Raw genomic sequence first — 288,358 nt, 5'->3', positions numbered from 1 at the left:
GAAGCTCATCAAACCCTGCCTGAGGGATGTCGGGTCTCTCTCTTTTGGGTGAGGCAGCAAAAACAGTGGACTCAGTCCCACTTTCCAATGACACAGTGGGTAAAAGAATAAGAAATATGTCAGTTGACATGCAAGCATCTGTGATAGAAATGATAAAACAGCACAATAAATTCTCTTTTCAATTAGATGAGTCAGTAGATGTGGCTGGAATTCCGCAGTTGATGGTATATGCAATATACATGTTTGATGATGATATCCAGGAGGAATTTATTTTCTGTGAACATTTACAAACAACATGGGGAGAGGACGTTTTCAGCGTGGTAGACAATCATTTGAAAGACTTACAAATTGACTGGGCAAATTGTGTTGGGATTTACACTGATGCTGCAAGATGCATGACTAGCTGCAACTCGGGATTCATAGCTCATGTCTGCATAGTGGGGCCCAATATGAAGCTGACACGTTGTTTCTGCACAGGGAGTCTTTGGCCAGCAAAGCATTACAACACAACCTAGGGGCAGTTTCAACTCCGTTGTAAAGGTAATGAATCTGATCAAGAAGAGACCTCTTCAAACAAGGCTGTTCAGAGAGCTTTGCAGGGAGATGGGAGCAGACCATGAGCACCTGCTCTTTCAATTTGAGGTTAGGTGATTGTCCAGGGGGAGGGTCCTGGAGGGCTGTGGGAACTGAGAGAGAGGAGGTTCTGGCCTATCTGAAGAAAGAGGACAGCGACCTTGCAAACCTCTTCCGTGACAAACTATGGCTGGCTATGCTGGCTTACCTGGTTGACATTTCCAGAAAGCTCAATGAGCTGAACACAAGCCTCCAGGGCAAGGAATCAACCATTTTGGAGCTTGTAGATGGCATCAGAGGATTTACTGCATCCCTGGGATTGTGGCAGTCGCAGCTGAATGCTTGAGCATATGGCATGTTCCATGTTCTGTCAGCTCACTTGTGAAGGACATGGCTGAGCACACGGCCAACCTGCAGAAGACTTTTGACCGGTACTTCCCTGACCCACAGATCTCGAAAACTTAATGGGTGAGGTATCCCTTTCAAGTAGTGTCCTCGTCAGACCTAGGACTAAGTCTGCCAGAAATTGAGGCCTTAGTGACACTGGAAGCAAGCAATGGCAGGCAGCAAGATGCTTTTTGAGGCAAATACACGCTTTTTGAGGCAAACACACAATACTGGGATGCTAATCTATAGCATGAAGCAGTCTCCTGCCTGGCTGAGAAAGCAGTAGATGTGCTGATACAGTTTGGCACCACATACCTATGCGAGTCAGTGTTCTCAACTCTGGCGTACTTAAAAAACAGGTACAGAAACACTCAATGCTGAGCTTGACCTCACGGTTGCACTGTCAAACTGAGCCCAGAATAGACCTGCTTGTTGAAAACTTTAACCAGCCACACACCTGTCATTAGGACTGTGTGTGTTTGTTTTCTGGTCTACGTCTATTGTGATGCGATCAATCAGTTTGTTCCAGTTCAAAATGTTTATTTTACTTTAACAGCAACCTACATTTTCTTCAAAAATAATTTATGCAGTAAGACATACAGTAGGCCTCATCTGTACTATTACTTAGGGTTGCACTATAAACAACTGAACCTGTGTGTGTTCTGTTATCTGTGTGATGTGATTAATCAGTTAATTCCAGTTAAGAATGAAAATGATTTATTGTATTTTAACAGCAACAGTTCCAACCTAGACATAAGAGTCTTTTTAATTGGGGAAAATAAACATAAATAGCTATTTATATGGGTATTGTTATTCATTGTTATTAGTTTTATTCTATATTGCATTTGTTTTAGGCATAAGGGCAATGAAATGTACCGATATTTACATATAGTTCCATGTTTTCATAAACTTTTCTGCCTGGGACCCAAGCTTAAGAAACCCTGCTCTAAAGCATGCAGAGCAGACAGGAGTTTAATGTTACATTTTTAAGCTGTCATTTGTTCAAGGTTTTATATTTTGAAATGGGATTTGGAGGAATGAGACATGGCCACTGAATTTAGATGATCAACATCCAAATAAATGTAACTTCGCTATTCGTCAAATGACAAGCTCAAATGGTCTCGGTCAATAAAAGCACCATCACAACTTCACCACAGCAAACACTTACGGCAAACACCTGTACCAATTTGACTTACATTTCAGTCATTTTAGTATACTCTGTCTAGAAGATCATTTTTCATATTGTAGAGGGCCAGGTAAAAGTAATACCATGAAGCTAGTACAAGCCAAGCACTTCAAAAGTGAGGTGGTCCTATTACTATACTGAACAACAATATTAACACAACATGTAAAGTGTTGGTCCCATGTTTCATGATCTGAAATAAAATATCCCAGAAATGTTCCATATGCACAAAAAGCTTATTTCTCTCAAATGTTGTGCACAAATCTGTTTACATTCCTGTTAGTGAGCATTTCTCCTATGCCAAGATAATCCATATCAAGAAGCTCACTAAACAGCATGATCATTACACAGGTGCACTTTCTGCTGAAGACAATAAAAGGCCACTAAAATATGCAGCTGTCACACAACACACTGTTTAAAGTTTTAAGGGAGTGTGCAATTGGCATGCTGACAGTAGGAATGTCCACCAGAGCAGTTGCCAGATAATTTAATATTAATTTCTCTAACATAAGCTGCCTCCAACATCATTTTAGAGAATTTGGCACTATTTCCAACCAGCCTCAAAATCGCAGACCATGTGTATGGCATCGTGTGGGCGAGCGGTTTGCTGATGTCAACGTTGTGAACAGAGTGCCACATGGTGACGGTGGGGTTATGGAATGGGCTGGCATGAGCTACAGACAACGAACACAATTGCATTTTGTCTATAGCAATTTGAATGCACAAAAATAGTGATGAGATCCTGAGGCCCATTATTTTGTTATGCATCTGTTGGCTACAGATACCTTATCTGTATTCCCAGTCATGTGAAATCCATAGATTAGGGCCTAATGAATTTATTTCAATTGACTGATTTCCTCATATGAACTGTAACTCAGTAAAATCTTTGAAATTGTTGCATGTTATGTTTATATAATAAGAAGCATCCTCAAAATATAGTAAGAAGTATGCTCAAAAGAACCATCCTCTTCATTCTCAAAGGGAAGAGGGTCAGGGGGCGGGACACACTGAAATGTTTTGAAAGTTGGAGTGTATGGTCTCATTATAGTCTTCAACTAAAGGGGAGTGGTTCTCTTCCCTGCCCAGTAGCCAAGCATAGAGCCAGCATTGAACAATTAGGAGTGTAGCATATTACTGGTGTAATGAATATGCTCATAACACTTAAGCGATTCGCTGTGAGTTTAATGCTTACTATTATAAAGGAACCGCCTGAGAGAGCAACAAAATAGCCTAATTAACAGCCTAGTTCTAAATCACCATTTTATCAAGGAGTCACTTATACAATAAAAAATGTATGGACACTTCAATTTAGAAAAGCAATAGTTACATTTTTCCTATGTGTAAATTGAACAATTAGTGAGATGCAACTATTAATATTTTAAACAGTTTAGAGGGAAGAAAAGCTGGACCCGCCTTCCTTCTCTGCTACAAGCAAGTATTTCACTGCCCTCAAGTGGTAGCAAAAGGCCATTTATTTTGAAATTAAATCATCTCCAGACACCAAAAGAATTTCCCAAAATGAAGCCATTGAACATGTGGCATGAGCCTGATTAAAAAAGTTTCAACCCCTTGACCCCTGATTGGGTTGGATACAATTGGTGTTCACTGAACAACACAGCTGGAATATAATCACGCAGATAACTGAAATGATTCAACAATAAATCCAGCTCAGTAACCCAGTCCATGTCTCGGTCTTGGTCTTTGCAGTCAGATCACAGTCTAGCAGTTGGTCAATAAAGGTACACTAACATAGAGGGCAGACAGATCAATAAATCTCAACTCATTAATATGCATCACATTACATTTCGAATTGGACTGCGAGATCTAATTGCGATTTTGGGGGGACTAATATTCCAATTGCGATAATGAATTGAGATTTTCTGACACTAGGGATAAGGGATATCAACCAGATTCCTTTTTCTATGGCTTCCCTAAGGTGTCAAGTCTTTAGACATAGTTTCAGGCTTTTATTTAGAAAAATTAGCGTGAAAGATCACATTGCGTAAGTGGATAGTTGGGGGCTCTCAGGATGAGTTTTTGCGCTACAGAGTAAAGAGGCCATTGTTCCTGCCTCTGTTATTGAAAAACCTACACACTCGGTTGATATATTTTCGAATATATATTTTAAAAACTACCTGAGGAATGATTATAAAAAACGTTTGACATGTTTCTGTGGACATTATGGAGACTATTTGGAATTTCCGTCTGCGTTGTCGTGACCTCTCTTTCCTGTGGATTTCTGAACATAACGCGACAAACAAACAGAGGTATTTTGGGTATAAAAATGATCTTTATGGAACAAAAGGAACATTTGTTGTGTAACTGGGAGTCTCGTGAATGAAAACATCCGAAGATCAAAGGTAAACGGTTAATTTGATTGCTTTTCTGATTTGTGACCAAGCTTCCTGATGCTAAGTGTACATAGTGCTATGCTAGGCTATCGATAAATTTACACAAACGCTTGGATTGCTTTCGCTGAAAAGCATAATTTCAAAATCTGAGACGACAGGTTTATTAACAAAAGGCTAAGCTGTGTTTTGCAATATTGTACTTGTGATTTCATGAATATGAATATTTTTTAGTCATATTATTTGACTGTTGCGCTATGCTATTCAGCGGTTACCGACGAAAATGATCCCGCGACAGGGATGGGTAGCGTCAAGAAGTTAAGCAGACAATGAAAGCTCTTACAATATTCAATATATAAAGTATCTGTAATCGGATTACAATATTTTTTCTAGTAACATAATAGATTAGTAAATAGTAACCTTTTTTTGTAAACCCTGTGTGTGATACACAGAATAAGAACAGACCCAAGTCAGTCAGTTAAAAACATGTTTTATTGATGAATGACTTATGGCGTACACTCAGACTTGAAAAGATTAATAAGTCTCATCTCCTGTCGCAGAACAAGTACCCAATTATCATACTTGAGTAAAAGTAAAGATATCTTAATAGAAAATGACTCAAGTAAAAGCGCAAGTCACCTAGTAAAGTTCTACTTGAGTAAAAGTCTAAAAGTATTTGGTTTTAAATATACTTAACTTTCAAAAGTAAATATAATTGATAAAACATAAAGCAAACCAGAAGGCACAATTTTTAAAATATATTTACGGATAGCAAGGCGGGGCACAGTCCAACACTGACATCATTTACAAATAAATCATGTATTTAGTGAGTCCGCCAGATCAGAGGCAGTAGGTACAGTGCCTTGCAAAAGTATTCATCCCCCTTGGCGTTTTTCCTATTTTGTTGCATTGCAACCTGTAATTTAAATTGATTTTGGGGGGGGGGGATTTCATGTAATGGACATGCACAAAATAGTCCAAATTGGTGAAGTGAAATCAAAATGATTTATTATTTATTTTTCGACTCCTCCACAAATGTCTTGTTAACAGTTTTGGAAAGTCGGTAAGGACATCTACTTTGTGCATGACACAAGTAATTTTCCCAACAATTGTTTACAGACAGATTATTAAACTTATAATTCATTGTATCACAATTTCAGTGGGTCAGAAGTTTACATACACTAAGTTGACAGTGCCTTTAAACAGACTGGAAAATTGCAGAAAATTATGTCATGGCTTTAAAAGCTTCTGATAAATGATGTCAATTAGTCCGAGTCAATTGATGTATTTCAAAGCTGACCTTCAAACTCAGTGCCTCTAGTTGACATCATGAGAAATCAGAAGACCTCAGAAAAAAATGTGCAGACCTCAACAAGTGTGGTTCAGCCTTGGGAGCTATTTCCAAATGCATGAAGGTACCACGTTCAGCTGTACAAACAATAGTACGCAAGTATAAACACCATGGGACCGCACAGTCGTCATACCGCTCAGGAAGGAGATGTGTTCTGTCTCCTAGAGATGACTATACTTTGGTGCAAAAAGTGCAAATCAATCCCAGAACAACAGCAAAGGATCTTGTGAAGATGCTGCAGGAAGCAGGTACAAAAGTATCTATATCCACAGTAAAACGAGTCCTATATCGACATAACCTGAAAGGCCGCTCAGCAAGGAAGAAACCACTGCTCCAAAACTGCCATAAAAAAAACTGATCACGGTTTGCAATTGCATATGGGGACAAAGATGGTACTTTTTGTTGAAATGTCCACTGGTCTGTTGAAACAAAAATAGAACTGTTTGGCCATAATGACAATCGTTATGTTTGGAGGACAAAAGGTGAGGATTGCAAGCCAAAGAACACCATCCCAACCGTGAAGCACGGGGGTGGCAGCATCATGTTGTGGGGGTGCTTTGCTGCAGGAGGGACTGGTGCACTTCACAAAATAGATGGCATCATGAGGCAAGAAAATTATGTGGCTTTATTGAAGCAACATCTAAAGACATAAGTCAAGAAGTTAAAACTTGGCCGCAAATGGGTCTCCCAAATGGACAATGACCCCAAGCACTTCCAAAGTTGTGGCAAAATGGCTTAAGGACAACAAAGTCAAGGTATTGGAGTGGCCATCACAAAGCCCTGACCTCAATCATATTGAACATTTGTGGGAAGAACTGAAAAAGCGTGTGCAAGCAAGGAGGCCTACAAACCTGACTCCATTACACCAGCTCTGTCAGGAGGAATGGGCCAAAATTCACCCAACGTATTGTGGGAAGCTTGTGGAAAGCTACCAGAAACATTTAACCCAAGTTAAACAATTTAAAGACAATGCTACAAAATACTAATTGAGTGTATGTAAACTTCTGGCCCACTGGGAATGTGATGAAAGAAATAAAAGCTGAAATAAATCACTCTACTATTATTCTGACATTTCACATTCTTAAAATAAAGTGGTGATCCTAACTGACCTAAGACAGGGAATTTTTACTAGGATTAAAATGTCAGGAATTGTGAAAAACTGAGTTGAAATGTATTTGGCTAAGGTGTATGTAAACTTACAACTTCAACTGTATTTAACCCCTTGTTATGAAGACCCTAAACAAGATCTGGTGCAACCAATTACCTTCAGAGGTTACATGATTGCACACAGGTGGACTTTAATTAAGTGTCACGTGATCTGTCACATGATCTAAGTATATATACACCTGTTCTGAAAGGCCCCAGAGTCTGCAACACCACTAAGCAAGGGGCACCACCAAGCAAGCGGCACCATGAAGACCAAGGAGCTCTCCAAACAGGTCATGGACAAAGTTGTGGTGAAGTACAGATCAGGGTTGGGTTATAAAAAAATATCTGAAACTTTGAACATCCCACAGAGCACCATTAAATCCATTATTTAAAAAATGGAAAGAATATGGCACCACAACAAACCTGCCAAGAGAGGGCCGCCCACCAAAACTCACAGACCAGGCAAGGAGGGCATTAATCAGAGGCAACAAAGAGACCAAAGAAAATCCTGAAGGAGCTTCAAAGCTCCACAGCGGAGATTGGAGTATCTGTAGATAGGACCACTAAGACATACACTCCACAGAGCTGGGCTTTACAGAAGAGTGGCCAGAAAAAATCCATTGCTTAAAGAAGAAAATTAGCAAACACATTTGGTAGGCATGTTGTGTAAATCAAATGATACGAACCCCACCAAAAATGTATTTTAATTGCAGGTTGTAAGGCAACAAAATAGGAAAAATGCCAAGGGGGGTGAATACTTTTGCAAGCCACTGTATGACATGGGATGTTCTCTTGAGAAGTGTGTGAATTACACAGTGTTCCTGTCCTGCTAAGCATTCAAAATGTAACAAGTACTTTGGGTGTCTGTGAAAATGTATGGAGTAAAAAGTACATGATTTTCTTTAGGAATGTAGTGAGGTAAAAGTTGTACAAATATAAATAGTAAAGTAACGTACAAATACCCCCAAAAAACTACTTGGTTTTACTTTCAAGTACTTTTACACCACTGCTCCTCTCAAAATCTACTTTGTGACTACTGAATAAATCAGGTCAACATATTCACAAAGGAAATTTGCCAACCAATGAAATTGGCAAGATTCATGGGAAGAAAGATAAACGATTACAAAAGTACTATCATCTCTTTTCATTCAATTGCGCTTGCAAACCTCAACACTTACAGTATGTGCACCTCTAGCAAAAAATATTGGATGAGGCTATATTTTGCATGGTCGGAAAACGAACATAATAAAGTAGATTAATTAAACATGGCATTATAAATTCAGGCTGGAACACAACAAAATGTGGAAAAAGTAAAGGGCTGTGATTACTTTCTGAATGTACTGTATTTACACTGAGTGTATAGGAGAAGGGTTCAAGGATTTTTAAGCCTTGAGAAGATTGAGACATGGATTGTGTACCATTCAGAGAGTGAATGGGCAAGACAAAATATTTAAGTGCTTTCAAAGGTGTATGGTTGTAGGTGCCAGGCACACCAGTTTGTGTTGTGAACTGCAACGCTGCTGGGTTTTTCACGCTCAACAGTTTCCCGTGTGTGTCAAGAATGGTCCACCACCCAAAGGACATCCAGCCAACTTGACACAACTGTGGGAAGCATTGAAGTCAACATGCATCCCTGTGGAACGCTTTTAACACCTTGAAGAGTCCACACCTGACGAATTAAGGCTGTTCTGAGGGCAAAGGGGGGTATTACGCAATATTAGGAAGGTGTTCCTAATGTTTTATACACTCACTGTACAGGAGTCAATGTGTACCATCTCTGTGGTCTAGAACGGGCTTTAAAGCTTCTGATCGGTCCATGTTCTGGATCTGCACCAACAGTGCTGACTTAAATTCCTAATCTACATTTAAAATAGCTTTTATTAATGCAATTGGATTTATGAAAACCATGCAAGTCATAATTGAAATAATTTCTAAAACACAAGTGATTAAAACTTATAATGGCGCCAACATACTAATCTGATCTACATGCCCAAATTCCATGCATGGTCTTTTGAATGTGAAACCTTTTAAGGCAGTAAAAAGGAAAATACCTATGGCTAATATAATATGAATGGAGCTATGAATTTGCTAATTGCAAAACTAAGATTTTTTCTCTCTCTCAATTCTATTTTAAGTGGCCAAGTGAAGTCATGTTAATGAATCAATCTTCAATTACTTAAGGGGCATTGGATTGAAATCATGTAATGATCCATTTAATCCCAAAGAGGAGAACTCCCAACATTGGTAGCTGATGTGCAGTGGGTGTTGGAGTAAGCTCAAACCCAACACATTTAGAGTACAATGTGGTCTTTTTGTTTTTACACAGAGCTCTTATTTTCCCTTCTAAAATGCATTGCTTGCCAATTGCCAATCCTTATGATACATTACATTTGATAAAAGCAGTGAATGTTGGGTGTTTAGTGTAGGTTTCTGTAAACTAAGGCTTTTGATAAAGAACATAAGGGACATTTTCTTTGGGGGGGGGGGGGGGGGTATTCAGAATCAGGGTGACTGTATTATTTCTACAAGTAGCTCAAACATTCTCCCAACTCCAAAGTGAATTTATCTACCCTTTACACTTGTGGAAATTGGCCAACATGGACAGGGCTAAATGTAACTCTTTCTTACAGAATAAATATGAAAAGCATATGCATACGCATTGTAGCAATTGAAAGGAAACATTTTGGAGATTATGGGAAAATTATAAGACCCAAGTTGAGGACAAAACAGTTCACCTGACACAAGACTGAATCCAAACATTACACTGTTTAATTTACAGTGCATTCGGAAAGTATTCAGACCCCTTCCCTTTTTCCACATTTTGTTACATTACAGGCTTATTCTAAAATTGATTCAATTAATGTTTTTTTTCTCATCAATCTACACCCCATAATGACAAAACCAAAACAGGTTTTTATCAATTTTAGCAAATGTATAAAAATAAAAAAAAGTAGGTATTCAGACCTTTGCTGAGACTCGAAAGTTAGCTCAGGTGCATCCTTTTTCTATTGATCATCCTTGAGATGCCGCCCGTCCAAACTCAATGACAACCATCTCTGCAGCACTCCTCAGTAAAAAGGCACATGACAGCCCACGTGGAGTTGCACTGAGGGCAAAGGGAGGGCAAAGTTGCACATAAAGGACTCTCAGACCATTAGAAACAAGATTCTCTGATCTGATGAAACCAAGATTGAACTCTTTGGCCAGAATGCCAAGCATCACGTCTGGAGGAAACCTGGCACAAATCCCTACGGTGAAGCATGGTGGTGGCAGCATCATCATGCTGTGGGGATGTTTTTCAGAGGCAGGGACTGGGAGACTAGTCAGGATCAAGGGAAAGATGAACGGAGCAAAGTACAGCAAGATCCTTGATGAAAACCTGCTCCAGAGCGCTCAGGACCTCAAGACTGGTGCAAAGGTTCACCTTCCAACAGGACAAGTCTCTGAATGTCCTTGAGTGGCCCAGCCAGAGCCCAGACATTAACATTTCTGGAGAGACCTGAAAATAGCTATGCAGCTTGTCATGGAAATTCAGTACTGAGAGAGACTTGATCATTTCTTCAAACAATCATCTTTATTAATATTGATTAATTATTGCAATAATGAAACCATCACCCCAACACTTGTTCTGACTGTTAGGCTGAGAGCCTAACTGAAAATGAACAAAACTGATATTATATAGGACCTACAAATGCTTCGTCACAATGGTTCCATCTCCCATAAGCCACCTTGGTTATCTACACAGGATGTTGTTTTACCTCCAACCTGGCTTAGTTTCCCAGATGTCAGGAATATGAGACAATGAGGCATTGTTAAACTCTTCTAGGCTATCACTCTCTTGGATCACACACACCACATCTTGTCTATAGAATGCCAGCTTTTAGGTTTTTATCACCAACATCAATCATTTGTCAGTTTCAAGCCATCTCTAGTAAAAACCCATGTCCTCAACACCCAGACTAGCTGCAGGGTGCTAGAGTGGGGACCATAAAACACAGAATTAGCACAGAACATATCCAACAAATAAGGTGAAAACATAATTTTTCCCCATCCAACCTGATAGAGCTTGAGAGAATCTGCAGGAAGGAATCGAAGAAACTTCGCCAAATACAGGTGTGCCAAGCTTGTAGCGTCACACCCAAGAAGACTCATGGCTGTAATCACTGCCAAAGATGCTTCAACAAAGTACTGAGTAAAGGGTCTGAATACTTATGTAAATGTGATTTCAGTAAAATAAATTTTGCAAACAATTCTGTTTTTGCTTTGTCATTATGAGGTGTGTAAATTGATGAGGGGAAAAAACGATTTAATACATTTAAGAATAAAGCTGTAAAGTAACAAAATGTGGAAAAAGTCAGGGGGTCTGAATACTTTCCGAATGCACTGTAAATTAAACAGTGTAATGTTTGGATTCAGTCTTGTGTCAGAGGTGAACTGTTTTGTCCTCAACTTGGGTCTTATAACGTGCATTTGACATTTGCTGTACTTTTTGCTGCATTTGTTGATAACGAAATCTTAAATAGTCTGGATCCATTACTAACATAAGAATATTCCTGGAAAATGTGCAACATAAGGGTTTGAATGAGAGGACTAACTGGTGTTCGTTTTTTTTTTAGCTCTCCTAGCTGTGCTGTTGAAGAACTAGGCCAAGCACACTTGTAGTTGTTTTGTTTGGAAGACAACCCAGCAATCACACAATTACTGTTGTTGTTTACGCAACCCAAAAACAGGCCATTATAAATTGCAATCCGGGTCAGGTGGGCTTGTTAAATGCTTGTTTTATTGCCAACATGACTAGCTAAGTTATAAAATATGATCTTACAGTGTTAGGCTTTCACAAAGCAATTCAGAGAAACAGATTGTAATTTTGGTGCGCATAGAAAGGAGACATGAAGTGCATTCAGGCGAGATTTTCACAATAGACAAACATAGGTTCCATCTGTTCAGAACAACCCAGGGTATGACACTATGTTATCTTGTAACTGTACAAACAGTCATCATAAATGTTGACACTGTATATGACATGAGTTTTATGATATGGAAGTGCACATTTGGACTTACCGGTATTTGGCTTGCTTGTATGACATCAAAGCAGTATTTATTATAATCCTCAATGTCTCATCTTTCAAAATACATTGTGGAGTCCTCTTAATTTGCAGCATTTCCCTCTCTCAGACAACAAAACCATTACAAAAGTTGCCCAATTAGCGGGAGAGATGAGGGCAACGTCTTGTCGCATGCGGCGCTCAAGCTCAGAAAGGCTGTCAGTCAAAACCCACACAGCGCTGTGAAGCGCAGAGCCTGTGCTCTGACGTCATTTATAGCATGTTACTGTACAGCCACTGCGTTCCAATTTAAGCGCTTATCAGTGCCCAAAACTGCCATTTTCAACCCGTATACGTGTAAAGGGTTAAGGGACACTTTTCTCTCTTACCTCACCCAGAAACTGACTTCTGCTTTCAGGATCTTAATCCCCACAGGAATTTGGTGAAACCTGAATAATGGGAAGTGTAAGAAAAACAGTGAAAGAGAACGGTTTAGGAAGAAAACGTCCTAAACTTACCCCCATAGTCCTCACAGCTGCCTCTGACTGCGAGCCCCACCTAGCAAGTCCACATCGTGACAAGACTGGGTCGGGGCCACCTCTGACACGCACCCTGATAGATAAGCCAGGTGACAAAAACAAGGAGTTAAAATATGATACGGAAGTACTTGCATCACTCTTTCTGGAAGTCATCTGAAATTAATCAGATTCTTTTGTTGATTCCTTTCCTGTTTTTTTTAAACCACAGGTTAGAGATTCAAAACAGTTTTGGTCGTGAATTTGTAAAGGTGGGTGTGGTGCTTTGGCACTGTTTGGTTGTTGAATCATTTGTAGCATGGTAATAATCAATTGTATTTAACTTCTGGTTCAGTGGTGATTTGGTTCTAATTGCAAAATCTCATTGCAAACTGAGTATAAAACACTTTCTGTACATGTTGTTAACCAACATTTTTCAATTGATTTCAAGCAAATTAGCGTCTTGATAAAGATGAGCAAAAAATACTATATAAAATGTATAATACTATACTCAAAAACATTATTTCCATGACGAAGGACACCAAGGATCTAGAAGGATTCTTTATGAATGATTGTATTCGTATAAAAATATATATATATATATATATATATATATATAATTTCCCAATTTATTTGCATTCATTGTAGTATTTAAATTATTTTATACAGTAATTTTTGCTCATCTTTATCAAGGGTGTCAATATTTAGGACCGCACTGTATAAAACATTTCCTTTTCGTACAAAGCAATATTAATAATGGAAAAAAAATATTGTATTATCATATGTCTCTCTAGTAAAAGTCGACCATCAACTGTACTAAGAGAAAAAACTCACACCAGATGCCATTGTATCGAAAATACTAACACATCAAATATCACTAACCTCCAGTAAAATAATAAACACTTGACAAGCAGTCAATAATACAATAGTAGCAAGCTAACGGCTATATTCTGTCCATCTAATAGTCTGTCAGAAGACATATCTGATCAGCAAAGTAATGTCTGAGGGTATAAACAAATGACTGAAGGGGTTGTTGGTTCAACTCCAAGGCATAGAATTTCTGTGCCCTTGAACAAATTAGTTTTGGCAAATTTGAAATTGATGTATATCTGAATACACCCTAGATAGGGTGCCAGAGTAGAGACAATGATCAGAGATCATGAAGTCCATCTGTACTTCCAAAGATCCATTATGAGGCAACAGGATCCAATCAGTCTGCACAAACAGATTAGCCAATCGTGTGGTCCTTCCATGAGAAGTTCAGCAGACGTAATATTCCAATTGCATTAGTCCTCGAGATTCAAAATGGTGAGCAGAAAAACATTTATCACAATGTTCAGAGGATCACTGGTTTTCCAAATTTAGACATGAGCATTTGGGACATGATAGATCTATAAAACAGGATTGTCCTGAGTGCAGGCTAGTCTTTTTCGTCTGCCCTCTTATAATTCTTATTCAGGATGGCAGTGAACTTTTGACTTTAAACAACAGGTGACACCTAGTATAATATGCATCATCTGTACCCATCTTTGGTCTCTGGCAAGGTAGTCTAATATATGTTTAAGGCAGTGCTAGTTTTGGGAAGCTTTGTGACTGAAGTCCTTATAAGAGGAAAGTGCTATTCTCCATGTTTTACTCAGTAAACACACCACGGCATTATCTTTGTTCACACGTGTACCTCTTAGTATTAAGCTGAAATTCCCATTCATGTTACCAGAATTTGTTTTTACTAGAGGTGTTTACTAGAAAAACGAATTGTCATTTTTAACATAAATTTAAATCAGACACTAGCTGATGTAATCAAACTGGTGTATTATTTTACTGAGCAAAACAAGTGATGTGGGCTGAGGCCCCTCAGCAGAGGGGTAGCGCCAGTTTAGCAGTGAAGAGGTAAACCAGGCTCACCCTTCTTTGGGGAAGAACACAGCAGAGAATAGATGTGTTCCACATTCACTCAACCGCTGCCGTTCTCGCGTCTTCACCTGGGGTAATTCGGAATAAAAGGAGAAACTTAAACATAACACAAAATAAAACTTAAGTTGTAATAAAATGGGAGAGTAGCTAAATAAGAAATCAAAACGATAAAAAAGATGCTGTACTATTTATATTGCCAGGTAATAGATGGACCAGGAAAGAGCACATTAGCGTGAACTGCCAGGTGTTTGGTGTAAATGCGTTGTTCACTCAACTTACACTTTTTGGTGTAAAGATGCCCAAAACAGAATAGTACAACATCAGTGAAATAACTACTTGATCTCAATACATGTAGTTGTACTGTGTCTTTCATTAAAAAAATTCAATCTCACATTCGAGGCCAAACATGGAGATAAAAATTTGTCTGATCAAAATATTCCACGACTGAATTTGAAATAGCTGATAATTCATTGTAGTATGGTTGAGTTTTATTGAAAGGTAACAATAACATTTTTATAAATACAAACACAACAAAGAACAAATTGTCTTGGCGATTAAGGTTTTGCCAGACCCATTATCTAAAAGGGGAAATTTGAGAGAAAATAGTTGAAGTTGTAGTAACACATTTAGAAAAACATAGTTTGTCTACTTCTACAAATGCTAAACATACAACTTTAACGCAACTGTTACGGTACATGAAAAAGTATAATTTTCCTTTTTTTACCCACCTCTGCAACAGCTCTCACTTTAAAGCCTTGTACAAGCAATGTCCTATGTCTACCTATCAGAGGTAGGGGAGGAAAATGTCCAATAAGGAGGGGGTTCTGGGAAGGGGTTGGTCGCCAGTCACTGAATGGTTCTCATGATTGCAAATGCTTTCTCAAATAATTGTTATTTTTTTAAATGATTGTCCACTTTTTCCTATAAATGCCAACTTAAAAAATATATAAATTATAATTTACTTTTAAAAATAATAAAATAATTGGCTTGCTTTTTAAGCCCAAGATGTCCCAAGTAGCCACAAGAAATGCAAAAAAGGATTAGAACAAATTAAGCAAATGATTTACTGTACTCTTTTGCTCCATATTGGTTACTGTAGTGAAACCAATCTATATTTCAAAAAGGGTCATGTTAAGCCAATTTACACATGCATTTTTTGTTACTATTTCCTTAGAATGTGAAGGTTGATATATACACACAGTAGAGCTGGGACGATAAACTGAAAATTATCGACACCGTCCACTTATCGTGGACATTTTGCTGCTATAGTTGATTATGATATATAACCTATACAGTTTATATATGTTAAATTAAATATGTTTGCTAATATGGGTTACTGTTAATGGGAAAATTGATAGGTATAACATTCAAAGTAGTAGTAGCAGTTTTAAGGGTAATATCGAAACATGTGGTGCACATTAAAGGCCCAGTGCAGTCTAAAAATGCGATTTGGCTGTGTTTCACATTCATTTCCATACTATGAAGTTGGAATAATACAGGGAAAATTATGATAATGCCATTTTAGTGTAAGAGCTGTTTGAAAAGTAAAATGTTTTGGCCTGCCTGTAAATTGGTTAATAGACCAATACAAAGTTTTAAATCTCTCTGCCAATAACAGCCACTCCCATAAAGTCCTAGCAAAATTCTTGCTTGACAATTGCTTTGTTAAGAAGCTATTTTTGTTTCTTTTTTGACCATTTTAATTGAAAACAATCACAGTATAGTACTTAATTGTTACCCAGAAATGATTTGATAGAGATAAAAACGTCTGCATTGGACCTTTAAAGTTAAACATATCGTTCAATTTAGTTATCTTGATAATTCGGTCAATTTATCGTGATATGGATTTTTGTCCATATCGCCCAGCTCTAACATACAGGCAATCAAAAGGTCATTTTTTTTATCTACTTCCATTGTTGCCAATAAGAATCTTGGTAAAACTCCTGGTTGTCATTATTGTAACCATAGTTACCAGAATAGTCGCCACCTTGTTGCAGGGGTTGCTGGGCAATGGGTTGGGAGCCCCAGTTCTGGTTGTTGGTCTGCCGGCGCTTGGAGTCTGGTTGGTTGTAACCGTCAGCCTTCCTCTTCCCGCCCACGTTGCCCCCGCGGTTCCCCCTGGCCCCTCTGATGCCGCGGCCCCTCTGCAGCTGGGGTGGGCCTCCCCGGCCCCCACGGCTCCCCCTCGGTACGCCCATAGGAGCCCCCCTTTGGACGTAGCCACCTTTGCCACGAGGGGGTGGTGGTCCTCGGCCTCTGGCAGGGAGGGGGGCACCTCGATTCACCCTGCCCCTTCCTCTCGGCACATAGACGTCATCGTAACCACCGTAGTAAGGGTCGTCGTAGCCACCTCTGTAGTCATGGTAGTCGTAACCACCGCTGTAGTAATCATCGTAGTAATCCTCATAACCGTGGTAGTCCGGTGGGTATGAATATCCACCTCTCCCGCCTCTCCCCCTGCCACGCATTTGAGGTGGCATGCGTGGAGCAGGATAGTAGTAGTGGTAATCATCATACCTGTGACAACAAAGCAAGAGAGGCAACATGGCAGGTTTTTTCGTGCAGACAGGAATATAGAGTTGCACCCCCTTTTTCCCTCAGAACAGCCTCAATTTGTCAGGGCATGGACTCTGCAAGGTGTTGAAAGCATTTCACAGGGATGCTGGCCCATGTTGACTCCAATGCTTCCCACAGTTGTGTCAAGTTGGCTTGGGTGGTCAACCATTCTTGATACACACGGGAAACTGTTGCGCATGAAAACCCTAGCAACGTTGCAGTTCTTGACATACTCAAAACGGTGCGCATCGCACCTACTACCATACCCCGTTTCAAAGGCTCTTAAATATTTGCCTTGCCTATTCACCCTCTGAAATGGCCCACATACACAATCCATGTCTCAATTGTCTCAAGGCTTAAAAATCCTTCTTTAACTTGTCTCCTCCCATTCATCTACAGTTGATTTAACAGATTACATCAATTAGGGATCATAGCTTTCACATGGCGTTACCTGGTCAGTCTATGTAATGGAAAGAGGTGGTGTTCCTAATGTTTCGTACACTCAAGTGTGAATACTTCAGAAAATTTTCATACCCCTTGACTTTGTCCACATTTTGTTGTTACAGCATGAATTTAAAATAGATTAATTTGAGATGTCGTCACTGATCTACACACAATACCCCATAATGTCAAAGTGGAATTATTCAAAATGAATAAATAATTAAATGTCTTGAGTCAATAAGTATTCAATCCCTTTTTTATTGTAAGCCTACATAAGTTAAGGAGTAAAATGTTGCTTCACAAGTCACATAATAAGTTGCATGGAATGGACACTGTGTGCAATAATAGTGTTTAACATGATTTTTGAATAACTACCTCATCTCTGTACCCCACACATACAGATAATTGTAAGGTTCCTCAGTCAATCAGTGAATTTGAGACGACGATTCAACCACAAAGCCCAGGGAGGTTTTCTAATGCCTCGCAAAGAAGGGATCCTTTTGGTAGATGGGTAAAAATTCAAAAGCAGACATTGAATATCCCTTTGAGCATGGTGAAGTTATTCATTACAATTTGGATGGTGTATCAATACACCAAGTCACCACAAAGATACAGCTGTCCTTCCTAACTCAGTTGCTTAAGAGTAAAGAAACCGCTCAGGGATTTCACCATGAGGCCAGTGGTGACTTTGCAACAGTTGCAGAGTTAAATGGCTGTGACAAGAGAAAACTGAGGATGGACCAACAACATGGTAGTTACTCCACAATCCTAACCTAATTGACAGAACAGAAAGAAGGAAGCTTGTACAGAATACAAATATTCCTAAACATTCATCCTGTTTGCAAAAAGGCACTAAAGTAATACTGAAATAAATGGGTCAATTCACTTTTTGTCCTCAACGCAAAGCATTATGATTGGGTCAAACTTCATACAATACATTACTGTGTACCAATCTCCATACTTTCAAGCATAGTGGTGGATGCATTATGTCATGGGTGTGCTTGTAATCGTTAAGGACGGGTGAGTTTTTCCAGGATAAAAAGAAATTGAATGAAGCTAAGAACAGGCAAAATCCTAGAGGAAAACTTGGTTCAGTCTGCTTTCCACCAGACACTGGGAGATTAATTCACCTTTCAGCAGGACAATAATCTAAAACACAAGGCCAAATCTACACTGACAGTGAATGTTCCATAGTGGCTGAGGAACAGTTTCATAAATGGTTTGAAGTCAGATACAAATCTGATTCCTGGCCATGTGACTTGTGTTTGAATGGTCAAATCTGATTTATTTGCCCCCAAGTGGCTTTTAGACTGTTATTTGGCATATATTTTAGCTTGCTAGCTACTCTGTTGACAGTTTGATATGAACATGAGGTAGCTAACTAGCTTGTTAATTGTTTACAAACAAATTAATGCATGCGCTAGAGAGCTAAATAGCTACCTAGCTATCTAGTTGAATGCTGTGGCTAGCCAAAAAGGACTTGCTTGGATCAAGTTGGATCATGTTATCCTTTGAGGCTTTAAGTGTTCTTAACCTATGATTTTGAACATTCAAAGCAACTGGGAAATATTCATGGTAGGCATTGTTGTCAACTTTGCTTGCTACATAACTTCTGAGTGATAGGAAGCACAAGCACCACCACCAAAAAGCCTACACCACTGCACACACACCCGTCATTACTATGAAATCTAGCGTAGCCTCGTCAGCAAATGACTGATGTCTGAACACACACAAATCCGATTTGCTCATTTGCTGTTCGGGACAGTCAGTAATCCAAAAAGATTTTGAAAAACAAAACTGATTTGAGCATTAAGGCCTGCAGTGTGAACAGGGCTTTTAGGGACTTACCCAGAAAGACTCACAGCTGTAATCTCTGCCAAAGGTGCTTTTACAAAGTATTGACTCAGGGGTATTTCTGTATTTCATTTTCAATAAAAACATGTTTTCCCTCTGCCATTATGGGGTATTGTGTGTAGATGGGTGAGAAAATTGAATTCAGGCTATAACACAACAAAATGTGGAATAAGTGTGAATACTTTGAAGGCACTGCAAAACACAAAAACAGGTCATAAGACGGTCACACCAGCCACTCCAAGCAGACTGGGTGTCGCTAGGTGTGGTCGAACACTACTCACCCTGTGGTCCTGGATGGCTGTCTCTGGGCCTGCCGCTCTTTCCTCTTCTTGTCCGGAGGCTTTGCCAGAACAATCTCTATCTCCTCACCTTCCAATTCTTTGCCGTTCATTTCTTGCATTGCCTAAACGGGGGTGGGTTTCCCAAATGAATTTCCCAGATTCTCCATAAGCACAAAGCAAACACACAGCATGCATACTCAAAGGAGGCGTAGAAGACGCCTGTACTCACCTTCACGGCAGCATCTCTGTCCTCAAAGTGCACAAAGGCATAATCTTTCAGCTTCTTGACCCGTTCCAACTTCCCAAACTGGGAGAAGGTTTTCTCCAGGAGTTCCTCTGTGACTGGGGTGGCCAGGTTCCTCACAAACAGCACTTTTACCTGGTGCAAGACCAAAAGAGAGCCTTTAGAAGTGGTTCTCTGACCAAGGATGACCATTTTATTTCTAAATGAAAGACATCTCCATATTTTCTCTACACCCTAGTATCTGTGATTTATCATCGCTTTGCTGTGTTCAGACACTAGACCCCAGAGGTGCAGGTCTTTAAGATCTCACCTTTGCCATAATCTCTGGATCCGGTTCGTCTACTGGGTCTGCCCACTCAACAGTAACAGGGTTCCCCCACACCTTCACCTTGCCGCTCATGAGGCGCCGACGGGCCTGGGCTGCAGACTTGTGGTCCTCGTATTCCAAGAAACAGAAGCCACGATTTTTCTTTTTGTCATCTGGCTGGTGGTAGAGTATCACCTCCATGAGGCTCTCTGGTGGAAGCAAACAGAAGTGCATGGTCAAAAAATTCCTAGACAAGCTTTATTACACTGATCGTATAATATGATTGACTAGGATATATCGTCACTGGGTGGTTGTCAAGTGTGTCTCCGGTAAGTTTCATGATTAATGAAATCCTTTAGGGAGAATATCAGAACACACAGGGCTGTACCAAACGGTACAGTACGGCGCAGGTAGCCTAGCAGTTAATTAAAAGCGTTGAGACAGTAACAAAAGGTTGCTGGTTCGAATCACCAAGCTATATAAAGCATATGCCGATGTGCACTTGAGCAAGGCACTTAAGCCCTAATTGATCAAGGGTACGCACCCACCTAATTATAATTGTGCATTATTACAATATAAAAGACAGAGAAAGAATGGCAGGTCTTTATGTCTAGGTGGAGTATGCAGGTATTAAAGCATGAATACCGAATCACTGATCTTCTCAGATAGCTTAACAACTTGTTGAAAATCTCCATCTACAGTAAAGTATTCCTACCACTTGACTTACTCCACATTTTGTTGTGTTACAGCCTGAATTCAAAATGGATTATATATTTTTTTACTCATCCATCTACATACAATACCCCAAAACGAAAATGTATTTAAAATTAAATACAGAAATATATAATTTACATAAGTATTCACACCCCTTAGTCAATACTTTATAGAAGCACCTTTGGCAGCGATTCCAGCTGTGAGTTTTGCAAGTCTCTAAGAGCTTTGCACACCTGGATTGTGCAATATTTGCACATAATTATTTTCAAAATTCTTTAAGCTCTGTCAAGTTGGTTGTAACTTGGCCACTCAGGAACCTTCACTGTCTTGGTAAGCAAGTCCAGTATAGATTTGATGTTTTAGGTTATTGTCTTGCTGAAAGGTGAATTAATCTCCCAGTGTCTGGTGGAAAGTAGATTGAACCAGGTTTTCTTCTAGGATTTTGCCTGTGCTTAGTTCCATTCTGTTTTGTTTTTATCCTGAAACCGATTACAAGTATACCCATTACATGATGCAGCCACCGCTATGCTTGAAAATGTGGCAAGTGGTACTCAGTAATGTGTTGCATTTGCTGCAAACACACCACTTTTTTCAGTATTACTTTAGTGCCTTGTTGAAAACTGGATGCATGTTTTGGAATATTTGTATTCTGTACAGGCTTCCTTTTCACTCTGCCAATTAGGTTAGGATTGTGGAGTAACTACAATGTTGTTGAACCATCAGTTGTCTATCACAGCCATTAAACTCTGCAACTGTTTTAAAGTCACCATTGGCCTCATGGTGAAATCCCTGTTAAACACTATTATTGCACATTGAGTGAGTCCATGCAACTTATGTGACTTGCTAAGTACAGATTTTTCTCCTGAACCTATTTAGGATTGCTGTAAAACTGGGGTTCAAAACTTATTGACTCAAGCCATTTCAGCTTTTCATTTTTAATTAATGTGGAAAAATGTTGACATTATGGGGTAATGTGTGTAGGCCAGTGACTAAAATCTCAAATTAATCCATTTTAAATTCAGCTGTAAGACAACAAAATGTGGGAAAAGTAAAGGGGTGTGATTACTTGCTGAATGCAATTTCCTTTGACTTGTCAGCCGATATTCCAAATATAAATCATTATTTAGATTTAAGGGGAACAAAAAAAATTGAAAAATGGTACTAATCTTTCTCTAACCTGTGACTTTGCTGAAATCTTCCAATATGCTTTCTCTTGTCTTGTTCTTTGGAATTGACCCAACAAACAGACGATTGTTTGCGACAGAGATGCAGACACCCAGGTATTTACCTGACCGGATTTCATAATTATCACACTAAAACAAAAAGATAAACAAAAAGTGTTCTCAAAATGTAGCCCCACACAGGTAAGTCATGCACATTTACACTTCCCAGATAACTCTGGTATGATGAGACAAAGTGATCCACCTATCTACAAGGTGCAAGGATAGCAAAGCAAATACTGTTAATTACCAAGTCATGCTCATTATGTCTGGTGATTAAAAGGGGAAATCTTACAAGCTTGACGGCCTCTAGGGCAGCATCTTTATTGCAGAAGGTGATGAAGGCATATCCTCTGTTCTGACCCGAGAGAAGGGGGTCCATCATCAGACGCAGGTCCCAAATAGGACCGGCTTTCTCAAACAGAGGGACCAGCTCATCCTCATACAGGTCCCTGGGGATCTTGCCGACAAATACCTGCATTGATAAGATACAAATGTCAAATTATAGACATACTGTGTAACTTTGATTGTATTTGACTTGGATAAGATGGTGCTCCCTAGAAATCTAAGAGGTTTGTTTGTGAAAAGGCATATTAGATGTTTAACAGTCTTTCACAAGCATTCATTTCCATTAGGTTACAAAGATTTATTTTTACAACAGAGGACATCATCCTAACAGCCAATACATGAGATGGCTATGTCTTTCAGAACCAGTAAAGTTTGTGCTTCTTGCCTCTGTTCCGATTCCAGGCTGGGCCCTTGAGTACACCTCGTCAGGTGGAGGCCCCCCATACTTCCTCTGTCCTGTGGTGACATCCAAAGTGTAACCTGTTCTTTCCAGAAGAGCCTAGACAGCATCAACAACACTTACATTCATTCATTCAGAGACCTACATGACATATTTCCATCCATGTTAAAACAAAGGTACTGCACTTAACGGAAAAAATAAGAAACAATTTGTTCACCTTTATCTTAGTCTCATCAGGTCCCTTTGTGGATTCTTGAACTTTACTTCCTTGCTTTTCTCGCTGTCTGTATGTCTTCATCACGCCACAGAGAAACGCACTTTTGTTCTGAGAAAGAACGCACTTTTGTTCTGAGAAAGTGTAAATAACTATTTTATTTTTTTAGCTTCTTTGTGTAACTACTTTTGAGAGACAGTGTGGACAAGACCGCTCACCTGCACATGTGACAGGTCACTCTCCTTGAACTGCAGTAACACTGACAAGGCTCCCTCCTCATTGAACTCCCTGAGGGCGTCAATGGCTCTCTCATCCAGGTCAGTGTAAGCCACCAGTCCTAGAATGCACAGACAACACACACACACACACACACACACACACTGGGTGGCAGGTAGCCTAGCGCTGGGCCAGTAACCGATAGGTCGATGGTTCGAATCACCGAGACGGTGACAAAATTGCAGAGGTGCCCTTGAGCAAGGCACCCTAATTGCTCCAGAGTCTCCATTAATAATGGCTGATACCGTTGGAGAGTGGGGTCGCAGCAAGGTGTCTCAGGGTGTGGGATATGCAAAAAACAAAAGCCTAATTCACACATACAACATACACTTGTACATGTGTGAAATAGCTACAAATGTAAAAACCCACCTAATATTTTATTAGTATACACACAGACAGAGAGAAATTCTACTTATAGGGTCACATTTGATAAGAGTCATATATTCCTTGTGAGAGCCACTGAAACATGATGTCGCTCAGCATGTCACCATTGCACAGCTATGCACATACTGACCCCTTTACTCAAAGTGACTTAAATCATATGACCACTGACCAAGGTGGAATCCTTCGGTTGATACAGTGTTCTTGAGCTTGCAGAAATATACATTATGAGGTCTTTGAAATATCATGAAATGCCATCAAGTAGTACTGTGAACAACCCCCTTTGCACTTACCAGTCTGAAATATCTTATCCAGGCTCTCCGCCACTTTCTGTGGAAGGCCTGCGTCTATGAGGGTCTGGTAGAGCTCTGTGTGTGTTACAGTTATGTCCATGGGCTCCTCGTCCTCTTTAACCAGAGCTGAACTGCCATTCACCTTAGCTGCCATTCTCCTAAGGGACAAATGATAGGAATCAAGAAATATCACTGCATCATGGCTGTGACTAGAAACCACATGAAGGAGTATACATGCCGCACATTAATTCACAAACAATATGCAACACATAATACTATACTAGCTACTCTACAAACAGTCTAATAGTATTGTCTGCCCAATTATGGATATGAACATGTTAGATAAAGGGTCAAATGCAACTGTTCTGCATTAAAGTAGGCCTTACTAACAATTATTTGCCATTGCCACTTGACCTAGCTAATGTTACCGTCGTACAATAGCCCAATAAACCTCCAGCAGAGAAAGAATGATCAGACCTAAATCAACAGAAATTCAGTGGATGCATATTTCAAATGGGAAAAATAGGAAGTTGAACTTGGTATATTAGCTATCTACACTGCAAACAAAGCAGGAGTTAAGTGCCAGTTGCTAGGTTTCCATACAATTGATGACAGATTTTCAAGTGAATATTCTAAAATCTGCATTTAAAAAATATGCGCATTTTTCCACCAGTGGTATGTTTCCACCAAATGGACTTGTGGATAAAAATCAGCACGTGATTAAGTAGTGCACACAAATAGACTTTTTAGCTTAAGTTTTCATGCATCAAATACAAATCTAAAATTAAATGTGTTTCCACTGCATTGTTAACTCTACAGATAGTTGTCTCAAAAACTGTTGCGTTAAATAGCAAATGTGCCTAATCTGGTCTTGGCACCTGCGCTCTAGCCAACAGCTTGCAGTTACTGTGCGAGTAGGCTGTGCGGGTTGTCTAGTCTACTTAATGAGATTGTTATGGACAAGAGGGAGAATATTTTTATTTGGCAAGCGACAGTCAAGCATAGATCATCATGTTACCAGAATAAGACCCTCAATATTTATTGGAAAGCAGCATCAACCTCATTACCGTGCACATTCACCACCGCGTGAAGCTCATAACTTATTTCATCTGAAGCCTAATATACTACATGGTTTCCAGAGTCGTCATGGAATGACGACACCACACATCGCATGACTCCAAATTCACTTTCATATGATGGTTATTATATCAATATTTGCACATTAAGGCGTTTCCACGCGATTTCAGCATAATTATTTTTTCTGACAAAAAAGATCCCACCATGTCGAACGAACAAATTATCTGTCGGAGTTAATAAAATTACACCGGAACTTCCTGTTTCTGTCACAGCTATTATTGATTTTTTTAAATAAAAAGGTGGTGTGTGTCCAGTATGCAGGAAGTTAGAGGTAGTTTTGTGAGCCAATGCTAGCTAGCGTTAGCGCAATGACTAAATGTCTTGGAGTATCAAGTTAGCAACTTCCTTCAAACTGCACGCAGACATAAAAATGGTATCCACAAATTAATCTGACTCTGGGAAAGTAGATAGGGCATTATTGCCAAAATCCCCAAGTACCCCTTTAACATTACCCACCTAGCCAATGTTAGCCACAACAAATAAAAAATGTATAACATGACCACCTGCTCGTCGAAGATCTCATGGGTATTAATATGGAGTTTGTCCCCCCTTTGCTGCCAAAACAGCCTCCACTCTTCTGGGAAGGCTTTCCACTAGATGTTGGAACAGTTTCTGCGGGTTCTTGCTTCCATTCAACAACAACAGCATTAGTGAGATGGAGCACTGATGTTGGGCGTTTAAGCCTAACTCGCAGTCAGCGTTGCAATTCACCCCAAAGGTGTTCGATGGGGTTGAGGTCAGGGCTCTGTGCAGGCCAGTCAAGTTCTTCCACACCCACCTCGCTTTGTGCACTGTCATGCTGAAACAGCAAAGGAACTTAAACTGTTGCCACAAAGTTGGAAGCACAAAACCGTCTAGAATGTCCTTTCACTGGAAATACAGGGCCTAGCCTAAACCATGAAGTTTCCACTTCACAATAACACCACTTCCAGTTAACCAGGACAGAAATTTGATGAACTGACTTGTTGGAAAGGAGGCATCCTATGACCGTACCACTTTGAAAGTCACTGAGTTTTTCAGTAAGGACATTCTGCCAGTTTTTGTCTACGGAGATTGCATGGCTGTGTGCTCGATTTTATACACCTGTCAGCAACGAGTGTGGCTGAAATAGCCGAATCCAGTCATTTGAAGAAGTGTCCACATACACTATATACAAAAGGATCATTCGAATCGTAATTCGTGACATGCGAAATGGATTATGGGATCTCCACAAATAAACATATCACACGAAATGTAACAATTGGAGCATCCCGTACTCACTTTGTTTAGTCTACCCGAGTCCAGGTTGGGCTACTTTTTCACGAGCTATGCTGAAACGCATTTTAATGTATGAAACGCTATTACAATAACGTCCCAGTTAGTTTAAAAGTTAGGGAAGTTTCCAGCTCCTAGTCGTTCGCAATATATTTTGCACGTGAGCGACACGTCTATTACTCGCTGGACTGCACGACTATTTGTATGTTATATATGGGAGTGGGACGCGGGTTTGTCTCGAGTCATGTTTTGGTTCGTACTGTATACAAATGCGACCGACCCACCCCGCAACTGAGAATTCAATTGATAATTCGCTTAAAATACTGGTCCTTTGCTATTAGATATAAGCTTTAAAAAAAAGGTATGACTAATATGCCACTTGATTGCGTCTTACCCCATTATTGTTCAACTCCTATCCAACGGGCCTGTAGCTGTCTTGCTAGCTAGTACTGCTATAGCGTTGCTAGCGAGCGTTAGTCGCTTCAGTATTGCACCAGCCAATACTTTCCTCTCCACAATACGAGAAAAACAGGAAGCACTTACCGATCCACAAAGCCTAGTATAACTGAAAATTGTCACAATATAACAAATGTCGAGTGTTCCTAAGTGGGGTTCTTGTTTATTTTGGTTTGCAGACTGGCGAATTGACAGCTAGGGCAATTGACGCGGCCTCCTCTCCAACCGCCAGTCGCGCGCACGTATTTGATAAGCGGGGTTTCCGACAGCACCACACATGGCCATCGTGTTGAATGTAATTGACGTTGTGCTGAATGGAATTGATTGTTGTGCTAAATGTCATATGCAAAATTAGTCGGTCTTGAAAAATGTACAATCTGGATGTTGCTCCAAATGCTTCAGTTGTGTTCAAACTTAACACTTCATCTCTTGTTGTAGAACTACATGTCGTCATGATGAATTGCTCATTACTTTCCTTCACAACAAACGCCATGTCAACCTCATGCACCTCAAACATGCCAAGAAATCAAGCGAGTCAAACATTTATCTATCTTTATAGGCAACCATGAACAAGCTCAGACAAGGACACCGTATTGTTTAAGGACAGCAGTGTACTTTGAAATCTTGCTCTCCACGTTCTTCTCTGCCAGCTTCGACAGCTTGATCTCGGTCTTTTTCTTGGTATACCGGATCTTGGCCTTCTCTTTCCTCTTCTCTTCCAAAGTGGCTGTGATAGCCTGGTACTTCCAGCCAACCTCATGGGCCAGACGTCCAAGGAGGGCAAACTAGGGAAGGCAAGTTCACACAAAGGACAGGAAAAATTACAAATGAAAAAGCATTACAAATCAAATCATTAGGCTAACATAATCCAATTTCAGATCATAACAGAACAGTTGCCATTACTTGGGATTCAAATAATTATTTGGATGTTGCTTTATGCCTCAGATGGTAGTGCATGTAAGGTATTCTCATGGTCGTCAAACTCGAATACTTACTGTGGTAAACATCACTGACAATAAGCAAAGATTGGTACCTGGCTAAATACATGTCAGCAAATGTCACTCAAGAACGACGTGGCTAAACATTAGCACAACCTGCAACTTTTGAAATACAGCTACCTACTAGTCAATGTAGCTTTGATAAAGTCAGTGGCATTATTTGACAAACTAATTTTAGGCTTACCTTGCGAGTGGGCTTCAGACGCACAATCTTCAGGGCGGCAGGTACGACCATGCGCTTCCTCTGTAACAAAATAAACGTCAGCTCCAAACAAATGCAAGTCCATTAGAGGGGAGGACAATTGCGTCTCAGATTCAGGGGTATTCTCAAAGTCAAAACTCAAACAATGTATGTATGGAAAAGTAGCATCACTGACAGCACACAATCATAGAGTTACACGTAATTATTGAAACATCAGTCACCTTGTCATAAGGAGGGGGGACACCATCAAACACCTTCAACCTTTCCAATGCAGCCTGTCCTCTTTTGGTTTTGTGAGGGAGCATGCCTGTTGGGGTCAAAGTGGCCATCAACAAAACATTTAGGCAATTAGGTCACCCTGCCCTGGATTGGCAATATTTCGTAGTGTTAGTAAAGCCAAGGGGGGGAGAGGGGGTCACAATACTTAGGGATACATCACACTTCAGTTCCATGACAATTTTGGATTGTGAATATGCTTAAATTTCCAATGTACAGTAACTTCCCCGTGACTTAATAGATCAACACAACATTGTGGCCTTGACTGAACTCAGCAGTCAGATCCGGGATAAGTGTTCATCCCAGTCAAGTAGGATCCATCCATTGCCCAAAGTAGAGTTCAGAATGTGTGTACTTCATGCCATCAACCCAATATGGACCATTTAAATAAATATCCATATAGGTTAAATCCACGCAAACCACTGGACCAGTAAGCCAGAGCTGAAAAACAGGAGGGATTTTGATCTTACCCCTTACGGTCCTCCAGAAGATTCTGCTGGGAGCTCTGAAATGGTATGGTCCACGAGAGGGGTTGGTGTTCATCCTTTTACGCAGGAAAGCCAGGTACTTCACTATTCATAAAACAGGTGTAGTACACCATCAAGCTAAGCCATAGTCTCAACCGCTTTAACACAGCCACAATTATTTCACAACTGTGGTCAACATATACTATGTTGCTTAATGTGTCAGATGGTAGTGCATGTAAAGTATTTTACTGGTCGTTAAACTCAAATATTTACTGTGTTAATCACTGACAAGCAAAGCTTATGATTTAGGAGAAAATATTTTACTGTGAATCAAAATAGAACCACACAACCCTTTACAACATTACAATTAAAACCAAAAAAGTTAACCTGACAACAACTTACATTTGTTACGGTAGAAGTTCCCAGAGATGTTGATACCCTCACATCTCACAACTACCACCTTGTGTCCTGAAAAGGAGAGAAATCATGACTTTACATATTGGAACATGGACAAGTACACAGGCCAATTGTTTAATATACACATCTCAGAGGGTAATGTGAGTTATCATTGTAGTTACTCAAGCAATGTAGGTTAAAAAAGCATCACTGACAGTTGTAGCAAACTAGACATGGCTGTGTCCACATCTAGATGTACACATCAAGTGACAATATCCTTGGACTGGATAATGATCAAAGTCTCGAGATGGGTATTAATTGACAAAATATTGGACTTCCAAAACTCACCCAGCAGAACTTGCTTAGCCACAATGGCAGCAAGACGACCAAGTAGATGGCCTCTGCCATCAAGCAGCAGAACCTTGGAGGAAAAGCGTAATCAAGTCATTTGCGAAAAGCTAGCTGCCCACCACCTGGGGGTTCAAATGATTCAACGAGCTTGTTTTTATGTCTCAGATGGTAGTGCATGTAAAGTATTCTCATGGTCGTCAAACTCGAATACGTTACTGTGGTAAACATCACTGACAAGCAAAAAGAAATACGAACTTGGATAAATACATTTTAGTTATGGTTTTGTGTCCACATGGCCACGTCCGGCTGGCAAGAACGTTCAGAGCTTAACTGGGGCTAAACATTAGCTCGCGCAATGGATAGCGTTACCCAACAATTGAGTTGAACTCAGTCATGTTAATTGAGAAATCTTACATGGCAAATTGAGGTATTTCATCTAAACAGTATCAAAAAGGCCTAAGAATCAGGAATTAATTTTGCAAGATCCTTGTAGCTAGACTAGCTTGCTTTAATTAGCTAGCTAACGTTAGAAGGCATGACTAGCTTAGCTAGCGATGTCAGCAACACCATTCATGTGTCAAATAAAGCAACGAATAACCTCCCCCCTAGTCTTCACTTAACACTGAGCAATAGTTAGCTCCACTTCTGGATACAATATGTATATGGCTGTATTATAAACAAATATAGCAATGTTGGTTCTAGCGCTGTTACACACCTTATTGAACCGGTCCGCCATGATGAGCGAAAAGAAAGACAGAGACGGGGTTGTCCGCTGTAAAAGACAGGGGTTTCTGGGCGGCGCTATAGCGTTAAAGGAAGTTACGAGTTTCATTCTTCTTCTGGGCTTTATACGCAGCACATAATATGCACATTGCCACCCCCTGGGCAGAGTGGGGATTACAGAAAACATTTCCCATTACATTTTGTCATACATTTTTAAAATGTCCCATTAAATTTAGCATACGGAGACAATGCTGTGGCATGCTGAGTTTCCAGCTGATGCAGAGCAGCGTAGCTGGAAAGCAAGGGTTTGCCCAGTGGAGGTTGGGTGTCGTGGATTTGTGGCGACATCCACCACCAGGTTGCTGTCGTCACATTGAATCTTTATTTAACTAGGCAAGTCAGTTAAGAACAAATTCTTATTTACAATGACTATGAAAGGCCTCCTGCAGGGACGGGATTAAACTTTTTTTTTTTATATATATATATATATATATATATATATATAGTACAAACATTGGACACAGACAATCGCACAAATGGCAAGAAGTTAGAGACAACAATACATCACGCAAAGCAGCTACAACTGTTAGTAAGAGCGTCCATGATTGAGTCTCTGAATTAAGAGATTGAGATAAAACTGTCCAGTTTGAGTGTTTGTTGCAGCTTGTTCCAGTCGCTAGCTGCAGCAAAATGAAAAGACGAGTGACCAATGGATGTGTGAGCTTTGGGGACCTTTAACAGAATGTGATTGGCAGAACGAGTGTTGTATGTGGAGGATGAGGGCTGCAGTAGATATCTCAGATAGGGGGGAGTGAGGCCTAGGATGGTTTTATAAATAAGCATCAACCAGTGGGTCTTGCGACGGGTATACAGAGATGATCAGTTTACAGAGGAGTATAGAGTGCAGTGATGTGTCCTATAAGGAGCATTGGTGGCAAATCATATGGCCGAATGGTAAAGAACATCTTGCCCCTCGAGAGCACCCTTACCTGCCGATCTATAAATTATGTCTCCGTAATCTAGCATGGGTAGGATGGTCATCTGAATCAGGGTTAGTTTGGCAGCTGGGGTGAAAGAGGAGCGATTACAATAGTCTAAATTTAACTTTAGCCTACAGCTTTGATATGTGCTGAGAGAAGGACAGTGTACCTTCTAGCCATACTCTCAAGTACTTGTATGAGGTGACTACCTCAAGCTCTAAACCCTCAGAAGTAGTAATAACACCTGTGGAGAGAGGGGCATTCTTCTTACCAAATCACATGACCTTTGTTTTGGAGGTGTTCAGAACAAGGTTAAGGGTAGAGAAAGCTTGTTGGACACTAAGAAAGCTTTGCTGTAGAGCATTTGACACAACATCCGGGGAGGGGCCAGCTGAGTATAAGTTCGCAATTGTAAATGAGAACTTGTTCTCAACTTGCCTACCTGGTTAAATAAAGGTGAAATAAATAAGACTGTATCATCTGCATATAAATGGATGAGAGAGCTTCCTACTGTCTGAGCTATGTTGTTGAGGTAAATTGAGAAGTGCGTGGGGCCTAGGATCAAGCCTTGAGATACTCCTTTGGTGACAAGCAGTGGCTGAGACAGCAGATTCTGACTTTATACACTGCACTCTTTGAGAGAGGTAGTTTGCAAACCAGGCCAAAGACACCAATAGTCCTTAGCCGGCCCACAAGAATGGAATGGTCTACCGTATCAAAAGCTTTGGCCAAGTGAATAAAAATAGCAGCACAACATTGCTTAGAATCAAGGGCAATGGTGAAATCATTGAGGAACTTTAAGGTTGCAGTGACACATCCATAACCTGAGCGAAAACCAGATTGCATACCAGAGAGAATGCTAGACATCAAGAAAGCCAGTCAGTTGATTATTGACAAGTTTTTCCAACACCTTTGATAAACAGGGCAAAATAGAAATAGGCCTATAACAGTTAGGATCAGCTTGATCTCCCCTTTAAATAAAGGATGAACTGTGGCTGCCTTCCAAGCAATGGGAACCTCCCCAGAAAGGAGAGAGAGGTTAAAAAGGTTGGAGATAGGCTTGGCGATGATAGGGGCAGCAACCTTAAAGAAGAAATGGTCTAAACCATCTGACCCAGCTGAAGGACCTTGGAATCTGCAGCCATGCCCTTCGCCAAACCATCAAGGCAACATCAGGTGTTGCCAAAAGGAGTAGCCAATGGCTCTGGCTGAAGTGAAAAGATCCCAGCTGGTACTCAAAGTGAGAGGGAGAAGACTAGGCAGGTACAGGTTCTGGGACGCTAGAACTCACTGCTGAGCTTTCTTGGGATGTTGCAGGCTCATCAATGAAACATTAAAGATGGAACGTGCCAACTTGAAAACTCCACTGGTGTATCTGCCCTGTCCCAACACCGGAGCAAGTATTTTAGGTTCGTGCTCATGATCTTCTATTGGCACAAGGCATTTTAATATCTATATTAACTCATATAAAAAAAATTACCTGATGTCTCAAATGTATAATATTCTACAAGTGTCTCTTGTGGATTCTCAATACATGATGTCTTATGGCTACTACGTTATCCTCAGTGGACAAATTAGTGTCTGATTCTCAAGGAAGAGTTTTACCCGTTTTCATACGTGTCAGCTTCATGTTTTCATACATGTATTGGCTCTCATAGCTCTCTAAAATAATTACCATACCTTATATCTAATTAATATATTTTTTATTGTGCATCCCTTTCATGAAAATTGTCTCAACGGCACAGCATCACCACAACAATGTAAATCACAAACAATAGTACAACAAAAACAACAGCTGGATAGGATCATTAAATTAGCTACAGGGGCATTGTTGGGCAGAGTTAAAATGTCTTATACTGGTGGGGACAAATTATTTGTGAATTCTGGCGGTTTTGTGTACATGGGATTTGTATCGGCAGCCTGGCGGTAATAGCTGGTATCAGCGACAGAATTCAGAAAAGGGGCCATTCTTACAGTCTTCTCCCTGTACACCAAGTTAGAACCTTAGGATGAATAAAGGGGACTTGTAAAGCAGACAATGACAGCTCTTACAAAAGTTGATTACATTTCTCTAAAACAGGCTATAGGCTATATGTGCATCACCAAGTCAGAACAGTAGGTGAATGAGGGGGTAAATAGACCAAATTATTAAGGTGATAAACATGGGCTATTAACAGATTACTACACAACATACACTTAGAATTACTTTCTTAGCTACAGTATACATATCGCCCTGACATATGAAATCATTTATGCAGCAGCATACAAGACATTTTTGGACTCACCTTGTTGTGCTGTGCTCCCTTGAACAGGAAGGTGGCACAGCGGTCCATCATGGGCAAATTTTGTCATCAAAGTCTGGCATTCTCTGGATTTATGGTGCCTTCAAGACAACTGGGAACTCAGATCATGATCTTCAATGCCCGACTTACAATTCCGAGTTGGATAACCGTTCAAAGCGTATTTCCCAGTCTCAGTTTTTCTTTTTTTTACGAAATTCCCAGTTGTCATGAACTCAATGAAGTTAAGTTAACAGTTGTTTTGAGCGCAGCACAAATCAAGCTTCATTGACAGCATGGCCAATGATGAATGCTTATTAAACTTGGAAAAGAGCCCCTTAATCCCAGATTTGGGACCACATAGCCACTGTCACTGACTCCATCCAAACCACTCATTGTTGAATTTGCGATTTTCAACTTGTTGTGTAAGGTTTATATCCAATGGCTGATGTGCACCAATACATTTTATCTATAATTTCTCTTCATATGACAAGGATTAAAAAGGATTTGCCAGTAGATTGTCGACTTGATTCATGATGACTGGTGGCTAAGATTTTGAAAGCAATCCAATCAAAGCTACTGTATCACGTGAATTGACAATTCTATCTGTGGCCAATGACCTTGAGCCTTCTTGGATAGGCACTTCTAATGTAACTATGGCAGCACCCAAGGGGCTAGAATTTAAAGTCTGACCTTAGACCTGGCAGTGATGTTGTGTCCCCATGAGTGACAGAACACTGAGCCAATCATGGTGCAACGCTCCTTATTTTCTGACTCCAGTCACCCAAGTCATAGACTGTTCTCTCTGCTACCGCATGGCAAGTGGTACCGGAGCACCAAGTCTAGGACAAAAAGGCTCCTTAACAGCTTCTATCCCCAAGCCATAAGACTGCTGAACAACTAATCAAATGGCCTGCCCTGACTATTAACAGTCTGAGGTCCTGAGCACTCTGGAGCAGGTTCTTATCAAGGATCTCTCTGTACATTACTCCATTAATCTTTGCCTAGATCCTGACAAGTCTCCCAGTCTCTGCCGCTGAAAAATATCCCCACAGCATAATGCTGCCACCACCATCCTTTACCATAGGGATAGTGCCAGGTTTCCTCCAGACGTGACGCTTGGCATTCAGGCCAAATAATTTGAGATTTTTTTCCTCATGGTCCGAGTCCTTTAGGTGCCGTTTGGAAAATACCAAGTGGGTGGTCATGTGCCTTTTACTGAGGAATAGCATTCGTTTGGCCACTACCAAAAAGGCCTGATTGGTGGAGTGCTGCACAGTCAACAGTCAACTGTGGGAACTTATAGACCGGTGGGTGCCTTTACAAATCATGTCCAATCAATTGAATTTACAACAGATGGACTCCAATCAAGTTGTAGAAACATCTCAAGGATGATCAATGGAAACAGGATACACCGGAGCTCAATTTCAAGTCTAATAGCAAAGGGTCTGAATACTTATGTAAATAAAGTCTGTTTTTGACTTTTAATACATTTTAAAATGTTATATTGCTGAGGATATTTTAAAAGCAGTTTTAGAATAAGGCTGTAACATATGTCGCGATACGAAACCTTCAGCCCCGCCCCTTGGCCGGCAGCGGGGTGCTAGAGGTGGTTAGTGTCCCGTTCCCTGGATTGGACAGGGCACTATAGATACTTCAGGTTATCTCGGTATAACCAGGACCGCTCGCGTAGCCCTGCCCCTCTTTCTATATCGAAGCGTTGTCCGCGTAGAGAGGTCTTTTGCCTTGTCACTCTCAACGGTCTAGCTCTAGCTGGGATGTGTGAACCCCACCTTTATCCTCTAGACTCTTTGCTTCACCACTAATTGGTCCTTGAGTTATTATTAAGCACTAGTCCTACCAGTCTCTATATGATTTCCCTGTGGTTGAGTGTTTCCCCTCTGTGATGTATCTAGTTTAAAGTGTGAAGACCTTTAGTCAACTTAGTCTCACTACTCTGCCCGTCGGCTATGTATCGCTTGGAAAATAAAACTTAGATCGATAAGACAATTAAATGAATCACTACTGGACACACCTTCCTCCTTGTCTTTTAATGGTAACTCATTCTGTCATAGAGCATTGATCCCCGTTTCCAGTGTCCCGGTAGCGGGGAGTGTCAGAGTTGTTATCTCCCGTGCAGCTAACTGTCTTTGAGAGAACCTTTTGCTCGAGACAAAATAAGACTACCGTTTATTTTTGAAAACACTGTTTTTTGTCTTTTACAAATCAAACACACTTCAAAATACACCATTTGTTACTCGGTCACACACAGCGTTAATCAAAAACATGCAAATGACTTAATGCTCTTATAAAATGCCTGGTACAATGATAACACTTATCTCTATATTAAATACTTGTAATAGTTATTTAATTACCTTTGAGAGATGACGAGGAGACCCACGAGATCAGGAGCAGAGTTTCAATCGGTCAGAGTTCTTTTTGAATTTAGTTAGTAGCGACTCCCGTCTACTGGCTGAGAGGTTGACTTGAAGTCGGTGGTTTACTAATTTTAGAGATTCAAGTTAGACTGGAGAGATCAGAGGTTCTCCGCTGAGCTACCGCAGTGTCTGTGGCGAGAAATACCTAGCCGGGATGAGGAGCTCAATCAATTAAGATATTTTGCATCCTGATTCTGCCAGGCCAAAGGAACTCTGACGACAAAACTACTGTCCAATAGCTAAACGGCAAGAGCCCAAGTTCCAGCAAGTTAGAATCTGTAAGTGATTTGAGTCAGGTGGCAAATTACCCGAAGTCAAATGGTTGTCTAAATGAATTCAGAATTCAAGAAGTCAGCGCCAAAGTAATGGCAAATGTCTCTTTATATACCTTTTGATTCTCTGCACCCGATCCGCTGCTCCTCCCATTCCCCCAGAGCAGAGAGGGTGATGACATATCTTACAACAGGAAATACTTTTCTTACAGTGCATATATGGGCCTCTGGTTATGACAGAGCCTATTACTCTAGCAACAATGAGTCTAACAGTTTTTCCCATTCCTCAGAGGAGTCGTTGAGGGGTGGAGCGGGAGTTTCTTGGTACTGTGAGGTTGAGTTAGGAGGTGAGCGGGTGGCAGATTCGGGTGATTGTGTTCAGATTTTTCTGGAGGTTCAAAGACGGGTGGGGATATAGGGGGAAAAGGGACACAGGGGAGATCCCTTTGGTGTTTCACCACACATAACAAAATGTGGAAGAATTCAAATGGGTCTGAATACTTTCCGAAGGCACAGTATGAATATATTATAGGTACTTAAGTTTTATTTGTAGTAGTAGCAGTAGTTTATAAATTTTTAGACAGTAGCTTCTATATTATTCTTGTTACTAACTATAGTTTTTTTCCCCCCGACACACCTGAAAATGAGATTTCATCCTTCAAATAAAAATAAATATTGCGTACTCTTTGCATGGTCCAGTCAGTGTGCCGCTTATAAGTATTATAAAATGTGGGCTTAAAAATTATGTTTAGTAATTAATTTAACATCGGTAAATGTCAAAACAGGACCCCGTTGCCCCCTATGGGCATGACGCCTCTGCCAGCTCCACGGACTGTCATCATCCTTCTGTAATGTGGCATCTCAAATCATCATCTTAGCATTAACAATAACTGAAAGCAATATCCATGAAAAAGTATAACATTAACCATTTCAAATAATTGTTTTAATAACCTTGAGCATATACAGAACAATTAATCACACATACACAGAGCTGGCCCAGAGAGGCAATGCAAGCGATGTCTAGGGGTTGGCAATAAAGAATCCCTGGGCTTCATTCAAATAGAGTGAGTCTCAATCATCATGATTCAGCTTCCTAATTTTCCCCTTGTGACGGTCAATCTCGCTCTGCAGCCTCGAAATCTCCTTCTTGTGGTGATCAATCTCCTCTTGGTGGTGCTGCTTCAGTGCAGCCAACTGTTCCTGCTCTTTACGTCTGGATTCAGAGATAGGAAAGCATGAGGTACAGTGATGACATGAGACAGACTTCCACAAAGCCTCTATAGGTCGGGAGACTGCCACAAAACCTCTATAAACACAAAAGCATGTGGACACCCTTTCAAATGAGTGGATTCAGATATTTCAGCCACACCTGTTGCTGACAGGTGTACAACATTGAGTGCACAGCCATGCAATCTCCATAGACAAACATTGGCAGTAGAATGGCCTAGATGTGGCACCGTCATAGGTTGCCACTTTTCCAACAAGTCAGTTTGTCAAATTTCTGCCTTAGTCAACTGTAAGTGCTGTTATTGTGAAGCGGAAATGTCTAGGAGTAACAACAACTCAGCCATGAAGTGGTAGGCCACAAGCTCAAACAAGACTGGCGAGCATGTAAAAATCAACCTGGCCTCGGTTGCAACAATCACGACCGATTTCCAAACTGCCTCCGGAAGCAACGTTTGCACAAGAACTGTTTGTCAGGAGCTTAATGAAATGGGTTTCCTTGGCCGAGGGGCCGCACACAAGCCTAAGATCTCTTGGCATTGCACCTGGTGTCGGCTGGAGTGATGAATAACACTTCACCATCTGGCACTTCGACTGGCAAATCTGGGTTTGGCCGATGCCAGAAAAACGCTACATGCCCAATTGCATAGTGCCAAATGTAAAGTATGGCGGAGAAGGAATAATGGTCTGGGGCTGTTTTTCATGGTTCGGGGTAGACCCCTTAGTTCAAGTGAAGGGAAATTTTTATGCTACGGCATACAATGACAGACGATTCTGTGCTTCCAACTTTGTGGCAACAGTTTGGTGAAGGCCCTTTCCTATTTCAGCATGACAATGCCCCTGTGCACAAAGCGAGATCAATAGAGAAATGGTTTGACGAGATCGGTGTGGAAGAACTTGACTGGCCTGCACAGAGCCCTCACCTCAATCCCTTCAAACACGTTTGGGATGAATTGGAATGCCAACTGCGTCAGGCCCAATGGTCCAACCTCACTAATGCTCGTGGCTGAATGGAAGCAAGTCCCCGCAGCAATGTTCCAACATCTAGTGCAGGGCTGCCGAACTGGAGATATACTGTCCTATAGGTTTTCAATCCAACCCTAATTTAGCATATCTGATTCAGCTAGTTAAGGTCTTGTTGTGCAGCTAATTAGTAGTAAATTAGGGTTGGACTGAAAATTCACAGGACTGTAGATCTCCAGAAAGACGGTTGGGCAGCCCTGATCTAGTGGAAAGCCTTCCCAGAAGAGTGGAGGCTGTTATAGCAGCAAAGGGGGGGACCAACTCCATACTAATGCCCATGATTTTGGCATGAGATGTTCGACAAGCATGTGTCCACATACTTTTGTCAATGTACTGTATAAGCCCCAACTCACCTGAAGTACATTTCCTCCTCTGCGGCCTGTTTCTTTCCAAGGGCTCCTCCTGCCTCTCTGACAGATCCTCCGCCACCCCCTCCTTTCCCTGCACCTTTGCCCAACTCACCCAGCTGGTACATGAGGAAAGATAAATGAATAAGTAAACATAATAACAAGTTACTCCTACTAAGGAACATGTATGATATTGGTGTGTTGTGTAATTCACAATTTTTATTACCGAAAAAAAATGACCTTCAAATTGCATAAAGTTTTCGTTGTACAATGGTAAAGGCTGTTATCAGCATATGCTGTATAAAAGTAAATGGTTGTTAGTACTAATTGGTGTCATGTGACATGCAGCTGAATTAGCTAAAGCAAAGATTGAAATGGGAATCTTTTTGCATGTGGAACACTAATATAATATGTCAATACATTGCAAAATGTTAGGCCATATGGCCTCACACATTGATTTTCATGCCCCAATGTAAAACGCATTCCTTTAATGTTCACTTAAAATACCTATTGTACGGAGTTGACAAGAGAACGTCAACAATGCCTTAATTTAAAAAATACCTCTGACCATCAGCAACAGCTGACAGCACCAGAGACTTGTTTCAATAACGATTCATAGGATGGACGAATTCAACCAAATTCCATGAAGTCATCAGACCGGAGGTGTATATTTTTATTTTTTATACTTGGCTTTCAACTAACTGGACACATTGAACTGCTTACAAAACTATTTCGCTTCATAGAATGCTGTCAGTACAGTCGTTTGCTACAATGTTGCACCAGAATCTAGATGAAAGTTCCAAATATCTGTGAAACATTAACTGACTGACTGAGTAGGTAACAAAAATAACATTAAAAAAATGTCCAAGGCCATAGTCAAATCACCTGACAATTGAAAATACCACTTGTTTCACTTGAACTTTAGACTGTATTAGCAGCGAAAAGCAAAACGCGGTCTTATCATATGTCGTGCGTTTTTACCTGGTTAGATGTCATCCTTAGCTGTGTGGTGAGTAGAATCCTAACGTTGGGTCTCAAAAACCTTGCCATTTCGCACCAAAACAATTATCATTTGACCATTTGCCCTTGTCTACAAAAATAAACCAAACAGGTCCTCACCATTGTCTAAAATGGGTGTGGAAACGGATGAGCTGAGTCTTTATTATTTTTCGATTAAGGATCAGTTAGATCCAGCTCAATAGTACCATCCGTAAAAAGGTGTGGATTTTTTTCATTAAACATGTTTTAATAAATGGCTATCAGTCTTAAACAATCAAAATGTCACTTGGAAATATGTCCACCCCTATTTGTAATGGTACGGCCTCATATAGCGGACAGCGTGATACCCAGTTTGATGTGCATGCGCTGCGCACTACGTAGTGGCGTTGCCATTTGTTTATTGCATTGGTCTACTCCAGCCTGTGAGCACTTCTGCTAAATTATAGATTTGTTTGCCATATATGCATGTTGTCAAATACACAGTAGACCTACACAACAACTACTTGACATTTGTCCAAGTTGTTGCACAGGATACAACAGGTCTAAAACAGTACATGGAAATTCTTACCTTAGGAGCTCTTTCCCAACAATGCAGTGATAATAATAGAAAATAGAATAACAAATGTAATTAAAATGAACACACAAGAACTACAATGTGAGTTAACACTAGAACGGACGTGTATATACAGGTCAGTGACAGTACCTTATTTAATGTGCAGGGCAGTGGAGGCTACTGAGGGGAGGACGGCTCATAATAATGGCTGGATCAGAGCAAATCGAATGGCATTTAAATACATTGAAAACATATTTGACACCATTCCACTGACTCCGTTCTAGTCATTACCACAAGGCCATCCTCCCGAATTAAGGTGCCACCAACCTCCTGTGGTGAAGGGATACTGAAATGATTAAGGTAGGTTTATATATTTCTTAAGTGACTGGTAGTAGAATGTACATGTAAACAGGGCTGAAAAGTGATTGACCATAGCAGGAATATATAAATACTTACAGCCTCAATTCAGCAGGGCATGGAATCTACAAGGTGTCGAAAGCGCTCCACAGGGATGCTTCCCACAGTTGTGTCAAGTTGGCTGGATGTCCTTTGGGTGATGGACCATTCTTGATAAACATGGGAAACTGTTGAGCATGAAAAACCCAGCAGTGTTCCAGTTCTTTACATAAACTGGTGCGCCTGGCACCTACCTACTACCACTTAGTTTGTGTCTTGCCCATTCACCCTCTGAATGGCACACAAACAATCCATGTCTCAAATGTCTCAAAGCATAAAAATCTTTCTTTAACCCGTTTCCTCCCCTTCATCTACACTGATTGAAGTGGATTTAACAAGTGACATCCATACGGGATCATAGCTTTCTCCTGGATTCACCTGGTCAACCTGTCATGGAAAGAGCAGGTGTTCTTAATGCTTTGTACACTGTGTATACTTGTAAACAGGAGTAATAGTGGATAAATAGATACTAATGGTAATGACAATCAATGGACGGCAGTGTAATGGAGTAATCAATAATCATTTTAGCAACAACGTAGGTTGTGTCTGTGTGGTTAGAGACCTATGGATGGGGCCTCGAGTCTGTGTGGATAGTGTGTAGGAAAGGGAGAACAGTAGCTGTTAGCCATAAGTCTTATGGTCAGGGGATAGAAGCTGTTTAGAATTCTGTTTGCTAAGCCTTGATGCACCAGTGTCGCCTGCCAGATGAGAGCATGGAGAACAGTCCCTGTCTCGGGTGGCTGGAGTCTTTGCGAAAGGCCCCAGAAAATAGCTTGACACTGCCTAGCATGTAGGTACAATAAAAATAAAAGTGACTCCACCATGACACAATACATTATTTACCATTAATGTCTATTGGGCACAAAATAATCTGAAACAGCAAAGGCATCCAACAAATTTGTAGTCACAAGCTTGATATAGTCATTGTGTGCTATGAATATGGGATGAAATAACTTTTTACTACTTTAATACAAGTGAATTGGTCCCAATGCTTCCGTAATTTCTAAAACGGTTCACCTGATATGGATGAAGCTGCCCTCAAATCCAAAGTGCATGACTCACTACCATTACCATAGCAAAGGTGAGACAAATAGGACAGCTGCTGTGAGGGACTTTATTCACAATACTGCAAGAAAAGTACTGTATGTCCTATATCAAACCAAACACTTGAGTTTTGTGATGTGACTTTTATAGCCACCCCAGTCCCGCAGCCTTTGTCAGTCAAAACTGGGTTCACGATCAAACCTCGCACATAGGCACCAGAAGTAGAGAACTAAACAATAAAACATTAACAGAAGATTCCAAACCACATTCAAATAGGCCAAAAGTTTGCGTACACTTTTTTCTCTTTTTGCAAAGCTAACCGCTAATCAATTATTTACAAGTACAGTATGGTCAGATCATTGTTAACAAACAAGTGCATAAAAAAAATGAAATCGTGTCAAAAACAAATGCGAAGAAATGTAACCTAAATAGTGAATTCCTATGTTGTCACTGGCCAAAGCTTTACTTAAAAACTATCACAAGTCACAGATCCCTGGGAAGTCACAGGCACTCAAACTATCTATAACAGTTGTAGATTGAGCCAGTCGACCAGCCTAGGCAGCAGTTTATACTATTAATTAATTGATGGCCCATTCTTTGTACAAGCAATACATCCTATTGACACTTGATAATTCTGGGAGCAGTTTCTTTTTCAAACCCCTCTAAAAATGGATTGGACCGGGACCGTTACAATACAATTTGAGGTTTAATGAGAAAACATTTGGAACGACAAATTCTTTGGGAAGTAAATAAAACTGAGTAAGAAATAAAAACCTTGCTGAAATATAATGAGCAATCCTTGATAAATGTGATCTGTACTAGTGGCAAGTGCTTAAAATAACATTAAGGCAATTATTTATGCCCACAATGGTTTTTTGTTTATGACATCTGTATCTTCATGTTTGCCTAGAATAAGCATAGATGAGATATCTTCGTCGTCTCATCACAACATTTTGGTATTGTGCAAGTTCGAAATTGAAAAAAGGAACCTACTGGTGAGGATAAAGGATAACAAAAACAGGGCAACAGCAAAAGAGATGGGGAGCACATCAGAGGGCCAGAAGTGGCTTGCGGAGGCCCTTGGGGAGAGGCAGCAGACGTGGCTCTCCCTTCAGGGCCCGTCAGTCCTGCTTGGTGCCTCCCAGGGCCCGTAGGCGCTCCAGGAGGGGAGGGTGGGAGTAGTGCCACATGGAGAAGAGCCAGTCGGCCACAGGGAAGCCCAGGTTGTCTTTGTTGAGCTTGATGAGGGCGGAGTAGAGCTCTGAGGCTCGGCCCATGCCCCGCGCAAAGGCATCTGCCTGGAACTCAAACCTGCGGCTCAAGACCGTCAGACAGAAGGACAGGACCTGGAGGTAGGAATAGGAAACCATTTCAGTTTTCCTCAGTGAAGTATCAGAGGTACTCTTAGCATCCCATCCTCATCTCTATTTTAACAACATTTTCTGTTTAAAGCTGACTTAAAAGGAGACCACCTGCACTGATTCTCCTCACACATCAGTACTGCTGCTACCAGATTCTTATTATTACTGCTCAATTTATACACTCCTTCCCCAAAACAAATGTAAATATTGTACTATAAATTGTGCCTTCCTGTCTTATAAACTCAGCAAAAAAAGAACCGGCTCTTTTTCAGGACACTGTCTTTCAAAGATAATTCATAAAAATCCAAATAACTTCACAGATCTTCACTGTAAAGGGTTTAAACACTGTTTCCCATGCTTGTTCAATGAACCATAAACAATTCATGAACATGCACCTGTGGAACGGATGTTAAGACACTAACAGTTTACAGACGGTAGGCAATTAAGGACACCGTTATGAAAACTTAGGACACTAAAAACGCCTTTCTACTGACTCTGAAAAACACCAAAATAAAGATGCCCAGTGTCCCTGCTCATCTGTGTGAACGTGCCTTAGGTATGCTGCAAGGTTACAACACTAGGAACGCACAATCCCTCCATCAGTGCTCAGACTATCCGCAATAGGCTGGACTGAGGGCTTGTAGGCCTGTTGTAAGGCAGGTCCTCACCGGCAAAAACGTCACCTATGGGCACAAACCCACTGTCGCTGGACCAGACAGGACTGGCAAAAAGTGCTCTTCAATGACGAGTCGCGGTTTTGTCTCACCAGGGGTGATGGTCAGATTCGCGTTTATCGTCGAAGGAATGAACGTTACACTGAGGCCTGTACTCTGGAGTGGGATCGATGAGGTGGAGGGTCTGTCATGGTCTGGGGCGGTGTGTCACACACAGCATCATCGGACAGAGCTTGTTTTCATTGCAGGCAATCTCAACGCTGTGCGTTACAGGGAAGACATCCTCCTCCCTCATGTGGTACCCTTCCTGCAGGCTCATCCTGATGACCCTCCAGCATGACAATGCCACCAGCCATACTGCTCGTTCTGTGCATGATTTCCTGCAAGACAGGAATGTCAGTGTTTTGCCGTGGCCAGCAAAGAGCCCGGATCTCAATACCATTGAGCACGTCTGGGAGCTGTTGGATTGGAGGGTGAGGGCCATTCCCCCCAGAAATGCCCGGGAATTTGCAGGTGCCTTGGTGGAAGAGTGGGGTAACATCTCACAGCAAGAACTGGCAAATCTGGTGCAGTACATGAGGAGGAGATGCACTGCAGTACATAATGCACCTGGTGGCCACACCTGATACCGACTGCTACTTTTGATTTTGACCCCCCTTTGTTCAAGGACACATTATTCCATTTCTGTTAGTCACATGTATGTGGAACTTGTTCAGTTTATGTCTCAGTTGTTGAATCTTGTTATGTTCACACATGTTAAGTTTGCTGAAAATAAGCACAGTTGACAGTGAGAGTATTCTTTTTTTGCTGAGTTTACTTATACTCAAACATTTATTCTATTCTACTGCCATTTACTTTATGTTCGTATTCTATTCTTTACTATGTATTATTGTTGTTGCATTGTCGAGAAGGAACCAGCAAGTAAGCATTTTGTTGGACGATGTATACCATGCGTATCCCGTACATACAGTACGACTAATAAAACAACTTCAACTTTGCTTTTTTTACAACCAGATCTCCAATTTCTTTATGTAAATGTCATGTTTTTTATAAACTTACCCCAACCAGCAGTTCACGTCCTCATTGTGCAGTGAGGAGACTCAGGAAAAAAAATGCACCAAAAACGTCCAAATATGTCCTTTTATAAATCTGAAAGGCTCTCAGTACAGTGAATCAGGTCTTTAGATGTTGTACATATGGAATTGTCATTGCAAACTTTACCGGTAACATAATACTTAATTTTGTGCGATACCAGCTGTTTCCCCTATCCAGCTGTTCCATTCTCTGTACAGCCTGCTTCTAGAATGGATGGAGAGGTATCACTCATGTAGCAACAAAATGGAATATAACGGTGCGGATAAAGTTTGGAATGACAATTTCATGTGTACAACATCTAAAGACCTGCATCACTATACTGAGAGATTTTCCATTTCTAAAAGATAGTGCTGAAGGATTACTGAAATTTGTTATTTTCAATGCTTCAGTTATTTGAATTCCCGAATTGTGCGATGTAGTAGGGTATTGTAGTTTCCAACAGACCAATAATCGATAGTGTAGCGCAGAAAATGTGGTAATTAACTACAATGACCATAATCCATTGTGCACCTACTTGTCCAGTCTGTTACTTTTACGCCTGCTACGTAAAAGAGACAGAAGAATATGAGATATGCGAGGGATAGAGAGCAGTTGGTTTGCGAGGTCTCTACCTGAAAGGACATGATCTAAGTGATTGATAGTTGGTAATCAGCAATCATAAAAGTATGTCTTATTTACTTTGCTGTCTGACAAAACCACAATTTTACTATTTCTTCATAGAAAGCAGCTCACTCTTTATAGATAAGATGACTAAGAATGAAATAATAAAGACATAAAAAAAATATATATACACAACACATATTTTATTAAAGTAAAATGAATCAATTATGGCTAATAAGTGATAAGCAGTAATGGGCAGTCACTACCATCATGGGACTTTTATTAATTGTTTTATTCTGTATTGTTATACCATTAAACCCACTTTTTTTTTTTTATAATCGAACCAAACTCAAAAAGGACTCAGCACTACTAAAAGGACGTATTTGGAGAATGTAAAAAAATGCAACATTCTGAGCCTTACTTCACAATGAGGTGTGCAAGGGCAGCAATTGGGGACACTGCCCTGTGTAGGGTGCCGTCTTTCGGATGGGAGTTTAAACGGGTGTCCTGACTCTCTGAGGTCATTAAAGATCCCCTGGCATTTATCGTAAGAGTAGGGGTATTAACCCCGGTGTCTTGGCTAAATTCCCAATCTGGCCCTCAAACCATCACGGTCACCTAATAATCCCCAGTTTACAATTGGCTCATTCATCCCCCTCTCCCTTGTAACTATTCTCCAGGTCATTGCTGTAAATGAGAACGTGTTCTCAGTCAACTTACCTGGTAAAATAACAAATAAATAAATAAAATGAGGATGAGAAAGTATAACATGCCATTTCCATCAAAAATAGAGATTTACACATTTTATATCCTTTAATAGATACTCTAAATTGTAGGTTTAGCTGTATATTTCATTGGATAATATTTGCTACTATGCCCAAGGTATTTTCACAAAACAAACACTGCACAGCACTTGCAGCGCTAACGTCTAAGGCCTCCACTGAAGTGTATTAAGACGTTAGATATAAATGCATTGTTTAAGAGATGGGAGTCACTCACCTCATTATATGGGGAGAAGATGAACTGGAATATGATCATCAAACCAATCAACGTGGGCTGGCTGTCATAGAAACCAAAGGCTATGAATAGCTCCTTTCGTCCAATCAACACAGCAAAGAGGAAAAAGCACAGGAAGGAGTTCATCTGCAAGGACAGAGGCAGGGGGGGAGAAAAATGTTACGATTACCAAGGTTTCCATTCAATTGGCGACAGATTTTAATGCAAATATATACACATTTTTAAAAATAGCAGAAAAATAATTCACTCACCAGTGGTGTTTCCACCAAACGGACTTGTTGTGGATAAAAATCAGTGCGTGATGACATATGCACACGAAATATACTTTTTTAGCTTATGTTATGCACCTAAACATTTTGATGTTCAATGCGTTTCCATCGCATTTTCAACTCTACCGATAGTTTTGTCACAAAAACTGTTTTTGTTTAATAGCAAATGTGCCTACTCTGGGTCTTGGCAGCTGCGCTCTAGCCAACAGCTCGCAGATACAATGCGGGAGACTAGTCTAAGTAATTAGATAATTTGACCAACACAATATCACACCATATCAAATGAACAAGTGATCTGTCGGCATTTATAAAATTGTACCAAAACTCTGTTTCCATCACAGCTGTCATGATTATTATACGTTTTTTACACTATGACTTTACTCGCATAAAACCTGTGGATGGTAACATGCTTATTGACATTTCTACATCAACATGTGAATTTCCAGGATCTGCAAGAATGGAATATTGGTATAGATCTGACATGCAAACGCATATCAAGGGAATTTCCGAACAAACCTGACTGATGACAATGTTCTTCACAGTGTGGCCCAACTTCCAGTGGCCAAGCTCGTGGCCCAATACGGCCAAGACCTCTGGGTTGTTGCAGCCTTGCTTCTTGTTCTGAAGAGAGTTAGAACATAAATAGCTTGATTTTCATGAAGTATGTATGAAACACTCACTACATATACTAGTATACCATCTTATTGGTTTCTATGATAGGACCCCTCAACAAATTAGATTAATGACATGAAAATTGTAGTGTGCTTGCAGAGCTCCAACCAAGATTACAAAAATGTTCTGTATTGCAGAAGCCGTGCTCAGTAATAATGGAGTGCTTTGAAGAAGCTTGTTTCAGCAATAAATATAATTGAAGGAAATCAAGTTGCAGTCCTGAACCTTCTTTCAGTATTTTAGATTAATAACATGTTGACACACAGTTCTCCGTGTAAAGGAGTATGTCTGACCTTGGGCTTGGCTTTGGCCTCAGTTGGTGTGTCAGTCTCCTCTGCAGGCACATTCTCTGGCTCTCCGTCCTTGTTGAGGGGAGAGTAGTCCTCCATCAGGGTGTCGAACAACACTATGCGCTTGTTCTTGAAGAACCCATAGAAGTAAGCGTTACTGTGGGAGGAGCGCTTGGAACCTGGAAGAGTAGGTCAAAACAGATCATTTCAACTAGGGCTGTCAGAGTTAAATCAGTTAATTTTTTGCAATTTTAGTGCAGTTCATTTTTTTGAATCGTGATTTAAGTGCATTATCCGAAACATTCAAAATACACTGAAAACATCCCAAATACATCATCTATAAAGCTCAAAACAAGTTGATATTGAGGTTAAAGAAAGTGTGGTTCCTCAATTTACCTAACCGTTACCTTAAGACAAAAATCAAGACGTCAATATTCTTGTAATGTTTTTTGTATGAAAAATCGTAAATTACAGCTTAATTTTAGCAAATTCGCTTAAGTGTTTTTAGCGCTTGACAGCCCTAATTACAATACAACTTTACTGTCCATATGTTACAACGAAAATGTGACCACCTCCCACTTATGCCTTGGTCTCCTCAGCACCCATTATGCTTTGGTCTCCTCTGATGATAAACAATTATAGATACAGTGGAAGCAGTCCCATCTTTTGGACAAAACTAGTTGTTGAGTTAATGTATTGTGCCTTACCTTCTACTACATAGACCTTAGTGAGGGGGAAATTGATAGACTTAGACATGCTCTCAATCTCTTCCTTCAGCTCACCCTCTGGCAAAGGAGTAAACTTGTCAAATAGGGGAGCAATGTAATCAGCATAGATGGTCACCAGCACCTAAGAGTGAGGAAGAATGATCAGAATGAAATAGTTGACTAATTTGACTATAGCTTAACTCATTATGCATAATTGAATTGCTTGAGCCTATAAAACTGCTGTTTCAAGGTAGCTAGGAGGTGAAAGTAGGGCTATTGCGGTGACCGTATTACCACCACACAAGTCATGCCAGCAGTCAAATTCCACTTGACCGTTTAGTCAAGGTAACTAGGTTTCTCCAAACTCTGAAGCTGCTGATGGTCATTAGTTGCCTACCAAACTTGCTAACTGACTGGTACTCAGCACTCTATTCTCCCTCTAATAACTGACATCAATGCAAATGTTTTTGAAAATCAAACACTTCATGAGAGCCCATGAGCTCAACATTTCTATAGGCTCTGTAATTGCATGCGAAAACATAGTTGATGGCCTCTATTAAAAAGAGGTGGATCCCATTAACTTTCTATAGGCTAGGCCTGCTATATTTTATATTCTCAACTTTCCTAATATTAAGCCCATTGCTTCACTTTACAACAGCAGTATAGCCTACCTGGCTGCCATGAAAATGAACTACGGGAAAAGCGTCCTCCATTCACTATTTAAGTGCATAGATTACATGTATTTTTGTTTCCGAGGCAGGTGCACGATAATGATCCATTCTAAATCAAAACTAATTTCACACATACAGTACCAGTCAAAAGTTTGGACACACCTAATCATTCCAGGGTAGATCTTTAGTAGAATAATAGTGAAGACATCAAAACTACGAAAAAAACCCACATATGGAGTCTTGTAGTAACCAAAATAGTGTTAAACAAATCCAAATATATTTTATATTTGAGATTCTTCAAAATAGCCACCCTTTGCTTTGAATACATTTCAATTACCAGGTGTGACTTCTTAAAAGTTCATTTGTGGAATTTATTTCCTTCTTAATGTGTTTGAGCCAATCAGTTGTGTTGTGACAAGGTAGGGGTGGTATACAGAAGATAGCCCTATTTGGTAAAAGACCAAGTCCATATTATGGCAAGAACAGCTCAAATAAGCAAAGAGAAATGACAGTCCATCAATACTTTAAGAAATGAAGGTCAGTCAATCCGGAAAATTTGAAGAACTTTTTCTTCAAGTGCAGTCGCAAAAACCATCGAGCGCTATGATGGCTGTCGTGAGGACCGCCACAGGAATAGAAGACCCAGCGATACCTCGGCTACAGAGGATAAGTTCATTAGAGTTAACTGCACCTCAGATTGCAGCCCAAACAAATGCTTCAGTTCAAGTAACAGACACATCTCAACATCAACTGTTCAATCAAATTTATTTATAAAGCCCTTAGAGGAGACTGCATGAATCAGGCCTTTATGGTCGAGTTGCTGCAAAGAAACCACTACTAAAGAACACCAATAAGAAGAAGAGACTTGCTTGGCCCAAGAAACACGAGCAATGGACATTAGACCGGTGGAAATCTGTCCTTTGGTCTGACGAGTCAAATTGATCAGAAATACAGTGTAGACAATGTTGTAAATTATTATTGTAGCTAGAAATGGCTGATTTTTTTATGGAATATCTACAGAGGGCCATTATCAGCAACCATCACTCCTGTGTTCCAATGGCATGTTGTGTTAGCTAATCCAAGTTTATAATTTTAAATGGCTAATTGATCATTAGAAACCCCTTTTGCAATTATGTTAGCACAGCTAAAAACTGTTGTCCTGATTAAGAAGCAATTACAACTGGCCTTCTTTAGACTAGTGTAGTATCTGGAGCATCAGCATTTGTGGGTTCAATTACAGGCTCAAAATGGACAGAAACAAAGTATTTTCTTCTGAAATTTGTCAGTCTATTCTTGTTTTGAGAAATGAAGGCTATTCCATGCGAGAAATTACCAAGAAACTGAAGATCTCGTACAACGCTGTGTACTACTCCCTTCACAGAACAGCGCAAACTGGCTCTAAACAGAATAGAAAGGAGTGGGAGGCCCTGGTGCACAACTGAGCAAGAGGACAAGTACATTAGTGTCTTGTTTGAGAAACAGACGTCTCACACGTCCTCAACTGGCAGATTCATTAAATAGTACCCGCAAAACACCAGTCTCGATGTCAACAGTGAAGAGGCGACTCCGGGATGCTGGCCTTCTAGGCAGAGTTCCTCTGTCCAGTGTCTGTTATTTTTTCCTATATGAATCTTTTATTTTTATTGGCCAGTCTGATATGGCTTTTTCTTTGCAACTCTGCCAATAGAATAGGTAAACTGTTGTACTATTGGGGATAGTAGCATGGCATGACATAGGCTAGTGCAGGGATCATCAACTAGATTCAGGCACGGGCCAATTTTTTTTCTTGAATGGATGGTCGGGGAGGCCAAACATATGATTACAAATAATTTGTAGTCTGCAAATTGACCAAAAGAAGACCAAACATATATCATATTTGACTAAAACAATCATTTCAAACCTTGCTTACATTTGTACACAATCACATCTCTCTGTTGGAGCTGAGATGCCAGTGAGAAGGACCCGATCACATCACGGGCATTGGCTAATAAGAATTTAGATATCTGGGAGAGCCATGTGAGAGGTGCTTAGGAGCATGGTAGCCGGGAGAAGGGAATTATAATTATTATATTCAGCCCAAGTGCACAACAAGTGGCTGCAAAAGGCATGGATTTTTTAGGGGGCATTATGGTCACACAAGGGGGATGCCGCCAGGAAATTCAAGGCCTGGTGAGAATATTATCAAGTGCTTGTCAAATTGTGAATGAGAGACTGATGAAGTGTTCAGCCTGCACAAGAAACCAAATCAGAGCTCATGCCTTTCATGCAACTTTTTTCGAATCATTATTAGGTTTGCATCATGTAGCCTTAGAATGTATTTTAAAACATTTAAAAAACATATAGTTTTGTATCACAACTAAAGTTGCAAAGTAACTAAGTTAAGCACGTAGGAGAACCTATTTCTTTGTTAACCGCTCAACATAGAATAGCCGTATGTGCGCACTTCCTTAGAAAATATCCTTTCTATATTGCTACAGTCAATTGTATTATTCATACTATAAAATAATAAAAAAAAGAATGCCACGGAATTCTAAGCAAATCTTGTCGACTAAATGAACTAGTGTAGCCCACAGCCATATGGCATAGCCATATCAGGGCCTAACATAAGGACAACTCAGAGTATGCTATTCTGTTCTTTTGAAATAGACTACATTTTCTTCATATCATGCTTCTTTAGACTGGTCTAAAATAAATCAGGGATTTATTGTGATGGTGTAGGCTATATTAAATGGATTTATTATACTTTTTAAAAATGTAGATGTTCCCAAGGTCTGCATCAGTAGCTTGTAGGCTACGCGTGGAAGCCAGGAGATGCTAAACGTGTTTACATTAATTCACGGTCCATTAACATGAGACTGGCAGTTATTTACTTGACAATCACCGGCTGACAAAATTTCATGACCGCCACAACCCTAGGTGAAAGGACTAACCAGAGAGACCCCCAGTGTGAAGAGCCAGGCGTAGATAAAGAAGAAGTCTCCACCAATCTTGATGATGTAGAGGAGCAGTGAGGTCACTGGCAACAAGATACACTGGGTCACAATAAACTTCTTCACAGCATCCTTCAGGAAGAACCCCAGCGTCTGAAAGAAGAACCGTAGACGACAGCAAAAAAAACACAGACTGTATGTTTAAAACCATCCCAGGGAAAAAGTGTAATTGATTCAAACTACGAAACGTTTGCCTGTATAATAAGGATGTCCCCAGAGAGTTTGGACATGGTACCTGCTGGTTGAAGCCATGCTTCTCCTCAATGACAAAGGTGTTGTAGATACTCCAGGGAAGACCAGTGAAGGCACTGAACAGAGTCGCAAGCATCAGAAACGAAAGAGACTGGAAGATCTGAAAGAAAAAGAACCATTGAAATATATGGAATGATTCAAGAAAATAAACCTTCGTAATACTGGACTGATCATTTTAACCGTGGAGCATTCACACACTTCATAGTCGGCACCCAATCCAAAACGAGCAGTCACAGTCCCAGCAACTTTCCAAAGGAAAGGGATTCCACCAAGGAGCAGGATCAGCTATGAGACAACAACAGTGTTAAAAACACAAAATTCCCTCTGTTTGGTGATATGCTCTGTAAGCAGATATAGGCAACTACGTTCTAATATAACAAAGTAGGTCCTAACAAACCAATGGATCTTTTAGTTGGACCTACCGTCCCCTCAGTTTCTGAATATAGTCCAGACCAAAAACTGAAGTTGCTCTTGTCCAGTTGATAAAGACGTGACTTCTCAAAGGTATCCGTGTCCATGATCTTCCCCAACTCTTGTGGCACGTGCATGGTCGACCTGTATGTCCTCCGCTATGTGGTTAGAAGGTTATGCTATGTGGTTAGACAAGTTATTTTTCCATTCATATAGCTAATCCTAAAGGCAATTTCCATGTTACAGAATAAAGTTAACTTTTAGATAAAACAATTCCAAACAGTCCTTTACAAGTCAGAATGTTGACTAAACTTAATTTGAACTGACTCGGCCAATTGTCTATTGGGTTGGTCCTTCAGCTGGTCTAAATTTGACAAAATATCCACAGGAAAGTATTATTCTCCGCGGGTTTCTGTGTGGCTATCCCGATTTATTTGCTCATCAACTAAAGGCACAAGACAGAAGTAAGTACATGCAAGCAAACTAACCAACGTCTTGCATGCATTTAGCTACATGGTTTTGCGCATGTAACCGGTGACAGGCATTTGGCAGTACTGGCAGTCTAAAAAGTTGACAAAATAATACTTTCCTGTGGATATTTTGTCTCAAGTTTCAACCAGCCGAAGGACCAACTGCACAGACAACCAGTAGAGTAGCTAAATTAAAATGTAATTGTATTCATCATTCTGGCTTGTAAGGAAATGTTCCATGTTTTTGTGGTGCTTTGTTTCAGACTGTATATCAACAATTGGTATAACACTGATTTTAGGCAATCCTGAAGACAGCGTTGTTCTTGGAAAAATATTGAGAGACTGGCAAACACCATTCAATTGGTGACAGATTCATGCAAATATTTTTTTTAAACGCACCAAGAAAATATGCGCATTTTCCCACCAGTGGGAAGTCCAAACAGACTTGTCGTGGATAAAAATCACTGCGTTATGACGTAATGCACAGAAAATGTATTTTTTCACTTACCTTTTCATGTACCGAATAAAAATCTTATGTTCAATGTGTTTCCATTGCATTTTCAACTCTACCAATAGTTGTCACAAAACCTGCGTTAAATAGCAAATGTGCCTACTTTGGTCTTGGCACATGGACTCTAGCCAACAGCTTGCAGATACAGTGCGGGTAGTCTAGTCTACATGATGAGATTATTATGGATAGCCTTGAATTGAGAATATTTGTATTTGTCAATCAGAAGTCAATCATTTTTAAATTTTTTAAATTTTTTACCTTTATTTAACTAGGCAAGTCAGTTAAGAACAAATTCTTATTTTCAATGACGGCCTAGGAACAGTGGGTTAACTGCCTGTTCAGGGGCAGAACGACAGATTTGTACCTTGTCAGCTCGGGGGTTTGAACTTGCAACCTTCCGGTTACTAGTCCAACGCTCTAACCACTAGGCTACGCTGCCGCCCCATGTCACTAAAATAAGACCCTAGATATTTTTTAGAAAAGAGCACCAAGATCACTGTGCAATTTCACCACCCTGTGAAGTTGATCATAACTTATTTCATTTGTATCCTAATAAACTCCATGGTTTCTCCGAGTCATAGTGTGAGGACCACACACACCATATCATCGCATTATTTCGATACGTTGGTAATCAATGTTTTCGCATAAAGGCGTTTCCACCTCCATTTCTTACATAATACATTTTACCGACACAAAAATATCCCACCATGTCGAACAAACAGCAATTGATCTGACAGCAATTGAAAAATAGTACAGAAACTTCCCGTTTCCAGCACAGCTGGCGCAATAATTTTTTTAATACGGTATGACTTGAAATTTGTGGAAATGTGAAATGAATGGAGAATATAACACATTAGATCAGGTAAAATATTTTTTTACCATCTTCTTTGAACTGCAAGAGAAAGGCCATAATGTATTATTCCAGCCCAAGCGCAATTTAGATTTTGGCCACTCGATGGCAGCAGTGTACATGCAGTTTTAGACTGATCCAATGAACCATTGCATATATGTTCAAAATGTTGTATCAAGACTGCCCAAATGTGCCTAATTGGTTTATTAATACATTTAAATTCATAATTGTCCACTCTCCTAAAACAATAGCATGGTATTATTTCACTGTAATAGCTACTGTAAATTGGACAGTGCAATTAGATTAACAATAATGTCATATTTCTGCCCATATGAGATATGTCTAGGTCCTGGGGAAAAAATGTTGTTACTTAAACCCTCTTGCTAATCACATTAGCCGTTAGCCGATCCCGTAGAGGTTATTAACAAACATCACCGGTCAGAAGGTTCTATTGTCAATTGGCGCTAGAATAGTTACGTCTATGAATGGGGCAGCAGCGGGGGCCTGGTGCGGTATTGACAGAGACAGTTACGGAACAAAGTAAACAATTACCTGTCTGTACGCAAGGTAGGCCTCCCATAGATAAACCGTCCACGAGAACACCAGAACAGCATAAAATATCTTATTTTCGATTGGTAGGTCAAGTATCGTTTCCATCTTTATTCTGGCCTATTTGAAGTTACCAAGGTAGCTAGTTGGACTGCCGCCCGTCGTTCACACACCTTCCGGTCTTTATTCAGAAGATAATTTTTTTATTTAAATAACTTAGTAACTTGTGTTAATATACGCAGTTTAAACTGACTAGCATTCACCAAACCACTCAAAATGATGGCTAGCTCATTCGCTTCCAATTTCCATGAATTCATGCAATGGTATGGTGCAGCAGTTCATTTTGCTCCCCGTAAAACAAATGGTTGCACTAACTAGTTCCATGCTTGTAGTGAGCAATAGGCATAGCAAAGATTTATATAACTAAACCAAGATAGACCACAGCCCGTCGTTTCAAATGGGAATAAATTAGTCACAGTGGGCAGAAAAAGCAAGGAATTGGGCAGAGCTAGCGAGATCCTATTGGCGCGTTCTAGCATACATTGCGTTCATGCCTACTCTGTTCGCATGTGTAGTAATCCAATTCGCCTATGCGCTCCTTCTAAATAACGCACGTTTTTAAAACTTTGACAAATGGCAAAGTCTACAAAACGTAGTCCACTCTGATCGTAACAGATTTTAGTTTTGGGAATAGAAAACTGTATTGATATCAAATGTTTCATTAATGAGCAGAATGTCGGCCCAAATCCATCTCGTTCCACCTTCTCCCACCGCGGCCACTGGGCTTCCTCTCACTACCATATTTTGTAGTGAGTGGAAACGCCAAGCTCAAGCTTCACATTTATACATCCGGTGAAATATCTGTTTCATTTCTCTATCTGTGGTAAAAGCGTCATTTTGCAGGCACTGCAAGGACATACTTGTTTAACTAACCTAAGATTGACTATAGCCTGCCGTTTCCAATCGGAACAAATCTCAGCTCACTGGTCACCATTGCAACACCCACCCATGGCACACATTCCAGCAGGTATATTTCACTGGTTACCCCCAAAGCCAATTTCTATTTGGCCGCCTTTCCTTCCAGTTCTCTGCTGCCACAGACTGGAACGAATTGCAAAAATCACTGATGCTGGAGACTCATATCTTCCTCATCAGCATCACCTGTCAGAGCAGCTCACAGATCATTGCACCTGTACATAACCCATCTGTAAATAGACCATCCAACTACCTCATCCCCATTTTGTTATTAACATTTTTTTGCTCCTTTGCACCCCAGTATTCCATGTGTAACTCTGTGTTGTTGTATGTGTCAAACTGCTTTGCTTTGCAATTAAAAGGTTTCCCATTTGTCAATTCCTGACCGCTCTCTACCTTACACTGCAGAGACATCTGACAAGAAGGGTAGTTGCAGCTCAATATGGCTGCTAGAGTGCAGTATATGGGTGAGTAGGTGTGTCGAAAGGAAAGGAATGGGCGTGTGGAAAGGAGTGGGTGTGTCGAAAGCACTCTGCTATAGGTTAGGTTGTTTTGATTGAGCTGTTTTTTTTCCTTCCGTTTCTTACCTCGCAACTACCCTACCGCAAGCGTTAGGATTTCTGTTTTCAAGACAGAGGATGAGCCTGAGTCATATTTCATTTGTTAGTTTTACATAAAAAATTGTACATTTTCAGTTATAAAACTGACAATTGTTTATTTTTTGACTAAAAAGTAATCATGAAGGGTGGGTGTTGCTCCGTGTGCTTATTTTGATTGTCACCCTGACACCAGGTAGCTACTTCCCACGCTGTTTCTGGACAGCGTGGGACAGCGTGGATAGAAAACACTCTGAAGTTTCTAAAACTGTTTGAATGATGTCTGTGAGTATAACAGAACTCATATGGCATGTAAAAACCTGAGAAAAAATCCAACCAGGAAGTGGGAAATCTGAGGTTTGTAGTTTTTCAACTCATTCCCTATTGAAGATACAGTGGGATATTGGTCATATTGCACTTCCTAAGGCTTCCACTAGAGGTCAACAGTCTTTAGAACCTTGTTTGATGCTTCTACTGTGAAGTGGGGGCGAATGAGAGGGGAATGAGTCAGTGGTCTGGCAGAGTGCCACAAGCTCAGTTTCGCGCGTCATGTGATAGTTAGCTCTGTTCCATTGCATTTCTACAGACAAAGGAATTCTCCAGTTGGAACATTATTGAAGATGTATGTTAAAAACATCCTATAGATTGATTCTATACTTCGTTTGACATGTTTCTACGGACTGTAATGGAACTTTTTGACTTTTCGTCTGCTCGCGCGTCATGATTTTGGATAGTGTACTAAACACGCAAACAAAAAGGAGGTATTTGGACATAAATTATGAACTTTATCAAACAAAGCAAACATTTATTGTGGAACTGGGATTCCTGGGAGTGCATTCTGATGAAGATCATCAAAGGTAAGTGAATATTTATAATGCTATTTCTGACTTCTGTTGACTACACAATATGGCGGATATCTGTTTGGCTTGTTTTTGTCTCTGAGCGCTGTACTCAGATTATTGCATGGTGTGTTTTTTCGGTAAAGCTTTTTTGAAATCTGACACAGCAGTTGCATTAAGAAGAAGTGTATCTAAAGTTCCATTTATAACACTTCTATTTCCATCAACATTTATGATGAGTATTTCAGTAAATTGATGTGGCTCTCTGCAAAATCACCGGATGTTTTTGGAACTACTGAACATACCGCGCCAATGTATACTGAGATTTTTTTATATAAATATGAACTTTATTGAACAAAATGTACATGTATTGTGTAACATGATGTCCTATGAGTGTCCTCTGATGAAGATCATCAAAGGTTAGTGATTCATTTGATCTCTATTTCTCATTTTTGTGACTCCTCTCTGGAGTCACAAAAGAATCCAGAAGGATTTGAGTTCCTGTATGTTGTTATGGTTACACCATGAGTCGTTAATCATGAAGCATACACCCCCGCCCTTCTTATTCCCCAAGAGATGTTTGTTTCTGTTGGCACGACGCATGAAGATACCCGGTGGCTGTACCAACAACCTATCCCAAGAGAGCCATGTTTCCGTGAAACAGAGAATGTTACAATCTCTGATGTCTCTCTCTTGCCCTAATTTCGTCCACCTTGTTGTCTAGAGGGAGTATGGCTACGCCAGGTAGGAGACCTTCGCAAACTTCTTGTGCTTACCAGGGGGCTAGAGAGACCGGGCAGGCACCGTGTTATGCTGTGGTGCGCATGGTGTCTCCAGTGCGGGTGCATAGCCCGGTGCGGTACATACCAGCTCCGCGTATCGGCCGGGCTAGAGTAAGCATCGAGCCAAGTGTCATGAAGCCGGCTCTACGCATCTGGTCTCCAGTGCATCTCCTTGGCCCGGCTTACATTGCACCAGCCTTGCGCTCGGTGTCTCCGGTTCGCCTGCATAGCCCAGTGCGGGCTATTCCACCTCGCCGCACTGGCAGGGCGACCGGGAGTATTCAACCAGGTAAGGTTGGCCGGTGGCAGCTCCCCGCACCAGGCTTCCTGTGCGGGGAGCTGAGAGGAGAGAGGAGGAGACTCCGCCTCTTAACTACTTGGCTCAATCTGCTCTTCTGTTTAAGAAAGTCAATGTCATGTCAATCTACAACATGAATATACTCCAATTATGCACCATCATCTACAAATACACACACTGTACCTCCCAGACATCCTGCACAAACCCTTCAATGCATTTTTCCAGGTTAATTCCCAAATCCATGCATACAACACAAAACACTGTGATACACTTTACCCTCCCCACTGCTGCACCTCATTATCATGTTCAATTGTAATTAGTATGCTTTGTTTAATTGCTTGAACAAACTGTTTTGTATGTATATATTGTTTATTGGGGGGTTGACGAAAATAATTGACATGGTGGGTAGTGGGGAAAGAGAGAGCAGGGTGATGGTCCGTGCTATCCGGGATCCTTGTGAGGTCCTTACCCTAAACCCTAACCCTTACCTAACCTTAACCATTTGAAATTTCAACTTCAATGGGGTAGGGACGTCCCAAGGTACGGAATAGCATGGACAGTCCCCCTGCTCTCTCCTTCCCCAGGACCCACCATGCCCCTTCTTCTCTTCAAGGATGATCAATGGAAACAGGATGCACCTGAGCTCAGTCTAGAGTCTCATAGCAAAGGGTCTGAATACTTATGTAAATGTTTTATTTCAGTTTTTATTTTCGATAAATTTGCCAAAATTGAAAAAAAAAAATTGGGCTTTGTCATTATTGGGTATTGTGTTGAAATGAATGAGGGTAAAAAATAAAATAAAAAATACCATTTTTGAATAAGGTTGTAAAGTAACAAAATGTGGAAAAAGTCAAGAGGTCTGAATACTTTCCGAATGCACTGTATAACCAGAGACTTTGATACAGATGTAACCCCCTCAACCTTCCTACCCCATCCACCCTCAGTTCACCCACATGGAGTCTTATAGTGAAACATATACAGTATATCGATTTATTTGCACACACTTTATTTATTGATTGATAGTGTAACATACAGAACCCCACCTCTCTCTTTCAATAGTACCCACCCTGCCCCTCCCCCTAAGTACCCACCGTGCCCCATGACCTATATGTAACATATACACTATATATACAAAAGTATGTGGACACCCCTTCAAATTAGTGGATTTGGCTATTTCAGCCACACCTGTTGCTGACATGTATATAACACTGAGTACACAACCATGCAATCTTTCTACTTTTAAACTCAGACAAAACAGAGATGCTTGTTCTAGGTCCCAAGAAACAAGGAGATCTTCTGTTGAATCTGACAATTAACCTTGATGGTTGTACAGTCATCTCAAATAAAACTGTGAAGGACCTCGGCGTTACTCTGGACCCTGATCTCTCTTTTGAAGAACATATGAAGACTGTTTCAAGGACATCTATGTAACATTGCAAAAATCAGAAACTTTCTGTCCATAAATGATGCAGAAAAATGTATCCATGCTTTTGTAACTTCTAGGTTAGACCACTGCAATGCTCTACTTTCCAGCTACCCGGATAAAGCACTAAATAAACTTAAGTTAGTGCTAAACACGGCTGCTAGAATCCTTATCATATTACTCCAGTGCTAGCCTCCCTACACTGGCTTCCTGTCAAGGCAAGGGCTGATTTCAAGGTTTTACTGCTAACCTACAAAGCATTACATGGGCATGCTCCTACCTATGTCTCTGATTTGGTCCTGCTGTACATACCTACACGTACGCTACGGTCACAAGACGCAGGCCTCCTAATTGTCCCTAGAATTTCTAAGCAAACAGCTGGAGGCAGGGCTTTCTCCTATAGAGCTCCATTTTTATGGAATGGTCTGCCTACACATGTGAGAGACGCAAACTCGGTCTCAACCTTTAAGTCTTTACTGAAGACTCATCTCTTCAGTGGGTCATATGAGTCTGACCCAGGAGTTTGAAGGTGAACGGAAAGGCTCTGGAGCAACGAACCGCCCTTGCTGTCTCTGCCTGGCCGGTTCCCCTCTTTCCACTGGGATTCTCTGCCTCTAACCCTATTACAGGGGCTGAGTCACTGGCTTACTAGGGCTCTTTCATACCGCCCTAGGAGGGGTGCGTCACTTGAGTGGGTTGAGTCACTGATGTGATCTTCCTGTCTGGGTTGGTGCCACCCCTTGGGTTGTGCCGTGGCGGAGATCTTTGTGGGCTATACTCGGCCTTGTCTCAGGATGGTAAATTGGTGGTTGAAGATATCCCTATAGTGGTGTGGGGGCTGTGCTTTGGCAAAGTGGGTGGGGTTATATCCTTCCTGTTTGGCCCTGTCCGGGGGATGTCATCGGATGGGGCCACAGTGTCTCCTGACCCCTCCTGTCTCAGCCTCCAGTATTTATGCTGCAGTAGTTTATGTGTCGGGGTCTAGGGTCAGTTTGTTATATCTGGAGTACTTCTCCTGTCCTATCCGGTGTCCTGTGTGAATTTAAGTATGCTCTCTCTAATTCTCTCTTTCTCTCTTTCTCTCTTTCTCTCTCTCGGAGGACCTGAGCCCTAGGACCATGCCTCAGGACTACCTGACATGATGACTCCTTGCTGTCCCCAGTCCACCTGGCCGTGCTGCTGCTCCAGTTTCAACTGTTGTGCCTGTGATTATTATTATTTGACCATGCTGGTCATTTATGAACATTTGAACATCTTGGCCATGTTCTGTTATAACCTCCACCCGGCACAGCCAGAAGAGGACTGCCCACCCCACATAGCCTGGTTCCTCTCTAGGTTTCTTCCTAGGTTTTGGCCTTTCTAGGGAGTTTTTCCTAGCCACCGTGCTTCTACACCTGAATTGCTTGCTGTTTGGGGTATTAGGCTGGGTTTCTGTACAGCACTTTGAGATATCAGCTGATGTACGAAGGGCTATATAAATACATTTGATTTGAATTTGATTTAGAACGAGACCGCCAAGTGTTAAAGCACGTACCACGTAGAAATGGTCTGTCCCCGGTTGCAACACTCACTACTGAGTTCCAAACTACCTCTGGAAGCAATGTCAGCAGAACAACTGTTCGTCAGGAGCTTCATGAAATGGGTTTCCATGGCAGGGCAGCCACATACAAGCCTAAGATCACCATGTGCAATGCCAAGCATCGGCTGGAGTGGTGTAAAGCTCGCCTCCATTGGACTCTGGAGCAGTGGAAATTAGTTCTCTGGAGTGATGAATCACCCTTCACCATCTGGCAGTCTGATGGACGAATCTTGGTTTGGTGGATGCCAGGAGAATGCTACCTGGCCCGAATGCCAAGTTTGGTGGAAGAGGAATGTTGTGGGGCTGTTTTTCATGGTTCGGGCTAGGCCCCTTAGTTCCAGTGAAGGGAAATCTTAACGCTACAGCATTCAATGACATTCTAGACGATTCTGTGCTCCAACTTTGTGGCAACAGTTTGGGGAAGCCCCTTTCCTGTTTCAGCATGACAATGCCCCCATGCACAAAGCAAGATGCATAGATAAATGGTTTGTCAAGACAAGTGTGGAAGAACTTGACCCGCCTGCACAGAGTCCTGACCTCAACCCCATCGAACACCTTTGGGATGAATTGGAACTCCAACTGCGAGCCAGGCCTATTCGCCCAACATCAGTGCCCAACCTCACTAAAGGGGGAACCAATTCCATATTAATGGACATGGTTGTGGAATGAGATGTATGACGAGCAAGTGTCCACATACTTTTGGTCATGTAGTGTATTCCCCCCCCCCTCCTCTTCCAACCCTCTGTCACAGATATGACAGACCCCCATCCCCCTGCTCTCACCTTTTTCTCCATGATCGCCATGCCCGTATCAAGAAACAGAGGAAGAATCAGAGAGAACATAACATTATTAAAATAAATATGCTTATAATTAGAATACTGCTAAAGTCAACATGATATATGAAATGGGTGAAACACTAAGAGTTGATGGTAAATTCAATTCTTGAATCAATCAATTGTGCTGTAACATTTTCATGCCACTGTTGCTCTGCTGCCAGAGACACAAGTAAAGGTTTCGTAAAAAACAGACCTTGTTTCTGTTCTCAATTTTCATACTATGTCTAAAACATTGAATAATACTTACTTAACAATATAGCAAGAGACATATTGATTGGTACCTATATACAGTGGGGCAAAAAAGTATTTAGTCAGCCACCAATTGTGCAAGTTCTCCCACTTAAAAAGATGAGAGAGGCCTGTAATTTTCATCATAGGTGCACTTCAACTATGACAGACAAAATGAGAAAAAAAATCCTGAAAATCACATTGTAGGATTTTTAATGAATTTATTTGCAAATTATGGTGGAAAATAAGCATTATTTTCTGGTGGCTTTTGGGAGAGATAAAACGATTTAAAAAAGAATGTTCAATGGCCTACATACAGTACATTTACAGTATATAGTGCATGTACAGGGTTGTGTAGGTTGCTTTCCAAATGCAATCCGTTACAGTTACAAGTTACCTGTCCAAAATTGTAATCAGTAACGTAACTTTTGGATTACCCAAACCCAGTAATGTAATCTGATTACATTCAGTTACTTTGAGATTACTTTACCCTTAAGAGCCATTAGAAGAAGACAAAAATGTATCTTATCAATTGAACGACATCTATTGCAGGTTAAAACAATGTTAAAGTTTACATAGCTGGTCATACATGGATGTTAAATGTTACTTTATGGGTTGGTTATATAGGCTTCCTCTAACCCATCGCTTTCTACTACATATAAAAATATGATTAAATTATATATTTACATGAATATATTATTCATAAGTCTAAAAATGGATGAAGCAACTACACATTGCCCTTTAAATGTTTCAAAAGTGTGCGAGTTTGAGCATGTGTCTATTAGACCTATGGATGTATTGTTTTATCAGCATAGATTAGGTTGAGTAATAAAAGCCCTACTTGTATTGCATAGGCTGGGATCCACACTATGCATCTGTTGCAAGAGCACATTTTTCATTGGCTGTTCACTGGTTTCAAAAACAATGATTGATAGGCAACTTAAACGTCTTGAATTCAACCATTATTGGGTTCAAATATACATTTAGATTTGTGAACAGCTATCCACAACAACCACAATCCGTAAGGCGCAAATAGCTAAATGAGAGAGCAGCAGTGTGGTTCACTTCACATCAATGCGCTATGTAGATATAAATAATAAGTGATATCCGTATCACCGTAGACTACACCACTGCTGTGATCCTTACCTCCAAGCGTTTATTCAAATTGGATAATCTTTGGATGCCGACATCAAATGCACCATTGGAAGACATAGCTTGTAGCCTACAAAAGCCTATTCCTGCTCTTTTCCCGCGATCCATCAAACACATTTGGTGTGTCATCAACAGATTGTACCTTTCCAGCTCCAGCTTCTCCAGAAGGACCACACACCATCTCCTCAGACCAGGCATGTCGAGCTAAAGGAAGTGCACAGTCAGAACGTATTTTCAATTGCAAATTTTGAGCATCTGTAAATACAAAACAAATACCTATTCTGCATTTGAAATAATACCACTTATGAAAAGTGTCCATAGCAAAATACCATGGGTGCTGGAAAGAAAACATAATCAATAAAACATAATTATGTGAATTACCATTTAAAATGTCTGTTAAATAAAAAATTATGATATTGGATCAGTGAAATCTGACCATGAGCATAAAGACGCCACAATCATTGCCATATGGTTGCCCAGGAAGTCCCTGTTTCAAGAGATAAAATAATAGTTTGAGTTACAAAATGTGCAACAAAATATTTGAAACCAAATAATAACATTAAAGGCAAAAAAACACTCAATGCAAACTATCACCTTTAAGTCCAGGCCAAATATTATTATGTCCACGTCCCAGGGACAAGCTGCTTTGCCAGTTCACTGAGAAAGCAAAAGACAAATGTAGCGTTCTAAAAAAATATTTATGTAAAAAAAAATATATACTATATATATAACTTCTATAAAGAACATAATACCAAACACAAACGTGAATAGAACATGTGATTCTGCAGAGAGCAGAGATTATCCATAACAAACACGGAGAAACGCAATAAACAAGGTCAACGTAGCATAACCAGAAACAAGCACAAACAGGACATGCATAGTCAGCAGAACAGGACCATTGGGTAGCATTGTTTCTGAACCTCTATGGGATCGGTGTCCCCCCTCCTGGGACGGTTGAGCTAACGTGCACTAATGTGATTAGCATGACATTTTAAGTAACAAGAACATTTCCCAGGACATAGACATATCTGATATGGGCAGAAAGCTTAAATTCGTGTTAATCTAATTGCACTGTCCAATTTACAGTAGCTATTACAGTGAAAGAATACCATGCTATTGTTTGAGGAGAGTGCACAGTTATGTACTTGAACATGTATCAATAAACCATAGGCACATTTGGGCAGACTTGATACAACATTCTGAACAGTAATGCAATGGTTCATTGGATCAGTCTAAAAGTCTGCACATACACTGCTGCCATCTAGTGGACAAAATCTAAATTGCACCTGAACTGCAATAATACATTGTGGCCTTTCTCTTGCATTTCAAAGATGATGGGGAAAAAACACATGTTCTTTTCTTTGTATTATCTTTTACCAGATCTAATGTGCTATATTCTCCTACATTAATTTCACCTTTCCACAACCTTCAAAGTGTTTCCTTTCAAATACTATCAAGAATATGCATATCCTTGCTTCAGGTCCTGAGCTACAGGCAGTTAGATTTGGGAATGTCATTTTAGGTGAAAATTGAAAAAAAGGGTCCGATCCTTAAGAGGTTTTTAACTTTATAAGCAGGTCATGGGAACGTGGCCGCCAAAGAACATGTCATCCTCAGGTTGATCTTAAAACCTTCATGTCCAAACCCTTGTGCTCTCTCTGTATACTTGGAGTCCAGAAAAATGTGTATTTCTGTTGTGGCCTCATAACCTTTAGGGAACATGCAGTCTGGATGATAAGCAAACAGCAATGCCACAGAAAGAGACAGCAGAGTAACAGCTGTAATAGACAGGACCGTAACAGAACAACAAAAAATGACATTATTCATAACTTCAGTGAACAAACACATCAATTGCCCATCCCATGCTGTTATTGGATCTACAACTGGACTTTAATCAATCCAAATCCATCCAAATAATGATGGCTAGTAATAAACATTGGCACAAAAGGTCTCAATTTACACAGAGCAGAAAGTGCCCATGGGTCCACAAGGTGTCTTTCATGTGAGCGTTCTTGTAACACAAGGGAGGTAATGCACAATAGATTGACTGTCATGTTTTAAAAGGTGGCCATGTATGTGTTTTACCAGAAAGTTTAGCTTACCGTGAAGCTGCTAAGAGGAAACTGGTTGGTGGGTGCTAGTCATGTCGGAGGGACAAAGAGATCTGGGGTATAACACTTTTTTGGTTACTACATGATTCCATATGTGTTATTTCATAGTTTTGAAGTCTTTACTATTATTCTACAATGTAGAAATAAGTAAAAATAAAGAAAAACCCTTGACTGAGTAGGTGTGTCCAAACTTTTGACTGGTACTGTGCTGGGAGATACAGTTTGTAAATGTTCAATATAAATATACTCCATAAATGGTTTCAACAAGGATCTAACTATGATTACATTAGTAATTTGCATTGTAGTTATTTTCAGTCAATCTAGGAACCTTTGCTTTGGCAGTGATCAACAATGGTTAACCAAGTGGCACATACCCAGGCATTCTCTGCGAAGATCTCCTCTGGCACTAGTTCTTTGGGGACTTCTATTTCCCTAAGATGGTCCAAAGCGTCCTCTGACAGCACAGATGGATGGTAATTTCTTATGTTCAAAAATATAGTGTACCATCCTTGTCAGACCTTCATTCCTGGGTGTGTATTCAATGGTTGTTTGTTCAAGATTGTCTTCGCAAATGTTTTCTGGACATACATCACATGGCAAGTGCTGTTTAACATTCTCAGTGCTGGTCATTGTGTGAAAGACGCCTCTATTAATTTGGAATAGATACCATTTTCCAATGCATTTATAGACACAGGAAACTCTGGCCTTGGAGCAAGGGCAGTGCCACGTGTTTTCCTTTGAATTAAACCACCATTACTTTGCCTAATCAGCTGTTATAAGACACGTTTCCTTCAAAGATGATTAAAAACAGACTAAAAATGGATGATTAAAAACACCTCTACGCAGACGACACCATTCTGTACACACAAATCTGCATTCTCTGTGAGAGCTTCCCATGTCTGGAATACACTGCCATCAGACACACATAACTGCACCACATATCACACTTTCACAAAATGCTTGAAGACATGGCTAAAGGTCAATCAGATTTGTGAACATGGTCCCTAGCTGTGTGTTGCCGCTCTCCATGTTGTCTGTTGTCTGTAGCTTGTGAGGTGTGGAAACACTTTGTTGCTTTTATGAATTTTGTCTTGCTGCTTTTTGTTTTATGTTGCTCTGTCTGTATGCTATGTCTTGCTTGTCCTATGTTGCTATGTCTTGCTTGTTCTATGTTGCTATTGTCTATATTGTAATTGTTTTTAATAACCTGCCCAGGGACTGCGGTTGAAAATTAGCCGGCTGGCTAAAACCGGCACTTTTACTGAAATGTTGATTAATGTGCACTGTCCCTGTAAAAATAAAAATAAACTCAAAAATAAACTCAACTTCTGGCCCTTCTTTGGACACTCTGTTAACCACCCTCCAGACGAGCTTCAATGCCGTACAACTCTCCTTCCGTGGCCTACAATTGCTCTTAAATACAAGTAAAACTAAATGCATGCTCTTCAACCGATTGCTGCCTGCACCTGCCCGCCCATCCAACATCACTACTCTGAACGGTTCTGACTTAGAATATGTGGACAACTACAAATACCTAGGTGTCTGGTTAGACTGTAAACTCTCCTTCCAGACTCACATCAAACATCTCCAATCCAAAGTTAAATCTACAATTGGCTTCCTATTTCGTAACAAAGCATCCTTCACTCATGCTGCCAAACATACCCTTGTAAAACAGTAAAACTGCTGCCAATGACTGGAACGAACTACAAAAATCTCTGAAACTGGAAACACTTATCTCCCTCACTAGCTTTAAGCACCAGCGGTCAGAGCAGCTCACAGATTACTGCACCTGTACATAGCCCATCTATAATTTATCCCAAACAATTACCTCTCCCCCTACTGTATTTATTTATCTTGCTCCTTTGCACCCCATTATTTCTATCTCTACCGTGCACATTCTTCCACTGCAAATCTACAATTCCAGTGTTTTACTTGCTATATTGTATTTACTTTGCCACCATGGCCCTTTTTTGTTTGTTTTTTTGCCACCTCATTTGCTCACATTGTATATAGACTTACTTTTCTACTGTATTATTGACTGTATGTTTGTTTTACTCTATGTGTAACTCTGTGTTGTTGTATGTGTCGAACTGCTTTGCTTTATCTTGGCCAAGTTGCAATTGTAAATGAGATCTTGTTCTCAACTTGCCTACCTAGTTAAATAAAGGTGAAATAAAAAAATATAAAAAAATAAAAATGTGCAGTAATTAATTGAGCATGTATGGGGACATTGATTCAACTTAAACCCACTTCTTAAACATCCAATTCACAGGCAATCTTTTGTGTTTGACCCTAATTGTTTTTTTATCACATGTATTGGGACACATGTCCCCTGGAAAGATTTTGAAACTGCAGAAATCCCTTTTTGCTGGTCTATGCATTGGCTCTTCAGATTGGATTGTGCTGTGATATTCTTCACAACAGGTGAATGCTTTTTCAAGTTATGTCTATCTAGATCATTTTTGTTTAGCCATGAACTGCATTTAGGACATTTGGTCTTTGGCTTGCCTGGAGGTGCCACTGTTGAATGAGCTAGTCCCCGGGGTTCCGTGGCGGGACGGGCTGGTCCAAGTGATTCTGTCTCAGGAAGGGCTGGTGCCGTGGCAGGAAGGGCTGATTCCAAGGTCCCATGACGGGAAAAGCTAGTTCTGGGGTTCTGGTGGCAGATAGGGCTGGTTCTGGGGGTCCCGGTGGGAAGGGCTGGTTCTGGGAGTTCCATGGTGGGAAGATCTGGTCCCAAAGATCCCTTGACATTAATGGCTGGTCCCGTGGTATGAAGGGCTGGTCCCGGGGCATGAAGGACTGGTCCCATGGCGAGAAGAACTGGTGCCGTGGTGTGAAGGGCTGGTCACAGGGTCCTGTGGGGGGGAAAGGCTGGTCCGGGGGAGGGAAGGGCTGGTTCCAAATGTCCCGCGGCAGGTGCCTTGTAAAGTCAGTAGTTCGTTCGACATGGTGGGATCTTTTTGTGTCTGTTTAATTGTGCAGTGATGAATGAACATATAACTCTTAGAAAAGGGATTCAGTAGCCTGTACTTCAGTAGCCTACACTACTTCGGACAGAGTATCATTTCTGAGTCTGAGCTTGCAGAGAGGGTTAGGCAGAAGGAGTAATATCTGACCATTTACCTGCTTGCTTTCGAAATGCCCACTCCTTTTCACACGCCCATACTCCGGCAGCTACCGGTCATTCGGTGTCAGAGGAGGCGCGTTTTGAGTGTTTTTCACAACGTTTTGTTCTATAAGATCATCTTCATCAGCTAATGTCACTTTTTGAAGCATTTATGTCATCAAAACAAGCACATAAAGGCTTCATAATTAATAGGCCATGTTAACTAACTGATATTAACTCTTAGAACAAAAAGTATAAGATCTCCTAAACCTGTGTTAATCCCAGACCATATTTTCAGCGTTTATCCCAAAACCCCTATTCTTTCCCCATTCATCATTTCGCCAATAGGAGTGGATGAACAAACCAGAGGTAACTCATTAAAAAAATTTAGGATTACAAGCTGGCAAGCTCTATTTTTCCCTTATATTGGCCCTGAAGCTAGATATACGTATGTGTTGTGATTCATTAAAATACCATGAATGGGAGTATAAATTGCTTTAAAAGTAGTTTCCTTTTAAAAACTATTTATAAAGATCCTCCTGATATGTACCCTAAAGGTCAACGGTCAGAGTTATGTTGACCTGAACATTCCCGAAAATGTGTCTGGTGGATAGCTGTGAATCTACACTTTCCAATCATACATGATTAAAGGGTATACGTGAGCAAAACTTGTTGTATACTGACATTGTATGTCTTAAGGTAAAATCCACATGTGAAAAATGAATTGGAATGGAGGGATGAAAATAAGTGATAACACAGAGAGACATACCATTGCTGCACTGCTATCATACATTTTCCAACTCTAGGGACATAGACCTAAAAGAAAATCACAATGAATCATCACCACCCCAGGTGAGCCTGACCAATCCTCCTGTCTCATAGACTATGTGGGGAAAACATTGTGAGATTTAGCAGATGTATTACGTATGGCTGTATGACTGTTTACTTAGCCTTTTTAAGTGGTTCCTATCATTGTGTTATTCCAATAATTAAAGACAGACACCAGAGATATTATTGAAAGAAAATATATTTAGACAACAAGTGTTTTCTCATGCCAATGAAATTCAGTATCAACATAGGTGATCGACAGTCTAAACAACAGGGTCAATAAATAAATCATTTAAATGTCTCCATTGGAGTGCAGTCCATTTAATTTTCTAAGACTATGGCCTATGCAGCACTCTCCCAGTCTACTCTCCCAGAGTAGCTGCTGCCCTTGGTCTGGAGAACGTGCTGAGAGCAGTGTGGGGAGGAACTTGATGGGGCAGCTCGATGTGAACCATGATTCTCCAAGGTTCTCTTCATAGCAGTCAGTTTCAGTTCCAGCTGCTTGACTTTGATCAGCAGAGGGCTTAGCCGCCTTTTTCTGGACCTTCGCCACTCCACTTTCTCTGTTAAGTTTGTCCAACTGGCTGGACATTTGGTCACCCAACTCCAGGCAGCCTTAATGAAAAAGAGATTGTATATAAACTGCTAATTACTACATTTTTAATTAACACAATCAATGGTCAAAACAGGGACATGCAATTATGGAGGCTGAAGCAAAGATATTTGGTTATAGAAAATGGGTTTATGGCCTCTTCATGATCATTTGATAGCTATCATTCACTAATGGTATTGTTTTAAATTAAACGTGGCAGGCAACAAGCTGCCTAGTCTTCTGCCACTCTGATTGTGATGATGATAGAAAAGACAGGAATCAGGACCAAACTAACTTGTGAAGCAAGCTCGATTCTGTCCCAGTAGATGTAGCACAGGTAAGCGAGAGCAGCCATAAATAAAGCTGTGAAGCATGTCCATCCTTCAAAGACAGTCTGGGGCGAAGGGACAACTGTATTGAAAGTTGCATGTCTGACTCTGTTGCTGCCAGTAAAGCCTCTGTTGCTGCCTTTAAAACCAGTCAATAATGCAGAACGCATTCTTGCCCATTCGGATTGGGGTTCAGCTCCTGGAATCCAATCCATTTCAACCAATGTTTTCGTATATATTTTAATTGGTTATATGGATGTAATGCACTGCTAAAATGTGTCTGCCACAATTTCCCACAAATTGATCAACATTCTAGAATCTAAATCGTGATTTAGATTCTAATCGTTCTACATGGATGTCACAAACAATGCAGATATTTATGACAAGGCCTACAATTAGGTGGCTTTTCCGACAACATTCCAACTATCCACCACATTTTTGAATGCTTTTAAAACACAGAAGCCAAACGCAGAAACTATGGATACAACTTTGTCCGCGCATTATCATAATTAATAATTCATAGTAATTATTCAAAGGACATATACATTGCAGTTTACAGCCTAGACTAAAGTGGCCCGCTAATTTAGTACCTTTCTGGATCTAAACTTTGTGGAGAATAGACCCAAACTGATCCAAATGGTTGCATAATCATACCTAGGCTGTAGGCCAGTTATTTTGTCAGGAAACTAAACAGGATGCCTACATCACTGCAGTTTACAGCCTATGGACAATAATTGTGTACTCATTTAATAACAATAATACATTCCTAATTGCACTGTGTTGTTGTTGCCCAGGTATAATCATTTTTGTGTCCAAAAACTTAGGCCTGGGCCCAGCAGCGGTGCGTGAGTAAAATCACTGGGGAAGCCAGAAAGACAAGCCATATTACAACCTATGTGTTGTGATAATTGCGTTGTTTGCTCTATAACCTGTTAGTTCATATGTCTTGCGACGGTGACGAGTGTGAGTTGTCGTCACAACCAGGCTTGTGGGAAGTGACAAAGAGCTCTTTTAGGACCAGGGCACAAATAATAATGTAATCATAAATAATAATATAGCTCTTTATTTAGCCATCTTACATTTAAACCTTATCTGTTCATCAAAAAATGTGAATAACTCACCACAGGTTAATGAGAAGGGTGTGCTTGAAAGGATGTACATATGTCTGCAATGTTGGGTTGTATTGGAGAGAGTCTCAGGCTTAAATCATTTTCCACACACAGTCTGTGCCTGTATTTAGTTGTTATGCTAGTAAGGGCCGAGAATCCAATCTCACGTAGGTACGTGGTTGCAAAGGGCATCAGTGTCTTAACAGCGCGATTTGACAAGGCAAGAAACAATGAGCACAGCCCTATCACAGAACCGCTTGTTGCAATTTCAATGAGGTCTCTTGTTCAGATATCGGTAAGTGGACTGGAGGCAGGGCATTAAAGGGATAACGAATCCAGTTGTTTGTGTCGTCCGTTTCGGCAAAGTACCTGCGTAATTGCGCACCCAGCTCACTCAGGTGCTTTGCTATATCATATTTGACATTGTCCGTAAGCTTGAGTTAATTTGCACACAAAAAATCATACAATGATGGAAAGACCTGTGTGTTGTCCTTGTTAATGCAGACAGAAAACAGCTCCAAATTCTTAATCATAGCCTCAATTTTGTCCCGCACATTGAATATAGTTGCGGAGAGTCCCTGTAATCCTAGATTCCAATCATTCAGGCGAGAAAAAACATCACCCAGATAGGCCAGTCATGTGAGAAACTCGTCATCATGCAAGCGGTCAGACAAGTGAAAATTATGGTCAGTAAAAAAAACTATAAGCTTGTCTCTCAATTAAAAAAAATGTGTCAATACTTTGCCCCTTGATAACCAGTGCACTTCTGTATGTTGTAAAAGCGTTACATGGTCGCTGCCCATATCATTGCACAATGCAGAAAATACACGAGAGTTCAGGGGCCTTTCTTTAACAAAGTTAACCATTTTCACTGTAGTGTCCAAAACGTCATGTGCGCATAATGATGAGTGCCAGGTGTATGTAATGATGAATCCCAGGACCGGTGGTTAGAACTCTGGTGATGTCGTATGCCATAGGGAAGGAGCAGGAGCAGGAGCAGACGTGGCAGCCCCGTTGGAAAATATACATGTATTAATTGAAAGTGTGAAGAAGAAAAAAATGGAAAACATATATATACAGTGGGGCAAAAAAGTATTTAGTCAGCCACCAATTGTGCAAGTTCTCCCACCTAAAAAGATGAGGCCTGTAATTTTCATCATAGGTACACTTCAACTATGACAGACAAAATGAGAAAATTAGAAAAAATTGGTGGCTGACTAAATACTTTTTTGCCCCACTGTATATAGACAGTTGAAGTCAGAAGTTTATATACACTTTAGGTTGGAGTCATTGAAACTCATTTGTCAACCACTCCACAAATGTCTTGTTCACAAACTATAGTTTTGGAAAGTCAGTTAGGACATCTCCTTTGTGCATGAATCATTTTTGCAACAATTGTTGACAGACAGATTATGTAACTTATAATTCATTGTATCACAATTCCAGTGGGTCAGAAGTTTACATACACTAAGTTGACTGTGCCTTTAAACAGCTTGGAAAATTCCAGAAAATTATGTCATGGCTAATTGATATAATTTGAGTCAATTGGAGGTGTACCTGTGGATGCATTTCATTGCCTACCTTCAAACTCAGTGCCTCTTTGCTTGACATCATGGGAAAATCAAAAGAAATCAGCCAAGACCTCAGAAAAAATGTATATATTATATAATTTAATATATTTTGTCATATAAATACCAAGTTTGTCTACTTCACAGTCAGCCCAAGTTATAGATAAACTGCAGGGTATTTTATTTTTTAAATTTTATTTCACCTTTATTTAACCAGGTAGGCTAGTTGAGAACAAGTTCTCATTTACAACTGCGACCTGGCCAAGATAAAGCAAAGCAGTTCGACACATACAACAACACAGAGTTACATATGGAATAAACAAACATACAGTCAATAATACAGTAGAAAAGGTATATCAGTGTGTGCACTCGAGGTAAGTGTGTGCAATTGCCACCATGGCAATAAATAGGCCATGGTGGCAAAGTAATTACAATACACCAATTAAACACTGGAGTGATAGATGTGCAGAAGATGAATGTGCAAGTAGAGATACTGGGGTGCAAAGGAGCAAGATAAATAAATACAGTATGGGGATGAGGTAGTTGGATGGGCTATTTACAGATGGGCTATGTACAGATGCAGTCATCTGTGAGCTGCTCTGACAGCTGGTGCTGAAAGCTAGTGAGCGAGATATGAGTCTCCAGCTTCAGTGATTTTTGCAGTTCTTTCCAGTCATTGGCAGCAGAGAACTGGAAGGAAAGGCAGCCAAAGGAGGAATTGGCTTTGGAGGTGACCAGTAAGATATACCTGCTGGAGTGCATGCAAGGGTGGGTGCTGCTATGGTGACCAGTGAGATGAGATAAGGCGGGGCTTTACCTAGCAAATACTTGTAGATGACCTGGAGCCAGTGGGTTTGGCAACAAGTATGTTGCAAGGGCCAGCCATCGAAAGCGTACAGGTCGCAGTGGTGGGTAGAATATGGGGCTTTGGTGACAAAACGGATGGCACTGTGATAGACTGCATCCAATTTGTTGAGTATAGTGTTGGAGGCTATTTTGTAGATGAACAGGCTAGTAATAGGGGTTGCAACAATTTTGGCAGATCATTTTCGAAAGAGAGGGTCCAGATTGTCTAACCCGGCCTATTTGTAGGGGTCCAGATTTTGCTGCCCTTTCAGAACATCAGCTATCTGGATTTTGGTGAAGGAGAAATGGGGAGGCTTGGGCGGGTTGCTGTGGGGGGTGCAGGGCAGTTGAGTGGAGTGCAGGTAGCCAGGTGGAAAGCATGGTCAGCTGTAGAAAAATGCTTATTGAAATTCTCAATTATAGTGGATTTATTGGTGGTGACAGTGTTTCCTAGCCTTAGTGCAGTGGGCAGCTGGGAGGAGGTGCTCTTATTCTCCATGGACTTTACAGTGTCCCAGAACTTTTTTGAGTTTGTGCTACAGGATGCAAATTTCTGCTTGAAAAAGTTAGCCTTAACTATCCTAACTGCCCGTGTATATTTGTTCCTAACTTCCCTGAAAAGTTGCACATCACGGGGGCTATTCGATGCTAATGCAGTACACCACAGGATGTTTTTGTGCCGGTCAAGTGCAGTCAGGTCTGGAGTGAACCAAGGGCTATATCTGTTCCTGGTTCTACGGGGCAAGCTTATTTCAAATGGTGAGGAAGGCACTTTTAAAGAATAACCAGGCATCCTCTACTGACGGGATGAGGTCAAAATCCTTCCAGGATACTCAGGCCATGTCGATTAGAAAGGCCTGCTCGCTGAAGTGTTTTAGGGAGTGTTTGACTGTGATGAGGGGTGTTCGTTTGACCGCAGACCCATTAAGGATTCAGGCAATGAATCAGTGATCGCTGAGATCTTGAAAACAGCAGAGGTGTATTTGGAGGGCAAGTTGGTTAGAATGATATCTATGAGGGTGCCCTTGTTTACGGATTTGGCGTTGTACCTGGTAGATTCAACGCTAATTTGTGTGAGATTGAGGGATCAAACTTAGATTGTAGGATGGCTTGGGTGTTAAGCATGTCCCACTTTTGGTCACCTAGCAGCACGAGCTCTGTGTAATGTAAAATTATTTTCTTCAGAGGCAATACGTAATAGTGTACACTTAACATAATTAGGTTTTAGTGCAGAGACCAGAAAAGTTATCTAGATCTTCAATGAGACATTGCAGGGATCTAGCTTGCGGTCTTAATATAAAACTTGAATCATCGGCATACATGTTTTTAAGCCTTGGATTTCTAATCTTCTAATCTTGTTATTTGATCTGATTTTAATATCTAGCATTTCGATGGCCATAACAAATAGATATAGTGACAGCGGACACCCTTAATTAACTCCTCCTGGTAATTCAAAAGTCTCTGAGAAGTAGCCGCTATTTACCATTTTACACCTGGTGTTGCTATACATCATTTTTATCCATTTCATAAGAGACTCCCTGAAATAGAAAAGCTCCAGGCATTTATAAATAAAATCCAGTCTTACTTTATCAAAAGGTATTTTCAAAATCCGCTATAAATACCAGGCCTGGCTTCTTAATGTTTCATGCTGTTCTATTATTTCTAGAAGTTGTCATATATTATCTCCAATGTATCGTCCATGCAAAAAACCTGTCTGGTCAGGATGAACAATACCTGGTAAAACCTTCTGAGTGCTATGCATTTCGGTAGTGTTTTTGCATCACAACATTGAAGTGTACGAGGCCTCCAGTTTTTTAGATGGACTGGATCTTTATATTTGCCATCTGGGTCTTATTTTAATAATAGTTAAATCAGACCTCCCTGCTGAGTACCTGACAGAATACAATTTTATCAGAGTAGTTAAAACAAGCTAATAATGGAGCTTTGAGTATATAAAAAAGGATATTCCTCTACCGGTATGTCATCAAGCCCTGGGGTTTTTCCAGACTGAAAGGATTTAATAGCATCAAAAACTTTCCTCTGTAATTTGGCCATCACAACTGATCTTGTTGTACATTTTGTTAACTTAAAAAAATATATATATTTGGAGAGAATTTCTCACAGTAATCATCATTCAGAGGATGAGACGGGAAAGAAAACATCTGCTTAAAATATTTAGCTTCATCTTTTAAAATATAATTTGGAGAAACATAGATGACTCCGTCTATAGTTAACAGATTCTGCAAATTATTTTTGGTAGCGTTCCTGTGTTGGAGATTCAGAAAGAATTTGATGCATTTTTCTCCATATTCCACCCAGTTTGCTTTATTTTTGTAATAGATTACATTGGATTGTTCTTGAATAAGTTCCTCCAGTTCTTTTTGTTTTTCCTCTGACTTGTTTTGTATCTCTTTAGTACTGTTTATTGCTATCTACCAGTACTATTAGTTCATGCATTTCCCCTGTTAGTCTAGTCTCTCACCGAAATTGTCTTTATTTCATCGGCCAGAAGGCACCTGGGAAAATCTTTTTAATGAATTCTAAGACTGTTCGTCAAAGAACGACAACACACCTGCACATCGTCACTAAGTTAGTATGTTCGAAATTGAGTTATTTCATGTGGACTACGTTGGCAAAAAGAGCCTTCACTTGGACAACGCACTGAACAGTTTTGTAAATGATGGTGTGCTATACTTAACAAATGTTCACTGGACTTTGATCATTGAACAACTCAAAATGGATATTACAGACATACACACACACACAATAACATACAAATACATGCACATGGATTTAGTATTGTAGATATGTGGTAGTGGTGGAGTAGGGGCCTGAGGGCAGACAATGTGATGTGAAATCTGTGAATGTATTGTAATGTTTTTTAAATTGTTTAGCTGCCTTAATTTTGCTGGATCCCAGGAAGAGTAGCTGCTGCCTAGGGGATCCATAATAAATACAAATACAGAGATTGAAACCTTCTTTGGCAATTCACAGCAAGCTCTGCGAAACGAGCTTAATGATCCTGTCAAACTGGATGATCTCATTAAGAGTAACACTGACCTTCAGACCAAGATTACGACTGAACTGAGGGAGAGGAAAATGAAGTATAAACACGATTTGGAAGAAAAGAACAAACTAATATCTCTGGCGAGATCCTGAGCACAAGAAACCACAAAACAGGAAGAGACAAGCCGTTGTCGTGTCTTTGGCAATGCCGGATTAAGTGATAAGACATGCTATTATATAAAATCCTTTCTATGCAATTAATATTACCTGATTAAGCTAATCAGGTAAATGTAATTAACTACAAAGTTGGGGCAACACGAAAGAATGTTATCTTTCGAATAAACTCTTAAAGACCTGGTTACCTCAATAGCAGTCAATATTTAATCGTCGCCTTATTCAGTCTCATCTGAAAGTTGTAACCAAGAATTTATCTTCACGAACCCTGGCTAACAAGTTGAATCAGCAATACAAAATTTGGTTTAATTATTTATTTATTAAATAATCACACAGAATGGTTCATACATTGATTACAAATTATGTCAAAGGAAAATGTCCCTAGCGGACGGAAAAGATATGACGACTGGTTACACAAAGAAAGGGGGTTGGGTTTTGAATGAAAGAGCGGGAAGACTGAGTAACAAAGGGAGGAGCTATGCTACCGTAAATACAGAATCTTATGCATTCTAAATAACCACCCATTTGGAAAAAGGAAAATGCAATAAACATTTACTCTGAGCTGCGCTTCAATAGATTGGTCATAGATGAAAGGCCGGGTTGCACAGCAGGGATCTCTTGTCCTCTGAAGAATGTCTCTGGTGGTAAATTGGTACGTTGTAGTATCGTTGTGTTAGACTGGGTACGTCGTCCGTCCTTTCCTAGCCCACGTTTACAGCGGCTGCTGCTAACTCAAAGTTCATACCAAGTTGCCATACTTTTAAGCTTGTGCTATATTCTGGCTGGTACAGTCAAAATTCATCCTTTCGCTGTGTCGACAGCATTGTGTTCGATGTGAAGGTGACTAATTTCGTTAGGTTATTATCGGAGCCCTTTTAACGTAGGACCGTCGTCCTCACAACAGGAAGTTGAATTTTCGTCAACGGGTTTATATAGTGGTGAAAGAAGGGCGTGTTTCATAGTTTACAACCAGTGTCTGTTCACTTGGGCGGGGCCTCTGAGTGAGCAGAGTTTCTCTATGACAAACCGTTCTCTCATTTAAGAAGCTAAAATTACATTTAATCTTTTCACAAATAGTTGCATATTTAAACATTTAAATTTCACAACAATTCCATGTGAGAATCTGATAACTATAATGTGTAGTAATGTCTCAAGACTCCAACTGATCTGACATCATATTCATTAAGTACCAACGCAAATTTTCAACTGGTTGGAATCCCGAAATATGGTTCAGTTTCCCACCTTTTGATGTTACCAGACTCTCTAGGTTAACAAAGGGATTTTCAATAGTCACATCGGTAGAGTAGAGAGAGGGAAAAGGGGAAAGGTATTTATGGGGGTCATAAACCTCCCCCAACAGGCCAACGTCATGACACCGTTGACAGACGCAGAGTCCCTCTGTCAGACCAACTATCAACAGACAGTGATACCTCTGGCTCCTCTACCAACAGTGAGTTTTGTTTTTACAAAAAAGGGTGGGGAACACCGGGGACAAGGTCAAGGATATGAGCATTTGTGTTCATTGTCCGTAGCTTATGCCTGCCAATACCATAACCTCACCGCCACCATGGGGCAATCTGTTCACATCAGCAAACCGCTCGAACACACAATGCCATCTGCCCGGTACAGTTGAAACTGGGATCATCTGAGACCAGTCACATGGACAGTTGATGAAACTGTGGGTTTGCACAACCAAATAATTTCTACACAAACTGTCAGAAACCGTCTCAGGGATGCTCATCTACAGTCAGTCATCTGCTCGTCGTCCTCACCAGGGTCTTGACCTGACTGCAGTTCGGCATCGTAACCGACTTTAGTGGGCAAATGCTCACCTTCGATGACCACTGAAACGCTGGAGAAGTGTGCTCTTCATAGATGAATCCCGGTTTGAACTGTACCGTGCAGATGGCAGACAGCTTGTACGGCGTCATGTGGTTGAGCGGTTTGCTGATGTCAACGTTGTGAACAGAGTGCCCCATGGTGGCGGTGGGGTTATGGTATTGGCAAGCATAAGCTACGGACATTGAACACAAATGCATTTTATTGTTGATAATTTAAATGCAGACATACCTTGAAGCGATTCTGAGGCCGATTGTCGTGCCATTCATCCGTCGCCTCAGGCCCCATGTCGCAAGGATCTGTACACAATTCCTGGAAGCTGAAAATGTCCCAGTTCTTCCATGGCCTGCATACCCACCAGACATGTTACCCATTGAGCATGTCCGGGATGCTCTGGATCAACGTGTACGACAGCATGTTCCAGTTCTCGCCAATAACCAGCAACTTTGCACAGCCATTGAAGAGTGGGACAACATTCCACAGGCCACAATCAACAGCCTGATCAAATCTATGCGAAGGAGATGTGTCACGCTGCATGAGGCAAATGGTGGTCACACCAGATACTGACTGGTTTTCTGATCCACGCCCCTACCTTTTTAAGGTATCTGTGACCATCAGTCAAGTGAAATCTAGCCCGAACCATGAAAAACAGCCCCAGACCATTATTCCTTCTCCACTAAACTTCAGTTGGCACTACAGCCTGCATTCGGGCAGGTATCGTTCTACTGCCATTCGCCAAATCCAGGTTCGTCCATCAGACTGCCAGATGGTGAAGCGCATTTCATCATTCCAGAGAACGCGTTTCCACTGCTCCAGAGTCCAATGATGGCGAGCTTTACACCACTCCAGGCAACGCAGGGTGTTGTGCATGGTGATTTTAGGCTTGTGTGCGGCTGCTCGGCCAATGAAACCCATTTCATGAAGCTCCTGACGAACAGTTCTTGTGCTGACGTTGCTTTCAGAGGCAGTTTGGTACTCGGTAGTGAGTGTTGCACCCGAGGACAGACAATTTTTACGCACTACACGCTTTAGCGGTCCAGTTTTGTGAGCTTGTGTGACCTACCACTTCGCAGCTGAGCTATTGTTGCTCCGATATGTTTCCAAATCACAATAACAGCACTTACAGTTGACAAGAGAAGCAAAGCAGACATTTTATGAAGTGACTGGAAAGTTGGCATCCTATGACGGTGAAACTTTGAATGTACAGTGCCTTCAGAAAGTATTCGGACCCCTAGACTTTTTACACATTTTGTTACGTTACAGCCTTATTCTGAAATGAATAAAACAAATCCTGGGTTCGATTCCAGGCTGTGTCCCAGCCGGCCGTGTCTGGGAAACCCATGAGGCGGTGCACAGTTGGCCCAGAGTCATCCGGGTTAGGGTAGGTTTTGGCCAGCCGTGATTTCCTTGTTCCATTGGGCTCTAGTGACTCCTTGTGGCGGGCCTGGCGCCTGCAAGCTGACTTCGGTCACCAGCTGCTTCAAGAAGCAATGCAGCTTGTCAGGGTCGTGTTTCAGAGGACGCATGGCTCTCAACCAATGCCTTTCCCGGGTCCGTAGGGGAGTTGCAACAATGGGACAAGACTAACTACCAATTGGATATCAGAGCAAAAAAAAAACATGAGGTTGAAGGAATTGTTAGTAGAGCTCCGAGACAGGATTGTGTCAAGGCACAGATATGGGGAAGTGTACCAAAACAATTCTGCAGCATTGAAGGTCCCTAAGAACACAGTTGCCTCCATCATTCTTAAATGGAAGATATTTGGAACCACCAAGACTCTTCCTTGAGCTGGGCGCCCAGCCAAACTGAGCAATCGGGGGAGAAGGGCCTTGGTCAGGGAGATGACTAGGAAGCTCTCACAGAGCTCTAGAGTTCCTCTGTGGATATGGGAGAACCTTCTAGAAGAACAACCATCTCTGCAACACTCCACCAATCAGGCCTTTATGGTAGAGTGGACAGGCGGAAGCCACTCCTTAGTAAAAGGCACATGACAGCCCTCTTGGAGTTTGCCAAAAGGCTCAGACCACAAGGAACAAGATTCTCTAGTCTGATGAAACCAAGACTCTTTGCCCTGAATGCCAAGCGTCACATCTGGAGGAAACCTGGCACCATCCCTACGGTGAAGCATGGTAGTGGCAGCATCACGCTGTGGGGATGTTTTTCAGCGGCAGGGAGACTAGTCAGGATTGAGGCAAAGATGAACGGAGCAAAGTACAGAGAGATCCTTGATGAAAACCTGCTCCAGAGTGCTCAGTACCTCAGACTGGGGCAAAGGTTAAACTTCCAACAGGACACCAACCCTAAGCACACAGCCAAGACAACGCAGTAGTGGCTTTGGGACAAGTCTCTGAATGTCCTTGAGTAGCCCAGCCAGAAACCGGACTTGAACCAGATCGAATATCTCTGGAGACACCTGAAAATAGCTGTGCAGCAACGCTCTCCATCCAAACTGACAGAGTTTGAGAGGATCTGCAAAGAAGAATGGGAGAAACTCCCCAAATAAAGGTGTGCCAAGCTTGTAGCGTCATACTCAAGAAGACTCGATGCTGTAATCACTGCCAAAGGTTCTTCAACAAAGTACCGAGTAAAAGGTCTGAATATTTATATAAATGTGACTATTATTTCTAATTTAAATACATTTTAGAATAGAGCTGTAACGTAACAAAATGTGGAAAAAAATCAATGGGTGTGAATACTTTCCGAAGGCACTGTATGTAGCCGTCAAACATTGGACTATGCTAGCTACATTTAGGTTAGTTAGATTAGTTTATCTCACGACAGCCAGCAATATATCTAGCTAGTAACAAGGTAAGCTGATCTTTCTCTACCAGTATGGACAAATTTCAATCTCTGAGTAGGTAGGTTAAAATAATAAATCCTACATCAAATTATCTTGTGGAAACAATGTCGGTGTTAACTCAAATAATGCTTAGACTGTGACGACAACTATTGTGTGGAGTAGACAAGTCAGAATTAACTACCCAAACTGGAAAAACCCCTTTAAATATATAGGTAACCCCTCGTTATGTTGTGTACAGTATATAACATTTAAAAAACATGGCAATGAAAGCACTTTTTTTCTGGGACACTATGGACAGTAAGCAATATAATATGTTTTACAGAGACCGTGTCACTATCTACAATGCTAACAGCAGAGGCTGGCAATCTTTTTTTCAGAAGTAGAATGTGAGCTATTACCATCGGTGTTTCTGTTTTTCTACCAGGAAGCTGTACGGTGAGATTGGAGAACAAAACCATGTACTGTATTGTCAGTGTCTTTGGGTTGACTGTCTGACTAGTACAACCACCATGTTCCATCTTCCCCATTTTGCAAATCTGACATTTTCACAACCCTAGTGAAACCAGTCTATGACTTTCTGTATTATCAACTAATAAATGTATCCCTTTCTTTTGAAGAATGTAACTTAGCAATATTTTTCTATACACCGGTCTTACTCCTTATATTAAGCAATTTAGAAGTTTCAAATGTATAAATCTGAAATAAACAGTTAGACATTGTTGGAAAATGTGATATCATTTGGCAAGAAAGTATGACTGCACTAACGTTATTGCCGTTGCATAAAGCACAACAAACTATTTGAATAATTAACAGTTTATATAGTATTTATGCCTCTATAAAATATTTGTTATATACTTTCAATGTAAAGTGTTAGCAGGCTAAATAAATAGGTAATACTTTTAAATAAGAATCATCCATTGATATTTGACTGGCATCTTCCTATATACAATGGCAATACTGTGTTACTGTAGTGCACACTGCAACTAATTCTGAATGTGAGATTTTATGGACATTTAGAAAATGGGAACATGACATTCTGACATCCTGGGGGGTGGAGCAAACAAGAGCTAAAGTAAAATTGCTATTTTTTCACCATCTATGTCACCTTCACGAAACAAATCTGTATTTCTTATGAAGAGTTTATGGGCTAATCAATGTTAGGAATAATAAGGAAAATATACACAATGCAATTTCATATTTTTGAAAGGGTCGATTCAAACATTTATTATTCTTAGAAAGCATTACATGTCTGCCTACTGTACTGAAGAAATTGTGTCTTGATACTCAGAGACAAAAATGGCATGGATTCTGTCCCATGAAAGCTATATTCAGACAAATTCATAGCATTAGAATAGGCAAATGAGCTACATTGTTCTTCTGAGTGTTTTATAAAAGTTAATTAGGTAGTGAGAAGATACATACAGTGGCAAGAAAAAGTATGTGAACTCTTTGGAAATACCTGGACTTCTGCATAAATTGGTCATAAAATTTGATCTGATCTTCAGCTAGGTCACAACAATAGACAAACAGTCTGCTTAAACTAATTAAACTAAACACAAACAATTATACATTTTCATGTCTTTATTGAACACACCGTGTAAACATTCACAGTGCAGGGTGGAGAAAGTATGTGAACCATTGAATTTAATAACTGGTTGACCCTCCTTTGGCAGCAATAACCTCAACCAAATGTTTTCTGTAGTTGCGGATCAAAACAATCAGGAGGAATTTTGGACCATCCCATTCTTGGGATGTCTGGTGTGAACTGCTCTCGAGATCATGCCACAGAATCTCAATCGGGTTGAGGTCAGGACTCTGACTGGGCCACTCCAGAAGGTGTATTTTCTTCAGTTTAAGCCATTCTGTTGTTGATTTTGGGTCATTGTCCTGTTGCGTCACCCAACTTCTGTTGAGCTTCAATTGGCGGACCGATAGCCTAACATTCTCCTGCAAAATGTCTTGATAAACTTGGGAATTCATTTTTCCGTCAATGATAACAAGCTGTCCCTCCACCATACTTTACAGTTGGGATGAGGTTTTGATGTTGGTGTTCTGTGCCTTTTTTTCTCCACACACAGTGTTCTGTGTTCCTTCCAAACAACTCGACTGCAGTTTCATCTGTCCACAGAATATTTTGCCAGTAGAGCTGTGGAACATCCAGGTGCACTTTTGCAAACTTCAGACGTGCAGCAATGTTTAAAAAAACATCAATGGCTCTTTTCGTGGTGTCCTCCCATGAACAACATTCTTGTTTAGTGTTTTACATATCTTAGACTCATCAACAGAGATGTTAGCATGTTCCAGAGATTTCTGTAAGTCTTTAGCTGACACTCTAGTATTCGTCTTAACCTCATTGAGCATTCTGCGCTGTGCTCTTGCAGTCATCTTTGCAGGACGGCCACTCCTAGGGAGAGTAGCAACAGTGCTTAACTTTCTCCATTTATAGACAATTTGTCTTACCATGGACTGATGAACATCAAGGCTTTTAGAGATACTTTGGTAACCCTTGCAAGCTTTATGCAAGCGAACAATTCTTAATCTTAGGTCATCTGAGATCTCTTTTGTTCAAGGCATGGTTCACATCAGGAAATGCTTCTTGTGAATAGCAAACTCAAATTTTGTGAGTGTTTATAGGGCAAGGCAGCTCTACCAAAATCTACAATCTTGTCTCATTGATTGGACTCCAGGTGAGCTGACTCCTGACTCCAATTAGCTTTTGGAGAAGTCATTAGCCTAGGGGTTCACATAGCAGGTTTGGGAGTCACTAGAGGCTAGGGGTTCACATACTTTTTCCAACCTACACTGTGAATGTTTAAATTAAGTATTAAATATAGACAAGAAAAATACAATAATGTGTGTTATTAGTTTAAGCGAGTTTAAATCCAGGTAATTCCAAAGGGTTCACATACTTTTCTTGCCACTGTGTATCTTACATTGAAATGTTCATCATCTGACAGAAATGTAATAAAGACTGAAGAGTTTTTTATTTTATTTTTATCAGGGGGCCATTTTTCACAGGTTGAAACATGTAGGTAAATTAAAGAACTTGAGCTGCTCAGTTTGGCAACTTAAAAGATACTGATAATATCAGAGTAGTAATAACATTAGAAAAAAACAGTCTTCATATTGGACACAAAAGTGCTCAGTTCTACAAACCTTCGAGAAGTAGCTTATCATTCGTTTTTGTGGGGAAGAGGTCAAGCAAGGAAGTGAAAAACCTTGGTCTCTCAAGAACCACTACAGGCCTTTGGTGCTGCAGCTGTTTAATGGCTAGGTCACCACAACCTGTAAGAGCCTTTTCTAAGATGACGTGTAAGTTCTGGACTGATGTGTATTCCCCTGTCCTGGGAAGAGGCTTAAGTGGGGAAGAATGAGCCAGCCTGCTACAGGTAGTAGTGAGTCCCACCTGGCTGTTCTCCTTTACAAAACAGCTACGTCTGTAGGAATCCCGCCGCCGAGCTGACACCACGGGTGGATCAGGCCGGGGGTTGTTGCAGTGTGAAGCCTGGGGCCTCTCAGCATCCTTATCCTTGGAGTTCTCCTGTATGAACTTCAGGAAAGATGACTCGAATCCCATAGGTCTGTAAGTAGCCAGGTCAAATGTGCGAGGGGTGGGGCTTTGAGGCTGGGTGTCCTTTAAAATGAGAGGGTGCTCAGGGAGCTCGTTCTTACGTTTAAGTGGCTGGCGGGCTTGAGGGGAGGGCAAGGGCACAGAAATGTTTGTTGGTTTGCCACCATCTTTGCCTGAACTGTCCAAGAAGCTCTCATCAACACAGAATCTGAGGGAGGATGGGGGAGAGAGATCAAGAGCCGGTGGGTTTGAGGATCTTCGCCTTGGCCTCGCCTCTTGGCTGTGGCTGTTCTGAGTAGCAGGGTCCTCCGTGTGCCCACAAGGTTCTCCATAAAGCAAGTCATCTGCACCGACCAAAACATTCCTCTCAGCAGTTGGCTCCTCTTTGAACCCCAGTGGGTCATAGTCATCCAGTGTTTCTGCTTTGATGGAGTGCAGACTCATAGGCACAGATGGACCACCAGGGTTCTCTGGCTCTGCTTGATACTCCATCTTCAGAACTCCGTTAGGTGCCCTCGTCATATCAGGCCACACAGACAATACAGTATTCCTCTGTATCAGCTCCTCCAGTTGCTCTGCTCTAAACACAAGCTTATCCTCATTCAATTTGAAAGCCCGATTGGTTAATTTGTGGCATTTTAAATAGTGACGTCGCATACTACGTATAAATTTGACTACAGAATCACAACCCTGCACCATGCATGGGTACGCTTCACGTTGACAGCGATCTTGGCACATCTGCAAGGCCTCCTCATGGGAACGGAACACCATATCTTCAAACTTGTGTTTTGATTTGGACTCTACAATACTTTGGTCAACATTCAACATTTCACCATCATCTTCGTCATGCTCTTCACTAGTTTCTTTAGCCTTAACATCTTCGGGAGACTTTGGGCAGTGTCTCAGAGATTGCCCGAGAGGTAGTTTGGTTGCATCTTTTTGTGGCGTAGAGGATGTGAAGATAAACTTTTTTTGGCAACCAGTGACTGAAGTGTCATTGTGAGTATTCTGGAGACGAAATACAAGTGAATCATAGTAATTGAGGTGGCTAGAGAGTACATGTTTTTTCAGACTACTGCTTTGGGTGAACACTTGTGTACAGCCCTCATACTTGCAGTACATGGTCGCCTGGTAAGGATAACTCTTTCTGTGATGCTTTAGGTTACGGTTCACCTGGTAAGGATGCTCACTCTCCAAGTGACGCACCAGGCTACTGTTCAGGAGGTAAGAGGCATTACAGTTGGCGTAGCTGCACCTAAACTTCTGTAAAACTGGGTCTTCTGAAAGCATGGAAGGACATCCCATCACCTGTGAATGATGCTTCTTCTTGTGGAGATAAAGACTGTAGGTGTGACAAAAAAGCATACCACAGTCCTTGTGCTTGCACATATAAATGCTGCCCCTGCCCCTTTGCATATCTCCATCCTCACTTTCCTCCTCAAACTGATCCTGCACAGAAGATGGCGCGTGACTCCATTTCGTACTCTTGTCTCCAGACTTAGCAAATTGTACAACGTTTTGTCGCCTCCACATTATTTTCTTTTTTAGGTACTTCTGCTGCCAGGAGGGGTGTTGCCAGGTGAGGGTCTGAGAATTTTGTATAAACGAGACTGTGGGCTTGGTGGGTTCTGGGCGTTTACCCTGAACCCACTTTTTAGACCAGCTCATTTTCTCCACAACTGCCTCGCTAAGTCTATGAGTCTGAAGATAATGAACCCTCAAGTCGGTCTTCTCTCTATGGCATTTGAAGCAGAGGTGGCACTTAAATGTCAGTGACTTGAGGATCTTCATTCCTTTCACCTTCTCCTCTGAGAAATGATGCTTGTTCATGTAGTGGCGCCTTAGGGTAGTGCTAATCACACATCTAAAATTGCAGCCATTAAGCTCACATAAGTATGGTTTAGTAGAAGCTTGCAAAACATAAGGGCTGATCTGGTCTGACTCTAAGTGTTGCTCTGAGGGTAGACTGTGGGCAACAGATGGTTCAACGTTTGATGTCAATTTCCTCCTCTCACCAACAGCGGGTGGAGCTCTCTTTTGCAATAATACAATTGGGGACCTGGTTCCAACACCCTGATGGCAGGATATATTTGATGTGGTGGACCCTGACATTGGGTGGGAGGGCTCAGTATATCCATTTGTAGAGTTGGAGGGAGTCAGACTAAGCTGGCTAAGCCCAATCAAAATCTCTCTCAAATGGGCATCATCATTGGCAAGGCATGATGGAGATGTTGTGGTGTTCTTGGTAAGGGAAGGGCAAGCATTTCCCTGGTTTGATCCCTTCATTAGCAGACAAGCTGCATGTTCATGTTTGTTCTGGTCATCATTGTCCTGCTCTGTTTTGACCTTTAGACCTTTAGATTTCAAGCCCACTTCTTTGTCAAGACTGAGTTCCTTATTCTCTGCCTTGAAGTGCTCTGGATGAATACACCTCAGGTGCTTGTGAACATCTCTGGCTTTGGAGAAGGTCAATCCACACCTCTCAAAACCACAAGTGAACTTTTTTCCATCAAAGCACACAGCAACCGAGGTCATTGTGCCTTTGAGCTCCTTGCAGCTCGACACATGTGACGAGGACGCACTGCATGTATAGGAAGTAGCATTGTTTCCCCCACTGACTACCTCCTCCAGTGCAGTCTTTCTTTTACAATACTTTTTGGGTCTGGCTATGTCCTCAGTTATGGAATCAAGATGTTTTATTTTGGCCTTCCTCTGTGCCTCAAAGTCTTCCTCAGAGAAGGTAATGCCGTGTGTGGCTAAATGCCTGCTGAATTCCTTTTTAGAAAAGTAGAACTTCTTGCATTCAAGGCTTGTGCAGCTGTATGCAGCATCACGAAAGTGCTGTGCTTCATGGTGGTATACCTGCCCCAAGTCAGAGAAAGAAAGACGACATCCTTTGAGCTCACACTGGTAGCTAACTTGATAGCCATGGCTATGCTTATGTGCAACAAGCTTATTGGAGGTGCTGAAACGAGCACCACAACCTGTGACCATACAAATGTAAGGCAGGTCACCGTAGTGCAAACGCTGATGTCTTCGGTGGTGATAGGCAGACATGAAGTGTCGCCGGCAGTAAGTGCACTTTTCCCTACGGTCTTTCATTTCAAAATAATGTTTCACGTTCTGGTCCCCAACGTGGTATTCAGATTTTAAATGCACACCCAAGTACTTGGAATGCTTAAAAGTCTTTGTACAGTGAGTGGCAGGGCATGTATATATGTCATGATTCTGCAATTCAAAATGCAAGTTAATGTAATCAAATGTGACGTTATCTTCAAGTCCAGGGTACCTGGGGGCAGATGAAGCTTGTTCTAAAATGTGCTCCAAAACATCAGGATCATGTGTGGACTGGTAGTACAGCATTAAGGATGGATCAAGAGCAATCTCAACAGTCTCCAAGTTGTCCTCCTCCATTTCCTTATCCCAATCAATCCTCTTTTTGTCCTTTCTCTTTTGCCGAGTGCTTCTGGGTGGCATTCGAAGGTGTAGTTTAGTATGTGGGATAAAATCTTTTCTGCTTTTAAACTTCTTCAGGCAGACAGGGCAGGTGAAAACACCGTTGTTTTCATGCCTCTTAGAGTGAAGAAGGATTCGCGTTTCAGTAACGCTTTTCTTACAAATCTTGCAGAGGAACTTGTATTTCTTCTGAAGTGAGCCCTGCTCAACATCTGGCTTCAAAGGTGGTTTACTGTCCCACTCATTTTCCTCATCTTTATTATGACCATCAATGCCAACAATTGTCCGATTTAAGTATTCTCTTGGCATATCAACAAACCCCCTCTCCACCTCCTCCTTTACATCCTGCCCAAGACTAATCTCCTGTCCCCCCTCATCCTCATCTTCATCTGGCTCAGGGTCAAGCCCCAGCAGCCTGATGCACTGATGCTTGAGTGTTTTCCAGTCCCAGAATTCAGGGTCGAAAGGCCAGTGGGCTTTAAGTGCCAGGAGTAGTTCACACCGCAGAGAGTTGGGGATGATGGAATTTTCCTGGTCATACTTCTGATCGGTCTGCAGAGAGAGCTCTTCAAGGGAGCTGAAGGCCACATGAGAGAGGCCTAAAAGAAACTCTGTCAGCTGGCAAGCACGCAACACCTCAAGATCGTCTGGTAGGAGGCAGGCTACAGTCTTGCACACAGAAATCCTCGTCTCTGTGTCCTCTTGGTCTGGGAGCTGTAGTGCTTTAACACATAACTCCACAGACGAAGCCAGACCAAGCACCTCTGCCTGTAGAAGAAATGGGGGAAATCAGTGGCCTACAAATGTAAATTTATTTTCAAAACAAATATTTAACTAAAATAACAATTCAAAACCGCTTAACAATTTATTGCAATGACATTCAAAATGAGAGGGAGAAAAAGCTGTATTTTTCTACCTCTGTCCGAATGACGTGCACAAGGAAGAGCAGATGGTAAACGGTCTTAGCAATGGCGCCTAGCTGCAGGCAACGCTCCAGCAGTGATTCCAAAGATGGGTCAATCCTTCTCTGAAGCTTACTCCACAGCAGTGTGAGCTCCCTAGAAATGAAGCCGCATAGAGAAATATACATTAGAAAGACCCCAAAGCTACACACCAGCCCAGAACTAAGATTGGGCTAAGATTATTCAGGGTCCCTCTGCAAATAAGATCATTGTTTGCGCCTAACATGCTTTCACTTCAATTTATCCATATGCTTCCGAAGATTTGACATTGACTACTAAAAACACACCAGGAACAGTACAGGCTTTGCTGCTGCAGCTGTTGAGTTAGGAAGGTGGTACACAGGATGAAGGCCGTGTTTTCCTCCCCCTCAGTCTCCAAACTGCATGTAATATCCAGCACATCCTTACAGTCCAGTCTGGATATCTGTGGGATAAATAATAAAGGCCAAATCATGTATAGAACTACAGTTTTGTGGACCATATCACTTACATCTCAAGGGCGAATGAGTTCATACTCTACTTGTGAAGATTGCCCAACACACAACTGTCAGATTCACTATGCCATCACATTTTCTTTCATAACAGCTTTCTCTGAACGCTATTTAAATAGCAGTATAAATAACATAACTGAGCCGAGCTAAAAGACAAATGATGCTGTTCTCACAACAACACACTGACAGACCTCCATGATGGCCTCCTCACCGGGCAGCAGGTGGCAGAGGAGAGAGACGTAGGTCTGCCGGAAGGTGGTTTGGTTGGAGACAAGGTGGCATTCGGCACAGGACTTAGCCAGCACAACAGCCTTCGCCACCTCCCCCACTTTCTCCAGGTGTTTGACACGCATCTCCATGAAGCCCTCCCCCTCCAAGGCGATGTACGCCTCAACTGAAGGAGAATGACAGAGCAGCAGTAGCTTCAAATACTTCAAAAATCACAAGATTAGCCTTATTAGTCACTGCTGCTTCTTTGTGCAGCATTACCATGTCAATGCAGTAAGGTGGTGATACTGACCTTCCTCTATGTTTGTGGGGCGACCGGTGAGAAGGGCGCCAAGGACAGGGTTACTCCACGCTCCCCCCTCTCCTGTGATCTGGAGCAAGGCTTGCAGGTCTGTGCTCCCATACTCCATCAAGGCATCATGGGCCACCTGCAAAACCCGTGAGAACACACACAAAGAAAGGGGTCGGGCCACAAATGTCACCACCATGATCATCAAGGACAACAACCACCCGAGCCACTGCCTGTTCACCACGCTATCATCCAGAAGGCGAGGTCAGTACAGGTGCATCAAAGCTGGGACCGAGAGACTGAAAAACAGCTTCTATCTCAAGGCCATCAGACTGTTAAACAGCCACCACTAACATTGAGTGGCTGCTGCCAACACACTGACTCAACTCCAGCCACTTTAATAATGGGAATTGATGGGAAATGATGTAAAATATATCACTAGCCACTTTAAACAATGCTACCTAATATAATGTTTACATACCCTACATGATTCATCTCATATGTATATGTATATACTGTACTCTATATAATCTACTGCATCTTTATGTAATACATGTATCACTAGCCACTTTAACTATGCCACTTTGTTTACATACTCATCTCATATGTATATACTGCACTCAATACCATCTACTGGATCTTGCCTATGCCGCTCTGTACCATCACTCACTCATATATCTTTATGTACATATTCTTTATCCCCTTACACTTATCCCCTTACACCCTTACACTATAAGGTAGTAGTTTTGGAATTGTTAGCTAGATTACTCGTTGGTTATTACTGCATTGTCGGAACTAGAAGCACAAGCATTTCGCTACACTCACATTAACATCTGCTAACCATGTGTATGTGACAAATACAATTTGATTTGATTTGATTTGGCTAATGTGCTCTCAACACATTTACTTTTTAATCAAACAGACACCATCCTTTACCTGAACAGAACGGTAAAATTGAACCCAGGCCTCATAAGGGATTTCATTTTCAGGCACAGACAGCAACAGTTCAAAACAGCTCCTGAAAGCAAAATAACAAAAAGGACACAATGAGGGACAAGTGACAACTTGTGAAACTTCATGACACAATGTTATCCATTTCTAACATGCAGCACACAAAAAATGAAGAAGACATGCCTTTAAAAAAAAGAAGGCTATTTATTGCAGCACACAGCAGAAAGTGTGGTACTGCTCAGGTTAATTATTTTTTTTATATGTTAGTACAACCATAACAGTTTCAAACACATTATTACTCTTTGAGTTGACTCACAATGCCAGTCTCTTTAACACGAGGGCCACATTATCAGAGTCTGCGGTGAGGTGTGGCCTAGCAGCAGCGAAGCAGTTGATGGACAGGCAGTAGACCTCCAGAAGGGGAAGACCATGCTCCACAGAATTCCTGCTCCCAGCATAGTGCATCAGTGCCTGCAAAGACAGTCATGGAGGAAAGAGGTAAAAAAAAAAACACTTCCAATGACAAGTTAGTTATAAAACTTCTTTTAATTTTTTTTTTATAAACATAACGACTTAGCCAACAGCTACAGCTAGCTTAACACTCAATTACTTTCCAATTAATGGTTCAGCAGCCATACTGAACCCAGTTTAGGGTTATCTTTTTTGTTACAATGGTCTCACAATCTTGCCAAAATAGAGGAAAAAGCATAGCAAACTATGATACTACAATTTCTGTAGAAAAAAAAAAAAAAACAGTCCTGATTTCCGAATTATGTCAGAAAGGAAGAGGCGAAGCAAGAGGATTAACCAAAATCGCAACAATACAGCGATAAGCAGACAACAATTTTTTTGTATGGGACGTCTATGAGTGTCAAATTTGGTCAACAAAAAATGTAATAGCTATTTTGCTAAGTGAGGCTTATTTTGTCATTTTTAGGTTGGGAGAAATGTACCGATATACAGTGCGTTCAAAAAAGTATTCAGATCCCTTCACTTTTTTCAGATTTTGGTACGTTACAGCCTTATTCTAAAATCGCTTCAATTGTTTTTTTTACCCTTATCAATCTACACACAATACCCCATAATGACAAAGCGAAAACAAGTTTAGAATTTTTTTGCAACTTTGTTAAAAATAAAAAACAGAAATACCTTATTTACATAACTATTCAGACCCTTTGCTATGAGACTCGAAATTGAGCTCAGGTGCATCCTGTTTCCATTGAGATGTTTCTAATACTTAAGAGTCCACCTGTGGTAAATTCAATTGATTGGACATGATTTGGAAAGGCACACACCTGTCTATGTAAGGTCCCACAGTTGACAGTGCATATGTCAGAGCAAAAAACAACCAATAAGGTTGAAGTAATTGTCCTTAGAGCTCCGAGACAGGATTGTGTCGAGGCACAAATCTGGGGAAGGGTACCAACACATTTCTGCAGCATTGAAGGTCCCCAAGAACACAGTGGCCTCCCTCATTCTTAAATAGAAGAAGTTTGGAACCACCAAGAGCTGGCTTCCCGGGCAAACTAAGCAATCGGGGGAGAAGGGCCTTGGTCAGGGAGGTGACCAAGAACACAATGTTCACTGACAGAGTGCCAGAGTTCCTCTGTGGAGATGGGAGAACCTTCCAGACAGACAACCATGGTAGAGTAGAGTGGCCAGACAGAAGCCACTCCTCAGTTGAAGGCCCATGACAGCCTGCTTGGAGTTTGCCAAAAGGCTCCTAAAAGGACTCTCAGACCATGAGAAACAAAATTCTCTGTTCTGATGAAACCAAGATTGAACTCTTTGGCCTGAATGCCAAGCATCACATCTGGAGGAAACCAGACACCGCTCATCACCTGGCCAATCACAACAATGAAGCATGATGGTGGCAGCATTATGCTGTGGGGATGTTTTTCAGCGGCAGGGACTGGGAGACTAGTCAGGATTGAGGGAAAGATGAACAGAGCAAAGATCAAAGAGATCCTTTATAAAACCTGCTCAAGAGCACCTTCCAACAGGACAACGACCCTAAGCACACAAGTCTCTGAATGTCCTTGAGTGGCCCAGTCAGAGCCTGGACTTGAACCCGATTTAACATCTCTGGAGAGACTGAAAAAAGCTCTGCAGCAACGCTGACAGAGCTTGAGAGGATCTGCAGAGAAGAATGGGAGAAACTCCCCAAATACAGGTGTGCCAATCTTGGGTCTGACGCTATGAAACTGTAATCACTGCCAAAGGTGCATCAGGAAAGTACTGAGTAAAGTATCTGAAAACTAATGTGATATCAGTTTTTTATTTTTATAAATTAGCTAAAAATACAAATAAATTTAAAAAAACTATTTTTGCTTTGTCATTATGGGTTATTGTGTGTAGATTTATGAGGGAAAAAAACAATTTAATCTGTTTTAGAATAAGGCTGGAATGTAACAAAATGTGGATAGTCAAGGGGTCTGAATACTTTCTGAAAGCACTGTACGTGGAATTCTGGAAACTTTCAGAAAAACGATTTTTATATCAGAGTTGTGTCTTGTTCACACGCGTATCTGCCCTGTCATTGGCTAGAATGTTCCCAGCTGATCTCACCTCCTCCCGCCTGTCTTCCACCTTTGCAGACATTTATTTCCATTGTTAGAGCAGTCAGTCGACTATCGTGTCAATATATATTTCATCTTTATTTAACCAGGAAGGCCAGTTGAGGACACGTTCTCATTTACAACTGCGACCTGGCCAAGATAAAGCAAAGCGACACAAACAACACAGTTAAACATGGGATAAACAAACGTACAGTCAATAACGCAATCGAAAAATATATATGCAGTGTGTATAAATGTAGATCTATATAATAGATAATCTATATACACAATGTGTGCAAATGTAAATCTATATAATAGATCATCTTTGATTATGTATACTTGCGTATGGCATTTGACACAAATGTACACATCAACTTTGCTTTATTATGTTAGTGTTCAAAAAAATGTGGTTGAACCACATTAACTAGCTAGAAGGCATGTTTTTGTAGAGTGTGATAGGGTAAAATTACCTTGTTACATCAACTCGATTTTGAAACAAGACCTGCTGTAGCTAGCGAGTTGTAATAAATAACGTTTAGCTAATAAATGCACTAGCTTTGGCCAAGGTAGCTGCTTTTAGCAATGCTAGCATTTACACACTAGCGTTGCTAGGAATTAGGCCTAGTTGCAAAAAACAGAATTGTCCACCGGAAGCCATACTTAGATATTTACTCTGCCGATTGTCCGTAGGGTTGGTCGTTATGCAAGGAGAAATTGAGAAAAAGACAATGGAAAGTTTACTTAATTATAAATTCTAAACATGGGTGTGTTGTAGACCCAGTTCCTCTCAGTTTACCCCATGTCAAAATTGGGTTGGGTCGTTTTCACAGCTGTAGTGGAAGAATGAGAGAAGGTGATACTGGCGACTGATGACTTGCAGGCACCGAGGCCCAGCGTGATGACTCAATCACGATTTATGACATTGTTTGGATGGCTGACCATCTGTGGGCTATCACAGGGGTCAAACACACCTTATCCGTGTCTTTCTCCGGGGAAGCACGTTCCCACAGAATCCTGTGAGTGCAAATACCATTGGAGGAGTGAAATCCTGGCCTCCACAATCTCCAAACCTCAACCAAATTGAGATGGTTTGGGATGAGTCAGACCGCAGAGTGAAGGAAAAGCAGCCAACAAGTGCTCAGCATATGTGGGAACTCCTTCAAGACTGTTGGAAAAGCATTCCAGGTGAAGCTGGTTGAGAGAATGCCGAGTGTGTGGAAAGCTGTCATCAAGGCAAAGGGTGGCTATTTGAAAAATCTCAAATATATTTAGATTTGTTTCACTTTTTGGTTAGTACATGACTCCATGTGTTATTTCATAGTTTTGATGTCTTCACTATTATTCTACAATGTAGAAAATAGTAAAAATAAAGAAACTCTTGAGTAGGTGTTCTAAAACTATTGACCGGTAGTGTATGTGCATATTATTGTGTGAGCAGATGATGGAGTGAGTGTTAGTATGCGTGTTGGAGTATCAGAGTTCCACTCCCGCCATTACCACGAGCCCGTCCTCCCCAATTAAGGTACCACCAACCTCCTGTGGTGCATAGTGTGTAGGGCACTGTGTATGTATAGAGACATTGCAAAAATAAGAATAAAATACAGAGGCCAACTCAGTCTGTTTAGGCATTTCATTAGTTATTTAGCAGTCCTATGGCATGGGAAAAGAAGCTGTTCAGGAGCCTGTTGGTGTCAGACTTGATGCACCGGTAGCACTTGCTGTGCGGAAGCAGAAAGAAGTCTATGGCTTGGGTGGTTAGAATCTAACTATTTTCCCGGGCCTTCCTTTCACACCGCATGATAGGTCCTGGATGGCAGGGAGCTCGGCACCAGTGATGTATTGGGCTGTGCGCACCACCCTCTGTAGCGCCATGCGATTGAGGGCGGTGCTATTGCCATACCGAGCAGTGATGCAACCAGTCAATATGCTCTCAATGGTGCAGCTGTTGAACTGAGGATTTGAGGGCTTATGCCAAACCTTTTCAACCTCCTGAGGGAGAAAAGGGGCAGTCGTGCCTTCTTTACAAGTGTGGAGCATTTTAAGTTCTTAGTGATTTGGACACAGAGGAACTTGAAGCTCTCGACCCGCTCCACTGCAGCCCCATTGATGTGGATGGGGGTGTGATCACTCCCCCTTTCCTGTAGTTTACAATCAGCTCCTTGGTCTTACTGATGTTGAGGGAGAGGTTGTTGTTCAGGCCCCACACTCTCAAGTCACTGACCTCCTCCCTGCAGGCTGTCTCATCGTCGCCGGTTATCAAGCCTACCACCGGCGTGTCGTCATCAAACTTGATGATGGCGTTTGAGTTGTGCGTGGCCACGGAGTTGTGGGTAAACAGGGAGTCACAGGAGCGGACTAAGTACACACCCCTGTGGGGCCCCGTGTTGAGGTTGGAGGTCAGACAGTTGTTGTATACCATCACCACCTGGGGTTGGCCCGTCAGGAAATCTAGGATCCAGTTGCAGAGGGAGGTGTTCAGTCCCAGGGTCATAAGCTTTGTGACGAGATTGGAGGGACAAGTGTTGAACGCTGAGCTGTCGTCAAAGAACAGCATTCTCACATAGATAACCAACCTAGATAAGAGGAATACCTATGTGGAGTGCAATTGAGATTGAATGATCTATTGAGATTTCGCCATCTATATCCATCTGTGACGATGGAGTTCATGTGTGCCATAACCAGCCTCTCAAAGCACTACATGCTACAGGGCGGTAGTCATTGTGGCATGAAGTCAGAGTTCTTGGGAACAGGAATGCATGTGGTTAGCTTAAAACATGTGAGGATTACAGACTGGGACAAGGAGAGGTTGAAAATTACAGTGAATAAATACACCAGCATTATTTTTGGTGGATTTTGTGGTTTCAAGCTAGTGAGTTGAACATTCTTCATCAAGAACATGGGCAACTTTTTATTATTGACAATGAATGAGGTCAGGACAGTCAGGAGGAATTTAGGACCTTTCCTTTTTCCAAAACAGTTTCAGTTCAGCAATATTCTTGGGATGCCTGGTGTGAATCGCTCTCGTGATCATCGGGTTGAGGTCAGGACTAACTGGGTCACTCCAGAAGGCATATTTTCTTCTGTTGAAGCCATTCTGTTGTTGATTTACTTCTGTGTTTTGGGTCATTGTCCTGTTGCATCACCCAACTTCTGTTGAGCTTCAATTGGCGGACAGATAGCCTTACATTCTCCTGCAAAGTGTCTTGATAAACTTGGGAATTCATTTTTCCGTTGATGATAGCAAGCTGTCCAGGCCCTGAGGCAGCAAAACAGCTCCAAAGCATGATGCTCCCTCCACCATACTTTACAGTTGGGATGTTGGTGTGTTGTGCCTTTTTTTTCTCCACACACAGTGTTCTGTGTTCCTTCCAAACATCTCAAATGTAGTTTCATTTGCCCAAGGAATATTTTGCCAGAAGGTCTGTGGAACATGCAGATGCTCTTTTGCGAACTTTGGACAGCAGTGGCTTCTTCCGTGGTGTCCTCCCATGAACACTATTCTTGTTTCAAGTTTTATGTATAGTAGACTCGTCAACAGAGATGTTAGCATGTTCCAGAGATTTCTGTAAGTCTTTAGCTGACACTAGGATTCTTCTTGAGCATTCTGTGCTGTGCTCTTACAGTCATCTTTGCAGGACGGCCACTCCTAGTTCAGCAACAGTGCTGAACTTTCTCCATTTATAGACTATTTGTCTTACCGTGGACTGATGAATATCAAGGCTTTTAGAGATTATTTTGTAACCCTTTCCAGCTTTATGCAAGTCAACCATTTCTGAGATCTCTTTTGTTAGAGGCATGGTTTACATCAGGCAATGCTTCTTGTGAAGAGCAAACTCAAGTTTTTTTGAGTGTTTTAGCTTTTGAAGAAGTCATTGGCCTAGGGGTTCAAATACTTTTTCCAACCTACACTGTGAATGTTTAAATTATGTATTCAATATAGAAAAGAAAAATACATTAATTTGTGTGTTATTAGTTTAAGCAGACTGGGTTTGTCTGTTGTTGTGACAGATGAAGATCAGCTCTAATTGTATGACCAATTTATGCAGAAATCCAGATAATTCCAAAGGGTTCACATACTTTTTCTTGCCACTGTTATTGCTACAGTTACTATCAATATATCATTAAAAACTGTTTTCCAGATTGTATTTTGGCAATTATTTTTCGCAATGTGAATATTGGGTCGCTACTGGGACAACCTGGTTCAGTTTGGGTCCCAAGGCAAAACCAGTTGAGAACAACTGGTCTACGGCATACTTGCATGCGGTGTCGGAATAGGATCGAATCCGACCTACTGCCTGCCCCTTTGACACAACCTCTATCTTTCCCCACTGTCATCCCCGCTCTCTATCTGTTCAATAAAGTCTGAAAAGATCTTTAAAAATGTAAAAATAAACCATAAATGCACTAGCTAGGAAAGCTATTTATTTCCTGGCTACCAGTCCACATCGCTCTGGCCAACTGACGTTTCTTCTCCACAATGAGTCTGGATTTGCCTCCCTCCAACGTTTTCTAGAATGCGAACACATTCTGATCATTCTGATTAGTCAGAGAAACTGATGGCTTGGGCCAGAGCCGGCCTACAAGATATCATTATCAATTTTGATACTCTGATTGGTTAAAGACCAGTCAATTGCCGATTCATTTGTTTTGTACAACGCCACTTATTTTGAAGTCACACAAACAACATCTAGGGTAGTGTTGTCACAATACCAAATTGTTGACTTTGATACCGATATGAGGTTTAGTATCACAATACTCGATACCTCCAGCAAAAAAAGAATGAAAAAAAGGCATATTAGCCAAAGTCACAGAATGGCACTTGATCCAGACAGATCTTTTATTATTATACAACCATACAATCAATTTGACGGATTATTTAACCACATATCATAATGGTAATCTTTTATTCGAACGGTAAATCTCTCATCTACTGATAAATTGGGTAAATCAAAATGTTGCCTAGGCCTATTCACAATAGGTAAATGCAGTGTGTGCATGGATTGAGTTTTTGAGCTTGTTTAGGCTGATTTCATAGGGCTACAGATTTTTAAAAAACTTTAAAAAACTGGGACTTATTTTATTGTACTGATTAACACTATTGCATAGAAGACGCAATCTCCTCTTTTATAAAAGTGTGCTGTTTCTTTAAGACTAATGATATCATTCACACACACATTCAGTACAGGATGGACCAAATATGATCTTGACTGGGAGAGATGCGAGGTGGGGGAGATTAAGTCAATTAATAAAGCTTTTGGTGACAATCAGCTTTGAAATCACCAATATTTTGCGTTACATTTTACATAAACAATGTAATAGGGTAGTGAATTGATGTTAGCTGTAAACTAGCAAGGAAATTTAACCCACAAAGCAGGAAGCTACTGGTATCTTTTTGCTTTGTACAAAGTGTTCTAGTCTGTATAGGACATTGTTTTGCGAACAGTAATTAACAGTTTCAACATTTCTACATGCCGCGTTGCATTATTCAAGTGTGTTAACTTCTGTGCTGCATAAGTGATGATGCAGCCCAGACTCTCAGTGATTGCAGTGGTTTCTCAGAATAGGCTAGAGCTAGCAATGAGTAAGTGGAGCAGGCTCTTGTGCTATAAGGGGACATCGGCTTCGCTGAGAGAGACTTGATCCTCTCTCAACCAGTAGACGACATGAGACATTTGAAAGAAGTACAAAAAGTAAAACATATGAATTGAAAAAGTACCTAAGTTTCGGTATACCATGCAATACTATTGTAGGGTGGCATTTTCAAATTTACATTCAGGGTGAGTCGTCAGACAAAGCTAATTGATAAGTAATGAAGAACTCTTGCCCTGAAGGCCGGTCATAATTATGCTAAACCCTGCCTATTTCTACCATTTATCTTCTCAAATCTGATGTTAAACCTAACCACACCAATAACCTTAAACTAAGACCAACAATCAAATTGTTGTTTTCATGAATTTTTACAATAGACAATTTTGACTGACTGTTGTATTAACTAGTGACAACCCTGCAGGCCTATTCACATGCATGCCTGCAAGTGCCTGATTTCCAGCTAGCCCTGATAAACAAAACGTGATGCCATCCAGCCCAGTTCAGCTTTTACTGTAAACATTTAAAATGTTGCAAAGAGCAACAACATAAACTAGCTACTTGTTTGTATGTACTGGATTTAGCATCAAAAATATTTTTGCAAGCCTTATTGTCAACCTGGAGCACTGACCGTCTCCCTCTCTGACTAGCCCTTGATCAGGACTCAGTTCCAATGCATTACACATAATAGGCTGACCACAGCGCTCGCATAGTGCGTGCGAGCGTTGCAAAATAATTGTAGAAATCTATGTTATTCAATAATTGCGCCAACGAGCGTCTGCGTTGCCACGGGCTGAAATAGAAGTCATTCCTATTTCTGACGCAGGTCGCGATGCAAGTCCTGCCTCTCCCATCTCCTCATTGGTTTATAGAAGCAGGTACCCAGGTGCCATCTCCTCATTGGTTATACCCACGTGGGTGATTGAAAGACAAACTGTTGCCGTGGTAATACTATGAAAGTGTAGATGCCAATCACCATATAAGTTAAAGATGAAAAAGCCTGGAATGTAGGAGAGATGATTAGAAACGATTCGGTTGACCGTTTTCATGTGCGGATTAATTGTCGGAGTAGAGAACCTTGTGCATTTCAGGTGAAATAACAACCTAATGTTTATATCCCAGGACAAATTAGCTAGCAACAGCAAGCTAGCTAAATAGGACAAATTAGCTGGCTAAATTTCCATACATGTTTAACCCTTTTTGACCTGTCCACAAATTAATGTAATTGGTTCAGAGTTTGTTTAGATATTGTAACCTGCGTGTCGTGATCGCTTTTGGTGTAGGTGGACAAAATACATTTATGCACGATGGCGCACGCGCGGTTCCGTGTACGCGCGACGCTCTGAACACGCATCGCTTGCCGTATGGTTTTGGAAACATTAAGGACCTTATCTGTCATATTGGCGCGTATTTTTTTTGTAAACAAAAGGTTAAATTGATAGACCTTTATCGGGTTAGGATTCCCAAATGTCCATATTTCAATGTAATAGCGCTTGTTTCCGAAAACAAACTTAAGATAGTTAATTAGCACAGGTATGTATGTAAACGGAATACAGAAAAATACTGTAGGCTGCAACTGTGTCAAAACAGTGTACAGTAAGTGTCTTTTGCCTTTGTGAAATAGTTTTGTGATATGAATGTAGAGGGATTTATGTTTATAGAACTGTAACGTTACTGCAATTGATAACCGTTTCATGTTTAGATGGAGCATTATTTGGTTGTTTTGGCTTCCAGAACATAAGGTCCTTGGACTAAGGTGTAACGTTAGGCTCCTTTAGTCCAACACTGGGCTACTGTACCTCAAGCTTGTAGAACAACCATGTCAACATTGCTAACGTGTTAACTAGCTGTCTAGAGTTAGAACCACTGACGATAGCATGTTGTCTTTTGCACATTGGAGGCATGTAATACAGCTCTGTTATACTTTGCGTTGCTTATAGTCGTGCATAAATGTAGATTGTTCGCTTATCCTGGTAAATGTTCTACCTAGTTAGCAACTAAAGGCCATATTGGCGCATACAGCCAACATCGTTCCTTTTCCTTTCAGTTTTGCGTGCACGCTAGTTACCTGGCAGAAGTTGTCGCAATATTCGGTGGAAGATATTTCCGAAATGTCTTGTTGCCAGAGCGTTGCTTCCAGCGCTCTCAAGTTAGTCAGCAAGCCTTCCATGGCGACGAAAGTGTCCTCGGCAGTATTAGACAGCCGATTACTCCAGTCGGGTGCTGGTTCAACATCACTATCCGCCATCCTCACTCCCCGCCACCGCGCGTATGCAGCCTGTCATGTGATCGGCGAGCACTCACCACTGCTCCAGGTAATGACATTTGGTTATGGTAACTATACCTTTCATCTGTTGTTCCATCATATTTTTTTGCATAGGAATTTAATTTATTGTAAACGACTATATATTCTATTCAATCACATACTGCTGAAAAAAAATACCCCGAAATAGTCCACTCCCAGAGACGCTGCAATTCTACACAGTTAAGAGTATATTAGTGTCAAAGCCTGCTGTACTACAGGTAGATAACATAAATATATATATTTCAACCTTTATTTAAGTAGGCAAGCCAGTTAAGAACAATAAGAATTAGTATGTATAATGACAGCCAAACTCAGAAGACGCTGGGCCAATTGTGCGCCGCCTTATAAGACTGTGATACAGCCTGGTTTTAATAGTTTCAAATCAAACTATTATATATGAATCTATCTGCAATGGTCGCATTATTGTGTGCATGTAACCGTAATCAATGTTTTTGTGATGTCATGTAGCTTTCAATTTATTGAGCAGTTGTATTGTGTAGGCCCACGGCACATTGACTCTACTGGTACCCCCCTGTATATAGTCTCACTATTGTTTTTTTCACTGCGGCTCATGAATTACGTGTTACTTTTATTACTTATTCTTATCTGTATTTTTTTTAAACTGCATTGTTGGTTAGGGGCTCATAAGTAAGCATTTCACTAAGGCCTGTTGTATTCGGTGCATGTGGCTAATAAAATGTGATTTGATTTGCATAGTCCTTGGCAGCAATGTCAGAAATGGATGTACTGTATGTGTAGCAGCAATAAGCCACAGATATTTTGGGAAAAGTAAATCCAATGTACTCTGGCAAATCTAACATATTATGAACTAAGCAGATATTTCAGCGAATTACAAAATAGCACGCTGGCCCGTTAAGACTGGCTCGCAATCCTTTGGGGAATGGATTGGATCTGGAAAATGAGAAAGCAATGTTGATACGCTTGCAGCAACAGGGAAGGTGCGGACTTGTCGCTACATAATGAATATTTATACAGAGTACATTTTAAACGTAATTTGTGGCTATATTTCCCATAAATATTTTGCACCAATTGTCTAGTAGAGTGCATGTCTGCGATTGTCTAATACGTAATGTAAATTCAACATGTCTTGTATCTGAAAAACACAATTGTTATTTTTCTTCTAACATGTTAAATGTTTTTAGCTGTATTTAAAATAAGTGGACACATTTTATTATACATTTTTTTTACTAAGATTTTATAAATTGAACAGTTACCCCCGTCGTTTTATTAGTGGGTTGGATGTCTACCACAGCTGGTAGCAAGCTCTCAACCCCCAACTTAAAGCATTATTTGTTTGGCTCACAAACTCATGTTCCTCCCTCCCCAACCTGGTCTCAGAACATTTAGTATTATTCTGTATGTAAATCCGAAACATGACATTTAGTATGGTATGCTACCTTCCTTATGGTATTTATTAATTTGTGGATGTCCATCACCCATTTCCTATGAAATATTGTAAAAAGGGATTATTGTAAAAGGGATTAAATAGTGTTTTCCCCTCATGAATTTTGCAAATGTAGAAAAAATAAACTGAAATATTACATTTATATAAATACTCAGTACTTTGTTGAAGAACCTAAGGCAGCGATTACAGCCTTGAGTCTTCTTGGTTATGACGCTACAAGCTTGGCACACCTGTATTTGGGGAGTTTTTCCCATTCTTTTCTGCAGATCCTCTCAAGCTCATCAAGTTGGATGGGGAGTGTCGCTGCACACCTATTTTTAGGTCTCCAGAGATGTTCAATCAGGTTCAAGCCCAGGCTCTGGTTGGACCAGTCAAGGACGTTGAGACTTGCTCCGAACCCACTCCTGCATTGTCTTGGCTGTGTGCTTATGGTCGTTGTCCTGTTGGAAGGTGAACCTTCGCCTCAGTCTGAGGTCTTCATTGAGGATCTTTATGTTCTTTGCTCCGTTAATCTTTCCCTTGATCCTGACAAGTCTCCCAGTTTCTACAGCTGAAAAACACCCCTACTGCATGATGCTGCCACCACCATGCTTCACTGTAGGAATGGTGACAGGTTTCCTCCAGACGTGCTGATTGGCATTCTGGCCAAAGAGTTCAATCTTGGTTTCACCAGACTAGAGAATCTTGTTTCTTATGGTCTGAGAGTCCTTTAGGTCCCTTTTCACTAACTCCAAGCAGGCTGTCATGTGCCTTTAACTGAGGAATGGCTTCTGTCTGACCACTCTACAATAAAGGCCTGATTGGTGGAGTGCTGCAGAGATGGTTTTCCTTCTGGAAGGTTCTCCCATCTCCACAGAACTCTGGCACTCTGTCAGTGAACATTGTGTTCTTGGTCACCTACCTGACCAAGGCCCTTCTCTCCGATTGCTTAGTTTGGCCGGGCAGCCAGCTCTAGGAAGAGTCTTGATGGTTCCAAACTTCTTCCATTTAAGAATGAGGGAGACCACTGTGTTCTTGGGGACTTTCAATGCTGAATAAATGTTTTTGTACCCTTCCCCAGATCTGTGGCTCGACACAATCCTGTCTCAGAGCTCTACGGACATTTACTTCAACCTTATTGGTTGGTTTTTGCTCTGACATGCACTGTCAACTGTGGGACCTTATGTAGACCTGTGTGCCTTTCCAAATCATGTCCAATCAATTTAAATTTACCACAGGTGCACTCCAATCAAGTTGTGGAAAGATATTCAAGATCAATGGAAACAGGATTCACCTCAGCTCAATTTCGAGTCCCATCGCGAAGGGTCTGAATACTTATTTACATAAGGTATTTCAGTTTATTTATTTTGAATGCATTTGTTTTGTCGTTATTGGGGTATTGTGTGTAGATTTGAGGGGGAGGGAAACGATTGAATCCATTTTAGAACATGGCTGTAACGTAACAAAATGTGGAAAAAGTCAAGGGGTCTGAATACTTTCGAAAGGCACTGTACATCTCCTTGCATTGTCAACTAAACAATTCAATATTCATTTTGTAATATAGTAAATAGCCTAAAGGCTAGCTTAGAAACTAATGTAACATTCAACCTTAAAATGAGTAATAGTTCCATGTCCACATTCTGAGGTTACCGTTAATATAAATGTAGTTGCTCTAAAAATCTGTACAGAATCTTGAACGAAAGCACTGACCGACAGGGAACGTCAATGGATGTTGAAATTCAGACATCAATTTTTTACAAGTTTGAACAGTACAGTCAGGGGTTAGGGTGATTCTAAGGGCCTGTGACCCTAAAAATGGGCCATAAAAATTGAAATTTAGGTTTAAAAAAAATCTATATTCAATTATTAACCTATCATCATTAATATCATATTTTATTTACAATGTATTAATAAAACTAACGTTTTTTTTGTTTTTGGCAACAAAAAAAGTACACATCCAGAGAGCCTCTGTATTGCCCAACCTTCCCCCCTCTATTTACATGAAATGGTTCGGTCCTGCCCCCAAACCAGGCACAAACTATACTTGCTAGCAGTGAATTGCTAGTGAGGAGTGCCGGTAGAGCATCATGTCTCAGCTTCCTAAAGATAAATCTGGCTTCCAAAAACGGAAAGACAGGAGAAAGAAAAGAAAGGGCGACAGCATGTCATTCAATTTTTCACAGAGGAACGTGGGTGTAGTCCGTGAATGGTGGAAATTAACCTGTTAGCTTAGTCCATCTTGAAATAGGCTCTTTTTGCTCCCCCAACATTCTCGTTAGTTTCTTAATATATTGACAGAAAATTCGGTGTTTACATTTCGCTCCTTTAGGCGACATTTAATCAATGCAGGCAAACTTTTAGCAAGTTATTTGTTTTAATATGCTTTGTGTTGTAGTCACGACAGACAAAGATATATAAATATATACAGTTAAGCATATATTGTCAACCAGCACATTAATAAAGTAAGTAACAACTGGTTTCCGTTTCCTGTGTAACATCAATATTGCTACATGTTCTTTTTTCTTAAAAAAAATATTTTTTACAACAAAGGCAGACTCCACCTAACTTTGGCTTGTAGTCCATGTCTGCAATAAATTGGAATGTGAACTGAATGTTCGTTTACTGTCTCTGACTGTCCATTTCTTTCTTTTTTTTTTTACCTTCACACAAATTCTTTCAGGTGTATATGTCTTCGGATGGCCCTACCAGACCTTGTGTGGGCAGTGTTGATTACATCAGGAGGTGCTTGACCTGAGATGTTTGGATCTTCTTGTTGAGGTGTAGCATTCAACTCTAGATTGTGTTCAGTACCGTGCTGGGCGTCAGCTGGTGCTCTGTTTACTGGCTCTGTGCCAGGCTCCTCAACAGTGGGGAAATCCTTTATTTCACTGCTCTTCCTCAGGTGTCGCCTGTACCTCCTGAAGACTTGGCCCTGTTCTGTATTCACCTCGTAGGACCTTTGCTCCACAGGTCTGACTACTGTGGCCCTCTGCCACCACTGTTTCTGTCCTGTGAGTGGCTGAACTCTCACCCTGTCATCTCGTTGCAGCTCTGTGAGATCCTGAGCGGAGGTGTCGTAGTACTTTGCCTGTTTCTGTTGTCTTTCTTTTAACTTCTCCAGCTGACAGTTTGCCATCCCCGGTCTCAAAAGATTTTAACTCATTGTAAATAGTGTCTTTGTACGTCTTCCCATGAGCACCATTGCAGGGCTGCTGTCTGTTCCTTGTGACGGAGTATTTCTGTGATCCAGCAGGGCCAGGTATGGGTCAGCACCTGCTCTCTTTACTTTTGCCATCAGTCTTTTGTCTGTTTTCACTCCCGATTCCACTTTCCCATTACTTTGCGAGTATCCTGGAGACAATGTTTTGTGTGTAAAGTCCCAAGCCTTGCTGAAATGTTGGAACTTGTCTGAAGAGCACTGGGGTCAGTGTCTGAGTAAAGGATGTCCGGTATCCCATGATATGCAAAGTGTGTCTTCAGTTTTCGAATGACTGTTTTTGACTGTGTGTTCTCCAAATGGTCCACTTCCCAGAAGTTGAAGAGATAATCAACTGTGACCATGTAGTCTCTGTCGTTGAACTGGAACAGGTCAGTCCCTATTTTTTTCCCAGGGACGCTTTGGTGCTTTGTGTGGCCTCAACGTTTCTTTCTGCTGCTTCATACCCCATGCAATGCAGGTGCTACATTGTGCCATGCATGTTCTCAGCTGTGCATTCATGCCTGGCCAGTAGACACACTCGCGAGCTCTTCTCAGACATCCCTCTGTTCCTATGTGTGAGGAATGGATTCTCTGCATTATCTCTGACCTGAGGGCAGTAGGCACAACGACTCGCTCACCTCTGAAGATAACTCCATTTTGCATACTCAGCTCACCTCTGTTGTGAAAATACATGGCTACTTCCAAGGGTGAATGTCCTTTCACTTCAGGCCACCCCTGCAGGATCACATTTTTCAGTGTCTGGAGCTCCTTGTCCAGCTCAGTGGTTCTCTGGATGTGCTTTAGTCTCTCGCTTGACACAGGCAGGTAGTGTATCATATTGATTGATTCCACTTCGACCTCCATAAGGCCTCTGTTGTCTTGTTTTGTGAGGTACGCCCTCCTCAGGGTGTCGGCCAGCACCACATGTTTTCCCGGAACATATCGGAGACTGACCTCGTAGTTTTGGAGTCTCATGAGTATGCGTTGTAGTCTTTTTGGTGTGCTGAGGAGAGGCTTTGTCATGATGCTCTCTAGAGGTCTTGTGATCTGACTGCACGTCGACAGTTTGTCCATATGTGAATTGGTAGAACCTCTCCATGCCAAACATCACTGCAAGCAGCTCCTCTATCTGTGCATACCCTTTTTCAGTGTCTGTCAGGGCTCTGCTGGCGTAAGCTATTGGTTGTCCTCCCTGCATCAAGGCTGCTCCTAACCCACTCTCTGAAGCATCACACGGTAGTACAAGCTGCTCTGTTGGGTTGTAGTATATCAGCACAGGGGTCTGTGCAATGCTATCCCTGATTTTATTGAAAGCCTGCTCATGTCTCTCTGACCACTCCCACAGTGAGTCCTTGTGTGTTAGCTGTCGCAGTGGCTCGCAGAGCTCCGTGGCTAGGTAGTTTACCATGCCCAGGAAGCACTGCACCCCCTGCACATCTGTAGGCCTAGGCATCTGTTTGATGGCTGTCACTTTTCCTGGGTCCACTTTCAACCCCGTTGATGTTAGCAGGTGGCCAATGTAGGGCACTTCCTTCAGCCTGAGCTGCAGCTTCTCCGGATTCAGCTTGAAATTGAGCTTCCTGCATCTGTCCAGGAGCATTTTCAGGTTTTTGGTCATGGTCCAGAGTCGCCGCTTCATCATTGTCTCCTCCTCCCACAATCAGGATGTCATCTGCAATGATTTTGACTCCTGGAAGACCTTCCATTGCCTGGTTCAACTTCCTCTGAAAGATCTCTGGGGCCTGGACTGATTCCCATTGGCATGCGCAGCCACCTGTAGCATCCCATGGGAGTAGAGAACGTGGTGAGATAGCTGATTCCTCCTCCAGTTCCACATGCCAAAATCCGTTTTTTTACATCACAAACAGAACATGCGTGCTCTGTTCAGATCTGGCAGCACGTCTTCAATAGTGGGAAGTGAGTAATGGCTCCTCTTGAGTGCCTTGTTGAGAGGTTTCGGATCAATACACACTCTTAGCTTTCCAGGCGGTTTCTTCACTACGATCAGGCTGCTAATCCAATCTGTGCTCTGGTCAGATGAAACCAAAATTGAACTTTTTGGCAACAATGCAAAACGTTATGTTTGGCGTAAAAGCAACACAGCTCATCACGTTATGTTTGGCGTAAAAGCAACACAGCTCATCACCCTGAACATACCATCCCCACTGTCAAACATGGTGGCGGCAGCATCATGGTTTGGGCCTGCTTTTCTTCAGCAGGGACAGGGAAGATGGTTAAAATTGATGGGAAGATGGATGGAGCCAAATACAGGACCATTCTGGAAGAAAACCTGATGGAGTCTGCAAAAGACCTGAGACTGGGAAGGAGATTTGTCTTCCAACAAGACAATGATCCAAAACATAAAGCAAAATCTACAATGGAATGGTTCAAAAATAAACATATCCAGGTGTTAGAATGGCCAAGTCAAAGTCCAGACCTGAATCCAATCGAGAATCTGTGGAAAGAACTGAAAACTGCTGTTCACAAATGCTCTCCATCCAACCTCACTGAGCTCGAGCTGTTTTGCAAGGAGGAATGGGAAAAAATGTCAGTCTCTCGATGTGCAAAACTGATAGACATACCCCAAGCGACTTACAGCTGTAATCGCAGCAAAAGGTGGCACTACAAAGTATTTACTTAAGGGGGCTGAATAATTTTGCACGCCCAATTTTTCAGTTTTTGATTTGTTAAAAAAGTTTGAAATATCCAATAAATGTCGTTCCACTTCATGATTGTGTCCCACTTGTTGTTGATTCTTCAAAGAAATACAGTTTTATATCTTTGTTTGAAGCCTGAAATGTGGCAAAAGGTCGCAAAGTTCAAGGGGGCTGAATACTTTCGCAAGGCACTGTAGAAGGGTAATCAGTGGACATTCTGAACCTTGAGGTCAGTACGTCACATGACCAAGGAGCTATTGAAATTAGAAACATTGACAAATATTGAACATTTTAATGTAAAATTGTGTGAAATGAATATGGACAAACTAAAGGGTGTGCAATGTGTTGGCCGACTGAGTGGACATTCTGAAGCTTGCTTGAAGTCCGTAGGTCACATGATCAAGGAGCTATTGAAATTTGGAAAAATTCATGTAAAATCGTGTGAGATAAATGGACAAACAAAAGGGTGTGCAACAAACTCATCAAAAAAAGAAACGTCCTCTGTCAACTGCATTTATTTTCAGCAAACTTAACATGTGTAAATATTTGTATGAACATAAGATTCAACAACTGAGACAAACTGAACAAGTTCTACAGACATGTGACTAACAGAAATTGAATAATGTGTCCCTGAGCAAAGGGGGGGGTCAAACGTAACAGTCAGTATCTGGTGTGGCCACCATGCACTGCACCAGATTTGCCAGATCTTGCTGTGAGATGTTACCCCACTGTTCCACCAAGGCACCTGCAAGTTCCGGGTCATTTCTGGTGGGAATGGCCCTAGCCCTCACCCTCCGATCCCAGACGTGCTCAATGGGATTGAGATCCGGGCTGTTCGCTTGCCATTGTAGAACAATGACATTCCTGTCTTGCAGGAAATCGCACACAGAACGAGTAGTATGGCTGGTGGCATTGTCATGCTGGAGGGTCATATCAGGATGAGCCTGCAGGAAGGGTACCACATGAGGGAGGAGGATGTATTCCTTGTAACACACAGCGTTGAGATTGCCTGCAATGACAAGCTCAGTCCGATGATGCTGTGACACACCGTCCCAGATCATGACGTACCCTCCACCTCCAAATTGATCGCGCTCCAGAGTACAGGCCTCGGTGTAACGCTCATTCCTTCGACGATAAACGCGAATCTGACCATCACTCCTCGTGAGACAAAACCGCAAACACTTTTTGCCAGTCCTGTCTGGTCCAGCGACGGTGGGTTTGTGCCCGTAGGCGACGTTGTTGCCAGTGATGTCTGGTGAGGACCTGCTACAACAGGCCTACAAGCCCTCAGTCCAGCCTCTCTCAGCCTATTGCGGACAGTCTGAGCACTGATGGAGGGATTGTGCATTCCTGGTGTAACTCGGGCAGTTGTTGCCATCCTGTACCTGTCCCACAGGTGTGATGTTCAGACGTACCGATCCTGTGCAGGTGTTACACGTGGTCTGCCACTGAGAGGACAATCAGCTGTTCGTCCTGTCCCCCTGTAGCGCTGTCTTAGTTTTCTCAGTACCGACATTGCAATTTATTGCCCTGGCCACATCTGCAGTCGTAAGGCACGTTTACGCAGATGAGCAGGGACGCTAGGCATCTTTCTTTTGGTGTTTTTCAGAGTCAGTAGAAAGGCCTCTTTAGTGTCCCAAGTTTTCATAATTGTGACCTTAATTGCCTACCATCTGTAAACTGTTAGTGTTTTAACGACCGTTCCAGGCAGCGCTGTTGGGTTATTTAAGGACAACCAAAAGCTGGTCTTAGTTGGTTATGGCATGGATTTTGACAATGGAAGCACAGCCTATCCAGCTGAGACGCACAGTGCCCCTATGCACATGGAAAAAGACAGCAGCACCTAGATCTTCTGCACAGATTCTGCCAGACCTGGGCCCTGACAGTAAATCTCAGTAAGACAAAAATAATGGTGTTCCAAAAAATGTCCAGTCGCCAGGACCACAAATACAAATTCCATCTAGACGCTGTTGCCCTTGAGCACACAAAGAACTATACATACCTCGGCCAAAACTATGATCACTTGGCTACATAGCTGATGCCTGCTGGACTGTCCATTAATCACGGTACTCCATTCTGTTTGTTTATTTTTTATCTGTCGGCCCCAGCCGCGAACTCCGGCTTTGTGTAGTTAATCCGACCCTCTCTGCCTAGTCATCGCCATTTTACCTGCTGTTGTTGTGTTAACTGATTAGCTGTTCTCCCACCTGTTATTTCATGCATGTCAACATCAGAAGCCTCCTCCCTAAGTTTGTTTTACTCACTGCTTTAGCACACTCCGCCAACCCTGGAAGGCCACCAAAAATTTTGAGATTTCCATACCCAACTATAACATTTTCCATCAAGATAGAACTGCCAAAGGGGGAGGAGTTAGCCTGCAAAGTAATGTCATACTTTCCAGGTCCATACCCAAATAGTTCGAACTTCTAATTTTAAAAATGAATCTCTCCAGAAATAAGTCTCTCACTGTTGCCACCTGCTACCGACCCCCCTCAGCTCCCAGCTGTGCCCTGGACACCATTTGTGAATTGATCGCCCCCCATCTAGCTTCAGAGTTTGTTCTGTTAGGTGACCTAAACTGGGATATGCTTAACACCCCGGCAGTCCAACTATCTAAGCTAGATGCCCTCAAACTCACACAAATCATCAATGAACCCACCAGGTACAACTCTAAATCTGTAAACAAGGGCACCCTCATAGACGTTATCCTGACCAACTGGCCCACCAAATACACCTCCGCTGTCTTCAAATCAGGATCTCAGCGATCACTGCCTCATTTCCTGTATCCGCTACGGGTCCGCGGTCAAACGACCACACCTCATCACTGTCAAATGCTCCCTAAAACACTTCTGTGAGCAGGCCTTTCTAATCGACCTGGCCCGGGTATCCTGGAAGGACATCGACCTCATCCCGTCAGTTGAGGATGCCTGGTCATTCTTTAAAAGTAACTTCCTCACCATCTTAGATAAGCATGCTCCGTTAAAAAAAATGCAGAACTAAGAACAGATCTAGCCCTTGGTTCACTCCAGACCTGACTGCCCTCGACCAGCACAAAAACACCCTGTGGCGGACTGCAATAGCATAGAATATTCCCCGCGATATGCAACTGTTCAGGGAAGTCAGGAACCAATACACGCAGTCAGTCAGGAAAGCTAAGGCCAGCTTTTTCAAACAGAAATTTGCATCCTGTAGCTCTAACTCCAAAAAGTTCTGGGAAACTGTAAAGTCCATGGAGAACAAGAGCACCTCCTCCCAGCTACCCACTGCACTGTCACCACCGATAAATCCATGATAATCGAAAACTTCCTCCTGGCTACTCCAACCTCGGCCAACAGTCTCTATGGGGGTGCTACAGGGTTCAATTCCTCGGGCCGACTCTTTTCTCTGTATATATATCAATGTTGCTCTGGCTGCGGGCAATTCCCTGATCCACCTCTACGCAGACGACACCATGCTGTATACTTCTGGCCCTTCCTTGGACACTATGCTATCTAACCTCCAAACGAACTTCAATGCCATACAACACTCCTTCCCGTGGCCTCCAACTGCTCTTAAACGCTAGTAAAACCAAATGCATGCTTTTCAACCGTTCGCTGCCTGCACCCGCATGCCCGACTAGCATCACCACCCTGGATGGTTCCGACCTAGAATATGTGGACATCTATAAGTACCTAGGTGTCTGGCTAGACTGTAAACTCTCCTTCCAGACTCATATCAAACATCTCCAATCTAAAATCAAATCTAGAGTCGGCTTTCTATTTCGCAACTAAGCCTCCTTCACTCACGCTGCCAAACTTACCCTAGTAAAACTGACTATCCTACCGATCCTTGACTTCGGCAATGTCATCTACAAAATAGCTTCCAATACTCTACTCAGCAAACTGGATGCAGTTTATCACAGTGCCATCCGTTTTGTTATTAAAGCACCTTATACCACCCACCACTGCGACCTGTATGTTCCTAGTCGGCTGGCCCTCGCTACATATTCGTCGCCAGACCCACTGGCTCCAGGTCATCTACAAGTTCATGCTAGGTAAAGCTCCGCCTTATCTCAGTTCACTGGTCACGATGGTAACACCCACCCGTAGCACGCGCTCCAGCAGGTGTATCTCACTGATCATCCCTAAAGCCAACACCTCATTTGGCCGCCTTTCCTTCCAGTTCTGTGCTACCTGTGACTGGAACGAATTGCAAAAATCGCTTAAGTTGGAGACTTATCTCCCTCACTAAATGTACATAGTCCATCGGTAAATAGCCCACCCAATCTACCTACCTCATCCCCATACTGTTTTTATTTATTTACTTTTCTGCTCTTTTGCACACCAGTATCTCTACCTGCACATGACCATCTGATCTTTTATCACTCCAGTGTTAATCTGCTAAATTGTAATTATTCGCCTACATCCTCATGACTTTTGCACACAATGTATATAGACTCTTTTTTTCTACTGTGTTATTGACTTGTTTACTCCATGTGTAACTCTGTGTTATTGTCTGTTCACACTGCTATACTTTATCTTGGCCAGGTCGCAGTTGTAAATGAGAACTTGTTCTCACCTAGCCTACCTGGTTAAATAAAGGTGAAATAAAATAAAAAACATCAGTGCCACAGGTAACCTCCACAAAGCTGTGAACGAGCTGAGAGACAAGGCAAGAAGGGCCTTTTATGCCATCAAAAGGAACAAAATTTGACATACCGATTAGATTCTGGCAAAAAAATACTTGAATCAGTTATAGAACCCATTGCCCTTTATGGTTGTGAGGTCTGGGGTCCGCTCACCAACCAAGAATTAACAAAATGGGACAAACACCAAATAATGCATGCAGAACAGAATTAGGCCAATGCCCTCTAATTATCAAAATCCAGAAAAGAGCAGTTCAATTTTACAACCACCTAAAAGGAAGCGATTCCCAAACCTTCCATAACAAAGCCATCACCTACAGAGAGATGAACCTGGAGAAGAGTCCCTTAAGTAAGCTGGTCCTGGGGTACTATTCAAACACCCACAGAGCCCAGGACAGCAACACAATTATACCCAAGAAATCATGAGAAAACAAAAAGATAATTACTTGACACCTTGAAAAGAATTAACAAAAAAAAACAGCAAACCAGAATGCTATTTGGCCCTAAACGGATAATACACAGTGGCAGAATACCTGACCACTGTGACTGACCCAAACTTAAGGAACACTTTGACTATGTACAGACAGCATAGCCTTGCTATTGAGAAAGGCCGCAGTAGGCAGACCTGGCTCTCAAGAGAAGATAGGATATGTACACACTGCTCACAAAATGAGGTGGAAACTGAGCTGCACTTCCTAACCTCCTGCCAAATGTATGACCATATAAGAGACACATTTACCTCACATTACACAAAGAATTAGAGAACAAACCTAATTTCGATAAACTCCAATACATACTTGGTGAAATACCAGTGTGCCATCACGGCAGCAAGATTTGTGACCTGTTGCCACAAGAAAAGGGCAACCAGTGAAGAACAATCACCTTTTATAAATACAACCCATATTTGTATTTACATATTTGTTTATTTATTTTCCCTTTTGTACTTTTAACTATTTACACATCGTTACAACACTGTATATATATATGACATTTGAAATGTCTTTTCTTTTGGAACTTTGAGTGTAATGTTTACTGTTCATTTGTATTGTTTATTTTACTTAACTTTTTGTTTTGTCTAATTCACTTGCTTTGGCAAGTTAAAATATGTTTCCCATGCTAATAAAGCCCTTGAATTTAATAGAATTTCTGTGCTTTTTGTGCCATTTTCCTTGTAGGCTGTTTTTTTTGGTCCTGCTCAATGCATTCGCCAAGTAGTTAAGACTGTCAAAGGGTTTGGCTCCTTAGACCGCTTTGAAATAAATCTTAATCACCCAAGCTTTATTAAAAGATCAAGTTGGGAGCATCACCTTTTTTTTTTTTATCTATGTATGCGATTGTACAGTATTTTAGATGTGCGTAAAAACCCCTCCATGTTGGCTATACATATGACCATCATGGAGTGATGATCTGGTGACTTTTTTTTACTTGTTACTGTAGCCTATGCTATTTAATAAACTGTATCAATCTACAACAGACTAGAAAGAGAATATTCCGTGTCCCCAGATGAATTGAAGTTGATGACAAAGCAAAGATAGTCAATAACCTACAGAATGAGACAATTACATGCAGTATTGAGCCATGAAGGTGGCCAAGCCATTGTCACACCTATAATTCATTTATTCATCAAAATCCAGCCATTTCACGCCACCTCCAGCTCTTGTCCTCATAATTTCCGCAAACATATTTCTGACACACACCCAGATTTACCCATGTGTTTTTAGGTTTTTTAAAATAGAGCCCAAGGTGTCATTTCATAGCTGTCACTGTCACGCCCTGGTCTTAGTATTTTGTGTTTTCTTTATTATTTTGGTCAGGCCAGGGTGATTTATGTGGTGTGTTTTGTCTAGGGGTTTTGTAGGTTATGGGATTGTGTTTAGTTAAGTATTCTAGGTAAGTCTGTTTGCCTGGAGTGGTTCTCAATCAGAGGCAGGTGTTTATCGTTGTCTCTGATTGGGAACCATATTTAGGCAGCCATATTCTTTAGGTATTTTGTGGGTGATCGTTCCTGTCTCTATTTTGCACGAGTTAGGACTGGTTTCCACGTTTTCTTATTTTGTATTTGTATAGTGTTTACGTTTGTCTTTAATTAAAAATGTTTAATAATAACCACGCTGCGTTTTGGTCTGCCTCTCCTTCCCAGGAAGAAAACCGTAACAGACACTTCATTCTTTCTGGAGCCATCTTTGAATCTTTCAGAGTTTTTGGAAAACTTGGTCACAAACTGAGGGATATTTTACTGTCATTCTGTCACAACTTTACATGTGCACTGTTCTTCAATTGCATGTGTTTTTGCAAAATTGTTAGTGGAAATAGTCCTTGGGCATAGAGTTGTATGATTTGTTTAACATTACAATCAATGGTTTTTGTTTGGCATACATTTTGAGATGAAAAATCAAAAGGCTCCGTATTTTTATTTAACTAGGCAAGTTGGTTAAGAACAAATTCTTATTTACAGTGATGGCCTACACGACGCTTGGCCAATTGTGCACCACCCTATGGGACTCCCAATCACAGCAGGTTGTGATACAGCCTGGATTCAAACCAGGGTGTCCGTAGTGACGTCTCTAGCACTGAGATAGTGCCTTAGACCGCTGTGCCACTCGGGAGCTCAAATCGCCAGAAATGAATCCCCTCACTTCCTTGCCATGTTTACTTTCAACTCCCAGTACACTACTTTGGTACATTTTAATAAACTGATACATTCTAGCTGCTTGAGTGCAATATTTATTTATCCAAAACAATGTTTTCATAATTGTAGAGCTCTTAGAAGTTGGGGTTACAAAAATGTACTATGATATGTCCCAAACATATTGTGTGGGGCATTAAATTCAATGTCACTGGAGTGTGAGAAATGACACAAGACAAAAGGAGCTCTCATTGTGTGTTCCTCCAACAGGAAGTGGCAGAGAAAGCACTGTGTGCAGAGTGCCTCTTTCTCTTCTCCTCCTTGGACAAAGACCATGACCTTTTCCTCAGTTCAAACCATCGCAGAGAAACTCACAGGTTCACCACCAGCCTTGCTATGCATCCTAACACGTTAAAATCCAATATGCTTCATCTTTCTGGTTCTCTGTAGATCAGTTAGTAGAGCATGGCACTTGCAATGCCACGATAGTGAGTTCAATTCCTGGTACCACCCATACGTGATCCCGGGAACGCATGTATGACTAAGTTGCTTTGCATAAAAGTGTCAGCTAAATACCATTTATTATTGAACCCAACACACACACAATCATTTGTTGGTGACCTCTTGCGCACCTTCCCGCAAGGATCACACATCCAGTGGATTTCGAGGAGCAAGTGACCGATGAACCTAATGGAGAGACCCTAACCCTGGAGTCCAAGATGCAACCTCTGCAGCTTGACACAATGATGAAGAGTAGACCCAGCAAAACACTCACATAATTACTGTGTTTTGCCTTACCGTGACTTAAGCTAAAGTTATTTGTAATCCAGTTCAAGAATAGATTACATCCTACCTTGTAAACGTTTTACTGCTGTCTATGACTGGGTTATAAAGTATGAAATTACTTATAGTGATAAATGACAAAGAGAATAAGGTTCAAATAGGCATTCCAACAGTTAGCAGAGAAAGACTCAGATGGTTTCACCTGTCTCTGTGCTTGTCGCCACCCGCCACCAGGTGTCTCCCATGTTCTCTGTTGCCAGTTTGTTTTGTTTGTCAAGCCTACCACAGTTTTTCCCCTTACGCCTGTCTGTTTCTAGTTCCTGTTTTTGACCATTCTGCCTGCTCTGGATACTGACTACTGCCTGCCCTTTTGCCTGCCCCCTGTTCACGTTAAAACAGCTTCTATCTCAAGGCCATCAGACTGTTAAACAGCCACCACTAACATTGAGTGGCTGCTGCCAACACACTGTCAATGACACTGACTCAACTCTAGCCACTTTAATAATGGGAATTGATGGGAAATGATGTAAATATATCACTAGCCACTTTAAACAATGCTACCTTATATAATGTTACTTACCCTACATTATTCATCTCATATGCATATGTATATACTGTACTCTATATCATCGACTGCATCCTTATGTAATACATGTATCACTAGCCACTTTAACTATGCCACTTTGTTTACATACTCATCTCATATGTTATACTGTACTCGATATCATCTACTGTATCTTGCCTATGCTGCTTTGTACCATAACTCATTCATATCCTTATGTACATATTCCTTATCCCCTTACACTGTGTATAAGACAGTTTTTTTGGAATTGTTAGTTAGATTACTTGTTCGTTATTACTGCATTGTCGGAACTAGAAGCACAAGCATTTCGCTACACTCGCATTAACATCTGCTAACCATGTGTATGTGACAAATAAAACTTGATTTGATTTGATTTGTTCTAGTAATAAACTTTTGCTACTTTGACACTGTCTGCATCTGGGTCTTCCCTATAACGTGATCCAGATTTCACAATTAAGTCTCAGTCTTACCAGGTTACCCATAGTTCCCTGAGTGGGCTGAGATCCTGGCAGCATTCTGCTGTGCCTTCCACATCCTTCTCTGCCTGCCAGTTCAGGGACTTCCTGCCCCCCAAAAAACACAGGGGAGCTGGGATACACCTGGTTGGTCATTCAGAGTGAGCTCAACATATTCACTGGGTACCTGCCAAACAATCGCTACCACCCTTCTGCACCACAAGGAAAAAAGGTACTGTCTCTGTAAGTGACTGTATCTGATCTTTCATATTCAGTTTGATTTAAAAAATAATAAATCCTCACATAAACCCTTGGCAAAGACTTAAGTGTTACTTTGACTATGATACATCTATATTATTATTACCTCAGCATAGTCTGTCTAGTGTTATCAGCAGCAAATTGTATCAAATGTCCATTAACTTGTTTGAATGAAATGCTTGATCATAGTAGTGACTGTTTCCCCACAGGTTCTCATTCACTCCCTGCTGAGTATGTTCCACCCACGGCCTTTCAAGTCCCGCTTCGCCGCTCCGTGGCCTGCATTCGAGCCGCCAGAGACTTCTATCTGGACATAGTCTTCAGGTGAGGAATCTCTTCAGGTGAGGAATCTCTGGGATTCCTCATCAAGCCTAGTCCAGTGAGTTGACAACTCGTTTCCATGTTATTACCCTTGTAACAGCTGCAGATCCCAGCCTATGGATTAAAAGTTGAGTTCTTACCTTTAAACTCCTCTGTGGTAATAATGTGCTCCATACGGTCAAAAACAAGTTTAATTTAAGAACACGAGTGGGGCTTTTAATATTAAATCTAATTTGTGCCAACAAAAAAGTGATCCATAGGCCTAATGGACACATGCTCAAACTCGAGCAGTTTTGATAGACACAAAGGGGAAATTTGTAGTTGGTAGATCCATATTTTAGATTTTTTTGTACTTACCAACATTTTCGTGATATCCAATTGGTAGTTAGTCTTGTCCCATCGCAGCAACTCCCGTAGGGACTAGGGAGAGGCGAAGGTCGAGGGACATGTATCCTCCAAAACACAACCCCGCCAAGCCGCACTGCTTCTTGACACACTGCTCGCTCAACCTGGAAGCCAGCCACACGAATGGGTTGGTGGAAACGCAGTATAGCTGGCAACCGAAATCAACGTGCATGTGCCCGGCCATCACAAGGAGTCGCTAGAGCGCGATTGGACAAGGACATCCCAGCCAGCCAAACCTTCCCCTAACTCGGACGACCCTGTGCCAATTGTGCACCGCCTCTGGATCAAACCTGGATCTGTACTGACACTTCTAGTGCTTTAGACCGCTGTGCCACTTGGGAGGACACTACATCCATTTTTGTTACTTGTAAATTAATGATATATATATATATATACACCTATTGAAGAATAAAACCTATAAATGCCTCATGAGCTTAGTTCAACTATCACACCCCATGAGAACCCAAAATATAAGCTTGTTTTTCTCCATGGTTTGAAAACATAAATGTAAACAAACACTGTATAGCCTCACAGAACATGGTTAAAACAATAATTGTGATATCATGGATAGTCAGTCCTTGCATCCATAGTGGTCTTAATCTGAGAGTGGATACCTTTCTCCAGGCCCATCCCTCAGCTTTTTAACCAAAAGACGCAGCTTTGTTATTGTTTCAACTGTGGATTCGCCCTTTAAAACAGCTGCAAATAATCAAGATATCAAAGTGTCACCAACAAAAATGTAAACAGGCCTATAGCAAATGCAGAACATGGTATACATTTTTCGGTAGTGCTCAAAGCATTCCATTCCATGAGAGCAGCATTTATTTTTCAACTCGAAGCAATGCGCAATCAGTCCTCCATGAAAACAAAATCGTAAACAACAAGAGTAGGGCTAGCTAATAAGTCCTTCATTTTGGGGTTATGCTCAGGTGTAACAATTTGGCTAATCTATACTTCCATATTTCCAAGTCATATTCTTGAAGATCAAGGGGTATTAAATGAATTGGAATGACTGGAAATCTGACAGACGTTGGTTTTTAATGTAAAGATAATCTAAATTGTATTATTATCTGTAGTAGAAAGCAATGGGATAGAAGAAGCCTACAAAACCAACCCAAAGTGCAATGCAACATCCATTTATGACCAGCTATGTAAACTAACATGGATTTATCCTGCAGTAGGTGTCATTCGATTTGTAATTAATTTGTGTAATGCCTCAAGGGGAAATTAATCTAAATGTAACAAAGGAATCAGATTAAACTTGACTAACGGTTTACAATTAGAAAGTGACCTACCCAACCCTGCCTGCAAATCTATATGTGCGACCAATAAACTTTGATTTGGATACTTAACTAATTTAACTGGTTTGGAGGAAACAACAACAGCCTAGGGAAGTCGAAAATAAGCCAAAACTTCGAAATAAAACTGAACCATCACTTTAAGGGAATGTAACTGGATCCTGTGCCAGACCCAAGTAAAACGCCAATAAAAGGTTGTGTGAAAATGAATTAATTTTTCCCCTAATGACTCTAGGTCCACCACATCGATGCCAATTACTTCCTGGACGAGAAGTCCATGAAGCCTCAGGAAGATGCCACATTTAGCTTCTCTGGGGGGGGGTTCGAGGACCCCTCCACTGTGACTTACAGCCACTTTCTTTTCTCAAAGAGGGGCTGGAGAAAGCTAAGGAATACCTAGCACAGTAAATGCTGACAGCAGTCAATTTTGTGTTTGTAAATTAGGGTAATTCCTCTGAAGGATAATGATCAAATGAAACGCTAAACGTCTAACTTCTGTGTAGGGATCCGATTCCTTCGGCGCTGGCAACTTTTCAGGTTGTTTCATTAGCATCCAACATGATCAGTATTACAAGAACCTCTTCAAATGACCGTGGCAGCTATACCAGTTGAGCCCTTCTGAAGACATATGCTTTAGACATGTTTTTTCTATAACTGAACTCAATAGCTAGACGTTCAAGTAGACATACTTCTCATCAGTCAGAAAAGTAGCCAGCTTTTAAAAGATCGCTTTGGTCTTAGATACTATTGACCAATTCATATTTAATTGTTGTGAGTTCAAATTTGTTTTACTCACTTGAAACGTTCACACCAAAACAAGCACACACCATAATGCATTGTACTAATTAGTGTTTTCTTAATAAGCACTGTTTTGCAATATGTAAAGAACCATAGATTTATGTAATACTTGTCAGTCATTGTTGGAGTGGCAGAGCAGGTCAAGTCATTCCCTCTGGAGTTTTAGCAGTTTGAGGGCCTGCCTGAATGTCCAAAGTTGGCTGGCCAAGGCCTGATGTCATTGCTAAAACTTCTGCAGGCAACACGCCTGCTCTGTTCCCGAGGTCATCAACAGCTGTCATGGAAACACAAAAAGTTGATTGCTGGCACAATTGTAATGTAATTGCTTTCCTATGAAGCAAAAACATTGTTGATGTAGATCTCATGTTATGGAACTACAGGTTAATTAAACACCTTACCCATGAGATCAGAATTTAAAGTGTGACTACACCAAAGATTATCTAACACAAGCAACAGTTATTAAGAGCGAGATTAAATGGATTTAGTGATATTCTTCGGGTTCTACCACGTGTACATTGACACTTGAAACAGGTAATATCTTAACAAAATGTAATTTCTCCATCCTCTAAAAGGAAAGATTCACCCATTTTGAATGTTATATCATATGTGCATCACTGTTCTATCAATTTCTAGGGTCCTTTCATGTGTATCTGAGCTAGTCGTTGTTCAAGCAGGCTGTATTTTTTTGCCTGCTTGAACAGCAAATAGCTCAGATAAACATGAAAGGACCCTAGGAATTGATAGAACATCGCTCAGAGATGCACAAATACAATAAAACATTCAAAATAGTTGAATCTTTCCTTTTAAGCACTGCAATGTAGGCACATGTTAGCATTGCAGAGGTAGTCATCCCCTTGAAATAACCTTAGACTATTTGTGCCTAATTTTGTGCAAAAAAAAAAAAAAAATAGATTGAGTCTTGATTGTTATTTTCAGTCCCGTAAGCTTGCAATGACCACTGGATGAAATCGATGTTTCTCAAAAAGTATCAGATAAAGACATGTTATAATAACATTAGCCACATTTTGTCTACTTGTTATATTGTGGGAACATAGATCTAACTTTTGATCAGTGACAGCAACTTTCATGTATTGTTTGATTGGGTAACATAAAACATTTCTATAAATATTTAGGTTAGACCATGTTCCCCCAAGTCCTTTTTTTTGTTCGCTTTGACTAAATGTGTACATCAGTTCATATAATTTGGTCTATATGCAAAAAGGGGCATAGTGAGCCCCTAGTTCTTCGAATTTCAGTTCCTCCATTTTACAAAAGAGACAGCCACCTTCAGGTTAGCGATTCACAGGCAGCAAAAAAGATGTGTAAAAAAAAAAAAAATGGTGCTAGAATAACAGTGCCAATTGTGCTGGGGTGGAAATGCAGGCTTACACATGCAGGTAGGCCTTCAGATGGAGATCCATTGCTAGAAGATGTGAATTCCACCACTGAACTACAGTATCCACAAGGCAGAGTCAGATGACCGTGAGGACCATACCAACCTGCGAAAGAGTGTGTGTGTGTGTGTGTGTGTGTGTGTGTGTGTGTGTGTGTGTGTGTGGGGGGGGGGGGGAATTAAGAATTAAGTCAAAATAGTGAGGTACATCCAACTCATTGTTCTAGAGTCTTGTTTAAAGCAGTCATTGGACAGCCAGGCATCATGAGTGGGTGTTGCTAGGCAAGTTGAAGAGGGCAGGCCTTCACCAGAATGTCCACACCTCCAGCTCTATGACGTGGAAGTCGTCTCTTTCTGAGAGGCAGCAGTTGTTGAAGGTGTAACAGGGGCTACTCCTGCCCAGGTACAGCGTCTCATCCAGCCACAGGCCAAAGTGACCACTGCGGAAGAGAGAAAGAAATGCAGTTCATTGTTTTAAAGTAAAGTCATGTGTTCTCCTAAACATATTTGCACATACTGTAACACAAAGCAATGGACAGTAAGTGTCACGGAAATAGAAACAGCATCAAGAAAACCATAATGTAACACATTTCTATAGCTGGGAGTGGCTCTACCTTCCTCCTCCGATAGCAAAAGAGTCCAGGTCTCCCTTTATGAAGAAGGAGTTCTCTCTTGTCCATCTGAAACACTATGGCAGGTGACAAGGGCAGAGTCAGTCAGGGACACCAACACAGTACCTTAGGGTCCTATCTGATTAATGCTTTACTTCTCCGACAGCCCTTTCCGCATTGCAGACCAGGTGAATTGATCAATGAACTTGGCCTTTGTAATAATGCTCTGCATATACAGTACACTATTTATAGCACAGGAGGCTGCTGAGGGGAGGACAGCTCATAATAATGGCTGGAACGGAGCTAATGGAATGGCATCAACATGGAAACCGTGTGCTTGGTACCATTCCCCCTATTCCTCTCCAGCCATTATCACGAGCACGTCCTCCCCAATTAAGGTGCCACCGACCTCATGTGATTGATAGCAATGAGTTCCTAACTTCTTAAATGTTGTTTGTGCTTAAAAAGGAAAAACGTGACCTTTCATAATCCAGTCATGCATTAAAATCGATCATGTGACGTTGGTAGAGACCTTGACGTGAATAGTAATTTGGCTGCTGTGGAAACTCCTGCAATATTACATCAGCAAGACTTGCAACAAACAGTATTGTCTTCACTTAGGTTGACAAAACAATCCTGCAGCAATACCTTAAGACACATTTCGGATTAGAAAATGTGAGAGAGAATTGTTTGGCAATGGTTGTGTATGCATCATAGTGTGTGCGTGTGTGTCTTGTCTGACCTTGAATCGAGGATGCAGCATGAAGAGGAATGTCTCTCCTGTGCCATAGAAGGTCTCGCTCGGCCTCAGTGGGTGAGAGAGAAAGCTCCCAAACACCTGGGGCACAGAAACATAACTACCATTAACAAAAGCACAACCCTCTGGTAACCAAACAAGACCGAGCTCATACAATGGAGGTCTTCATAGGTGACCATAAGTCCACAATGAACTCTTGTGACTCCTGGCAAATCATGTTATTCAAACCAACCCCACCATAGTTTCTGGAGCAGTTGTGAGTGTCTGAAGTCAATAGTGCAAATGCCATGAAAAGCAAGTGCTCTATGGTACGTGTTTGTGTTGAATCTCTAAAGCGGATAGATATTAAAAATGTTGAGGGTGGTGCGTGGAACATTGGAGAGTTTGACTATTACATTTCAAATCTGAGAACATAAAAAAGATCACCTGATTGAGCGAGTCCTTGATGACCATGAGTACAGGCGAGTCACTGCCGTTCAGCTTCCGGTAGAGGGACTTGAGGCTGGAGCCGTGAAGAGAAGTGCTGTAGGCCAGATGCCACATGTGGCCCACTGTCCTGGGAGGCAACTCGGCTGAGAGCTGGAGAGAGGGAAGTATTGAGAAGGAGATAGGGTTGGAGAGCAGGGGCACAAGTGGGCTCCCTAGTGGCGCAGCAGTCTAAGGCACTGCATCTCAGTGCTTGAGGAGTCACTACAGACACCCTGGTTTGAATCCAGGCTGTGTCACAACCGGCCGTGATTGGGAGTCCCATAGGGCGGCGCACAATTGGCCCAGCGTCGTCCGGGTTTGGCCGGTGTAGGCAGTCATTGTAAATAAGAATTTGTTCTTGACTGACTTTCCTAGTTAAATAAAATAAAAATAAAAAATTAACAAAAATCTTCCTATGTTGAGCTAAAGATAAAGGGAGAAAACGGTAATAATTGATATCCAATTATATTACCCCTTTCTTTTGCTAAGCTTTTCCTCTGTTGAGCTAATCATCTATCCAACAATGAATGAGCCTGGACATGAGACATTTGAAGATCCGACCTGCAGATGCCATAGCTAATGTATTGGTTCAAAGTGCTCACAGCACTGCTCTGCTTAAATCTCTACACAGGAGTTCGCTACCAGCATTCTACCTTATACATAACCCCCTTTGTGAGACATGACCACAGTAGGGGTTGAGTATTTTCAGTACTCTACTCAGCACAAAGGTTCAGTCATGAATGGCTCTGTATGTATGACTGAAGGCCAATGCTGCTTGAGGGAGACCGAGGCAGAAAAGTCAGGTTTTGTCTCAGACTCTGGATGTATCTTTAACCCCAGACCAGTCTGGGAATGCTGAACTTGTAATGCATTTGTGGAACTAGAGGCAAGAAGAGGAATGTGTGCAATTTCTTCTATATGTGTGGTGCGGACCAGTGACATGTCATGAGAAGCCTTAACTTAATTTCCACTTGGGGATTAAGGAGGTCATTATCTCTTCCTTATCCAATAATGGATGAGCATAATCTTACATTGTGAATTTATCCATGTGCTATTAGATCAGACATAGTTTTGTGAAGCTCCGACATACATGTCTATGGTTGGGTGCGTACCTCTCTGACAAGCGTTGCGTCCAAGATGCGACTCTGCTCCACAATCTCACACAGTCCCTCTGGATCTTTGTCCATGACCAGAGGTAGTCTCCCGCCACCATCCTCCACTGACACCATCTGCAAGAGAAGAGACACAACCTAGTTATAAGCCCATTAATCTCGCACTCAAACTTGACACACGTCGCACTCAAACAACAACTCCGGACCCCACTCCACCTAAAACACTGCTCAAACTTCCCCACGCTCTAGTCAAAGTTAATTTTTGTGTTCAGCCACTACAGACTTTAGGACGTTCCTCGATGACTTTAATATACACAGACCTCCCAGTCCTCCCCAGTCCGTCCGTGGTTCTTGGACACTTCTTCCTCCTCCTCCCCGTTGTCAACCAGTACAAACTCGTCTTTGTCGCCCTCCCCCTCCTCCGACCCTCCCTCCAGTACGCATAGGTCAGGCCTCCAGTGGCTCAGATAGGCGTAGAGCTCGTCTGAGCTACAGACAACAAGACATGAGAGCAAAAAGATTTAGTGTTAAAGACCTCTGACTTACTTCTAGTGAGAATTGTAAAATTCTCTATATTCCACAGCAGGGGAGGGCAATGAAATTGCTGAACAAGACATGTAAACATTATGTAAATGTTAGACAGTGTCAGTGCGAGGTGCTAATGTTCACAGAATGTAAGTAGAGTGTTAATGCTAAACTAAAACAGTCTTTCTGTGGCTCCAGACTGTTACCTCTCCTGGGAAAAGGCGAACCAGGCATCCCTCCGGGGTAAGGTTTTTGTTGTCCCCAGCTGCAAGCCTGCAGCCACACCCTTCTTACCAGCGGACCCCTGGAGCCGCAGCCTGACAAACATGAGACACCCAAAAGTCCCTGAAGGTCTAGAGAAGCCTGGAGAAGGAGAGAATTATGGGGAGGGGGGGAAAGAGCGAGAGAAAAGGGAAGAGGAGAGAGAAAGTGAGGGTGTAGCAAAACAAAGGAAATTAGTAGGAACCATTTGTTATGATACCATCTTCCTACAAACTTATCAAGCAGACTTCAACTGCTGCTTGGGATAAAACAATGACATAAAACTATTGACTTGATTCCTTTCCTTACCTGACATCCGATTCCTCACAGACTGCTCCTTCTCCGTCCCCTCTCTGTCCACCTGCTCCATTCTCACTAGATTTTTCGTCCCTGCTGCCACTTGTCCTCCACAACAAAAGGTGGCAGCACTGCTCAGCTCAGCCCCGGATGACTGCACAACCAGCTCTTCCAGTGGGCTTCCCTTCCCCTCCAGCTGCTTCTCTGCCTGAGTCATGTCACTGCTACTCTCCTCCTCAGCGAACCCTTGGACCAGGCTGAGAGCCAGGGCAGACCTCAGCTCCGACGTAGCAGCAGAGACCAGCACTGGGACAGTCTCCCCCTTGTGCTGTGGGCTACGGCTGCTTCGCCTCCCACCCTGCTGGAGCGTCTTGCCAGTTTTGGAGACCGTTTTCTGGGTCTTTTTAGTTCCTTTCCACCTAGTAACAGAAAAACAACCACCCATGTATGTTGCATGTTCTGCAATGTGACCCAGCAAGCGCTCCTCGATACCATAGAAATCAATGGACCAATATCATTGGCTATACTCCATTTGCACTGCTAGATATCAGAGAACATACAGAATATTAGAATACACACCCACAGTGATCCAGTCATAGTGCGTATTTGCGATCTACCGATTTGCCAGTTCTGCCCAGCATATAGGATTATTTTAGTGACCTCCTCGGTTAAAACGCCTTTCCAGGCAATGTGAAGACACAGTATGTTGATCTGTGAAGAGCTGCACCAAATATGTGTGTCTCAATCATGCACAGTCATTTAATGCTGACCTGTGTGTGGAGGTGTTGAAGTGCACGTGGGAAATGTCCGAGTAGAACGAGACAGAGTCCAGGCTGTCCACTGAGCAGGACAGCAGGTACTCCTCACAGCCGTGCTCCATCACCAACGGGTGGGTCTTACACGGGTCAAAGAAGATCTTATTGGACGTCACTAGCAAGATACCAGAAACCACACCCTGGTGAGAGAGAGAGAGGTGAGAAAGGTAAGCGGGTGGTGAGAGGGGTGAGCAAGAATTGCGAGAGTGAGGTAGTTGAGAGTTGAGTGAGAATGGCACTAGTCTCCACCCACCTTGCGGTCAGTGATGTAGCGGCTGAACAATTTGAGATATGGCATGGCGGCTTGCCCTTCCCTTTGGGAGCACTCGGGAGGGAGGGCCAGTAGGCAGAGCTGTCCGTCAGGCATTGGCACCGCCTCCACATCCTGGAAGAATCAAAACAAGCACGGAGCAAAAACACAACCGTAGCTCAGTAATATGCACTTCTCCGCTTGACTTAGTGTCTAAAGCAGGCATTAGCCACTCGTTATACAGTGCTTTATATACACAGAGCTGACTTAGCTGGTTTTAAAATAACTGTTCTCACAGAAATCAATCATTGCCATTAGCCAGTTAGCCAAGTTTTTCCAGTCCTGCATTGGCTCTTATTCTATTGAACAATGTCAGCCTAATTTAAAAACTGTTAGTCTCTCCTGACAAGAACATTCAATTCTACCATCGGAAAAGCAAGAACATACTCCATTAAAGGCCTGATAGGAGCCAGATCATCATGGTTAAATCATTTTAAAACATTGTCAAATGTACTTCCTCTTCTGTATGATTTGTGGAATAAAGTCATTCACATTATCCTTACCAGTAGTTTGTCATACTCTGCATCTGGTGACGGGGAGTGAGGGCTGGCAGATGGGGCCGGAAAAAGCCCATGCCCTGGGTTAGTGTCCAACTCTGGCTCCAGCCTGAGGTTGGGGTCAAGGTGCATCACTGCGGGAGATGAGCCTTGGCCAGAGCCTTTACTCTTGGGAACGCGGAGGTTCTTCAAATGAAAGCACAGGGTAACATCACAACACATAGTCGTGCACTGCTGTAAATACAACTCTGCCCAGCCTAAGATCTCCCACTTCCTCTTTCCATTGTACTGTGAACTTTAAATCTGCTTTACTGTCGTCTTATCTGTAGCCTACTGGAGTGGAGGGGTGGATGCTTGATTTGGTAACCATGCAAATACAGGTAACTGCCAAAATTAAGGAAACAAGTAAATGAGGGATACAAAGTATATTGAAAGCAGGTGCGGTCCCAGAGTGAAGCAATTAACATAATCATGCTTAGGGTCATGTATAAAAATGCAGAGTTGCCCATTATTTTGGCTAACATGGCAGAGGAGATCTGTGACTTTGAAAGAGTGGTCTCAAAGGAGCATAGGGGGAGAGTGTCAGTCACCAGACAACCCAACTGAACACTTATGGAAGATTTGAGGGGCGCCTGAGACAGCATTTTCCACCACCATTAACTAAACACCAAATTATGGAATGTCTTGTGGAAAAATTGTGTTACATCCCTCCAATAGTTACAGACAATTGTAGAATCTATTCAAAGGTGCATTGAAGCTGTTCTGGCAGTTCATGGTTGCCCAACGCCCTATTAAGACATTTTATGTTGCCGTTTTATTTTGCCAGTTACCTGTAGCTTCTCTGAAGGCTACATAGTCTTTCCCTCACTTTGCATGTCAAATCAGTGGAAGGTACAAGTAAAACACATTATACACACACACAAAAGTATGTGGACACCACTTCAAATTAGTGGATTCGGCTATTTCAGCCACAATTTGCTGACAGGTGTAGAAAATTGAGCACAGTCATGAAATCGCCATAGACAAACCTTGGCAGTAGAATGGCCTTACTGGAGAGCTCGGTGACTTTCAACGTGGCACCGTCATAGGATGCCACCTTTCCCACAAGTCAACTGTGCTGTTATTGCGAAGTGGAAATGTCTAGGAGCAACAAAGGCTCAGCCGCGAAGTGGTAGGCCACACAAAAATCACAGAACGGGACCACTGAGTGCGGTAGCGCGTAAAAATCTGTTGCAACCTTCACTATGTTCCAAACTATCTCTGGAAGCAACGTTAGCACAAGAACGGTTCGTCCGGAGCTTCCTGAAATGGTGGAGCTGCACACAAGCCTAAGATCAATATGCGCAAAGCCAAGCGTCAGCTGGAGCGGTGTAAAGCTCGCCACCATTGGACTCTGGAGCAGTGGAAACGCATTCTCTAGAGTGATGAATCATGCTTCAATATCTGGCAGTCCGACAGACAAATCTGGGTTTACCGGATCACAGGAGAATGCCATCTACCCAAATGCATAGTGCCCACTGTAAAGTTTGGTGGAGAAGGGATGTTTTTCATAGTTCGAGCTAGGCCCCTTAGTCCCAGTGAAGGGAAATCTTAATGCTAGAGCATACAATGACATTCTAGAATATTCTGTGTTTCTAACTTTGTGGCAACAGTTTGGGGAAGGCCCTTTCCTGTTTCAGTATGACAATGCCCCCATGCACAAAGCGAGGTCCATACAGAAATGCTTTGTTGAGATCGGTGTGGAAGAACTTAACACAGAGCCCTGACCTCAATCCCAACAAACACCTTTGGGATAAATTGGAATGCTGACTGCGAGCCAGGCCTAACTCGCCCATCAGTGCCCGACCTCACTACTGCTCGTGGCTGAATGGAAGCAAGTCCCCGCAGCAATGTTCCAACATCTAGTGGAAAGCCTTCCCAGGAGAGTGGAGACTGTTATAGCAGCAAAGGGGGGAACAACTACATATTAATGCCCATGATTTTGGAATGAGATGGTCGACGAGCAAGTGTTCACATACTTTTGGTCATGTATTGTATTATGTCACTACCCTGAAACTTCATACTGGGAAAAACATATGCAGATATAAAAGATAATGTACATCTTGTCAGTGTCTGCTCAAATGATGAGGTTGATCGTACCCATAGGCCTGTAATTAATGCTTTTTTCCCCCTGTGACATTTCAAGGAGTCACATGTTGAGTGAGGAGAAGTTACAGAACATGTCATATATATATATACATATATATACACACACACACACACACACACACACACACACACAGTATAATGTGTAAATGTAGGCTCTGGAAGATACTGTATGTATGTGTACAGGATGTAGCATCTGATAAAGGGTGGGAACCATGGTGACTCTTACCTGCCGGGAGATGAGGGAGGAAGAGATGGAGAGCTGCCTGTTCAGCTTAGTCTGATCAGCCAGGCTATTGCACTTGGAGGTGACACTGAACACCGTGTATTCATGTTGAGCCTGTGTGTACGCAGTGCAGAAATCCATTTTAGGTAGTACTCCAATATTTTAAGAAATCAGACCAAATAAATGCCAATCTGTTCTTCATTTGAGGCTCCACAGTCCTCTGACAAGCCCAATATCATGTGAACCCTCCATCCGCTCCTACACAACACAGGATTTAGCTATTGACAGATGGTCCATTGACCTAAATTACATTCCCGATGCTTGAGACTCCATGTCTGCGGGCATTATTCACACTCCGCTACTGTATGTGTGTGTGGGTATGAGAGAGTGTGTAGGAACATGCCTAATTGCTTGTATGCTTTTTGTGTGTGTAAAACATTTTTAAACAAGACAGTGATACAGGCTACCAGTTCGGCATTATTTGAATACTGGTTTAGTGAATCAACTTCATACATGGAACTCATTGATATTTTCATAACACAGAAGTTTATAGACCAAGTATTAACTGCAAAGAATACAAAGGGTATAAAATAGACATACATTCTGAGTACTCCATATGTTGCATAAATCAATATACACACACGTCACCCCTATACCAGACTCAAAGCAATATTGGTCCTTGAAAGCATCTTGATATGCTGGAGATCTTTTCAATGTATATTTTCTAGACAGAAAGGCATTGCAAAGGGATTTTCTAGACCGAAAAAAAACAAAGTTATTGAATACATGTTTTTGCCTTGATTAAGTTGTTTAGGCTACAGTAAGATTTTACAGTAGTTCCACATAGTGTTGAAGTCGGAAGTTTACATACACCTTAGCCAAATACATTTAAACTCAGTTTTTCACAATTCCCGACATTTAATCCTGGTAGAAATTCCCTGTCTTAAAGTGGTGATCCTAACTGACCTATTTTAAGAACGTGAAATGTCAGAATAATAGTAGTGATTTATTTCAGCGTTTATTTCTTTCATCACATTCCCACTGGGTCAGAAGTTTACATGCACTCAATTAGTAGTATTTGGTAACATTGCCTTTAAAATGTTTAACTTTGGTCAAATGTTTTGGGTAGCCTTCCACAAGCTGCCCAGAATAAGTTGGGTGAATTGTGGCCCATTCCTCCTGACAGAGCTGGTGTAACGGAGTCAGGTTTGCAGGCCTCCTTGCTCACATGCTTTTTCAGTTCTGCCCGCAAATTTTCTATAGGATTGAGGTCAGGGCTTTGTGATGGCCACTCCAATACCTTGACTTTGTTGTCCTTAAGCCATTTTGCCACAACTTTGGAAGTATGCTTGGGGTCGTTGTCCATTTAGACAACCCATTTGTGTCTAAGCTTTAACTTCCTGACTGATGTCTTGAGATGTTGCTTCAATATATGCACATAATTTTCTTGCCTCATGATGCCATCTATTTTGTGAAGTGCACCAGGCCCTCCTGCAACAAAGAACCCCCACAACATGATGCTGCCACCCCAGTGATTCACAGTTGGGATGGTGTTCTTCGGCTTGCAAGCCTCCCCCTTTTTCCTCCAAACATAACAATGGTCATTATGGCCAAACAGTTCTATTTTTGTTTCATCAGACCAGAGGACATTTCTCCAAAAAGTACGATCTTTGTCCCCATGTGCAGTTCCAAACCATAGTCTGGCTTTTTTAATGGTGGTTTTGGAGCAGTGGTTTCTTCCTTGCTGAGCAGCCTTTCAGGTTATGTCGATATAGGACTCGTTTTACTGTGGATATAGATACTTTTGTACACGTTTCCTCCAGCATCTTCAGAAGGTCCTTTGCTGTTATTCAGGGTTTGATTTGCACTTTTCGCACCAAAGTACGCTCATCTCTAGGAGTCAGAACGTGTCTCCTTCCTGAGCGGTATGAAGGCTGCGTGGTCCCATGGTGTTTTTACTTGTGTACTATTGTTTGTACAGATGAACATGGTACCTTCAAGTGTTTGAAAATTGCTCCCAAGGATGAACCAGACGTGTGGAGGTCTACATTGTTTTTCTGAGGTCTTGGCTGATTTCTTTTGATTTTCCCATGATGTCAAGCAAAGAAGCACTGAGTTTGAAGGTAGGCCTTGAAATACATCCACAGGTACACCTCCAATTGACTCAAATGATATCAATTAGCCTATCAGAAGCTTCTAAAGCCATGACATCATTTTCTGTAATTTTCCAAGCTGTTTAAAGGCACATTCAACTTAGTGTATGTAAACGTCTGACCCACTGGAATTGTGATACAGTGAATTATAAGTTAAATAATCTTTCTGTAAACAATTGTTGGAAAAATTACTTGTGTCATGAACAAAGTAGATGTCCTAACCGACTTGCCAAAACTATAGATTGTTAACAAGAAATGTGTGGAGTGGTTGAAAAACGAGTTTTAAAGACTCCAACCTAAGTGTATGTAAACTTCCGACTTCAACTGTATCAATTTCCCCTTTACGAAATCTGATAACGTTCGAAAGCTGCAGTAATAGAAGCTTTTTCATCTGTACGTGATATAATTACGAACATTTATTTTCAACACATATCTTGCAATACACTGTCCTTCCATTATAACTGTTGTAGAGCCTCAGAATATACCCGTGCATACCCATTGACATAAGGAAGATCTGTGACTGATCTGTGACCACTGTTTCACTGAAATACAGCTGGTCCGACCTAGGAACCCTCATTATCCGAATCTATCTATACCATATATTATGCACTGTATTGGTTATCAAATGTGAGGGTGCAGCAGGTCTTTAAGATCATTAGCATAGGATTAGGTCTACATAAGATTGTGACTCACCATAGTGTCTACCTTGTCATCTGACAGGTGATCTCTGCCCTTGGACTTGGCCATGGTTCCCTCCATTCCACATCTAGGCTCTATGAAGGCAAGATGTAAAAACATGATGTTGAGAAGCGATAACTCTTTCCACCAGTACTCTGCTTTCTGCTGCTGACTTACAACTTGTTTGTGGTACTGTATATAGTTTAATTCATGCAAAACAACCCCCCACTCTCTCTGGCCATGTGTGTGGGCTCCTTTGTGTATCTCTCCTGGGGTACATGCAAGAAATTACATACATTTCAGAGGTTAATTAAGGTACTAAGGTTTCTCTTTGAGAGCCTCAGGTGTGCAACAAGGCAGCACTGTTGGCCTTGACACACCGACATAGAAATGTCAGATCTCTGGCTCAATGGCATGTGTCAGCAAACTAGATCAAATTGAAAGCTCGCGGGAGGAGTGATCATGTTGATCCAATAAGTCCTTCTATAAAAATGTCAACATTAACAGGGGCAGATCTGTGGTTCTGGGTACAGTGCTTTCAGAAAGTATTCATACCCCTGGACTTACTCCACATTTTGTTGTGTTAGAGTCAATAGGTCATTTTTCTGTCAGAAGTTCAAGCCTTCCTTGCTGCAGTGTTGCAAAAGTTAAATAACGCTACATCTAGAGAGGAGTTCTCCTTAACAACCTTCCTTTGTGTGTGTTCTGTCAGGCTCTAGAATGGTTTGCTACGAAAATACACAACACATTTATAAATGCCATACGAATAATTGTCTATGGATCTACTGCAGCTACCAAGCCCCTGCTAAAGCAAACAAACCAGAGATATCGCTATAATCTTGTTGAGAGATACCTCACCTTGGAGGTAATACTGTCGCAGTCGGGGGTTCCGGATGTGGGGGACGTGGTCAAGGGGACGCCCCACGGCACGGTGGCCCTGACCGCTGGCCCTGGCCTCCTTGGTTGGGTCGGTCTGAGGCCCTGTCTCCAAGGGTCCGGAAATTAACCTGGGGGACTGGGTGTCCCCAACAGGGAGTTTGGACCCCAGTCTGGAGGGGAGAAAGAACAAAGGGATGCTGGTGGTAGGGAAAACTACTGGGATGTTTATTAGTTCACCATTTATTATGGTCATTAAAGCCTTCTGACCCCCATCTACAGTATATGAGCACAAAAGGGTCAAAATTGTTGATTACCCATCCGAGGCAATCAGCTATTGTCACGCACTGGTCTTAGTATTTTGTGTTTTCTTTATTATTTTGGTCAGGCCAGGGTGTGACATGGGTTATTTATGTGGTGTGTTTTGTCTAGTTTTTTTTTGTAGGTTATGGGATTGTGGTGTAGTATAGTTGTCTAGAAAAGTCTATGGTTGCCTGGAGTGGTTCTCAATCAGAGGCAGGTGTTTATCATTGTCTCTGATTGGGAACCATATTTAGGCAACCATATTCTTTGAGTGTTTCGTGGGTGATTGTTTGCACCAGATAGGGCTGTGTCGGTTTTTTCACGTTTATTGTTTTTGTATATTGTTCGTATATTGTTCGTATTTTCATCTTTATTAAAGATGTTTACAAATAACCACGCTGCATTTTGGTCCTCCTCTCTTTCGACAGAAGAAAACCGTAACAGCTATGATCCTTTATAATTTTGTCTTGACATTTAAAAAAAGACTGCTCTATTGGCAATCACATTTGTGATTCATAGGATAGTGGGTGTTAGGGATATGGGTTGTTACTGTTTCTGGCAAGCACCTGCACTCCTCTTGCCCACGTAATGCCCATGACTGTTTGTGTTCCTTTATTCAAACAATAAGTAAATTCAAAAGAGTGACTATCAAAGAAGTTGTTGAAGTTCTACTTTGAGCTGCTGTGCTCCATTCATCGCAACATGTAGGGCAGAGCAACCCAAAAAAGGATAGGATGCATTCTGGGATTAACTAAACGCGTCACAATTCTAAGCAGTGCTTTTCCTCATTTTTTGCCAATAATCAGTTAATCACAGGCCTGACCTGGTCTTGACGTTGCCAAAGTAGCTGGGCTTGTTTTTGTCCCTCTGTTGTATTTTGTGTTCCATGGCTCCAAGGGTTTGCAAGAAGGCCTTCTTAGGGGCCTAGCTGACAATTCTGGGATATTGACAACAGCGATGGTCTGGTGAGTTGAGGGGCTCAGCTGGCATCCGTCCTCCTATGTTGGGTCCCCATGGTTATTAGGCACCCGTAATCATACCTACAGGAGAGTGTAAGTTAGTGCACATATAAAAAAAGAGAGAGTGAGACAGTGCATATACTCCAAGTAATGTAGTCAGGTCTTTCAGGAGAATCAATGATGCAATCTGAGCATTTTAGCAGGCATATAACCTTGTGCTGGAAAAATTGTCAGAAAAAAGGTTAAATAAGAAATAAAAAGAGTAGATTTGGCTATTTCAGCCACACCATTGCTGACAGGTATATAAATATCAAGCACACAGCCAGGCAATCTCCAAAGACAAACATTGGCAGTAGAATGGCCTTACTGAAGAGTTCGGGGACTTTCAACATGGCTACAGAGTTCCAAACTGCCTCTGGAAGCAATGTCAGCACAAAAAGTTCCTTAGTTCCAGTGAAGGGAAATATTTTTGCTACAGCATACAATGACATTCTAAACGATTCTGTGTTTCCAACTTTGTTGCAACAGTTTGGGGAAGGCCCTTTCCTGTTTCAGCATGACAATGCGCCCATCCACAAAGCGAGGTCCATGGTTTGTAGAGATCGGTGTGGAAGAACTTGACTGGCCTGCACAGAGCCCTAACCTCAACCCCATCGAACAGCTTTGGGATTAATTGGAACGCTGACTGTGAGCCAGGCCTAATCGTCCAACATCAGTGCCCAGCCTCACTAATGCTCTTGTGGCTGAATGGGAGCAGCAATGTTCCAACATCTAGTGGAAAGCCTTCCCAGAAGAATGGAGGCTGTTATAGCAGAAAGGGGGGGGGGGGGGGGGGCAACTCCATATTAATGCCCGTAATTGTGTAATGAAATGTTCGATGAGCCCTTGTCCACATACTTTTGGTCATGTAGTGTATATTGCATGGCATTTTGGTGCATTCAATGTAATCTATTTTCCTTTTTCTTCTAGCACATTGTCAGAAGAGATCGTTTTCTCCACTTAGCTCAAGTTCATAATGAATAAGGGGTTATACGTGCAATACTGTATGAAGCATGCCGACAAATCATTATGCCGTGGAGAAGATTGCAATTACTGTAGTCTTCCTACACATGAATGATCCCACTTCCATATCGAAAATCCTGAGATGCAGGCAATAAAACGTAGTGGTGGGGTACCCTGAATTCAGCAACATATTACAAGCATTTGGGGACTGACCTGTCACAAAGACTGCCCGGAATGTTGATGGAGAGCGGGTGATTTCGGCAGACTTCATATTGCGGTGTTACTGTAGACTGTGATAGCACTGCAGAGTAGAGCTCAATACTGCAGCGCCAACAGCAACACGTTGAGCATCTATGCTCCGCCTATTTCCCTCATCCTCCATCCTTTTTAAAGGGCCCGTGGTTGAGCAGAATCATTGCAAGGCTGGAATAACGGTTAACTCACTGTAATAATCAATCCAACCCCACATGTTGTTAAATTCCCCATACAAACGCCTTAAAATAGCATAGATTACTAAGGTAACTTTTCAAAATGACTTTGGTTTGTTGCACTAATTAATTGCAGATAGAAAAAGCCTATACATAACTTTCGCAGAAAATAACATGGCCTTTATTAGAATAGAAAACTGGAGTGGCTTATACCTTTGGGAAATATATATAGTTTATAAATACATTCCGCAAAAGGCCTAGCACATGCCTTCTGCCACTCGAAGCGCTTTCATTGGATCGCTTCGCTCGTTGATGCTCAAATTCTGGAGAAAAACACGGTTTTGACTAGAGTGGGTACAGTTAAAACCAAACGTAACTTTTTCGTAGCAGGTTAAAGGCGCTCCATGGTCAATCTGCCATCAGCATTGGCCGTGCAGCTGATACGGCCTCTGCAGAAGTCAGGGCATTCATACTTCTTCCGTTTCGCCGAGCAGAGTAGTTGTAAAATAAATTGTCAATGAAGTTAGTTTGTTTTACAGGACCTCCCATATAGCTCTGCGAAGCAGAAATATGAATGCACTCCCTGACTTCTGCAGAGACAATATCATGTAAATGCTGCAAGGCCAATGCAGACCTCAGATTGAACATGCAGCGCATTTAAGAGACAATTTATGCTTGATCCGAAATGTGGTCGGCGGTGCCATATGGATCCTACAGAGGCATGTAACGTTACAGTAGAGGCGAAAATGAACTCAGTACCGCATCGCCATTAGCCTCTCAAATGTTGTAACAATATGGACGGCTCCATATAGCTACGCATTAACATGATTGACGACGGTAGGTGAAGGCGGGAGGTCCTGTATAAACACAAACGCACTTCCTTGACAACTCTGCAAGAAGTATGAATGCCCTGACTCCTGCGGAGGCTGTATCACCGTAAATGCTGCACGGCCAATGCAGACATCTGATTGCCCATGGAGCTCCTTTAAGGGTGAATTTAGGCAGCAGGTTAGGAAAGGGTTAGCTAAAATACTCTAACCTGCTAGGAAAAGCAACGCCATTCTTTATTTTGTGTTAAGATAACCGACATTAGCTACAATACATGGTATCATTCGATGTCTAAACTGAGAGGTCAATAAAGCCAGGAAGACCGGTTGAAGGGCGAGTTAACGTAAACTGGCAAGCGTCGTCAGCTAACAGTAGAGCGCAACTAACGTTAAACACAACTAGCTAGCTAGCCGTGCTTTAGCGTTCTCAAACTCTAGGCGGCATTCTGCATTCTCCATACAGTTCACAGCCATAGCTTCGCCCACGACTGCCTCATGTGAACTCGAATCCCCTACGCTGTGGTTAACGTTTAGAAACGTCAGTAATCATCGCTTTCGAAACATATGGCCGTTATCTTTCATCAACGATAAATAATCCTTCAAATAAAAAATACTTAATGTTGCAGTTTTAATCCATCGCGCTATGGGTGTCTCCATCCAGCGAAGCTAACCAAGGTACAGTTTGTTTTATAGGCACATTCAGACATTTTACAGACATTCGCCAAAAGCTATTTAAATGTGTAAAAAAATCAATAACTAATTCATTGTCATAGAAACATAAAAATAGATTTGGTTTGTTCTATAAATGTCTAGCATACTTTTACAACCTTTGTTTTGAATACAAAATCCAGTTTTAATTTGATGGAAATAGATAGCATTTTAAAGATTTTATTTAAAGCTGTACAAATCAATAACTAATTCACAGTTTTTCACAATCAAACTAGATATGATTTATTCTATAAATGTGTAGTATACTTTTACAACCTTTACTTTGAGTAGAAATTCCAGTTGATTTGATAGAAATACACATTTGATAGACTGCATGCCCTCTATCAAATCAAAACTGGAATTTTTCCTCAAAACAAAAGTCTGGAAAAGTTAGAATTAGAAGGATCTCAATTTAAAAGCCAGTCAATGTGACCATACGATCACCTTCCTTTTTAGGGAACATTGCATTGGGCTAGCTACCAACTAGTAACCTAACCATAGCTGCAGGAAGTAGGGGTGCTGCAGCAACCCTATAAAATAAAAGTGCACAAAACTAGTGCACTGGACCTTTACTAGTACTATATTAGCGGACCGATAAGTCTGTAGGGCTGGGCGATATATATCTTGTGACGATAGAAAAACATCTATTGTTTCATATTACGTGCTATCGTTTATTTCGTTGTCTCGCAAATCACACTCCTTTGGGCAATATGTTTTGTAAATTGGATGACGGTTTGCGTGTGGAAGGAATTTTGCAACACAAACAAACATGGAGCGTGAACTTGACAGAGCATGGAGACACAGAGCTCGTACCTAAAAAAGGGTCTTCTTCGGTCGCATGGACATGGTTTGGGTATGAAAAGTCTGACATGGACCAGAAAACCGTCCTCTGCTAAATATGCCGTGGGCCGGACCCAACAACAGGCTCAAACAGCACTAACTTTTTTAGTTAGTTTCGCCTACGCAAGAATCATGTGAAACAGTACGGAGGGAGTCTACGGATGAGACCCAAAAAAGTAAAGTTGAGTGCTCAAATCAAACCCCCGACTCAGACGTTGCAAGAGGCTTTTGCCCACGGCACGCCATATAGCAAAGGATCACAAAGATGGAAGGAGATGACAGCTGCCGTTACAACTTACAGTTGAAGTCAGAAGTTTATATACACTTAGGTTGGAGTCATTAAAACTCGTTTTTTCAACCACTCCACACATTTCATGTTAACTAACTATAGTTTTGGCAAGTCGGTTAGGGCATCTACTTTGTGCATGACAAGTAATTTTTCCAACAATTGTTTACAGACAGATCACAGTGATACACAGTGATACATATCACTGTATCACAATTCCAGTGGGTCAGAAGTTTACATACACTAAGTTGACTGTGCCTTTAAACAGCTTGGAAAATTCCAGAAAATGTCATGGCTTTAGAAGCTTCTGATAGGCCAATTGACATAATTTGAGTCAATTGGAGGTGTACCTGTGAATGTATTTCAAGGCCTACCTTCAAACCCAGTGCCTCTTTGCTTGACATCATGGGAAAATCAGAAGAAATCAGCCAAGACCTCAGAAAAACAATGTAGACCTCCACAAGTCTGGTCAATCCTTGGGAGCAATTTCCAAACGCCTGAAGGTACCACGTTCATCTGTACAAACAATAGTATGCAAGTATAAACACCATGGGACCACGCAGCCATCATACCGCTCAGGAAGGATACGCGTTCTGTCTCCTAGAGATGAGCGTACTTTGGTGTGAAATGTGCAAATCAATCCCAGAACAATAGCAAAGGACATTGTGAAGATGCTGGAGGAAACAGGTACAAAAGTATCTATATCCACAGTAAAACGAGTCCTATATCGACATAACCTGAAAGGCCGCTCAGCAAGGAAGAAGCTACTGCTTCAAAACGGCCATAAAAAAGCCAAACTACGGTTTGCAACTGCACATGGGGACCAAGATCGTACTTTTTGGAGAAATGTCCTCTGGTCTGATGAAACAAAAATATAACTGTTTGACCATAGTTATGTTTGGAGGAAAAGGGGGTGGCTTGCAAGCCAAAGCACAGAGGTGGCAGCATCATGTTGTGGGGGTTCTTTGCTGCAGGAGGGCCTGGTGCACTTCACATAATAGATGGCATCACGAGGCAGGAAAATTATTTGGCTATATTGAAGCAACATCTCAAGACATCAGTCAGGAAGTTAAAGCTTGGTCGCCAAATGGGTCTTCCAAATGGACAATGATCCCAAGCATACTTCCAAAGTTGTGGTAAAATGGCTTAAGGACAACAAAGTCAAGGTATTGGAGTGGCCATCACAAAGCCCTGACCTCAATCCTTTGTGATGCCGAACTGAACTGAAAAAGTGTGTGCGAGCAAGGAGGCCTACAAACCTGACTTAGTTACACCAGCTCTGTCAGGAGGAACGGGACAAAATTCACCCAACTTATTGTGGGAAGCTTGTGGAAGGCTACCCGAAACGTTTGACCCAAGTTAAACAATTTAAAGGCAATGCTCCCAAATACTAATTTAGTGTACATAAACTTTTGACCCACGGGGAATGTGGTGAAAGAAATAAAAGTTGAAATAAATAATTCTCTCTACTATTATTTCACATTCTTAAAATAAAGTGGTGATCCTAACTTACCTAAGACAGGGACTTTTTACTAGGATTAAATGTCAGGAAATGTGAAAAACTGAGTTTAAATGTATTTAGCTAAGGTGTATGTAAACTTCCAACTACAACTGTACATCTGCAAAGACATGGCTCCAATTTACAGGGTCGAGAAACGACCCAAGGTGCCAAATGCAAATTGATATGTTGCATGTATTAATGCCAAAATAACATGCAAGCCCCCAAAATATAATGCTCAAATTTTTTTGCACATTTGTCACACTTAAATGTTTCAAATTTTAATATTACACAAAGATAACCCAAGTAAACACAAAATGCAGTTTTTTGGTGATCATTTTATTTAATAAGGGGGAAAAAAAGCTATCCAAACCTTCATGGCCCTATGTGACTAAGTAATTTCCCCTTGTTAAATCATGAATTTACTGTTGTTAATCACATTTTTTGGAAAGCTGAGTTCAATTTCACTAGCCACACCCAGGCCTGATTACTGCCAGACCTGTTGAATCAAGAAATCACTTAAATAGAACCTGTCGGACAAAGTGAAGTAGGCCAAAAGATCTCAAAAGCAAGACATCATGCCGCGATCCAAAGAAATTCAGGAACAGATGAGAAACAAAGTAATTGACATTATCAGTCTGGAATTTACAAAGCCAGTTCTAAAGCTTTGGGACTCCAGCGAACCACGGTGAGAGCCATTATCCACAAATGGAGAAAATTTGGAACAGTGGTGTACCTTCCCAGGAGTGGCCGGCCTAACAAAATTACCCCAAGTGTGCAGCGACGACTCATCCAAGAGGTCACAAAAGAACCCACAACAACATCCAAAGAACTGCAGGCCTCACTTGCCTCAGTTAAGGTCAGTGTTCATGACTCAACCATAAGACTGGGCAAAAATGGCATCCATGGCAGAGTTCCAAGGCGAAAACCAGTGCTGACCAAAAATAACAAAGGCTCGTCTCACTTTTGGCAAAAAAACATCTTGATGATCCCCAAGACTTTTTGGAAAGTATTCTGTGGACTGACGAGACAAAAGTTGAACTTTTTGGAAGGTGTGCGTCCCGTTACATCTGGCGTAAAAGTAACACAGCATTTCAGAAAAAGAACATACCAACAGTCAAATATGGTGGTGGTAGTGTGATGGTCTGGGGCTGCTTTGTTGCTTCAGGACCTGGACGACTTGCTGTGATTGATGGAACCATGAATTCTGCTCTCTACCAAAGAATCCTGAATGAGAATGTCCGGCCATCAGTTCGTGACCTCAAGCTGAAGTGCACTTGGATTCTGCAGCAAGACAATGATCCAAAACACACCAGCAAGTCCACCTCCTGAATGGCTAAAAAATAATAATATTAAGGTTTTGGAGTGGCCAAGTCAAAGTCCGGACTTGAATCCGATTGAGATGTGGCCTTAAAAAGGCGGTTCATGCTCAAATCCTCCAATGTGGCTGAATTAAAACAATTCTGCAAAGAAGAGTGGGCCAAATTCCTCCACAAGGATGTGAAAGACTCATTACCAGTTATCGCAAACGCTTGATTGCAGTTGTTGCTGCTGAGGGTGGCACAACCAGTTATTAGGTTTAGGGGGCAATTACTTTTTCACATAGGGCCATGAAGGTTCGGATAGCTCTTTCCCCTTAATAAATAAAATCATCACTTAAAAACCCAAGTAAACACAAAATGCAGTCATCTTTGTGTAATAAAATGTGTTTGAAACGTTTAAGTGTGACAAATGTGCAAAAAAATAAGAAATCAGGAAGGGGCAAATACTGTTTCACAGCACTGTATATATTTTAGGCCTATATTTATTTTGTTTGAAACTATAGTTGGTGTTTTCTATTTACCTTTTTAGATTTTATACATAATTTTTTTACATGCTTAATTGAACATTTGCACAAAGGTTCGAAATAGAAGGATAAATAATCTAATGAGTAAGTACCTCTTTGTTGAGTGTAATTCGAAATGTAATAATAGGCCTTTACATGAGGTCATTTTATATAAACTATTAATTAATTGAATTTACAGAAAATGTGCTATATAGTGATATGTATCGTTATCGGGATATGATATTTTGGCCATATCGCCCAGCCCTAGCAGTCTGTAGCACAGGCCCCCAAAAATGTACAGTGCCGTAATACATATTTTTATTGCATAAATCGTGCATACATTAGATTGCAATGTTGGTGCAGTAAAATTATCCAAATGTAGCCTATGACACAATGTAAATGGAGAAGGCTAAAACTTGGTCATCGGCAGATGAAAATAGCGTCACGAAGTCTTCGGGTGAAAGGAGTTGTCCATGGTGCTGTCATTAAAGGTATGTTACTTACCCTGTTCGTAATGAGTACGTGACAGTTGCATTTTGGCTTCTGCGCAGATGGATGAAGCCAGCGCGGCTTACAGACACCACCCGCTACAGACCTACCACAGATCTTACTTGCAGTGCTTCTTTTTTTTTTAGGTAAGGGAGCGGGAAAAAATGTAAATGGTGTCACAATTTCCCCAGTCTACTTACTGATGTATCCTACAGGGTTCTCCAACCCTGTTCCTGGAGCGCTACCATCCCGTAGGGTTTCATTACAAACCCAGTTGTAAACTCACTCGATTCATCTTGTAAACCAGCTAATTATTAGAATCCGGTGTGCTACATTAGGGTTGGGATGAAAACCTACAGGTTGGTAGCGCTCCAGCAACAGGGTTGAAGAGCCCTGTTATAAAATATGCATAAAATGCATCCTCCAATTGCAACGTTTGCCTATGCGCACACATAGGCCTATTGTCTCAAGACATTTTATATTTTTAATACCCTCAAACACCAAGTTAGGAATACCTCTTTTCAAAATAGGCCGTCATCACTGTCAATCGTGAATGATAATTCTTCATGTTTTACCGGTGAAACTGCATCTGCATGCCAATCATTTGATTGATCTCAACCGGTTTCATGGAAATAGCCTATGCATTTCGATCTTCTTGAATTACTGTTTTGTGAGCGTGTTAGAGCAGATGATAAACTATTCGCCTTTCTTGTATCAAATCAATTGACCAAGTAGTGAACATAAATAATTACTACGTAGAATTGCAGGACATTTGTTTTAAAACAGCCATAAACATCAAGCGTTTGGTGTGGTAGTTTCATGCACTTCAATAAACCATAACCTAAATGCAGTATTACCTCCAACTAGGCCCAATTCACATTTCCCATTTCCCACTCCGACATAGCCTACCAAGCTAGAGCGGGCCATGAGTCTCAACCAATAGCCAATATAGGCTAAATATCCCAAGCAGGCCTACAGCAACTTCCAGAGAGGGTCAGGCTCTTGGGCTTTGCGGTGGCCACACTGGTTTAGGTGTCCGTCCTCGGCAGAACGTTGTTGCTGTAACCAAGTGGTCACATATCGTTCTGGGTTCAACTGTGCAAGAGCAGGTCGGTGGAGTTTTATGAATATCAAGGTAGACATTCTGACGTTCTGAAGTTGTCAAGCCTCCAACAGGCCTCTACAGTTATTCATAATTTGCCGGAGAGAAGACAGGGAAGAAACCACCATTATTTGGTTGTCATTCTATTGTTTTTCATGGATTTTGTGTGTTAATTAAATATCATGTATTTATGATTGATAAAAAAAAAGGTTCTGTGTATTCTCACATAGAAAGCACTACACGCCTACTGACTTGTGAAGCGAAGACAGCTTCACTGCGCTATTACATCAATAAAACATGCTTTTTTTTTGGGGGGGGGGGGTGTTTTTGTCACAGAAGTAGTGCACTGGGCCTTTAATAATCCTGTATTAGCGTTCATATATAGCCTTCTGTAGTGCGAAATAATTGCAGTAACCACACCCCCAAACTTCCAGCGGCTATGAAGCAAAAAAAATATTTTATCATTTCCAGTTGTTTGTGTGTTGTCTGGGGTGTAATCTTTAGTGCACGCTGATTCATACAGTTGCAAAACGTTTCGCATTGGACAAATTCAGGTAGATCCCTCCCCGTTTGGTTGCTAGTAAATACCACCACCCATTCTGTTGATAATCTATAGCTCCTCAATGCTCACTGTCAACATGTGTGTTTGTCTCCTTTACAGATGTTGGAAGACCTAACTATCAGTGTCTGAAGACTGCTTATTAAACACACAAGTAGCCAACTGAGCCCAGCACTGATTAGGTGTCCTCTGCACAGTGAATAAGCAAGATCAATCACCATGGAAACCGAAGCAGTAAGTTAGATAGCTAGATACACTACATTACCAAAAGTATGTGGACACCTGCTTGGCAAACATGTCATTCCAAAATCACAGGCATTAATAATGGAAGTGTTCCCCCCTTTGCTGAAATAGCAGCCTTCACTCTTCTGGGAAGGCTTTCCATAGATTTTGGATCATTGCTGTGGGGACTTGCTTCTATTCAGCCACTTGAGCATTAGTGAGGTTGGGCACTGATGTTGCGCGATTAGGCATGGCTCGCAGTTGGTGTTCCATTTCATCCCTTAGTTGTTCGATGGGGATAAGGTCAGGGCTCTATGCAGGCCAGTTAAGTTCTTCCACAACAATCTCGACAAACCATTTCTGTATGGACCTCGCCTTTTGCACGGGGGCATTGCCATGCTGAAACAGGAAAGGGCCTTCCACAAACTGTTGCCGCAAAGTTGGAAGTACATAATTGTCTAGAATGTCATTGTATACTATAGTGTTAGGATTTCCCTTCACTGGAACTAAAGGGCCTAGCCCGAACCATGAAAAACAGCCCCAGACCATTATTCCTCCTCCACCAAACTTTACAGTTGGCACTGTGCATTGGGGCAGGTAGCGTTTTCCTGGCATCCGCCAAACCCAGATTCTTCCATCAGACTGCCAGATGGTGAAGTGTTATTCATCACTCCAGAGAAAGCTTTTCCACTGCTCCAGAGTCCAATGGCGGCGAGCTTTACACCACTCCAGCCGACACTTCACATTGCGTATGGTGATCTTAGGCTTGTGTGCGTGCGGCTGCTCGGCCATGGAAACCCATTTAATGAAGCTCCCGACAAACAGTTCTTGTGCTGACGTTTCTTCCAGAGGCAGTTTGTCACTCGGTAGTGAGTGTTGAAACAGAGGAAAGACTATTTTTACGCATTTCAGCACTCGACGGTCACGTTGTGTGAGCTTGTGTGGCCTACCACTTCGTGGCTGAGCCGTTGTTGCTCTTAGATGTGAGCCGTTGTTGCTCTTCCACTTCACAATAACAGCACTTACAGTTGACATGTGCAGCTCCAGCAGAAATTTGTCACACTGACTTATTGGAAAGGTGGCATTCTATGATGGTGCCATGTTGAGTCACTGAGCTCTTCAGTAAGGCCATTCTACTGCCAATGTTTGTCTATGGAGATTGCATGGCTGTGTGCTCGATTTTATACACCTGTCAGCAACAGGTGTGGCTGAAATAGCCGAATCCACACACTTTTGTATATACACTGTAGCTATTAGCTAGCTATTTCTAAAGATTAAAAGCATGCATTCTGCAGAGTAAGGTTACTAACAACAGTGTATAAAACAACAGCAAAAATTGTCGGCAGCTATCGTTGGGGTCTAAATGATTGGCTTGTAAATGTTTTTTTTAAAACCTTTATTTAACTAGGCAGGTCAGTTAAGAAAAAAATCTTATTTACAATGACGGCCTACCAAAAGGCAAAAGGCCACCTGCGGGGACGGGGGCTGGGGTTAAAAATATAGGACAAAACACACATCACGACAAGAGACACAGCATGGTAGCATAACATGACAACACAGCATGGTAGCATCACATGACAACAACACGGTAGCAGCACAACATGGTAGCAGCACAAAACATGGTACAAACGTTATTGGGCACAGACAACAGCACAAAGGGCAAGAAGGTAGAGACAACAATACGTCATGCGAAGCAGCCACAACAATATTGGTTATGTCAGCATTCGTGGTGGCAAGGGACTCTTCCAAATTTGGAAGATTCCACTGTGTTTGTGTCTGTCAATAAGCTTCCTGTTCTGTTAATGCAAGAGTGTTTTCTTATGGTCCATTGTGTTTTCTCAGAAGCGACTCACAGCCCATGTGTCTTTCCTGGTTATGCAATGGAACTCCTCTGTGCCCTACTTCCGCCGTTACGTCAAGAAGGTGGAGACGCTGAGGAAACCCGCGGTGACGGCTATGAACCACACCAGCTCCCTGCAGGACGAGCTGAGGAGACTCCACTCTCTCCGTTGGCACAGAGTCTGGTCGGGAATTTGCAAAGTAATTGTTTTCATTAAGTTCAATTCCCCAGTGAAAGGGGCTCTTTCTCTGGCAAAGTTAGCTATATTAGGCCTATTCATGGGTTGCACCTCTGTCACGTAGTTGCCATTATTATGAACATTCTACAGACGCCGTGGCCATACTGTTGCCCAAATGTCCTGTGAATCACAGTATTCTGAAAGGGGGCTAATGACTGTTTAGTCTAAAATACACGGTAGTGATCTGGGAATATGATGGCATTGCTAAAATAGGCAACTATTTAGTAGGAATCAGCTTTTCCATTATCATGTCGTCAAATTTGCTTTAGACAGATGACAATGCTGTCATTAGCTAGCAAAGTTTGTCCAAAATAGCTACTAATGTTAACTAACTCAAAACCGGTGGTCTCCCCTCAATCCTAGCTAGCTAGCTAATGTTATACTGCTTCTAAAGTCAATCTGGAGACATCAAATTTTATTTGTCACATGCGCCGAATACAACAGGTTTAGACCTTACCGTGAATTGCTTACTTACAAGCCCATAACCAACAATGCAGTTCAAGAAAGAGTTAAGAAAATGTTTACTAAATAAACTAAAGTTAAAAATACAATACAAATAAAAAGTAACATGATAAAATAACAATAACGAGGCTATATACAGGGGGTACCGGTACCGAGTTATTGTGTAGGGGTACAGGTTAGTTGAGGTAATTTGTACATGTACACTGCCGTTTAAAAGTTTGGGGACACTAAGACATTTCCTTGTTTTTGAAAGAAAAGTAACTTTTTTGTCCATTTAAAATAACATGAGAAATGCATTGTAGACATTGTTAATGTTGTAAATAACTATTGTAGCTGGAAACGGCAGATTTTATTTTAATGGAATATCTACATAGGCGTACAGAGGCCCATTATCAGCAACTATCGATTACAGGCTCAAAATGGCCAGAAACAAAGACTTTCTTCTGAAACTCGTCAGTCTATTCTTGTTCTGAGAAATGAAGGCTGTTCCATGTGAGAAATTGCCAAGAAACTGAAGATCTCGTACAACGCTGTTTTCTACTCCCTTCACAGAACAGCGCAAACTGGATCTAACCAGAATAGAAAGATGAGTGGGAGGCACCGGTGCACAACTGAGCAAGAGGACAAGTACATTAGAATGTCTAGTTTGAGAAACAGACGCCTCACAAGTCCTCCACTGGCAGCTTCATTAAATAATGCCCGCAAAACACCAGTCTCAACATCCATAGTGAAGAGGTGACTCAGGGATGCTAGCCTTCTAGTGTCACACCCTGACCATAGTTTGCTTTGTATGTTTCTATGTTTTGGTTGGTCAGGGTGTGATCTGAGTGGGCATTCTATGTTGGATGTCTTGTTTGTCTATTTCTATGTCTGGCCTGATATGGTTCTCAATCAGAGGCAGGTGTTAGTCATTGTCTCTGATTGGGAACCATATTTAGGTAGCACTGCCTATTTTAAGCCCAAAAAAAAAAAAGCTCTTTACCTGGATTCACTTTTCAAAGATGTGTAGAAAAGTACACGTTTTATGCTCTTGTAGGAAGCAATCAGACTACAAATTAACTATAACTGGGCTAATAACTTGCAGGGAAAACTCTAGAAAGTGAAGTTCAATCTCATGCTTCTCTCAGTGGGCTGATATTTCTTCTGCTTGGCAGTCCTGGGGGAGCTGCGCGGCAGTCTCGGTGCTACTGCGTGCCCGCGAGCAGCTTAGAGGGAACATTGCATGTGACAACAGTGCAAGAGACGAGTTGATTGCCAATCTGTGTCCCTTTTTTAAGGCTCCGTCTGTCACAATTCTGAGGTTTATTAATGGGAAAATTATGTTATCTAAATTAACTCTGACAAGTTCAATAACTTGCCTGTCACTGCTCTGCTCTGTTTTCACCACTCAAGCTCAACCCCCTTGACACCTGACCCCCTCTCCCCCGACGACACCAGCATGAGCTTTTCAATGGCAGACTTCAAGATGGCGCCCTACCAGCCCGCTGCCTCTGCCTCCTTCGTCATCAGCGACGTGATGAGGAGGACGTGGTGTCCATTGTATCGGAGCTGATGCCAGACCCCCTGCCACTTGCGAACATGTCGGCCTTCATGACGACCTTTGACCTGGACCGTTGTTACGGATACAAGTATCCTGTGTGTGTGTTTCTTTTCTCTCCTTCTCCCCTCACAGGTGAAAATCATCACTCCCCAATCAGTCAACAATCAATCATCAATCAGAAGACACACCTCCTCCTGTTTCCTAACCAATCACAGTTCCTTTCCCTTGGTTTAAAAACCCCATCAGTTGTTTGCTTTAGAGCTCAATCTCTCTGTAAATGCCATGTCTGTAGGTCTCTGTTTCACTCGCTCTTTGTGTATTAACCTCTCTTTTGTTTGACCACCTCCATAGCACTTTGTCATCACCTGTGAGTATTGTTTTTGGTTATGGTGTTTGTTTGATTGCTGGTGGGAAAAGGGGAAACCAAGACAAGTCGCCCATGGGCATACACTACCCGTAGGTAGACTTTGTTAAATACACTAGTTAGAACTGGATGGACCACCCACTGTATTTTTGGTTAGTTAGCTGTTAAAGTAGGCTAGTCTAGCTTAGGGGTGTATTTGAATACTTATTGTTTCTTTCCTTGGGTCCAGCTCAGACCCTTTTCCTGCTTCCCCCCCCCCCCCCCCCCCCCCCCCCCCCCACCCCATTACCGTGTGTTTATTAATAAACCCTGAGTTTGAAGGTAGATTTCAGCAGTCGTGGTTATTTTGTTCTCACTTTTACTTTGTCACTATAATTTGCATGAGTTATGTTACGGGTCTCATTACCATCCCCCCCTAGATTGTCGGGCCAAAGGGGATTCGTAACAACCGTCCCAGCATGGACTTCCGGGAGGCGGAGGAGGACATGGTGTTGCTGTCCAAATCCACCAGCTTTGCCGACGTCAGGGACATCCTGAAGGACATGAACCCGCATGAAGATGAGCAGGGACAGGTAGGTTTAAAGGGCGAGTCAGGACACTGAGGAAAATGCCTCCATCTCCATTAGTACACACACACACTGTCTAAATATCATGTTAGCAGAAGGTGTGTGATAATGCATTGGCAGCTGTCATCCGGTTTTCTACAGGTAAAAAATCTATGAGAGGAAACGATTATTAGGTAATACATTTCAGATTATGTCTTTGTACCAGACCATGCTTTTAACGTGTGTCCATGCAGGTATAACAGAGGCTGCACCTCCCTAATGGGGGCGAGTCAGACACTGCCTAGCTGATCTCAGAGGCCCTGAGGAAGAACTTTTATCCTGAAGGATGAAGAAACTCAAGTAGAGGCTCCGTAGTCCTCAACCTCCACCCAACTCCACCTACCCACGTAAGTCAGGCCACATAGAAAGTAGTCCATGTCGACAGACATTCATACACAATACGGCTTGCGAGATTAGATGGAAACATAAATAAACATTTATCTATCAAAGTTCACTTTTAAAATGTCAATTGCCAGTGGACACTCCTCTGTGTCGCATGCCAGGATTTTACTCTTGGTCTACAGAATTGTTTCCGTGTCTCTCCCTTTTGTTGCCAGGTCTGTGCCTAAGGACCCAGTCCCCATGGAGACCCGGATGCACCTCATCAACCATATGGCAATGGCTAAACAACATGTCTGGAAAAACAAGCAACCACCTCCCAGCAGGCCAATTCGGTCTGAACCAAATTGAAACCATACCCTAATGTCCAGGCATGACATCTCCTGTTATTCAATTAACACTCCCCCGTACGCTCACTATCTGGGCCCACACACCTCCCCAAAAGAAGGATTCCTTATCCCATTGGTTCAAAAGCAATGTCATAGCAACTTAATTTTGTGGGTGCTGTACAACTTCAGATTTCACCTCTTTCTCACCATCAGACTGTCTCCAGTGCTGCCTAACTTTTTTCTCTTCGGTATAGTGCCTGTCCTGCTACCATGAGAGAAACCATTCCCCCCTTTTTTTCCCCGACAAGCTTCAACAGTAGAGTTGTGGATGAACGCATTTGTTGGAGTGGAATAGTTTTTTAAAAAATGTTTTCATTTCTGTATAGTCCTTGAAGTTGTATGTACAAATAAGACTGCAGAAAGTACTGCAATACCTACACAATTCTTTGTTCATTTACAGCAAAACATCTGTTCAAGTTTGTTAGTCATGGTTAATGTGTACAGCATAAGTTTGCAAATAACCAATCTTCACATAGCTCATAACCTACTCATAACCCCATTGTACCAGTGTTATCGCTGTCCTTAGGGTAATAACTCTCAGAATTTAGCTTGATTGATGGACGCTGTGCAACATGATACAGAAATAAATCCCAATTTGAAATCGGTCGACGGCCATGACTAAATGTGTGTGGTCTTTGAACTTGTCTGATACAAGGACAGCTTGGAAGACTTGTAAATCTACTGTAAAATTTGAATATAAGTGTTCTCCTTCCTTGTGTGCTATATCTGCCTGTTAAGACACCAGCGATAAACTGTCGTTTTTCTTTTTATAGAATCTGTGGCTCTTGGGTGTGTGTGCTGTCACAATATACTAACGATGAGTCACTCGTGTGGCTTTTGAAAATAAATTATCCTGTGCACGCCTTACTACAAATCCTATTGCCTCTATCAATATGACAGTTTTTTTTCCCTTTTCATTGGTTAGTGTTCTTTTTTTAATCAGCCCATCCCCATTTGTCTTTCTACTGTTTTGGCTTTTTCCTCCATTTACATCCTCTGTAGCCCCATAAACTTGTATGCATCCACCACACTTTTGATGACGTTTGCATAAATCAAGTGACTGACTGCTTCAGGAGCCAATGAGGTGTAATTTCTTAATCTTTGTCACCCCTTCACAGAAGAAATCCTGCTCCACTTATTTTAAGCTCATATCAGGATAGGATTTTTGATAATTCTATTACTGTACTCTTTGAATAGCAACTTGTGTCTAGGAAGGGGAACTCTAGTTTAATTTGCAGTGAAAGGGAAGTCCCACAAAGGTACAAAAAAAGTATGTGGACACTTGCTCATCGATCATCTCATTCCAAAATCATGGGCATTAATATGGAGTTTGACCCCACTTTACTGCTATAACAGCCTCCACTCTTCTGGGAAGGCTTTCCACTAGATGTTGGAATATTGCTGCGGGGACTTGCTTCCATTCAGCCACGAGCATTCGTGAGGTCGGGCACTGATGTGGCCTGGCTCGCAGTTGGCATTCCAACTCGTTCCAAAGGTGTTTGATGGGGTTGAGGTCAGGGCTCTGTGCAGGCCAGTCAAGTTCTTCCACACCGATCTCAACAAACCATTTCTGTATGGACCTCGCTTTGTGCATAGGGGCAATGTCATGCTAAGGGTACTAGTACGAACCATGAAAATCATATTCTCCAAACTTTACAGTTGGCACTGCATTCGGGCAGCTAGTTTTCTCCTGGCATCTGCCAAACCCAGATTCCTTCATCGGACTGCCAGATGGTGAAACGTGATTCATCACTCCAGAGAACGCGTTTCCACTGCTCCAGAGTCCACCACTCTAGCTGACGCTTGGCATTGCGCATGGTAATCTTAGGCTTGTGCTTGGCTGCTTGGCCATGGAAACCCATTTTAATGAAGCTCAATGTTATTGTGCTGACGTTGCTTCCAGAGGAAGTTTGGAACTTGGTAGTGAGTGTTGCAACTGAGGACAGGTGATTTGTAGGCGCTTCAGTACTCGGCGGTCATGTTCTGTGAACTTGTGAGGCCTACCACTTTGAGGTAGAGTCATTGTTGCTCCTAGACGTTTCCACTTCACAATAACAGAACATACAGTTGACTGGGGCAGCTGTAGCAGGGCCAGAATTTTATGAACCGATTTTCTCAAAAGGTGGCATCCTATGACGGTGGCACGTTGAAAGTCACTGGGCTCTTCAGTAAGGCCAATGTTTGTCTATGGAGATTGCATGGCTGTTTGCTCGATTTTATACACCTGTCAGCAACGTGTGTGGCTGAAATAGCCAAATCCACTAATTTGAAGGGGTGTCCATATACTTTTGTATATATTGTATATATATCAAGTGGATAAGGATTTGCCCCGCTCTGTTACTGAGTTATTTTCAGTGTCTGGCTCACCATATAGGCATTTTTTTTTGTGCAAAATCGAGACACCAAAGCTAAGCTTTGAGCAGAGCATTTCACAAAGAAGTACGTTTAAGAATTAGTTTTTTTTAAAGGTTTGGCATTGCTCATTTCTCGTCAAGAGTTTATGGGAACGGAATCAGTGCAGTTATCATTATTCTTGGTGCACCACATTCTCATTGATAAAAAGGGATCTTTATTGACATTTCAGTCACCAGCTTTGTGTTTGTATTCTACTTTGTCATCATTTTTGTTTTGGCTAACTAGTGACCATGCCATCTAATGGTCTCTGATTAAATACATGCCATGTGTCTGTATGCTGCCAAATGGAAGAAAGAGCTGTGTTTGTTTTGTGTTTAAACTTAAATAAACTCCAGACTCATTCTTTATAATTCCTGCTTGATAACAGACCATTCTTTTAAAAGTCTTACTGACTTTCACAATGCTGTAATTTAAATCCTTACAAATTGTCATTGCTGTAAATAGTGTCAACAGTTGATGGTAAGGATTGGCTATATTTTGATTGTAAACACAGAACAGGCCAGAATTACCACCATTAGGTAGTTGTGCATTCCCAAAAAGTGACACTAGATCACCACTGGGTTGCAGTGTAGATTCACTATTGACTCAATTGTTATACTTTATCAAGAATTAAATCATTAAATTGATTTACATTTTTTGCATATGTAACAAAGTGGTAGAGCACATTCTTTGTATTATAATGTGCAACCCCTTTCTCGTCTCTTGGGTGTGTAGGAATTTTATATTGTTATACACAATGCTTAATTTCAAAATAGTGACAGTAGTACCATTCTATAAAATCATCCTTCAGACTTATTCTGAAATGGCGGGCCCCAAGCAAAAATGTATCCTGTGTTCACGCTACAGTAGCACACTAGAGGAGAAGCACAAAAAATATATATAAAAATAAATCATAATAAGCCAGTGTCATTTGCTCAGATCTTGTTGCCCTTTTGTTAAGATGGGGTCACCTGCCCTGGCCTTATCCTCCATGATACCTTCAGTTATTTCAAAATCTTTAAAAGCTCCTCTCTCTCCTTCCTTCTCTTGGGAGGCTAATAACTTTGAAGATTCTAGTTAACCTCATTTTTTCTCTCCTTTCTACTCTCTTTCTCAAAGGCCCAAGATGATCCAGGCCATTTCTGTTTTTCCATGTGAGTCCTTGGCATACTTTGTCTTTCACTTCCACCAAGAGCTTCCTGCCTATTTTAGATGCTGGGAGATGTCTGTGGAGAGTTCATCAAATAGAGGTCAGTGTAACGACGTGGCATTGTTAACTGTTAATATAGACATTAGGGTGACATTGAGACTGTTTTGTCATCCAAGATATAAGTAAAGCTCCTCAAAACAGGTTACTGTGCTTCTAAGAGCAAATAAAAGGACCATGACATGAGAACCCCCATGAGAGATTGTGTCTGCAATAGTAAACTTATTTTCTTTCCCTTGGTCTAAGTAACATTTCCACAGTAAGTGGATGCAATAATGTGACATGGAGTTTTGGCCCTTTTGAATTCTCCCTTACTGCCACAACTTGTCCTGTAAAGGGTTAATTCGCTAGTGCTCAAGATCAAATACTTGGATGCATAATCTGTATTGTTGCCATATTATCCTCGCAGATAATCCGTGTTCAGGTCCTAAACATCTTAATTTGACTCATGACTCTCAGCCTCATCCATATATAACAATTTTGTCAAAATGACTGTAGATCCCACTTCTGACACCATGTTATATATGGGATCCAAAGTCATTTTGGCAAAAATGTTTAGGTAACCGCAGGCTTTGATAAATAATTAGAGTTCCTACACTCCCTTTGCCATTTCAACTAGGCTGCTAGCTTCTGCAAATGGTAGTGGTTTCATGAATAGAGTGCTCCTATCTGTCATATGGGCTTGACCAACAGGGTTTTTCAACTTTTCATCAATTCCTCTTTTGTTTGCCGGAAACTCTTTATAAACAGACAAGTCATTAAGCACAGAACTTTCCCAATGCTCTTAAAATTCTCTTCACTTCCCAGACATTGCCATCACCATTTATAACTTTTCCATTTGTTCCAGTCACAGACTAGGATTGTTAGTTGTCAGTCTTCAAAGTGACCCAGGAACAAGAGCAAAGTGATGAAGTTTTGCTTTGGGCAAAATGTGGCAACTAGCCACAATTAATATTTCTGACAAATGTGTCAGGCACTGCACTCATAGAAAAACAAGATCCAAAAGGGTTTTTCAGCTGTCCCCATAAGAGAACCCTTTTTGGTTAAGGTAGAACCCTTTTGGGTTCCATGTAGAACCCTCTGTGTATAGGGTTCAATATGGCACTCAAAAGGGTTCTACCTGGAACCAGAGGGTTCTACCTGGAATCAAAGGATTCTTCACATGCTTCTCCTATGGGGACAGCTGAAAAATCCTTTAAGGTTCTAGATCACACCTTTTGTGTATGAGACTGTGTGTATGAGACTGAGCAGAGAGGTAATTCTGAGGCCTGGCTTGGTTGAGGCGAAGAGCGATTTGCCCGACGTCTCAGCTCCAACCAGGGGAAGAGAGATTGATGACCTAACAGACATCAGTCTCATTAAACTGAAAGCTGCAGGGCAGGTGTCGCAGGGAATGTGTGAAAGTGGGTGTCATTTAGGCAGATTTACACCCTCTTTTGACTGTCGGGGATGTCACTTCAGCACAGTGGAATATCCTCATCCATGGTTCATACCCATTCTATGGAAATAAGCGGAAAATACCTGTGCACAACGTTTGTATTAATGTATACTATCTCTGTATAAATGAAAGTTGCAATGTATTACCTTTATTTAACTGGCAAGTCAGTTAAGAACAAATTCTTATTTGACGGCCCAGGGGCAGAATGACAGATTTGTACCTTGTCAGCTCGGGGGTTTGAACTTGCAACCTTCCCATTACTAGTCCAACACTCTAACCACTAGGCTACCCTGCCACCCCAGGTATGAGACGTAGTCATTGTTTATGTGCATCTCATCTTTATGTGCATTTCTATATGGAGTGGAGAATAATTTTTGCTGGAAAAAAAGAAAAATGAAATTTTATTGTACAATATTTAAAAAATAACATTGTATTGTATTTTATCACAATGTCATATCAAACTAAAAAGTGTGACTTATACTTAAATTGGCTAATATTCACATGGGTATGACAGAATTCTCCTTTGAAAAATCCCCCATAATCTCAAGACTATCACAATACACTATATATACAGTGCCTTGCGAAAGTATTCGGCCCCCTTGAACTTTGCGACCTTTTGCCACATTTCAGGCTTCAAACATAAAGATATAAAACTGTATTTTTTTGTGAAGAATCAACAACAAGTGGGACACAATCATGAAGTGGAAAGACATTTATTGGATATTTCAAACTTTTTTAACAAATCAAAAACTGAAAAATAGGGCGTGCAAAATTATTCAGCCCCCTTAAGGTAATACTTTGTAGCGCCACCTTTTGCTGCGATTACAGCTGTAAGTCGCTTGGGGTATGTCTCTATCAGTTTTGCACATCGAGAGACTGAATTTTTTTCCCATTCCTCCTTGCAAAACAGCTCGAGCTCAGTGAGGTTGGATGGAGAGCATTTGTGAACAGCAGTTTTCAGTTCTTTCCACAGATTCTCGATTGGATTCAGGTCTGGACTTTGACTTGGCCATTCTAACACCTGGATATGTTTATTTTTGAACCATTCCATTGTAGATTTTGCTTTATGTTTTGGATCATTGTCTTGTTGGAAGACAAATCTCCATCCCAGTCTCAGGTCTTTTGCAGACTCCATCAGGTTTTCTTCCAGAATGGTCCTGTATTTGGCTCCATCCATCTTCCCATCAATTTTAACCATCTTCCCTGTCCCTGCTGAAGAAAAGCAGGCCCAAACCATGATGCTGCCACCACCATGTTTGACAGTGGGGATGGTGTGTTCAGGGTGATGAGCTGTGTTGCTTTTACGCCAAACATAACGTTTTGCATTGTTGCCAAAAAGTTCAATTTTGGTTTCATCTGACCAGAGCACCTTCTTCCACATGTTTGGTGTGTCTCCCAGATGGCTTGTGGCAAACTTTAAACGACACTTTTTATGGATATCTTTAAGAAATGGCTTTCTTCTTGCCACTCTTCCATAAAGGCCATATTTGTGCAATATACGACTGATTGTTGTCCTATGGACAGAGTCTCCCACCTCAGCTGTAGATCTCTGCAGTTCATCCAGAGTGATCATGGGCCTCTTGGCTGCATCTCTGATCAGTCTTCTCCTTGTATGAGCTGAAAGTTTAGAGGGACGGCCAGGTCTTGGTAGATTTGCAGTGGTCTGATACTCCTTCCATTTCAATATTATCGCTTGCACAGTGCTCCTTGGGATGTTTAAAGCTTGGGAAATCTTTTTGTATCCAAATCCGGCTTTAAACTTCTTCACAACAGTATCTCGGACCTGCCTGGTGTGTTCCTTGTTCTTCATGATGCTCTCTGCGCTTTTAACGGACCTCTGAGACTATCACAGTGCAGGTGCATTTATACGGAGACTTGATTACACACAGGTGGATTGTATTTATCATCATTAGTCATTTAGGTCAACATTGGATCATTCAGAGATCCTCACTGAACTTCTGGAGAGAGTTTGCTGCACTGAAAGTAAAGGGGCTGAATAATTTTGCACGCCCAATTTTTCAGTTTTTGATTTGTTAAAAAAGTTTGAAATATCCAATAAATGTCGTTCCACTTCATGATTGTGTCCCACTTGTTGTTGATTCTTCACAAAAAAATACAGTTTTATATCTTTATGTTTGAAGCCTGAAATGTGGCAAAAGGTCGCAAAGTTCAAGGGGGCCGAATACTTTCGCAAGGCACTGTACAAAAGTATGTGGACCCCCCTCCAAATTAGTGGATTCGGCTATTTCTGATAGGTGTATAAAATCGAGAACATAGCCATGAAATATACATAGACAAACATTGCCTGTAGAACTCCTTACTGAAGACCTCCGTGACTTTCCACGTGGCACTGTCATAGGATGCCACCTTTCCAACAAGTCAGTTTGTCAAATATCCGCCCTGCTAGAGCTGCCCAGGTCAACTGTAAATACTGTTATTGTGAAGTGGAAATGTCTAGGAGCAACAACGGCTCAGCCGCAAAGTGGTAGGCCGCACAAGCTCACACAACGGGAGCGCCGAGTCTTGAAGCCCGTAAAAACGTCTGTCCTTAGTTGCAACACTCACTACTGAGTTCCAAACTGCCTCTGGAAGCATCGTCAGCACAATAACTGTTAATCGAGAGCTTCATGAAATGGGTTTCCATGGCAGAGCAGCCGCACACTAGCTTAAGATCACCATGCGCAATGACGAGTGCCGGCTAGAGTGGTGTAAAGCTCGCCGCCATTGGACTCTGGAGCAGTGGAAACGCTTTCTCTGGAGACATGAATCACGCTTCACCATCTGGCAGTCCGATGGACGGATCTGGGTTTGGCAGATGACAGGAGAATGCTACTTACCCCAATGCATAGAGCCAACTGTAAAGTTTGGTGGAGGAGGAATAATGGTCTGTGGCTATTTTTCATGGTTCGGGCTAGGCCCCTTAGTTCCAGTGAAGGGAATTCTTAAAGCTACAGCATACAATGACATTCTAGACAATTCTGTGCTTCCAACTTTGTGGCAAAAGTTGGGGGAAGGCCCTTTCCTGTTTCAGCATGACAATGCCCCCGTGTACAAAGCGAGGTCCATACAGAAATGGTTTGTCGAGATCGGTGTGGAAGAACTCGACTTTCACAAAGGCCTGACCTCAACCCCATCGAACACCTTTGGGATGAATTGGAACGCTGACTACGAGCCAGGCCTAATTGCACAACATCAGTGCCCGTCCTCACTAATGCTCTTGTGGCTGAATGGAAGCAAGTCCCCACAGCAATGTTTTGCATCTAGTGGAAAGCTTTCCGAGAAGAGTGGAGGCTGTTATAACAGAAAAGGAGGGAAGAACTCCATATTAATGCCTGGGATTTTGGATTGAGATGTTCAACGAGCAGGTGTCCACATACTTTTGGGAATGTAGTGTATCTGTTGCCATAGGGTCCAAAGCTCCTGTAATGATGCCATTGTCCAGATGAGTATGAATGACTTGCCAATTTGAAAATAGCAGAATCCGAGAGCACACAGCTGACAGCTTAATGAGCATTACAGTGCCTGAACTCTGTCTCAACCATACCCATAGCAACATATTAGCAGGAGAACATTACCTTTAGGAACACACCCTACGCCAGTATTTCATATTAATTAAATTCTCTGACAGCACCTTGCTCCTGCCCTCTGTCTTATTATGATTGCTTTATGAGGCCCAACTGTCTACTAAATGGTTAGATGGAGGCGCAGGAATATACAGTGCTATCTTTCATAGGTTTTATGAAGCAATCAATCACTTAACAATATCTAAAGTACCAGAACTACAACTAAAACTGTGCCATCTTTCAAAGGGGTTCTAACAATTTTTAGATTGTTATAATGACAAGAATATATATTAATTATTCGGCTGTCCCCATAGGAGAACCCTTTGAAGAACCCTTTTTGGTTCCATGTAGAACCCTTTTGGGTTCAATGTAGAATCCTTTCCACAGAGGGTTCTGCCTGGAATCTGAAATGGTTCTACCTGGAACCAAAAATGGTTCTTCAAAGGGTTCTCCCACGGGGACAGCCGAAGAACCCATTTGGAAACCTTTTTTCTAAGAGTGTATGACTTAGTCAAAGCTGGGCGTGATTAAGGTCTGTTGTAGTGCAATAAATGTTTCCCAGGATGAGTATAAAAAGTTGGAAATCTTTTTTGCGTGTACTTGGGGAGTCATTTCTTGCCTCCTGACATCACGCATCGGGAGGTATCGTAGCAACAGCCAATTAGGTGTTGTTAAACTAAATGGAGGACAAGAGTCTTGGGGAACACCCCCACCACCCACGTCAGTCGCCTCAAATACACCAAATGCTTATGATTCACAGCCAAGACAAGAAAGTCTCAACAACAAAGAGGGTCTCCTTATCGGATGTACTGTATATTCATTTGGGTCTATTTTCAGTGTTCTGATTTCTCCTGCTTTTGAAAATATGTTTGGCCTCTCCTCTTGATGCTTTGTAATGGAAAATAAAGTGTGTCCTTAATGGTACTCAGATAGCACTCGGGAAATGAAGGAGGACTCACACTAGGGAACTATCACGCAATATAGCTTTGTAGTTTAACACTAATGTTGTTGACCTTCAAACTAGCTATTGTGAATCAGTCTTGGCTGAAAGCTGCCTCGCTAACTCACTGTTTTTTTCTTAAGAGCTCCACTAATCTCATGACATGTTAATTGTGCTGAATTATCTGAAATTAACAGTGTTTTCTTCACTACATAGATTTATGGCTTTGCTCATTTGAAAGTATTTTGAACATGTATTCCATATTTATTGTCTTTTCTGTACAGGTGAGAAATCATTCCAAGTTATTCTGGACATGGCATCCCATCATATTGGAGTGTGATTACATTCCTAGAATGAATTAGATTGAGACGAAATTGACCCCAATGGCATAAAGTTAGATTCACAAATGTGTTCATGACCCTTAATTTGTTTTTTGTATTGATTAGGGATTGTCGAACAGAGTGAGAGAAGCTGAGGATCGGTCCTGTTTGAAAACAATACAAACCCAGATATTTTTGGGTTGCTCAAAATGATCAGTTAACCATTAATTGGAGAAAGCCATCACCGTGGTTCTGTTCGAGGCAGCCGTCTTCTTGTGTGGGGGGTTTGGAGTTAATATGACACCTTTGTAACAAAGGGTATGATTTGGGGCACAGTTCTTTCATCCTGGCTGGCCTACTCCCAGCCTGCCTCCACCGCCAGCTGCCTCCAATAGCTGATAAAAGGGAGAAGAGATGGAGAAAGAGAGAGAATCAGAGCGAAGGAGAGAGGGGGGGGGGAGAGGGAGAGAGAAGGGGAGTAATTGTGCAGTCTTTCCCCTCATCCTCAGCTCAGGGTAACGTTTTGATTAGAAAATGAGGCGAGGCAGTTGTCTTCCACAGATGGCACTCTGGTAACAAGGCTTCTGTGTTAGTGGAGACATGTTATGTTGCTGTAACACTAAAGGCCAAATGAAGAAACCAATCACATTTATGGGGGGAATATGAGAATTATCATATATTCTTGAAGTGTCTCTCTGTCTCTATTAAATATTTACTTTATAGGGTATAATTGAAGTGTTATTGGGGTTCATAACCAAAATAATGTGTTTCATGTCACTGAGTTTATTTTCTGTTAGATAGGATTAACCCGTTTTTTCAAAACAATAATGAGATTCATATGGTAAGAAGATGACTTGGGAGGAGAATTGATGCTGCCTGGAAACAAGAAATGAGAGTAAAGTGAGCTAATGAAAAAAACAATTACAGGAGAACATTTTAATTATTTGTGCTGCTTTCTTCAGCAACCTAACAAATGTTGATTATTCAGTACATGTAGCAGAGTGCCTGTTGTATAAATGCACTAAATGACCGAAAGTATGTGGACACCTGCTCGTCAAACATCTCATTCCAAAATCATGGGCATTAATATGGAGTTGGTCCCCCATTTGCCTCTATAACAGCCTCTACTCTGCTTTCCACTAGATGTTGGAACATTGCTGCGGGGACTTGCTTCCATTCAGCCACAGGAGCATTGGTGAGGACGGGCACTGATGTTGGGCGATTAGGCCTGGCTCACAATCGACGTTCCAATTCATCCCAAAGGTGTTTGATGAGGTTGAGGTCAGGGCTCTGTGCAAGCCAGTCAAGTTCTTCCACACCGATCTCGAAAAATCATTTCTGTATGGACCTCGCTTTGTAGACGAGGGCATTGTCAAGCTGAAACAGGAAAGGGCCTTCCCCAAACTGTTTCCACAAAGTTGGAGCACAAAATCGTCTAGAATGTCATTGTATGCTGTAGCGTTAAGATTTCCTTTCACTGGAACTAAGGGGCCTAGCCCGAACCATGAAAAATAGCCACAGACCATTGTTCCCCCTCCACCAAACTTTACAGTTGGCACTATACATTCGGGAAGAAGTGTTCTCCCGGCATCCGCCAAACGCAGATTAGTGGAGTGATTCATCACTCCAGAGAATGCGTTTCCAATGCTCTAGAGTCCAATAGTGGCGAGCTTTACACCACTCCAGCTGTTGCTTGGCATTGTGCACAGTGATCTAAAGCTTGTGCGGGGCTGCTCGGCCATGGAAAGCTATTTCATGAAGCTCCAGACGAACAGTTACTGTATTGTGTTGACGTTGCTTCCAGAGGTAGTTTGGAACTCGGCAGTGAGTGCTATGCGCTTCAGCACTCGTCGATCCCGTTCTGTGGGCTTGTGCGGCCTACCACTTCATGGCTGAGCCGTTGTTGCTCCTAGACGTTTCCACTTCACAATAACAGCACCTACAGTTGACTGGGGCAGCTCTATCAGGGCAGAAATTTAACAAACTGACTTGTTGGAAAGGTGGCATCCGATGATGGTGCCACATTGAAAGTCACTAAGCTCTTCTGTACATGCCATTCTACTGACAATGTTTGTCTATGGAGATTGCATGGCTGTGTGCTCGATTTTATACACCTGTCAGCAACTGGTGTGGCTGAAATAGCCAAATCCATTAATTAGAAGGGGTGTCCACATACTTTTGTATATATAGTGTAATAAGTACTGGTGACCAATTGGAAATGTCTTGCATCAGAACACAAATAATTCATTTTCAGTCAGAAATGATTCATGCTTTTGTGATGTTGCCCACTCCATTAGTATTTGTGCCTGCCTTCACAAAAACAATGTGCTTGATTTAGCAATGGTGGCTAACCTACTTATCCACAAATAAATACGGGGTGTCTCACACTGACAGTGATCATCACCAAAATGACACAATCAGAATATACAGTACTGTAAATAATGTTAAAAATGAATGAAAATGTACATGTGATATAACATGGTTTCATAAAACATCCTCTTAATACTGATGCTGTATGCCAACGCCCTTTTGGTTACACTTTATAATAATGTTCAGTAATAAACCATTTATAAGTCATTTGCAAAAAGTTTGCTCACCATTTATTAATCATTAGTCCCACATATTGTAAATGTTAGTAAGCTAGTTATTTACATATTTATAAACAACTTTATCATAAAGTGTTACTGCCCTTTTTCATGTCAAATGATATCTCTGTTTATATATGAGACATCTTATCTAATATATGAAACATCTTATCTAAGCTCTCCCCATATAGATCAAAGGGGAATTCAAATTGTTCAAATATAAAAGCAATGCTTTTTGCATGTGATGGCTTTCTTGAAAGATATATGAAGCAAACAGAACTGAGTTGAAACGGAGTTATCGGCTGCCATAACACAATATCTTAACATTTATGAGAATATGAAAAAGAGAATGGTTTACCATCACAGTAAACAACTGAGGAAAGGTATGACAGATAGTAGCATAATATAGCAACGCTTTTCAGCCTTTTCATATACATTCAGCATGTATGACATACGTCTTGAGCACTGGCGATAAGACCTTGTGCTAACTATGCTAACTAATAACCACATTAGCTAGGTAGAGGTTATGGGAGAGATATGAGCGCGTTCCCCCTGGCATTCAGTTTAAAGCACACGGCCCCAGAGTTCGCCAAAAACCTGGGGCCACACATTGTGCTATTTAAAGCCATATTCCAACATGTCAGGTTCAGACATACACGACTGAGCCACTCAATTGTAGACCTCCTGTACAGTACAGTAAGAAAAACCTTTCATGAAAGTTAAACAACGCACAGCTTCCTCTAACGTGTTGTGGCATTTTCTCTTAGGTATGTTAGGTGAGTGTGTTGCTTTTAGGTGAAAACGTTGTTCAGCACAGCGGCATATGTTGTAGAAACGGCATCATTTTTGTATGTGCCTACTGACAGGTGACAGGTGTTATTTTGCTACACTCATAATACCTTCTGACAACTATTACTCATATAGAGGTATCAACTCAGCTAGGAATGAGACATGTGTGTATTGAGGGAATGAGAGGAATACGCCCTAGAACATTTGTAGAGGGGTAAAATACAACCAGACCATCTTCACTGTGTGAGCCCTCAATGTGTGTTGCATCTCTCCCTGGGGTTAGGCAGCCTTTACCACAGTGCCACTCTATGAGAGAGATGCTTTCAGTGAGGCAGGGGGCTGCTGTTACTGTTGCGTGCTGTTTTCAGCCCAAGTCTGCAGCCTCATTAACGCTGGCTGGTGAACACAGAGACAGAGTGACCAGCTGGAGACCAGCATCGTGGTCTTAGGGGTTCAGTTGTTTGCGTCACCGGATGAAATACACAGGATGAAAAGTTCAAAACGTGACACTTGGCCAAGACAATGAAAAGGGAAAACTATATTTTCTCCATTCTAAGAATTTAGGCAGTGCATTTGACATTTTCAATAAATTGAGTTTTTGTGATATTGAGTAACACCTATTGAGTTTTTGTGATATAACACACATCCGCTCTCACATCAGACATAATCATAATTGATATCAAATGGTGATATGGAAGTGCAATTTGGTGCTCCACAGGCACTACTACACCCTGACCATGGTATCAATATTATTCTGTTTAAAAAAAGTGATACTGTGCACTGCCATCGATTATAATTTGTATCTCAAAAGCAACATTCACTTACAATAATAGTTTCTGTCTTTTACCTCTTATCAGTCTACCTCCCTGCTGAGACCATTCCTTGGATTCCTCATTATGAGTTGGGTTAATTAGCCCGGTGCCAGTGCACAGCTTCTTAGGGAATCCATTTATCCATTACTTCAAACACACGCTGTGCCTCTTTCCGCCATACTCCAGTCAGTACAGACAGTATGGGAGGTGTGTGTCAGGTCATGTGGGGTGGGGTCACAGTATATTTCAGGTCACATTTTTGTTTTCAACATCCTTAGGTTGAGGTCTTCTCTGTCAATGTGAGAGTCAAAGCTTGTTTGCGTCCTGATCAAAATCCCTTTAGAATAACTGCAGTGCTGACATTCCCACAGCCTGTAATAGTTAATGTGGCCATCAGCGAGAATTCATGCCAAAGAAAGGCGATTATGCCAAAGAATTAGCCATCTTTCATCCATAACTTTGAAATTTCACTAAAATACAGATACATTTGCAGCGCTTCACCTTTAAAGGTCAATTTTGCTGGATTTTTACGAGGAAGTTTTTTACAGGGTGGTGTCAGCACGATTTAGACATTGTTAAATTATTTTCCTCCTCACTCAAAACAATGATTTGTTGTTACATTTTTGCCGATGGCCTGATACATTACATTACCGTGGTATCACATCAGGGTAACATCCAACGAACATCTTACGTAAGAACTTGTTGATATAGTGGTTATTTAAAAATAGAAGTATTACGACATAAATATTTTTAAGTACAGTACAGTACATTCTCACCTGATAAACAGTGATAATTAGGCCTGTAATGTAAAGTGCTACCTTTATCATTTTTTTGTTGGCATCAAAACAGTTAACACCATGTGTGGATGAAAGAAACCACATTCTAAGAATAACTGGCTGACATGTTTAGTCTCTCAGGGGAGCTGAGAACCAAAAAGAGGGACGTTGAGATTTTGGCAGACAAGAGTGACAAAGCTTCTGATGCATTAAGAAAGAAACGGTACCCTGACATACTGATCAGCACCAAGGCAAATGCAATTCATGAAGCAGAGAGAGACAGAGAGTCCCTTTCCAATCTACAGTTATATTCATCATCTTACCTCATTCTGGCACTGTTTTTGGTGTGGAATGAGAATTTAGCAGCCGACATTGGGAGATGTGTTCTACTGTAAGGCAAAATAATCTCAAACAAAAGTCAAACAAATAGCCATAAAAAGCCTTTCTGCATATGCTATGTCAGTACTAGTCGCAAACTCTAGGTCAATTGTAGAGCATTATAGGGAGGGAACCAAGCAGCTGTATCATATTATTTCAATATAGCACATTTTGGTGTGAAATCATTAAATATTCCGTGTGGAATTGGAACTGTGTATATATATACTGAACAAAAATATAAATGCAACATGCAACAATTTCATTGATTTTACTGAGTTACAGTTCATATGACGAAATCAGTCTATTGAAATAAATTAATTACCCCTAATCTATGGATTTCACATGACTGGGAATACAGATATGCATCTGTTGGTAGCAGATACCTTTAAAAAAAATGGGCCTCACAATGGGCCTCAGGATCTCGTCACAGTGTTTTGTGCATTCAAATTGCCATTGATAAAATGCAATTATGTTCGTTGTCCTTAGCTTATGCATGCCCATACCATAACCCCACCACCATCCATGGGGCACTCTGTTCACAACGTTGACATCAGAAAATCGCTCGCCAACACAATGCCATACACGTGGTCCGGTTGGACATACTGACAAATGATCTAAAACGAACTTGGAGGCGCCTTATGGTAGAGAAATTAACATTAAATGCTCTGGCAACAGCTCTGGTGGGCATTCCTGCAGTCAGCATTCCAATTGCACGCTCCCTCAAAACTTGAGACATCTGTGGCATTGTGTTGTGTGACAAAACTGCACATTTTAGAGTGGCCTTTTATTGTCCCCAACACAAGGTGCACCTGTGTAAAGATCATGCTGTTTAACCATATTATTTATATGTCACACCTGTCAGGTGGATGGATTATCTTGGCAAAGAAGAAATGCTCACTAACAGGGATTTAAACAAATTTGTGGCCAAATGTTGTGTATGGAACATTTCTGGGATCTTTTATTTCAGCTCATGAAACATGGTACCAACACTTACATGTTGCCTTTATATTTTTGTTCAGTGTAGTATTCTCAGCTCCTTGATGCCAACCTACAAACAGCTAGTGAGCACCCCAGTACATTATTCACACATGCTTAACTTGACAGGTCCCTAAATAAACCCAGAAGATCTGACAACCTGGTGAAGGTACTGAGAATGTTGAGGCTTCTGTATATTTAGTGCTTCTGAAACCTAGTAGCCTATATCATCATCTGCTATATAAGGATTAGCATGGTAATCACAGATGCAGATGGCTCATAGACAAAACCTTGATTCTGTAGCCAACATCTCCATTTGCCTCCATAATTATCATACCGTGTTTGAATTGGGTGTGGTTTGGCAGCGACAATGGCATCATTACAATGTGTACATGTGTAACGTGTAACATGTGGTTTGGGAGAGTCAACATTACCAATAAGCTGCTAAATGCCAAATGCTTGTGGAAGAACAATACTGACAAAAAACACTCTAAATAAATAAAAACAGGTCTCTTGGTAGCTAGCCCCTTTCCCAGAGGCTAATGCAAGGATAATGGACGCAGTAGAGGACAGCATTCAGGACTGGGTGGCTTAACCCAGGAAAGAGGCTCCCATCAGGACCACAGCCTTTAAGAGATTAGTCATATCTAATGGGAGGTGCTCAGGCTTTTCATAGGCCTACAGAATGGTGTGAGCCACAGAATGGTTCTGGGATCATAGGGACTGGTGGAAAGGCTGTGCTCTTGGACCAGACTGTGTAGATGTTCGTATATTGAGAGCTGAGAAAACGCTCTCAATTGAACACATATGATTATTACTTGTATTATTATTATTATTATTATTATTATTATTATTAACACACCAGCTCTCTTGTTCCTTTGTGATGACTATAAATGTAATGTCATAATGGTAAAAAGCAGGCTTTTGAATGCATTCGAGAATATTGAGCATGTTTTATACTAGACTGTAGCCACACACAGTAGGTGATGAGACCGCTGAGAGACTTGAAATGACCTCCCCTTAATGAGTAGCATCTGTGGGCTCTAATGGATGTTATGTGTGTGTGGTGTGTGTGTGTTCTCTGGAGGCAGTGGGTCTGACAGCACAGCACTGATTCTGTAGATATGACTGCAACGTACAAGGACTAAATCATGAAAGGTACTCCCAAGGCATTGACCGTTATCGCAAAAGGCGCATCCATCACAGCCAAACCGATTGTTTCTCTATTGTTTCTCTATTCTCTGTGTATCACACAACATCCATATAGTAAATACAATCCTTTGAATGGCCTGCCATCTCGACTCCCAGACGGGCGAGGGGTACCGGAGGAGGAGGCTCCCCCTGCACCAGCTGTGGTCGGAGAGGACACACGGCCGATCGGTGATGGGGGGGGGGGGGCCCGTCTAGGAGTCGAGATGGCAGGCGGAACACTTCTCAGTCACCCCAGGTGAGTCAGCACCAAACCCACCCAGAACCACCTGTTGGTCACATGTTTGTCTTGATTTTGTTTCTTGATTTTTTCCCCCTCTTCCCAGCATAAGGTGCTAGTCATTTCAGGTGCAGCTGGGAACTTTATGGATCGCGGACTCGCCATCAAGCTGGGTGTTCCGCTCGTGCCGATAGATTCTCCCTTCCCCATGCACTCCCTAGATAGCCGGCCATTAGGGTCAGGGTTGGTCAGGGAGGCCACAGTTCCACTGGACATGGTGACGCAGGGGAATCATAGGGAGCGAATTAGTGTCTTCATTATCGATTCGCCTGCGTTTCCAGTGGTGCTGGGGATTCCCTGGCTGGCTAGTCACAATCCTAAGATTTCGTGGAGACAGGGGGTTCTCCAGGGGTGGTCAGAGGAGTGTTCTGGAAGGTGTCTGGGAGTTTCCATCGGTGCCACGTCGGTGGAGAGTCCAGACCAGGGTTCCATGGTGCGCATCCCCTCCGAATATGCTGATTTGGCAATCGCTTTCAGTAAGAAGAGAGTGACAGGGCGGGGATTGTGCGATAAATCTCCAGGTAAATGCTGCACTTCCCAAGAGTCATGTGTACCCATTGTCCCAGGAGGAGACGTTGGCTATGGAGACATAGGTCACGGAATCTCTGGGACAGGGGTACATTCGGCCCTCCATCTCGCCCGTCTCCTCGAGTTTATTTTCTGTGAAGAAAAAGGAGGGAGGTCTGCGTCCGTGCATTGATTATAGAGGTCTAAATGCCATCACAGTGGGGTTTAGTTACCTACTACATCTCATCGCTATGGCGGTGGAATCATTTCACGGAGCACAGTTTTACACAAAACTGGATCTCAGGAGCGTGTATAGTCTGGTGCGTATTCGGGATGGAGACGAGTGGAAAACCGTGTTTAGTACCACATCAGGCCACTATGAGTACCTTGTCATGCCGTATGGGTTAAAGAATGCTCCAGCCGTCTTTCAATCCTTTGTAGACGAGATTCTCAGGGACCTGCACGGGCAGGGTGTGGTTGTTTATATCGATGATATTCTGATCTATTCCACCACCCGCACCACGCATGTGTCTCTGGTACTCAAGGTGCTTGGTAGACTGCTGGAGCATGACCTATACGTCAAGGCTGAGAAGTGTGTGTTCTCCAAACGAGCCGTCTCCTTCCTGGGTTATCGCATTTTCACCTCGGGGGTGGTGATGGAGTGTGACCGCATTAAGGCTGTGCGTAATTGGCCGACTCCTACCACGGTGAAGGAAGTGCAGCGGCTTTTGGGGTTTGCCAATTACTACCGGGGGTTTATCCGGGGTTTTGGCCAGGTAGCGGCCCCCATTACCTCACTGCTGAAGGGGGGGGCGGTGCGTTTGCGGTGGTCGGCAGAGGCGGGTGCCGTGCTATCACAGCGCTCGGGTACGCCACCAAAACACAGCCTCTGCGCTTTCTTTTCGAGGAAGCTCAGTCCGGCCGAGCGTAACTATGATGTGGGGTCCGGGAGTTGTTAGCGGTGGTCAAGGCCCTGAGGGTGTGGAGACACTGGCTTGAGGGGGCTAAGCACCCCTTTCTCATCTGGACCGACCACCAGAATCTGGAGTATATTCGGGCAGCTAGGAGACTGAATCCACATCAGGCAAGGTGGGCCATGTTCTTCCTGCGATTCAGGTTTACTCTGTCGTATAGACCAGGCTCCCTGAACGTAAAGGCTGACGCGCTGTCCCGTCTTTATGACACGGATCAGTCCACCGAGCCTACTCCCATCCTTCCAGCCTCGAGGCTGATGGCACCAGTGGTATGGGAGGTGGACTCGGACATCGAGCGGGCGTTACGGGCGGAGCCTGCGCCTCCTCAGTGTCCGGCTGGGCGTAAGTACGTGCCGCTTTGTGTTCGGGACCAACTGATTCGGTGGGCTCACACCCTACCCTTCTCGGGTCATCCTGGGGTGGCGAGGACAGTGCGGGGCCTCCGGGGGAAGTATTGGTGGCCCACCTTGGCTAGGGACGTTAGGGTTTATGCCTCTTCCTGTTAGGTGTGTGCCCAGAGTAAGGCTCCTAGGCACCTTCCTAGAGGGAAGTTACACCCCCTCCCCGTTCCACAACGGCCATGGTCTCACTTATCAGTGACCGATCTCCCCCCGTCTCAGGGGAACACCACGGTTTTGGTGGTTGTGGATCGGTTTTCTAAGTCCTGCCGTCTCCTCCCGTTGCCCGGTCTCCCTACAGCCCTACAGACTGCGAAGGCGTAATTCACCCACGTCTTCCGGCACTACGGGGTGCCGGAGCACATCTCTGATCGGGGTCCCCAGTTCACGTCCCGGGTATGGAGGGCGTTCATGGAATGACTGGGGGTCTTGGTCAGCCTGACCTCCGGTTATCACCCCGAGAGTAATGGGCAGGTGGAGAGAGTGAACCAGGAGGTGGGTAGGTTTCTGCGGTCGTATTGCCAGGACCGGCCCAGCGAGTGGTCTAGGTACGTCCCATGGGTGGAGTTGGCCCAAAACTCACTCCGTCACTCCTCGACAAACCTATCTCAGTTCCAGTGTGTGTTGGGCTACCAGCCGGGCCTGGCACCTTGGCATCCGAGTCAGACCGAAGCTCCTGCGGTGGAGGAGTGGGTGCAGCTCTCCAAGGAGACCTGGATGGCCGTCCAGGAATCCCTCAAACAAGCCAGTGGACAGCAGAAGAGGAGTGCTGACCGCCACCGCAGTGAGGCTCCCGTGTTTGTACCGGGGGACAGGGTCTGGCTCTCGACCCGAAACCTACCCCTCCGCTTGCCCTGCCGGAAGCTGGGGTCGCAGTGTGTGGGGCCCTTCAAAGTCCTGAGGAGGATAAACGATGTGTGTTATCGATTACAACTCCCTTCCTATTATCGTATTAACCCCTTGTTTCATGTGTCTCTCCTCAGGCCGGTTTGTAGCTGGTCCCCTGCAGGACGGCGAGGTCACGACTCCTACCGAAGGTGGCTCCCCTTCCTGTTCGGGTGGCGCTCGGCGGTCGTCGTCACCGGCTCGGCGGTCGTCGTCACCGACTGTTTAGTTCCCCGTGTTTTGGGGGATTTGTTTGCGTTGGCGTCGTTTTCACCGGTGTGGTGAATTAAAAGTATCGCTACCCTGAACTCTCTGTTTACTGTGCCTGACTTCTTCCTCCACTACACCCCAGGCATTACACACACACAACATACGTCCACACACACATAACATGTGCACACATGCATAATGACGCCACACACACACACTCACACGCACTTTCACACTCACCACATACGCTGCTGCTACTGTTTATTATCTATCCTGTTGCTTAGTCACTTTATCCCTATAGTACCTATATGTACAAGCTACCTCAATTACATCGTACCCATGCACATCGACTTCGTACTGGTACTACCTGTAAATAGCTATGTTATTTTTACTTGCTATTGTTATTCGTTATTCAATGTGTGTTTATTTCTCGTGTCACTATTTCTATTTCATTTTTTTATCTTTAACTCTGCATTAACTCAAAACAAATCAAATCAAATATTAGGTTGTCTATAGGTTGTCTCATCGTTGTCGGTGATCAGGCCTAACAATGTTGTGTCGTCAGCAAACTTAATGATGGTGTTGGAGTCGTGCTTGGCCACACAGTCGTGGGTAAACAGGGAGCACAGGAGGAGACTAAGCACGCACCCCTGAGGGGCCCCCGTGTTGAGGGTCAGCGTGGCAGATGTGTTGTTGCCTGCCCTTACTTCCAGGAAGTCCAGGATCCAGTTGCAGAGGGAGGTGTTTAGTCCCAGGGTCCTTATCTTAGTGATGAGCTTTGTGGGCTCTATGGTGCTGAACGCTGAGCTGTAGTCAATGAACAGCATTCTCACATAGCTGTTCCTTTTGTCCAGGTGGGAAAGGGCTGTGGGGAATGTGATTGAATTTGGGGGAATAGTTCCTGAATTTGGGGGAAATTAGCTGAAATGTTGCCAGGGGAACCACATGCACTGGGCTCTCAAACAGTCAACTTGTGAATGTCAACACTATTTCAAGTGGATATTTGTCATTTTTAAGTGTTTCTTCTGTGCTTTGGAATTCCCCCAATGTGAAAAATAAAGCTGGCACCCATTTATATCCAGTTGAGAAGTTAATGATCACGACCTCTCATTATTCAAGACTTTCAGTCATGCAATGCTTAAAAGGTCATTTCAAGTTAATTCATGTATTTATCATCCCTCATTCCACCTAGCAAATATAATTCCATAAAGTGGCTGCCTGGCACTATGATTCTGGTACCAAGAATAGAGTGTGAACATTCACTGACAAGGTCATTGAAGATTAGCACTTCAATAGTGCTGTTTGCTAAATCAAGGAGAAGTGTTACAAAATGTCTTTGTAGATCCTGTCCTGATAGGATGTACATTATACTGTGAAGTTCCATAACACGCAAACAATCTCACTGGATATCGTCCAGAGACTGGCAAAAACTGTAAACCCGCAACTGCATTTTGGAGCTATAATGCGAAATAAATCTAGTTTCCAACCATGGAAGTCTTCAAACTGTCATATCTGAACTCTTGCCTGAGAGAACAATGGGGTAAATTGGACTAAAAAATGTTCCAATGGCAGAGGTGAAGCTGTAGCCTTTGTTTTCTTTAAGCAGAGTCTTGGTGTTTAAGGAAAGAAAGAAAAAAAGAAAAGAAAGAACTGATAGAAAAGAAATAATCTGTGATAATCAGTCTGTCAGCCATGAAATTACACAAGTCAGCTCGTCACAGTGCCTCAGCCTAGACCCTTAATTTGATATAATTAACCCTGCATCTCTCCTAGCCCTTTGGCTCTTAGTCATGACCAGCAGCTGAGAGTAGAAATTATAGTGTTTCTTCTCCTTCACTTTCCCACTTCCTGTCTGCAAGTGGTGATGCATTATCGTCTTAATCGCTGATGAGTTGGTTCTCGCTAACCCACCATCTTGGTTGAGTCACGCTCACTCACTTGTGTGAGTTCTTCTCACTCACTTGTGACTGATTTTATTAGGGATAATGAAGTGTCATGAACCTGTTGATCTGACACAGTTGAGTCATTATGCTGATGAAAGAAAGACTTTGTGGCCAAAATGAACTTCCATCCTCACAGGCCAGGGGCACAACAATGTATGAATTTGTGGTTGGATCAGAATCACCGGCATTATCATTGGCCAGTACGGAGAATTAAGTAAAACCACAAGTCCAAATCCCTATCTCCATCCATGGCTAATTTAGGAAAGGGCCAATTTTAGCTAGCTGGCTAGCTAGGCACTGGAGGACAACAACACAACGAGATTCAACAATTCAAGTTTTTCTGTAAATTACTTATGCTTTCAATTGGATTTGATAGAAGTCACGGCAAATCCAAGATGGCTTCCCTTGACACTTTTTTTTTGCTGCGCCAGGACCATTCACAGTTGAGCTTGCTCAGTTTAGCTCAATGCTAATTTTGTATACTTTTTTTGTCAAGGGAGGATAGAGGCTCGCTGGCTTCCCTTCCCTTCAATGCAACGGGCGGCAACAATGTCATACTCGTTTTGACCAAACAGCATCAGATAGATGGTCTACACATAGAGAGACAGAGGGGCGCTGTTTTGCTCTCTCGAATGCATTCTCCTGTGTGATAAATTCAGCCTCTTGCGAATTGAAGGAAAATTATGAAACGCAGAGAGACGAAAGATACATTATTTTACGCTTTTTATTTTTTTTGTTGGAAAATGTTTTTGGGAAGCCTAACTTCCCTTGGCATCCTTGAATATACACAACTGCCATGTTATTTAGGGCTTGCTGTCTTCATTAATTTCAAGCAGCACTAGGCCTGCAGGAGACAATACCAAGAATTGTAGAGTAAACTACATAAACTAGAATTGATTTCAGACATATGGGCTCCCGAGTGCGCAGCAGCCTAAGGCACTGCATCTCAGTGCAAGAGGCGTCACTACAGTCCCTGGTTCGGATCCAGGCTGTATCGCATCCGACCGTGATTGGTAATCTCATAGGGCGGCGCACAATTGGCCCAGTGTCATCCGTTGTGGCCGGGGTAGGCCGTCATTGTAAATAAGAATGTGTTCTTAACTAAGAAATAAAAAAATATAGACAATGCTATGATGTTAAGATTATTGTTATTTCTGACCATTACTATTTTTGGATTAATGCATCCTGATATAAGATCAGTAGCATAATATCTGTATTTCATACCCTGCTCTGTTGTGGTGTTTGTATTCAAGTCACAGAGAGGCTGCAGTCTAGCTCGCTCTGCTATTATTTCAAGGACATCACCTCACAGAGGAGCCTTGGGGGAGGCAGAGTGATCTGTCACTACTAGGATCACAAGACAGGGATTCATTTGTGAGTAAATTTACTTTTCATTATAGTCATGCACTACAAACCAAGTAAATTTTAAACATAATGACAACACACGAGAAAAAATCTCAAATATATGCATAATTTGTTTGTGGCTACAACATATTGGGGAATAATACCAAACTGATTGGCAATAAAGACGCATGTCTGTCTAATTGTATTGACTGTCTCGCGCAGAATTCTGTTTCTGCTCTACTGTAGAAGTAATGTTGAAGTTATGGAGAAACACAAATTAATTATGCTTGAAAGAGTTTCATCAAGTATTCTAATTTAAACTAGATATGCTAGATCTGGAGAGTGACAGGAAAATTATAGAACTTCAAAGTGAAAGAATTGCCAGAATATGAATGAGACTGTAGTGAAAAGTTTATCATGATTGTATAACATACAGTATTTCAGAAAATAAATTATATAAATGTATGAATGAATCTTACAGAACCCGGGAGGTGACATTGACTGAGATTTTCCATAGAATCCAAAGGCCCTGCAAACAAATTGCCCAACATACCAAACACCTATATTGAAGCAATAAGGCCAGAGGGGGTGTGGTATATGGCCAATGTACCACAAACTCTTGAGGTGTCTTATTGCTATTATACACTGTTTTTTCATACCCGTGGTACGTGGTCTGACATACCACAGCTTTCAGCCAATCAGCATTCAGGGCTAGAACCACCCAGTTTATAATATACAGTATACATTGAGTGCACAAAACATTAGGAACACCTGCTCTTTCCATGACATAGACTGACCAGGTGAATCCAGGTGAAAGCTATGATCCCTTATTGATGTCACCTGTTAAATCCACTTCAATCCGTGTAGATGAATGGAAGGAGACAGGATAAAGAATGATTTTTAAGCCTTGAGACAATTGAGATATGGATTGTGTATGTGTGCCATTTAGAGGGTGAATGGGGGAAAGACAAAATGTTTCAGTGCCTTTGAACGGGGTATGGTAGTATAGTAGGTGCCAGGTGCACCGGTTTGAGTGTGTCAACAACTGTAATGCTGCTGTTTAAAAAAAAAATCTCAACAGTTTCCTGTGTGTATCAAGAATGGTCCACCACCCAAAGGACATCCAGCCAACTACAGGCATTGATGAAAGAGGACAAAGGAGGCTGACACGAATTGTACAGAGCAACAGACGGGCTACAGTTAGTCAACTGACAGTCCAGTACAGCATTGTTGCCCAAAGACCCATAAAAGAATGCACAACTCATCATACCTTGACACGAAGGGAATATGGCAGCCGACAACCTTACAGAGTTCCACTTCTTTCAACAAAAACACAAAACTGTGGTTGCAGTGGGCTAAGGAATGAAAACACTGAATAGAGATTTGGAAAAACATCAAGAATGGTCCACCATCCAAAGGACATCCAGCCAACTTGACAACTGTGGGAAGCATTGAAGTGAACATGGGCCAGCATCTCCGTGGAACACTTTCAACACCAAATTGAGGCTGTTGTGATGGCAAAGGGGGGTGCAACTCAAACTTAGCAAGGTGTTCTTAATGTTTTGTAAACTCACTGTATATTAAATATGATAGCCTGTCTGCTGCCTGCTTCAATCTGACCCAAGAATAATAACCAAATTCATGTAATATTCTTTCTGACATTTATGATGACAAAAATAGAAGGATGTCTGGGACTGCCTTACCAAACTACATTGACAAGAAAGACACAATCCCTCCACATCCACCATGAGGCAAGCGCTCAAACAGAGAGTAAGCGAGAGGTTTTAGTTTAGCCCAAATCTGTCCAAAATAAGCCCAATGCGTTTCCATTTATTTTGCACCTCAACTTGTTGCCTGCCTTCCCGTCCTCGGGACAAGGACTCCCATTGTTAGGGCGGAGGCATTATCATCTCGTCATTATATACAGATCTCTAGCTCAGCTATCCACGGATGAACAAGACGACAGCAGAATCCAGCTGATCACTGACAGGACAGCAAGGGCAAGAACAGCTCGAGACCAGAGGCAGCGCGCATGGACACGGATGTGTTGTTGGCAACATTACGCAGCACAAGAGTGGTGGAAAGTACCCGATAGAGTCGATAGTGGGCGAATTATAACACATTTGGCTTACAAGTGTGTGTCCACATACCTAAATGTAATTTTAAACCCTTATTCTACACACCAAATTGTTTTATTTTCATCAGAGTCGATTATGTAGCCTACCTTTCCCTTTCGACGGAATTCCAGGCATCATCTACGGTATTCCAGAACCGCCGGCATCAGAAAGACTTCTCTTCACAAACGACAGTTGAAGAAGTCACGACGAAGACAGGAAAACACTGAAATGTGTAGCCAACAGGGATATTTAAGAGTGTGAAAACTTCCTCAACGCAACACGAAGCTGCTCTTTCAGTTTTTTTGTTGTTCAAGAGGAGAGAAAATGATTCCACCGGCTAACATCATGCAGGACGAGAGTTTGGGCAAGAACGAGCGCGATCAGCACGAGACACCTCAGTCACCAGCGCCCAGTGCTAGTCAACAGGAGACAAAGGTAGTGTACCCAAGAAGGTCGTTTTTAGGTGATGCGACCATTCCATTAAACAATAGATCGTGAAAGGGTATGAAATAGATAAAGAGGCTGCATGACTCCCTCTCAATCTAGAACAGCCAAAGCTCAGACATGTGTTTTACAAATTTAGCCTGTTCAATTAATTACATATTTTAAATATGCAGCCTCTCAGTCTGGAACAGCCAAAGCTTTGACATGTATTTGACATATGTTGTACATTTTTGATGGCTCATATATTGGACAAGGTCATACTTCACTTATGCACTATGGTGGAAACAAAAAGATATTCACACTGTATATTCCATCCATTCATACATATTTAATGTATTCAGTTATGTATTCCAAAAATGTTAATTAAAACGTATCTGTCCCATAATAGGCATTATTGAAGTAGAGTTATATGATTGAAAAATTAAGCCTGTACTCTGAAATGCTATTCTAGGCAACTATTTTGCGTTATAGCTTAATATCCTTTCATAACAACATTGTTTGTTCCTGAGTTCATTTAGTCTGAATTTAGTTTTTGCACTTATTGTTTTCAGCCAATAATATTAATTTATGACATTCAACCTTGCCAATGAAAGTATAGTATCATAAACAGCTTAATATGTATGAATAGGACAGACAGATGGACCCTAAAAGTTTTGGGGGTTGAAACATGTGGGAACTATAGGATTGTTCCAGCTCTGCTATTGGCATTTTGTCTACAGATGTAAACTCCTAATTTGAGCCAGTTTGCTACAGCAGAAAAATAATAATGAACAGAAGGGAAATAACCCTACAGCAACAGGAAATGACCCATAAAAGAATGCACAGCTCATCAATACCTTGATATGAAGGGGGTATGGCAGCCGACAACCTTACAGAGTTCCACTTCTTTCAACAAAAACACGAAACTGCGGTTGCAGACATTTTTTATAGGGGTTGATACATTTTTCATTAGGGCAAATCAAGTCTGAAATTTCAAAGTGGAATTTACAAACTTTAGAAGCCTTTTACACTATACTCATAACTATACGTTTGCATTTCCTGCTCCGCAGGAATATTCTCAGCAACAATAGAGTGATCAAATTAATATCCCATATCTGTAGTTTTGTAGTCCACACCCATTTATCTGGGTCACCTGTAACCCTGTGTAAGTACTTCAATTAGATGTAAAATACTGGACCAATCACTATCACTACAGTTGTATATTTTAAACCAGTTACGCTCCCTTCCTGTCCCAAAGCTCTCGGGCTTAAGCAGGACACTTTAGAGACGCTTCTGAGTTTCTTTCATCACTGACCTGTTTTCATTTCAGTTTTTCCATTTCCTCTCCATGGCAGCCAGTTGCTCCGGCGATGGCAAAATGAGAACTCTTTCCCTTTCATTGTTACATTACTGTAGCACTCCCTATCCCTACACATCAGTAAATGTGGTCACTAGACTGTGCGATTAGAATGGATTCGTGGCAGGTATCCTGGCATAGTTAGCAGCTGTGGGCAAGCAACAGTACTACTTGCTTCCAGGTGTCTCAGTTGGGATGCTATGGTTGGGTTCCTTGGAGAGAGGTGCATGACTTTGAGAATGTTGATTGCTTTCTAAATGGATAATGAGCTATTTAGCCAGGTGTCATTATACTCTTTCATAATCAGAAATAATATCTTAGAAAGGGAAAAGCATTTAACCCAAACCCTCTGAATCAGAGAGGGCTGCCTTAATCGACATTGGCGCCCGGGGAACAGTGGATTAACTGCCTTGCTCAGAACAACAGATTTTTACCTTGTCAGCTCAGAGATTCGATCCAGCAACCTTTCGGTTACTGGCCTGCTCCCAGAATTCCCTTGATACTCTAGGGCAGGGGTATTCAACTCTTACCCTACGAGGTCCGGAGCCTGCTGGTTTTCTTTTCTACCTGATAATTAATTGTACCCACCTGGTGTCCCAGGTCTAAATCAGTCCCTGATTAGAGGGGAACAATAAAATAAACACTGTGGAACTGGCTTTGACAGCCAGAGTTGGGTTTGAGGGTTCTAGGGCATTCTAGAAGGTCAGAGTAGTGCATGGAACCATACCTCACATGGGTGATTCAACAATGCACATGGCACAGACTGTTGATTTCACTCAAAATGCATAATAAACCATTTGTAATACATGTTCATGAAGTCGCAGAGAAAGAAGCTAGGCGACTTCTTTGAAGACACCATATAGGGACTCTTTCAATCATTTCAATGTGACTTTTATGGTTTTTCCTTTTAAGGAAAAGTTGGGTTTCATAAAGTAAGAAAAGTTAAGTGCCCTATCAAAACTTGCATCAGTATCTTTGCTAAAACTCTAATTTTGTATAGTCTTAATGACAAACACTATTTAAGCTTCCTTGGGAAAATCATAATTCATCATATTCCCTTAGGTGTTTTTGGTAAATTAGGTTTTTAGCTTGAAACCCCCCCCTTTCTCATGGCTCCTTTTAAGCTTGTCCATGTGGCTATTGCTCTTGTGATAGATCCCGTATCAACAGCCAGCTATTTCCCAATGGTGCACCCACAGTCTGGTGTTGCTTGATGCATTTATTTTCTTATTATGCTGACAACCTTTATGTTAGTTTCCAGTCTTGAGAAAGAGAACATTGCATCCTTGAGCCTTCATTGTTTAGAATTAGAAATAGCTGAAAGCTCTTCATCCAGAAAGTAGTTTGTTTTATTTTTCATCGTTGGAAAGCAATTTATAGGTGCAAATGTTTTCTATACAATATAATGCATGTCAAATCATTTTAGAATTGAGGTACAGTAAATGTTCTGTTTAATTCCATAGTAGCTCTGTAACTTAAAGATAACACAGACAGATCATCCCCTTACTGAGGGAGGGAGAGAGTGGACAATATATTTTTTATACACTACCGTTCAAAAGTTTGGGGTCACTTAGAAATGTCCTTGTTTTTGAAAGAAAAGCACAGTTTTGTCCATTAAAATAACATCAAATGGATCAGAAATACAGTGTAGACATTGTTAATGTTGTAAATGTGTCACGGCTGATTTCCTCCTCTTCGTCTGAAGAGGTGTAGCAGGGATCGGACCAAAATGCAGCGTGATAAGTCTCCATAGTTGTTTTTAATGAATAAACCGAAACACTACAAAACAATAAACAAAACTTGAATAACCGAAACAGTACCGTGTGGTGAAACAAACACAGACACGGAAACAATCACCCACAAAGTACCCAAAGAATATGGCTGCCTAAATATGGTTCCCAATCAGAGACAACGATAGACAGCTGCCTCTAATTGAGAACCAATCTAGGCAACCATAGACATACAATATACCTAGAAAGGAAACAGCCCCATAAACATACAAAACCCCTAGACAAGACAAAAACACATACATCACCCATGTCACACCCTGACCTAACCAAAATAACAAGAAAAACCAAGAATACTAAGGTCAGGGTGTGACAGTACCCCCCCAGTACCCCCCCCCCCCCCCCGGACTCCCGGCCACACACCTAAACCTATAGGGGAGGGTCTGGGTGGGGCGTCTGTCCATGGTGGCGGCTCTGGCGCTGGACGTGGACCCCACCACACCATAGTCTTTGTCCGCTTTAGTCTCCTCCTAGGAACGGCCGTCAACCTAGGATTGACACCCTACTAAATGGCCCCACTGGACTGAGGGGCAGCTCCGGACTGAGGGGCAACTCCGGACTGAGGGGCAGCTCGGGACTGAGGGGCAGCTCGGGACTGGCTGACGACTCTGGCGGATCCTGGCAGACTGGCGGCTCTGGCGGATCCTGGCAGACAGGCGGCTCTGGCAGATCCTTGCAGACTGGCGGCTCTGGCGGATCCTGGCAGACAGGCGGCTCTGGCAGATCCTGGCAGACTGGCGGCTCTGGCGGATCCTGGCAGACTGGCGGCTCTGGTGGATCCTGGCAGACTGGCGGCTCTGGCGGATCCTGGCAGACAGGCGGCTCTGGCGGACCCTGGCAGACTGGCGGATCCTGGCAGACTGGTGGCTCTGGCGGATCCTGGCTGAATGGCGGCTCTGGCAGATCCTGGCTGAATGGCGGCTCTGGCGGATCCTGGCTGACTGGCGGCTCTGGCGGCTGACTGGCGGCTCCTGGCTGACTGGCGCCTCCTGGCTGACTGGTGGCTCTGGCGGCTCCTGGCTGACTGGCGGCTCTGGACAGGCTGGAGACTCTAGCAGCTCTGGACAGGCGGGAGACTCTAGCAGCTCTGGACAGGCGGGAGACTCTAGCAGCGCTGGACAGGCGGGAGACTCTAGCAGCGCTGGACAGGCAGGAGACTCTGGAGCACCTGTAGGGCTGAGACGGAGAGACAGCCTGGTGCGGGGGGCTGCCACCGGAGAGCTGGTGCGTGGAGGTGGCACTGGATAGACCGGACCGTGCAGGCACACTGGAGCTCTTGAGCACCGAGCCTGCCCAACCTTACCTGGTGGAATGCTCCCAGTCGCACTGCCAGTGTTTGCGAGGTGGAATAGCCCGCACTGGGCTGTGCAGGCGAACCGGGGACACCATGCATAAGGCTGGTGCCATGTACGCCGGCCCAAGGAGACGCACTGGAGACCAGATGCACAAAGCCGGCTTCATGGCACCTGGCTCGATGTCCACTCTAGCCCGGCCGATACGAGGAGCTGGTATGTACTGCACCGGGCTATGCACCCGCACTGGGGACACTGTGCGCTCCACAGCATAACACGGTGCCTGCCCGGTCTCTCTCACCCAACGGTAAGCACAGGAAGTTGGCACAGGAAGTTGGCACAGGTCTCCTACCTGGCTTCGCCACACTCCCTGTGTGTCCCCCCCAATAAATCTTTGGGTCTGACTCTCGGGCTTCCATCCGCACCGCCGTCCCGCCTCCTCATACCAGCGCCTCTCCGCCTTCGCTGCCTCCATGTCTTCTTTGGGGCGTCGATATTCTCCTGGCTGTGCCCAGGGTCCTTTCCCGTCTAGGATCTCCTCCCAAGTCCATGTCTCTACATAGTGCTGCCTCTCCTGCTGCTGCTGCTGCTGCTGCCTCTCCTGCTGCTGCCTGTTACCACGCCGCTTGGTCCTTGGTTAGTGGGTGATTCTGTCACAAAATAACAAGGAAAACAAAGAACACTAAGGTCAGGGTGTGACAAAATGACTATTGTAGCTGGAAACGGGACATTTTTTATGGAATATCTACATATGCGTACAGAGGCCCATTATCAGCAACCATCACTCCTGTGTTCCAATGGCATGTTGTGATAACTAATCCAAGTTTATCATTTTAAAAGGCTAATTGATCATTAGAAAACCCTTTTGCAATTATGTTAGCACAACTGAAAACTGTTGATCTGATTAAAGAAGCAATAAAACTGGCCTTCTTTAGACTAGTTCAGTATCTGAAGCATCAGCATGTGTGGGTTCGATTACAGGCTCAAAATGGATCGAAACAAAGAACTTTCTTCTGAAACTCGTCAGTCTATTCTTGTTCTGAGAAATGAAGGCTATTCCGTGTGAGACGAAACTGGATCTAACCAGAATAGAAAGAGGAGTGGGATGCCCCGGTGCACAACTGAGCAAGAGGACAAGTACATTAGAGTGTCTAGTTTGAGAAACGGACACCTCACAAGTTCTCCACCAGCAGCTTCATTAAATAGTACCCGCAAAACACCAGTCTCAACGTCAACAGTGAAGAGGCGACTCCGGGATGCTGGTTTCTGATAATGGGCCTCTGTACGCTTATGTATATATTCCATATAAAATCAGCCGTTTCCAACTACAGTAGTCATTTACAACATTAACAATGTCTCCACTGTATTTCAGATCAATTTTATGTTATTTTAATGGACAAAAAATGTGCTTTTCTTGGGTAACACACATGCACTGTATGCTCATAAAGTACTGATGTCTAGTGTATTATGTCGCTCTCTGGTCTTAGATAGAGAAAAAAGTGCAAAATTCTATGATAATGCTCCTGTAGCTAGACAATGTTAGACATTGCTTTTATAATTCTACTTTTCAGCCAGGCCCTATTGAAATGGAGAACAGGTATTCCTTAGATAAGTTTTCAGCTCATGTCTTACCTTACCTGTTTAATTCAATTAGACTTGAATCGAAATGGAAAGAGAGATAACGTTACAATTTGACTTTCAAGATGCCACAATGTATGCCAACATTTTTTATCTCGACCGTAGTTTCATTTCCATCTCATTGCTAAGAAGGTAAACAAACAGAAAAGGTAGCGTTTCTCAGTGAGAACGCTGTGTGTTTCTGAACATTATTGATAGGTATTTTCTTTCCTAATCTCCTAGAGTGAAGGCTAGGCTACATCAAAGCTTCAGTGAATTCCCAGAGTACCGTGATGTGTAGGTGGTAGAGGGCTGGATTGATTGTTTCCAGATTGACCTGAGTAATCAATAGGTCCTGATCATACACTTGCTGCCACAACTCCACTCAGTTGATTTGAACTGTTATACAATCATTGATCACCCCAGGTGATTTCAACTTAACCAAACATTAATGATCCTCTGACTGTATAGGCTTATGGGTGTTAACCTCAACACTTTCCAATCATGTAACCTAGAAATCATTGTTGAGGCCAATCTAATAAAAGCAGATCATATGTCATTTACGAAAGTTCAATCATGAAGGCTGGTCTGAAGCATAACATAATTCACTTTTGTTTCCTATTCCACGGGCATATTGGGAATGAATACAAATGTATCATCGTCAAAAGAGCGTCTTCTTTCTTCTCCTCTTTCCTATTAGCCATGTGCAGAATGTCATTCACCTACTTACCTTATAGCCTATAACACAGCACAATAATGCACATTCCTCACACCTGCTGTTTAACCTTGCAATTATCACCTTCCTCTTTCTCAACCAATGGGTGTAATTATTGGGATGTATTTATACTGTATGTCAACTTACCCATGTTCTCTCACTTGCTGTTTTTTGGCAACAATTTTCAACAACCATCCACTTCCCCACCACCAGCAGCTATAATAATCTTAGGGCCCGTCACTGGAACTCCTTTACCCCAGCGGGCGGGGGGCTTCGATGCCAGCAGCCCTGCATAGGGCTACCTGCCATCACATCATCGGAAACGAGGTCATTCCCCAAACTATTTAATAAAATGTCATATTGCATTCTGTTTTTGTTGTTCGTTCAGTTAAGCCTGTACTCGATTGAACAGCAGGGACAAATGCACCTAAATAGCAAGCAGAAAATAGGCACTCAATTCACCCTGGTGTTGGGTCCCCATTACAGAGCCAGCCCTGTCCTGTGTAATTGAACATCATGTTTTTATGAGACCATTCTATGACCGTCATTCACCATCATTTATAAAGAAGTGTTCTTCAATGTTTATTTTTTACATTTGATTGAACCTTTATTGAAATAGGCAAGTCAGTTAAGAACAAATTATTATTTACAATGTGACGCTGCAGGCACTGACTGGACAGATACGGAAGCAATGAAATTATCGTTTGTTGGAGAATCATTCGGTTGAGACTTTGTCACTACCCAAGTGGGAGCATAGTAAACGATAAGTCCTTCAAGATGAGGAAATACATTTTCTAGAGGTTGTAGAGGAGCTGTTTCCTGTCTCCAGGGTTGCTCTAGAAATTATAGTTTAAAAAAGAGAAGCAGTAATGAAATTGATTCAGGTTGTGGCACGGAATTGCCGCCCAGCATGGTAGAAATGATAAGCTACCTCCATGATGCATAGCCTAACCCAGGAAATTGCATTTCCTTTCGAGATGGGGGACCGGACCTACTGTATACAGAGTTTTCACAACAACAACAAAATCAGGTTGCCCTGGCAATGTAAGTGGGCAATATTGAGCATCAGAAAGCTACAAATAAATGAAAATGTATGAATGGTTGTCTCTTTCAGTTGAGGCAGGACTAAATGTGAGTTTTCTTGGAACAGCCCAATGAGAAGTCATATGGAGTAATAGTGCAGAACAGGACTTTACGGAACCTTGTACAGATGTAATGCGTATAGTGATGGAAATTTCAGGAGCAAAGATACCCATACATGCCCATACATACTACAGTAATGAGCAAGAATGACTGAATTTGATACATACTGTACAGTATGTAATAAACATGCTTTAATATATTATGATGGGACTATAGTCAATTTCTTCTCAAGCTTCTCTCTCTCTCTCTCTCTCTCTCTCTCCAGATGCAGAAGCTGAAGCGCTCCTTTTCCTTCAAAACCAAGAGAATGCGCAGCAAGAGCGCAGACAATTTCTTCCAGCGCAACAACAGTGACGCCAAGCTGTCGACAGAGCTGCTCTCGGACAACAGCAGCATCACAGGCCAAATGAGCATCATCGGGGTTACGGTGGCCAATCCCGTCCACCCTGTCCACCATGCCCCCCCTCGCTCAACCTCCAACCTGGTGATCTCTAATGCGCCCCCGGCCATCCCATGTGCCCCCCCTTCCTTGGTCTACTCCCCGGGGCGCCACCCCCTCGCCATCGACCCCACCGGACACGGCTTCATGGAGCACATCTTTAAGAAGCCCACCTTCTGCGACGTCTGCAACCACATGATCGTAGGTAATGGTCACCCTTCCAACCCAAATAAACATTTGCACCGCATTGTATTGCAGAAAAAAACTAAATTCAGATGATCTGGAAGGTGTCACTTATCCAGTGACTCTCGTTGATGTTTTGAAATGTTCCTCTGTAATTACTGCATATGGTATTTCAATGATTAAGAGAAAGCAGTGTAATGAAACCACCCCTTTCTCGTGAGATGTAGTTCTATCCATCAAAATGTGTCAGGCGGTCACAAGTGTCATAGAGTCATACTTAACCACTAGCTTCATTCCCGTAGGAACAGCCCGACAGCGGAAATGTGTCAGAGTTGTCCAGGAGCTGCAGTATGAACTGGGTGCTTAGTGAAAGAGGTCAGTCGGTCTCTCTCAGTGTCTGACAGGCAGCACAGTTCCATATGGCGGTCCCCAAACAGATGCTCCACCTTCCTTGCCCCCCCTTGTTAGGCACCATGCAGGCAGGGACCACCGGGAGCTTATGTAACAAGGTAGTAATGAGGGTCGCTTCAGACCATCTGCTAAGCCAGTGTTTGACAACCAATAAAACAAAACAGACGGTAGGTAGGGACCACGTGCTTTTGGTGTTGTTTGATGTGTCGGGGAGATGGGAGTACCAGGAGAATGGACCATTTGTTTCCTCTCTGAGTTTGAGGAACAATAGTGCTTTATTATTATGTAAAAAGTGCTTTGTTATTACGTACACTGCCGTTCAACATTTTTGGGTCATTTATAAATGTCCTTGTTTTTGAAAGAAAAGCAAATTTTTTGTCCATTAAAATAACATAAAATTGATCAGAAATACAGTGTAGACATTGTTAATGTTGTAAATGACTATTGTAGCTGGAAACAGAAGATTGTAATAGAATATCTACATAGGCGTACAGAGGCCCATTATCAGCAACCATCACTCCTGTGTTCCAATGGCATGTTGTGTTAACTAATCCAAGTTGATCATTTTTAAGGCTTATTGATCATTAGAAAACCCTTTTGCAATTATGTTAGCATAGCTGAAACTGTTGTACTGATTAAAACAGTACTAAAACCGGCCTTCTTTAGACTAGTTGATTATCTGGAGCATCAGCATTTGTGGGTTCGATTACAGGCTCAAAATGGCCAGAAACAAAGACTTTCTTCTGAAACTCGTCAGTCTATTCTTGTTCTGAGAAATGAAGGCTATTCCATGCGATAAATTGCCATGAAACTGAAGATCTCGTACAACGCGGTGTACTACTCCCTTCACAGAACAGCGCAAACCGGACTCTAACCAGAATAGAAAGAAGAGTGGGAGGCCCTGGTGCACAACTGAGCAAGAGGACAAGTACATTAGAGTTTCTAGTTTGAGAAACAGACGTCTCACAAGTCCTCAACTGGAAGCTTCATTAAATAATACCTGCAAAATACCAGTCTCAACATCAACAGTGGAGAGGCGACTCCGGGATGCTGGCCTTCTAGGCAGAGTTGCAAAGAAAAAGCCATCTCTCAGACGGGCCAATAAAAATAAAAGATTAAGATGGGCAAAAGAACACAGACACTGGACAGAGGAACTCTGCCTAGAAGGCCAGCATCCTGGAGTCACCTCCTCACTGTTGATGCTATGCATCAATTAAGGGGCCTGATGAACATTCCTCAGCGATCAATGCATCTCTAAATCCTATCTAGACTGTAGATAGTTGGAAGTAAGCCTGTTGAGAATTCTCTGCCAGGAGTCAACAACACCCTGTTTGCACTTTTTGCTTTTGTCGCATAAAATATTTCAGAAAAGTCCATGCTATACTATCTAGCCCTCTCACTCCACCTATCTCTCTCTCTCTCTCTCTAAAGGTGATATTATTTTTCTGACTGGAACCAAGCACTTGAAAGATGTCTTGTGCGTTGCTCCCTCAAATTTTGGTGGAAATAAGCTTCAGTCGGCTTTTCAAAAAGCCATTTAATTGACTCGAAGGCTCCTTGCGTTCTGCGGATGTAGGCCTTGGCCATAAAAGTCTCTCTTATTGAACGTGATGGGAACTCCACAGCAGATTAGTTGCCTCTGATTGAGCACCGCACATTACTCTGTTATTGATTAAAGGGCCTTGCTGCAAATTACCTATTAAATAAACGTCTACCTTGTTACTGGGGAGTGAATAGGAGAGTTATAGGGGGGTGACAAAGGGTGGAAAGTAATTTACAGTTGAAAAGAGGTGATAAATAATCGTCCAGCTTTTACTGAATGCCTCGATATGAATAATTTTCTAGCTGTAAGCTATGTGTGTATGCGTGTGTTTATGAGTATTGGACAAATATACTTTATACAGCTTATAAGGCATGTATGGAGGCCAATTATTTGTGGGTTGCCTCATAACCTGCAGTCGCTGGGCAGACAGGTTTAGGGTCAATAAATATTGTGGGGCTAAAGGGCGGGAGGGTGGCAGACGGGTTGAATAAAGAGAAACAATACCTTAAAACCATATTTTTAAAAAGTATAATTATTGTGCAATTTACATAGGCTACATTGAGGTTTTTCTTTCATTACTTTAGGCTATCTGGTATTACTGCATAAGCAGAAAAAGTTAACGTCAATCCACGGATGCAAAAAGGACATTATCGAAGTTTAATAATTCAATAAAACAAAAGCTGCAAAAGCTGCAGGAGAGTTGAAAATAAAGAGAAAGGAGAGCTATAAAAGTAATATTTGGAAAAGATTTGGTGAAGTGGTAAAAGAGGATGATAGCAGTGTTATGTCGTGTGTGATGATTGTGAGGCTCTATACAACTTCGACAGTCACAAGTCTTGTTTTATAGAATTCAATAAAGTGTTCAACAAATCTAAATATATTTTATATTTGATATGCTTCAAAGTAGCCACCCTTTGCCTTGATGACAGCTTTGCACACTCTTGGCATTCTCTCAACCAGCTAAATGAGGTAGTCACCTGGAATGCATTTCATTTAACAGGCGTGCCTTGTTAAAAGTTGATTTGTGGAATTTCTTTCCTTCTTAATGCGTTTGAGCCAATCAGTTCAGGTAGGGGTGGTATACAGAAGATAGCCCTATTTGGTAAAAACCAAGTCCATATTATGGCAAGAACAGCTCAAATAAGAAAAGAGAAACAACAGTCCATCATTACTTTTAAAAAATTATGTCGTCAATCTGGAAAATTTCAAGAACTTTGAAAGTTTCTTCAAGTGCAGTCGCAAAAACCATCAAGCGCTATGATCTGGCTGTAATGAGGACCGCCACAGGAAATGAAGACTTAGAGTTACCTCTGTTGCAGAGGATAAGTTCATTAGAGTTACCAGCCTCAGAAATTGCTGCCCAAATAAATGCTTCACAGAGTTCAAGTAACACACATCTCAACATCAACTGTTCAGAGGAGACTGCGTGAATCAGACCTCCATGGTCTAATTTCTACAAAGAAACCGCTACTAAAGGACACTAATAATGAGAAGAGACTTGCTTGGGCCCAGAAACACAAGCAATGGACATTAGACCGGTGGAAATCTGTCCTTTGGCCTGGAGTCCAAATTTGAGATTTTTGGTTCCAACCGTCTTGTCTTTGTGAGACAGAGTATATGAACGGATGATCTCCCCATGTGTAGTTCCCACTGTGAAGCATGGAGGAGGTGGTGTGATAGTGTGGGGGTACTTTGCTGGTGGGACTATAATTTGTTTTTCAACAGGACAATGACCCAACACACCTTCAGGCTGTGTAAGGGTTATTTGACCAAGAAGGAGAGTGATGGAGTGCTCCATCAGATGACCTGGCCTCCACAATCACCTGACCTCAACCCAGTTGAGATGGTTTAGGATCAGTTGGACTGCAGAGTGAGGGAAAAACAGTCAACAAGTGCTCAGCATATGTGGGAACTCCTTCAAGACTGTTGGAAAAGCATTCCAGGTGAAGCTGGTTGAGAGAATGCCAAACGTGTGCAAAGCTGTCATCAAGGCAAAGGGTGGCTACTTTGAAGAATCTAAAATCTAAAATATATTTTGATTTGTTGAACACTTTTGTGACCCATTTCAGGAAACTAGGCGTATGTCGCAAGTCACAACTTCACAGGAGAGCCATTTAAAAATAAAAATTTGTTTTTTTGTATCAAAATGTGTTTTTTGGCAAAATTGCCTTCTGGAACATGTGAACTTTCATGTGCCTTAATAACAAACTTGTATGCCATCTGTAAACACTTCTGTCTATTTGAGCTGGTCTGTCTGTGCTGGTAATCCTGTCGAATGCTGCTTTAAAAAAAATGTATTGTGTAGTGGAGCTGCCTAAGTGTTGCTCTCCACTTTCTGGAGGATCGAGTTTCGAAATCAGTGGAATTAGAGTTTGATAGCTAAAGAGATGGAGAAAACACCTGTCTCCGGATTACATCTTCAAACTAAGGGCAACCATGGCATGACATCTGTGACAGGGGGACGTGTCCATCATGCATGATGATGTATAGGGACAGGTAAGATAGTCTAGCTAGCTATATTTTCAGATATTGCACTTTTCTCATTTTGACAGTAAGTGGTTTCATTTCACGCTAAAATGTACTGTTAGCTAGCTAGCTAACGTTAGCTGGCTGGCTGCCTAGCTAATGTTACGTGTATGATGTTATTATTCGTATCCCAGAACCATTTGCTTTGCTAGATAGAGCCTAATGTTAGCTAGCTAACATTGAACCTGGTTGGTTAGGGCCCGCAGATTCATGCAGGGTAGTAACGACGTGATTTGGCACTATGTTCATTGTTGTTTAACAAGCTAATGTTAGCAGGCTGGCTCGTTAGCTAATGTTGACGTTACGTGACGTGTGTGATCTTACACGTTGTTTACCTAGCTAGGTTCATTGTTAACCTAGCTAGATAGCTACATATTTTAAGCTAAAGTGTACTGTTAGCTAGCTAACGTTACGTGTATGACGTTATTATTTGTATCCCAGAGCTGTTTTCTTTGCAAGTTTTTGCAAGTTTGATCCTACAGTTAGCTAGCTAACATTGAACCTGGTTGGTTAGCCTCCAGCATAGTCATGCAGGGTAGTAACAACATGATTGGCACTATGTTAATTGTTGTTTAACTAGCTAAATGTTAAATGGCTGGCTCGTTAGCTAACGTCGACGTTATGTGACGTGTGTGATCTTACACGTTGTTTACCTAGCTAGGTTCATTGTTTACCTCGCTGGCTAGCTACACGTCTTAAGCTAAAGTGTACAACAACCGTTGAATATGGTTGGTGTCAGTAAACATCTGTAAAAAAGCGTAATGAAATTGTTGACAGCAGAGCTGGTTAGGCTGTTTTCATGTTATCCAGAGGTAAACAAATCATCGGCCAGAGCGTCAAGTGTGCACTCTAAACGTTGCCAGAGCGAAACGAGTCGGGTGGGGCTAAAGCTTAAGAGGGGGTGAATGATGCTGAATGGGTGGTGGCAAATTAGAGCTCTTCACTAGATAACAAAACATTCAAAGGCCATTTTCTCAAAAGTGAGTTTGCAAATGTATCAATTTTCAAATCAGAATTAGTTTCCCATTGTTCCTCAAATGCAGTGTATGATATACCATTTTGTAGCACCGAGTCTAATTTTATCCAATGTAAGAAACACAATTTCAAATTTTGCTTCATAAAACCAAATCCAGGTGGTGAGTCACATTTTGTTGTGTTACAGCCTGATTTCAAAATGGATTAAACACAAGTCTACACACAATTCCCATAATGACAAAATTAGCAAATGTTTTGAAAATGAAATACAGAATTTACATAAGTTTCACACCCCTGAGTCAATACTTTCTAGAAGCACCTTTGGTAGCAATTACAGCTTAGAGTCGTCTTGGGTAGGCTGTTGTGCACATATGGATTTGCACATATGGATTTGGGGATTTTCTACCATTCGTCCTTGGGGTCTTTCTCAAGCTCTGTTAAGTTAGATGGGCAGTGGCGGTGAACAGCAATCTTCAAATCTTTCCACAGATTTTCAAGTCTGGGCTTTGGCTGGTTCATTCAAGGACTTTTACATTCTTGTTCTGAAGCTATTCCAGCATTGCTTTGGCTGTACGCTTGGGGTCATTGTCCCGTTGGAACATAAATCTTCGCTCCAGTATCGGATCTCATCAAGGATTTGCCTGTATTTGGCTCCATTCATTGTTCCCTCTATCCTTACCAGTCTGCCAGTCCCTGCCACTGAAAAGCATCCCCATAGCATGATGCTTCCACCACCATGCTTCACGGTAGAGATAGTGTTAGACAAGTGATGAGTCTTACCTTTTTTTCCCCAGACATAGCGCTTTGAATTCAGGCCAAAGAGTAAAAATGTTTGTCTCAACAGAACACAGCATCTTTTGCCTTTGGCGCTCAGTCCTTCTCATGCCTTTTTGCAATCTCCAGGCCTGCTGTCATGTGCTTTTTTTCTCAAGAGTGGCTTCCGTCTGGACTCTCTGGCAGGTTCTCCCATCTCTGCCAAGGAACACTGTAGTTCTGTCAGAGTGGTCATTGGGTTATTGGCCACCTACTGTAAGTCTACACCTTCCTTGGATTTCTTCATATTTTATTGTTACAAAGTGGGATTAAAATGGATTGAATTGTCATTTTTTCGTCAACAATCTACATAAAATACTCTGTAATATCAAATTGGAAGAAAAATGTTTTTAAAGGTTAATGAAAAATAAAACACTAATATACCTTGATTAGATAAGTATTCACCCCCTGATTCAATACATGGTAGAAACACCTTTGGCAGCGATTACAGGTGTGAGTTTTCTTGGGTATGTCTCATAAGAGACACACCTGTATTGTGCAATATTTGCCTATTATTATTTTCAAAATTCTTCAAGCTCTGTCATGGTGTTGAGGATCATGGCTAGAAGGTCATTTTCAAATCTTGCCATAGATTTTCAAGCAGATTTATGTCACAATTTAGCCACTCAGAAACATTCACTTCTTGGTTCCACTTCCAGTGTCTTGTGTAAAGCAGACTGAAGCAGGTTTTCATATAGGATTTGTATATGTTTTTGCATAGATTCTGCGATGCGGTTAGCTTTTAACAGTTAGAAACGCTATTTTTTTGTCCAGGAATCCCACTTAACAGGCAGGTTGAAGCCTGCCGCTAACCTTAGCTAGCCATCAAGCTAAAGAAATTAGTCCTAGATGTGTTGTGCAATGGAGCCCTCTTTGTCTGGAGGAGTAAATGAACGGTTCCAGTGCTGTAGGAGCTGTATCTACTACGCTTTATTTTGGGACAAGCTGGATCACTCGAAGTTCCCATGCAGCAATTGTCTGCTTGCCGACGATTGAAGTGGCTTCCTTGATCAAGCAGGTCGCCAGTCTACGTAAGAAACTGGGGGAAACGCAGAGTGGAATGTTTACCTTTTTTAGCTACACCGGTAGCTGGACAGAGTTCAAGTTTGTTGGCTGCATCTCTGCCTTGCCATTTGTCATTGTCCAACAGGCCGGTGTTGCCAGGCGTTCAATGCCAGGGGAGACATCTCCTGCCTCTCCTCCCCCATGTGATAGTGGAGTCGAAGGAGCACAGCAAGAGGAGCATGCCAATTAACTATGGTTGCATGTCACAAGCTGTGGAATCCGAAGACAGCGTCCTCACGCAAAGTAGTCTACACTCCCAACGAGAGGCCCGGAGCGGATACAAACAATGAATAGTTTCGCCGCCCTGGAGCCTGATCTTCTTACTCCTTCGTCGCTAGGGGTACCTGTGTCTGCGAACGCTGTGCCTACTCCTTCCCCTACAATATTCAAGTCGACGTAGGCCACCTTCCATCCTTGCTCTGGATCGAGCGGAGCTTCTCCATCTGTCAGAGGCCTGCACCAGGCGTTGGGAGCTATGGGCTCAAGTTATCCTGCCTCTCACCGTCCTTGAAGGGTTCTCCGAAACCTGTGAAGCATAGAAGTGGGCAGATTTCCTCGTCCTTCTCGCCAGCCGTGATTTTGGGCAGCTCCATGGTAAGAAATGGCACTGTTCCTGGTGCAAAAACACTGTCCTAACCCGGAGCTCGAGTTAATGACATTACTAAGCTTCTCCAGAATGTTCTACGCCAGGTGTGTGCAAAGCTGTCATCAAGGCAAAGGGAGGTTACTTTGAAGAATATCAAATATCAAATATATTTAGATTTGGTTACTACATGATTCCATATGTGTTATTTCATAGTTTTGATGTCTTCACTATTATTCTACAATGTAGAAAATAGTAAATGAAGAAAACCCCTTGAATGAGTAGGTGTGTCCAAACTTTTGACTGGTACTGTATATATATATATACAAAATAATATATAATGTCAAAGTGAAAAGATCATTCTATTAAAAGAAATATATATATATATTATTATATATTTTTTAAATAGAATGTTCTTTTCACTTTGACATTCAAAATTATTTTGTTATATTATATTATTATATATTATTTTATATAATGTCATATAATGTCAAAGTGAAAAGAACATTCTATTTAAAAAAAAATATATATATATTATTATTTTTAATAGAATGTTCTTTTCACTTTGACATGATATATTATTTGTATGTAGATCAATGACAAGAAAGTACAATTAAATCAAATCAAATGTATTTATATAGCCCTTCTTACATCAGCTGATATCTCAAAGTGCTGTACAGAAACCCAGCTAAAACCACAAACAGCAAGCAATGCAGGTGTAGATGCATAGTGGCTAGGAAAAACTCACTAGAAAGGCCAAAATCTAGGAAGAGACCTAGAGAGGAACCAGGCTATGAGGGGTGGCCAGTCCTCTTCTGGTTGTGCCGGGTGGAGATTATAACAGAACATGGCTAAGATGTTCAAATGTTCATAAATGACCAGCATGGTCAAATAATAATAATCACAGTAGTTGTCGAGGGTGCAACAGGTCAGCACCTCAGGAGTAAATGTCAGTTTGCTTTTCATAGCCGATCATTAAGAGTATCTCTACCGCTCCTGCTGCCTCTAGAGAGTTGACAACAGCGGGTCTGGGACAGGTAGCATGTCCGGTGAACAGGTCAGTGTTCCATAGCCGCAGGCAAAACAGTTGAAACTGGAGCAGCAGCACGGCCAGGTGGACTGGGGACAGCAAGGAGTCCACATGCCAGGAAGTCCTGAGGCATGGTCCTAGGGCTCAAATCTATTTCAATTCCACTTTGTAACTCAACAAAATGCTAAAAAAGTTCAGAAAGTGACAATAAAGGGTTCAGGTCTGTCACATGTCCAAACTATTACTGCGGTTGCCATGGTGCCATCACTTCTCCTGTTATAATCTGAAGCTTCTTGCCAACTCACCCCACCAGCCACCATTCACCACCGTATGTCATTACCTAGCTGAAAGGGCAGTGGGGATGGCTTTTGTCAGATGGAAGTGTCTAGGCACTTGGGCACCATGGCTCATTCTATAGCTGCACTCATCTCATTCAGCGTGAGGGGTTCTCATCATTCTTCCATGTTATCACAATGAGTCAGTGAAAGCACCCCCATTCAACAACTGTGTGACAAGGGTTTAATTTGACCTTTGGTATTATTTGGTATTTTTTAAGGATCCCCATTAGCTGTTGCAAAAGCAGCAGCTACTCTTGCTGGGGTCCACATGAAACATTACATAATACAGAACATTAATAGACAAGAACAGCTCAAGGAAAGAACTACATCAATTTAAAAAAGACGCACGTAGACAACATATCAATACATACACATAAAATATCTAGGTTAAATAGGGGATAGGCGTTGTGCCGTGAGGTGTCGCTTTTTATCTGTCTTTTGAAACCAGGTTTGCTGTTCATTTGTGCAATATGAGATGGAACAGAGTTCCATGCAATAATGGCTCTATAATACTGTACGCTTTCTTCCAATTTCTCTGGATTTGGGGACTGTGAAAAGACCCCATGGTGTCATGTCTGATGGGATAAGTGTGTGTGTCAGAGCTGTGGGTAAGTTGAATATGCAAACAAATTGGTATTTTCAACACATTAATGTTTCTCATAAAAAGAAGAAATGATGCGGTCAGTCTCTCCTCAACTCTTAGCCAAGAGAGACTGGCATGCATAGTATTTATATTAGCCCTCTGATTTCAATGAAGAGCAAGACATGCTTCTTTGTTCTGGGCCAGCTGCAACTTAACTAGGTCTTTCCTTGCAGCACTCGACCACACGACTGGACAATAATCAAGATAATCAACTTGTTCAACAGCGACACCATTCATTACCTGATTGAGCTGAGGTCTAATTTAGGGAATGATTTGTTCCAAATACAATGCTCTTAGTTTTACAGATGTTCAGGACCATTTTTTGTTACTGGCCACCCATTCCAAAACAGACTGCAGCTCTTTGTTAAGGGTTTCACTGGCTTCATTAGCTGTCTTTCTGCCCATAATTTCATTTAAACTACTCCAATGTTTTTTCCATCATTCTTTATATCATTGATCTTGGCTTCATAATACAGTTTCCTCTTCTTTTTGTTGAGTTTACTCATATCATTTTTCAGTTATTTGTACAGCTAGACCTATTAGCCACTCCTTTTGCCCCATCTCTTTCAACCGTACAGTTGTTCAACTCCTCATCAATCCATGGCGCCTGAACAGTTCTAACAGTCAGTTTCTTAACAGGTGCATGTTTATCAATAATTGGAAGAGGAAATTTCATAAATTAATCAAGTGCAGCACCTGGATGCTCCTTATTAATCACATCAGACCAGCAAATATCTTTAACATCATCCACATAAGAGTCACAGCACTATTTTAGGCCAAGCTATTGGAACTTTGGCTTTCCTGGATATGGCCACTGCATCCAATGAGTATGGATACAGCTTTAGAACAAAGTTCTACAGTATTAGTAAAACTGCAATTGATACATGTGAATGATCTTGTTCCTGTAGTGTTTGTAAAAACCTTGGTAGTTGATTAACCAGATTATATTTATTTTTCCTTTATTTAACCAGGCAAGTCAGTTAAGAACAAATTCTTATTTTCAATGAAGGCCTAGGAACAGTGGGTTAACTGCCTGTTCAGGGGCAGAACGACAGATTTGTATCTTGTCAGCTCGGGGGTTTGAACTCGCAACCTTCCGGTCACTAGTCCAACGCTCTAACCACTAGGCTACCCTGCCGCCCCGCACTGGTTACATTGAGAAGCTTCCTCTTGAGCAGACAGCTTGATGAAAACCAGTCCTATATTCAGTTCCCCAAGAAAGTAAACCTCTCTGTTTACATCACATACACACTATCAAGCATTTCACACACATTATTTAGATACTGACTGTAAGCACTTGTTGGCTTAAAGCAATATCCCAAAAGAAAAGGCTTTAGATGTGCAAAGTGAACCTGTAACCACAACACCCTTGACTAAGATATTCTCTGAGCATTGCAGGGATATGGCTGTGAATATATACAGCAACACCTCCCCCATAAGCATGTCTGTATCTTCTATAGATGTTATATTCTTGTATTGCTACTGCTGTATCATCAAATGAATTATCTAAGTGAGTCTCAGAAATGGCTATTATATGAATGCTATACATGTAACCTTATTTCTAAGGCTGCATATATTAATATGGGCTATTTTCAGCCCTTTCCTGTGTAGCTTATCATAGAAAGAAATAACATGGAAAAGAGAAAACAAAGCAAGAAAACAAAATATACATTCCATTAATCAGTTGGTGTGTGTGTGCTGCAGGTTGAAGCTACGAACCCATAAGCTTGGATCTATCATCCCTTCCAGTCTTTTGGGAGGGAGGGTGTGCAATGAGCCTGTCATAGCGGATTCAAGCAATGACCCCACACACTATGGCAGCTTTCATGGCTGGGATAAGTTACTAGTTATAGTTCTCTTCTGGTGCACAGCTTTAGGATAGTCCTCATTGAGGAAGATGTATGTTCCTCTCATGTTCTTGGCTCTTTCCAGAATAGCTACCTTGTCCTTGAACCTCAGGAACTTGACCACTTATCGGCCTGGACCTGTCACCTGGGCCGGTGGTGGGTTTTCCAGTTCTGTGGGTGCGCTCTACCTCAATCTTCCTGTGGTCCATCTTCAGTTTCTCTGAGATAATTTCCCTCACTTTGTCCTCAGACTCCATCCAGGTCTCGTGTGGAGATTCTGCAATTCCGTCCACAACCATGTTGTGTCGCCTTGATTGTACCTCGAGATAATCTGATTTCTCTGCCATTGTTATCATGGATTCACATACAGAACTGATGTCCTCTCTCAATGACTTACAGATTGCTGTCATCTTAGGAGAACTGCAAACATTTCTTCAGGTCCTGGACCTCTCTGGTCAGGTTGTGCATTATTTTATTAGTTGACTCCACCAGTATTTGGACAAAACACTTGAAGCTATTTTCTTGTTGTTGTAACAACTGCTTGTAGAACTATTTTTGATTGTTTAAAACATCCTTCACCTGTGATAGAGAGACACCACTGTCCTCAATGGTACTCCTGCCGGCTTTGGTCTTTGTCATGGTAGCAAAGTAGGTTGCGCTGTTACTCCTCGCAGTTCCAGACAGGTCAGGTCGCAGGGAAGATTGAAAACAATAAACAGCAGGGATCTACATAGCCACAAACCCGGGACGATCTGTGGTCCCAGCCACAATGGCTAACCGCGTCGTGGGCTGCGTTCAACCCCTCATGAAAACCCTGCTAGCTTGATAGGCAGCTAGCTAACAGCTAGCTAGCAGCTACACCAAACAGCTCCTCAGATCCGGCCTTGGTCGGCAAGATCACTGGACAGCAGTGGAGGCTGCTGAGGGGAGGTCGGCTCATAATAATGGCTGGAATGGAACGAATGGAGCCCGTTCTCCCCAATTAAGGTGCCACTAACCTCATGTGCTGGACAGAGAGTAGCAGTCCCAGCAACTAATGCCAACCGGGTTGCGGGATCCAAACTCAAAAGATAGCTAGCTACTAAGAAACTTTTCAATACACTTTTAAAACAACAAACTTTCAAAAACAACAAACCAAGCTCTCCCTCATTCCGTGTTCAACAGGAAGAGACATGAATGATTACTGTTTCATTGTCTCCAAGTGGCTACACAGGTTTGCTATGCTGTCAATCAGGCACTCTTAGCTCTCCAGATAGATATTGCAGTGATCACAATATAGGCCAGTCATAGTTCCTATTAAAAACAGTCATAGAGGGTACACAGTAAATGCAGTAGAAACAGTAATCCATGCCTTCCAAGTCATACTAGTATGAGTTCACTTTGTTGTAACCTTGACATTTGACATTAGCAGTAACCTAACCTTGTCACCAGGCCTATGAAGTCTATTGTAGTGTACAAGACTATCAATAACCTGACTTTGCTTGAACAAAATCTCTACAGGTGTAGGTTTATAGGGCTCATGTTCCCCTCTGGTTTACAGTTGCTGTTGGTTTGTTTGTTGCCTTGTTGTTGATTGTGATCTGACAAGGATCCTATTCTTCTGGTTTCCATCTCAGTATCACTAACAACTCCTGTTGTTGTCTATTAATGAGGCTTAGTCAAACAACACAGGACAGACTGCAGGATAAGAACCTATCTTTTCCCTCTGGTTAAAGTTGTTTTGGACGGATGGGGGATATGAAGGTGTGCTCAGTCATCAAAAAAGTAATTTATGATGATAATTGTGTCATCATTAACCTTTTTTATAGGCCGGTGCTCTTAGACAGTACTTTACAACTTTGTATGAAATTACTCCTTTTACTGTGTACCTATATGACCATTTTTTGATGGGAACTATGGCTGTTGCTCTTTGCAGTTTTGTTCATTTCTGCTCTTGGAGTTCTACATTTTAGGTGCTGGTACGCCAATGTAGTCCATAACGGTGTGCACCAGCTCAATTCAAGCACTGATGCGTTGAGAGTCACGTCAACAAGTCATTAATTAAGGATCATTTCAGTTTGACAGGGGGCAGAGACACAGACAGTCTCATCAGTCTAGCCTGGACAGGGCCTCTCCAAACATCAGCTGTATATTCAGCTCTCATCCTATGGATCAGGTTTTACTGCTGTAATTTGGGCCTGTATGACATCTCACCGCTAATCCAGATTCCACTGTAAATTATGAATGATGGCTGTGCAGTAAGTCAACATGGACACTAACAGAACTCAAACAAACCAGGGCTCACTCTGCCTCGGTGCGATGTGAAGGAATCGATCAGGCTTTTGTGTGTTCACATATTCACACACACACAGTGTCTGGGCTGCATGGGCACGTGCTCATTGATTAATCAATTACTGGAAGCAAATAGTTTTGCCAGACAAATGGCAAATGGCAGTGGGGCTTGTCGTGGAAAGTACTGAAAGAGATTTAGTCATTTCTTCAAACAATCATCTTTATTTAATATTGATTATTTATTGCAATAATGAGGCTGGTCGACCCCCCACCCTTGAGTGTTGGACCGAGTAACCAAACATTTACACAAATGCACAGTACTATGTATAGCTGACACTAACAATGCTCATTCATGGTTGGTTCAACCCCCCTCATGCAGACCAAGGAGCATCATAAGCCACTGGGTTCATCCTGTCGTTATCTGCACGTCGGTTGTTGTCTTAACCCCACCCTGGCTTAGTTTCCCAGATGCAAGGATGATTTAGAGAAAATTAGGAATTGTTCTAAACTCCTCCTGGCTATCTCTATCTCGGTTACACCCACCACATCTTGTTTATGTAATGCAGTCTTTAACTAATTTGTCAGCTCAAGCCATCTCTGGTGACCATACGCCCAGATAAGCTCCAGGGAACTAGAGTGGAGACACTAACAGGACAGAAATGTCTTTCTATTAGTTCAATATTAATTGTTAACCATTAATATCAAATAACCCAGATATTTACATACTTTTTCTATCACAGACTCATATGTTGCATATTATTACGTGATCACCATTGTCGATGGAATTAATGATCAGTTAGGTTTCATAGGAACACGCTATTGTGAAGTCTACTCTACAAAGCCAATCAATAACATGGGCAGAAAAGGGAGGAAAAGGGGTTGATACGGAAATATAGACAGATAACAGATAATAAAATCCAGTATTCCAAGATGGCGTAGCATTCAGACGTCGTGTCCCTGTCGTGTCCCTTGTATATATTTTTATTTTATTCTTTGCATATCTTTAAAAAATATTTTCCTAAAACTCAACTTCTAAATACTCTCCTGCAATCCGCCTCACCCAATGTGGCGTGGATCTGCTTTTTCTAAAGTATTTCTATTTACTTCGGAACTGGAATCCCTCAACTGAAGCTAGCCAGCTAACTACCTACCAGCTATCAGTTAGCAAACCATTGCTAGCGGTCATCAGCTAACCTTCAGCTCGGAAAGCTCTCGCCAGTTCGAACAACGTGACTCAAACCAGAGCATAACAGACCTATTTCTCTCCATATCCCCGGATTCCTACCGCAAACTCGGAACATTTTCATCTGGATCTTCACAACTAGCTAACCGCAATCCCGCGTGACCACTCCTGGCTAGCGTTTCCATCCCAAAGCAAGCACGAATTAGCCTGAAGCTAGCCTGGACAGTGCTCTTGTGCTACCACCGAAGCCCACTCCTGGGCTACAATATCCAGACCCCTTCCTATATCGCAACAAAGCATCCTTCACTCATGCTGCCAAACATACCCTCGTAGAACTGACCATCCTACCGATCCTCGACTTCGGTGCAGTCATCTATAAAATAGCCTCCAACACTCTACTCAACAAACTGGATGCAGTCTATTACAGTGCCATCCGTTTTGTCACCAAAGCCCCATATACTACCCACCATTGCAACCTGTACGCTCTCGTTGGTTGGCCCTCGCTTCATACTCGTCGCCAAACCCACTGGCTACAGGTTATCTACAAGTCTCTGCTAGGTAAAGCCCCGCCTTATCTCAGCTCACTCGTCACCATAGCAGCACCCACTCGTAGCACGCGCTCCAGCAGGTATATCTCATTGGTCACCTCCAAAGCCAATTTCTCCTTTAGTCAACTTTCCTTCCAGTTCTCTGCTGCCAATGACTGGAACGAACTGCAAAAATCTATGCAGCTGGAGACTCATATCTCCCTCACTAGCTTTAAGCACCAGCTGTCAGAGCAGCTCACAGATCACTGCACCTGTACATAGCCCATCTGTGAACAGCCCATCTATCTACCTACCTCATCCCCATACTGTATTTATTTATTTATCTTGCTCCTTTGCACCACAGTATCTCTACGTGCACATTCATCTTCTGCACATCTACCATTCCAGTGTTTAATTGCTATATTGTAACTACTTCACCACCATGGCCTATTTATTGCCTTAACTCCCTTATCTTACCTCATTTGCACTCACTGTATATATACTTTTTTTTTCTTTTGTTCTACTGTATTATTGACTGTATTATTAAGGCCCTCCCCCGCTCTCCTTTCGGAAAAGCTGACCACGACTCCATTTTGTTGCTCCCTGCCTACAGACAGAAACTAAAACAAGAAGCTCCCGCGCTGAGGTCTGTTCAACGCTGGTCTGACCAATCTGATTCCACACTCCAAGACTGCTTCCATCACGTGGACTGGGATATGTTTCGTATTGCGTCAAACAACAACATTGACGAATACGCTGATTCGGTGAGCGAGTTCATTAGAACGTGCGTTGAAGATGTCGGTCCCATAGCAACGATTAAAACATTCCCAAACCAGAAACCGTGGATTGATGGCAGCATTCGCGTGAAACTGAAAGCGCGAACCACTGCTTTTAATCAGGGCAATGACCAAAAACATGACCGAATACAAACAGTGTAGCTATTCCCTCCACAAGGCAATCAAACAAGCTAAGCGTCAATATAGAGACAAAGTAGAATCGCAATTCAACAGCTCAGACACAAGAGGTATGTGGCAGGGTCTACAGTCAATCACGGATTACAAAAAGAAAACCAGCCCAGTCACGGACCAGGATGTCTTGCTCCCAGGCAGACTAAATAACTTTTTTGCCCGCTTTGAGGACAATACAGTGCCACTGACACGGCCCGCAACCAAAACATGCAGACTCTCCTTCACTGCAGCCGAGGTGAGTAAAACATTTAAACGTGTTAACCCTCGCAAGGCTGCAGGCCCAGACGGCATCCCCAGCCGCGCCCTCAGAGCATGCGCAGACCAGCTGGCTGGTGTGTTTACGGACATATTCAATCAATCCCTATCCCAGTCTGCTGTTCCCACATGCTTCAAGAGGGCCAACATTGTTCCTGTTCCCAAGAAAGCTAAGGTAACTAAGCTAAACGACTACCGCCCCGTAGCACTCACTTCCGTCATCATGAAGTGCTTTGAGAGACTAGTCAAGGACCATATCACCTCCACCCAACCTGACACCCTGGGTCTCGACCCCGCCCTGTGCAACTGGGTACTGGACTTCCTGACGGGCCGCCCCCAGGTGGTGAGGGTAGGTAACAACATCTCCACCCCGCTGATCCTCAACACTGGGGCCCCACAAAGGTGCGTTCTGAGCCCTCTCCTGTACTCCCTGTTCACCCACGACTGCGTGGCCACGCACGCCTCCAACTCAATCATCAAGTTTGCAGATGACACAACAGTTGTAGGCTTGATTACCAACAACGACGAGACGGCCTACAGGGAGGAGGTGAGGGCCCTCGGAGTGTGGTGTCAGGAAAATAACCTCACACTCAACGTCAACAAAACTAAGGAGATGATTGTGGACTTCAGGAAACAGCAGAGGGAGCACCCCCCTATCCACATCGACGGGACAGTAGTGGAGAGGGGAGTAAGTTTTAGGTTCCTCGGCGTACACATCACAGACAAACTGAATTGGTCCACCCACACAGACAGCATCGTGAAGAAGGCGCAGCAGCGCCTCTTCAACCTCGGGAGGCTGAAGAAATTCGGCTTGTCACCAAAAGCACTCACAAACTTCTACAGATGCACAATCGAGAGCATCCTGTCGGGCTGTATCACCGCTTGGTACGGCAACCCATCCGCCCACAACCGTAAGGCTCTCCAGAGGGTAGTGAGGTCTGCACAACGCATCACCGGGGGCAAACTACCTGCCCTCCAGGACACCTACACCACCCGATGTCACAGGAAGGCCATAAAGATCATCAAGGACAACAACCACCCGAGCCACTGCCTGTTCACCCCGCTATCATCCAGAAGGCGAGGTCAGTACAGGTGCATCAAAGCTGGGACCGAGAGACTGAAAAACTGCTTCTATCTCAAGGCCATCAGACTGTTAAACAGCCACCACTAACATTGAGTGGCTGCTGCCAACACACTGACTCAACTCCAGCCACTTTAATAATGGGAATTGATGTAAAATATATCACTAGCCACTTTAAACAATGCTACTTAATATAATGTTTACATACCCTACATTATTCATCTCATATGTCTACGTATATACTGTACTCTATATCATCTACTGCATCTTTATGTAATACATGTATCACTAGCCACTTTGAACTATGCCACTTTGAACTATGCCACTTTGTTTACATACTCATCTCATATGTATATACTGTACTCGATACCATCTACTGCATCTTGCCTATGCCGCTCTGTACCATCACTCATTCATATATCTTTATGTACATATTCTTTATCCCTTTACACTTGTGTGTATAAGGTAGTAGTTTTGGAATTGTTAGTTAGATTACTCGTTGGTTATTACTGCATTGTTGGAACTAGAAGCACAAGCATTTCGCTACACTCGCATTAACATCTGCTAACCATGTGTATGTGACAAATACAATTTGATTTGATTTGATATTATTGACTATGTTTCGTTTATTCCATGCGTAACTGTGTTGTTGTATTTGTCGAATTGCTATGCTTTATCTTGTCCAGGTCGCAGTTGCAAAGGAGAACCTGTTCTCAACTAGCCTACCTCGTTAAATAAAGGTGAAATGAACAAATAAAATAAATAAATATTGAGGACATTTAGTTTAATCAGTGGTAGTTAACTGCAGTTTTTCAGGCCAGCCACATGCCACATGTCATTGGAATGGTATATGTGGCAAGGATTTAATCTATATCTTCATTCAAAAGTACTAACCCTCTATGTTAAATCTAAAGATAAAGCGTGAACGTTTAACTGACCCCAGTGAGGCTGAAACAACCCTCTGCTGTCACGGCCATTGTCGGAATGAGACCAAGGTGCAGCGTGGTGAGCGTACATTTTATTTTATTTTGTCAAATGTCACCAACAAAACAAGGAAACGACCGTAAAGCTTACAAGGGCTATAGTGCCCCTAACAAAGATAACTTCCCACAATGACAAAAGGTGAAAAGGCTGCCTAAGTATGATTCCCAATCAGAGACAACGATAGACAGTTGTCCCTGATTGTGAACCATACCCGGCCAAAACATAGAAATACAAAAACATAGAAAACATAACATAGAATGCCCACCCAGATCACACCCTGACCAAACCAAATAGAGACATAAAAAGGCTCTCTAAGGTCAGGGCATGACATCTGCTCTGACATTCCAAGGGTCAAAGGTTGAAAATGAGAGCCCTGTGATAAGGTTTGTCAGTGGCAAATGTCTTTAGGAGAAAACTTTATTTACAGACAGCCAAAGCGTGCTGCTGATTCCCGACCCAAAAAATACCATTCATAAAAATTTGGAAGCGAGTCAGAAAGATGGTGCCAAGCATCTGCTATCATCACCAGGGCTCCTTCACCCAAACAATTCTCTCTCTCTCGCTTACAGACTGTTTCATAACTCCCGAACGCAACTAAGCCTAATTAATCTTCATTTATGCCAACGTCTGTGACTCAAACATCAATGAAACGCTGCAGTTTAGACACAGAGGCAGGAGGTATAATTCCACATGGGGATTTTTTTTGTTGTAGCCAGATTAGGGGAACGATTTTGAATGTGAATGGAAGCGCATCTAGACACTGAGAAGAAGAGTATTAGATTAAGTTGGGTCCAATTTAATCAAAGTTTAAGAAAATAAGTTTGGGGTAAATGGTTTGGGCTTGGGGGAGGTCATATTTGTTCCCTTTGTTTATTGAAGACTTGAATTATTTACCTTAGCAAGACGGACAAGTCTAGATAAGTCTGGTCCACTGCACTCTCAAGGTGAACGCTGCTGTGGCTGAGATTGACAGCACTGCAAATGGACAATGTCTTAGTAGTACTTAGTAGCAATGACTGATTACAACAGAATGATAGTTAACTAACCTGTCCTGAATTCCTCTGCATGTAGGCTGGTAAAAGCAATCATGACCATAAAATTGTCAGAGACTCCAGTGACCCAAGTCATAGACTGTTTTCTCTGCTACTGCATGGCAAGCGGTACCGGAGAGCTAAGTCTAGGACCAAAAGGCTCCTTAACAGCTTCTACCCCCAAGCCATAAGACTGCTGAACAATTAATCAGATGGCCACCGGACTATTTACATTGAACCCCCGCCCCCCTCCTTTTGTTTTGTGCTGCTACTTGCTGTTTATTATCTATGCAGTCACTTCACTCGTTCCTACATGTACAAATGAACCTGTTTCCCCGCACACTGACTCGGAACCAGTACCCCCTGTATATAGCCTCGTTATAGTTATGTTATTGTGTTACTTTATATTATTATTTTTTAAATACTTTAGTTTATTTGGTAAATACTTTCTTAAGTCCTCTTGAACTGCACTGTTGGTTAAGGTCTACATTTGTTGTATTCAGCGCATGTGATAAATAAAGTTTGATTTGACATGGCATGGTACTGTATTTGTGATTGAATCCCCTTTCTTCTGTCATAAAAAATGCTGAGTGAATTGAGTCATGAAATTGTACTGTGTCATGGGAAATGCGGAATGAATTGTGTTTTGGAATTTTATTCTGCCATGGGAATTGCCGAATGAACTGTGTAATGGAAAATGTAGATAATTCAGCCAAATAATTTCTGAATACATCACATAAAGATTAAAGATGAATGTTTTCAACAGGCACCACCTCCAAACATGTGGTGATGCTGGCAGGCAACACAGCCAAGCATGGCCTTCGCTGCAAAGCCTGCAAGATGAGCATCCACCACAAGTGTGAGAAAGGAGTGGGATCGCAACGCTGCCAAGGCAAGCTGGTAAGAGCCTTAACATCGTCACAAAATTAAATATACACTGAACAAAAATATAAACGTAACATGTAAATAAATGTTGGTCCCATGTTTCATGAGCTGGTATAATATATCACAAGCTTATTTCTCTCAAATTTTGTGCACACATTGTTTTACATCCCTTTTAGTGAGCATTTCTCCTTTGCCAAAATAATCAATTTACCTGACAGGCGTGGCATATCAAGAAGCTGATAAACAGCATGATCATTACACAGGTGCATCTTGTGCTGGGGACAATAAGGCCACTCTAAAATGTGCAGTTGTCACACAACACGATGCCACAGATGTCTCATGTTTTGAGGGAGCGTGCAATTGGCATGCTGACTGCAGCAATGTCCACCAGAGCTGTTGCCAGACTGTTCATTTCTCTACCATAAGCTGCCTCGAAGGTCGTTTTAGAGAATTTGTCAGTACGTCCAATCAGCCTGACAACCACAAACCACCTGTATGGCACAGTGTGGGCGAGCGGTTTGCTGATATCAACGTTCTGAACAGAGTACCCCATGGTGGCGGTGGGGTTATGGTATGGGCAGGCATAAGCTACAGACTATGAACACAATTGCATTTTATCGCTGGTGGCGCTACAAAGTATTAACTTAAGGGGGCTGAATAATTTTGCAAGCCCAATTTTTCCGGTTTTGATTTGTTAAAAAAGTCTGAAATATCCAATAAATGTCGTTCCACTTCATGATTGTGTCCCACTTGTTGTTGATTCTTCACAAAAAAATACAGTTTTATATCTTTATGTTTAAAGCCTGAAATGTGGCAAAAGGTCGCAAAGTTCAAGGGGGCCGAATAATTTCGCAAGGCACTGTATGTACCATGACGAGATCCTGAGGCCCATTGTCGTGCCATTCATCTGCCACCCGCATCACCTTGTGTTTCAGCATGATAATGTACAGCCCCATGTCGCAAGGATCTTTACATAATTCCTGTAAGCTGAAAATGTCCCAGTTCTTCCATGGCCTGCATACTCACCAGACATGTCACGCATTGAGCATGTTGGGAATGCTCTGAATTGACGTGTACGACAGCGTGTTCCAGTTCCCACCAATATCCAGCAAATTTGCACAGAGGAGTGGTACAACATTCCACAAGCCACAATCAACAGCCTGATCAGCTCTTTGCGAAGGAGATGTGTCGCGCTTGCATGAGGCAAATACCAGATACTGACTGGTTTTCTGATCCACGCTCCTACCTTTTTTTAAGGTGTCTGTGACTAACAGATGCATATTTGTATTCCCAGTCATGTGAAATCCATAGATTAGGGCCTAATGAATTAATTTCAATAGACTGATTTCCTTATATGAACTGTAACTCAGTAAATTTTTGAAATTGTTGCAAGTTACATTTATATTTTTGTTCAGTGTATTTGTTTCTATTAAGTGTCTTCAGAAAGTATTCAAAACCCTTTACTTTTTCCACGGTTTAAATTGTTGCATGTTGCATTTATATTTTTGTTCAGTATAGAACTAAATTTAGTACTATACTAGTATAATACTATATGTACTGTATCTCTATGGTATATACTGTATCTCTATGGACATGATCACCAGTGTCGTCATTATTGTCGTCATCAATGTCATCATCAATTACACCACTGTCATCATCCATAGAGATACATACACTATGTTCTATCACACATCATCAGAGTAATCATCAGCATTCTCTCCAGCTAGCCAAAGAACATATTGAAAATATTGTATTAACGTCATCATCAGCACCATCAACCTCTCTTCATGCCTACAGTACAGTATGTCTCCCTGCATAAAGCATTAATCCAAAGTCAATAGGTCTACCCTCGAGGCATCTTTTCATTACATGTCATTTATTGACGCCCTACAGTACATGCCATTCTGTTAGAAGTACACCATCGGGATCGAAGCCTGTTGCTTAGTATTATTCACATGTTCATATATTCGTCTCAAAAGTCCCAACAGAATACCAGATTAAAGATGGTGTGGAACATATTGTGCAGCGAGGCACAACTCCACAGAGGTTAATGTACTCATCACAAAGACAGGAAAGATAGATTAGTAATGTGGCACTGCAAACACAGTATTGAATAATCATGGTGGACCTCAAAGTCCACTGCAGCTGCCATATTGCAGCTGCAGTGGATACAGTTTGTGAGAAGGGGGGGGGGGGGTAGTTGCAGAGAGTACCAACACTCATCCGTCATTTCGCCGTCGTCCACTGTACTCAAGGGAACTGGCAGTCACGACTACACAGGGGCTTTTAAGTCATTCATATCAAATCACACGTCCCACGCAGAAAATATACAGCTTGTGCGGTTCTGTCATGTGTGATTGCCTTGGCTCTCCAGTGACTAACTCCTCCAGAGTCCAGGTTGTCCCTGGCCTGCATGGGAGGGAGTTTACTGGGATTGACAGGGAATTATTGGGAATAACTGGACATTACTGAGTTTAAATGGAGTACTGGGTAGCATTAAATGAAAATGATCAGGATTGAACTGAGGTTCAGTGAACCTTGTGAACCATGAGAATATATTGGATACAGGGAGACACGTGTTCCCTTTGCCCTCCTTTTTTCTTCTTCCATGAGCTGCCCAATGCCTTGAGGATGAGCCTTGTGGAGATAGGGATCAGCTTTCAGGAGTGGAAAATGAGGTTGAAGGGTCAAGCATAAAAAGAGAATATACTCCCAGTGGGGCTCGCCTCTAAATTAAGGTTTCTCTAAACTTGGCAGGTTGTATTTCTACAACCCTGCTTATTTCTCTTGGCAACAACATTTGGTCGGAGTAAAAAGAGAATACATTGCTTGCTTGGGGCTAACTTGAAACCAAACATATATCATGATGCGATGTTTGAGTTGAAGATAAAAATATAACAGTGAAACTGTGACTATTGTGCTGCACTTGAGAGGTGCTTATAGAGTTCAAGAGTTGCTTATTTCAGCTTCTCGTTATCAGCCGCGGCACATTGAGAATCAATCAAGGCAGATTACTTATGCAGATTGCTTGAACACACGGTTGATCATGCAAAATGTAAACAAACAAAAGGAGGCCTCTCCTCCTTTGTGCAGTGGAGGCAGAATGATTGTGCTAATTGTAGGACTAATGCATCGTCTGTGTAGCTGCCAAAAACCCGAAACACAATACAAGTAGATTTCATTGTCAGATCATTATCCCAGTAAGGAAATGACCTTTCACTGTATATTATGCTGAGTTGAATCTCCTTGTTTTGATAAATTTAGTTATTGATAAACACCTGATGTAGCCCTTTCCTGCAGTCAAATGACCTAGTGGCCTCATGGATGGAATGATATTTATATTTTCATAATTCCATGATAAACATTATTTTAAAAACCTGCTGAAAATCCTGTGCTTCTATGTAAATCGGTTTTGTTATATTTCAGTCGTCTGTGATGTATATAAAGTGTAATATTGGGATGCAAACTCAAAACGTAATACATTTCAACTCTATATCTGACATGGTACAGGTGTCTTCTTATTTTAAGCCCATAACCATGTGTGAGGTGTATACTTTTGTTTCAAAGTAGATTTGTTTAAGACTACCAAGAAACAAGGCCTCCCGAGTGGTGCAGCAGTCTAAGGCACCGCAGTGCTAGCTGTGTCACTACAGATCCTGGTTCGATTCCAGGCTGTGTCGCAGCCAGCTGCAACTGGGAGACCCTTGAGGCGGTGCTCAATTGGCCCAGCGTCATCTGTGTTAGGGAAGGGTTTGGCCGGTCGGGATGTCCTTGTCCCATCGTGATCTGGCGACTCCTGTGGCGGGCTGGGCACATGCATGCTGACAAGGTGTACGGTGTTTCCTCCAACACATTGGTGCGCCTGTCTTCTGGGTTAAGCAGGCATTGTGTCAAGAAGCAGTGCGACTTGGCGGGGTGTTTTGGAAGACGCGCGGCTCTCGACCTTCGCCTCTCCCGAGTCTGTACGGGAGTTGCAGCGATGGGACAAGACTGTAACTACAAATTGGATACCACAAAATTGGGGAGAAAATGGGTAAAAATATATATATATATTTAAAAAAAGACTAAACAAGAAACACTGTGTGAGCCTGATTTAGCCAACTGCAGTAAAAGGTTAGTTATTCCACCTACTTGTCTTATACAAGCATGTATTTCACTGACATTACCATCCTTACCTCAGATTACTCTTTCTTGGGTGAGATACTGATTCAGGAAATTGAGGCTGTCTACTGTCATTTTTTCTGGATATACAAGGGACACATCTCTGATGGGAAATATTGATTGTATGGGAAGCAGTAAACACAGAAATGTCATGGTTAGATAAATGATAGTCTCGCGGAGTGTCCTTGTAAGAACTTGGTATGTGGGGAATGGGACGGGACTTAACAGCAAAGAGACTGGTATACATCTTCTTAATGACTTTGGGGCTGTATTCAAAAAGGGTTTCAGAGTAGGAGTGCTGATTTAGGATCAGGTCCCCCTCCTGTCCAAAGAATCTTATTGATTATGCTCTAAACTGATCCGTGATCAGCATTGCTACTCTGAAACTCAGTGAATACGGGCTATGAAATCTGCTGTATGGCACTCTGCCAGCTTAGTTGTTCAAACTGTACACAAGCTACTTAAAGTAACAGAATTGATGCTGGACTAATCTGCTTCTGGTCCAGATGCACTTCTTCAATCAACCCTCATTAAGAAATTTAAACTAAACATTAGGTAATATTGTTTAGCATGGCTGATGTAGGGAGAGTGATCAGCAGGTGGTTTAGGGGGGGAAATAGGAAGGACATGTCACAGTGATCTGAAGTGGTAGGTTTTAACCCGTTTTTCTCGCCTGGGATATGTCTAAAATGGCTCCTCTGCTTTGGCCAACTCATTGTCAAGACAAACAATGATGTTGCGTGGTTGAATGCAGAAACACTCTGAAACCCAGACTAAAGTACAGTATAGACAAATACAATTTGATTTGATTAATACAGTGCATGTGGAAACTTAACAGAGAAATTAGGTTATGCAGTGGCTCTAATGTATTTTGCTGGTGGTGTGCTGTGCTGTCTGTTGACGTATCGATCCATCACTCACTATGATGTTCCTGCCCTCTCTTAACCTCTCCCTCCCCCCTCCACAGCCAAAGGGCTTTCGACGGTACTACAGCTCCCCACTGCTGATAACGGAGCAGTTTGGCTACATCAAAGAAGTCATGCCCATTGGTAAGCGCACTCTCTTTCCCTTTGCCTTGACAATACTCTAGAGATGTCACTACAAACCAATGTGCATGAACAGAAGATACTCAGCTATTATTGGTAAGTTTCCTTAATTATTAGGAAAAGTATATTTTGTTGTTGAAACCAACACATTTCGGCAAATGCCTTCATCATTTACTGAGACAAGACAAAGGACTTAATATTCCTTTCAAAAGGACAACATGAACAGTAGGTTACATTGATACACAGCTAGACTGTCATGTAGGGGTTCTTGTTGTGTGATTGCTTTGACTGAAAATAGGTTTTCTCCTTCCAGCTTGTGGCAGTAAAGTGGACCCTGTGTATGAAGCTCTCCGGTTCGGGACGTCTCTGGCACAGAAGAACAAGAGGGCCAGTGGCTTTGAGTCCCCCCACAGAAACTCTGTAAGAACAACAACAACAACACAATGAATTAATGAAACAACCTCATCAGCAACTCAACAGCTGACAGTCATTTAGGAAACTACTCCATCAACAGTAGCAGTGTGTGGGTAAAATCACTGAGGAAGCCAAGCCAAGCCAGTTAAAAAGCCATATTACAACCTGTTGTGATAATTGCATTTTTTGCTCTATAACCCATTCGTTCATACGCAACCGAGATATACAATAATAAGGCCGTGACCATAAAGACAACAGTCTCACAGTGGCGGAATATATTCAACTACACATACGTTTATGTCATCACAAAACCGGTGAAGTTCACAAAGCAAATATTATACGTTATGTGTTCACCTGTAGCATGGTCAATAAGTTCATTCTTTCGACAGTTTACTAAACAACTACTGATTTTGAACCACGGAGTTACCGCAAGTCACCACAAAGACAACAGGAGCACTGCCTCCGCTATTCAAGCACTATTTCAACGTAAACGTTTAAACATCATCAAATCAACAAGGCTATATATGCTTAGTTTAATACACTGAAAACAAATTTAAAGATACCAAAAACAATTTAGTCCAATCAATGTGGCTAAATATCATGTGGCTGTCCATGGTACTGATTTATCTGTGTGTGTGTGCGTGCGTGTGTGCGTCCGTGCTCATGCAAGTAAAACAAAAAATGTTGACTCACCCTACTTGTAGACTAGTTGAACGCCAATGCCATCCTCCTCTCTTTCATGTTGGCAAAATGGTTTATGGCTCAGTCATACAGTACACTTTTATTTTTGTTGTCATAGGCTACCTAGCTAAAATGTTTGCTAGCTTCAGTTCCTCGCATGGGCAACAATGAACCAGCTAAGTTAGCTAGCTAGCTAACGTGAGCCTACTAGGATACATCTAGGCTGCATATTGAACTTCAATCGTCTTAGGCCAGTGGCACAAAATATGAATTTATTGTTAGATCAGAATTGCCATCATAATCATTGGTCTGTACAGAGAATTAAGCCAAAAACACAAGTCCAAATCCCCATCTTAGGAATGGCCCGCTTTAGCAAGCTAGCTACTGCAGGACATCAACACAGCAGATCAGAAACAGACAAGTTTGAAAATGATGTTTTGCTTAGGAATGGTTTTGATTGCTCTGAAGCCAAATCCAAACTGGCTTCCATTGGTCGGGCATTTTGCTGCACCAAGACAACCCACAGTTCAGCTCAGCTCAACGATGATTGGCTAATTATTTTAGGCCAAATACCAAATGGCCAAATGCTTACAGGTCTCAATCAATCAATCAAATGCTACTGCGGCAACATGTTATACTCTTTTGGTCCAGACAGCATCAGATACATGGGCTACACATACTGAGATTCAGCCACTTGCTAATTTATGGAAATGTATGAAAACACAGAGAGACGAAAGATAAATTATTTTAGAATTTTTATTGGTTAAATATTTGGGGACGCCTGGCTTCCCTTTGAATCCACTGCCCATCAGCAACACATAGTGATTCATAACTAGTTAACTAATAGCTACAGTATGTCAAACCAGTGGCTAGGCTACTAACATAACAATCATTAAGCAGGTGATTTTAATGTGTTTATATCATGAAGTTCTGTGCTTTGGTGCTTCTCTTTCATCTTTAATTTGAGGTCGGTTCGGATTGATTATTTAAAAAAATGATCGATGCATTATGTGGGTTGAATGCTGTAACACTGAATAAAATAATGAATACAAGTCCCATGATGTTAGTGACTGCCCATTACTGCTCATCACTTATTAACCATCATATATTACATTTCCTTTATTTTAAATCAAATATTTGTTTTATTTTATGACTATGAGCCTATGCTGTCTGACAAAATCACTGTTTTAGGAGTTTTTCAAAGTAATTAAGGCATACTTTTATGGCTGCTGAATACCAACTATCAATCACTTAGATCATGTATTTTCAGGCTCGCGAAGCAACTGCTTTCCATCCCTCTAGATCATGTGTTCTCTCTTCTCTCAGTCTCCATGTCTGCTCCTCACAGACCGGACAAGTTTAACACTAGAACCGCCATAGCCGAACGGCCACTGGTCTTTGATTTTGTAAATAAAAAAATCTGTTCCCCACCAAAAAACTATGTCCTGCCCCTTTCCCTAAATGTTTTTATTTTACACTGCTCGTTTGTCAGAATTTTGAAATCACAAACAGAAAAGTATTTAGAGCCTTCTTACCCATTTTTGTCACACCTATTCCCAACTTAATCCCCCAAGACAATGTGCTGTAGGTCGTTGGTACCCAGCCAGGCGCTAATGCGACTCTCTTTCCTCACTGAATGAACGACAAATGGATGAATGGGCAATAATTATGCACCTTCACAATTGAATTTAAATTAGGCCTAACTGAATGATAAGGAGGGTGCATGATTAGGAAGGTGAAGAGGTTGATTTAATTTAGAAAGACAATAGTGTAATGATGAGTTTGTGTTATGCCAATTTATCAGCGTTGGCGCTCAGTTAATAATTTGACCGCGCGCCTTGCAGGTTGATACCATTCTCTTTTACGTTTTACTTTGTAAAAATAAGCTGTTGAAGGACTGTTTTATATACTGTAACTCTATTACTAATAAAATGTATTGTAAGGTAAATGAAAACATGCTATATGTTGCAGTAGGTCTTTAGAATAATGCAAAACATATCCTTGACTCTATCCAAGTTGATGAGCGGGAAACAAACGATGCCAGTCAGCCGGAACAGCCGGTCAATTGAAACTACACCTAAACTTTACCAAAACTAATTTCACACATAATAAGAGTTAGCCAATAGACAAGATTACATTTACAATAATCTGATGAGTGACAATATTAAGCCTATAAATTGTCAAATTGTACATGAAGAGATGGGCGCATTTTGTAATTGACAGATGCAGGAAAAGGAGCATCGCTTTATCAAATCCTCCTTCAGGGTCACATGCAGGTCAAATATTTTCATTTCTATGACACTTACCTTTTTCAAATAACTCTCAAAATTCAAGAGGTGCAGCTCTATTTCCAAATCTAATCTTTTCCAAGAATGTCCGTGCTCTGGCTGTGCAGCAGGCCCCTAGTGGTTAGACTGTTGGGCCAGTAAACGAAAGGTTGCTGGATCGAAACCCTGAGCTGACAAGGTAAAAAATCTGTCATTCTGCCCTTGAGCAAGGCAGTTAACCCACTGTTCCCGGGGTGCCAAAGATATGGCTGTCGATTAAGGCAGATCCCGTACAGCGCTGTGTACTACTTCCTTCACAGAACACCTCACAAGTCCTCAACTGGCAGCTTCATTAAATAGTACCTGCAAAACACCAGTCTCAACGTCAACAGTGAAGAGGCAACTCCGGGATGCTGGCCTTCTAGGCAGAGTTGCAAAGAAAAATCCATATCTTAGACTGGCCAATAAAAATACAAGTTTAAGATGGGCAAAAGAACACAGACACTGGACAGAGGAACACTGCCTAGAAGACCAGCATCCTGGAGTCACCTCTTCACTGTTAATGTTGAGACTGGTGTTTTGCTGGTACTATTTAATGAAGCTGCCAGTTGAGGACTTGTGAGGAGTCTGTTTCTCAAACTAGACACTCTAATGTGCTTGTCCTCTTGCTCAGTTGTGCACAGGGACCTCCCACTCCTCTTTCTATTCTGGTTAGGGCCAATTTGCGCTGTTCTGTGAAGGGAGTAGGACACAGCATTGAGATCTTAACAGTTTTCAGCTGTGCTAACATAATTGCAAAAGGGTTTTCTAATGATCAATTAGCCTTTTAAAATGATAAACTTGGATTAGCTAACACAACGTTCCATTGGAACACAGGAGTGATGGTTGCTGATAATGGGCCTCTGTACGCCTACTGTATGTAGATGTTCCATAAAAACAAATCTGCTGTTTCCAGCTACAATAGCCATTTCCAACATTAACTATGTCTACACTGTATTTCAGATAAATTTGATGTTATTTTAATGGACAAGAAATGTGCATTTCTTTCAAAAACAAGGACATTTCTAAGTGACCCCAAACTTTTGAATGGTAGTGTACATATGAGATGAGTAAGGCAAAATATGTAAACACTATTAAAGTGACTAGTGTTCCATTATTATAGTGGCCAGTGGTTTAAAGTTTGTGTGTATAGGGCAGCAGCCTCTAATGTGCTAGTGATGGCTATTTAACATAGTGATGGCCTTGAGATAGAAGCTGTTTTTCAGTCTCTCGTTCCCAGCTTTGATGCACCTGTACTGACCTCGCCTTCTGGATGATAGCAGGGTGAACAGGCAGTGGCTTGGGTGGTTGTTGTCCTTGATTATCTTTTTGGCCTTCCTGTTTTGGCCTTCAAGTGCTGTAGGTGTCCTGGAGGGCAGGTAGGTTGATGCATTGGGCAGACAGCACAACCCTCTGGAGAGCCCTGCTGTTGTGGGCGGTGCAATTGGCGTACCAGGCAGTGATACAGCCCGACAGGATGGTCTCAATTGTACATCTGTAAAAGTTTGTGAGGGTTTTGGTGCCAAGTCAAATTACTTTAGCCTCCTGAGATTGAAGAGGTGCACGCCGAGGAACTTGAAGCGTTCCACCTTCTCCACTGCTGTCCCGTCGATGTGGATAGGGGGGTGCTCCCACTGCTCCCTCTGCTGTTTCCTGAAGTCAATGGATGAATGGGCGGTAGAAACCAGATAGATATTAATAATGGTGCATGTCACTTTAGTTCAGTTTTGGTTAGCTGCAGATGTCGATGTGGATAGGGGATAGGGGGTGCTCCCTTTACTGTTTCCTGAAGTCAGTGGATGAATGGGCGATAGAAACCAGATAGAAACTGATAATGGTGCATGTCACTTTAGTTCAGTTTTGGTTAGATGTCAAAGCCAAGTACTTGCTCAATGGCTTTCCATATCTGGAGAAAGATGAAACCAGGTCAGCGGGTGAGTGATTTTCTGAGACTGTGGGTTTGAGGCTCGTGGAGCCTTCCATGGGCAAACACAGAAATGTGACCATGGACAACTTATTCACATCAATTTCCCTGGCAGACAAATTGATTGCAAATAAGACTAGCCTGCTTGGAACAGTGAACAAACAAAGGCGGGAGCTGCCCCCCTCTGCGCAAAGCAACATACCAGTGGAGCTGTGGTAAAGCAACACTCATGGTGTACAGATGTAAAATAAATACGTGTTTGCATCCTCAGCACCATGCATCCCATTGTTGCCATCGGCAGTGACCAGAAGAAGAAACCGGAGACGGTGACAGACTGCAATCGCACAATGGTATATATCTCTGCCATATACAGATAGCCTTTCCACCTGCCAAACACCAAATATGGTCTCCTTTTATTATATTACATTCATATTATTACTATTAGTATTATTATTCTATATAATTCTAGCCTATTCTATTTTATGTAATAGTTTAGTGTGGGTGCCCTCGACCAGATGGCAAGACTGTGCTCTGTAAAAGGAGGTACTCGCAGCTCTCCTGTTGTGGTGTTTTACAACGTGCTCGACATGGGTGCTATCAACGCGTACGTGTTGTACAAGCAATGCCTTGATAAGACAGTCAGCAGGAGAGATTTCATCATGGATCTGGCATGTGAGCATTGTGAGAACCACATGAACGCCAAGAAAGAAGCTACAGCCGTCAAGCAGGCTGCCAAGGCAGCAGGTCCTGCTCTCCCTCTTCCCCAAGCACCACAGTTCCCACTCGGGAAAAAGAAGACAATGTCAAGTAGTTTGCACGCGGAATGAGGCACATTTGTTCACACAAAGCCCCGAAGCTGTGTGCTGACTGTGGACCCGAAGCATAAAGAGAAGACGCGATTGATTCATGTGTAAAGGCACGGGTAGAAGGGCATAATACAGTGTCTGATACGATCAACAAATGACTGTTTTTATATCTTGTCATGAATATATTTCCACAAATATTTATTCATGCAATTAATCCTTTGCAATTGTTCATGCACTGGTGCTTTTGTTTAGGAATACAGCAAATGATTTCACCTGCGCAGCTGGCTGTTTGTATTATTATTATTTATCACGTTTCAGGAGAAGACCCAGATGCAGACAGTGTCAAAGTGACAACGTTTATTACTAGAACAGGGGGCAGGCAAAACCACAGTCCAAGGGCAGGCAGAGGTCAGTAATCCAGATCCGAGTCCATAAGGTACAGAACGGCAGGCAGTCTCGGGGTCAGAGCAGGCAGAGGTCAATAATCCAGGGTGGTGTGACAAGGTACAGAACAGCAGGCAGGCTCAGGGCAGGCAGAAATTGTAAAAACCAGGAAAACTAGAAAACAGGAACTAGAAAAAAGACAGCTGCAAGGGGAAACCGCTGGTAGGCTTGATGAACAAAACAAACTGGCAACAGACAAACAGAAAACACAGGTATAAATACACTGGGGATAATGGGGAAGATGGGCGACACCTGGACAATTATTATAATTTTAGTTTCTTCTTTGTCTAAACAAGCTGTAACTGGACATGATTAATTACTATAACTCTATTACTAATCAAATATACAAATAAAGTTGATCAAATGGATTCAACTTTAATGTTTTAATTGCAAGGGAAATTAAAATAAGCTATAGGCCTATGTTTTTTCTAGGACTTTGTAGAATTATACAAAACACTTCCTTGACTCTTATCTAAACATTTATATATTTTATATATGTCCACGCATATTTCTTTATTGAATTAATCCTTTACAATAGTTTATGCACTATTTATCAAGCATTTATTTATCAAGCATGTTTGCGCACTTTGCGGGTTGATATGCATCTGATGCATATACTAAAGAGGACGCCTCGTAACGTTCCCTAGCGGATACTTATATGCTGAAAGGCCATGCGGTTCTAGTGTTAAGTGGGCGCACAATGGATTATGGTCATTGTAGTTAATTACCACATTTTCTGCGCTAAACTATGTCGAATATTGGATGGTTTGAAACTACAACTCCCTGCTACATTCAAATAATTTAAGCAATTAGTTGTTTAAAAAACGAAAAATAACTGGACATTTTGGAATAATCGCTCAGCATTAGGGAAGGGAAAGGGAGAGGGGATACCTAGTCATTTGCACAACTGAATGCATTCAACCGAAATGTGTCTTCCGCATTTAACTCCTCTGAGTCAGAGAATAAGTGTAGGGACTCAGTACATTAGGACAGATACTGGCACCTAGGAAACATGGTGGTGTATCTGTGCTCCGGCACAGTTGCGTGGCTGCTGCTACACTGGCTTAATTGATTAGAGTTCGATCACTCATTTTAGCCTGGCAGCATGGTTGACCTTGTCAAGTTAATACATTATGTACTTTATATATTCTGTTATATTCAGCTGGATTAATGGTACCAATGAGAGACACACATTGAAGTACGTGCCAAAACTAGCGTGCTCTGTTTCTTACAGCAATGATTGGAATGCAATGATTGTACAATTGAAACAAAGAACAGTATGAAAAGCTACAGTACAGCAGCTTCAATACAGGTGTCCTTGTTGTATGTTTACTCCAGCTCTTTAATATCTGATCGTCAGTGGTTGAAAAAGTACCTAATTGTCATACTTGAGTAAAAGTAAAGATACCTTAACAGAAAATTGCTCAAGTAAAAGTGAATGTCACCCAGTAAAATACTACTTGAGTAAAAGTCTAAAATAATTTTATTTTAAATATACTTAAGTATGAAAAGTAAATATTTCAAAATATACTTCAGTATCAAAAGTAAAAGTATAAGTAATTTCAAATTCCTTAAATATGGCAAACCAGACGGCACGATTTTCTTGTTTTTTTTAATTTACGGATAGTCAGGGGCACACTCCAACACAATCAGACATAATTTACAAATGAAGCATTTGTGTTTAGTGAGTCCACCAAATCAGAGGCAGTAGGGATGAGCATGGATGTTCTCTTGATTAGTGCGTGAATTGGACCATTTTCCTGTCCTGTTAAGCATTCAAAATGTAACGAGTACTTTTGGGTGTCAGAGAAAATGTATGGAGTAAAAAGTACATTATTTTCTTTAGGAATGTAGTGGAGTAAAAGTAAAAGTTGTCAAAAATAGAAATAGTAAAGTAAAGTACAAATACCCCAAAAAACGACTTAAGTACAGTAGTACTTTAAAGTATTTTTACTTAAGTACTTTACACCACAGTTGACCGTGTAATCAATTACAGCCAATAAGGAGTAAATATGACCAATAAAGGAAATCTAGGGGGGATTGGAATGACGACTCCAGGAGAGATATCTGCTCATGAAAAACGCTCAGATTACAGAGCTTTTAGACAGAGAGGAGGACTCGAAGACTCAAAGCATAAAAATTACACCTTTCATCTCCTGCAGTTTATCTGTGTAAATCTCACATTAACTGTACTGCGACTTGAATCAGCCCTTTCTACAAGGATGTCTCAAAGCAACCAGGGCAGTCCTGTCAACGGCAACTGCTATGGAGTGGGTCTAAAATACTATGTGTTTAAACACTGGGACAATGTGATCACAGCAAGGGTTACCATCAATGATAGTAGAGGGCAAACTCAAGTAAACTCAGCTCACCCACCCCTTTTGCTTACCACTACATACAATAATAATGACCAACTGCAGATTTTGAGCCCATATTACTTTACTTCCACATTCAGTTGATTGGATCATCAGTGTTGTTATGATTCCTTCAACTGTAGCCCAGTCATAATGTTAGTCAATGTTTTGGAGCTCCATTGAGCAGCTTTTGTAAATTCAAGATAACATCAAAGCTTTTATGGTGGTCCTGAAAGTGGTCCAACATCTAGACCACCCTCTACGATTCTCAGAAGTGTGGCAAACATTAGGATGTTGTAGAAAGCAGTGTTTCTCAGTGTGTGCATGTTCTGGGTACCTATCAGCTGTATGACGGGTGATCTGAATGACTGGTATCAATCTGTCAGTTAGATGTAATAGCTTCTATCTGCTCCAACAGACCAGTGACTTGGCCCAGGTTCCAGAAGAGGCCGTCGCTCACAGCAGTCAACATGAACTCACCAGGAAGCACAGTGATAATGGTGAGTACTGTACACAGTGTACTCGGTGGAGTAAAGTACCTAAGTAAAAATACTGTAAAGTACTACTTAAGTTTTTGGGGTTATTTGTACTTTACTTTACTATTTATATATATTTTGTTTTACTTCACTACATTCCTAAAGAAAATAATGTACCTTTTACTCCATACATTTTCCCTGGCATCCAAAAGTACTCGTTACATTTTGAATGCTTACCAGGCTCGGAACTAAAAGCACAAACATTTCGCTACACTCGCATTAACATCTGCTAACCATGTGTATGTGACCAATAAAATCTGATTTGATTTGACAGGAAAATAGTCCAATTCAAGCACTTATCATGAGAACATCCATGGTCATTCCTATTGCCTCTGATGGCGGACTCACTAAACACAAATGCTTTGTTTGTAAATTATGTCTGAGTGTTGGAGTGTGCTCCTGGCTATCTGTAAAAAAAAAAAAAAATGGTGCCATCTGGTATGCTTAATATAAGAAATTGTAAATTATTTATACTTTTACTTTTGATCCTGAAGTATATTTTAGAAATTACATTTACTTTTGATATTTAAGTACTGTATATTTAAAACAAAATACTTTTAGACTTTTACTCAAGTAGTATTTTACTGGGTGACTTTCACTTTGACTTTTTCCACCACTGGGTGTACCAAGAGGCAGCCATTAGTGACACTGGGAAATAAACTTCTGTTATGCATAGACATTATGAATGAAACATTACTGACTACTTAATGATATCTCCATAATCTTAAAAATGCTATACCTAGAATTTCTCAGAATGTCACCCCTAAAGTGGAAGCTAGGTGAATTGCAACAGTACTAGGCTGCATTCAAAACAAATCTCCCCATCCCATGCATCCTATTTCTTCTAACATGGCGGAGGGTCGCACATGAGCCTTTTACTTTAGGCTTTAGTCCACCAGCTTCAAAGGGCTGTAAAAAATCTTATTTTTTGTTATTGAAAATATATTTCATAGCAATTTAGATGGTATAATGATTCTCTACACTTTTCAGTGCTTGTTTTCTCATGTAAACGGAAATTGAGCGATTTTTAGCATCCAGGAAATAACAGTGCGATTTCTACATTGGCCACTTGACCCGATTTCCACTAAATAACATAGCCACAAAGTCAAAACAGCTTTCCCATTTTAACAACAGATGCCGCTCCAGCCGTAAAAATCAATAGCCGAATATCACAGCCAATTACAACACTGGCGAGTAAGTAATATTGTGAAACACTATCATTCCGCTATTACTGCAGATATACACTGAGTATACAAAACATTAAGAAAATTATAGAACTTCAAGGTGAAAGTATTGCCAGAATAGGAATTGGACTGTAGTGAAAAGTTTATCATGATTGTATAACATACAGTATTTCAGAAAATCAATTATATCAATGTATGAATGAATCTTACGGAACCCGGGAGGTGACATTGACTGAGCTTTTCCGTAGAATCCGTAGAAGGCCTTGCAAAACAATTGACCAATACACCAAACATGTATGTTACATACATTGAGTGTACAAAGATTAGGAACACCTGCTCTTTCCATTACATAGACTGGCCAGGTGAATTCAGGTGAAAGCTACGATCCCTTATTGATGTCACTTGTTAAATCCACCTCAATCAGTGTAGATGAACGGGAGTTAAAGAAGGATTTTTAAGCCATGAAACAATTGAGATATGGATTGTGTATGTGTGCCATTCAGAGGATGAAAGGGCAAGACAAAATATTTCAGTGCCTTTGAACGAGGTATGTAAGTAGGTGCCAGGCGCACCGTTTTGTCTGAAGAACTGCAATGCTGCTGGGTTTTTCACGCTCACCAGTTTCCCATGTGTATCAAGAATGGTCCACCACCCAAAGGACATCCATCCAACTTGACACAATTGTGGAAAGCATTGGAGTCAACATGGGCCAGCATCCCTGTGGAATGCTTTCAACACATTGTAGAGTCCATGCCCTGACAAATTGAGGCTGTTCTGAAGGTAACTACATATCAGAAAGTTGTTCCTAATGTTTGGTATACTTAGTGTATTACAGACATTTTCTGAAATTACAATGCAAAAAATATATAAATAAATCCAATGTGTCCTACATTTTTGGTAAAAAAAAGAGGTAATCATTCCATGGAGTCTGTGAAGGGAGAAACCACATGGTTTCTTCCTCATTAGAAGTTTCAGGATGCTTGTATCTAAACCAAAGTAGATCATTTTAAGATTGTTCTATATATCAGTTGGATTCTCTATAAGCTTAAGTATGAGGTCCTAAACCTAGCATGAAAGTGCATCCATGTAGCTGTGTCGGCTAATATAGTCAAAATGTTTGCCTTGGGGTAAGTTGAGCCAGTGGTTGAGCCAATGGCAAGTTGAGCAAATTGTAAGGCAAAAGAGCGATTGTGTTGAATTGTGTTTCGGAAATAAAGATAGACATGGTCTTTAAAAGGTAGTGGTACAAATGAATTCAGTACAGAAATGTGTATGCTGCTTCACTTACCCTGTCCTGCCGCTCTCCTTACCTGCCGCCGCTCTCCTTATCTTTTTCTGGACAAGCTATGTTTTCATAACTGTAATATTTACATGAATTCTGATTCTTTCCAGGGATACAAAACATCCTGAAATACAGTATATGTAAATATTGTTGTTAGAAATAATAATATATTTCCCTTGACAGAGTGATGTGGAATTAAAGAACTGCTCAACTTACCCCACTCTCCCCGACTTGCATCTCAGTTCTATGTATGGGTACAGTACTCAGAGTAAGATCTCAAAGACACATTTAATTATAGGAGAAATAAGCCAATGAGCCTGACCTTTTGCTTACAGTAGCATTCACCCAGAACAATGAAGTCAAAGAAAGCACACTATTCAAAATGCCATTTGAAGCTCCACACAAAGAATATCATCTGTCCCATAAGGATAGAGAAATAGAAACATTGTGCTGTGTTCCTCTCTGCTTGCCACATGTAGAGACTGGTATTTCTACTCAACCATATTTGAATATCTGGACAGGGCTCAGTAGGGAAAAAATGACCCAAACTTAAAGTATGAGAATCTGCCCCGTTCGTAGTCCCATCCGAATACCCTGTGGCTTTCTGAAATATGTATTTATTCATGAAATAGCTTCTCTACCAAAGCTTGTAAAATGAATGCTTATTTTTAAGTTTATTCCAGGACATTCAGTAGATAAAATCCCACTGCTGTAGAGATTCAACCAAGCTTCTCTGTCTTCTATAGCTTTGATAATTTAAGTATTTGTCATTGATATGTGGTGATTTATTGAATGTTTTGTGTTCCAGTGTTCACATCACTTGAGAACGGGACGGAGCCCATTCCCTATTGCCATGTGGCTGAGAGGAAACCTGATGATTCACCGGTAAGGAGCCCAAGCACTTAATATACAGTATAGTATGAAGATGGCGATGGCGCCGTACTGGATGGCTGCCGTTTTGCAAGCTTTCAACGCAACTTTGCTATTTTGTAGTTTATTTTTAGTTTATTTTCATGAAATGCATCCACTATCATTTCTTACAACCGACAAGAACTTTTGAACATCAGATTGGCAGTTAATTACCTCAATATCGGCTTTGACTTCAACTCATCTGCCCTGGGCCCTTTCTGTAATTCAGACCCAATTTTCAACATTACAATGACAAGAGTGTGGGGTAGGGCTGTTACGGTGACCGTATTACTGCCACACCAGCAGTCATGAGTCATGACGGCATTCAAATTCCAGGTGACCGTTTAGTCACAGTAATTAGGATTCTCCAAGTTCTGATGCTGCTGATGGTCATTAGTAGCCTACCAAACTTGCTAACTGCCTGGTACTCCCTTTAATCACTCTGACGTCAATGCAAATGTAAATCAAACATTTTATAGCAGAACCATGAGCTCATGTTATGCAACATTTCTAGGCTTTGCAATTGCGTGAGAAAACAGAGTGATGGCCTCTATTAAAAAGAGGAGGTTCCCATTACCTTTCTATAGGTTAGGCCTACTATATTTATTTCTCAACTTTCCTAATATTATTAAGCACATTCCTTCTCTTTAAAACAGGAGTATAGCCTACCTCACTGGTATGAAAATGAACCACGGGAAAAGCGCTCTCCATTCGCTATTTAAGTGCATAGATGTATTTTTTTCCACTGCACCTGTTCCGAGACAGGCGCGTGATAATGGTCCATTCTGAATCAAAACAAATTTCACCCATTTATTAATTTGTATATGTAAAGACAAGATTGAACCAATAATAGTGTGATGGGTGACAATATTAGCCTATCACTTGTGAATGATATATAATCACTTGTGAATGATGCCCAGCATTTTTTTTTTACTTTTTCAAATCATAGTCACACACCTGTAGACTATATGTTTTGATCACAACTAAAGTTGGCAAATAACTTCTTAAAAGTAAGCATTCATCCGATTTACAAGGGGTATAGAGCCTAACTGGCATACATAAGCTGCGTGTGAGTTTCAAATTTGGGAAAGATCATTTTCACCATAACATGGTGTTTTCCAACTTATGGAACATTCACTCTTATAGCCTGCTGCCGTGTGCGCATTGCTGCGCTTATAATGTGAAGAAATAGCCTCATAGTTTATCAACATTTTAAGCTAAACATTCTCATCTGTTGCATTAGGCTCATTGCTTAAAACATGTTTTTTGATGCTAGTGGTGGTATTCATTTGGGATCTATCACACCCACAACTGTCCCGGACAATGTTTTCAATATTTATTTCTCACACAGAATAGGTCAACATTTGTACTATGGGGGATAGTAGATTGACATATGCTAGTGCTTTTGCTGTTCGTTAAGGCCTACTAATCTTGTTGGCTGATGAAAAGTAAATGTGGACAGTTCTTCCAATATATTCAATATGTGCCTCGGAATTGGATAAGGGCGCGTGAAGTTGTGTCCCCGATGTGTCTGTCTTCACTTGTAGCCTTTGAGATAGACCCGATCACGTGACTGAGAGCCATGTGAGTGAGAGGCACACAGCTCAAGGGCACAACGGCCACTGGACGCAAAAGGCATGGATTTTTTTAGGGGGCATTACAGCCACACAAAGGGGATGCAGCCGGGAAATTCGAGGCATTATCGAGTGCATGTCAAATTGTGAATGAGATACTGATGAAGTGTGTACAGCCTGCGCAAAAACAAAGCAGAACTCATACCTTTCATGCGGCTTTGTTCAAATCATCATTAGAGTCGCATCATGCAGCCTTAGAATGTATAAAAAATCTAAACATATAGCCCAACATTTGTGTTACAACCAAAGTTACATAAATAACTCTAAACTAAGCATACTTGTTTCTTTGTTAACCGCTCAACACAGAATAGCCGCATGTGCGCACTCCCTCAATCGTTTGGAGAAAATATCCTTTCTATTTTATTCAGCAAATTTTGTCTGCTAAATAAACTAGTAGCCTACAGCCATATGGCATAGCCAGAACAGGGCCTAACATCAAATCTAATTATATTTGTCACATGCGCCAAATACAACAGGCCTTACAGTGAAATGCTTACTTACAAGAAGCCCTTAACAACAATGTAGTTTAAAGAAAAATAAGTGTTAAGAAAGTATTTACTAAAATAAACTGAAGTAAAAAAGAAAGAAAGAAAAGAAAGAAAGAAAAAGAAAATAACAAATAATTAAGGAGCAAATATAAAATAACATACAGGGGATACCGGTACAGAGTCAATGTGCAGGGGCACCAAAGAATAAAGATATAAACTTGCCATTTTCACATACAGTGCCGTGAAAAAGTATTTGCCCCCTTTCTGATTTTCTCTATTTTGGGCCATTTTTGATACTGAATGTGTGACATAATAAATGTTCGTCATAACGAGGATACCAAGGCGCAGCGTGATATGAATACATGATTCTTTATTAAACGAAGAACACTAAACAAAATAACAAAATGAACGTGAAGCTATATAAACCGAGTGCTGACAGGCAACTACACATAGACAATAACCCACGAAATACCCAAGGAATATGGCTACCTAAATATGGTCCCCAATCAGAGACGACGATAAACAGCTGCCTCTGATTGGGAACCAATCCAGGCAACCATAGACATATAACCACCTAGATATACAACAACCCCTAGACATACAAAAACCCCTAGACAATATAAAAACTACACAAACCACCCTCGTCACACCCTGACCTAACCAAAATAATAAAGAAAACAAAGATAACTAAGGTCAGGGCGTGACAGTATGTTATCAGAGCTTCAACCAAAACCTAATATTAGATAACGGGAATCTCAGTTTACAAGTAACAAAAAAAAATGGAGGCTTATTTCATTTATTTAATTAACAAAGTTATGCAACGCCCAATTCCAAAGTTATGCAACACCCAATGGGACCCATCTTGTCCAAAAAGTTGACTCAAGTTTGCCAAAAAGAACCTGGATGATCATCAAGACTTTTGAAAGAATGTTCTATGGATAGATGAGTCAAAAGTATAACTTTTTGTACGGTATGGGTCCAATTATGCCTGGTGAAAACCCAAACACTGCATTCCATAGTTAGAACCTTATACAACCGGTCAAGCATGGTGCTGGTTGTCTGATGGTTTGGGGATGCTTTGCTGCCTCAGGACATGGACGACTTACCTTAATAGAATGAAGCATGAATTCTGCTCTGTATCAGAGAATTCTACAGGAGAATGTCAGGCCATCCATCAAGTCTACATGGAAATGGCTAAAAAGCTACAAATTTGAAGTTTTGTAAGGGAACACCCCCCTGAAATGGACAAAAATGAATGGGAAGTCATTGGCACTGGACAAACCATAGACACGGTGTCCAATACCACTCAATTCGGCGTCGTTTCGTTCAAAGTTGATTGCAAATGCCATATGGCAAATGCCAGGTGTAACACTTTCAAAATCCAACAGGTGGCGAGCGCGCTCCACCGTGGTTTTTCATATTGCAAATGCAACACAAGTCAACATCCAAAAGCAACATTTTGAAAAAGTGATTACATTTTTTTTTAAACGAGCAACCCCTTAAAAAAGGGCTTTCTGGACTGTTTTTCGAAATTCTTTCGATTTTTTTTTGTGTCAATTACACATGTGTAAGAACTGTATGAATATACTTTTGTCCAATTTTATTCAAAAAAATGTTAAACTTGTGCATAAGGCATATGTTTTGTCGATTTGCAATATGATTTCATGGGAAGTCAAAAATAGCAGACATTTTGAAAAAACTTCACACACCCTTAAAAAAGTGCTTTCTGGACCGTTTTTCGAAATTCTTTCGAATTTTGTGTCAATTACACACGTATAAGAACTGTATCAACATACTTTAGTCATATTTTATTATCATAATTTAAAAAAAATATGTTTTACTTGTGCATAAGGCATATGTTTTCTCCATTTGCAATATGATTTCATAGGAAGTCAAAAGTCAAAAATAGCAAAAATTTTGAAAAAACTTCACACACCCTTAAAAAAGTGCTTTCTGGACCGTTTTTCGAAATTCTTTCGAATTTTGTGTCAATTACACACGTATAACAACTGTATCGACATACTTTAGTCATATTGTATTATCATAATTAAAAAAAAAATGTTTTACTTGTGCATAAGGCATATGTTTTGTCCATTTGCAATATGATTTCATAGGAAGTCAAAAGTCAATGTCAAAAGTCACTTTTTTGGGGGCCAAATGCCATAAGAAATTTGACATGCTCAATGCAGAAATGCAAAATTGACTGGCCTGATGAACTCGGGATGGCCGTGCAGTGATAGTTGTTCCTTTCCATCGCTCGTTGTGTTGACTTCATCATGTCCATTTGGTGATGTTTTTTCACTGTTGAATCATATTGCAAGTGCACGTGCATTTGCAATATGTTTCAATGGGCATTTACCATCACGAATTTGTCATGCTCAAAAATCCTGCAGAAATGCAAAATTGACTGGCCTGATGAACACAGGATGGCCGGGCAGTGATAGTTGTTCCTTTCCATCGCTCGTTGTGTTGACTTCATCATGTCCAGTTGGTGATGTTTTTTCACTGTTGAATCATATTGCAAGTGCACGTGCATTTGCAATATGTTTCAATGGGCATGTACCATCACGAATTTGTCATGCTCAAAAATCCTGCAGAAATGCAAAATTGACTGGCCTGATGAACACAGTGATAGTTGTTCCTTTCCATCGCTTGTTAGGGTTGATTTCAGAATGTCACTTTGGTGATGGTACCTCACTGTTTAAACATATTGCAAATGGACAAGAGTCACCAGCAAGTCACCGTCCATCAGTCAATTAGATATCATTCTGACACCAAACTGATACAAACTGACACCAAACTCACTTTTTCCAACTTGTTTAGTAGCCAACTATCACATACTTCAGAGCTGGCCCAAAATTCACAACGCCTTCTGTTCAAACCATAATAAAAATGTAAAACACGTAGTTACGTTCTAGCTGTGGGTCCAGTTCTGATGTTATGTGTAGGCCTAGCTGAGGCGACCCCGAATCCCAAGTTTCGGCTCAATAGGTAATGTGGTGCCCGAGCAAGACCCTAATTGGTGCTGAAAATCCCCTTTTTTCCATGCCTTGCTATGGGGTCCTTGAATGAGCTATCGGACAGAAACATTGGGGTCCGTCTCTATGGGCCGAGCCGGTTTCAATGCACCTAGTGTTGCGTCTCTGAGACTTTTCTAAATGTTGTCATTTTCGTAATGGTCAAAATGAATTGAAGTCATTGCAAATGTACGAGGCTGTTTCTCGGTCCGAGAACCTTCTAGAGCCACCTAACTCACCACGCACTATCGACCTGAGGTCTAGAACAGGTTTCTAAAGATTCAGAACTCTAGGTCTGACGGTTCTTTTTTAGCTCGAACAAAGGTAACTATTGCAGGCACTGTCTGTCTCTATGCACCCCAATGGGTCCCTCCTGCCAAGCTGTGTGTGTGTGTGATTTAGTTTTCTTTGAAATTTTATGGGAGTCATGACTGATTTACAGTTCATGGGGGTTGCCTAATCACACATATGAAGGTTTGAAAAGGTCTGACCATTTTAACCCTTCAAAACAGCAACTATGACACCATTTAAGGCACTTCTGGTTGGCACAGGAAGCTATAAATAAACTCATATCCTGATTGGGGTATGCCTTTACAGAATCCTGAGTTTTACATTAAGAACTGAGTTATTTACGGAGGGTTTAGTGAGTGTGTGTTATTTCAGAAAATCATAGAAAATCACAGAAATCTCGCAGAGCTCCGCAGCACATTTTAAAAAGATTCGTATGAACACCCTGCAACTGGATCTGTAACAGTTTTTTTTAAAACTATTTTTGAACATCACCAATTTGACATTGTAAGATTTATCTTAAAGATAGGGGGCAGCATTTCTACTTTTTGATAAATAGTGTGCACAATTTCAACTTCCTGCTACTCATGCCAGGAATATATTATATGCATATGATTAGTAGGTGTGGATAGAAAACAGTTTCTAAAAGTGGTTCAATCATGTCTGTGACTATAACAGAACTTATGTAGCAGGCAAAACCCCAAGGAAAAATTGTTCAGAATTTAAAAAAAATCTCCCTCTGACAGTTCCCTCAGTTGTCTTTGCCAAGGGAAATTAGATAGCGCCCATTTTACAGTTCCTACGACTTCCACAGGATGTCACCAGTCTTTGGAAATGGGTTGAAGTTAATCATTGGTGAAATGAAGAAGAGGCACTTCCTGGAACAACGTTACACTTTTGATAGTTACGCAAGAGGGAAAAAGGAGCATGTTTTGTTTACCTTTTCTATCGAATACAGTTTGCCCCATCTACAATTTGATCGATTATTAACATTTAAAAATACCTAAAGTTGTATTACAAAAGTAGTTTGAAATATTTTGGCAAAGTTTATAGGCAACTTTTGAAATGTTTTGGAGTGACGTTGTGTTTTGGAAAGCTGTTTTTTCCGGATTCTGCTTTATAAATGGACATTTTGGGTATACATGGATGGAATTAATCGGAAAAAAGGACCATATGGGACATATTGGAGTGCCAACAAAGAAGCTCGTCAAAGGTAATGCATGTTTTATATTTTATTTCAGCGTTTTGTGTAGCGCCGGCTACGCTAATTATTTTGTTTACAACTCGTTCAGGTGGTTCAGGGGGGGTGCATGCTATCAGATAATAGCTTCTCATGCTTTCGCCGAAAAGCATTTAAAAAATCTGACACATTGGCTGGATTCACAACGAGTGTAGCTTTAATTGAGTACCCTGCATGTGTGATTTAATGAAAGTTTGAGTTTTATCGCGTTTTATTTGAATTTGGCGCTATGCATTTCCCGAGGCTATTGGCCACTTCACTATAATTAAACGACGATAGATGAATAAATGTCTGGTTCTTTTTTTATTGACACCGTAGGTTCCTTTACTTTGACGTGAAGCGGAAAAGTTATTGCTCTATTTTCATTTTGGACCTTTAATCCCAGAAAAATGGCCATAACTCAAAAACCGTTGAGGCCATCTTGTTCGGGGCCAACTGCCCATTATGCCAAACCTACGCTCACCAAGTTTCGTCTTCGAAGTCTTTTCCGTTTTGGAGATAAGGCCACGTCGTGATTCGTGATGTTTTGTACATTTGCAATATGATTCCATTTGCCCTCTTGTGGGATTTATCAGGACAGCGGAAAAATGACCAAAAATTGATTATTTTATCAAATGGAAACCGAATGTCCGAGAGAGTTCGTTTGATGACTTCCCGTAGATCCGGCCCTGCCGCACGGCCCGACGCCGTCCGCAAATTTTACAAACGTTTTCGGACGTCTGGTAAGGGACCGTACATTTGCAATATGGACTTTCTCACTAACCATATGGCGAATGTCAAAATGTTCCCTTAAGGTATGGAATGACCTAGTCGAAGTCCAGACCTAATCCCAATTGAGATGGCAGGACTTGAAATGAGCAGTTCATGCTTGAAAACCCACAAATGTAACTGAGTTAAAGCAGTAATGCATGGAAGAGTGGTCCAAAATTCCTCCACAGCGACATGAAAGACTGAACAAAAACTACAGGAAGTATTTTGTTGGAGTCATTTCAGCTAAAGGTGGCACAACCAGTTATTGAGTGTAAGGGGGCAATTACTTTTTCACACAGGGGCAGTGGGTGTGGCATAACTTTGTTTATGAAATAAAATAAATAAGTATGCAATTGTTGTGTTACTTGTTCACTCAGGTTCCCTTTATGTACTATTAAGTTTTGGTTAAAGATCTGATAACATTCAGTATCATAAATATGCAAAAGTAGAGAGAATTGGAAAGGGGGCAAATAGTTTTTCAAAGCACTGTATGTAGGATGCTGGAGATGATGAATATGATGTTGAAAATTGGCGGAATTGCCCGTTAATTCCTGCCAAAGTACAATGCATTCGGAAAGTATTCAGACCCCTTGACTTTTTCCTCATGTTGTTAGTTTACAGACTTATTCTAAAAATTGATTAAAAATGCTTTCCCCTCATCAGTCTGGACACAATACCCCTTAATTAGAGCTAGGGTCTATTTTCCTGAATTTCTGCCTGACTGACATGCCCAAAGTAAACTGCCTGTTACTCAGGCCCAGAAGCCAGGATATGCATATAATTGGTAGCATTGGATAGAAAACACATTCAAGTTTCTAGAAATGTTAACATAATGTCTGGGACTATATGGCAGGCGAAAATCCGAAGAAAGACCAACCAGAATCATTTTTTGTTGAGGTCCCAGGCTCTTATAATGGAAAGCTATTGTTCCTATGTAATTCCAGCTCCCAGATTGCAATTCCTATGGATTCCACTAGATGTCAAAAGACTTTATTCAAGATTTCAGGCTTGTTTCTTAAAAAACGAGCAAGAACTTTGAGTTTTTGTGATGAGACCACTGGAACAATATCAATCTTTCTGCACGCGAGGAAGAGGGCACGTGCTTACAAATTTTACTTTCCTATTGAAATATTATAGTTTATTTACATTTTGGGGTACCTATAGAAACGTCTTTGACTTGTATGTATGAAGTTTAGCGGTATCTTTTTGGATTCCTTTGTTTGCATGTTGAACGAGTAGATTACTGAAATCAATGGCACCAACTAAACAGACCTTTTGGGATATAAAGAAGGATTTTATCTAACAAAACAACCATTCATGGTGTAGCTGGAACCCTTGGGATTGCAAACAGAGGAAGATTTTCAAAAGTAAGTGATTTATTTAGTCGCTATTTGTGATTTTGTGTAGCCTGTGCTGGTTGAAAAATATGTTGATGCTTTCGCTGTAGAGTCTATTGTAAATCGGACAACGCAGTTAGATTAACAAGAATGTAAAGCTTTTAAATGATATAAGATACTTGTATGCTCATGTATGCTCATGAATGTTTAATATTACGATTATTAATTTGAATTGCGCACCCTCCAATTTCACCGGATGTTGTCGACAGGTGTCCCGCTAGCAGGTGTCCCCCATTAATGACAAAGCAAAAACAGGTTTTTAGATTTTTTTGCAAATGTATAAAAAATTGAAATGAAATATCACATTTACAGAAGTCGCTACAAACGTGGCACACCTGTATTTGGGGAGTTTCTCCCATTCTTCTCTGCAGATCTTCTAAAGCTCTATCAGGTTAGATGGGGAATGTCACTGCACAGCTATTTTCAGGTCTCTCCAGAGATGTTTGATCGGGTTCAAGTCTGGGCTCTGGTTGGCCCACTCAAGGACATTCAGAGACTTGTCCCTAAGCCACTCCTGCATTGACTTGGTAGTGTGCTTAGGGTTGTTGTCCTGTTGGAAGGTGAACTTTCACCCCAGTCTGAGGTCCTGAGTGTTCTGGAGCTCAAGGATCTCTCTGTACTTTGCTCCGTTCATCTTTCCCTCAATTCTGACTAGTCTCCCAGTCCTGGCGCTGAAAAACATCCCCACAGAATGATGCTGCAATGACCATGCTTCACCGTAGGGATGGTGCCAGGTTTCCTGCAGACGTGACGCTTGGTATTCAGGCCAAAGAGTTCCATCTTGGTTTCATCAGACCAGAGAATCTTGTTTTTTAACAGTCTGAGAGTCCTTTAGGTGCCTTTTGGCAAACTCCAAGCAGGCTGTCATGGGCCTTTTACTGAGGAGTGGCTTCCGTCTTGCCACTCTACCATAAAGGCCTGATTGGTGGAATGCTGCAGAGATGGTTGTCTTTCTGGAAGGTTCTCCCATCTCCACAGAGGAACTCTGGAGCTCTGTCAGAGTGACCATCGGGTTCTTGGTCACCTCCCTGACCAAGGCCCCTCTCCCCCGATTGCTCAGTTTGGCCGGACGGCCATCTCTAGGAAGAGTCTTGGTGGTTCCAAACTTCTCTGTTTAAGAATGATGGAGGCCAAACCCTTACCCAGATCAGTGCCTCGACACAATCCAGTCTCGGAGCTCTACGGACAATTCCTTTGACCTCATGTGTTGGTTTTTGCTCTGACATGCACTGTCAACTGTGGGATCTTATATAGACAGGTGTGTGCCTTTCCAAATCCTGTCCTATCAATTGCATTTACCAAAGGTGGAGTAGAATCAAGTTGTAGAAACAAACATCTCAAGGATGATCAATGGAAACAGGAAGCACCTGAGCTCAATTTCGAGTCTCATAGCAAAGGGTCTGAATAGTTACGTAAATAAGGTATTTCTGTTTTTTACTTTTCATTAATTTGCAAAAGTTTCTAAAAGCCTGTTTTCGCTTTGTCATAATGGGCTATTGTCTGTACAATGATGAGGATATATATTTTTAAAATCCATTTAAGAATAAGGCTGTAACGTATCAAAATGTGGAAAAAGTCAAGGGGTCTGAATACTTTCCGAATCCACTGTATATCTTTGGAATGCTATAGTTTTAAAAAAAAAATTGATTGTGCTTTTTACTCATCCAGGAGGCCACTTAACACCCAGATACTTTAATCAGGGCCAGTAGAAAGAGAAAATGGATGTAACACTAGAAAATGGTTGAGGAAATGGTACGGTGTGGCACATGTGGGTGTGTGAAGCGGCCTGTCTGTCTTATTCTAGTGGAACAGAGTAGAACACACAAACAGAAATAAGGATTCTTTTGATTTTCATACTGTTTTATGAGGTCACAAATAACGTCTCTCGCGAGACGCCTGCCTCATCGACAGCCCTTTTGTCTTGGGTGCTGCACTATTTTATGACCAAGCACAAACGCATTGAAAAAGATTGCTGGCACATTGAACACAGGTATAAATAAATTCTGTGAGAGATGATCATGACAAATCATAATAACTTCTGGTCTGGAAATAGAAAATGGAGCCCTGTGACAGATTTTTTTCTCAGCCCCTATTGTTTGTGCATGCTGCAGGATTTTTTGCCCACAGCTATCCTTAGTCCAGTGCCCATTTCTCCTTCGGACTAACACATTGACATCATAGAATTCTAAGTATAGCACCAACTGCTCTGGAGCTAAGAACAGTATGCTATTGAAAGCCTCTGAGAAATGTGTGTGTACTGTGCTTGCTGGCGGGCGGGCTGTACTCTACTCTTTAGCCTGAGAACTGATCCTGAGCCAGTTCTTGCTGTGTGTGTGTCCATCAGTGTGCTACTCTTGGCCAGACTCCCATTACTTCTGAATTTCCCAGGAGTTGGGAGAAAGACAAATGGTATTCCTGCCTTGGCCACTGGCACATACAGATGTATGTGATGTACACAGATGTAATAGGCTCTGACCCTAATGTTTATATCTCCAGCTCTGGTCTGTGCAATATTTATTTTCTGCGTGCAGCTGACATGTTACAGAATTCATAGTTTTGTCTCAGTGAAAGTTGGCAAACCTGTGCAAACTCCATATTGCCCACTATAATATAAAAATGTTTATGGGAAAATCTTAGACATATTTATTTTACCCTCTCTGGCTTCTACGATGGTAGAATGACAAAGTTGTAGTATCAGAATGTTCATATTTGTAATATTTCTATCCAGTCTCTATTTATAAATATTTGACATGTTTATCCTTAATGTCAACTTTGGAAAAGACAAAGATATACAAAGATATACAATCAAACATGCACTACAAACACACAGCTTTTTTTCACACACACACACACACACACACACACACACACACACACACACACACACACACACACACACACACACACACACACACACACACACACACACACTGCAACACAGCAAGTGTTTATTCTATTCTACTGAGCCATTTACATTGTGGCGAAATCCTGCACGAAGCCTTTACCGGGCGCTGACACTTTAAAAGCGCATCAGCAGTCAGGAATGAGAAAATAAAGATAGCTCTTCCAGCTCTGTGTGGGAGCTCTCAGTTGTCGCGGCAGTTTGATAGTGTGTGCATCTCTACAGAAGTCTATTTTCAGCGTGCTTAGTTTGTAAAGTGTTTAAGTCGATCGGCGGTGTTACTGCTCTAGGTCGTGATTGTAATCCTTCAGGACCGCTCCTGTTACTGATCGCATGGATTAGTAGCAACATTATTGCGAAGCATACAAACCAACAAACCATCAGATGGACAGACAATGCTACTGCAAGCCTGAAGTCAACAGCTAAGACCCCCTCTCTCTCTTACTCTCATTTTCCCTCTATCATTCCAGTGCTTTACACTGCAGCAGACTTTCCTTTTTTCAATGTGCTCTCTTTGATGTTCAGTGCCACTGAACTATTATTGCCCTGCCAGATGCATTTGAATGAAGAATGGTGCCGGAGGGGATGGCTGCCGTTTTACGGGCATCTAACCAATTGTGCTATTTTGTGTGTTTTTTCCTCATCGTTTGTGACTTATTTTGTACATAATGTTGATGCTACCGTCTTTTATGACTGAAAAGAGCTTCTGGATATCAGAACAGTGAATACTCACCTCGAACTGGATGAAGATTTTTTCTTTAATGAGTCAGACACAACGGATATAATGTTGCTCCCAGACAAGGCCCAAATCCCTGCCATTCGCATGAAGAAAAGAAGGAAATACTAGGGGCAGGTATCAGGGTGCCTTGTGAGAATTTGTCGGGTAAACCGCCTGTACCATCCGTTCTATTAGCCAACATGCAATCACTGGAGAATAAACTGGATGAGCTCCGTTTGGGACATTAAAACCTTTAATATCTTATGTTTCACAGAGTCGTGGCTGAACGATGACACGGATAATATACAGTTGGCTGGGTTTTCCATGATTCGGCATGACAGAACAGGTATGTCCGGTAAGACGAGGAGGTGTGGGGGTGTGTATCTATTTGTCAATAACAGCTGGTGCGCGGTGTCTAATATTAAGGTAGTCTCGAGGTATTGCTCGCCTGAGGTAGATTACCTCATGATAAGCTGTAGACCACACTATCTACCAAGAGAGTTTTCATCTATATTTTTGTAGCCATCTATTTACCACCACAAACCGACGCTGGTACTAAGACCGCACTCAACGAGCTGTATAAGGCCATAAGCAAACAAGAATGTGCTCATTCAAAAGCGGCGCTCCTAGTGGCTGGGGACTTTATTGCAGGCAAACTTAAATCTGTTTTACCTCATTTCTACAAGCATGTCACATGTGCAACCAGAGGAAAAACAACTCTAGACCACCTTTGCTCCACACACAGAGATGCGTACAAAGCTCTATTTGGAAAATCTGACCATAATTTTATCCTCCTGATTCATGCTTACAAGCAAAAACTAAAGCAGGAAGTACCAGTGACTCGCTCAATACGGAGGTGGTCAGATGACGCGGATGCTACGCTACAGGACTGTTTTGCTAGCACAGACTGGAAAATGTTCCGGAATTATTCCAATGGCATTGAGAGTATACCACCTCAGTCACCGACTTCATGAATAAGTGCATCGACAACGTCGTTCCCACAGTGACCATATGTACATATCCCAACCAGAAGCCATCGATTACAATATATTTTTTTATTATATAACCTCTATTTAACTAGGCAAGTCAGTTAAAAACAAATTCTTATTTACAATGATGACCTTCCCCGGCCAAACCCGGACGACGCTGGGCCAATTGTACGCCGCCCTATGGGACTCCAAATCACGGCCGGATGTGATTCAGCCTTGATACAAACCAGGTACTGCAGTGACACCTCTTGCACTGAGATGCAGTGTCTTAGACCACTGCGCCACTTGGGAGCCCAGGAGCTAAAGGCTAGAGCTGCAGCTTTCAAGGAGCGGGACAGAAATCCAGATGCTTATAAGAAATCCCGCTATGCCCTCAGATGAACCATCAAACAGGCAAAGCGTCAATACAGGACTAAAATTGCATCCTACTACACTGGTTCTGATGCTTGTCGGATGTGGAAGGGCTTGCAAACTATATGGACTACAAAGGAAAGCCCAGCCGCGAGCTACCCAGTGACGCAAGCCTACCAGATGGCTAAATGCCTTTTATGCTTGCTTCTAGGCAAGTAACACTGAAGCATGCATAAGAGCACCAGCTGTTCCGGATGACTGTGTGATCACACTCTCCATAACCGATGTGAGCAAGACCTTTAAAAAGGTCAAAATTCACAAGGCCGCGGGACCAGATGGATTACCAGGACGTGTACCGATTGGCAAGTTTACTGACATTTTCAACCTCTCCCTAACCGAGTCTGTAAAACCTACATGTTTCAAGAAAAGAAAGAAAAGTGCTCAAGATAGCGAAGGTAACCTGCCTAAATGACTACCGCCCTGTAGCACTCACATTGGTAGCCATGTAGTGCTTTGAAATGCTGGTCATGGCGCACATCCACACCATCATCCCAGAAACCCTAGACCCACTCCAATTTGCATACCGCCCCAACAGATCCACAGGTGACGCAATCTCAATCGCACTTCACACTGCCCTTTCCCACCTGGACAAAATGAAGACCTATGTGAGAATGCTGTTCATTGACTAAAGTTCAGCGTTCAACACCATAGTTTCCACAAAGCTCATCACTAAGGACCTGGATCCTGGACTTCCTGACGGGCCGCCCAAGGTGGTAAGGGTAGGCAACAACTCATCTGTCACGCTGATACGCAACACGGGGGTTCCTCAGAGGTGTGTGTTGAGTCCCCTCCTGTACTCCCTGTTCACCCACAACTGCGTGGCCAAGCACGATTCCAACACCATCATTAAGTTTGCTGACGACTCAGTTGTAGTAGGCCTGATTACCGACAACGATGAGACAGAGACCTGGCAGTGTGGTACCAGGTCAACAACCTCTCCCTCGACTTGAGCAAGACAAAGGAGATGATCGTGGACTACAGGAAAAGTAGGGCCGAACACGCCCCCATTCGCATCGACGGGGCTGTAGTGGAGCATCGACGGGGCTGTAGTGGACTTTCAAGTTTCTTTGCGTCCACATCACCAACGAACTATCATGGTCCAAACACACCAAGACAGTCGTGAAGAGGGCACGACAATACCTTTCCCCCCTCAGGAGATTGAAAAGATTTGTTATGGGTCCCCAGATCCTCAAAAAGTTATACAGCTGCACCATCGAGAGCATCACCGCCTGGTATGGCAACTGCTCGTCATCCAACCGTAAGGCACTACAGAGAGTAGTGCGTACGGCCTAGTACATCACTGGGGCCAAGCTTCCTGCCATCCAGGAACTATATGCTAGGCGGTGTCAGAGGAAGGCCCAAAAAATTGTCAAAGACTCCAGTCAACCAAGTCATAGACTCTTCTCTCTGCTACCACAAGGCAAGCGGACCAGAGTGCCACGTCTAGGTCCATAAGGCTCCTTAGCAGCTTCTGCCTCCAAGCCACAATTAATCAAACGGCAACCTGGTCTATTTGCAATGACACCCCCCATTTGTTTTTACACTGCTGCTACTTACTGTTTATTATCTATGCATAGTCACTTTACCCCTACCTACATGTACAAATTGCCTTGACTAACCTGTACCCACATACATTGACATTGACTCAGTACCAGTATTTGCAATATTCTGTATTACCTCCCAGCGGTAACCCAAACCAATAATACCTCATAAAAGAATAATGCCAACAATTGACAAGAATGAACCCAGTCATAACCCTTAGAGAATTTGCAATATTCTGTATTACCTCCCAGTGGAGGAGTGAGGGGGGGAATGAATGGGTGTGTGGGGGTGTGTTCACAGACAAAACAAAGGCCTTAAAATGTCCAAAATCTTCTCGGGAAAATGTCAGTAGTAACACACCAAATCAATACAGTTCAAACAACAATAAACAATCAACTCGCACACAAGCTCCCTTTAACTAAAATGTCAACCCAAATACATCTGGAATGGCAATAATACTCCAGCGACACTGAACATCAAAGGGAGCATGTTGAAAAAAAGAAAGTCTGCTGCAGTATAAAGCACTGGAATGATAGAAAGAAAATTAAACTAAGCGAGAGAGGGGGTCTTAGCTGTTGCACTGTCTGTCCGTCTGATGGTTTGTTGGTTTGTATGTTAAAGTTTTACAACAATGTTGCTACTAATCCATGTGATCAATAACAGGAGCGGTCCCGAAAGATTACAACTATGACCTAGAGCGGTAACACCGCCGATCGACTTAAACACTTTACAAACTAAGCACGCTCAAAATAGACTTCTGTAGAGTTGCACACAGTTGCACATCAGTTGCACATGAGTTGCACATCAGCAGTCAGTACTGCTGTACAGTACTGACTGCTGATGCGCTCTTAAAGTGGCAGCGCACAGTGAAGGCGCCGTGCAGGATTTCGTCACACTCTCCTCCCCCCAGAAACAGAGAGGATTCAGGCTTTGGCAGGTTCATGTTCCCACTACACAATATCAGGGACGTACTCATCATCGGAGTCCTCCAAGAAGAGTTCCTGCAGATGTTGCTTTTGCCTGCTCTTCTGCCGTAGGGTAGCAAGGCTTTAGGTCAACAACATGCACCGTCCTGACATCTTCCCAGTGTCTTCCAAACAGACCAGGTAGTTCACCGACCCCAACTGCTGCATCACACAGTAGGGACCTTTTCAATCTCGAAGCTAGCTTGGCAGTGAACTGCTTAGGCGCCTTTGACAGATGATTAGAATGGATCCAGACACAAGACTGGTTTGGGAAACACATGTCTCGTCCATGTTTGTCATAGTTTCTGAGCTGTCGTTGTGTTGGCTATGATTCTGCTGGCCTCCGCTCTGGCTAGTAAGAGCTGCAAAACCTGGACCTGTACAAATCAGCTGGGCTTGACAACCTGGACCCTCTATTTCTGAAACTATCCGCCGCCATTGTCGCAACCCCTATTACCAGCCTGTTCAACCTCTCTTTCATATCGTCTGAGATCCCCAAGGATTGGAAAGCTGCCGCAATCATCCCCCTCTTCAAAGGGGGAGACACCCTGGACCCAAACTGTTACAGACCTATATCCATCCTGCCCTGCCTATCTAAGGTCTTCCGATCGCTGCCTGCACCCGCATGCCCGACTAGCATCACCACCCTGGATGGTTCTGACCTTGAATATGTGGACATCTATAAGTACCTAGGTGTCTGGCTAGACTGTAAACTCTCCTTCCAGACTCATATCAAACATCTCCAAACGAAAATCAAATCAAGAGTTGGCTTTCTATTCCACAACAAAGCCTCCTTCACTCACGCTGCCAAACTTACCCTAGTAAAACTGACTATCCTACCGATCCTCGACTTCGGCGATGTCATCTACAAAATTGCTTCCAACACTCTACTCAGCAAACTGGATGCAGTTTATCACAGTGCCATCCGTTTTGTCACTAAAGCACCTTATACCACCCACCACTGCGACTTGTATGCTCTAGTCGGCTGGCCCTCGCTACATATTCGTCGCCAGACCCACTGGCTCCAGGTCATCTACAAGTCCATGCTAGGTAAAGCTCCGCCTTATCTCAGTTCACTGGTCACGATGGTAACACCCATCCGTAGCACGCGCTCCAGCAGGTGTATCTCACTGATCATCCCTAAAGCCAACACCTCATTTGGCCGCCTTTCGTTCCAGTACTCTGCTGCCTGTGACTGGAACGAATTGCAAAAATCGCTGAAGTTGGAGACTTTTACCTCCCTCACCAACTTCAAACATCTGCTATCTGAGCAGCTAACCGATCGCTGCAGCTGTACATAGTCTATCGGTAAATAGCCACCCATTTTCACCTACCTCATCCCCATACTGTTTTTATTTATGTACTTTTCTGCTCTTTTGCACACAAATATCTCTACCTGTACATGACCATCTGATCATTTATCACTCCAGTGTTAATCTACAAAATTGTAATTATTCGCCTACCTCCTCGTGCCTTTTGCACACAATGTATATAGACTCCCCTTTTTTTCTACTGTGTTATTGACTTGTTAATTGTTTACTCCATGTGTAACTCTGTGTTGTCTGTTCACACTGCTATGCTTTATCTTGGCCAGGTCGCAGTTGCAAATGAGAACTTGTTCTCAACTAGCCTACCTGGTTAAATATAGGTGAAATAAAAAAATAAAAAAATGGTGGTGTTGGACTGCATCAAACGCTGAGCAGTCAGGTGAAACGTTGGAACTTTGCAAGACTCTGTCCATCGGACCTTTAGTGGCCTTCCCAGGTAGAGTTCGGAGGGAGTGACCCCAGAAGACTCCTGGACCGCAGAGTTCAGTGTAAAGCGAAATTCAGGAAGATGCTGATCCCACCTTGTGTGCTGATCCCCCACAAATTAAGCAATCATCCCCTTCAGGTGTACCCTCTCGGTCAGGTAGGCCGTGGTCAGCTTGGCAACTACACCCAAATAGGTACAGAGCTCTTTGGAAATTCTGAGATGAACTGCGGACCTTGGTCAGAGAGAATTTGGTCTGGAGTCCTGTATCTGGTAAAGACCTCCCTTCACAGAATTAGAGCAATGGCAGCGGCAGTATATAGCCTCATTATTGTTATTTCATTGTGTAACTTTTTTTGCTTGTTGGTTAAGGGCTTGTAAGTAAGCATTTCACGGTAAGGTCTACAACTGTTGTATTCGGTGCATGTGACAAATACAATTTTATTTTATTTGACATTTGGGTTGACATTTTAGTTAAAGGGAGGTTGCGTGCAAGTTTGTTTATTGTTCTTTGAACTGTATTGATTTGGTGTGGTAATATTAACATTTGGCCGAGACGATTTTGGACATTTTAAGGCTTTTTTTGTATATGAACACAACCCTACACACCTATTAATTCCCCCCTCACTCCTCCACTGGGAGGTAATACAGAATATTGCAAATTATGACTGGGTTTATTCTTGTCAATTGTTGGCATTACTCTTTTATGGGGTATTATTGTTTTGGGTTACCGCTGTGCTGCGACGTGTTTTATATGGTTTGCCTTATCCTTTCTCTCCACTGGCTATCTGGAAAACAGGCTACCCTCTAGGCAGTCTCTTCTGATATGCGTGCATCTGGTAGTGGGTCTCTATCTATCCTACTATTTTCCTTTAGGCAGGGTTAATACCTGCCTGGAACCCAAATAAAAATAATTTTCTTTACCCTCTAACAATACTCCTATAACTTTATGTTCATATTCTTAACTTTTATTATTTCTTATTGTTGTTGCGTTGTTGAGAAGGAACCTGCAAGTAAGCATTTTATTGGATGGTGTTTACCATGTGTATCCTCTAAAAATGACTAAAAACACTTGAATCTTGAAATAAAACTTGAAACACACACGCTGCACACGCATACACTATGCAATCTCTCCTGGCCAGCTCGCTGAAACATGTAAAGTGGTATTTTCCACTCTTATCTGGCTGAGCTTAGCACAGCTGGGTGGAGGTCATTTGTCTGTCTGAAGGCAGGTCTATAAAAGCCTGGCACAGAGACACAGGCTCTGACTTTGAATTAACCACACACTGCAGGAGCAGATTGCTCCATGGTGCCTCCTGTCCTATCTGAAATAAGAGCCACAAACAACCGGCTGGCCTTTTCAAATTTGCAGCCTATTTATTTTCCCATATTCTGAACACACCTGTTCCCTGGAAATGTAATGTCCCCATGTATTGAACGATTGAGAACTAATCAAATGGCTTGTACTTCTCACACTAAAATGTGAGCTTGTAGACTTTATTTGCTGCTCCTCATATAACCTCTAATGCTTTACTATTTCTTATTGGTCTTTCTTCCGTGATCTCCGCTTTCCCAATGTAATGACCACCATACAGACACATACAGTACATATATTATCACCTAGCGCTAGCCATCAGAGTCCAAAGGCCCCCAGAGAGCTGTTGGTTTGCCATAATGGATCGCCTAAAGTTTCTGTGCCTTACTGCATTTTAACCCAGAGCCAACAGAGCATTGCTAGAGAGTAACTCAGCTCATCCATCACTAATATCAGTTGCCCATCTGGGTGACGCATGCTGACCATTTTGGAACACGTCATCCCAAGACACGACACATCATAGCTATGCAGTACCATAACTGCAGTCTGGGAGGAGAGGGACCTTGAGATGTTGTTATTTCTGTTGGAATGGAATAAGACCGTTTAGCAAATGTACAGTACATTGCGGTCTCTACTTTGCTATGATTCTCCCTCAATTCATATAGCCAAAGTATTTTCTCCTGTATGAGAACTACAATGAGAACAAGTTTGTTGACTGGTTGCAGAAATATTTTAGGTCATTGTGAACTCGCGACTAATTGTGACAAAAGTAGAAAAATGCCTTTCGATGTGGGTGTGTGCAATTACATTAACAAAATGTGTCTGCAATAATTGGGTTAGCTCTTCTCTAACAACATCCTCTCCGCCCCCGCTTTTGTTGTCTTTTAATTTCCTGGGCGCTTATGAAAACAGAACAACTAAACAAGGGAATGCTTCCTCCCACTCATGTTGATGATATAATGTTGTGGAAACTTTACAGTAGCAGGTGGCAGAACGACTTGAGCAATTCTCCTTCCTTCGATTGGAACAACAGCTCATTATAATCTTGGAATAATCAAAAGAAAACATAGCTCCGAACAGCAATGATTGGGGTTCACAGGATGGCAGAAAGGACACAAGATTAGTTAGATAACAAAGCAAGCACTCTATCATGTAGGAACTATCTTACTTTATGTGCAATCATTGAAAACATTACTATGTTGATTTAAATCACAGTTGGTACTCTCAACATTAGCATTTCCAAATGGACTCTCATAGCAGTAATATGCTGACTGCGCTAGCGGCAGGACTCATTCTCATTTTACAGTATAAATATCCACTTTTCACTATGTTCAGACCACATAATATGGCAACAATATTTGATTATACTAATCATGATATACTAGTCACGATATTTCACATTGTTCATCTGCATAATTGAAATCTAACATTAATTTCCATGAGACAAAGTCCACTATCCTATGGTGCCACTGGTGCCAATGACATCTATAGTGCTGCCTACTGGTCTGGTGTAGTCAGGCCCTCAGATCAGAAGGGAGGAGTTGGACCACAGAGGGAAGGAAAAGCAGTCAACTAGTGCTCAGCATATGTGGGAACTAATTCAAGACTGTTGGAAAAGCATTCCAGGTGAAGCTGGTTGAGAGAATGCCAAGAGTGTGCAAAGCTGTCATCAAGGGAAAGGGTGGCTACTTTGAAGAATATCAAATATCAAATATATTTACATTTGTTGAACACTTCTTTGGTTACTACATGATTCCATGTGTGTTATTTCATAGTGTTGATGTCTTCACTATTTTTCTACAATTTAGAAAATAGTAAAAATAAAGAAAAACCCTTGAATGAGTAGGTGTGTCCAAACTTTTCACTGGTACTGTACATATAAACAATGTACAATTTCAACATAAATAGTTTACTGATTTGTGTTCCAAAATAGCTTAGCATACAAGAAAGGAAAGAGAGAAAAAAGGATACTTATGGTCACTTATGACCGAGCATTAGTATCTAAAATACCAGTGGTAGATAGTGATCGTTTTATTTTTTTACACCATGTGTCCAAAGTTTCTGACTCCCAAATTACAAAAAAAGTTACGAATGTATGCTTGAGTTATTTGACCATGTCGCTGTGAACCCCTAGTAAATAAATTATGTATTTCCTCTTTGATTCGATTAATGAATAACAAAAATCTGTTGTCGTTTTTTGCATGTCTATGCCCAGACAACCTGTTTGTTGGATTGTGCTGACAGCTTCTGTGTGTGTGCGTGTGTGTGTGTGTGTGTGTGTGTGTGTGTGTGTGTGTGTGTGTGTGTGTGTGTGTGTGTGTGTGTGTGTGTGTGTGTGTGTGTGTGTGTGTGTGTGTGTGTGTGTGTGTGTGTGTGTGTGTGTGTGTGTGTGTGTTTTGTAGGAGAGGAGACTGCTGCAGAAGGACATACTGCAGCTCAACACCTATGTGGCTTTGTTCACATTCACACCCCAGGAAAGTGAAGACCTGGAGATGAGGTCAGTGGGATCCACACACACACACACTAACAAAAAACAGACTAATCAATGGTCAGACTAATTGCTTAGTTAAAAGTCTCTTATCTGCAGATCTCTTATCTCTTATCTCCAAAAGCTCCTAGCAGCTCACTGTCAGAACTGGATGGATGTTTGATTGGTCTCTAAAGGGCCTTGGCTTTGCCTGAACCTTTCCTGCATTCTCTTTGTAATCCCATTGTGTTAACAATTACCTATGCTCCTCTTGAATGACTAACATATACTGTGTTTACCTAGATAAGCAGGCAGGCGTCACTGAATGCATGCTCTAATCACTGCTCAATAGATATTTGTCAGAGTTCTTCTCTAATACAACATGTACAAACATTGTATTTTGTGTTACACATTATAATTTAATTGTCTGTGATTTGTGTGTGATCTTCCGTTTATACCTGCTCAGTTAAACGACCATAAAACCGTCTCCTAATCATACACTCTCAGAAAAAAAAGGTATAGAATTGTACGTGTACTTTTTCTCAATCGTGTACAAGCATTTTTTGGAACAATGTTGTTGACACAGAACTCTGTGGCCTTTTGCGAAACAGTACGTGTGTTTTCAAAATGTAGTTGCCTTCTCAAAACAAAAATACATCCATCAAAACAATATTACACCATAAAAATTGCAAAAAGATCAATCAAAAAGATTAACGCAACCGTACTTAGCTCTTGAGTCCAAGCAGACAAAACAAAAAGTTTGTTAAAAATACAGTGCCTTGCGAAAGTATTCGGCCCCCTTGAACTTTGCGACCTTTTGCCACATTTCAGGCTTCAAACATAAAGATATAAAACTGTATTTTTTTGTGAAGAATCAACAACAAGTGGGACACAATCATGAAGTGGAACGACATTTATTGGATATTTCAAACTTTTCTAACAAATCAAAAACTGAAAAATTGGGCATGCAAAATTATTCAGCCCCTTTACTTTCAGTGCAGCAAACTCTCTCCAGAAGTTCAGTGAGGATCTCTGAATGATCCAATGTTGACCTAAATGACTAATGATGATAAATACAATCCACCTGTGTGTAATCAAGTCTCCGTATAAATGCACCTGCACTGTGATAGTCTCAGAGGTCCGTTAAAAGCGCAGAGAGCATCATGAAGAACAAGGAACACACCAGGCAGGTCCGAGATACTGTTGTGAAGAAGTTTAAAGCCGGATTTGGATACAAAAAGATTTCCCAAGCTTTAAACATCCCAAGGAGCACTGTGCAAGTGATAATATTGAAATGGAAGGAGTATCAGACCACTGCAAATCTACCAAGACCTGGCCGTCCCTCTAAACTTTCAGCTCATACAAGGAGAAGACTGATCAGAGATGCAGCCAAGAGGCCCATGATCACTCTGGATGAACTGCAGAGATCTACAGCTGAGGTGGGAGACTCTGTCCATAGGACAACAATCAGTCGTATATTGCACAAATCTGGCCTTTATGGAAGAGTGGCAAGAAGAAAGCCATTTCTTAAAGATATCCATAAAAAGTGTCATTTAAAGTTTGCCACAAGCCACCTGGGAGACACACCAAACATGTGGAAGAAGGTGCTCTGGTCAGATGAAACCAAAATTGAACTTTTTGGCAACAATGCAAAACGTTATGTTTGGCATAAAAGCAACACAGCTCATCACCCTGAACACGCCATCCCCACTGTCAAACATGGTGGTGGCAGCATCATGGTTTGGGCCTGCTTTTCTTCAGCAGGGACAGGGAAGATGGTTAAAATTGATGGGAAGATGGATGGAGCCAAATACAGGACCATTCTGGAAGAAAACCTGATGGAGTCTGCAAAAGACCTGAGACTGGGACGGAGATTTGTCTTCCAACAAGACAATGATCCAAAACATAAAGCAAAATCTACAATGGAATGGTTCAAAAATAAACATATCCAGGTGTTAGAATGGCCAAGTCAAAGTCCAGACCTGAATCCAATCGAGAATCTGTGGGAAGAACTGAAAACTGCTGTTCACAAATGCTCTCCATCCAACCTCACTGAGCTCGAGCTGTTTTGCAAGGAGTAATGGGAAAAAATTTCAGTCTCTCGATGTGCAAAACTGATAGAGACATACCCCAAGCGACTTACAGCTGTAATCGCAGCAAAAGGGTGGCGCTACAAAGTATTAACTTAAGGGGGCTGAATCATTTTGCACGCCCAATTTTTCAGTTTTTGATTTGTTAAAAAAGTTTTAAATATTCAATAAATGTCGTTCCGCTTCATGATTGTGTCCCACTTGTTGTTGATTCTTCACAAAAAAATACAGTTTTATATCTTTATGTTTGAAGCCTGAAATGTGGCAAAAGGTCGCAAAGTTCAAGGGGGCCGAATACTTTCGCAAGGCACTGTACAAGTAGATACATTTTTTTTGAGGTCACTAAATCATGATGATCAAAATTGGAAGTACAACTATCCAAAGGTGCAGAATTATGGGCAATTACACTCCTTTTATGGATATTTCACCAAACTATTTCATACACATAAAATATTATTACAGATTTTTTTTTTAAGAAGCAAAAAGCACAATTTGTAAAGGATTCATTCTTCGGTATCATCACAATCCAAATCCATTTATTCAATAGATAGACTGGTTTGGTCATAGTTTTGTAGACTTTCCATTGGCACACAGAAACACAATCCACAATAGAAATAAGGAAGGGTGAATACAATGGAGGAACACAACTGGTATGAATGTATAGGCCTCAATCCACACCAAAGCAAAGATCTAAAATGAAAGGTCACAATGTTAAGAGACAATGACTTAGGAGTAACCCAAACTTACTTAGAAGTAACCCAACTTCATTCTCTGCATCTCCTGCATGTCTGCAATATTGTAAAAATTCATACAAATTAGACAGTCCATTGCCTACATACAGTATTTCCCTATATTGTACATGGTATGACACTGATGAGGTGACTTGTGCAGTAGTGTTTACCGATTGCCGGAAACAGTAAGAACAATTGCACACATTTCTTCTCTCTGTTGAAAACAATGTTAATATTCGGTGAACAAAACACTTAAAGCAGCAATCAGCTGTTGAAAAAAAGCAATCTCCCCACCCCTATGTCAGTAAAAAGCTGACCATCTATGATATCAAAATTATAGCCTCAAAACATGGTTAAAACTATGTGCTTACATTTACTTTGTTTACAAACATTGGAGTAAAACAAGCTTATATTTGGGGTTCTGATGTGCTTAGACAGTTGAACTAAGCTCATCAGACATTTATAAGTTATATTCTGCAAGAATCAGTGGGTACATATTATTAATTTCTAAGTCAAACAAAATGGATGTAGCAAGTGAAGATTGCCCCTTTAACAGTGCATTTTGTATTCACTGATGACATTTGAATTTAAAGTTGAGCAAAAAGTGGTCTAAGATATGCAAGTCAGGTACAAAGCCAGGAAAATTATCAGAAGTTCTGTAAATGTTTTTAAGCATTTGATCATTGCTATTCTGCTATAGATTCGTTTTAACACAGATCCAAAAAATTGCTTGTACGCAAATAAGAAAAACTGTAAAGCTGAGATCCGCGAAAGTTGAAACAGCGCCACTGGTCTCCCCAGGCACATTTGTTATTGTTTTTGTTGACTAAATGGAGGTGAGGTGCGTCCAAACGGAGGTGAGCAGTGTGGTAAAAAAAAAATGGAAGTACATATTCTTCTGTTCTATCAAGCGTGCTGTTGTTGTTTGCAGTAACTTCTTTGTTGTTGTAATATCACAAACAGACTTGGCAGTTTCAGCATTAACACTTGAAACCCGAGCTTCGAGCTAATGAACAGTTACTCTGAATGCAACATTCTAAAGGTGTATTTAATGCATATATGCTATCACAAAAATTCAAATTTGGTTGTGTTTATGAAGGTCTTTGGTAACATTAGATACAAAAAAATAGTTGAAATAACACAAGTTCAATTGCATTAGTTTACGTTACTGTAGGCTAAATTCTAAAACAAAAGAAAACTAATAGCAATATTTTTCTAGTGTTCAATAAATGTTATGCAGTAGCATCTTCTTTTTGTAACAACAACAAAATATATATACTGAACAAAAATATAAACACAACATGTAAAGTGTCGGTCCCATGTGCTGAAATAAAATAGCCCAGACATTTTCCACATCCCTGTTAGTGCTGGGGACAATAAAAGGCAGTTTTGTGCAGTTGTGTCACACAACACAAGGCCACAGATGTCTCAAGTTTTGAGGGAGCGTGCAATTGGCATGATGACTGCAGGAATGTCCAACAAAGCTGTTCCCAGAGAATTGTAATGGGTGCGTGCTGGTGGCAGGAAAGTCAGGCGCAGGAGAACGAACTTGGTACAAACGGAGTCGTTTAATAAGTGCTCACAAAACTCTGAAAACCAAAATATACAAAATAATAAAAGTGGGTACAAAACCCGTCGCACACCAGAACATAACTTGCACATAACGTACAATCAAACAATCACCGACAAGGACATGAGGGAAAACAGAGGGTTAAATACACAACATGTAATTGATGGGATTGGAACCAGGTGTGAAGGAAGACAAGACTAAACCAATGGAAAATTAATAATGGATCAGCGAGTTCTAGAAAGTCGGTGATGTCGACCGTCGAACACCGCCCAAACAAGGATAGCGACCGACTTCAAACCTCGCTTTTGTGAAAATGGCCCTTGAATATTTTGGTACACCTACTGGAGAGCTCTTCTTTGTCTACACCCATTCAGCATCGTTCACACCCTCTTAAGCTTTAGTTCCACCCATCTCTTTAACGATTCACATGAGAGGCCATGTACTAAACAACCAAAGATTTCAAGACTAAAGGCTGGTTTATACTACGAGTGTGTTTGTAAATTTAATCTGGAGTGCCAGAGTGTGCTCTGGTGGTTCGTAAATTCAGAGCTTTTTGCTCTCGGAGCGTTTAGAGCACACACTGGACGCTCTGGCCGAGAACTAGGGTTGATCTGCGCGTTCAAGCACACACGCTAACTGGCTAACGTTGGCTAGCTGGCTAGCTGGCTAGCTACTTCCAGACACAAATGAGAGAACAGCTCACTCTGACAATTATACTCTCCCTAGCAGAGCTGATTAGGCTGTTTTTATGTTATCCAGAGCTTTGGTGACTGCAACTGTGCTGCTGGCAACAATTTAATTAGGCTTTTTTCCCCAATGTTTATTGACACCTGCCATATTCAACGAGTGTTTGGCGTTCATAAATAGATAGCCAGAGCGAATTTACAAACTACTGTCTGTTGACAGTTGTCGCAGTGACATCATGAACATTCAATTGAAATAGTTACTTGCATAGTGGAGTCTTTTGTTTAGACATGTAGCTAGCAAGCTAAACAATGAACCATAATCCCAACTCCTACCGTTACTATCCTGCATGAAGCTGCAGGTAGCTAAGAAACCAGGTTCAATGTTAACTAGCTAACATTAGGCTATAACTAGCAATGCAAATGGCTCTGAGATACGAATAATATTACTACACTTATCATACACGTAACGTTAGCTAGTGAACCAGCCATCTTACATTATCTAGCTAGCTAACAGTACACTTTAAGCTGAAAGGAAAATGACTTATAAACGTGTAATATCTGAAAATGTAGCTAGCTAGACTATCTTACCCATATAAAGATTCATATGATATGATGAAAATTACAGGCCTCTCTCTTCTTTTTAAGTGGGAGAACTTGCACAATTGATGGCTGACTAAATACTTTTTTGCCCCACTGTAGATACTTTTGTACCTGTTTCCTCCAGCAACTTCACATGGTCCTTTGCTGTGGTTCTGGGATAGATTGGCACTTTTCGCATCAAATATGTTCATCTCTAGGAGACAGAACGTGTCTCCTTCCTGAGCGGTATGACAGCTGTGTGTTCCCATGGTGTTAATACTTGCGTACTATTGTTTGTACAGATGAACGTAGTACCGTCAGGCATTTGGAAATTGCTCCCAAGAATGAACAAGACTTGTGGAGGTCTACACATTTTTTTCTGAGGTCCTGGCTGATTTCTTTTGATTTTCCCATAATCTCAAGCAAATAGGCACTGAGTTTGAAGGTAGGCCTTGAAATACATCCACAGGTACACTTCCAATTGACTCAAATTATGTCAATTAGCCTATCAGAAGCTTCTGAAGCCATGACACCATTTTTTGGAATATGCCAAGCTGTTTAAAGGCACAGTCAACTTAGTGTATGTAATCTTCTAACCCACTGGAATTGTGATACAATGAATTATAAGTGTAATAATCTGTCTGTAAACAATTGTTGGAAAAATTACTTGTGTCGTGCACAAAGTAGATGTCCTAACCGCCAAGAAAAAACTATAGTTTGTTAACAAGACATTTGTGGAGTGGTTGAAAAATGAGTTTTATTGACTCTAACCTAAGTGTATGTAAACTTCCGACTTCAACTGTACGTCCTGGATGTCAGGAAACTTGGTCCTAATGATGTATTGCGCTGAATGCACCACCCTATGTAGCTCCTTAAGGTCAGATGCCAAGCAGTTGCCATACCAAATGCTCTCGATGGTGCAGCTGTATAATTTTTTGAGGATCTGGGGACCCCAGCCAAATGTTCAGTCTATTGAGGGGGAAAAGGTGTTGTTGTGCCCTCTTCACTACTGTCTTGGTGTGTTTGGACCATGATAGTTCGTTGGTGATGTGGACACCAAGGAACTTGAAACTCTCGACCCGCTCCACTACAGCCCCATCGATGTTAATAGGGGTCTGTACGGACCGCTTTTTCCTGTAGTCCACAATCAGCTCCTTTGTCTTGCTTACATTGTCATCACACCACACTGCCAGGTCTCTGACCTCCTCCCTATAGGCTGTCTCATTGTTGTCGGTGATCAGGCCTACCACTGTTGTGTCGTCAGCAAACTTAATGATGGTGTTGGAATCGTGTTTGGCCATGCAGTCGTGGGTGAACCGGGAGTACAGGAGGGGACTACACCCACCCCTGAGGGGCCCCAGTGTTGAGGATCAGCGTGGCAGATGTGTTGTTGCCTACCCTTACCACCTGGGGGTGGCCCGTCAGGAAGTTCAAGATTCAGTTTCAGAGGGATGTGTTTTGTCCCAGGGCCCCTAGCTTAGTGACGAGCTTTGTGGGCACTATGATGTTGAACGCTGAGCTGTAGTCAATGAACAGCATTCTCACATAGTTGTTCCTTTTGTCCAGGCAGGAAGGGGCAGTGTGGAGTGTGATTCAGATTGCGTCGTCTGTGGATCTATTGGAGCGGTATGCAAATTGGAGTGGGTCTAGGGTTTCCGGGATGATGGTGTTGATGTGAGCCATGACCAGCCTTTCAAAGCACTTCATGGCTACAGACGTGAGTGCTACGGATTGGTAGTCATTTAAGCAGGTTACCTTAGTGTTCTTGGGAAAAGGCACTTTTGATGTGAGATTACTCTGAAGGTACATTATGTGTATTTATATTTTTGTGCCCCAAGGAACAATACTGTTCCCTAACTGTACCCTTTTTTTCACGGAGTGTAAACCAAATATTAACTGAAAAAAGATTATAAAGATATAATTTGACCCGATGACAATATGATGGTTATGAGACAATGTCTCTGTGTCTCTGTCTCTAAAACCTTTTGTAAACTGACAATTGTCTGGACTACCATAACGTAAACCTTTTTTTAATGTACTTTTTGATTCGCTGTTACGAAATAAGGGTTTCTCTCTCAACAGCCCTTGGCCCTAGTATCCATTTTACTACATCATTCCCTCAGTAATCCTGATAGTCTTCTCTTTGACGCTCCAATATGAGATCCCCAGAAAGATTTCAATCATCCCACACTTAATTTGAAATGTATTGACACTAGAGGTTGACCGATTAATCAGAATGGCCGATTAATTAGGGCCGATTTAATGTTTTCATAACAATCGGGAATCGGTATTTTGGGCACCGATTTGCCGATTTTGTTTTTATACCTTTATTTAACTAGGCAAGTGAGTTAAGAACACATTCTTATTTTCAATGATGGCCTAGGAACAGTGGGTTAACTGCCTCGTTCAGGGACAGAACGACACATTTTCACCTTGTCAGCTCGGGGGATCGAATCTTGCAACCTTACAGTTAACTAGTCCAACGCTATAACCACCTGCCTCTCTCTGTTTGCACTCCACAAGGAGCCTGTTATGCGAATGCAGTAAGCCAAGGTAAGTTGCTAGCTAGCATTAAACTTATCTTATAAAAAACAATCAATCATAATCACTAGTTAACTACACATGGTTGATGATATTACTAGTTTATCTAGCATGTCCTGCGTTGCATATAATCTGACTGAGCATACAAGCATCTAAGTATCTGACTGAGCGGTGGTAGGCAGAAGCAGGCACGTAAACATTCATTCAAACAGCACTTTCGTGCGTTTTGCCAGCAGCTCTTCATTGTGTGTCAAGCATTGCGCTGTTTATGACTTCAAGCCTATCAACTCCCGAGATGAGGCTGGTGTAACCGAAGTGAAATGGCTAGCTAGTTAGCGCATGCTAATAGCGTTTCAAACGTCACTCACTCTGAGCCTTCTAGTAGTTGTTCCCCTTGCTCTGCATGGGTAACTATGCTTCGATGGTGGCTGTTGTCATTGTGTTGCTGGTTCGAGCCCAGGGAGGAGAGGGACGGAAGCTATACTGTTACACTGTATAGTAGACCCTATGTAAAATATTGAATTGCATCAACTTGTGCCTTGTGTTAAATGAAAGACGCTGAGAATCTAAAATGAGCTTTCCCCATTTCTCATCCTCAACGATGAGACCAAGGTCATCATGCCACTTCATGCAAGCTTTCCAAGGTTCATCGTTCCCCAACAGAGCTTGAAGACCAGAGTACATGTAGGAAATGAAACATTTTACCCCTTTCTTCTCCAGCCACAGTTGATCAGTTATAGGTTTACTCATGGGCTGAATCCTACCTCCCTGCTGAGCGGCAATGTAATGCCTAACCTGTAGGTACACAGCCTTTAACTGAGATGGCCAGTAATACAACTGGAAGTCAGGTAGAGTAAGTCCTCCTTCTGAGTACGGTTTGCATAAAGTTGTGAGTTTCACTCTGGGGGGTTTCCCTTTCCACAGAAATGAAGAAACCTTCCTATTAAGTTGTTTGAAAAAAGCTTTGGGATTAGGAAAGGGCAAGGTTTGAAAAAGGTACACAAATTTTGGTAATATATTCATCTTTACACAATTGACCCGCCCAATAAGAGAAATTGGTAAATCCCGCCATCTATCCAATTCTTCCCCTTTTTTGAGAAGTGAAGTATAGTTCAGTTGATATGTCTTAATAATTTCAGAAGGAATTTGCAATCCAAGTTTTGTCATTTTCTGTGGTTTCCAAGGAAACGGCTGGTCTAAGATTGGGTTCTGCATAGTTGCCCTGTTAAAAGGCATAATTATACTCTTCGATAGGTTTATTTTATATCCTGAAAAGGTCCCATATTCTTTCAGGATGTCAACTAATGCTCGGAGTGAAATTTCTGGTTTAGAGAGGTAAGGCAAAATGTCATCGGTATATAGCGAGACCAGATGTTCACGCCCACCTATACGAACACCATGGATGGATGGATGAGATATGAAAGCTTCTGCCAGTGGCTCTATAGCCAAAGAAAAAAAGGAGAGGACTAGCGGGACAACTCTGTCTTGTGCCACGTGATAGAGAGAACTGTGAGAAAATGTTTCCATTAGTCAGGATCTGAGCTACTGGACATTTGTACAGTATTCTAATCAGACCAACATACTTAGGTTCAATATTCATCCTCTGGAAAACTTCAAACAGGTAGTTCCATTCTATGCGGTCAAAAGCTTTTTCCACATCTAATGAAGCCGCCGCTACAGATTCTTGGTCATTCTCTACATAATGCATAACATTAAATAACCGTCTGATATTATCAGGAGATGAGCGGTTTCTTACAAAGCTTGATTGGTCCATATCAGCTAAGTCCAGAAGAACCTTGTCCAGTCTAAGATCTATGAGTTTCGCAAGAATCTTATATGAAGTGTTCAATAAAGATATTGGTCTATACAACCCACAAAGCAGAGGATCTTTCCCAGGTTTTAACAAAACTGTGATCAGTGCCTGTTCAAGTGTGTCTGGGAGCTTTTCTTTCTCCATGGCATAATTAAACATACTGCAGAGGCTCAATTAGTTTGGGTAAAAAGGATTGATAGAATTCAATAGGGAAACCGTCTAAAATTAATTAATTTGTATCATGTTCAAACTAAACAGTCCTGTTTAGGGTAAGAAAATTCCTATAAATTTCCCCAAATTCCGATGTTTTCCCAAAATCCTGGCAGGAGGATTCACGGATTTTCTGCTTATTCCCTCATAATTCCAGGAATCTTTTAACCAGGATATATGGACAATTTATGTGAAAAGCAACCCTAGTCATAATTCAATAGACAGCATGTTTAAAAGAGGCATATGACTTCAGGAAGCAACAAGTGGTAATTGAAACAACATTATTTCATGCTTGTCTTTCTTATTGTCAGATGAGATGTCATTTAGAGCACCAGAGCTCTATTCTCTTTGAGTAACTCAGAGAGCATTTCCAGCACCAGTCCTCTAATTAGACCACAAGAGAGGAATGACAGGCAGGAAACAACTACACTGACTGTTGTTTCTCATTGGTTGAAAAATATTTGTCAAGGCTTTACATAGGATTTGAATGGATAACAATGAGGACACCTAAGGAAGAAAAAACAATAGGTGAAAACTGAGGTATCGTTTGTATGGCCATTGACAACTGACAATAATGGAGTGTCATTGAACAGTGTGAGGAGGCAGCAGAGGCTGTTTTCACTGACTTCAGCTACCCTGTAGGGAACAGCAGTAGCATGTGTCTGAATCACCATATTCTGTACTCCAGAATATCCAACAGTCCTTTGTCCTCCAATATTTATACTGACATAACAATATGTTTTAGATTATACACTGAGAATTCCAAACATTAGGAACAGCTTCCTAATATTGAGTTGCACCCTCCCCTATATTTTGCCCTCAGAACAGCCTCAATTCATCAGGGCATGGACTCTACATGGTGTCAAAAGTGTTCCACAGGGATGCTGGCCCATGTTAACTCCAATGCTTCCCACAGTTGTATCAAGTTGGCTGGATATCCTTTGGGTGCTGGACCATTCTTCATACACATGGAAAACTGTTGAGCATGAAAAACCCAGCAGCGTTGCAATTCTTGGCACAAACCGGTGCTCCTGGCACCTACTACCATACCCTGTTCAAAGGCACTTACACTCTCTGAGTGGCACACATACACAATCCATGTCTCAATTGTCTCAAGGCTTAAAAATCCTTCTTTAACCTGTCTGCTCCCCTTCATCGACACTGATTGAATTGGATTTAAGAAGTGACATAAATAAGGGATCATAGCTTTCACCTGGTCAGTCTGTCATGGAAAGAGCAGGTGTCCTTAAATGTTTTGTACATTCAATATATGTATGTGGCTGTTCCTGTGACATTGATTTTTAATACGCAATTTATTTCCAAATTAGACCCGGAGACAGAATCGTACTGGCCGACGACTCCAATGATGATTGGTGGAAGGTATGTATGAAAGTGTGTCACTTTTGGAAGACACAGTGTTTAAATGAAGTGCTTTGTAACAACAGAACACTGGTGGCAACTGAGCTGCCGACCAACACGAAGGAGACAAAACCTTAACTTTGCTGTAGTATTGAAACATATCATCCCGAAATGTTTTGAAACATTACATGGTGTGTTGTAACACCCCTTAATCAAGTGTCGTGCAACACCTTGACAGGGACGGTTAAAAACACTTTTTGTTGTATTTAGTGCAGAATTAGATGCCTTCTCCTTTGGTGTCTTTCCCTCTCTCTATAGCTTCTAAACACTATAATGGTGTTTCAAATCCTGCCTAATGCAGAATGACAGTATTATTACAGTATTTTTATGTTTAACATTGATTTATGAATCGGATCATTTGCCAGTTTAACCCATTATGGTAGGCATTGTTGAGCACAGTACTCAATCTACCAGCAATAACTACAGGTTTAACAGCAGACATTGCAGGATGCTGTATTTGTCTCTACAATTAAAAGTTGGAAATGTGGGAATGGGTCATCTCATCTTTGAATGTAATTTTTCCTGACTGTTTTAATATCTGTTCATCATGACCAATTACACCTCATAGCACAACAAGCTGATTAATACTAATATAGAAGTATACTTTTCTTTCTTCAAACATGCATACAACATTGTGTATAAGAATCATAAAGTCAAAACATTTGGAATGACTCACAATCCTCTAAAAACAGATCCATGTGGCAAGATAGGAAGAGCAAGGAGATTAAATCCAGACTTACAATGAGTTCAATCACGCAATTTTGTATATCTTTGGTAATCCTCATAAAATATACTTACATTTTGAGCAACATATTAAGTGGGATTTATTCAGAATTTCTTTGGTAAAATGAAATGAACAAATCATAGAAATGACTGGCATTGATTTTTATGAAGGCTTAAATTCAATCAGGTCAAGCGTTAACCGGCGATGGCAGACACCCGCATAGCGGATGTTTTGGCGGTGTCGAAGGTGGAGCTGCGTTGGACCCGTCAAATCAGTGAGCAGCTGCTCTTGTGATCATTGCCATTGCTCAGTTGTGCACCGGGGCCTCCCAAAACTCTTTCTTTTCTGGTTGGAGACAGTTTGCGCTGTTCTGTGAAGGGAGTAGAAAACAGCGTTGTACAAGATCTTCAGTTTCTTGGCAATTTCTCGCATGGAATAGCCTTCATTTCTCAGAACAAGGATAGACTGACGAGTTTCAGAAGAAAGTTCTTTGTTTCTGGCCCTTTTGAGCCTGTAATCCAACCCACAAATGCTGATGCCCCAGATACTCAACTAGTCTAAAGAAGGCCAATTGTATTGCTTCTTTAACCAGGACAACAGTTTTCAGCTGTGCTAGCATAATTGCAAAAGGGTTTTCTAATGATCAATTAGCCTTTTAAAATGATCAACTTGGATTAGCTAACACAACGTGCCATTGGAACACAGGAGTGATGATTGCTGATAATGCTGATAATGGGCCTATGTTCCATAAAAAATCTGCCGTTTCCAGTACAATAGTCATTTACAACAATAACAATGTCTATACTGTATTTCTGATCAATTGGATGTTATTTTAATGGGCAAAAAAATTGCTTTTCTTTCAAAAACAAGGACATTTCTACGTGACCCCAAACTTTTGAACGGTAGTGTATATTTTTTTAAACACTTTCTGTGTATCAAAGCACTTACATTGGGTTTACCCCTCCAAACACCAGATCTTAGGTTAGGTGCACTACTTTTCATGGTTTCATTACACAATCATGGTGTTTTGAGTCCTATTTTTACAGTGCACCTAGTACTTAAAAGTAAACCACTACACCGCACAAGTCTGCTGCCATGATAGTATAAGTAGTTGCTGTCATGGTGTATAACATTTCATCTGGATGATGGTTCCAGGGCCTAATCGAGGACAGGATTGGTTTCTTCCCAGCAGCCTTTGCTCACCAGGTGAAGGCCGGGGACAGAGTGTTCAGGTGTCACCGGACATTCATCGGCTGCAAGGAGCAAGGCCAGATCACCCTGAAGGAGGGACAGGTACGTGATCCCACTCTTATATAAAAATACAATATGGCAAACTACTTTGCAACAAAAAAGGACCCACTTATGCCCATTTGAAATGATACACAAGCAAACATGATTGTTAGTCCCTTAATTGTTTCCATGTACTACTTTATTTGGCGCAGTTCATGATCAAGCCCCAGCTAAAAGTGGGCATCGGACATAGTTCCTCCTCCCACCAAATCTCATAGGCAAATGGGAATCCTGAGCACTCAGTCCACAGATTCACTCCCAGAACATTCACTTCAAAGGATTGACCTGAGCTGGCCAATTGGGAGTCACCCGTCTCTCAGCAGTTTCCATGGCATTACCATTTTGGCATGGCAAATGGCTTTGCTGTCTCAAATCCTTTTCCCACAATGCTTTGCAGGGGCATTTTGGGATTCAGAGGAGAGTTCAGGCTAGTAACGCCAAATGGAGATGCATTCATTCCAAACACTTTGAAGATGAGTCAGTGACCTCCTAGCTCTGCCTCGATCCCCAATGAGTAGCAACATCTGCTCTCTCCAGTCACATAGCCATTCACACTACCTCTCTGCAGCTGTATTGAAGACTATCAGGCCAATTACAGTCAGGTGTCATTGTTATGTGGTGGGGGAAATTATATATTTATTACAGTGGTCCTAAAGCTACTTTGCCCCTTAGGGTCAATGTGCATTGTTTATTGAATGTGTTCAAATGTATTTTGCTTGTACACGAGAGCAACCAAATCACGAGAGTATTCGTCTCTGTTTCACCAGATTTGTGTAAGCGGTGAGGATGAACACAGCGGCTTCATCCGAGTGGCCAGTGGAAAGAAGAGAGGCTACGTGCCCTGTGATGTCCTGGAGAACATCTGAGAGAGAGAGAGAGAGAGAGAGAGAGAGATGACGAGAGGAAGAGAAGGAGAGAGTGGAGGGAGGAGAGGCACAGTCGCACACTCCATTGGTGTACAGGGATGGCTCTGACAGTAGTTTTGATCAGCTGCCAACCTCCCTGGCGCGAAGAGAACGATTGTAATTACAAAATGGCCATCTGAGACTATGGAGGAAGCCCTCTGTTGAGCTAGGACTCTAAACTCCAAAATGTTGCTGTTGGCATTAAGGGAATGGCTTTGTCAGAAGTCAAAGCCAACCTTCCCCATTTCCTTTAAGTCTGAATGGGAACATGTTGAGACGGATCAAATAACCTGAATTTCTGGTCACAATGACCCCACTCTCTTTCCTTGTATCACTGAATTTGGTTTGATTTGGATTTTTGGTTTGATTTTGTTCGATTTAAAGAACTGCCGTACATCGTTTGTTCTTTGTGTGACTTCCCATTGGAGAATACAGCTGACACATCATGCATGAATTTACTGAATTCATGCTTGCTTTTTTAGCGTCAGCTGCAGTATGTTTCAATTACCTGTTTATCCTATGCCCAAATGTTCAAACACTTGTTCTCTATATCAAATAGTTGCCTATAGGCCTAGATAATAATTTACATTACTTTGATGAAAGCGGTTGAGGTTACAAACAGCATAAATCCCTTTTTCTTCTATGCTTGTACAATGGCTCCACTGAGCCTTGATAGGCTCTAGCTCACAATTAAAAGCACATTCTCCTGAGACAGAGTTATTTTATCAGACCCTCTGACACAAAGAATTCAATGGTTTTGTCACTGGAGAGGAACAACAAAAAGAATCGGACGAAGCAGAAATGTGTCGATTCTGAGGGGAGTGTTATTCAAAGGAGTCAGAGGAATTCCTTTTTCTTTCAAAGAAGTGCTGTAGTCTTTTGCACAAATCTAGCTAGTGATGTATCTAGTCTAGCTGCTTACCCATCGAAAAACAAACAGAGCTTTGCATAAAAAAATCTGACTAATGAAAACACCTTTCTAAAAACCTGTCAAAGAGATTCTTTGAATATTTGAAAACAACGAATACCTAATTTGCTAGTTGAAGTCTGATGATAATGTTCTCTTCAGGTAGCTTGTCATGATATATAGTTTCTTGTTTTTATTTGTAAAGGATAATGGATTTGATAAAGAGAGAATGGGAATTTACTATAGTAAGTGGGCAACCTTTCACAAGTGGTTAGATACATTGTATTTGAATGTATGTCATCAAATCTGCATACCTGTTATTTCAAGGGATTTGATCACAATCAATTTCAGTGAAACTCAAGTTAATTGGAGTATAGGACATCTAGAGTATAGAAATGATGCAGTATCTTCAGAGCATGAGCTCTGGCTTTGGCTTTGATTTACATTCATGTATGCCTACTCCAATTGCACTAAACGGTCACTCAGATATGGCTATAGCCTTATTCCAATGTAAACTTTCTAGCAAATGCTGAAGAACATTTTATGTCAGATCAAGACATGCTTGTTGAGATGTAACTTAAATCTATTTATCCCTTTTAATGTCAACGTTATCACAGTCTGGGGCTATTCCCTTTTCTTCGCTGAGATGTTCTTTTAAGATTTCTTGTTCATCCACATGCATATTTGTTTTCTGTTTTAAAATATCGTTATAAATGAACTGTTAAAGGAAAGGTATCTTAGTAAATCTGTCTCTAAACTAATCTAATCTGTACTGAAACATGGCTTTATTGGATGTCAAAGGCCACTGTATTGTATGCACAGAATCAAACATCTATTTCTGATCAATTTATTATCAGCATTTTGTGAAAGTATTCACATAATATATAAAGCACATTGACCTTAACTCGGTCTCGAAAGCTTTCTCTTCGAACACTCAATGCAGTGTTAGAAAGGTGTTCTTAATGTTTGGTATACTCGGTGAGGTGAAAATTCTCTGTGACAAAGAGGCTGCTATCCCCCTCATCTCCTTATCGAGCACCATACAGATTTTCCACATGAGAAACAAGACAGTATATCCAATGGTATGTAAAAGGTAGAGCATAAATATTACCAGAAAAGATCAACGTGATGCCCATATTCTTCTGGTTTCTTATGAGGGAATTGGAATCCCTTTATTTCCCTTTGAAATCTCTGGTAATGCAATAATTGACATTTTCATTAGCTCACACATTGGAACTGTTAACTACATGCAATATGGCAATGGAGATTGATCACACATTTTATGCAGAAGAGCACCATCTACAGACAGCATAGTGAACATTGTGTTCTCATGATTATACATAGCATCAATAAGCAATATGGTCACCAAGTCACTGACTCATACAGTTTTTCATTCCTCTTTATACATCTGTCACAAATTATTCATAAAAGTCCCACACAGATAGCCGGGCCTCCAATTTTTGCACCCACACGTGAATTAGCTTATGCTAATTGGCTCATCATTTGCTCAACTGGACCACTTAAATTATCTTCGCCCCATCAAGCTGTTATGATTTGTATGCTAATGAAAACCGCTGTATTGTGGCTCCCACACATAATGCAGCAGGATTCTATAAGTATTTTCATAATGTCTATCACAGCATCCCAGGGACTGTAGGGCTCCTGAGTGGCGCAGTGGTCTAAGGCACTGTATCTCAGTGCTTGAAGCGGCCAATCCTGGTTCAAATCCAGGCTTTATCACATCCAGCCGTGATTGGGAGTCCCATAGGGCGGCACGCAATTGGCCCAGCATTGTCCAGGTTTGGCCGGGGTAGGCTGTCATGGTAAATAAGAATTTGTTCTTGACTAACCTAGTTAAAATACCAAAAAAAATGCTATTTGTATTTATTATGGATCCCCATTAGCTGATGCCAAGGCAGCAGCTACTCTTCCTGTCACGTATAATGAATAGGAGACAGGCACAAAAATAGTTTTTAAAATTTCTCTACCCAAAATAGCGTACGTCATGAACATGACGGGGACGAAACCCAAACCAAACACGTGTGTGTGTGTGTGTGTGTGTGTGTATATATATATAAAACACAGGGCTATAACCCAAACAAAGAGCGAGGTGTACCTCTAATAAATACAAGGGACGAGGCCCCTCTAATAACAAGTGCCCACTAACATGCAAGCCGATACAACAGAGGACTCTACTCTACTACCACATATCTATAACACAAAATCCATGTGTATACAGTGCGTATGTTACCGTGAATTTGAATGCATGTGTTCATGTTGCTTCACAGTCCCCGTTGTTCCATAAGGTGTATTTTTATCTGTTTTTTAAATCTAATTTTACTGCTGGCATTATTTACTTGATATGAAATAGTTCCATGTACTGTAGTCATGTCTCTATGTAGTACTGTGCGCCTCACATAGTCTGTTTTGGACTTGGGGACTGTGAAGAGACCTCTGATGGCATGTCTTGTGGGGTATGCATGGGTGTCCGAGTTGTGTGGCAGTAATTCCAAAAAATAACTGTGACAGTCAATCTGAAGAATGTTACTTCAGGGTGAAGTGGTATTAACTCTTTTCTGACACTTTCCAATCCGGTGCACACGTTAGGAAACCACTCTGCTCATGTTCGGTCCCCTCGACCTTGACTGCAGCAGAGGATAAACCATGAGGTCCATTATTAGGAGATGGTTTAACTGCACCTCTCAGGTTCAGTTGCCCCATTAGGCAGCTGTTCAGAAGTGTGGTGGCTGTGACTGCTGGATTATTATTTTGTCAGGAGGCAGAAACCGTTCTAAAGACGTGCCCTTGTCTTGCTACCCCTGTTCTCTGTCTTTGTCATGACATCCTACATTGGTGTTGGCCTGACATGAGCCTGTATTGCACTGGCAACATTTAGCATTTAGAGTGTTGCAGCATGAACAAAAGTGCTACCCAGCTTGGTGAATCCAACGGGTGTTTATTTGACATATATCACACAATGTACACTTTGTCGCACAAGGGTGTGGGTGGGTGTGAGTCGGTGGGTGTGTGTGTGTGTGTGCTTGCGCACGTGCGTGCGTGTCGTGGGAAAGAAAGAGGTGCTAAAAAAAAAATGTGTCTAGCTCTAAGCCATAATAGACAGGCTGTGGTAGTAGTTTGTCACGTGGCTCGTTTTGGAAGGCAACATTCAAACGAAAAAAGGAAGCCACTGACAGAAAAACAAAAGGGAAACTGTAGCAAAAATGAGCTGTGACACAGCAAAACCCACTTGGCCGCTTCATTGCTTCGCCTCAGCTAGGAATGCCTGGACTCCAGATACTCAGTGATATTCAGTGATACTCAGTGTGATTGCCGGGGAAAGTAAGAAGATGCTTGAGGTATGCCATCTCAACACGACCTTCTACCGAAGTTACAGAAATACTTTAATCAACAAAAGACTCCTCACAGGTATATAGCATGCCAGGTGCCACAGTTTGTCAAAACAATCATTTGATTCATCCCCCGGATTTATATACAACTATTAATAAATCACTGACCTATGAAATGAGTAGTGGAAGTTGCCTCAAAAGTGTGTTGAGGATTATATTAAGAGTTGCAGGTTGTAGCTTAACTGAGGTTCCCCATAGAGTCGTTTAAGTCGTTGAATGAACATGAGGCTGACGTTAATAACTCACACTCTCCCAGTTGTCATGCCAATGAGCTGTGTGTCAGTGCCCGTTGTGAAAACTGGCATTGGCCTCCTGGCTGGTATCCTTCAACAGCTGGCCCCTCAAACAATCATAACTCTCCTGTAGCTCAACATGCCCTCGTCCATTCTATCCACTTGGTCCATTTCCCTCAGTTGTCCAATAATATAAGAGTCTATGGTATGACTCAACCTTCTAGTATCTGGGCGGATAATTTAACCACGTGTAATAAAACTAGGGTTCATGTGCCGTGGGTAGAGTTTTTGTTTTGTTCAGCTGACATCTCCGGAAACAAGCCGGGAACGAGACAAAAACCTCCAGGTGACCATGACAGAACGTTCTAAGTGTATCCTATAAACATCCTTGGGGACATCCCCAGAACAAACCGGGTAGGGGTGAGTGGGGTATGTTCAGCAATTTTTACATTCAGCATCACTACGTCAAGGGAAATATGGTATTATTTCTAACAAAGATATCTACATATATTTCTGGATGTTGTGTATCCCTGGTAGTAATCAGAATTCATGTAAACATACGTTTTGAAAACATATCTTGTCCAAAAAAAGCGGTCTCTTAACATGGGGTAAGTTGAATATAGGGGCAGCGTAAATTGAGCCGCCTTGGGGTACGTGGGTAATGGTGTACTGTAACAGTGGGTGATGGTGCTGGTAGGTCAAAGTTTAATTCATGGAATGGGGTGTGGTATATTGTATATCTTAAATGTATGCCTTCATTCAGATATAGATCTCTCTGTTCAATATCACTTACCCTTCCATTTCTTGACCAGTTGTCTGGGACTGGGATTTTGTTTTGTTGTAGCAATTCGTAGGCAAGTTCTCTGCATTTGAGGCAACTAAGCCCATTAAACTGGTCCGCAAGCTCCGACTCCATGTGACAGGTATCAGACCTTGTGTGCCTCTGCTACTATTTCATAGCCTCTCTTTCGCACAGATATGTGCGAAAGACAAAAAGGATCCATCAAACGCATTTGGTGTGTCATCATAGTGATCTCTGACTTGTGGTTAGACTCGATCACATGGAACAAACTTAAACTTGCATATTTTTTCAATGCCGTTGAGAATGTCGTTGAGAAAACAGAAATGTATCATGTTGTGTGTTATTGCATTTAAAAGTAATCCAAGAAGTAATCTAGTTTTTCAAAAGTATCTGTATTCTGATTACAATATTTATTCTGGTAATGTAACTGATTACAGTTCTGTTTTAATTTTAAATCAGATTACATGTTACTCCCCAACCCTGCTCTTCAGTGTCATTCAGTATATTTTTTCATCCCTTTCTGCTGCTCGAATGGATTTATTTCCTTCCATTCTCTCACTTCCTTGGCTGCTCTCTTTAGAACCTCAAAGGGAGCTAAACCCCTGCTTGTTTTACATTTGTATACACAGGGCTTGATGATGTCTGCTCTGTAATAATACAAATGAGTTAATATGCATGACAAATTGCAAAGATACTATGCATATTGTGCATAAAATCATAATTTGTAATTAATTTGTATGGGGTATGGTGGCCATTGGATCAACTTACCCCAAGTCAAACATGTTGACTAAATAAACTCAGCAAGAAAAGAAACGTCCCTTTTTCAGGACCCTGTCTTTCAAAGATAATTTGTAAAAATCCAAATAACTTCACAGATCTTCATTGTAAAGGGTTTAAACACATGCCTGTTCAATGAACCATAAACAATTAATGAACATGCACGGTCGTTAAGACATTAACAGCTTACAGACGGTAGGCAATTAATGTCACTGTTATGAAAACTTAGGACCCTAATAAAGAGGCCTTTCTACTGACTCTGGAAAAACACCAAAAGAAAGATGCCCAGGGTCCCTGCTCATCTGTGTGAACGTGCCTTAGGCATGAGGTCTGCAGATGTGGCCAGGGCAATAAATTGCAATGTCCGTACTGTGAGACGCCTAAGACAGCGCTACAGGGAGACAGGACTGACAGCTGATCGTCCTCGCAGTGGTAGACCACATGTAACAACACCTGCACAGGATAGGTACATCTGAACATCACACCTGCGGGACAGGTACAGGATGGCAACAACAACTGCCCGCAGTTTTGTCTCACATGGGGTGATGGTCGGATTTGTGTTTATCGTCGAAGGAATGAGCGTTACACTGAGGCCTGTACTCTGGAGCGGGATCGATTTGGAGGTGGAGGGTTCGTCACGGTCTGGGGCGGTGTGTCACAGCATCATCGGACAGAGTTTGTTGTCATTGCAGGCAATCTCAACGCTGTGCGTTGCAGGGAAGACATCCTCCTCCCTCATGTGTTACCCTTCCTGCAAGCTCATCTTGACATGACCCTCCAGCATGACAATGCCACCAGCCAAACTGCTCGTTCTGTGCTTGATTTTCTGCAAGACAGGAATGTCAGTGTTCTGTCATGGCCAGCGAAGAGCCCGGATCTCAATCCCATTGAGCAAGTCTGGGACCTGTTGGATCGGAGGGTGAGGGCTAGGGCCATTCCCCCCAGAAATATCCAGGATGGTGCAGGTGCCTTGGTGGCAGAGTGGGGTAACATCTCACAGCAAGAACTGGCAAATCTGGTGCAGTCCATGAGGAGGAGATGCACCGCAGTACTTAATGCAGCTAGTGGCCACGCCAGATACTGACTGTTACTTTTGATTTTGACCCCCCTTTGTTCAGGGACAAATTATTCAATTTCTGTTAGTCACATGTCTGTGGAAATTGTTCAGTTTATGTCTCAGTTGTTGAATCTTGTTATATTCATACAAATATTTACACATTTTAAGATTGCTGATAGCTACAAGGATGGACTTTCATTGTTACATCTGCTCCTGTCACACCCTCTACTTCTCATCCTGTGTCTCCCTAACCTGCTGCCACTCCCCCAGTGCTCTCTCCCTCTTCCTCTTTATGTGTGTGTGTGTGTGTGATTGTGTGGGCGGAGACAGGTGTACTGGAGGCAGAGCAGATACTCACCAGCTGCAACCTGTTCTATAATCAAGACCTCTACAAATACTCAGCCCTGCCACTTCCACGCTGCCAGATCGTAACCTCTGCCCAATCAGTCTGTGTTTTTTAGCCATTTGTTCCTGCTTAGATCCTGTTTTCATGTTATGCCTGTTTACCCTTGCCTGACGTAGTTTTCCTCTCCGCTACAGTTATGCCCGCTCTGACTTTGGCCCCTGTCTCCAGACCCACATCTTGTCAGTCCTGCTACTCTGTCCTGGATCCCCCACTCCACGGCATCCTTGGATTCCTCTCCGGACCTGCTTACCCAGTCCAACTCCCCTTGCTCCAGCCTCAGCCTCCGCACCTGGCTTCCTGCAACCCGTCCGAGCTTCCCCTGGCCTGCACCCCATCTTCCCCCTGTGTTTAAAAAAATACCTTAGTTACTTCATCCCAATCTTCTCGTCTAAGTCTGCTCTTGGGTTCACCTGTTCCGCTCCGCGTGACATTCATGCTAGGTTTAGGACCTCATATTGTAGCTTATAAAGACCCCAACTGATGTATAAAACAATCTTAAAATGATCTACTTTGGTTAAGGTACAAGCATCATGAAACCTATAACACAATACATATTATTTTTGGAACGCAACTTGCTTACCACTTTTTCCATCTGGTTTCTTCCTTCACAGACTCCATGAAATGAATACCTTTTCCTAAAAATCTGGTCACATTATTAATTATGTGTATGGTTTCTAGAAACAAGGGGTGGCAAAACTAACCGTTTGGCTTAGCTTACCCACTCTCTCCTACTAGACAAAACCTCCACAGGGTCAAGATACATCCCAAGAACATCCTAAAATCATCCTTCGGGGACGTCCCGGGAACTAACCAGGAACTAGACAAAATCTCCGAAGGACCATTTCACAATGTCTTTACAACTTTAGGCAACAATTTTGTGAAGTTCCTGGGACACACTTAACGACTCATTTTTGTTTGCAGGGCTAGCTGAACAGGTTTTAAATGCCGCCCCTATTTCGACATAATCCTGTCCTAGAGAGGAAATGCTTGTTTAGGTTCCACCTCCAAAGAATGAAGTAGGCTACTAATACATATACACGAAATGTGGTGAATTCTACATGGAGAAACAACAACACTGACAACTGTCAGTGTAGCTAGAAAGCTAGCTTTCTAACTTATATAGCTAGCTAATGTTATCTGTTGTTGCTGGTGCTAACTTCACAGATTTTGCCTGGCTTTTCCACCTACTAACTGGCGAGGGCTATTATTTTGTTCTAACTAGCTAACGTTTTCTCTGGTCCAATTTTATAACCAACTCCGAAGTTCAAAGACATTCAAAGTTCCTCCATAGAAGCTTTTAATTAATAAAATGTGTTAATTGACAGAAAGCCTGCAGCTAGGCTAGGATTCAAGGCTAACCTGGGCTGGCTCCTCTGTTCCAAGATCATCAGGAACAGTTGGAGGCCACTATCCTGGCGGCACTTGTGGACGGGTGGGTAGGCTCTGCACACAAAGCTACTGTACCTAGAAATCTGCAGCATCAACGCTGAGGGCTTGGCGGCGGCCTCGGTGGTTTGATACTGCTGCCGCTCATCGCTCTCCTTCTCCTTTGTTTGGGTACTTTGGCGAAGTATATCGATCAGAAATAGCTGGTTCCAGCTAGCTATACTAAACAAAAATATAAACAAAACATGTAAAGTGTTGGTCCCATGTTTCATGAGCTGAAATAAAAGATCCCAGAAATTTTCCAAACGCACAAAAAGCTTATTTCTCTAAAATGTTGTGCACAAATGTCTTTACATCACTGTTAATGAGCATTTCTCCTTTGCCAAGATAATCCATCTGACAGGTGTGGCATATCATAACAGAAGCAGATTAAACAGCATGATCATTACACAGGTGCACCTTGTGCTGTGAACAATAAAAGGCCACTCTAAAATGTGTTGGACTACATAAAGCTGTCCCAACAGCAGCGTCCCTACAGCAGTCCCAACACCTTACTGCCGCTACACATGGTGGAGCCTTGTCTGGCAGTGAAACAGTTCATTGAGCCTCATTTACTGCCTTTAAAAAAAATTGCTGATATGGCTAACTTGCTGAACAAATGTGGTTTCTACTGACACACTATGGCATAAGAGGACGACGAGCGGAGAAGAGGCAATCTTTAATTTCGATTAAGACATTAATGAGCGAGGTAGGACAGGGCATAGTCAATATTACAATTTGTTCAGCACTTTGAAATGTACAGCGACAGAATTCAGAACATAGGCCATTCTTACATTATTCTCCATGTACACCGAGTCAGAACCGTAGGATAAATAAAGGGGGCTTATAAGCAGACAATGAAAGCTCTTACAGGATTCGATTATGACATTTCACAAAAACAGGCTATAGGCTATTCACTTGAACAGGAAGGTGGCGCAGCGGTCCTTTGTGGGCAAATTTTCTAACTTTGTCATCAAAGTCTGCCATTCTCTGGAATATTGTCTTTCAAAACAACTGGGAACTCCGAAAAAGCAAGGTTGAATCGTGACATGAGTGATATTCAGGTCGGAGCTCTAGAAAGAGGCCCAAGTTCCCGACTTCGTATTCTGTGTTGGATGACCGTTCAAAACATGTTTTCCCAGTCAGAGCATTGCATTGACAGCATGGCCAATGTTGAATGTTTATCCTTTTAAGCTTGGAAAAGAGACCCTTAAACCCAGAGTTGGACCACACATCCACTCTCCCGAACTACAGGCTAGGGATTGCATTGCAATGCTTGCAGTTAGCCACTTATTCCTTCCAAATAACTCATTGTTGAATTTGCGATTTCCAACTTGTTGTGTAATGTTTATGTCCAACAGCTGATGAGCTCCGATACGTTTTATCTATAATTTCTATCTATAACCCAAGATGACTCTCGTTTGTGTCACATCTGCTCCCACTACACCCTCTGGTGTCCATCTGGTGTTGTCCTAACCTTCAGTTCTCTCCCGGTATACTCTCTCTCATGGTGTGATTGTGTGGTTGGAGACAGGTGTGCTGGAGTCAGAGCAATCCCTACCAGCTGCATATCGTCCCATAATCCTGACCTCTACATATACTCAAGCCTGCCATCTTCACAGTGCTAGATTGTAATCTCTACCAGTCAGTTATGTTTCTAGCCTGTTGTCTTTGCTCTAGATCCAGTTTTTTTTTTTGATCCCCATTTGCTGTGTTCAATAAACATATTGTACATTCATCCTGGTTTCCTCTGCTTAGTCGGCTCTTGGGTTCCCCCCCTTTGCTCATCGTAACAGTTTGCCTTCAGCGATGGCGGCTAGCATTTCTTAATGAGCATCGATGAAAAACAAGGCTAAATCAGGAAATGCAGTTTCCCTTTAATGCTTGTTATAAGAATGTGTGAGCCTTCATAATGTCTTATTTGGCTTATATATAATACTGTGCATTCTGAAGGTATTCAGACTCCTTCACATTTTCCACATTTTGTTACGTTACAGCCTCATTCTAAAAAAATTTTTTTTAACAATCAACAAGCAAAGCGAAAACAGGGTTTTAGACATTTTTGCAAATAAAAAACATACCTTATGTTCAGATATATTCAGACCCTTTGCTATGAGACTCAAAATTGAGCTCAGGTGCTTCCTGTTTCCATTGATCATCCTTGAGATGTTTCTACAACTTGGAGTCCACCTGTGGTAAATTCAATTGATTGGACATTATTTGGAAAGGCACACACCTGTCTATATAAGGTCCCACAGTTGACAGTGCATGTCAGAGCAAAAACCAAGCCATGAGGTCGAAGGAATTGTCCATAGAGTGCCGAAATAGGATTGTGTCGAGGCACTGATCTGGGGAAGGGTACAAAAAATTGTCTAGAGCATTGAAGTTTGGAACCACCAAGACTCTTCCTAGAGCTGGCCGCCCGGCCAAACTGAGCAATCGGGGGAGAAGGGACTTGGTCAGGGAGGTGACCAAGAACCCGATGGTCACTCTCACAAAGCTCTAGAGTTCCTATGTGGAGATGGAGAACCTTCCAGAAGGACAATCATTTCTGCAGCACTACACCAATCAGGCCTTTATGGTAGAGTAGCCAGACGGAAGCCACTCCTCAATAAAAGACACCTAAAGGACTCTCGGACCATGAGAAACAACATTCTCTAGTCTGATGAGACCAAGATTGAACTCCTTGGCCTGAATGCCATAAGCGTCACCTCTGGAGGAAACCTGGCACCATCCCTACAGTGAAGCATTGTGGTGGCAGCATCATGCTGTGGGGATGTTTTTCAGCGGCAGGGACTGGAAGACTAGTCAGGATTGAGGGAAAGACGAACTGAGCAAAGTACAGAAAGATCTTTGATGAAAACCTGCTCCAGAATGCTCAGGACCTCAGTCTGGGGCAAAGGTTAACCTTCCAACAGGACAACGACTCTAAGCACACAGCCTAGATAACGTGGCTTTGGGACAAGTCTCTGGAGGGACCGAAAATTGCTGTGAAGCGACGCTCCCCATCCAATCTGACAGAGCTTGAGAGGATCTGCAGAGAAGAAAGGGATAAACTCCCCAAAATACAGTGCCAAGCTTGTAGCATCATATCCAAGAAGACTCTAGGCTGTAATCTCTGCCAACAAAGTACTGAGTAAAGTGTCTGAATACTTATGGAAATGTAATATTTCCCGTTTTTTAAATTTTCAATGCATTTGCAAAATAAATAATTATAAACAGTTTTTGCTTTGTCAATATCGGGTATTGTGTGTCGATTGATGAGGGTAAAAACAACGGAATCCATTTTAGAATAAGGATGTAACGTAACAAAATGTGGAAAAAGTGACGGGGTGTCACACCCTGACCATAGTTTGCTTTGTATGTTTCTGTTTTGGTTGGTCAGGGTGTGATCTGAGTGGGCATTCTATGTTGGATGTCTTGTTTGTCTATTTCTATGTCTGGCCTGATATGGTTCTCAATCAGAGGCAGGTGTTAGTCATTGTCTCTGATTGGGAACCATATTTAGGTAGCCTGGGTTTCACTGTGTGTTTGTGGGTGATTGTTCCTGTCTCTGTGTTTTGCACCAGCTGTTTATTGTTTTTGTAGTGTTCGTGTTTATCTGTTTTTATTAAACATGAATCAATATAATCACGCTGCGTTTTGGTCCGCCTCTACTTCACCTAAAGAGAACCGTTACAAGGGGTCTGAATACTTTCTGAATGCACTGTATGTCATGTGTTTATACTCTAAATGAAGAGATCAAACAGAGGCTGGTGGCAGTCTGTGGTGAAATTTGCTTCCTCAAATCTTTGTGAAAAAGGTGTGAAAATTGCTTTTAATCACAATCTTAATAATTCATATTTCTATACATTTTTCAGACGACAGCCCTTGCTGGATGTAATTTCCTACAAAGCGATCAAGATTCTTTACAGAAAGCTGAGATTCTAAATAAAAATGTCAACATGAGTTTAGACATTGTCATGAAATGTTTTATCATTGTTTTATCATGTAATTCTTTACTTCGGATGAGTAAAAATGGGTTCAGATGCCAAAGGTTTTCTTTTGGATAAAGAAGTTGGTGTCAAAGAAGGGTAGCAGTTGTACTCTATATTAAATTAAGTTGATTTTTTGCTGGCCAAAAAATTCACACAAACATAAGAAATTCAGAGAATAATATTTTATACTAAAATAGCAAAAAGTGAACAAAAATTACATGATAAAAAATGTTGACTATACATACTATAATATACACTATTATAATAATGTTCCAAAAACATTATTTCAGAACATATAATCATTCCAATAACATATCATTCATGTGTCGTGACGAATTTGAGAAAAGGCAAGAGGCTGGCAGCATAGCATTGTCTTGACACCTGAACATCCATCTTCTCACTTTGGAATCTGGATACTGGCTGCTTGGTCAGTAGCTCAGATCCAAAATGTATTTTGGTCTAAAAGATACACAAAAAGATGACATGAGTGGAAGATCATAAGACATAACCCCATATTATGTATTAATGAATACATTCTATTCAATAGTGTTTCAATTAACAAGCTCAGGTGATAATCTCTATACTATTAGGTCATCTGAACAGTCACTAAAGAGTATCCAGAGCAGTTTCTTCGACTCACTTGCAGGCCTTAATGTTAATGCAGATGGTCCTCACGTCATCGCTGGTGCTAAGCTCCTCAACCAACACCCACAAGTGCCTTTTCACCATGCCTTTACACAGAGATTTAAGGAGGCCCAATTTATCGCAAACAGACAATAGCTTCTGCTTTATCTGCACCTATTGAAGAGAAATCATCAACACCAGTTGAAATTGAAATTTTCTGAGAAATATTTCAGTAATGAGTAAATAGTGACATTTCTTGGAAGGGACACTCATGAATTGTAATGCTATTGGGTAGTTACCTTGCTAGAGGAAGAGGAGATGTGTTTCTTCACTTTGTTCAGTGCCCACATACACGCCCAGCATGTTCCCTTTAACTGTTGCACCTTTGGAAAGCATAAACAGACAACAATGTACATGGTGTGATGTATTCAGTATTATGGTTTAAGTACATTTGAATACGTAATGTAAGAGTGAAAGTCAGGTTGGACAAGAGTTTCATCAATGTCTTGGATGCATTCATGTATTTGGTTAAGTGCTGTTACACAGTAGCAGGTTAGTTGAGTATTCCAATAGAACGTTGCAGAAATGTCTACTGCTAGTTCATACAATTTTGACCATATAGTATACTGTTACCATGTGCTTTTCTGGCAGTGCTTCCACTACTTCCTGGTCATCAAGGTTAACCTCTTGGCATTGTCCACAGACGTCCCAAACTGTGAAGTAAAAATGGTACAACATTCCATTATATTGTACTGAAACGAAAGGTGAACTTGGAGTGGATTTTAGGTCCCCCCTTTTACAGATTATCGTACACCGTGACCCAATCGAATGTATCTGCTCCATTTACAGCAGTTACTACTTGAGTTAACAAATGAAAGCTCACCTGAACAAGCCAGTAGGCTGAGGGTAAGGAGGACCAGAGATGTCTTCATGATTTGTGGTGGTAAGTGATGTGAAGAGTAAAGTTGTGGTGGGGTTTGGTAAAGTGACTTATGATTCAGACAAGCCCCTTTATACACCGAGGCCTGTCTACCCACATCCCCCTGTACAACCCCCACCCACGACAACCTTTAATCTCTTTTTCATCTCCACTGTCTTATCTTCATTTTCATTTGTCAATTACAGTTACCCCTTGGATGTCTTCATATTTTATTGTGATACAAAATGGGATTACATTGTTATTATTTCTTTCAACAATCTACTCAAAATGTGATAACTAAAATATAGTCGTTACAAAAGTGTTTAGCCCCTTTGTTCAAGCAAGCCTAAATTAGTTCAGGATTTTTTTTAAATGGCTTAACAAATCACATAAGTTACATTGACTCACTCTGTGTGAAAAAGTAGAGGTGGACATGATTTTTGAATGACTAACCCTTCCTCTGTCCCACTTACGTTCAACATCTGTAAGGTCCCTCAGACAAGTATTGAATTTCAAGCACAGATACAACTACAAAGACCAGGGAGCTTTTCAAAAGCCTCACAAAGAAGGGTAGCGATTGGTAGATGGGTAACAATAACAAATCAGACATTCACTGTTAATAGTTATGCTGTGGATTATGTATTAAACCACCCGGACACATCAAAGATACGGTCGTCCTTCTGAACTAAGCTGCAGGACAGGAATGAAACTTATGGGAGGAAACTTAGGATGGGTCAACAACATAGTAGTGACTCCACAATAATTATTTTTTATTTATTTATTTCACCTTTATTTAACCAGGTAGGCTAGTTGAGAACAAGTTCTCATTTGCAACTGCGACCTGGCCAAGATAAAGCATAGCAGTGTGAACAGACAACACAGAGTTACACATGGAGTAAACAATTAACAAGTCAATAACACAGTAGAAAAAAGGGGGAGTCTATATACATTGTGTGCAAAAGGCATGAGGAGGTAGGCGAATAATTACAGTGATAAATGATCAGATGGTCATGTACAGGTAGAGATATTGGTGTGTAAAAGAGCAGAAAAGTAAATAAATAAAAACAGTATGGGGATGAGGTAGATAAAAATGGGTGGGCTATTTACCGATAGACTATGTACAGCTGCAGCGATCGGTTAGCTGCTCAGATAGCAGATGTTTGAAGTTGGTGAGGGAGATGAAAGCCTCCAACTTCAGCGATTTTTGCAATTCGTTCCAGTCACAGGCAGCAGAGAACTGGAACGAAAGGCGGCCAAATGAGGTGTTTGCTTTAGGGATGATCAGTGAGATACACCTGCTGGAGCGCGTGCTACGGATGGGTGTTGCCATCGTGACCAGTGAACTGAGATAAGGCGGAGCTTTACCTAGCATGGACTTGTAGATGACCATCAGTGGGTCTGGCGACGAATATGTAGCGAGGGCCAGCCGACTAGAGCATACAAGTCGCAGTGGTGGGTGGTATAAGGTGCTTTAGTGACAAAGCGGATGGCACTGTGATAAACTGCATCCAGTTTGCTGAGTAGAGTGTTGGAAGCAATTTTGTAGATGACATCGCCGAAGTCGAGGATCGGTAGGATAGTCAGTTTTACTAGGGTAAGTTTGGCGGCGTGAGTGAAGGAGGCTTTGTTGCGGAATAGAAAGCCGACTCTTGATTAGATTTTCGATTGGAGATGTTTGATATGAGTCTGGAAGGAGAGTTTACAGTCTAGCCAGACACCTAGGTACTTATAGATGTCCACATATTCAAGGTCGGAACCATCCAGGGTGGTGATGCTGGTCAGGCGTGCGGGTGCAGGCATTTGGTTTTACTAGCGTTTAAGAGCAGTTGGAGGCCACGGAAGGATAGTTGTATGGCATTGAAGCTCGTTTGGAGGTTAGATAGCACAGTGTCCAAGGACGGGCCGGAAGTATATAGAATGGTGTCGTCTGCGTAGAGGTGGATCAGGGAATCGCCCGCAGCAAGAGCAACATCATTGATATATACAGAGAAAAGAGTCGGCCCGAGAATTGAACCCTGTGGCACCCCCATAGAGACTGCCAGAGGACCGGACAGCATGCCCTCCGATTTGACACACTGAACTCTGTCTGCAAAGTAATTGGTGATCCAGGCAAGGCAGTCATCCGAAAAACCGAGGCTACTGAGTCTGCCGATAAGAATATGGTGATTGACAGAGTCGAAAGCCTTGGCAAGGTCGATGAAGACGGCTGCACAGTACTGTCTTTTATCGATGGCGGTTATGATATCGTTTAGGACCTTGAACGTGGCTGAGGTGCACCCGTGACCGGCTCGGAAACCAGATTGCACAGCGGAGAAGGTACGGTGGGATTCGAGATGGTCAGTGACCTGTTTGTTGACTTGGCTTTCGAAGACCTTAGATAGGCAGGGCAGGATGGATATAGGTCTGTAACAGTTTGGGTCCAGGGTGTCTCCCCCTTTGAAGAGGGGGATGACTGCGGCAGCTTTCCAATCCTTGGGGATCTCAGACGATATGAAAGAGAGGTTGAACAGGCTGGTAATAGGGGTTGCGACAATGGCGGCGGATAGTTGCAGAAATAGAGGGTCCAGATTGTCAAGCCCAGCTGATTTGTACGGGTCCAGGTTTTGCAGCTCTTTCAGAACATCTGCTATCTGTATTTGGGTAAAGGAGAACCTGGAGAGGCTTAGGCGAGTAGCTGCGGGGGGGGGGGCGGAGCTGTTGGCCGAGGTTGGAGTAGCCAGGCGGAAGGCATGGCCAGCTGTTGAGAAATGCTTGTTGAAGTTTTTGATAATCATGGATTTATCGGTGGTGACCGTGTTACCTAGCCTCAGTGCAGTGGGCAGCTGGGAGGAGGTGCTCTTGTTCTCCATGGACTTCACAGTTTCCCAGAACCTTTTGGAGTTGGAGCTACAGGATGCAAACTTCTGCCTGAAGAAGCTGGCCTTAGCTTTCCTGACTGACTGCGTGTATTGGTTCCTGACTTCCCTGAACAGTTGCATATCGCGGGGACTATTCGATGCTATTGCAGTCCGCCACAGGATATTTTTGTGCTGGTCGAGGGCAGTCAGGTCTGGAGTGAACCAAGGGCTATATCTGTTCTTAGTTCTGCATTTTTTGAAAGGAGCATGCTTATCTAAAATGGTGAGGAAGTTACTTTTAAAGAATGACCAGGCATCCTCAACTGACGGGATGAGGTCAATGTCCTTCCAGGAAACCCGGGCCAGGTCGATAAGAAAGGCCTGCTCACAGAAGTGTTTTAGGGAGCGTTTGACAGTGATGAGTGGTGGTCGTTTGACTGCGGCTCCGTAGCGGATACAGGCAATGAGGCAGTGATCGCTGAGATCCTGGTTGAAGACAGCGGAGGTGTATTTGGAGGGCCAGTTGGTCAGGATGACATCTATGAGGGTGCCCTTGTTTAAAGATTTAGGATTGTACCTGGTGGTTTCCTTGATGATTTGTGTGAGATTGAGGGCATCTAGCTTAGATTGTAGGACTGCCGGGGTGTTAAGCATATCCCAGTTTAGGTCACCTAACAGAACAAACTCTGAAGCTAGATGGGGGGCGATCAATTCACAAATGGTGCCCAGGGCACAGCTGGGAGCTGAGGGGGGTCGGTAGCAGGCGGCAACAGTGAGAGACTTATTTCTGGAGAGAGTCATTTTCTAAATTAGTAGTTCGAACTGTTTGGGTATGGACCTGGAAAGTATGACATTACTTTGCAGGCTCTCTCTGCAGTAAACTGCAACTCCTCCCCCTTTGGCAGTTCTATCTTGACGGAAAATGTTATAGTTGGGTATGGAAATCTCAGAATTTTTGGTGGCCTTCCTGAGCCAGGATTCAGACATGGCAAGGACATCAGGGTTAGCAGAGTGTGCTAAAGCAGTGAGTAAAACAAACTTAGGGAGGAGGCTTCTGATGTTGACATGCATGAAACCAAGGCTTTTTCGATCACAGAAGTCAACAAATGAGGGTGCCTGGGGACATGCAGGGCCTGGGTTTACCTCCACATCACCCGCGGAACAGAGGAGGAGTGGAATGAGGGTGCGGCTAAAGGCTATCAAAACTGGTCGCCTAGAGCATTGGGGACAGAGAGTAAAAGGAGCAGATTTCTGGGCATGGTAGAATATATTCAGGGCATAATGCGCAGACAGGGGTATGGTGGGGTGCGGGTACAGCGGAGGTAAGCCCAGGCACTGGGTGATGATGAGAGAGGTTGTATCACTGGACATGCTGGTTGTAATGGGTGAGGTCACCGCATGTGTGGGAGGTGGGACAAAGGAGGTATCAGGGGTATGAAGAGTGGAACTAGGGGCTCCATTGTAAACTAAAACAATGATAACTAACCTGAACAACAGTATACAAGGCACATTGACATTTGAGAGAGACATACAGCGAGGCATACAGTAATCACAGGTGTTGAATTGGGAGAGCTAGCTAAAACAGTAGCTAAAACAGTAGGTGAGACAACAACAGCTAATCAGCTAGCACAACAACAGCAGGTAAAATGGCGTTGACTAGGCAGGGAGGGTCGGATTAACGACACACAGAGCCTGAGTGCGGCTGGGGCCGACAGATAAAACATAATCAAGCAGAATGGAGTACCGTGATTAATGGATAGTCCAGCATGCATCAGCTATGTAGCCAAGTGATCAGTGTCCAGGGGGCAGCAGTGGATGGGGCAGGGAAGCTGGACTGGCGAGTATTATCCAGGTTAAAAAACTGTCTGGCTGTGCAGAAGGTAAAAGGTAAAAGCCGCTAGCAGTGGCTAACAATGACTAAATAGCTTGTAGCTAGTTAGCTGGTTAGCTTCTGGAGGTTCTTGAGTGTGTTCTAAAAATTTAAAATAATAGCGATTCCATATCACATTGGGTGAGGCAGGTTACCGGAAAATCGAAAAGAGATTGAAAGTAAATATGGGTCCAGTGAGTGTTTGGGACGTGGCGATTCAGACGGTTAGCAGGCCTGTGCTAACAAGCTAACAGTTAGTAGGCCGGGGCTAAACAAGGTAGCAGTTAGCGGACCGGGGCTAAACAAGGTAGCAGTTAGAGGACCGGGGCTAAACAAGCTAGCAGTTAGCAGGCCAAATTAGCAAGCAGGGAGATAGCAAGGGCTAGAAAGTTAGCCTTTGGGGGGCGTCGCGATGGGGTGAGTCTGTTTATGCCTCTTCGTGCGGTGACATCGATAGACCGGTCGTGGGTCCTGGATATTGTAGCCCAGGAGTATGCTTCGGTGGTAGCACAGTAGCTCTGGCCGGGATAGCTTCAAGCTAAGTGGGTGGAAACGCTAGCCAGGAGTAATCATCCGGGTTTGCGGTTAGCTAGTTAGCTAGTTGTGAAGATCCAGCTGAAAATGTTCCGTTTGCGATGGGAATCTGGTGGGAATCCGGAGATAAAAAAATATTTAAAAAATATTTAAAAAATATATAGGTCCGTTATGCTCTGGTTAGAGTCGCGTTGTTCGAACTGGCGAGAGCTTTCCGAGCTAAAGGTTAGCTGATGACCGGTTAGCTGAAGATCGCTAGCAATGGTTTGCTGACTGATACCTGGTAGTTAGCTGGCTAGCTTCAGTTGAGGGGATCCGGATCCAAAGTAAATATAAGTACTTTAGAAAAAATAGCTACATTGGGTGAGGCACCCACCTGCAGGAGAGTATTTAGAAGTTGAGGTTTAGCAAAATGTTTTAAAAGATATGTGAAGAAAAATATGTTTTAAAAAACGATATATACGATATATACAAGGGACACGACACGACAAGACGTCCGACTGCTACGCCATCTTGGATCATTACTTAAATGATAGAGTGAAAAGAATACAAATATACAGAATAAAAATATTCCAAAACATGCATATTGTATGCAACAAGGCACTAATGTAATACTGAAGAAAAAAACATGGCAAAGAAATGCACTTTTTGGCCTAAATGCAAAGCCTTATGTTTGGGGTAAATCCAACACAACACAACACATCACTGAGAAACTGGCTCCTTATTTTCAAGCATGGTGGTGGCTGCATCATGGTATGGGTAGGCTTGACATCGGCAAATACTGGTGGAGCTTCTCATGATAAATAAATGTGATGAAGCTAAGCACAGGCAAAATCCTAGAGGAAAGCCTGGTTCAGTCTGCTTTACACCAGACACTGGGAGAGAAATTCCCCTTTCAGCAAGACAATAACCTATAACACAGGGACAAATCTAAACGTGTGTTGCTTACCAAGAAGACATTAAATGTTCCTGAATGGCCAAGTTACAGTTTTGACTTAAATCTGCTTTAAAATCTATTCTATTCCACTAAGCTAACATGTGAAATTGTTTTAGGATGGTCATACCAAGAATCATTTAGTTATTTCATTTTGAATTTTAGGTCCCCATTAAGTATCAACATTTTTTGGGGGATGAAACATTGAATTTGGCCTTACTGCTATTAGCCCATAGAAAAGCATTGAAAAACAGGTTCATACATGGAAAAACAGATGGTCAATGAGTTAGGTCGCCATTGGCGGATGAGGTAGAATGAGACGCAGCCCATGCAAAAAAAAAACTGATATCTCTAGCTTAATCAGAAAATAATAATAATCATCTTTCTTCGACATTGACATTAGAGCATTTTGTGTAGATTGTTGACACTTTGTAGCACAATAACATTTGAAGAAATCCCAGGGACGTGATTAATACTTTTGAAAGGCACTGTCTGTACAGTACATCAGAAACACCTGCAAAGCAGCCTACTGAGCCAAACAGTCTTTCGACGTCCACTTCCTATTGCTATATAAAGCTACAGTTGTAGTCGGAAGTTTACATACACCTTAGCCAAATACATTGAAACACAGTTTTTCACAATTCCTGACATTTAATCCTAATAAGAATTCCCTGTCTTAGGTCAGCTAGAATCACCACTTTATTTTAAGAATGTAAAATGTCAGAATAATAGGAGAGAGAATTATTTCTTTCAGCTTTTATTTCTTTCATCACATTCCCAGTGGGTCAGAAGTTTACATACACTCAATTAGTATTTGGTAGCATTGCCTTTAAAATGTTTAACTTAGGTCAAATGTTTCGGGTAGCCTTCCACAAGCTTCCCAAAATAAGTTGGGTAAATTTTTGCCCATTCCTCCTGACAGAGCTGGTGTAACGGAGTCAGGTTTGTAGGCATCCTTGCTTGCACATGCCTTTTCAGTTCTGCCCACAAATGTTCTATAGGATTGAGGTCAGGGCTTTGTGATGGCCACTCCAATACCTTGACTTTGTTGTCCTTAAGGCATTTTGCCATAACTTTGGAAGTATGCTTGGGGTCATTGTCCATTTGGAAGACCCATTTGCAACCAAGCATTAACTTCCTGACTGATGTCTTGAGATGTTGCTTCAATATATCCACATGATTTTCCTTTCCTCATGATGCCATCTATTTTGTGAAGTGCACCAGTCCCTCCTGCAGCAAAGCAACTCCACAACATGATGCTGCCACCCCCGTGCATCACGTTTGGGATGGGTGTTCTTTAGCTTGCAAGCCTCCCCTTTTTCCTCCAAACATAACAATGGTCATTATGGCCAAACAGTTCTATTTTTGTTTCATCAGACCAGAGGACACCAAAAAGTGCGATCTTTGTCCCCATGTGCAGTTGCAAACTGTAGTCTGGCTTTTTTATGCCGGTTTTGGAGCAGTGGCTTCTTCCTTGCTGAGCGGCCTTTCAGGTTATGCAATATAGGACTCGTTTTACTGTGGATATAGATACTTTTGGACCTGTTTCCATAGTAGGGAATGAGTTTCTTGAAATGCTTATGCAAGTAGCTATCTAGCTAACATTAGCTGTACTAAATGTGTAATGTTATGGTATCAGAACTTCGGAATAAAGTGAGAGGTCATAGTTACATCTATTTACAGGTTTCTAGCATGAGAGATCGGCCCACTGCAGGCTTGCGATTTCTCAGCACAAGCATCCCCAGTGTAATGCAATGGAGGAGCAATGTTGAGTTTATGATGCCTAAATAGCTAGAAACTACAATGGTGCTCATAACAGCAGATCAACAACCAGAATAATTAGCTAACTAACTAGTTGACTTGGCTATTCCTTTTGCCTTGCCCCACCTACCCCAATGTAATGTTAACCTCATGTTACTGTTGTCACTGACATGCTTGACATTCTGATTATCTCGAACAGAATACAGGCCTATACTGTGAAAATATGCAGCTCAATTGAAAGACAGAGGAACAATATCAACACACATTATGTGCTTTCTTTCTGAGGTAGGGTTCAGTGGAGCTGTAGCTGGGTCAGGGTATTGTGAAAGCCTAGGGAAAGGGCTGCACTCGGGGTAGGGAAGCTCTTTGGGGGCAAACAGTTTGAATGGGCTTGACAATGAGAATAAGATAATAAACAGCCCGATTTCTGTAGCCTACAGTTCACCAGATTATCAAACCTGTCATTTGCGTGTTTATCATCCCAAAGAGTTGCATGTGGATCACAGGCTGTGATCGTAGTACCACTGAGACACGACACAATCTGCGTTGTCTTTCTGCATTTACAACCAATCCAGTATATGCGAAAATGTGCGTGTGTCTTGCGATACAGCAACATTGGTATGCATACCTGAAGCCTCAGTGCATACTCGCATTCCAGGGAAAAAGCCAAGAGTGGACTATTCCAGCGATGACTTCAGTTATCACCCAGATGATGACACTATCTGCGGTGGTGAACTGTAAGATACAAGGTCACTACAGTGTAAAGGTCATTTATGACTAAATGTGTTTTACTGATACATTTTATAGTTGAAATGTATTGCTGTGCCAAAGTACTATATCTAGACCCTTAGATATAGTACTTTGGCACAGCAATACATTTTTTTGGAAGGCCAAAAAGATAATCAAGGACAACAACCACCCGAGCCACTGCCTGTTCACCCCGCTACCATCCAGAAGGTGAGGTCAGTACAGGTGCATCAAAGCTGGGACCGAGAGACTGAAAAACAGCTTATATCTCAAGGCCATCAGACTGTTAAACAGCCATCACCAACACAGAGAGTTTGCTGCCTACATACATAATTGAAATCATTGGCCACTTCAATAAATGGATCACTAGTCACTTTAGCAATGCCACTTTAATGATGTTTACTCATCTCATATGTATATACTGTATTAGTATACTATATATATATATACACACACACTATATACTGCCTACAAGGCCAGCATCCCAGAGTCGCCTCTTCACTGTTGACATTGAGACTGGTGTTTTGCGGGTACTATTTAATGAAGCTGCCAGTTGACTTGTGAGGTGTCTGTTTCTCAAACTAGACACTAATGTACATGTCCTCTTGCTCAGTTGTGCACCAGGGCCTCCCACTCCTCTTTCTATTCTGGTTAGTGCCAGTTTGCGCTGTTCTGTGAAGGGAGTAGCACACAGCGTTGTACGAAATCTCCAGTTTCTTGGCAATTTCTCGCATGGACTAGCTTTCATTTCTCAGATCAAGAATAGACTGATGAGTTTCAGAAGAAAGCCATTTGTTTCTGGCCATTTTGAGCCTATAATCGAACACACAAATGCTGATGCTCCAGATACTCAACTAGTCTAAAGAAGGCCAGTTGTATTGCTTCTTTAATCAGGACAACAGTTTTCAGCTGTGATAACATAATTGCAAAAGGGTTTTCTAATGATCAATTAGCCTTTTAAAATGATAAACTTGGATTAGCTAACATAACGTGCCATTGGAACACAGGAGTGATGGTTGCTGATAAGGGGTCTCTGTACGCGTACAGTATATAGGTATTCCATAAAAGATCAGCCATTTCCAGCTACAATAGTCATTTACAACATTAACAATGTCTACACTGTATTTCTGATCAATTTGATGTTATTTTAAATGGACAAATACATTTCCTTTAAAAAAACATTTTTTAAACAAGGACATTTCTAAGTGACCCCAAACTTTTGAACGGTAGTGAATATATTCTTATTCCATTCCTTTACTTAGATTTGTGTGTATTAGGTAGTCATTGTGGAATTGTTAGACTACATGTTAGATATTGCTGCACTGTCAGAACAAAAAGCACAAGCATTTCGCTACACTCACAATAACATCTGCTAACCGTATGTATGTGACCAATAAAATTTGATTTGATCAATTGAATGTTAAACATACTTGTGATGTTCACCTACATGTCTGTCATGTTCTCTTACAGACTTCTCTTGTCAGCCATGCATTACAATGAGAATGCAGACAGGCCTCAGGCAACCACTCCAGCCGGTAGAATCCAGGTTCAAATTCGATTCCCTAAGGGGGCTATCACACCAAATTGGTTTGGAGCTTTTTTTTTTTTTTTAACTCTGGTCCATTTACCCTGTTAGTTCAGATCTTTTGGACTGGTGTAAACACTCTATTCGCACTCGGGGAACGCAGTAAGTAACACTGTTGTTCGCACAAAAAAGGTGGTCTCAGTCCGATTCGGTACCCTGGCAGTTCGCTTCAGATGACAACACAGTCCAGACTAAATGCAGGAAAATAACCAGAGTCGAACAGTATTATCGGTTGTTTGACTATGAGCATTTGATGAAATGCACGCAGCATCATAACTTGAGATGTCTGAAACATTCTGTGAGTAACAGCGCATTTATGAGCACATCCGATGCAAATTAGTGTAGACGGGGCTATCTGATGCAGATTAGGGGAGACAGGGCTATACCGGGGATATAGGCTACTGAATATAGCCTATTTACGTTGTAGTTAGAGCGGCTATTCCTGCATGTTGTTGGAAGACCAAAGTGAAAGTAATATTAAGATTGGGACAGACAAGTAATCCTTCATGATAACCATAGATGGATTTAACTTGAGCATGGACATGTGGCTTTGTTTAGGAATGTGAAACCAACCAGACCAAATATATAATGTGACAAATAATTGAACTCCGTTTTGAATTATAGCTCAAAACTGTGTGAAAAAAGCCCTAGTTCGGTTGGACTGGTGTGAACACTAGGTGTGTGCCGTTACTTGTATTCGTAAACATATTTATAAATTGACAGTTGATAGTCGGATAGGATGATACTCAAGATCGGAAAAAAATGAAATGTTTTCATATGTCAAAGTAGGAAAAATCTCCCTGCACCAAATGAAAAAAATACAATGTAACAAATAATCTAAATCTAATATGAACTATAGCTCAGAACTATATATGCAGTGTAATATAGAAAATCCCCATCAACTGGATGAGTCACCATTTATAGTTTGGTGGAAATTATCCAACCATTATGTAGGTTGGTGGAAATCCCCATCAACTGAGGATGAGGGGTCTCCATTATGTCGATGTGTAAAGATTAGGCTGAATAATAATTAACTGCATTTGGTGACTGGAGTCATTGACAATTTTGTGGGTCTTCCTCTG

General features: G+C 41.8%; 9 protein-coding genes, 1 long non-coding RNA gene and 3 other non-coding genes across 22 annotated transcripts; 3 read left to right on the top strand and 10 right to left on the bottom strand.

The window, feature by feature from the left end:
* Window positions 1-11,749: 11,749 nt before the first annotated feature.
* Window positions 11,750-27,268, bottom strand: LOC109903853 (heterogeneous nuclear ribonucleoprotein R-like). 6 transcript variants are annotated; one of them, XM_031788401.1, is made up of 13 exons: window positions 26,929-27,268; window positions 23,995-24,152; window positions 23,263-23,381; window positions 23,048-23,155; window positions 22,816-22,929; window positions 22,378-22,557; window positions 22,040-22,175; window positions 20,152-20,357; window positions 19,827-19,976; window positions 19,598-19,719; window positions 16,438-16,982; window positions 14,457-14,533; window positions 11,750-12,648 (listed from the first exon to the last, which is right to left on the bottom strand). In XM_031788401.1, exons 2-12 carry the CDS (start codon window positions 24,146-24,148, stop codon window positions 14,502-14,504), a joined length of 1,866 nt encoding a protein of 621 aa, XP_031644261.1. In that variant the 5' UTR covers window positions 24,149-24,152; window positions 26,929-27,268; the 3' UTR covers window positions 11,750-12,648; window positions 14,457-14,501. The 6 variants fall into 6 exon arrangements, with proteins under 6 accessions (XP_031644261.1, XP_020356439.1, XP_031644262.1 ...); XM_020500850.2 differs by lacking the exon at window positions 26,929-27,268 and adding an exon at window positions 25,635-26,737; XM_031788402.1 differs by having other exon boundaries at window positions 23,263-24,152; window positions 26,780-27,268.
* Window positions 27,269-27,378: 110 nt separating this feature from the next.
* Window positions 27,379-37,019, bottom strand: LOC109903854 (60S ribosomal protein L13a-like). Of its 2 annotated transcripts, none has more exons than XM_031788403.1 (7): window positions 35,889-37,019; window positions 29,529-29,601; window positions 29,187-29,252; window positions 28,788-28,889; window positions 28,263-28,348; window positions 28,024-28,083; window positions 27,379-27,626 (listed from the first exon to the last, which is right to left on the bottom strand). In XM_031788403.1, exons 4-7 carry the CDS (start codon window positions 28,858-28,860, stop codon window positions 27,417-27,419), a joined length of 429 nt encoding a protein of 142 aa, XP_031644263.1. In that variant the 5' UTR covers window positions 28,861-28,889; window positions 29,187-29,252; window positions 29,529-29,601; window positions 35,889-37,019; the 3' UTR covers window positions 27,379-27,416. The 2 variants fall into 2 exon arrangements, with proteins under 2 accessions (XP_031644263.1, XP_020356440.1); XM_020500851.2 differs by lacking the exon at window positions 35,889-37,019 and adding an exon at window positions 30,247-30,354.
* Window positions 27,777-27,858, bottom strand: LOC116353506 (small nucleolar RNA Z195/SNORD33/SNORD32 family). Its single transcript, XR_004202939.1, has one exon. It is a non-coding gene; the product is annotated as a small nucleolar RNA Z195/SNORD33/SNORD32 family (small nucleolar RNA).
* On the bottom strand, window positions 28,998-29,076 carry LOC116353507 (small nucleolar RNA Z195/SNORD33/SNORD32 family). Its single transcript, XR_004202941.1, has one exon. It is a non-coding gene; the product is annotated as a small nucleolar RNA Z195/SNORD33/SNORD32 family (small nucleolar RNA).
* Window positions 29,687-29,769, bottom strand: LOC116353505 (small nucleolar RNA Z195/SNORD33/SNORD32 family). The gene has a single exon (XR_004202938.1). It is a non-coding gene; the product is annotated as a small nucleolar RNA Z195/SNORD33/SNORD32 family (small nucleolar RNA).
* Window positions 37,020-37,144: 125 nt separating the features above from the next.
* LOC109903855 (ATPase inhibitor B, mitochondrial) lies at window positions 37,145-40,160 on the bottom strand. The gene is made up of 3 exons (XM_020500852.2): window positions 39,799-40,160; window positions 38,824-38,936; window positions 37,145-37,436 (listed from the first exon to the last, which is right to left on the bottom strand). Exons 1-3 carry the CDS (start codon window positions 39,865-39,867, stop codon window positions 37,295-37,297), a joined length of 324 nt encoding a protein of 107 aa, XP_020356441.1. The 5' UTR covers window positions 39,868-40,160; the 3' UTR covers window positions 37,145-37,294.
* Window positions 40,161-41,923: 1,763 nt separating this feature from the next.
* Window positions 41,924-55,650, bottom strand: LOC109903856 (CAAX prenyl protease 1 homolog). The gene is made up of 10 exons (XM_020500853.2): window positions 55,262-55,650; window positions 52,890-53,036; window positions 52,666-52,752; window positions 52,451-52,567; window positions 52,156-52,308; window positions 48,555-48,696; window positions 47,851-48,026; window positions 47,402-47,506; window positions 46,599-46,742; window positions 41,924-43,215 (listed from the first exon to the last, which is right to left on the bottom strand). The coding sequence occupies exons 1-10, from the start codon at window positions 55,364-55,366 to the stop codon at window positions 42,991-42,993; spliced, it is 1,401 nt and encodes a 466-aa protein (XP_020356442.1). The 5' UTR covers window positions 55,367-55,650; the 3' UTR covers window positions 41,924-42,990.
* A 27,502-nt stretch (window positions 55,651-83,152) lies between these two features.
* Window positions 83,153-102,677, bottom strand: LOC109903857 (zinc finger protein Rlf-like). Its single transcript, XM_020500854.2, has 8 exons — window positions 102,438-102,677; window positions 92,542-92,696; window positions 92,211-92,292; window positions 91,278-91,413; window positions 90,949-91,151; window positions 90,554-90,690; window positions 90,221-90,362; window positions 83,153-90,072 (listed from the first exon to the last, which is right to left on the bottom strand). Exons 1-8 carry the CDS (start codon window positions 102,615-102,617, stop codon window positions 85,426-85,428), a joined length of 5,682 nt encoding a protein of 1,893 aa, XP_020356443.1. The 5' UTR covers window positions 102,618-102,677; the 3' UTR covers window positions 83,153-85,425.
* An 18,112-nt stretch (window positions 102,678-120,789) lies between these two features.
* Window positions 120,790-178,294, bottom strand: LOC109903859 (nuclear receptor coactivator 7). 3 transcript variants are annotated; one of them, XM_020500856.2, is made up of 16 exons: window positions 144,576-144,661; window positions 136,337-136,553; window positions 135,193-135,383; window positions 134,350-134,429; window positions 131,507-131,617; window positions 129,139-129,318; window positions 128,579-128,710; window positions 128,281-128,465; window positions 127,523-127,929; window positions 127,159-127,315; window positions 126,748-126,916; window positions 126,428-126,544; window positions 125,274-125,426; window positions 124,833-124,928; window positions 124,094-124,167; window positions 120,790-123,919 (listed from the first exon to the last, which is right to left on the bottom strand). In XM_020500856.2, the coding sequence occupies exons 2-16, from the start codon at window positions 136,399-136,401 to the stop codon at window positions 123,784-123,786; spliced, it is 2,253 nt and encodes a 750-aa protein (XP_020356445.1). In that variant the 5' UTR covers window positions 136,402-136,553; window positions 144,576-144,661; the 3' UTR covers window positions 120,790-123,783. The 3 variants fall into 3 exon arrangements, with proteins under 3 accessions (XP_020356445.1, XP_020356446.1, XP_020356444.1); XM_020500857.2 differs by lacking the exon at window positions 144,576-144,661 and adding an exon at window positions 178,187-178,294 and having other exon boundaries at window positions 120,795-123,919; XM_020500855.2 differs by lacking the exon at window positions 144,576-144,661 and adding an exon at window positions 137,688-138,637 and having other exon boundaries at window positions 120,795-123,919.
* Window positions 138,791-150,516, top strand: LOC109903862 (mitochondrial fission regulator 1-like). Of its 2 annotated transcripts, none has more exons than XM_020500861.2 (4): window positions 138,791-138,893; window positions 146,139-146,270; window positions 148,101-148,298; window positions 150,191-150,516. In XM_020500861.2, the coding sequence occupies exons 2-4, from the start codon at window positions 146,256-146,258 to the stop codon at window positions 150,209-150,211; spliced, it is 234 nt and encodes a 77-aa protein (XP_020356450.1). In that variant the 5' UTR covers window positions 138,791-138,893; window positions 146,139-146,255; the 3' UTR covers window positions 150,212-150,516. The 2 variants fall into 2 exon arrangements, with proteins under 2 accessions (XP_020356450.1, XP_020356449.1); XM_020500860.2 differs by lacking the exon at window positions 138,791-138,893 and adding an exon at window positions 138,982-139,404.
* Window positions 150,599-152,747, top strand: LOC109903863 (uncharacterized). The gene is made up of 4 exons (XR_002257086.2): window positions 150,599-150,705; window positions 151,122-151,274; window positions 151,502-151,654; window positions 151,865-152,747. It is a non-coding gene; the product is annotated as an uncharacterized LOC109903863 (long non-coding RNA).
* LOC109903860 (SH3 and cysteine-rich domain-containing protein) lies at window positions 177,737-264,285 on the top strand. Its single transcript, XM_020500858.2, has 11 exons — window positions 177,737-178,514; window positions 186,679-187,057; window positions 207,876-208,009; window positions 213,123-213,204; window positions 213,515-213,621; window positions 222,549-222,630; window positions 225,941-226,017; window positions 247,852-247,946; window positions 259,465-259,516; window positions 261,435-261,572; window positions 262,337-264,285. The coding sequence occupies exons 1-11, from the start codon at window positions 178,404-178,406 to the stop codon at window positions 262,433-262,435; spliced, it is 1,356 nt and encodes a 451-aa protein (XP_020356447.1). The 5' UTR covers window positions 177,737-178,403; the 3' UTR covers window positions 262,436-264,285.
* A 10,999-nt stretch (window positions 264,286-275,284) lies between these two features.
* Window positions 275,285-277,306, bottom strand: LOC109903864 (antimicrobial peptide NK-lysin). Its single transcript, XM_020500862.2, has 5 exons — window positions 276,973-277,306; window positions 276,723-276,802; window positions 276,389-276,472; window positions 276,106-276,263; window positions 275,285-275,924 (listed from the first exon to the last, which is right to left on the bottom strand). Exons 1-5 carry the CDS (start codon window positions 277,019-277,021, stop codon window positions 275,894-275,896), a joined length of 402 nt encoding a protein of 133 aa, XP_020356451.1. The 5' UTR covers window positions 277,022-277,306; the 3' UTR covers window positions 275,285-275,893.
* Window positions 277,307-288,358: the final 11,052 nt, after the last annotated feature.

The sequence above is a fragment of the Oncorhynchus kisutch genome, linkage group LG14 (genome assembly GCF_002021735.2).
Source record: "Oncorhynchus kisutch isolate 150728-3 linkage group LG14, Okis_V2, whole genome shotgun sequence".
Classification (NCBI taxonomy): Eukaryota; Metazoa; Chordata; class Actinopteri; order Salmoniformes; family Salmonidae; genus Oncorhynchus; species Oncorhynchus kisutch.
This window is presented reverse-complemented; position numbering and strand designations above follow the sequence as displayed.

Excerpts from the sequence above, each read along its gene's own strand:
- LOC109903853 (XM_031788398.1), bottom strand. The coding sequence starts at position 25,654 with ATGAGATCTTCGACGAGCAG. Across the intron at positions 23,382-23,994 it reads GGATAAGATATTTCAGACTG|GACTGGTGGCTTACACTGAC; the intron begins GTAAGTGCAAAG and ends TGTGCATTCTAG. Across the intron at positions 20,358-22,039 it reads AGATTTCAGCAAAGTCACAG|AGAGCCTCATGGAGGTGATA; the intron begins GTTAGAGAAAGA and ends TGCTTCCACCAG.
- LOC109903854 (XM_020500851.2), bottom strand. The coding sequence starts at position 30,267 with ATGGCGGACCGGTTCAATAAG. Across the intron at positions 28,349-28,787 it reads CTTCTGGAGGACCGTAAGGG|GCATGCTCCCTCACAAAACC; the intron begins GTAAGATCAAAA and ends TGACCCCAACAG. Across the intron at positions 28,084-28,262 it reads TCCCCCCTCCTTATGACAAG|AGGAAGCGCATGGTCGTACC; the intron begins GTGACTGATGTT and ends ATTTTGTTACAG.
- LOC109903855 (XM_020500852.2), bottom strand. The coding sequence starts at position 39,867 with ATGGCAAGGTTTTTGAGACCCAACGTTAGGATTCTACTCACCACACAG. Across the intron at positions 38,937-39,798 it reads TAAGGATGACATCTAACCAG|CTGGGTGAGTTGGGCAAAGG; the intron begins GTAAAAACGCAC and ends CTCATGTACCAG. Across the intron at positions 37,437-38,823 it reads GAGGAGGAAATGTACTTCAG|ACGTAAAGAGCAGGAACAGT; the intron begins GTGAGTTGGGGC and ends CTCTGAATCCAG.
- LOC109903856 (XM_020500853.2), bottom strand. The coding sequence starts at position 55,366 with ATGGAAACGATACTTGACCTACCAATCGAAAATAAGATATTTTATGCT. Across the intron at positions 53,037-55,261 it reads CCTACCTTGCGTACAGACAG|CGGAGGACATACAGGTCGAC; the intron begins GTAATTGTTTAC and ends CTAACCACATAG. Across the intron at positions 47,507-47,850 it reads AGGCCAAAGCCAAGCCCAAG|AACAAGAAGCAAGGCTGCAA; the intron begins GTCAGACATACT and ends AACTCTCTTCAG.
- LOC109903857 (XM_020500854.2), bottom strand. The coding sequence starts at position 102,617 with ATGGCGGATAGTGATGTTGAACCAGCACCCGACTGGAGTAATCGGCTG. Across the intron at positions 92,293-92,541 it reads GTGTTAAAGAGACTGGCATT|GAGCTGTTTTGAACTGTTGC; the intron begins GTGAGTCAACTC and ends TTTTGCTTTCAG. Across the intron at positions 90,691-90,948 it reads GTGAGGAGGCCATCATGGAG|ATATCCAGACTGGACTGTAA; the intron begins GTCTGTCAGTGT and ends TTTATCCCACAG.
- LOC109903859 (XM_020500857.2), bottom strand. The coding sequence starts at position 136,401 with ATGGAACACAAAATACAACAGAGGGACAAAAACAAGCCCAGCTACTTT. Across the intron at positions 129,319-131,506 it reads CCTCCCTCATCTCCCGGCAG|AACCTCCGCGTTCCCAAGAG; the intron begins GTAAGAGTCACC and ends TTTCATTTGAAG. Across the intron at positions 128,711-129,138 it reads CAGAGTATGACAAACTACTG|GATGTGGAGGCGGTGCCAAT; the intron begins GTAAGGATAATG and ends TGATTCTTCCAG.
- LOC109903862 (XM_020500861.2), top strand. Across the intron at positions 148,299-150,190 it reads TCTGGTCGGGAATTTGCAAA|CTCAACCCCCTTGACACCTG; the intron begins GTAATTGTTTTC and ends TCACCACTCAAG.
- LOC109903860 (XM_020500858.2), top strand. The coding sequence starts at position 178,404 with ATGATTCCACCGGCTAACATCATGCAGGACGAGAGTTTGGGCAAGAAC. Across the intron at positions 178,515-186,678 it reads CTAGTCAACAGGAGACAAAG|ATGCAGAAGCTGAAGCGCTC; the intron begins GTAGTGTACCCA and ends CTCTCTCTCCAG. Across the intron at positions 222,631-225,940 it reads CAGGAAGCACAGTGATAATG|TGTTCACATCACTTGAGAAC; the intron begins GTGAGTACTGTA and ends TTTGTGTTCCAG.
- LOC109903864 (XM_020500862.2), bottom strand. The coding sequence starts at position 277,021 with ATGAAGACATCTCTGGTCCTCCTTACCCTCAGCCTACTGGCTTGTTCA. Across the intron at positions 276,803-276,972 it reads CAGCCTACTGGCTTGTTCAG|TTTGGGACGTCTGTGGACAA; the intron begins GTGAGCTTTCAT and ends TTTACTTCACAG. Across the intron at positions 276,473-276,722 it reads CACTGCCAGAAAAGCACATG|GTGCAACAGTTAAAGGGAAC; the intron begins GTAACAGTATAC and ends TGCTTTCCAAAG.